The 288,358-nt window shown below is 39.6% G+C and overlaps 4 protein-coding genes across 10 annotated transcripts; 3 read left to right on the top strand and 1 right to left on the bottom strand.

The window, feature by feature from the left end:
* Window positions 1-80,580: 80,580 nt before the first annotated feature.
* Window positions 80,581-185,176, bottom strand: LGSN (lengsin, lens protein with glutamine synthetase domain). Of its 2 annotated transcripts, XM_058176614.1 has the most exons (5): window positions 185,035-185,176; window positions 103,795-103,898; window positions 101,455-101,653; window positions 96,712-96,896; window positions 80,581-82,071 (listed from the first exon to the last, which is right to left on the bottom strand). In XM_058176614.1, the coding sequence occupies exons 2-5, from the start codon at window positions 103,819-103,821 to the stop codon at window positions 80,878-80,880; spliced, it is 1,605 nt and encodes a 534-aa protein (XP_058032597.1). In that variant the 5' UTR covers window positions 103,822-103,898; window positions 185,035-185,176; the 3' UTR covers window positions 80,581-80,877. The 2 variants fall into 2 exon arrangements, 1 of the variants encoding a protein (XP_058032597.1); XR_009154358.1 differs by lacking the exons at window positions 80,581-82,071; window positions 96,712-96,896; window positions 101,455-101,653; window positions 103,795-103,898 and adding exons at window positions 166,922-167,537; window positions 169,953-170,053; window positions 177,705-177,753.
* Window positions 185,177-185,298: 122 nt separating this feature from the next.
* On the top strand, window positions 185,299-191,276 carry LOC131195001 (uncharacterized). The gene is made up of 2 exons (XM_058176626.1): window positions 185,299-185,558; window positions 191,137-191,276. Exons 1-2 carry the CDS (start codon window positions 185,520-185,522, stop codon window positions 191,230-191,232), a joined length of 135 nt encoding a protein of 44 aa, XP_058032609.1. The 5' UTR covers window positions 185,299-185,519; the 3' UTR covers window positions 191,233-191,276.
* Window positions 191,277-191,552: 276 nt separating this feature from the next.
* Window positions 191,553-195,372, top strand: PTP4A1 (protein tyrosine phosphatase 4A1). Its single transcript, XM_058176621.1, has 5 exons — window positions 191,553-191,691; window positions 192,075-192,167; window positions 193,190-193,320; window positions 194,156-194,230; window positions 194,679-195,372. Exons 1-5 carry the CDS (start codon window positions 191,587-191,589, stop codon window positions 194,794-194,796), a joined length of 522 nt encoding a protein of 173 aa, XP_058032604.1. The 5' UTR covers window positions 191,553-191,586; the 3' UTR covers window positions 194,797-195,372.
* A 10,816-nt stretch (window positions 195,373-206,188) lies between these two features.
* PHF3 (PHD finger protein 3) lies at window positions 206,189-262,371 on the top strand. 6 transcript variants are annotated; one of them, XM_058176585.1, is made up of 17 exons: window positions 206,190-206,460; window positions 224,911-224,978; window positions 225,394-225,662; window positions 233,773-233,928; window positions 234,197-236,012; window positions 243,888-244,206; window positions 245,928-246,108; window positions 246,967-247,117; window positions 247,201-247,357; window positions 249,331-249,447; window positions 250,396-250,530; window positions 251,475-251,610; window positions 254,662-254,860; window positions 256,634-256,781; window positions 256,994-257,083; window positions 258,018-258,213; window positions 258,687-262,371. In XM_058176585.1, the coding sequence occupies exons 3-17, from the start codon at window positions 225,419-225,421 to the stop codon at window positions 260,816-260,818; spliced, it is 6,177 nt and encodes a 2,058-aa protein (XP_058032568.1). In that variant the 5' UTR covers window positions 206,190-206,460; window positions 224,911-224,978; window positions 225,394-225,418; the 3' UTR covers window positions 260,819-262,371. The 6 variants fall into 6 exon arrangements, with proteins under 6 accessions (XP_058032573.1, XP_058032568.1, XP_058032588.1 ...); XM_058176590.1 differs by lacking the exon at window positions 224,911-224,978 and having other exon boundaries at window positions 206,189-206,460; XM_058176602.1 differs by lacking the exons at window positions 224,911-224,978; window positions 225,394-225,662 and adding an exon at window positions 233,424-233,494 and having other exon boundaries at window positions 206,191-206,460.
* The last annotated feature ends 25,987 nt before the right edge of the window (window positions 262,372-288,358 follow it).

Below are 288,358 nucleotides of genomic sequence, written 5' to 3'. Positions count from 1 at the left end.
GAAAACCTGAATAACCAAAGACCTACATACAAATGCCCGCGAAAATCTCAGAAAACAAATATATATATTGTTTTATATATCAATTCTGGGAGCAATACGATCACACATTGCTCCCAGAAGCACGAAGCTGAAGCCTGAAGATGACGAATGAGACTTTGTCGAAACGTCGCCAAGACACTTCCAATTTTACGCGGGAGAAAACCCGAATAACCAAAGACCTATATATATATATATATATATATATATATATATATATATATATATATATATATATATATATGTATGTATGTATGTATATATATATATATATATATATATATATGCACACACACACACAGACACACATACATACATATACACATACATACATATATATACATACATACATACATACCATAACTACAGTCATATTTCAGATCTGTTGTTAAAGAGAGGTATAAAATCTAAAGTGAGTTAAAAAAAGTGAGTGTTAAGCATTAGCTTTGTTGAAGGGAGGGTCTTCTACACTATAATCAATATCCTGCTAAGATAGCCTGTAACAAAATGACGTGTTCTTTTCTGCACAGATAGCATCTCATGAGGCGACATAAGAGAGAAAACTGGCTGAGACAATTACAACCAAGATTGCTTTAATAGAGGGTGACACTGTCCATTGCCATCCTTCATAAATGGTTCATAGGCCAATTGGGTAATATGGAGACACCCACAGTACAAACTGAGTCAAAAATAAGAGGTATCTTTGGCAAATCTAAGAAGTTCCAATGTCCCCCTTCAATCATGTGACTACAATGTAGGTGCTCAGCAACTGCCCCACATTTACGGCTGATTGCAGTACCCCATGGTCACATGACTGTGATTTAAACGCTTTTGCCAAAAATCATCATTTACTTCTGCTTTCTGGAAAAAACTATTCCATAGTTTACAACGGGTTCACTATACGACTGTGGTGTTCACTTAATGATTGCTGTAAAAAAAAAATCAGTTTTGCTTTACAACTATCATGGCTTACAACTGAAATTGTGGACTCAGTTATGGCTATAAGTTGAGGATTACCTGGGCAGATTCAAGATGCTCTCTGTTGCTCTCTTGAGCCTAGTTTAAGCTGTAGTGTTTCCCATTTCACTACATAATATTTTCTGAGTTTTAATTGATCTGATTACTTTCAATAATCTATTACTTTCAGTAATCAGAAGATAAGAATGGGGAGCAGAATTGTCAAACTCAATTTCATTGAGGGTCACATCAGGGTTGTGTTTGACCTCAGGGAGCCAGGATAGCTGTAGCTATGGTGGCGTCACTCATGTTGGAGATGCCTGTGGTACCCCAAGCACTCTGCCAGCAAAAACGGGCTCCTGAGCTCCATTTTCAGCAGCGACCACCTCCTGCAACCCACTGCCAATGAAAATGGAGCTTGGGAGGGCCACATGTGGCCCTCGTGAGCTCCATTTTTGGCTGCAAAGGCCTCCTGAAATCCTCTGCCATCGAAAACGAGGCTCTGTTTTCACTAGCAAAGGCACTGTGGGCTAGTCCTTTGCTATTTCCAGGGTGGCCCAACAGGCCAAATCTAAGCACCCCACAGGCTGGATCTGGCCTCCGGGCTTTCAGTTTGACATCCCTGGCAGTGGTGGTATTCAGCCGGTTTTATCCAGTTCAGGAGAACCGGTAGCGGCGGTGGCGGGAGGCTCTGCACACCCACCTGGACATCATCAAGTCCCATTTTCGATGCTCTGTGCATGCACGGAAGGTAACGAAAGTAAGTGAATACCACCCCGACCCCTGGTATAAAGACAGTTATAATACTCCCTGGGACAATACTTGAGTTACAATACTCCCTGGGACAGCTACAATACCTACCCCATGTTTAAGAGGGTGAAATAATACACACCTAAAATAGATTATACATCTTTGAGAAAAGATGGTCAGGTTGTGAACTGGGGAGTCTGCCTTGCTCCTTTGAATCCCTCTCTGGTGCTTAACATCAGCACTGAGAAAGCTGTATAGACAGACATTAAGAAGAAGTACCTTTCCTGTGTCTGCTGAGTTAGCAGTGTGGAACTTCCAGCTCCAGCATATCTATTATCTGTGACAATGGCACACCACAGGTGCACATTATCCACCGTAAATGATATAATAATGATAGGGTCTTTGCTAAACATGACAAGCTATGCTGTAGGTTTACGATGCAGATTTTTCACCTGAATTCCTTTTATTGATCTATTTGTGCTTTCCTACAAAGTAGAGGAGAGACTGTTCAAACATCTTGAAAACCAGTGGAAAAGAAGGCAGAAAGTCATAGGGGCCAATAAATACATATATTCATCTGACAGTGCTTATCTTCTGAACACATAATTGGCTCAAGATCATTTTGCAACCAATACATCCATGCTGAAATATGGATGCTTCAGCACCATGAGTGCTTAATATGTCTTTTGTTCATTGCTTAACTCAAATCCAATCCAAATGACCTAAATCGTTTGCCTTATGCAAGGTATGGCTAATCTAGTGAAAAGAAAGACCAGGGTGACATGACAGCAGTGTTCCAATATTTGAAGGGCTGCCACAAAGAAGAATGGGTCAGCCTATTTTCTTTGCATCTGAAGACAATACAAGAAACAACAGATGGCAACTAATCCAAGAGAGATCCAACCTAGAACTAAGGAGAAATTTCCTGACAGTTAGAACAATCAACCAGTGGAACAGCCTGCCTTCAGAAGTTGTGAGCGTTCCATCACTGGAACCCTAGAAGGCTTTTAAGAAGAGACTGGATGGCCACCTGTCTGAAATGGTATAGCATCTTCTGCTTGAGCAGGGGGTTGGATTAGAAGACCTCCAAAGTCCCTTCCAACTCTGTTATTCTATATTCTATGTCCTTGTAGCTGGGCATTCAGCCACCTATAAGCTGGATCCATGCCGCTCCTGGTTAATCAAAGCCGCCCCCCAGAAGCTGGCATGTGGTTGGATCCAAGTGATAGTTAATACCTCCTTGCAGGAGGGGGTGGTATTACCTGATTTGAAGAAGGCAGTGATGTATTCCCTTTTCAAGAGGCCATTCTTGCACCCAATGATATCAGGCAATTTTATTCCAATCTCCTACCTTTCCCTAAAAAGAGAAGAGAAGGTAGTTGGTCCTCAGCTACAAAGAACCCTGAATGAAACTGATTATATGGATGTTTTTCAGCTCGGGTGCAGGCTGAGGCCTAGCACTAAAATGGCATTAATTCTGCTTGTAGATGAGCTTTGCACACTTATGGGTAAAGTGCCTGTTTTGGCATCCATGTCATTTCACAAGATGACATGATAGCATTCAGTCCCTGAGAAGGCACAAATCGCTGGTCTATGCTGAACCTAATACGTTGTTCATATTCTCCTTTTCTAATTTGATCTGGAATGATATTTTTTTTCCTAAATGCAGTCTTCTATCGTATTTGCCAAATCAAACTTTTGATATCTGGCTTTTTTCTAAATCCCCATAATGTTTACAGGATCAGTGTTCTTTCTCATCTCCCGAAAAGGCAAGGCTGTATGCCCTGAATAAATCAAATGAATCCAATTTAACTCCCCTTTTAATTCAATAAAATTGTGACAGTCCCTCTCTGTCAGCCCAACCACCTCACAAGGTTGTTGTTCTTGGGGAAAACAGGAGTAGGAAGGAGTGTACTATAAGTTTACTGCCTTGAGTTACTTTTAAATAATAAAGGCAGGATAAAAATCTAAATAATAATAATAATACCTCTTGAAATATTCCTCTCTTGATATTAACCTCTCCCAGTCTCTCACCATTGACCTGCAACCATGTCTACCATTGTGCCATCGATTTTTGCATAAAGCTTCTGAGGAATATTTCAAGGAGACTCAGTATCACCACTATTTGTCACTGCACTGATTCTTCTGTCAACAATACTAAATAACTTAGGCCATGGCTATAAAACATCAAATATATCTGCCCGACTATCCCACCTGCTTTATATTGGTGATCTGAAGCTTTATGGAAAAACACCATCTTTAATAGAATCGGTGCTCAACATTGTACTGCCAAGATATTGCAATGGAGGTGGGACTGGACAAATGCGCCACGCTCACCATCAAATGGGGCAAAATAGTGAAAACTGAAGGAATCAAGATGTTCTATGAAAATGATATCAAGAGTCTGGATAGATGATCACTACAAATACCTGGGTATTCTTCAAGCTGACAACATCAAGCACACAATTCAAGAAGAAGTGAATACATCAAGACAGTGAAGAAGATCTTGAAGTCCAAACTCAGTGGAGGAAATACTATCAGAGCAATAAACACCCAGACCATTCCAGTCATTAGTTACACAGCTGGAATATTTGACTGGACTCAAACTAAAAGCCATGGATAGGAAGACCAGAAAAATAATGACGGTGAAGAAGATGCACTGAAGCTAGCATATCAGGATATTTGAAACAAATGAACCAACTAGAAATCCCATAATTGAAAGAAATAAAAATGTCCCCCTCAACAATGGAGCCATCTAGATATGTCTCTGATTCCATAGGAACTCATTGTCAGGCCCAAGTGCTGCATCGTTGTCGTCTAGGGTGGGTCTTCTTCGTCGACTCGTAGGGTCCCCGTAGGGATGCTGTTTGCAGATGGATCAGGCCCTCGCGAGGGTGCGTGTTAAGAACACGGGCTACCTTCCCAATAAGAACTCAGACACCATTGCTCTCTCGGGATGGGTGGGCCCAGATTGCTCTGAGCGCACGCCTTTTATTGGGGAAGCAAAGCATGATAACACAACTGCCACGTAGCAGAAACTATTATCTTAAGTTTCGTTTCTTACAACAGTATCTGTTTTCCCAAACTGCCAAGTTAGGTGATGTTTTCCTCTTACTGTGTACGTGTACTAGAAACTGCTGACAGTTGACTCAGTTGTTTGACCAAGGATTTACAGGGCCGAATTACAGCTCAGACCTTGTACCTCGCAATATGCACTGACTCCACATTTCCTCCTTTTTTATTTTATTTTAATATTGCTCGAGACAATCATTTTTGATAGCTTCCATTGCATAAGCCTGCATGGCCGGAGCCGGCCCTTTAAGGTCGGCACCTTCCATGTCAGTGAGCAAAGTTTTTTGTGAAAGGTAATTGTCATCCTCTGTATCAGAATCGGAGGTAAATGCTAACAGTGGCTGTTTGCATGGGTCGTAAACCTGAGCAGCTACCAGATTCAATTTTGCCTTGGTTTCAGAAACCTCCGAGTCAAGTGCTTGGATGCAAGATTTTAAAAATTGTATCACACGTCCTATGACGCATGGTCCTACAGTACAAGCAAGCAATAACAACACAATAGGTCCTATTAAAGCAGATAATAAAGTGGTTAACCATGGGGAAACGTTAAAAAGATCTTGATACCATGTGTGTGTGGCCTGTTTTACAAAAAGAGTGCTGTCTTTGAAGGACATCTCCTGAGACACAGGCTGTGGCCCCTGTGGAGCAGGCCCATATAGAGCCATTGGCAGAGACAAAAAATTGATCCTTAAAATAATGGCAAAGATTAACATTGTTAATGGTGGAGAATAGAGTGACATACCCTCCATGGAAAGATTGAGACTGCAAACTGGAGGACATTCTTGATTTAGGCACATACATAGTACATTGATGATATAAATAAGCTGAATAATTGAGAGGGACATCTCCTCTGTTTTTATTTTTTAGGACCAGACAAATCAGTCGGTTTCATGTTGGTGTAAACACAAATATTAGCCATACTATCCTTGTCTATTTCTTATTCGTCAGCCAGGCAGAAATTGTTAGGTGCAGTTTGGGTGTAATCATCTTCGAGTTCTTCAATAGCCAGTAAAGATAAACTTTTAGAAATTGTTCTAACAAAAATAGGTAGAATACAAGGTAAAATTATACATCCTAATGCAATCATACCAACTACAACTATAATAGCTTGTAAATCATATCAAAGTTAAGTCTCTTAGTTTTTTCTTTGAGTCCTGTACAATGCCAGATGGTCAGCATAGAAGCAGCAGTCTTCCTTTAAAACCACACACAATCCACCTTCTTGGAGGAAGAGAAGGCCAAAGGAGCGGTAGATGTCTCTTGTAGGAAGAAAAAAGTCAATTGCTGTCAATCTTTTGATGGTAGGGACAGATATGTCGACCAGGGACTCACAAGGTCTCACCGTTGATTTGGATGTTCGCTGCTGATAGAAATCTCAAAATACAAATCCTTACATGAATACATAAAACAAGAAAGAATCAACTGTCTTAAAAAGTCTTTTGATCGTTACATGTTTAAAAGACAGGAGAAGGGGTCCCCTTCTCCTCCCTTTCTGAGTGAAAAAAGGCATTGTTGGAGGATTAGGGAGGGGGCCAAGGGGGAATAGATAGCTTGCATGTAGAACTGAAAAAGAAACAACAAACATCATCATTGAACAGATAAACTAATACAATATATTTCCATATGAGAAAAGGTAGCTGGATTCAGGAAGGAGATGAACAGGTGAAATCATTTAAACAAGAGTACAGAGAAGGAAGAAAGTTGAACTCTGTTCTTCACCCTGTCTAGGTAGCCGGTCCATCCTGGAGGAAAAGTCATTTTTCTTCTTTCCAGTACCTTTAAAATTCATGGCCACACAAAAGCAGGGACAAAGAAGAGATGACACAACTTGGGGAGGTGGTTTACACACAAATCTCAGTTTTGTTTTTTAACAAAGGTACTATGTGGAAGACAGAGAAAAAGACAATCAATCAATAAAAACCCAACTCCCACCCTTTTTATTCATATGTGGAAGTTGTTCACTAACAAATCCATACTATCAAAACCTTTCCAAAAACAAACCACATTATATCTTAGCAAAATCACCATCTGTCTTACTTGCTCATACTTTTCTAACTTATCACATCCTATAACTTTCTAACTTATCACATCCTATAACTTTCTAACTTATCACATCCTATAACTTTCTAACTTATCACATCCTGTAACTTTCTAACTTATCACATCCTGTAACTTTCTAACTTATCTCTGAAATGGTTCCTAAAACAGGGCACATATTGTGCTGCTAAAAAAGAAAAATAAACAATACAAACAGCAAATAAGGGTTTAAGCTTTTGGGTGAGTCAGTTGATGTGGAAAACCTGAGTGCATTTTCCAAAAACAGATTTATGCTTTAAAAAATGCATTCACACATAAGAAGATAGCCATTTGTCTGAAATGCTGTAGGGTTTCCTGCCTGGGCAGGGGGTTGGACTAGAAGACCTCCAAGGGTCCCTTCCGACTCTTATTATGTATGTTAACAGCTTCAAAAATACAAAGCTAAATGAAACATTTTGAGTCAAACTCAGTACTTTGAAAACATTTATAAAGGTATAGGTTTAATCAGGCAGTTTAAACCTCAAAAAGTTCCAGAAAAAAGAAAAAAATTAAAATTAAAATCAAAATCAAAATTGTATGCATGATTAAAAATTAAAATCAAAAATGTTTTCAGGGTTGAAATTTAAAATAAAAAATGTTTTCATGGTTAAAAAGAAAATATATCTGCATAGTTTTTTACATAGCCTTTTACAAAAGCAATGCTTCCAGAGAGCCTAATTGTCCCTCCCTTCTCAGACAAGAAAGAAGAGAGAGAAAAAAATGGAGTGGGGGTGAATAGTTCTCCCCCGTCGCCCACCCTCTTCCCTGGCACAACAAGGAACGAAGGAGGGGTGGTTAAGATAAGCCAGCGAGGACAAAGAAAAAAAATTTAAAAGTAACTCACTGCTCACAAAGACACTCTCATGCATATGAAGAAAAAAAATCCAAAAATAACTCACTGCTTGCAAAAGGAAAAGTTTTTTTTTTCCCCCCAAAAGTACCTGACTGCTTGCATACGGAATTCATGCAGACAGATACACACACACACACACATACACACAGAGACAATTTCTTACACATGCACACATTTCTTGCAAATCCAAAAGACAACACAGAAATTTCACACCTTCTCAATGAGTTTTGCACATACACAATTCCATGCAAATCAAGCATCACAATTATCTCTACAATTCTTATGCAGGTCTGAAAATGATCACATACATACATACACACGCACACACATCATCAAACAACATTTACAGACCTGGGGAAGTTGGCTGAGAAAACTCAGCAGTTTAATTCATGAATGTGATTGTGGATCCTTTTGAGTCATTTTTGATAAGGCAGAGGTCCGGACAAACTGTCTAAGTGACATCGTGTAAAATGAGGCATTCAAGGACCATGCGCCACATGGATAGAATTTTTACAGGGGCTCTTGGACTTTCATGGAAATAAGTTCCCAATTTTTTCCATATAGTCACTGGGAGCAAATCCTTTTCCAGATTGTTTCCAAATATAGGGAAGTAATTGAACCAAATCAGTTGCTGATTAGTCTGAGCACCCATGGGGGAAAGGGAGGGGTGCTCTGGGGGAAGGGAGGCAGGCAGGGGAAAGGAAGCAGTTTTCAAAGCAGGGATGGAAGAAGCAGGTATAGGTTTAACTTTTGGTTCAATATGCTTTGAAGGTTCAGAGTGGGGAAAGGGAGGAGGAGGAAAGGAAGGATAAAGGGTAGTAAGAGCAGCCATGACCGCCTCCATGTAGTTAAGATAAGCCAGCGAGGGCAGAGAAGAAAAAAATTTTTTATTTTTTCCAAAAGTAACTCGCTGCTTGCAAAGACACTCTCATGCATATGAAGAAAAAAATTTTTTATTTTTTCCAAAACACCTGGCTGCTTGCATACGGAATTTATGCAGACAGATACACACACACATACACACAGAGACAATTTCTCACATGCACACATTTCTTGCAAATCCAAAAGACAACACAGAAATCTCACACCTTCTCAATGAGTTTTGCACATACACATTCCATGCAAATCAAGCATCACAATTATCTCTACAATTCTTATGCAGGTCTGAAAATGATCACATACATACACACATTCCATGCAAATCAAGCATCACAATTATCTCTACAATTCTTATGCAGGTCTGAAAATGATCACATACATACACACGCACACATCATCAAACAACATTTACAGACCTGGGGAAGTTGTCTGAGAAAACTCAGCAGTTTAAATCATGACTGTGATTGTGGATCCTTTTAAGTCATTTTGATAAGGCAGAGGTCTTGACAAACTGTCTAAGTGACATCGTGTAAAATGAGGCATTCAAGGACCATGCGCCACATGGATAGAATTTTTACAGGGGCTCTTGGACTTTCATGGAAATAAGTTCCCAATTTTTTCCATATAGTCACTGGGAGCAAATCCTTTTCCAGATTGTTTCCAAATATAGGGAAGTAATTGAACCAAATCAGTTGCTGATTAGTCTGGGCACCCATGGGGGAAAGGGAGGAGGAGGGAAAGGAAGGATAAAGGGTAGTAAGAGCAGCCATGACCGCCCTCCATGTAGTTAAGATTTCAGTTGGTGCCCTGGGGTGTTCATGAAGATATTTGCCTAATCGCTCCCAAGAGGAACGACGCAAGGTACCCTCCTGGGGATACGCAGGACAATGAATAATCACATAGAGAAGAAATTGATTGAGAGATTTTTTTAGAAAGAGGATATACAGTGGTGCCATTAATTTTTTGCAAACAGTTAGCCTTCTTCACTAAAGAATAAAGTTCGTCCCTATGAACTGACGAAACTTTGGAAAGTGAGGAGCCCATTACTTACGTCGTAGGTAGCCTATTCCAGGTGCGAAGTAATAGGAGTGAAGGAAGTGTATCTCTAGACAGAGATCACACTCTTGGAGTCAAGAAGAATCCCGGCCGAGCCCCCAGTTGCTGCATCGTTGTCGTCTAGGGTGGGTCTTCTTCGTCGACTCGTAGGGTCCCCGTAGGGATGCTGTTTGCAGATGGATCAGGCCCTCGCGAGGGTGCGTGTTAAGAACACGGGCTATCTTCCCAATAAGAACTCAGACACTATTGCTCTCTCGGGATGGGTGGGCCCAGATTGCTCTGAGCACACGCCTTTTATTGGGGAAGCAAAGCATGATAACACAACTGCCACGTAGCAGAAACTATTATCTTAAGTTTCGTTTCTTACAACAGTATCTGTTTTCCCAAACTGCCAAGTTAGGTGATGTTTTCCTCTTACTGTGTACGTGTACTGGAAACTGCTGACAGTTGACTCAGTTGTTTGACCAAGGATTTACAGGGCCGAATTACAGCTCAGACCTTGTACCTCGCAATATGCACTGACTCCACAGGAATGGAATGGAATAATCTTTATTGGCCAAGTGTTATCAGACACACAAGGAATTTGTCTCTAGCACATAAGCTCTCAGTATACATACAAACAACAAAGTATATAATCATAAGATACCAATAGGAAAAGGTAATAGAAAAGACCCCTTGGTGCCAACCTAACGCTTTACAATTGTCCCTAGCTCTCCTAGGTTTGCCTCCAAATTGGGAGACTTTCAGGGATTAGTGGCCATTAAGAGCAGGACTGAGAAGAACACTGATGTCTTACTTTTCTCATAATTTTATTAAGAATTACCATATTTTTTGTGTAAGATGTCCCCATGTTTCATGTAGTTTCTTGTATGAAGAACACTACTACCATTCCTGTCCTAATGTTCCCTTTAATTGTATTAACTTCATGTTTATTCATGCTTATACTTATATATATTATCTAATATGTACTTGGCAAAAATAAAAATAAACAGTATAATAAAGCCAAGGATCTCTAACCTTGGCAACTTTAAGCCTGGCGGAATTGAAGTCTGCTATAAGCCATCACTGTTCAGAAGCCATCTTGTTAAAGTGAATAATACAACAAGAACAGGAAATGCATCACAGGAACAATAGAGATGAAACCTAGAGTGGCAACGTGATACAGGACACAACTACAATAGAGAGGAATGATAGAGCTGCATATAAGATAGAGGCTGATCTGGCATGTATGGCCTTCTCCTCAGCCTCCTGTGTATATGACGCCCCTCCATTTTCAAGTAAATATTTTAAAGAAAAATTAATGTCTTATACACGGAAAAATACGGTACATTAAACAGATAATACTAACAAAGAAATGTAATACCAGAATGTGTATATAAAGACAAAATGAGAAAAAAAGAAAAAGAATCTCCCCAAAGAAGATGTAAGAATCCTTCAGCTTCATCCTCAGCAAGCGTATTTAATATTAATGGTTTATCACAGTCTCTTAAATTGCAACCCAGAACATTTCAGTCCACATTCTCACACCATTTTCTATAAGCTCATCTCTAAATCTTCAACTCTCCTTATTGACCAACCAAGGTCTGGTTAAAAAAAAATAACAAAAATACCTAATGATATAAGTAAGTAATTCCCCAATTCAGACCCTTCTGATATAAATGAGTAAATGAGCTTTCTGTGTGTATCTTTGCAGATATGTTAATTTGTGAGGCTTCTGTGCCCCGAAGAAGATGAGGGCTATGTCAGAGGTTAAGCCATACTGAACAGGTCTCACTCTCACCAGAAGAGATAGGTTAAGAGTGTCTTTCCCATTAAAAGTATGACGAGGCATAATTTACAGACACGAATACTAGCTTGGTTGTCACCTGGGTTAGAGGGACTATGCTAGGTGTTGGCGTTCCTGGACATTTGGTGAAAAATGGGCTGTAGGACTCAGGGTGGTTAGCTGAACAGCTAGGACCAGCTTTTGCAATACTACTGGAAGAAAAGGTGTTTACTCATCACAAATATGCAGAGATAGAAAACAAAGAAATAATGAGTTGTTATTACAACAAGAAGGAGATATTTGAAACAAATGCATCAATTCTGATGCAGCATGTCTCTTGATCCAGGTCTCTTTTTGGGAAAACTCTCTGTTGAGTTTTCCCCACTGCTCCTTCAGGTGTACATTCCATCCCACTCAGTTCTAGTAGTCACCTCATCAGTTCTTAAAGGCTTTTTGGGAAATCAAAAGGGATGGGGCCAACATACTTTCAGGAAGATTATTCCATAAGGCTGGCACCAGTAGTTCCCCACAGCACACCTGCTCTATCAGATTAATGGGGAGGGGGGCTGGAATAAGCAGGAAAAGACGGTCCCTCAAATAGCCCAGCCCCATGCCATGAAGTTGGGCTTTCTGTTGAAATGCTGAATGCACACTGGCTCCCTAAATGTAATAGATTTTCTGACATTTATTCTGGATGGTCATGCAACGTATTGCAATATGTATACCGACAGCTCTGGGAACAGAAAATAAAGGGCTCTTGCTGAAATACTGTGTTTTTCTAAAAATTTGGTGAAGCAAGATCCACAGCAAAATTTACTCTGCAAACACAGAAATCTCTCCAGTTCTGCTCATTCATCACTGCATCACTTTTTCGCTCTCAATTGTGGGTATTTCTCCAGACGTCTCCCTGCTTTCTTCAGGGACACTAATTTTTCTGTTCCATTTTTCTTGTTACTTCATCAGACGCATCAGCAGGATTTTGTATTTATTTTTCTAGCAATATTGAAAAATAGGTAAAATTCTGAGTAACATTCATTCAGCTAATCAGTTTGCTTTGCTTTTCCTTTGTGAGGCAACGCCTCATAATACTGCTGACAGGTGCATGAGCTCACAAAGGAGAAGTAACTAAAATTTTTGGGTGGGCTGAATGAAAGTTATTCACCAGAGATATTGTATCTGTGTGGGTGCTTTGACGATTCGTTGGTTAATTTGCTTTCGTTTCTGTTTAAATAAAGTTAATTTACTTACAGTAGTTTAGGTTTGTTTTATTTTACAATATTATATCTATCTACAATTTGTTTGTTTGTTTGTTTATCTTTATATCTTTATTTATCATATTTGTTTATTTAGTTTAATTTAGTTACAGATTATTTTATTTATAATATGGAGACTTTTCTCTATTGCGCGGGGCAAGCCATCTTTGTGGTAAGAGATCTTCAGTTTTATTTAGTTACTTGTCAGCTTGCATGTCTGACTCTAGGATTTAGAATTCAAAAAAGTAATACAAGAGATAACATGACATAAGTAATGATATCTGGAAGGAACTACATTAAAATTCGATAATGAAGTAAATTAGGAATCAAAAGAATCTAGGAACAAGCAAAAAATATTTTAGAATGATTTTTGGAATAACCTTTGAATCTGAATATTTTAAAAATATCTGCACATCTTTCAGGCTCTTTCTTGGTGAATTTAATATCTTCAATTGAAACACATCCACCAGGACAGCCTTCGAGAAAGGCTGGGAAACATGGCTCTGTGGATTTGCTTAGGGTGAACAGAAAAGCACATAGCTGTGGGGCTGGATGGATCCCTCAAATCCCTCTTCCTAATTAATTTTTAACATTGCTTCCCTCCTTTAAATTTTATATATGATCCTTATGTTTTTAATATTTTATTTGTGTAGCTACTTTAGTCCCTCTGGGAGGGAGATGGGCAGATAAGCAAACAAATAGTGTATGACATCAACTTCTGGTGATGTCATGAGGATTGTTGCTTAACAGTGGTTAGTGAGGGGTTTCATGTTATTTTTAAAAAATATGGATGCAACCTGGCATCTGCTATTTTTTCTCTCACACCAACTTTAATACTCCCCTCCCCTCAGTAAACAAACAAATAAATGAATAAAATCTCAAGCAAATTCAGTTTCAGTTCCTTATCATATCAGCCTAATTTAACTTTACAGAAAACAATCTATTATGTGATGCTAGCTGCAGAGCAGTGGTGGGTTTCAATTTTTTTTACTACTGGTTCTGTGGGTGTGGCTTGGTGTGTGTGGCATGGCTTGGTGGGCATGGCTTGGTGGGCTTGGCAGGGGAAGTATACTGTAAAATATCCATTCCCACCCCACTCCAGGGAAAGGTTACTGCAAAATCCCCATTTCCTCCCGATTAGCTGGGACTTAGGAGGCAGAGAATAGATGGGGGCAGGGCCAGTCAGAATTTTTATTACCGGTTCTCCGATCTATTCAAAATTTCCAGTACTGGTTCTCCAGAACTAGTCAGAACCTGCTGAAACCCACCTGTGCTGCAGACGCAGAGCAGGTAAAAATGAACTCTTTTCACTAATGTATATCCGTGGGTTTTGTTTACCCATCCTATTATTATTTCCAAGCAGTAACATTTCCAGAAATGTATATGTATTAAGAATTCAAATCAAATTTTAATATAGTTCCTTCCAGATCTCAGTTTTCAGATAAAATATTTTCTTAGAAGAATTGTATGGATTATATGTAAAATAAATATTGTTTTTAAAAATCTATTTAGAGCTAGACGATTAAATTTTTATTCCTGACAGATTTATACAAATAGAGCAAAATATTTATTCTCAGCACCTTCATTTGTAATCAGCCTGTTTAAGGATTGCTGCTAAAAATCTAAATTCACCTTACCTTGTCTCAAATACAAATATCAATATTTTGCTTAGAGAAGGCATATATAAATTCTGAAAACTGGGATATTAAGATGCTACAATATAGGATTGATAATAGATTGATGTAGTTACCTTCCTTTTCAAAATGTGGCTTTATAGCAGGGGTGAAATCCAACAGGTTCTGACAGGTTCTGGAGAACCGGTAGCGGAAATTTTGAGCAGTTCGGAGAACTGGTAGTGGAAATTTTAAGTAGTTCAGAGAACTGGCAAATACCACCTCTGATTGGCCCCAGAGTGGGGTGGGAATGGAGATTTTGCAATATCCTTCCCCCAGAATGGGGTGGGAATGGAGATTTTGCAGTATCCTTCCCTTGCCACTTCCACCAAGTCACACCCACCAAGCCACACCACGCCCACAGAACCGGTAGTAAAAAAATTTGGATTTAATCACTGCTTTATAGCCCAAGCATTTTGGGAAGCGTTAGCTTGGAAAAAGATTAAGGGAAGACAGGACAGCTTTCTGGGTCTTGTAGTTCTTTCTTTAACAGAACTTTGATCTGTACTTCAAGAATGAACTTAATTCCCTCCTTTGTCTTCTTTTGGCAGTATTGTCTCCATAAATATAACAAGTATCAGAGGGACAAAGGTGAGCAACCAATCATGTTGTTTGTGTGGGTAACTCTAGCAGGAGCAGGGTACCTATAGAAGGGCAGTCCTTCCTTTGTACCACAGCGGGGGGGGGGGGGGAAACCCTTCCTTCAGAATTACTGTCTTTGTGGGAGGCTCTGAACTCCCTTTAAGTTAATGGAAAACAGATGCGAAAAGATCTGTTCTTTAATTTCACAACATATAGACAGCTTTAACCATAGTTTCATCTGGGAAAATATGACAATCCTAGACCAGGCCATGTCCAAAAATGCCAGGGAATTTCTAGAAGCCTGGCACTCTGACTAATCAGCCATCAACAGACACATAGACATTAACAACATCTCTAGACTATGCAAAAGAGGCAATCAACCAACCCAAAAGAGGAAAAAGACTCCAGCTCCTCTCCACCAGTAATCAGCACTCAAATCAGCATAGATCAGTGTTTCTCAACAGGCGGGCCCTGGGGGGCGAGGTCTACAGAGGGGCATTTGACTCGCAAACATACTAACATAACAAACATGATACTATTTACAGTCGCTGGGGCGCGAAAATATTTTCTTAGAAGAATTGTATGGATTATATGTAAAATAAATATTGTTTTTAAAATCTATTTAGAGCTAGACGATTAAATTTTTATTACCGGTTCTCCGATCTACTCAAAATTTCCAGTACTGGTTCTCCAGAACTAGTCAGAACCTGCTGAAACCCACCTGTGCTGCAGACGCAGAGCAGGTAAAAATGAACTCTTTTCACTAATGTATATCCGTGGGTTTTGTTTACCCATCCTATTATTATTTCCAAGCAGTAACATTTCCAGAAATGTATATGTATTAAGAATTCAAATCAAATTTTAATATAGTTCCTTCCAGATCTCAGTTTTCAGATAAAATATTTTCTTAGAAGAATTGTATGGATTATATGTAAAATAAATATTGTTTTTAAAAATCTATTTAGAGCTAGACGATTAAATTTTTATTCCTGACAGATTTATACAAATAGAGCAAAATATTTATTCTCAGCACCTTCATTTGTAATCAGCCTGTTTAAGGATTGCTGCTAAAAATCTAAATTCACCTTACCTTGTCTCAAATACAAATATCAATATTTTGCTTAGAGAAGGCATATATAAATTCTGAAAACTGGGATATTAAGATGCTACAATATAGGATTGATAATAGATTGATGTAGTTACCTTCCTTTTCAAAATGTGGCTTTATAGCAGGGGTGAAATCCAACAGGTTCTGACAGGTTCTGACAGGTTCTGGAGAACCGTAGCGGAAATTTTGAGCAGTTCGGAGAACTGGTAGTGGAAATTTTAAGTAGTTCAGAGAACTGGCAAATACCACCTCTGATTGGCCCCAGAGTGGGGTGGAATGGAGATTTTGCAATATCCTTCCCCAGAATGGGGTGGGAATGGAGATTTTGCAGTATCCTTCCCTTGCCACTTCCACCAAGTCACACCCACCAAGCCACACCACGCCCACAGAACCGTAGTAAAAATTTGGATTTAATCACTGCTTTATAGCCCAAGCATTTTGGGAAGCGTTAGCTTGGAAAAGATTAAGGAAGACAGGACAGCTTTCTGGGTCTTGTAGTTCTTTCTTTAACAGAACTTTGATCTGTACTTCAAGAATGAACTTAATTCCCTCCTTTGTCTTCTTTTGGCAGTATTGTCTCCATAAATATAACAAGTATCAGAGGGACAAAGGTGAGCAACCAATCATGTTGTTGTGTGTGGGTAACTCTAGCAGGAGCAGGGTACCTATAGAAGGGCAGTCCTTCCTTTGTACCACAGCGGGGAAACCCTTCCTTCAGAATTACTGTCTTTGTGGGAGGCTCTGAACTCCCTTTAAGTTAACAGACACATAGACATTAACAACATCTCTAGACTATGCAAAAGAGGCAATCAACCAACCCAAAAGAGGAAAAAGACTCCAGCTCCTCTCCACCAGTAATCAGCACTCAAATCAGCATAGATTAAGGTTAACTTCAGGCCAAAAATCAAGCAAGCAATACCCCAATCAAGAAACTGCCAGAGCCATCAGTAAACAGTCCAACCAAAGAATCTGTAAGACACCCCTCACCCCCAAACAGACAGATAGGCAAAACGTCAGAATTTTTTTTATTATTTTATTTTATTTGAATTTATATCCCGCCCTTCTCTGAAGACTCGGAGAAGGGCAGCTTACATTGTGTTAAGCAATAGTCTCATCCATTTGTATATTATATACAAAGTCAACTTTTATTGCCCCCAACAATCTGGGTCCTCATTTTACCTACCTTATAAAGGATGGAAGGCTGAGTCAACCTTGGGTCTGGTGGGACTTGAACCTGCAGTAATTGCAGGCAGCTGTGTTAATAACAGACTGCATTAGTCTGTTGAGCCACCAGAGGCTATCAGAATATAAACTGATAGCAAATAATACTCCTTACCAGCACTGATGATGTTACCTAGTTAGGGTAATGAAATGTCTGCAAGAAAACAAGCAAGCTCAAAACCACCAAGGACCCCTCAGATCTGTTTCATTGCATACCCCAATACTGAATTTTAAATGGACTGTGCCATTTGTAATGACCAGACATAAACTGTGTGTTGCTGGTAGCTTAATATGTAATGTTTTTCATGAATATTGTGTAGTAACACAAGTGTTTTCTCATAAAAATACAGAAGAGGAGACAAGAGAAATGAGGGAGAAATTCCAAAAACAGATGGCCCAGAAAAATGCCATAATTAAAGATGTAAGTAATTTACTTCCCTTACAATGCTGTTTTAAGCTTCACTTTTTCTTTGCTTATTTGTATTTTATGATTGATGAATATTTCTTGTAATTTCTGCATCTTAGCTGGAAGAAGAAAACCAATTTTTAGCAGGTGAAATTGAAAGCCTTCTGGAAAGGAAAAGGTACTTAAAAGAGAAACTTCAAGAAAGTGAGTATAAGTTTAACTTAACATTTTAATTATCTTCCTTTTAAAAATGAAAGTGATTTATTTCTTCTTAAGTTTAGTTTTACAAATACTACTTATTTTGTTATTTTTTGCCAGGGCCTGCCTAAGAGAAAGAATACCATCAAAGTGAGAAGACCACCAAGGACCCCTCAGATCTGTTTCATTGCATACCCCAATACTGAATTTTAAATGGACTGTGCCATTTGTAATGACTAGACATAAACTGTGTGTTGCTGGTAGCTTAATATGTAATGTTTTTCATGAATATTGTGTAGTAACACAAGTGTTTTCTCATAAAAATACAGAAGAGGAGACAAGAGAAATGAGGGAGAAATTCCAAAAACAGATGGCCCAGAAAAATGCCATAATTAAAGATGTAAGTAATTTACTTCCCTTACAATGCTGTTTTAAGCTTCACTTTTTCTTTGCTTATTTGTATTTTATGATTGATGAATATTTCTTGTAATTTCTGCATCTTAGCTGGAAGAAGAAAACCAATTTTTAGCAGGTGAAATTGAAAGCCTTCTGGAAAGGAAAAGGTACTTAAAAGAGAAACTTCAAGAAAGTGAGTATAAGTTTAACTTAACATTTTAATTATCTTCCTTTTAAAAATGAAAGTGATTTATTTCTTCTTAAGTTTAGTTTTACAAATACTACTTATTTTGTTATTTTTTGCCAGGGCCTGCCTAAGAGAAAGAATACCATCAAAGTGAGAAGACCACCAAGGAAAACACAGGTACTATATAAATAAGGACATCTGATTAAATTAGTAACTTAATTAGTGGACTAACTTAGCAGATAAAGGAAATGCTGTGGATGTATGTAGAATTCAGTAAAATATTTGACAAGTAGACCACAACCTACATCTTCATAAATAGAGCAGTGTGGTATAGATAGTACCAACACCAGATGGATTCACACTTGGCTGACCAACCACACTCAGTAAATAGCCCTCAATAAAATGACATCTACCAAGGAAAGGGGAGTTAAGGTTTCAAAGAGAGAGGAGAGATTATGGATTATGGTTTATTGGTGTAATTTAGCTTATGATTGATAGATGTAATAACCTGTATTCTGCTCTGGGAAGTCCTGGGGGGGGCGGAAGGGTGGAGGGGAGGGGGAAAGGGAGAGGGAGGAGGGAGGGGGGGAATTAAATGGTAAAAAATTTAGTAAAACTTTTTTAATAAAAAAAAAATTACATCCACCAGGAGGGAAGCATGCAATAGGGTACCTCAAGGTTCTTTTTCGGGCTCCTCAATATCTTCATCAATGAGCTAGATTATAAGGTAGAAGGGGGCCTGATAAAATTTGCAGGAAAAAACAAATGTGCAGAATAGGTAGTACTTGGCTCAATAGTAGCAACTATAGGAGCCATCTAGGTGTTCTAGTGGATGACCACTTAATAATGACCCAAAACTTTTGCTGCAGTTGCCAAAAAAGCAGTGCAGTTCTAGGCTGCCTCAAGAGTGGGATTGCATCAAAATCACAAGTGACAGTACCACTCTATATCAAACTTTTGAGGCCACACGTGGAATACTGCATCTAGTTCTTGTCACCACAATACAAAAAAGATGCTGTGAATGTAGAAAGAGTCCAGAGAATAGCAACTAAGATGACAAGAGATCTGGAGGCTAAATTATACGCTGATCGGTTAAGGGAGCCTATCAAAGAGAAAGATTAGGGGTGACGTGATAGCTGTCTTCCAGTACTTAAGAGGCAGTCATACAGATGAGGTGGTTGACTTATTCTCAAAAGCACCTAGGGACAAGACAAAAATAAATGCTTGGAAGCTAGTGGTGCTATTCAGCAGGTTCTGACAGGTTCTGTTGTGTCTGCGGGGCCCGAGCCGGGCCTCCTGGCTGAGAGAGTGAGGGGGAAGAGCCCACACAGCATGAACAAACGAGATGATACCTCCCGCCTACCAGCCATTTGGAAACCCGCCCTTATTGACAAACGAGTCCCTAACACAAGGAATGACACCAGACCCACACTCACGAGGTCCACACAGGATGTCACCACCGCATGTCCACCCAGAAAGCAGACCCAAACCCACACTGATCATGAAGCACGACCAAGGACCAGAAGCTAGACTGTAGCTGCAACATTAGCCATTTGAAACCCCTCCAATCCATACATGCAGCAGACTGAAACCCACTATGAAGATGTAGCATGACCACGAAGCCAAACAACAGCAATGCAGCTCACCAGCTCAAATCCCCCTGCAACAAAGACTAAACTGAGCACAACCAAGCCCCCACCCAAACAGGACACACCCCCAGCCAATCAGAGCACAAAAAAAACCCCATCTAATCAGAGCACAGCCAAGCTCCCACCCAATCAGATAAAAGGAAGAAACAGCTACGATCACACATTGCTCCCAGAAGCACAAAGCTGAAGCCTGAAGATGAGAAATGAAATGTTGCCAAGACACTTCCAATTTTACATGGGAGAAAACCTGAACAACCAAAGACCTACATATATATGTGTGTATATTTATATATGTATGTATATATATATATATTCAAAAAAGGAATGTATAGTTTCTCTTCAAATACAGTCTTCAAATATAGATAGGATTGAATTAATGTGATTCTAATGTGATTCTGTTCTAACTTACTTGTTTTTAATCTATTTCAGTGACTGTATCAACTTTAAAGACACCTGCAATCCTTTTTTGGGACTCTCACTGCTTCTTGCTTAAAATTGTGGGCTATGTGTAAAAGAGTCACTCCAGACAAACAGGCCATGATGGAGACCGATCTGCCAAAGTGCATTGGAGAAACTTCTCTCTTCGTTTCTGCCTTTTTCGCCCGAGATCTTGACTCTGTTGGAATTGCCAAGGGACGGAAACTGCCAAGGGACAGAGCTGCCGAGACCGCCGGAGCTACAGAGGCCTCCGCCGCTGCCTGAGGTGGCTATCCACCGCCACTTAGGTCAGCGGTATCGGGGCAACTGCCTGAATCGGCTTCAAACGGCTACAGACTCCCTCTCCCTCCTCCGCCGCTGCCTGAGGTGGCTATCCACCGCCACTTAGGTCAGCGGTATCGGGCAACTGCCTGAATCGGCTTCAAATGGCTACGGACTCCCTCTCCTCCACCGCTGCCTGAGGTGGCTATCCACCGCCACTTAGGTCAGCGGTATCGGGGCAACTGCCTGAATCGGCTTCAAACGGCTACAGACTCCCTCTCCCTCCTCCGCCGCCCTCCACCAACATCAAACGCCGCCTAATTCAAAAATCATCTACCACCGCTGAGTTCGACCTCCATCTACTGCCGAACTCAAGCCGCGCCGCATTCAAACAGCGTCGCCGAATCCAAGCCGCGGAACTAAAGCAGCGCTGATTAATTCAAGCCGCATTCAAGCCGCTTAATTCAAGCCGCATTCAAGCCACGCCGCCGAATCCAAGCCGCGGCTGCTACCGCCGAAATCGGATCACCGCCGAAATCGGATCACGACCGCAACTCCGAGCTGCCAAACTACTGAGAACTGCCGAGCTGCTGAGCTACCAAGGCCACCACTGCCTGAGGCGACTAACACACCCGAGACCGCCACTTGTGAAAGCCAGTGTTGAGGGAAAGCTGCCAGCCGTAAGATTGAACAACTATTAACATTAATATAATTACAGCAAAATCAACTGTAAAATATTAACTGAATATCAAACATGCCAGGCAGAAATTCCAATAAAAATCCAAAACACTCCTGATCAATAGACGCAGCTGCAAATAATGACCAATATGAAGATAATTCAAATACAAAATCTCAACAAAATATCATTGAATCCATTCAAGCTAACCTAGAAAAAACTATTACTAACTCTATTATATCAAACATTGAAAAAACCATCATTAACAACATCTATGGACCACGGGAGAACATAAATTTTTGGCCCCTTTGAAAAACCTGCTGATGGAAGGATGCTGAGACAAGGAAGTCAGTGGCTCACAGGATAAAACAGTGGAGATAGCTGCTACCTGCCTATGAAGGGTGTTGTCTAACCACTCCTGCAAAAATTCCAAAATTTGCAAAATAGAGACCCGGAGTGGAGAAACCCCAACCCGCTGACACCAGGAGCAAAAAGCCTGCCAGGAGGCTGAGTAAATGCGTTCAGTGGAAGGTCTCCGTGACACTAACATGGTCCAAATAAGCCTGGCAGACATATTATCTCTTCTCATGGCGCTCCGCTCAAGCGCCAGGCGGTCAACTGGAGCCATAGAGGGTCTGGATGAACCAGAGCCCCTTGAGAGAGCGACACTCTGCTGGGAGGAATCCTCCAAAGGGGGGCCACTGACAGCGACTTGAGGTCTGCGAACCAAGACCTCCGAGGCCAGTGTGGGGCAATTAAGATGACCTCCACCTGTTCCTCCAGAATCCGACGCACCACTCTTGGGATGACTGAGAGAGGGGGGAAAGCGTAGAGTAACCCCTCTGGCCATGGACTGCGAAGAGCATCGACTCCCTCTGCTAGGGGATCTGGAAACCTGGAAAAGAAGCGAGGAAGCTGCGTGTTCTGCTGTGTTGCGAACATGTCCACCACTGGAGTGCCAAATCGACGTGAGAGGTCTTTGAACAGATCTGGATGCAGACGCCACTCCGCCTGGTCGATGACTTGACGACTGAGCCAGTCTGCCTGAACATTGGACACCCCGGAGATGTGTTCTGCAGTTAAGGACAGAAGGTTCCGTTCAGCCCACAGAAATAGGTTCCTTGCTTCCTTCATCAGGGACTTGGACCTGGTGCCCCCTTGTTGGTTGACATGTGCCTTGGCTGTGATATTGTCCGTGAGCACTAGTACATGCTTGCCTGATAGATGGTTCTGGAAAAAACAAAGAGCTAGATAAATAGCTCGTAATTCTAGCCGGTTGATAGGAAAACGTCGTTCACTGATGGACCAGCTCCCTTGAGCCACCAGCGATTGGAAGTGTGCTCCCCAACCGAGAAGACTGGCATCTGTAGTCACCACCAAACGATGAGGCTCGTGCAAAGGAGAACCCTTGGAAATCGCCGATGACAACCACCAGAAGAAGGACCTGCGAACCTCCTTGGGCAGCAGAACTTTGGAAGTGGAATAGCCTGTGCCCGCTCTTTGGAATGGCAACAGGAACCATTGGAGGTCTCTAGAATGAAATCTCGCCCATGGAATGATGGAAATGGTCGATATCATCTTTCCCAAGAGTTGGGATAATGACAGCAAGGAAACTCTACTTCCCTTCAGTAAGGAACCAGCTAAAGATCTGATACTATCCTGTCTCTCCTGTGATAAAGAGACTCTGCCTGATACTGAATCAGTATTAGCTCCTAAGTGGAGTAAACAGGTTGAAGGGGACAAATGACTCTTCTTTATGTTAATAGAGAAACCATGCAATGAAAGAGTCTGAATTATTTATTTATTTATTTATTTATTTATTTATTTATTTATTTATTTATTTATTTATTTATTTATTTATTTATTTATTTATTTATTTATTTATTTATTTATTTATTTATTTATTTATTTATTTATTTATTTATTTATTTATTTATTTATTTATTTATTTATTTATTTATTTATTTATTTATTTATTTATTTATTTATTTATTTATTTATTTATTTATTTATTTATTTATTTATTTATTTATTTATTTATTTATTTATTTATTTATTTATTTATTTATTTATTTATTTATTTATTTATTTATTTATTTATTTATTTATTTATTTATTTATTTATTTATTTATTTATTTATTTATTTATTTATTTATTTATTTATTTATTTATTTATTTATTTATTTATTTATTTATTTATTTATTTATTTATTTATTTATTTATTTATTTATTTATTTATTTATTTATTTATTTATTTATTTATTTATTTATTTATTTATTTATTTATTTATTTATTTATTTATTTATTTATTTATTTATTTATTTATTTATTTATTTATTTATTTATTTATTTATTTATTTATTTATTTATTTATTTATTTATTTATTTATTTATTTATTTATTTATTTATTTATTTATTTATTTATTTATTTATTTATTTATTTATTTATTTATTTATTTATTTATTTATTTATTTATTTATTTATTTATTTATTTATTTATTTATTTATTTATTTATTTATTTATTTATTTATTTATTTATTTATTTATTTATTTATTTATTTATTTATTTATTTATTTATTTATTTATTTATTTATTTATTTATTTATTTATTTATTTATTTATTTATTTATTTATTTATTTATTTATTTATTTATTTATTTATTTATTTATTTATTTATTTATTTATTTATTTATTTATTTATTTATTTATTTATTTATTTATTTATTTATTTATTTATTTATTTATTTATTTATTTATTTATTTATTTATTTATTTATTTATTTATTTATTTATTTATTTATTTATTTATTTATTTATTTATTTATTTATTTATTTATTTATTTATTTATTTATTTATTTATTTATTTATTTATTTATTTATTTATTTATTTATTTATTTATTTATTTATTTATTTATTTATTTATTTATTTATTTATTTATTTATTTATTTATTTATTTATTTATTTATTTATTTATTTATTTATTTATTTATTTATTTATTTATTTATTTATTTATTTATTTATTTATTTATTTATTTATTTATTTATTTATTTATTTATTTATTTATTTATTTATTTATTTATTTATTTATTTATTTATTTATTTATTTATTTATTTATTTATTTATTTATTTATTTATTTATTTATTTATTTATTTATTTATTTATTTATTTATTTATTTATTTATTTATTTATTTATTTATTTATTTATTTATTTATTTATTTATTTATTTATTTATTTATTTATTTATTTATTTATTGTCTTTTAAAAGCGCTGAGATTTTAGCCATCTCAGCCAAATTAATAACTTTCAATATCCATTCTTCTATTGTAGGTATCTCTTCTTTCTTCCAGTATTGTCCAATCAACAGTCTTGCTGCTGTTATTAAGTTCAAAATCAATTTAGTCTCAATCCCTGTACAATCCATTATAATTCCCAAAAGGAAAAATTGTGGCAGGAACTTTATCTTCTTCTTCAGTACATTTTGAATAATCCACCAAATTCTTATCCAAAAGACCTTAATTTTCTTGCAAGTCCACCAAATATGAAAATATGTAGCATCATCACAATCACACCTCCAACATTTCGCTTGGATATTAGGATACATACATGATAATTTTTGGGATCTAAATGCCATCTAAAATCGAACGAAGAGAGTGCATCTTAAAGTTATGATAAACAATGAAACGATTTAGTCTCTTAAGGTCTAAAATGGGCCTCCAACCCCCCGAAGATTTGGGAACTAGAAACATAAGAGAATAAAACCTACGTCCCCGTTGCCTCATGGGAACTGGTTGAATTGCCCTAATATCCAATAAATGCTTAACTGCTGCCGCCATGTAGGCCTGTTTATCCCTGGCCCTAGATACCGGACAGCGAATGAAAAAATCTTTTGGAAAGGAAACAAATTCCAGAGACAAACCGTATCGAATCGTGTTCTTAACCCAATGATCCAAAGTAGTAAACTCCCATTGATCTGCAAAAAAGGCTAATCTGCCCCCAATGGGAGGACTAGCAGTGCACTTATCGATGACGCCGGAATGGACGACTTCCTCCTCCACGAAAGGGCCGCTTGGAAGAAAAGGGCCTACCCCGTGAAAACCTATCATGACCTCCCCTTTGTCTAGGGTGCCAGGACCCCTGGAATTTGGAAGAACCAATCCCCCATTCAGAACCTCGAAAGGAAGATGGACGGGAGAAAGGATTGAATCTGGCTTCCCCTCTGCGATGAACTGACGGTAATATCTTTCTTTTGTCTTTAGTCTCGACCAATAGGGGGTCCAATGCAGCACCAAAAAGTAGCTCCCCCGAGAAGGGAGCTGACGCCAGCCTCCATTTGTGGCGGGCATCCGCCTGCCAATGCCTAAGCCAGAGTAAGCGTCGAGCCGTCAAAGCTGAAGCCATTGATCTGCAAAATAGGCTAATCTGCCCCCAATGGGAGGACTAGCAGTGCACTTATCGATGACGCCGGAATGGACGACTTCCTCCTCCACGAAAGGGCCGCTTGGAAGAAGAGGCCTACCCCGTGAAAACCTATCATGACCTCCCCTTTGTCTAGGGTGCCAGGACCCCTGGAATTTGGAAGAACCAACCCCCCATTCAGAACCTCGAAAGGAAGATGGACGGGAGAAAGGATTGAATCTGGCTTCCCCTCTGCGATGAACTGACGGTAATATCTTTCTTTTGTCTTTAGTCTCGACCAATAGGGGGTCCAATGCAGCACCAAAAAGTAGCTCCCCCGAGAAGGGAGCTGACGCCAGCCTCCATTTGTGGCGGGCATCCGCCTGCCAATGCCTAAGCCAGAGTAAGCGTCGAGCCGTCAAAGCTGAAGCCATCGATTTGGAAGCAAAACGTAAGGCATGTAAAGTGGCATCCGCCGAAAATTGAACAGCTGCAATTATCTTATTCAGGTGCTGATGGATACGAGTATCCTCTGCTGGAAGTTTATCCTGTAACTGTCTCAGCCACAACAAGGTGGACCTATTAAAGAAAGATGCTGAAGAAGCCGACCGGATCGCCCAAGCTGCACCTAGATGTGCTCTTTGCAGGACTTGCTCTGCCCGTCTATCCTCCGGGCGGAGGTTCTCTTCAGGCTGGCCTGGAATGGATGAGGAAGATGCCAAAGCTGCAACTGGACCATCTACAGTGGGAGTCTGTAGAACTGAAGATAATTTGGGGTCCACATTGAAGAAACGCTTGTCTGCTGAGGACAGAACCGTAGATGAACCAGGGGCTGACCACTGGCGTTTGAGTACGTCCATGAAAAGAGGAGGTGCTGGAATAGGATCCTCTTCCCTCAATGAGACCATTGAATGGGACAAAGAAGCCCTCTGCATGCCCGATAAAAGGGTCCTTTGAATCGTCTGTTCGATGATGGCCTGAATATGTGGCGAAACAGGCAAAAGAGGCTCTGCCCCCTGAGCAACAACTTGGGTTGCAGTAGAAGGAACTGCCTGAGAATACTCCTCAGGGGTCTCAATAACTGGCGCATCTCCTGTATGAGAAACTGGGGGGATGGATCCACCCCATAATGCCTCTGTAGGGATATCAACTGGACGGCATTGTAAAGAAGATTGACCAGGAGAGGTAGAAATAATACCCTCTCGAAGAAGAGGCCCAGTGGAAGTACTGGGCTCTGGATTGGCCATTGCAGAAGAGGGTAAATTAGAGACTGCCCTACTACAGATTCTTTGTATAGCTTCATCTCTCCTCTGCTCATCCCTCAGAGATGCTTTAGATGACTTACTGCGGCCTGAAGTAGATTGGGCCTTAGTCTTCTGCTTGGAAACACGGCTGCTCTTTGCCATAGGAGCCCTGGAAGAGACACCTCCCAATGGGCCCTGCTCCTCCGGCAGTGGAGACCCCTGTCATTTGTTAGTTTTAGCCAAGGCCTTAGGCATGATGAAAAACAATTTTTTTAATTAAGTTTCCAGACCTCAATAAGGCCAACGGATCACTCCTCCTCTTTTTATTTTATTTAAATTCTTTTTTTTTAAATTATTCAAAATGGCGGCCGCCAATAGAGAGAGGGAGAAACCGGCTAATTAAGCCCCAAAATTGTCACACAACCATGCTAGAGGAGAACTGCAGCTGCAATGATAAGAGCACAAGGCTCCACGCCCAGATTCGCCTTTAAATCTGCCGACTAACTCTTCTGAAGACTCACACCAAATGGGCTCAAAATGGCCGCCGGCGTGTGGATAGGGGAGGGGCGGAGCAAGCACCAGGCTCTGAGCGTCTCCTTCCGCCGCTGCTATAACAAGCCGTTTGAAAATCTTTTGGAAAGGAAACAAATTCCAGAGACAAACCGTATCGAATCGTGTTCTTAACCCAATGATCCAAAGTAGTAAACTCCCATTGATCTGCAAAAAAGGCTAATCTGCCCCCAATGGGAGGACTAGCAGTGCACTTATCCATGACGCCGGAATGGACGACTTCCTCCTCCACGAAAGGGCCGCTTGGAAGAAAAGGGCCTACCCCGTGAAAACCTATCATGACCTCCCCTTTGTCTAGGGTGCCAGGACCCCTGGAATTTGGAAGAACCAACCCCCCATTCAGAACCTCGAAAGGAAGATGGACGGGAGAAAGGATTGAATCTGGCTTCCCCTCTGCGATGAACTGACGGTAATATCTTTCTTTTGTCTTTAGTCTCGACCAATAGGGGGTCCAATGCAGCACCAAAAAGTAGCTCCCCCGAGAAGGGAGTTGACGCCAGCCTCCATTTGTGGTGGGCATCCGCCTGCCAATGCCTAAGCCAGAGTAAGCGTCGAGCCGTCAAAGCTGAAGCCATTGATTTGGAAGCAAAACGTAAGGCATGTAAAGTGGCATCCGCCGAAAATTGAACAGCTGCAATTATCTTATTCAGGTGCTGATGGATACGAGTATCCTCTGCTGGAAGTTTATCCTGTAACTGTCTCAGCCACAACAAGGTGGACCTATTAAAGAAAGATGCTGAAGAAGCCGACCGGATCGCCCAAGCTGCACCTAGATGTGCTCTTTGCAGGACTTGCTCTGCCCGTCTATCCTCCGGGCGGAGGTTCTCTTCAGGCTGGCCTGGAATGGATGAGGAAGATGCCAAAGCTGCAACTGGACCATCTACAGTGGGAGTCTGTAGAACTGAAGATAATTTGGGGTCCACATTGAAGAAACGCTTGTCTGCTGAGGACGGAACCGTAGATGAACCAGGGGCTGACCACTGGCGTTTGAGTACGTCCATGAAAAGAGGAGGTGCTGGAATAGGATCCTCTTCCCTCACTGAGACCATTGAATGGGACGAAGAAGCCCTCTGCATGCCCGATAAAAGGGTCCTTTGAATCGTCTGTTCGATGATGGCCTGAATATGTGGCGAAATAGGCAAAATAGGCTCTGCCCCCTGACCCACAACTTGGGTTGCAGTAGAAGGAACTGCCTGAGGAAACTCCTCAGGGGTCTCAATAACTGGCGCATCTCCTGTATGAGAAACTGGAGGGTTGGATCCACCCCATAATGCCTCTGTAGGGATATCAACTGGACAGCATTGTAAAGAAGATTGACCAGGAGAGGTAGAAAGAATACCCTCTCGAAGAAGAGGCCCAGCTGAAGTACTGGGCTCTGGGTTGGCCATTGCAGAAGAGGATAAATTAGAGACTGCCTTACTACAGATTCTTTGTATAGCTTCATCTCTCCTCTGCTCATCCCTCAGAGATGCTTTAGATGACTTACTGCGGCCTGAAGTAGATTGGGCCTTAGTCTTCTGCTTTGAAACACGGCTGCTCTTTGCCATAGGAGCCCTGGAAGAGACACCTCCCAATGGGCCCTGCTCTTCCGGCAGTGGAGACCCCTGTCATTTGTTAGTTTTAGCCAAGGCCTTAGGCATGATGAAAAAAAATTTTTTTATTAAGTTTCCAGACCTCAATAAGGCCAACGGATCACTCCTCTTCTTTTTATTTTATTTAAATTCTTTTTTTTAATTATTCAAAATGGCGGCCGCCAATAGAGAGAGGGAGAAACCGGCTAATTAAGCCCCAAAATTGTCACACAACCATGCTAGAGGAGAACTGCAGCTGCAATGATAAGAGCACAAGGCTCCACGCCCAGATTCGCCTTTAAATCTGCCGACTAACTCTTCTGAAGACTCACACCAAATGGGCTCAAAATGGCCACCGGCGTGTGGATAGGGGAGGGGCGGAGCAAGCACCAGGCTCTGAGCGTCTCCTTCCGCCGCTGCTATAACAAGCCGTTTGAAAATCTTTTTGGCGGCAAACTTCGGATCACGCGAAATAGGAGACAGAGGGCTGGGTAAATGCAGGCTACCCGTGGGGGAGCGTAAACAACTCCACAGCGATCAAATTTAAAGCCGGGCAGCAAACTAAGCCTAACAATTCCTACACCGCCCAGCAAGCCCTCAGCAGCGCTCGAAGCTGCAGCAACAATACCGGGAGCGAATAACTCCATTCATCCAATCCCCGCTGGCTTCGGGGGCACTAAAAACCCCACCAAAAATATCCTGGAACACCTGCAGCTCAACAGGATTGAAACAGAATTAAATAAAAACTTCTGCAGCCAGCAGAGAAGCCCCCCCAATAAATACCTTAGATCAACAGAACTAATAAAAGGGGCTCTAAAACCAGAAAAAAAGGAAGAAAAATATTACTCACAACTATATCCCCCTGCAAGTCGGGCAGGGAGAAATTCACAACGCAACCATCCAGGCTGAACAACTGAGTCAAAATCTGGGCTTCCCAGCTGCAAGGGGCGGGACTTTACAGCTTCAACAGACTCAGTTGTCCAATCTGAACAGAGGAGTTCCACCCACTCTGACTGCTGTCTCCACCATAATGGAGAAATGGCTAAACTCATCCTTCACTGACTCCATTATTTCAAACAAAGAATACCAAGTCCTTCGATCAGATCGTGATCACCGCAGAGGTGGTGGAGTAGCTATTTTTTACAAAAAATCACTGAACTTAAAAAATATTCAAGTTGCACATAAACTCTCTCTACCTGAAACTATTGTATGTGACCTGTCCACCAATACCACACTAAGATTCATACTATGCTATAGAGCCCCTGACTACGACATCGCTCATGCAAATATGTTAACCTAACTACTAACATGGGCTACCTCTTGCCCATATTCTCTCATCTTTCTGGGAGACCTAAATCTACCTTCTATAAACTGGATAACAAATGAATGTACAACCGAACCAATCCATACTACTCTATACAATGCAGTTACAAACCTTGGCCTTGAACAACTAGTAACTAACAATACTAGACTCATGAACTGCCTTGACCTCATTTTTTGCAATAACGCAAACTCAATTTATGGACTACAAGTAAAAGAACCCTTTTCCAACAGTGACCACTGCATGATAGACTTTTATCTAAACATACGCCTTCGCATAAATCGTCTCAACAATAGTACTCCAAACTACAATTTTAAAAAAGCCAACTATGACCTTATAAACAATGATCTCTCATTTCTTGACTGGCAAAATCTATTCTCAACCTGTATCACTACAGATGACCAATATAAAGTATTCCTACTTGAAATCAATAAAATCATCAAAGTATATGGACCACAAATCATCACCAAAATAAAAAGGAAAAGCAAATTTCCCATATCAATAAAAAAGCTGCAATCCCAAAAAAAAATCCCTCTGGAAAAAAACCAAAAAGGGTTATGTAGCAAACTTCAAAAACCGCTACAAAAATATTTGCAACCAAATAAAAACAGAATGTAACACTTACCACACTAAGATTCATACTATGCTATAGAGCCCCTGACTACGACATCGCTCATGCAAATATGTTAACCTAACTACTAACATGGGCTACCTCTTGCCCATATTCTCTCATCTTTCTGGGAGACCTAAATCTACCTTCTATAAACTGGATAACAAATGAATGTAAAACTGAACCAATCCATACTACTCTATACAACGCAGTTACAAACCTTGGCCTTGAACAACTAGTAACTAACAATACTAGACTCATGAACTGCCTCGACCTCATTTTTTGCAATAACGCAAACTCAATTTATGGACTACAAGTAAAAGAACCCTTTTCCAACAGTGACCACTGCATGATAGACTTTTATCTAAACATACACCTTCGCATAAATCGTCTCAACAATAGTACTCCAAACTACAATTTTAAAAAAGCCAACTATGACCTTATAAACAATGATCTCTCATTTCTTGACTGGCAAAATCTATTCTCAACCTGTATCACTACAGATGACCACTATAAAGTATTCCTACTTGAAATCAATAAAATCATCAAAGTATATGTACCACAAATCATCACCAAAATAAAAAGGAAAAGCAAATTTCCCATATCAATAAAAAAGCTGCAATCCAAAAAAATCCTCTGGAAAAAAACAAAAGGGTTATGTAGCAAACTTCAAAACCGCTACAAAAATATTTGCAACCAAATAAAAACAGAATGTAACACTTACCACACTAAGATTCATACTATGCTATAGAGCCCGACTACGACATCGCTCATGCAAATATGTTAACCTAACTACTAACATGGGCTACCTCTTGCCCATATTCTCTCATCTTTCTGGGAGACCTAAATCTACCTTCTATAAACTGGATAACAAATGAATGTACAACCGAACCAATCCATACTACTCTATACAATGCAGTTACAAACCTTGGCCTTGAACAACTAGTAACTAACAATACTAGACTCATGAACTGCCTTGACCTCATTTTTTGCAATAACGCAAACTCAATTTATGGACTACAAGTAAAAGAACCCTTTTCCAACAGTGACCACTGCATGATAGACTTTTATCTAAACATACGCCTTCGCATAAATCGTCTCAACAATAGTACTCCAAACTACAATTTTAAAAAAGCCAACTATGACCTTATAAACAATGATCTCTCATTTCTTGACTGGCAAAATCTATTCTCAACCTGTATCACTACAGATGACCAATATAAAGTATTCCTACTTGAAATCAATAAAATCATCAAAGTATATGGACCACAAATCATCACCAAAATAAAAAGGAAAAGCAAATTTCCCATATCAATAAAAAAGCTGCAATCCAAAAAAAAAAATCCCTCTGGAAAAAAACAAAAAGGGTTATGTAGCAAACTTCAAAAACCGCTACAAAAATATTTGCAACCAAATAAAAACAGAATGAAACACGGCTGCTCTTTGCCATAGGAGCCCTGGAAGAGACACCTCCCAATGGGCCCTGCTCTTCCGGCAGTGGAGACCCCTGTCATTTGTTAGTTTTAGCCAAGGCCTTAGGCATGATGAAAAAAAAAATAAAATTTTTTTTTATTAAGTTTCCAGACCTCAATAAGGCCAACGGATCACTCCTCTTCTTTTTATTTTATTTTATTTTATTTTATTTTATTTTATTTTATTTTATTTTATTTTATTTTATTTTATTTTATTTTATTTTATTTTATTTTATTTTATTTTATTTTATTTTATTTTATTTTATTTTATTTTATTTTATTTTATTTTATTTTATTTTATTTTATTTTATTTTATTTTATTTTATTTTATTTTATTTTATTTTATTTTATTTTATTTTATTTTATTTTATTTTATTTTATTTTATTTTATTTTATTTTATTTTATTTTATTTTATTTTATTTTATTTTATTTTATTTTATTTTATTTTATTTTATTTTATTTTATTTTATTTTATTTTATTTTATTTTATTTTATTTTATTTTATTTTATTTTATTTTATTTTATTTTATTTTATTTTATTTTATTTTATTTTATTTTATTTTATTTTATTTTATTTTATTTTATTTTATTTTATTTTATTTTATTTTATTTTATTTTATTTTATTTTATTTTATTTTATTTTATTTTATTTTATTTTATTTTATTTTATTTTATTTTATTTTATTTTATTTTATTTTATTTTATTTTATTTTATTTTATTTTATTTTATTTTATTTTATTTTATTTTATTTTATTTTATTTTATTTTATTTTATTTTATTTTATTTTATTTTATTTTATTTTATTTTATTTTATTTTATTTTATTTTATTTTATTTTATTTTATTTTATTTTATTTTATTTTATTTTATTTTATTTTATTTTATTTTATTTTATTTTATTTTATTTTATTTTATTTTATTTTATTTTATTTTATTTTATTTTATTTTATTTTATTTTATTTTATTTTATTTTATTTTATTTTATTTTATTTTATTTTATTTTATTTTATTTTATTTTATTTTATTTTATTTTATTTTATTTTATTTTATTTTATTTTATTTTATTTTATTTTATTTTATTTTATTTTATTTTATTTTATTTTATTTTATTTTATTTTATTTTATTTTATTTTATTTTATTTTATTTTATTTTATTTTATTTTATTTTATTTTATTTTATTTTATTTTATTTTATTTTATTTTATTTTATTTTATTTTATTTTATTTTATTTTATTTTATTTTATTTTATTTTATTTTATTTTATTTTATTTTATTTTATTTTATTTTATTTTATTTTATTTTATTTTATTTTATTTTATTTTATTTTATTTTATTTTATTTTATTTTATTTTATTTTATTTTATTTTATTTTATTTTATTTTATTTTATTTTATTTTATTTTATTTTATTTTATTTTATTTTATTTTATTTTATTTTATTTTATTTTATTTTATTTTATTTTATTTTATTTTATTTTATTTTATTTTATTTTATTTTATTTTATTTTATTTTATTTTATTTTATTTTATTTTATTTTATTTTATTTTATTTTATTTTATTTTATTTTATTTTATTTTATTTTATTTTATTTTATTTTATTTTATTTTATTTTATTTTATTTTATTTTATTTTATTTTATTTTATTTTATTTTATTTTATTTTATTTTATTTTATTTTATTTTATTTTATTTTATTTTATTTTATTTTATTTTATTTTATTTTATTTTATTTTATTTTATTTTATTTTATTTTATTTTATTTTATTTTATTTTATTTTATTTTATTTTATTTTATTTTATTTTATTTTATTTTATTTTATTTTATTTTATTTTATTTTATTTTATTTTATTTTATTTTATTTTATTTTATTTTATTTTATTTTATTTTATTTTATTTTATTTTATTTTATTTTATTTTATTTTATTTTATTTTATTTTATTTTATTTTATTTTATTTTATTTTATTTTATTTTATTTTATTTTATTTTATTTTATTTTATTTTATTTTATTTTATTTTATTTTATTTTATTTTATTTTATTTTATTTTATTTTATTTTATTTTATTTTATTTTATTTTATTTTATTTTATTTTATTTTATTTTATTTTATTTTATTTTATTTTATTTTATTTTATTTTATTTTATTTTATTTTATTTTATTTTATTTTATTTTATTTTATTTTATTTTATTTTATTTTATTTTATTTTATTTTATTTTATTTTATTTTATTTTATTTTATTTTATTTTATTTTATTTTATTTTATTTTATTTTATTTTATTTTATTTTATTTTATTTTATTTTATTTTATTTTATTTTATTTTATTTTATTTTATTTTATTTTATTTTATTTTATTTTATTTTATTTTATTTTATTTTATTTTATTTTATTTTATTTTATTTTATTTTATTTTATTTTATTTTATTTTATTTTATTTTATTTTATTTTATTTTATTTTATTTTATTTTATTTTATTTTATTTTATTTTATTTTATTTTATTTTATTTTATTTTATTTTATTTTATTTTATTTTATTTTATTTTATTTTATTTTATTTTATTTTATTTTATTTTATTTTATTTTATTTTATTTTATTTTATTTTATTTTATTTTATTTTATTTTATTTTATTTTATTTTATTTTATTTTATTTTATTTTATTTTATTTTATTTTATTTTATTTTATTTTATTTTATTTTATTTTATTTTATTTTATTTTATTTTATTTTATTTTATTTTATTTTATTTTATTTTATTTTATTTTATTTTATTTTATTTTATTTTATTTTATTTTATTTTATTTTATTTTATTTTATTTTATTTTATTTTATTTTATTTTATTTTATTTTATTTTATTTTATTTTATTTTATTTTATTTTATTTTATTTTATTTTATTTTATTTTATTTTATTTTATTTTATTTTATTTTATTTTATTTTATTTTATTTTATTTTATTTTATTTTATTTTATTTTATTTTATTTTATTTTATTTTATTTTATTTTATTTTATTTTATTTTATTTTATTTTATTTTATTTTATTTTATTTTATTTTATTTTATTTTATTTTATTTTATTTTATTTTATTTTATTTTATTTTATTTTATTTTATTTTATTTTATTTTATTTTATTTTATTTTATTTTATTTTATTTTATTTTATTTTATTTTATTTTATTTTATTTTATTTTATTTTATTTTATTTTATTTTATTTTATTTTATTTTATTTTATTTTATTTATTTATTTACAAATGAATGTACAACTGAACCAATCCATACTACTCTATACAACGCAGTTACAAACCTTGGCCTTGAACAACTAGTAACTAACAATACTAGACTCATGAACTGCCTCGACCTCATTTTTTGCAATAACGCAAGCTCAATTTATGGACTACAAGTAAAAGAACCCTTTTCCAACAGTGACCACTGCATGATAGACTTTTATCTAAACATACACCTTCGCATAAATCGTCTCAACAATAGTACTCCAAACTACAATTTTAAAAAAGCCAACTATGACCTTATAAACAATGATCTCTCATTTCTTGACTGGCAAAATCTATTCTCAACCTGTATCACTACAGATGACCACTATAAAGTATTCCTACTTGAAATCAATAAAATCATCAAAGTATATGTACCACAAATCATCACCAAAATAAAAAGGAAAAGCAAATTTCCCATATCAATAAAAAAGCTGCAATCCAAAAAAAAAATCCCTCTGGAAAAAAAACAAAAAGGGTTATGTAGCAAACTTCAAAAACCGCTACAAAAATATTTGCAACCAAATAAAAACAGAATGTAACACTTACCACACTAAACAAGAAGACGACCTTCTACGCACCAACTCCAGTCATGCTTTTTATAATTTTGTAAACAATAAACTTAAAGAAACAAGATCCATTCCACCACTAAAAGAACCTAACGGCAAAGAATGTACTGACGAAACAGTTAAAGCAAACTCTTTAGCACATTCTTCGGCTCAGTCTCATCAGAGAAGTCTGACAAAATGTATCTCTCCCATAAAAAATACGGTGCAACGTAAATTTCAGAAAGCCATACTACCTTGGATGCAGTGGTGGGATTCAGCCAGTTCGCACCACTTCGGGAGAACCGGTTGTTAACCTTCTGAGCAGTTTGGTGAACTGGTTGTTGGAAGAAATTATGAGGGCAGAGAACCGGTTGTTAAATGACTTGAATCCCACCACTGCTTGGATGTCATTTGGGTTAACAAGGTCTGTACTAGATGTTGGTTCCTGGATATTTGGTGAAAAATGGGCTACAGGATCCAGAACTGTTAGCTGAGCAACCAGGTCAAGCAACCACAGAATTATTGGGGGGAAAAGGCATTTACCCATTGCAAAGAACTAGCAATAACAGCAGAAATAATAAAGGAAAAAAGCAAAGAAGATCAAGAATTGGTCAACACCAGGTGAAGATGAACTCCATGGTTTTGGGTTAAAACATCTAACTGGTCTATACCCACTCATTGCCAATCAGTTTAACAACATACTACAAGCAGGTGAAATTGAACAGTGGCTAACATCTGTCAGAACCTACCTGATAATGAAAGATACAGAAAAAGGGGTAGCCCCAGACAACTACAGGCCAATTACAGTACCTGTTTACCAACAATTTTCAAATGGAAAGAGGGACATATAATTAAAATAAACTACTAGCAAAAAGTCTGAATCCACAAGATTCGTCACTATAAATACCTGAGCATCCTTCAAGCTGATAACATCAAGCACAATGAAGTCAAGAAAAGGGTTAGAAATGAATACATGAAGTGAAAAAAATCTTAAAATCCAATATCAAGGCAATCAACAGCTGGGCAATTCCAGTCATTTGATATCCCACTGGAACAGTTTACTGGACTCAAGCAGAACGAACGGCCCCAGATAGACTATGCAGTTAGAAAATTTGATATTCCCTGCTTTAGGAAGGTGTAAACAGCTTTCTCCAACCAGAGTATATGTGGAAACATGAATTTTAAGGAAAACAAAATAAACTTGCACACAGAAATATAAGACTGAAAAGTCTGTGCGTGTTTGTACATAATATTCTCTCATAGCAGCTATAGATTAAGGCAGAGTGAACAATTCATCACAGAGTTTTAATTTGCAAGTGGATTATTTCCACTTCTATTTCTACAATTGATGCAAACAATTGTATAAATGGGAGTGCTGGTGGTGGCTCAGAACAGAAAGCTAGCAAGTTGGAGTGGTTTTAATACATTCACCTATAATTCTCATGGTGAGTTGAGTCTGGCGACCAACATACTGATATGGCAGCTGTTAAGCCATATAGGGACACAGTATTCTGCTGTGAAGAAGACCAACCCTAGAGCTGATGAGCTGAGGGTGGTAGTGGTAGCTGAAACTCCGCATTTAGTTCCACATAATTTCTGGAGTATATTGTTGCAAGTATTGATTTTTGCCACTGTATTCTCTAGGTCAGGGCTTTCAAACGCATGGCCTGTGGGCCGGATATGTCATGCACTGGCCACACCCACCCCGGTTTAGCATATGGGGGAAAAGTCATGATACATCACGTGACAATGCCATGATGACACAAGTTTGACACCCTTGCTCTAGATGTTTCTTGTAGGGGGCCATCCGATCCAATGTTACTCCAAGGTATTTTGAAAGGGGTCATAAGGGAATAAATCGTTGTTTAAGTAGACTTTTGGGGCGCCATATGCTAGCTTGTGGTTAAGGTGGAAGCATATAGTTACTGTTTTGGTGGTGCTAGGAGTGAACTTTCAGTCAGTGAAGATTTTTGCCAAGATTTAAAGATCTTTGGACAGGAGGCTGTCAGCCATCTCCATTGGTTTTTCATGTACTGCTATGACCAAATCATCAGCGTATCCAAATTTGCATCCCCTTGTTGCTGGCATATGTTTAATCTTCTAACCTTATTTATGTTGCCCCCCATTATTATCTGAAAGGATCTGTCACTCAGCATGTTATTAATGTTCGGTTTTTGCAGGGGATAATATGGCACAGTTTATATAACAAGCCATTCTTCTAAACTGTGTCATATGCTGCAGTTAGGTCTATGAAAATCATGGTTTTGAGGCCTTGTTGGAATCCTGCTTCAATATAATATACTGTAGCCTGTTAGTTTAACACCTGGTCTACACAGCTCTGGTCTTGTCATAAACCAACTTGTTCCATGGGCAGATGTTCATCTATTATGGGACCTATCCTGTATATAATTAATATTTTCAAGAATTTGTAGCAGGAACTCCAAAGAGCAACTGGAAGTAGCTTTCAACTCTCTCTTGTGGTTTGCCAGGTTTTAGGAGTTTTAGCTTTTTTGAATTCTGGTGGATAGCCAGAATAGCCATTGGAAACTATGTCTGAGAGGAATTTAAACAGGAATTCTTTGTGTGCCTCCCAGAGTTTATCAGGAATGCTGGATGAGTGCTATCACATACTTTACCACATTTCAGATTGCCAATGGCAGTGTCAACTTCCTTTATAGAGAAGGGACAGGAGTACTCAGAAAGCATTTGGTCTGACCGCCAAAAATTTTAAAGTGCTTTCTTGATGAGCATGGAGTGTCCTTTCCCTCTGAAACTCTGGAGAGAGACACAACTTGAGAGGCTATTTGATCAGAAGTTACTTTGGATGTTTGTTGTGTGGGTTGCCTAGCTCTAGTGGTGGGTTTCAAAAATTTTTACTACCGGTTCTGTGGGTGTGGCTTGGTAGGTGTGGCTTGGTGGGCGTGGTAGGGGAAGGATACTGTAAAATCTCCATTCCCTCTCCACTCCAGGAGAGGGTTACTGCAAAATCCCCATTTCCTCCCAATCAGCTGGGACTTAGGAGGCAGAGAATAGATGAGGGTGGGGCCAGTCAGAATGTTTACTACCGGTTCTCCAGAACTAGTCAGAACCTGCTGAAACCCACCTCTGTCTAGCTCCACCCAATTAATAGGCTCAAAGCTTTCCTCCTTGCAGAAACATATTATAGACAAGAAGTATATTATCAGCAATGAAACTTGGTAATTAGTTTATTATGCCTGTGTGGTTATGATTGTCATCCAGTGTTGATGCTATTACAAATATAACAGGTCATTATGATGGGGAAAAAGTTCCCTTTGATAATTTGTTGGAAACATTAACATATAAATGGCTACTGGATGTACAAAATGCTATCTGACTATTTCTAAATCTAAATTGTTGAGATGTTCAGCTAGCACTTTAGCATTTTGTTCCTATAATACACTGATGGCATATCAAATTTAAACAATATTCGGATTTGATTCTCACTTGCAAGCATTCTGCCTTCTTGTTAAAACACAGAGTTGTTAAGAGCCCAAAAAGCTCTTACCTTACGAAGAGAAGTGTTCAAAGGTGCTAATGGTCCCAGTCAAAGTGAGTGACTTTGACATCGCCAAGATTTCTTACAACTGAATTTCTGTTCTTTCATTCAAGTTCTCTGATTAAAGTAAGTAGCCCTTTTAAGAAGGGAAATGAAGTAGTCAACTCTTTAAAATTATTTTTTTAAAAACCCTAAAGTGAATAGAAGTTTTCTTTGTTATCACATATCCTCAAAGAGAAGAGAATCCATTGAGTATGTGTATGTGTGTGTGTGTATGTATATGTGTGTGTGTATGTATGTGTGTGTGTGTGTGTGTGTGTGTGTGTGTGTGTGTGTGTATATCTGAGGTTTTCGCGGGTATTTGTATGTAGGTCTTTGGTTATTTGGGTTTTCTCCCGCATAAAATTGGAAGTGTCTTGGCGACGTTTTGACGAAATGATATGATTTCGTTGAAACGAGATGATACCTCCCGCCTACCAGCCATTTGGAAACCCACCCTTATCGACAAACGAGTCCCTAACATGAAGAATGATGCAAGACCCACACTCACGAGTGCCACACAGCATGTCACCACCACACATCCATGCGGAAAGCAGACTCAAACCCCCACCGATGATGAAGGACGACCACAGACCGCAGCTGCATCATTAGCCATTTCAAACCCCTCCAATCCATACATGCAGCAGACTGACATCCACCATGAAGCTGTAGCACGACCACGAAGCCAAACAACAGCAATGCAGCCCGCCAGCTCAAATCCCCCTGCATCTCAGACCAACCTGAGCACAAGCAAGACCCCACCAAACAGAACACCCCCCCCATCCAATCAGAGCACAGCAACCCCACCATCCAATCAGAGCACAGCAAACCCCCAACCAATCAGAATATACCTCCACCCAATCAGAACACAGCCAGGCTCCCAACCAATCAGTTCAAACCCCCACTAGCAGTTAAAAGGAAGAAACAGCTGCCATCACACATTTCTAGAAGCACTAAGCTGTAAACACCTAGCCTGATGGTGACGAATGGTATTTCGTCAAAACGTCGCCAAGACACTTCCAATTTTACGCGGGAGAAAACCCGAATAACCAAAGACCTACATATATGTTTGTGTGTGTGTGTGTATGTATATGTATGTATATGTATATATATGTAGGTCTTGGCATTCTCGGGTCTTTTCCCGTGTAAGGTTGAGAGTATCTTGGCGACGTTTCGACCAAGTCTCACTCATCATCTTCAGGCTGGTGTCTTTGGCTTCGTGCTTCTCGAGCAAAGAATGGTCGGAGCTACTTACTTGTTGTGACAAAATAAATAAATAAAATAATCCTTATGATTTATACTGATACTGATTGTTTCCTGATTACTCATTTGTAGCCTATGACTATCATTAAGTGTTGTATCATTAAGTGTTAAATTTGTATCCTATGACCATCATTAAGTATTGTAAGCGTTGTAGCTTGATGAAGGTATCTTTTCTTTTATGTCCACTAAGAGCATATGCACCAAGACAAATTCCTTGTGTGTCCAATCACACTTGGCCAATAAAAATTCCTATTCTATTCTATTCTATTCTATTCTATTCTATTCTATTCTATTCTATTCTATTCTATTCTATTCTTTGTTATAATCAATTTATTATTGTTGCACAACTGTTTGTTATCCCTGCTCTGCAAGTCTTCTGAGCTCTCACTTGACTGCATTTCTCCATTTATTAAAAATGGACAGATTCTTCTAATAACTTCAACCTCGTTCAGTATAAAACCAAATGTTTGTCCTTTCTTTCCCATAAAAAAAAAGTGCAGCTTTTCTTCGGGACCTGTTTTCCTAGCATTCCTTCAGGGATTTGGATGCTTCATAATCCTTCAGGTGTTCTCATTTTTCTTTGTGCATGCATCTGTTTATCAGTTAATCATCCTCACTTCCCTAACCCTCTAAGCTCTCGGCATCACCATATTGCCTCATCACTACATTCAGTGCAGGTTCCCAGCACACAGGATCTAAATCATGAAGTTTTTCCCACGGGACTTTCACCCCCAGTTCCTGCATATTACCACTCATCTCATGCTCCTTCCAAACTTCAGCCCCTACTTCTCCTTACCATCATTCTCCTCCCTACCATCATTCTCAGGGTTTTAAGCAGCTGGCCAAGTTCTGAAGGGCTTATGTTTAAATTCATGAACTCAGATGCTCCTTCAATCATTCTTCCGAGTTCCTGTCACCACCATAATTTTGAAGCTGGTGAAAAATCTCCTGCCAGGTTACAAAGGCCTTATATTGCATTTTCAGAAGACAAACAAACAGGTCATGGTGATATGAGCGAAAGCAGAGAACTAATAGAGGGTAGGCAACCAATGAGCTTTCCTCGCAATTTGCGATGCTTTCAGGAGAGCTGGGACTTGTAATAGTTCAGCAATAGCTGGTGTAGAATGCCACAGATTGTCTATCACTATTCCAGTGAGTTATTTTACTTCCTAGGAGAGAAGAGGGTGAAGGGACCACTCTTAATGGGCTGAGATGCGGTGGAGGAGGGAAGTGTGAAGACAGAAGCTGTTTGGCCAAGGGTCAGGGCAGTGATCAAATGCCTAGGCAATTGGTTCTTTTGGCCTGAGAGACAATGAACTCACCACTAAATAAAGGGAAATTAACTTTTATTATTAGCTCAAGCAAACAGATTGAAAAGCATAAGATAAAAAGCATACATGCCAAGCATGATAATACCCCAATCTCTTACAAGCTGCCAGGAGTTTCTTAATAATGACAGCAGAGATACCCCCAGTTTCCACCGTACCTAGTGCTAGGTTCCATGCAGAAGTTTCCAACTAGTAATGACAACACATCTGTTTTTATCAAAATCTGGCCCCTTAACTTCATGACCCTTCAACAGTCAGGAAACTGCAAGATCTGACCTGGATTGGTTGTCATATGACTCCGGGATGGAACTCAGATGTCTGAGACTTTCACATCAGGAAAAACTTTGAAGCTACATGAAGCCTTCCTCCCTTCTTCTCTATTTGGTAAACAAAAGTATCCCACATAGTACCATTTGCATTGTCCAATCCACAGGTATCAAACTTGATCATGTCATGTGACGTATCGCAACATTTTTGCCCTTGCAGAGCCAGTGTGGGCGTGGCCTGCACGTGATGCATCCAGCCCACGGGCCACCAGTTTGACACCCCTGGTCCAATCTCTCCCAAGTTTTTATGACTTGTGGACTTCAGCTCAGGAAGTCTGGCTCAGGAATTCTGGGAGTTGGAAGTCCAAAAGGGCCATTGTTCCCCGACCCTGATCGGAAAGATAGATACACATCGATAAAGAATAAACCTGTCCCACCCACTGTTGTTTCCACCATTTTTTCTTCTCTTCTGATTGTTTTTATTTCCTTCTCTTCCTATTTTCATGATTTCTATAATTAAATTCCTTTAATATATTGGTCATACAATTAATTATTTTCCTTCCATGCAGTTGATTAAAGAACACAATTATAATTGATTAATAATTGTTTAATTATATTTCTATAGATTAAAGGGAATTAAGCATTTTTTCCGTCATCTGCCAAGCATTCAGATTTATCTTCCTGATCCCATAGGCCTTAATATATAGGTAGTCTTCGACTTACAACAGTTCATTTAATGACCATCTAAAGTTACAGCATCCCTGAAAAAAGTGACTTATGACCGTTTTTCACCCTTACAACCACCGCAGTATCCACATGGTCATGTGATTACAGTTTGGATGCTTGACAACTGGTTGCAGTGTCCGAGGATGATGTGATTAGCTTCTGACAAGCCAAGTCAATGGGGAAGCCAGATTCACTTAACAACTGTGTTACTAACTTAACAGCTGCAGTGATTCACTTAACCACTGTTGACAAGAAAGGTCATAGAATGGAGCAAAATGCACTTAACAAATGTCTCACTTAGCAACATAAATTTTGGGCTCAATTGTGATCATAAGTCGAGGGCTACCTGTACAGAACTCATAACGTACAATCTGGTGTCATATTACTCAGATGTAAATCCTACTGAATTTGGTGGGATTTAATAGCAAATTAGGCTTCCACTATACTTGTCTTTAAAGCGTAAGAAATGCAACGTCACGTAACTTCTGACTTTCCAAAGCAGGATTCTTAGAACAATGCCTGCCCTAGTAACCTTAATGCACATAGTTCCTGCTTTGGGGGTGTTGGAAGAAATGTCCATCTGGGTTCAGTTCCAAGTTGGGGGAAAGACACTGGAAACATGGAGACTGCTTGAAAAGGGCCGGTTAGCTCAGGCTGGTAATAGCCTGTTATTAAGAACACCGAAGCCTGCAATTATTGCAGGTTCGAGCCCGGCCCAAGGTTGACTCAGCCTTCCATCCTTTATAAGGTAGGTAAAATGAGGACCCAGATTGTTGGGGGGGCAATAAGTTGACTTTGTAAAAATATACAAATAGAATGAGACTATTGCCTTATACACTGTAAGCCGCCCTGAGTCTTCGGAGAAGGGCGGGGTATAAATGTAAACAACAAAAAAAAAAACAAAAAAAAAAAAGATAGTTTAATGGTGGACAGGACCACATGGTTTTGAGGTCCTGTGCAAAAAGGCACGTGTGTGTGTGTGTGTGTGTGTGTGTGTGTGTGTAAGAGAGAGAGGGAGAGAGGGAGATTAATATACTGTCTTGGGCCCTGCCTTATAGTTTCCTGTTCCTGTACCAGAAATGTATCCCATTGGCTGTCAGACTCCCAGGAGGCAGGGGTCTTAGCTAACTTTGTAGGCTGTCTGTGTCCCAGGCTTGGTTGAGCCTTGCTGGGTGATGTAATCTTCCCTGATGCCATGTGGTGAGATGGGTAGAGGGCTAATCCTATCACATTCTGAGGACCATGTCTTAATCCCACCACCCTGGAGCTGAAGTGGGCGGAGGGGAGGGGGCAGGGAGCTGCAGGAAGTTGCTTTGTCTTTAAAAACATGTTTCTCCTTTTCTCATCCAGGAAAATATAATATTCTGCCTTTTAAATATTTCCCAGAATATTTCATTCTTCTAGGAGGGGGGTGGTTGCTAACTTTCTACAGGTGATTTACATGAACAATTTGTTACTTATCTCCAAGAATATCTCATTCCTTTGTTCCTTTTTTTCCTAATACAGCACTCTGTCCTGTGCTTAAATCTCAGGGTATTTATCTTCTCTTTTAAGATGCCGTATCTCATTATTTTATTTCATCTTGTAAAGCATTTTTGAGATGTTTATATGAGGGCAACCACATAAAACTAAATTGAATTCAATTGATCATTTTAGTTAAAGAGGGGTTTCAGTGAGTGAAACAACAATTTCTATAAGAATGTTTAAAGGATATAGATTTGGGCAATAAAAGCAAGGAAATTCAAAGTTATAACTGCCACACTAACTTTCTATCACCCTATTTTTTTAATTTTATTAGGTGTGGCAGTGATGTAAGATTACTGAAAGGCATAAACTGGAATAGAGATTTGAAATAATAACAACCAAGAGAACTGAGTGTCAGGAAACAGACATTATGAATTTGCAAATTAAGAATTTGAAATACCACAATTTAAAAATGGTTATTCTATTAGGATGATTGTTTATAACATTTATATCACCTGTTTCCCCCCCCCCAAGGTGCTCAAGGTATATGCAGTAATTATCTGGCCTGTGATATAGGTTAAATTGAGTGTTATTAGTAATCCATGAGCTTCAGACTTGAATGATATATTGAAACTAGGTATCTCGTTGTGTGGGATTTCATCTAGCTTAGTGATCAGGTCTTCTATCTATTATTCCAGGTGTCTACTTTTAGAACACAGTTCCATAGCCCATCTATGGTTTGATAGAGTGGTTAAAGGAAGTGGTCTTGAAATCAGGAGATCTGTGTGTTCTAATCCTCCTACATACCCAGATGTCATCTGGGTGATTTTGAGCCAGCCAGTTTCTTTTAGCCTTAGAAAGAAAGCAATGGAAAGCACTCTGGAAAAAAATGTTACCAAGAAAACTGCGTGGATTTATCCATATTGTCATCAGGAATCAAGACTGATTCACACACCACACACACACACACACACAAACACACACATACACCCTCAAAAGCTTACCAGTACTACCAGAAATCAATTTTGTGGTTCCCCTCCCCTCTGTTCAGTAGCTAACCATGAAAACTCTCATCTAAAGAACTTGAATAGATTTCACAATTTTTAAAAAAAAAAACAAAGCACATCTCCCACTAAACCAGTGCTTCTCAAATGTAGGGTAGCCCCAGAGGCGCAAGGCTCCATCAGAGCGTTTGACCTCGGCAAACACTGTCATAACAAGCTAAGCCCCATGTTTACAGTCGCGCGGGGGGCGCGAAAAATGTTTTCTTCTTCGTAGGGGGGCATGACAGAAAATAATTGAGAAGCACTGCACTAAACAAACAATTCCAACATTACTGCCAATTGTATTTTAATCTGTATTTCTCCAAAGGTTTATGTCATAATGCATATGGGAGAAACCCTAATTATAAATTCATCTACCAAAACTCTGTAAGCTGTTTGATGTCATATGCAAACTTTCCTTGCAGACTGAAAAAGCAATACACCCATTTAGATAGCATGGAGAAAACACTTTTAAAAATTTAGCAGTTAAAGATTCAGAGTATTAATCCCTATGCTGCTTTCCAGGACCCGATAACAATCCTTACATAGTGGAAGGTAAATAAGTAATGAACAACAACACCTTCCATTCATTCCTAGCCAGTGTTAACATTCAGAAGATTCCAATAAAGGAGAATATTTGTAGCTCAGGGTTGAAATGAAGAATTCTTGGGGCTCTCTAAGCTTGGCTGTTCTCTTGCAGACATTTCATCACCCTAACTAGGTAACATCATCGAAGAGCTCATCAGTAAACATCCCAACCAAAGAATCTCTAAGATCCACCCCCACCCACACAGATAGGCAAGTGACCAGAATATAAACTGACAGCAAACAACACTCCTTACTAGCACTGATGATGTTACCTAGTTAGGATAATGAAACGTCTGCAAGAAAACAAGCAAGCTCAGAGAGCACCAAGGACCCCTCATTTAAAAGCTTGCTAGAATCAGTGGTGGGATTCAGCCAGTTCGCACCACTTCGGGAGAACCGGTTGTTAACTTTCTGAGCAGTTTGGCAAACTGGTTGTTGGAAGAAATCATTCGGGCAGAGAACCGGTTGTTAAAATTATTTGAATCCCACCACTGGTTAGAATCCCATTTTGTTACAGGAGTGGAGAGCACTATGTGAAATTTGATTTCACGGAATGCGCCACATATTTGGGAACAGGACAGAGAGTGGAAAAGAGCTGCTTTTACTATCCTTTTCCTTTGCAGTAGTCCTTGACTTAACAACTATGCATTTAGTGACCATTCAAAGCTACAATGGCACTGAAAAAAGTGAGCTATGACATTTTTCATGTTTACAACCATTGCAGCATCCCCATGGTCCCATCATCAGATTTTGGGTGCTTGGCAACTACCGTATTTTTCCATGTATAAGACACTACTTTTTCTTTAAAATATTTACTTGCAAATGGAGGGGCATCTTATACACAGGAGGCCGAGGAGAAGGCCACACATGCCGGATGAGCCTCTACCTTCTATGCAGCTCTATCATTCCTCTCTATTGTAGTTGTTTCCTGTATCATGTTGCCACTCTAGGTTTCATCTCTATTGTTCCTGTGATGCGTTTCCTGTTCTTGTTGTATTACTCACTCTAACAAAATGGCTTCTGCACAGTGATGGCTTATAGTGTGCTTAATACAAGAAACTCTATAAAACATGGGGGCGTCTTATACATGGGGTGCCTTATACACGGAAAAATACGGTAGTTTGTATTTATGATGGTTGCAGCCTCCCAGGGTCATGTGATCACCTTTTGTGACCTTCTGACAAGCAAAGTCAATGGGGAAATCAGATTCACTTGACAACCATTTTACTTAACAACTTAACTTGACAACTTAACAACTGCAGTATAAACTGTACCATGGTAAGAATACAACAAAATACCTTATGCCAGCAGACTTGAAATCTTGGGTTTAGAAAACTTAGAACTCTGCCGCCTTCGACAGGACCTGTGTTTAACTCATAGAATCATCTATTGCAATGTCCTTCCTGTTAAAGACTACTTCAGCTTCAATCACAACAAAAGCTGTTTTGATATGGGTAAGATTCTTGATAAGAACCCTAAATAATGTCATACAAAGTATTGAACAGGTTAGAATGGTTAAGAAAAATGCTGTACATCTTGATTCATTAAATTGTAACAGAAGCCAACAGTTGTTCTTGTCTGTATGCTTTTCTTACACTTTGACAGATGTTTACTTGTTAGCTTTGGCTGTGCGATGTAAACATGTTCTATCTGATTTGTTCAAAGGAAGACATGGGTAAAGGCAGGCCATAGCTGTGTGAGTGTGAAAGCACACAAAGTGGTATATTATGGACACCTAAGGCAATTCTGTTGACAGAAATACATGTGATGACAGCCAGATATTGTGCAGTGCTGGGAAAAGCTTGACTTCTATGTATGCGCATTTCGTGTGAGTTCCTAAGCTTTTAGAATAGAATAGAATAGAATAGAATAGAATAGAATAGAATAGAATAGAATAGAATTTTTTATTGGCCAAGTGTGATTAGACACACAAGGAATTTGTCTTGGTACATATGCTCTCAGTGTACATAAAAGAAAAGATAAGTTCATGAAGAATTATAAGGTATAACACTTAATGATAGTCATTGGGTACAAATTAACAATCAGGAAACAATATCAATATAAATTGTAAGGATACAAAGTTACAGTCATACAGTCATGTGGAAGGAGATGGGTGATGGGAATGATGAGATTAATAGTAATTCCGATTTAGTAAATAGTTTGACAATGTTGAGGGAATTATTTGTTTAGCAGAGTGATAGTGTTCGGGGAAAAACTGTTCTTGTGTCTAGTTGTTCTGGTGTGCAGTGCTCTACAGCGTCGTTTTGAAGATAGGAGTTGAAACAGGATGTGAGGGGTGTGTAAATATTTTCACAGCCCTCTTTTTGACTCGTGCAGTATACAGGTCCTCAATGGAAGGCAGGTTGGTAGCAATTGTTTTTTCTGCAGTTCTAATTATCGTCTAAAGTCTGTGTCTGTCTTGTTGGGTTGCAGAACCAAACCAGACAGTTATAAAGGTGCAGATGACAGACTCAATAGTTCCTCTGTAGAACTGTATCAGCAGCTCCTTCGGCAGTTTGAGCTTTCTGAGTTGGTGCAGAAAGTACATTCTTTGTTGCGCTTTTTTGATGATGTTTTTGATATTAAGTGTCCATTTTAGATCTTGCAATATGGTAGAACCTAGAAATTTGAAGGTCTCTGTTGTTGATACTGTGCTGTCTAGTATTGTGAGAGGTGGAAGTATAGAAAGGTTTCTCCTAAAGTCTACCACCATTTCTACGGTTTTGAATGTGTTCAGTTCCAAATTGTTCCGGTGGTCGCACCACGAGCCTAGTTGTTCAACCTCCTGTCTGTATGTGGATTCATCATTGTCTCGAATGAAACCGATCACTGTTGTGTCATCTGCGAACTTCAGTAGTTTAACAGATGGATCGTTATAGATGCAATCATTGGTATACAGAGAGAAGAGAAGTGGGGAGACCACACAGCCTTGGGGAGGGAGGCTGTGCTAATTGTACTGGTATCTGATTTAATTACATTGAAAATGATCAGTTTTTTTTTCCTTTGAAAGCATTTTGGTCCTCATCCAAAAAGCTACTTCAGTTCTAACTGATGGTGAGGAATAGAAGGATTTATATTCTTTGGAGTCATGCGTTTTCAAACAAAACAAAAACAAAAAAGTCCAGTTGCCTTTTGGAAAGGCACCCCTGGGTAAATAAATAAACCAAACTCATATCCTAATTTTCCATTTCTCAGATTAGACATACTGAAATAAGATCATTTTGTAACTCCCTGAATCTGACTGAGCCCTGAACATCTCACAGAAGAGGCTTAGAAAGGAATGCACATTGTGTGATACAAACAATATATCAGCTGTGTGCAGCTGATTTAAAAGAACAAAATGAGATGCTTGAATGGGACAACATAAACCACATAGCAAAGAGATGATCAGATTAGATCAAGCTGCCCATTAATGATATCCACAAGGCCCAGGAAATAGAAAATGTAATACACATCTGTTAATTAAACGGGGGGGTGAGGGGAATAATAAAGCAGACTTCTTCCTCATGCGTTTTGGCTGCACCTAACTGGATTTTCTGGGGGGGAAAAATATTGTAAATCAAATCAATTACTAAATTGTTCAGAAGACATGAATTGATAATAATTGAGATTTCCTTTCTGTAGAATTCTAAAATTATCTTGTTACGTGCTCTGACAATAACAAGTGAACACTGGAAGGTTTTAAAAAGATGTTGTATAACCATTTTTCTGAAATGGTGTATGGTTTCCTGCCTAAGCAGGGGTTTGGACTAGAAGACCTCCAAGGTCCCTTCCAACTCTGTTATTCTATTCTATCCTAAGTCCCTTTCTCTCTTCCTAAATGGTTAAAAAAAGTGATTTCTTTTCCATGACCATTGGACATCCAAATAATAAAATAGCTATAAAAAGGTGATTTACTGAAAAAGGTTATGAATAATAAAATAAAGTCTGCAATTCTATTTCCTTCTTGGTACAAATAATTCATTAGGTAATGAAAAACATTTTTGTCTCGCTTCTAATTCAGCAAGAGATCTGGGGCAAACAAGGTAGGCACCTAATTTCTCAAAAGAGGGAATCTCCACAACCTTTGTTATTAATGCAATAAAGAGGTCAAAACGAGTTACGTCCAGGTGATAAAAGAGAGGGAAAGTGTCATAAAGACTTGCATCCTGAAGCAAAATCTTCCCTATCTCTCTACCTGTCAGCTGAAAAGCCATGCATTCTTCATGAGGAAACCTTATTACTGGAGGGATATGAGATTCATTTCATTTTTTTCCTTCCTTATTCTGGCAAATATGGAATATTCTTTCCAAAGTTGCACCTCATCAGGATTCAGGACCAAAGCAGGCCACTGAGATATAAAAAGGCCAAGTTTTTCAAGTAAGATCTGGCTTACTAATATCCTCATATTTACAGAGTAAATAACTGCTTCAAAGAGAGTTCGAAACTTTTTGTTGCTGCTGCTGTTGGTAATATTTATTTTTATTTATTACATTTCTGTGTCACTATATTGCGACTCTGGGAGGCGATATAAATTTCAAAGAGGCATCAATAGCCGAGAATAGGCAGTGAGGAAGGAACAGTGAGGAAGAGGATGAGAATTCTTGTCTGATTTAATAAAGAAAAGTACATATCCAACTTCTTTCTACTTGGAAACCGCTTCTGGATTTTGGGCTTGAGATTGAGGGGGAAAAAATGAAACTTTGATTTTGGGTTTTGCTGATTAGATATGTTGGTTATGATGTGTAGGAGATGTCACTACGCAAAAGTAAAAAGTTGAATGTTACTACAGGTAATCGTTGACTTACAACCACGATTGAGCCCAAAATTTCCATTGCTAAGCAAGACAGTTGTTAAGTGAGTTTTACTTCATTATACAACCTTTCCTGCCATAGTTGTTAACTAAATCACTGCAGTCGTTAAGTTAGGAATAATGGTTATTAAGTGAATCTGGCTTCTCCATTGACTTTGCTTGACAGGTCACAAATGGTAATTACATGACTCCAGGGCACTGCAACCATCATAAATACATGCTAGATGCCAAACATCCTAATTTTGATCACATGACCACGTGGTTGCTACAGCAGTCATAAGTATGAAAAACTGTCTTAAGTCACTTTTTTCAGGGCTGTTGTTCTCAAGAGTTCCGAGTAATGCACCCATTGAAAGCATAACTCTGAGCCAGGTAGATTCCTCAAAGAACATGTTTATTGGATATATCGTATTGGCACAGCAGTGAAAACCAACTGTAATAGTTCCTGTGGTTTTCACCTAATTAAAAGAGCAATAATCCCCCCTCTCAGATGTCACTGGTCACATTGTGCAATGAAGATGGATGTGCAAGGAAGATTGCATTGTGCCAAGAAGATGGATCTCTTCCTTCAACAGCCATCTATTTCAATGACCTTGGTTCCCACAGAAAAACTTTTTGTTTTGACTGTAACTGGGCTAGCTACTTCCCCACTCCCTTCCTCCTCTCAGGCTGCATGGCAACTATGAGGCAGTACAAGATGACTTCAGCCAGCTTTGCTTCAGAGTTGATGGCTGAAACTTCAAACAGTCATTAAACGAATGGTTGTAAGTCAAGGACTAACTTGATCTTATTCTCCTGAGCTGAAAAGAGTTGGAAGTCAGTTGTTTTTCCTTTGGTTTTTTTTCCCTTTCACCCTACAGTTCTTTCTCCTCCCTTTTTTCTTCCCCATTTTCCCAATATTTTCACTTTCAAGGAGGAAGAGAAACAGTGATACATTTGTTACAACTCTGCTTTCACTCTTCTAATAACGGAACAATTGTATGGAAACTAATGAAGGAGAGAAGCAATCTGGAACTAAGGAAAAATTTCCTAATGGTGAGAACAATCAACCAGTGGAATGGCTTGCATTCAGAAGTTGTGGGTGCTCCATCACTGGAGGCTTTCAAGAAGAGACTAGACAGCCACTTGTCCGGAATGGTATAGGGCAGCGGTTCTCAACCTGTGGGTTGGGACCCCATTGGGGGTCGAATGACGATTTGCCAGGGGTCGCCTAAGACCATCGGAAATATGGAAAGTATACTTGCGAGTCGAAGAATCGCGCTCCAATGGTTGACTCCACAAGCCAGCTGCAGGCTCTTCAAATCGCTAGCCGAATTTGGCTTCAGGCGCGATGAATTAAAAAAGAGAGAAATCTTTGCTCTGATGTCTCCCTCTCAAGCCAGCTGCAATCACTCCCAATCGCTAGCCTAATCTGGCTTCAGGCGCGATAAACTTAATAGGAGAGGAGTCTCCGCTTTAATGCCTCCGTCTTCAAGGCAATCGCAAGCAGTTCAGATCGCTAGCCAATACGGCTTCAGGCGCGATAAATTCAAAACAAAAATAATTTTATGGTTGGGGTCGCCACATCATGGGGAATTGTATTAAAGGGGTCGCAGCACTATAAAGGTTGAGAACCACTGGTATAGGGTCTCCTACTCGTACAGGGAGTTAGGCTAAGTGACCTCCAGTCTCTTCCAACTCTGTAATTCAGTTACCTGTGACCTAGACACACAGAAAAAAATGCTGTTTCTCTTGGGAGAATAAACTTACCGAATTTCAGAGGGCTAAGTAGAGGGGAGATGGAGGGAAGTTCAAAGGAAGATTTTATATAGTTGTGGTTACATTAAAATGTAAAAAGGTCGGCTTATTGAAAATTCAAATCTGTTTTGGAAAAAAAAAAACCTCAAAGATGTCTCTTCTTTTTAAGAAGCAGGTGAATCAGAGCATTGGTTTCTAATCTTTAAAAAAAAAACCCAACAGAACAAGGAAGGTCTATCAGGCTTGAAACATTCAGAAACGTACTTTGATGCACATTTGTAAAACTCATGGAGAGCCATTTTTTTCATCCTTTGGTGAAGCTTTTATGGATAATTTGAAAACTTTAAATGCATGTGCATGTCAGTAATTTATTCTGCAGAGATAGTCATTTAATTGAATTGTAACTAGCAGAGTTGTACTGACAACGCCCTCAGGAGGGTTTGAAAATGAGAAAAAGGACACTTTAGATGGTTTCTTTTTGATTAAAAAAAAGGGAGAGAATGAATGTCCCACTTATATTTTTTTGAAATGCCATTCTAGACGATGGAACTACAGAGGCCTGAAGAACAGGTTCAGTATTCTCTATCTTCACCTACTGTAGTGTGGGATTGTGGGAGTGTTTGTGTTCCCCCCCCCCTTTCCCCATGTGTGTAGGTATCTGGGTGTGGGTGTTCTGACAGGGCTCGGAGACATTTATCTGAAAGTCAGAGAACAAAATGGCTTGTAGGACAGTATTTTACATTTATCTAGATACGGCCCTGGACAACCACAATTTTGGACAATGAAATGTAGGTTGGATTTCTGGGAAAATCCTAATATGGGGCCCTAACCCTAGCCCTATTGATATGTCATGGGAACTGGCCTTGGGATATTTCGTTTGTTTGTTGTTTGGTTGGTTGATTTGACTGACTTTGGGCAACATAAAGGTAAAGTACTAGATTAAAACAATAGTTACTCATCTAAAACATCTCTCTTTGCCTAGTTGTTCTCTTTTATCATTTTTGTACCCAGGGATAAAGCCCAAAGGGAACTTGCCAGTAAACCCACCAATCTATGAATTTCACAAATATAACATTTAATTACCCACAAAAAGACTATTGTTAAAAATCCAAAGGGGAAACCCAATTGGTTTTAATTAAGAACCTGCCATTGCTGCCTCTCACTCATTATTTAGACATATTCCTAGCCTTGGGTTTAGAGAAGATTACTCCCCACAGGACCAAAGCCCTGCCTCAGCCTCTGTTTCTCAAGTCTTATTTTGTCAGATCTGTCTCCTTAGAGCTCGGGTGGTACAATTGAAGAGCAAAAGGATTTTTTGTGTACCATATCACATACGCTACATTGAACAAACCACATTATAATGCTGGCAAGTCAGCAAGAATAAAGGAAATGTTTATATGGAATCTTGACTCGTCCTTGGAGTCACCTTTGAAGACTTTTCTCTCTTTGTCTCAGGGAGAGAAATCTTAATCTTGCTTTCTCTAGCTGGTACCTTCCAGATGTTTGGGGAATAGAATTCCCTGAATTCTGAATTAGGGCAGGCAGTTTTCTCCAATGTGCTGATGAGGAAAGAATCACTTCTAGCATTTGTGCTCGTCTTGTGGTGTGTCTAAGGCCCCTCTGGTAATTCTTTAGTGCCAGACCAAGGTATTCTTTTCTCCCAGCCCTTTAAAAATTGCTTTTATAATTAGCTCTTGTTTTTAAGCTCTCTCATCTACCCGGAGAGTGGCTTTTATACATTCTTATTGTTTTTCTATTATAAATAGTTGTAATAATCAAAATAACGAAAGAAAAGGAGGGCAGAAATAATGATTGTGAAGATGATGATGAATTAATCATAAGACAGTATTACAACCCTTTTGTGAACTAGGAACTATTTGTAGGAAAGCTCTATTTCCTTATGTTTATCTGTTCGTTTCATTGAGTACACACAAACCCTGTTAAAACAGAAGTGGCTGCTTCACACATGATAATTGTTCTTTTTTTCAAAAAAAAATATTATTCAGTTATAGAGTATTATAAAATACAAAAGTAAATAGAAGAGCAGGGAGGGGGGGAGGGGAAAGGGGGAAGAGAAGTGAGGAAAGATAGGGAAAAGAAAAAGAAGCATTGACTTCCGATTTCCTTATCTTACAGTAAAATAAGACATTAACATCAAATCACAACTTTTTGCTTCTCCATAATAGTATGAACAAGTCATTTCTATAAAGATCTGTCAGTCTACTCTGTAAAACCAAAAGTCATTCTTTTCCACATCAATAGAATAGAATAGAATAGAATAGAATTTTTTATTGGCCAAGTGTGATTGGACACACAAGGAATTTGTCTTGGTGCATATGCTCTCAGTGTACAAGCACGAAGATCAGAAGTGGTTTCCATGTGAAAACAAAAGTACTTGTGTTCTTTTCTTTAATCAAAGTAGTCAGTTTTGCCATTTCAGCCATCAGTTTTGCAACCATTCTTTCATGATAGGGTTAGTTTATGATATGAATCTGAAGTTTGTGAGACTTTGGACAACAACATAGTTACATCAGACTGTCATCCCAATGCCGTTCATTGTGGAAACAGTGACAGTGTGTGTCTCTTGACGATGTAGCTTCAGTGCCATCCAGTGCTCAGTAATGACTTTGCTGGTCGGCTGGATGCATTAGATTTTAGAGTTGTAGCTGCATATACACAAACACTTGGTTCCTTTTTTCTTCAGCCCTCTTCTCCATGCTGCATGCAAAGACTTGTGAAATCAGGCTTGATTTTATCTGACCTTAATGGTTCTTCTGAGAGAAGGAGCAGTGAACAATGCTGTGTCACTAAGAAATCAAACTTCAGCAGCAAAACAGAAAGCCTAGGGTTGAAGGTTTGGTGACTGCAGTCAAGTAGAGAGAGGAAACTTTCTAGTGCAGGGGTCTCCAACCTTGGCAACTTTTAAGACTTTGAAGTCCACATGTCTTAAAGTTGCCAAGGTTGGAGACCCCTGTTCTAGTGGACAAATGCCACCACTTGGAGCAAAACAGGCTAAACAATGGGGGGGTGGGCTCCATATATTTAGGACTCCCTCTCCCACAGTGCCTTGCTATTGCTTATGCTGTCTAAGGCAGATGGGAATTAAACTGCATAACATTTAGATGGCATCAATTCCCTGTCCCTGGAATAGCACTGAACTGAATGGGCCAACTATGAAACTCAGTACAAGACAGCCTCATCCATCTGTGCCTCGGTGTCATCTGTCATAATATAATTTTGGCACACTAGATTTGTGCTCCATAAATTCCAGCTGTAGATAATCAGTTAATTTCAAATATCTGAGTTCTATTGGTCTGTGAATAGTGCCTATTGATCTGAAAAATCTTAAGAGAAAAAACAGCAAGAAAAGCTTTTTTTAAAGTAATTTGATTACCAAAATTGAAAATACAGTGTTGGTCACCATTTAAAGTTTTCTCCCCAGTTTCTTGGGCTTATTAGTCATGTAACAAAACAAGCATGCTCATCATTTTTTCTACCATTTACTTTTTATTTTGAAAGATTATTTAGGTACTATGCCTGTTCAACAATGTAAATTATTCTTCCTTTAAATAATGATTGGATTGTTTAAGTAAACCAGTTCCCAGATTCCCAAAACAGTAATAAAGATGCCCTATTTAAGTCAAGAGAAAGAACAGGATTTTTTTAAAAAAAGAACAAGAAAAGAACAGAAATAAAACAATTTTGAAATTATTTCTTTTCTTAGCAGGTAATGATTATATCAAGGATTTTACTGCTATTTAACAGTGTGAAGTTAAACACTGGTTTTGTTTATTGTCTCCAAATATTTATTTAGGTAATGGAAATTTTCTAGGTTTTTCTAAGAAAACAAAACCCCTTGTTATTCCAAACATATGCAGCCTTGTAAACCAATATGGATCTTAGTCAGTTGTAGTTTGTTGACATCCGTTACCATCTTAAGTCCAATGGACTGCAACAGATGTAATTTTTAAGCCACATGTTCTATTGTAGTAGGGGAATATACATTTAATTAGGATTGTCCCTCTCTTTGCTCTTTAACTCCCCTTCTTAAATCCATCTTTAATTTTTCCAGTCTTGGGCTCACACTGTTTTTCTTCTCGGAAAGTTCAAAGCTCTTAAGATATATCACAGAAGTTGAATCTGCACTGGGATCATTAGAAAGGCAAAATGAAACCTTAGGAGGATTACCATCATCTTACTCAGTAGTGGGTTCCACTTACCTTCACTACCGATTCAGAACTGTGAGCGAGCGCGCTTGCTTTGCTCGCACGCGGCCCTTCTGCGCATGCACAGAGCATCTATGATGACATCTGGGCGGGTGAGCGGAGCCTCCTGCCACCGCTACTACCCTGAACTGGGGTGAACAGATGGAAAGCCACCACTGATATTAGTGTTAACAACAGTGTGAAAAATCTCCATTTTGGCTGAATTGAGGTCACAAGGGATTTAATAAAGGTCTCATAGTATTTGAGATGAAAGATGGGTATTTTTTACTGCTGTGTAGAGATAGGCGCAGAGGTTTATGTGGTTATGTAATGATCTATTGTCTTGTCTACTTTGGCAAAAATGTGACATAGCCATAATAAAAATCCTTTGAAAGGACTATTATGGAAATGTTTCATGATAGGATTCTAACATACTAATCCAGTGTTGGTGAACCTATGGCACGCGTGCCGGAAGCGGCAAGCGAAACCGTCCTGAGGCAAATGCATGCCCTCGCCGGCTCCTCGTCGCGTTCCTGTGCTCAAATGAGTGCCGATCAGCTGGCCATCATGCGCACGGGGTGCCGGCGGACTGCACATGCATGAGGTGGCATAGGTTCACCAATACGCATGCGTGAGGCGGCATGCGTGCCATAGGTTCACCAATATGCATGCACGATGGACCGCCACACTTCCGGGGTTGCCAGCACCGTGTGCACGATGGCCAGCTGGCCAGCACGCGTTTGAAGACAGGAACGTGATGGAAGCCAGCGAGGCCACACATTTGCCTTGGGACGGTTTCGCGTGCCACTTCCAGCACGCGGGCGGCACACACGGGAGATCTCGAAAGATTCACCAACACTGCACTAATCCTTATACTGTTGGGGGAAAATAAAGGATTTTATTGGCATTCCAAAATGTTAACCCCACCTTGTTGCTGCTAGTGTTTTAGGTCCCTGGTGAACTTAGGAAGATATGTAAGATGCACTTCCCATTAGGGGTGATCTGATCTCAGGAATACGGCTGCCTTCCTAAAAATTCATTTGAGGCATCCCCACTCATTGTATACAAGTTAGTCTGGATTGTCTTCCTTGCTATAAAAGGCTTTCTGATCACAGACCATCTTTGCACCTCATATATTAAGGAAGAGAAAGGAAAGAAGGGTGGGAACATCTTTTTTATTTCTAAACCAACCCAATTTAATTTGAATCCCAATGTTCTGGGAATATGAATTTACTAAGATGTGCTTGGGCTGGAGGTAGGTATGTCAAATCTTTCTAAAACAAGGGACCCAGTTCAAGAGAAAAAATAGTTCTAACACAGGGGTGCAAACTCATGTCATCATGGCGGCATCACATGATGTATCAGAACTTTTTTCCCCTTCAATAAACTGGGCGGGGGTGGGGCCAGCACGTGATGCATCTGGGCCTTGGGCCGCAAGTTTGATACCCTTGTTCTATTGTAGTAGGGGAATATACATTTAATTAGGATTGTCCCTCTCTTTGCTCTTTAACTCCCCTTCTTAAATCCATCTTTAATTTTTCCAGTCTTGGGCTCACACTGTTTTTCTTCTCGGAAAGTTCAAAGCTCTTAAGATATATCACAGAAGTTGAATCTGCACTGGGATCATTAGAAAGGCAAAATGAAACCTTAGGAGGATTACCATCATCTTACTCAGTAGTGGGTTCCACTTACCTTCACTACCGATTCAGAACTGTGAGCGAGCGCGCTTGCTTTGCTCGCACGCGGCCCTTCTGCGCATGCACAGAGCATCTATGATGACACCTGGGCGGGTGAGCGGAGCCTCCTGCCACCGCTACTACCCTGAACTGGGGTGAACAGATGGAAAGCCACCACTGATATTAGTGTTAACAACAGTGTGAAGTTAAACACTGGTTTTGTTTATTGTCTCCAAATATTTATTTAGGTAATGGAAATTTTCTAGGTTTTTCTAAGAAAACAAAACCCCTTGTTATTCCAAACATATGCAGCCTTGTAAACCAATATGGATCTTAGTCAGTTGTAGTTTGTTGACATCCGTTACCATCTTAAGTCCAATGGACTGCAACAGATGTAATTTTTAAGCCACATGTTCTATTGTAGTAGGGGAATATACATTTAATTAGGATTGTCCCTCTCTTTGCTCTTTAACTCCCCTTCTTAAATCCATCTTTAATTTTTCCAGTCTTGGGCTCACACTGTTTTTCTTCTCGGAAAGTTCAAAGCTCTTAAGATATATCACAGAAGTAAATGTGGCAGGCCTGAAGGTCCATTACAAAAGATGGCTTCTAGGCCTGACATCATGTTTCATGATAGGATTCTAACATACTAATCCAGTGTTGGTGAACCTATGGCAGCGTGCGAGCGGCAAGCGAAACCGTCCTGAGGCAAATGCATGCCCTCGCCGGCTCCTCGTCGCGTTCCTGTGCTCAAATGAGTGCCGATCAGCTGGCCATCATGCGCACGGGGTGCCGGCGGACTGCACATGCATGAGGTGGCATAGGTTCACCAATACGCATGCGTGAGGCGGCATGCGTGCCATAGGTTCACCAATATGCATGCACGATGGACCGCCACACTTCCGGGGTTGCCAGCACCGTGTGCACGATGGCCAGCTGGCCAGCACGCGTTTGAAGACAGGAACGTGATGGAAGCCAGCGAGGCCACACATTTGCCTTGGGACGGTTTCGTGCCACTTCCAGCACGCGGGCGGCACACACGGGAGATCTCGAAAGATTCACCAACACTGCACTAATCCTTATACTGTTGGGGGAAAATAAAGGATTTTATTGGCATTCCAAAATGTTAACCCCACCTTGTTGCTGCTAGTGTTTTAGGTCCCTGGTGAACTTAGGAAGATATGTAAGATGCACTTCCCATTAGGGGTGATCTGATCTCAGGAATACGGCTGCCTTCCTAAAAATTCATTTGAGGCATCCCCACTCATTGTATACAAGTTAGTCTGGATTGTCTTCCTTGCTATAAAAGGCTTTCTGATCACAGACCATCTTTGCACCTCATATATTAAGGAAGAGAAAGGAAAGAAGGGTGGGAACATCTTTTTTATTTCTAAACCAACCCAATTTAATTTGAATCCCAATGTTCTGGGAATATGAATTTACTAAGATGTGCTTGGGCTGGAGGTAGGTATGTCAAATCTTTCTAAAACAAGGGACCCAGTTCAAGAGAAAAAATAGTTCTAACACAGGGGTGCAAACTCATGTCATCATGGCGGCATCACATGATGTATCAGAACTTTTTTCCCCTTCAATAAACTGGGCGGGGGTGGGGCCAGCACGTGATGCATCTGGGCCTTGGGCCGCAAGTTTGATACCCTTGTTCTAATACCTAAATGTCCCTCCTTCCTTCCTTCCTTCCTTCCTTCCTTCCTTCCTTCCTTCCTTCCTTCTTTCCTTCCTTTCTTCCTTCCCCTACCAAAGCTGGAGATTGAGAGGTAAAAAATTGGACTGAATCACAGATTACCCAAAAATACGTAGGCTGTTTCTGCATCAATCTCATCTCTTTTCTCCATGAAGATCAGCACCATTTTTGTCACAACAATCTTACAAAACAGAAGATGCTCCCCAAAACTGAGGAAGTTCTTGAAGCAAACATCTTGAACTTTAGAAGAGCAGATCCAGGACAATCATTCAAATGAGGTTAAGACTGTTTGCTCAATCCGACTACAGCCCAGAAAATGGACCCATCACAATGGATATTACTTAACAGGAACTGGAGTTACCAGCATATGATAAACTACTACCTTCCTACCTTAAATATTATATAGGCCAGCAAAATACTATTCAATTGTGTGTTACATAAAATTCTAGATGTGTGTTTCTGTCTTGTCATATTGTTCTTCCCCAGGATGCGGCATCATGCACACCTTCTTGTTGACAGTATCCCATTCTCAAGGCATTTTAGAATACATGTCACCCTGCCACTTCTCTTTTGACCTAGAAACACTACTTTCTATTTGCATCTTACATTTATATTCCAAATAGCCATATTTGTGTTATGGAACCCTTCGTGTATTAATTTTGTATCCTGCAGAGTCTGGAAAGGTTATGCCAACTCAAAAACAAATTAATCAAACATGATGGGGCAGAGGAAAGCCGGTATAACTGCCGCGGGCATTATTTTTACCCTTAAAATAAAAGCGGGGTCATTTAAAAAGCAGAACATTTTTTTCTGCCAGCCAGCTGTGACTTTTGTCAGGTGGAGCAAGGCTGATTCTTTTGTGGCTCACTGCTGCCCTCTGCCTAACATCTCTGGGAGAGCCGTTCCCTACTCGGCTTTTTGTGATAGACAGCCTGCTGGAAAATCAAATTTCATTTTCATAAAGTCATGCATCTAAAGCTGTCATTAAACAGATGGGATTGTGAGATTCAAAGACAGGAATGCCAAGCTCTGTCTCTTAAAGGAAAGAAATTGCCTGTCTTACTGTATCTCAAAAGATACCCACACAGGCATAATAAGCAGGTACATGGTGTCATGCTTGTTCCCTGCACAATACAAGATTTCCTTTTGCAGTCATAACACAGTTACTGCCCCAAGAGAATTGCCATCAACCCTGAAACAGCTGCCAAGGGTTAAACAACCTTTCCATGTATGCCCCAAAATGGAAAAGAATCCAGTAAGAATCCAGTTCCTGATGAGTAATGTGCTTCCATCTTACCTTTCTGCTTAACTAAGAACCGATATCCAGATCAGCAGCATCTTTCAAGTTACCCTACTATTGATCTCTGTAACAATTTTGCAGCTGCTCCCCCAATCCAGTTGGTCAAAGAGCTCTCTAACAATCATAATTCAGCCACTTCTCCATTCTTTTCTAAGAGGGGTCTAGCAGACTCTCTAGCAATATAGCTGTTGCTCCTCCATACTTTTTTTTAATTGATGTTAATTGATGTCTACCTATTTTTCTAGCCATCTTGTTCCTGCACAATACAAGATTTCCTTTTGCAGTCATAACACAGTTACTCAGTACTCCATCCTTGCATTCTGCTACTTGACATCTTTATTAGCTCTGATGTAGCCATTGGTTTTTCTTATTTTTTTCTTATTCGTTCTTGGGGAGCAAACCTCTCTGGTTGGCCCTCAGGGGACCACCCTCCCCACCCACTAACACATTTTCCAATAATTCAAGAACAGAACTGTTGGGCCGTACAGACTTGCTGTGAAACCTGAGAGCACATCCTTTCCAGCAGAGTTGTCAACATTTGCAGTGTTTCATGACTGGATATCGTGTATTGTATGATTTATTGATTACATTTATACCCCATCACATCTATATAGAACTCTTGACAGTTTAGCTATGAACAATGGTATGAATGCTTGAGGCATGTTTATCAGATATATATACAGGAGTCAGAAAACGTAGCCGTTCAGTTCTTCCTTGGATACCTTGAACATGGAGGAATACTAACACAGCTTCCCCTGCATATTTAATGTGTCAGGGTTCAAAGTAACGCCCACAATGAAAGAAGACTCCGAGGCTTGAAGTTCCTCAAAGTTCCATTTTATTGGAGATGTCATATTGGCACATCTGGGAAAACCCGAATCTGAAAGTTTCCAAGTTTTCCCCACCCAAAGGAAAGTTCAAGTCCCTGCCCAGCACCCCCACATGTCCATCACATGGCCCAATCAAACCACCATCTGAACTGGAGATACCTCCCAGTTCTAACCCTCCAGGTGCAGGGGAAGATGTCCTTGACTCCCTGAGAAAGGAATGTTATTTTGACTATATATCACCCATGCTCAATACAATCCACTCTCCCAATTTCCCACAGTAGTAAATGTGGCAGGCCTGAAGGTCCATTACAAAAGATGGCTTCTAGGCCTGACATCATGTTTCATGAGGGCCAGTCAAGCTGAAAATTAAAGCACATCTAATCCAACAATATGCCTGGATTGGCCAGTTAAATGCCTATAATAAGATAGGTTCTCCAGCAGACAGCATTGAGAAGCATCTTTAATTTCATTTTCATAAAGTCATGCATCTAAAGCTGTCATTAAACAGATGGGATTGTGAGATTCAAAGACAGGAATGCCAAGCTCTGTCTCTTAAAGGAAAGAAATTGCCTGTCTTACTGTATCTCAAAAGATACCCACACAGGCATAATAAGCAGGTACATGGTGTCATGCTTGTTCCCTGCACAATACAAGATTTCCTTTTGCAGTCATAACACAGTTACTCAGTACTCCATCCTTGCATTCTGCTACTTGACATCTTTATTAGCTCTGATGTAGCCATTGGTTTTTCTTATTCGTTCTTGGGGAGCAAACCTCTCTGGTTGGCCCTCAGGGGACCACCCTCCCCACCCACTAACACATTTTCCAATAATTCAAGAACAGAACTGTTGGGCCGTACAGACTTGCTGTGAAACCTGAGAGCACATCCTTTCCAGCAGAGTTGTCAACATTTGCAGTGTTTCATGACTGGATATCGTGTATTGTATGATTTATTGATTACATTTATACCCCATCACATCTATATAGAACTCTTGACAGTTTAGCTATGAACAATGGTATGAATGCTTGAGGCATGTTTATCAGATATATATACAGGAGTCAGAAAACGTAGCCGTTCAGTTCTTCCTTGGATACCTTGAACATGGAGGAATACTAACACAGCTTCCCCTGCATATTTAATGTGTCAGGGTTCAAAGTAACGCCCACAATGAAAGAAGACTCCGAGGCTTGAAGTTCCTCAAAGTTCCATTTCATTGGAGATGTCATATTGGCACATCTGGGAAAACCCGAATCTGAAAGTTTCCAAGTTTTCCCCACCCAAAGGAAAGTTCAAGTCCCTGCCCAGCACCCCCACATGTCCATCACATGGCCCAATCAAACCACCATCTGAACTGGAGATACCTCCCAGTTCTAACCCTCCAGGTGCAGGGGAAGATGTCCTTGACTCCCTGAGAAAGGAATGTTATTTTGACTATATATCACCCATGCTCAATACAATCCACTCTCCCAATTTCCCACAGTAGTAAATGTGGCAGGCCTGAAGGTCCATTACAAAAGATGGCTTCTAGGCCTGACATCATGTTTCATGAGGGCCAGTCAAGCTGAAAATTAAAGCACATCTAATCCAACAATATGCCTGGATTGGCCAGTTAAATGCCTATAATGAGATAGGTTCTCCAGCAGACAGCATTGAGAAGCATCTTTAATTTCATTTTCATAAAGTCATGCATCTAAAGCTGTCATTAAACAGATGGGATTGTGAGATTCAAAGACAGGAATGCCAAGCTCTGTCTCTTAAAGGAAAGAAATTGCCTGTCTTACTGTATCTCAAAAGATACCCACACAGGCATAATAAGCAGGTACATGGTGTCATGCTTTTATACCTACCGCCCATTTTTGTATCTCTGTTAGTAGTAAAATTTTCTAACCGCCCACTGGTTCCACAGTAATGCTCTGTGTATGATCGTCAGCGCATGCCTCTCATGCATCATGGATTGGGTTTGGGGAGGGGGGCGCTGTCTACCAGCTCTGCTTGTCTGTTACAGCTGGATGGTGTGGGGGGAGATGTGTGAGCCATTCTGGGACGAGGCTCTTTTGTTTGCGCCATTTAATTTCACTTACATAATGTGAACTAAACTTATGCGTGGGTGATACAAATAGTATATTTTCAGAAATTTAAATTGTCACGGGGAATTTTATGAAAACCTAATGAAAATGTTTTTAAATAATGCTATGAAATTTTTTTTAAAAGTCAATTAAATTAAAAAAAAGGAAAGTGCTTCAGTATCGGACAAAACCCCTACCACCCACCATGAAAGCTAGAATGCCCACTAGTGGGCGGTAGGGACCAGGTTGACTACCACTGTTGTAAAGGTTGAGAAACACTGATCTAATCCATGCTGCCCTGTTTGGGGGTAGGTTCAGATGGATACACCCTATTGTTTTTACAATTATCTCCAAGGAGTTATCTTTTCATTAACTATCAGAATTATGGTTTACTACTTACATGTAAACTAAAATTATTTCTGACTGTAGTCCTCTGTTTTCATATTGGTGAATCAGTTTTTAAAAAAAAAACTCAAAAGGACTTGCTTCTTAGAAGACTTGTATTAGACAGCATATCAGTTACTTAAGTAGGAATAATGTATTTCACAATTAAATATACAGTAACAGTTGGAAAGGACCTTGGAGGTCATCTAGTCCAACCCCCTGCTCATGCAGGAGATTGTGTGAGAAGAGTCTCCGTGAGAAGAGACTGCACGAGGAGAGAAATATGAATGGACTGTTGGAATTACTCTAATTTAATTCAAATTCTTTCTTGGAATACTACCAGTAAAGGTAGATATTTTACATAACCTTCAAGAGAAATATCTGCAGAAGGTGAAATGAGAAGGGTACTTACAAAAGGGGCTTTCTTGTATCAAATGAGTTTGGATAAGAGGTAAAAATGCAAACTTAGTTCAAGGATGTATTTCAAAATCAAGTAAATCTGGCCAAATGTTTAAAAAGGAATTCTGAAGTAGCTTCAGTCTTGTAAAGGAATATGGAGATAACTTTGAAGAAGGTATGCAAAAACAGTTAAGGAAACATCAATTCATCCCTAGGAAAAGAAGCAGGGTAAGAAGAAAACTTCCTGATTCTGTTAATATCCTCTACAACAATGAAGCCGAATTCCAGCAGTTTTGTCTAATATCAGTCTTATGACTTGACCTGTTATAGAATAGAATAGAATAGAATAGAATAGAATAGAATAGAATAGAATAGAATAGAATTTTTATTGGCCAAGTGTGATTGGACACACAAGGAATTTGTCTTGGTGCATATGCTCTCAGTGTACATAAAAGAAAAGATACGTTCATCAAGGTACCACATTTACAACACAATTGATGGTCAATATATCAATATAAATCATAAGGATTGCCAGCAACAAGTTATACAGTCATAAGTGGAAAGAGATTGGTGATGGGAACTATGAGAAGATTAATAGTAGTGCAGATTCAGTAAATAGTTTGACAGTGTTGATGGAATTATTTGTTTAGCAGAGTGATGGCCTTCGGGGAAAAACTGTTCTTGTGTCTAGTTGTTCTGGTGTGCAGTGCTCTATAGCGTCGTTTTGAGGGTAGGAGTTGAAACAGTTTATGTCCAGGATGTAAATATTTTCATGTATTGTATACAGTGTATAGTTGTCAGTTGAAGTTCTCATTCTGGTCCTCTATTGGAGCGGGGAAAATACTCTCTCCTAATTGGTTGTTTGGCTGATCAGTTTCATATAAAAGGTGCTGTGTCAGCCGGGGAGTGAGATTGCCTCACAGGCAGTATTGAATAAAGAATTGTTAGAAATCACTCCGGCCTCACCTCCATTCTTTTCTAAGAGGGGTCTAGCAGACTCTCTAGCAATATAGCTGTTGCTCCTCCATACTTTTTTTTAAAAGGAGATCTCCTTTGTTAATTGATGTCTACCTATTTTTCTAGCCATCTTGTTCCTGCTAGCATTCCATCTGGTGTTTTTTTTTCCTTTAAAGACCAGTATAGTGCTATTTATTTTTCTTTAAAGACCAGGGTAATGTTATTCCACAAGAGTGGTGAACATGTACTATAAAAAGTCTGCCTAAGCCCTGACTTGCATTTTAGACCAGGCATCCCAAAGACAGCGGCCTGCAGAAACTGGGCTTCAAGTCATCCAAGGAGCACATTCATGTTGGCCTTGGAACGCAATCTCAGCAACAGGAAAGGGAGAGGGGGGTTGCTGCAGCCCAGTGGTGAAATCCAATTTTTTTTACTACCAGTTCTGTGGGCGTGGCTTGGTGGGCATAGTGTGGCTTGGTGGGCATGGCAGGGGTAGGATATTGCAAAACCTCCATTCCCTCCCTACTCCAGGGGAAGGATAATACAAAATAACCATTTCCTCCCCACTCCTGGGGGGAAGGATATTGCAAAATCCCCATTCCCATCCCATTCTGGGGCCAGCCACAGCTGGTATTTGCCAGCTCTCCAAACTACTCAAAATTTCCGCTACTGGTTCTCCAGAACCTGTCAGAACCTGATGGATTTCACCCCTGCTGCAGCCCCAAGTAATTGAAAAGAACTGGGCAGATTCCAACCTTTGAGGATATCATCACCACAGTGGCCCCCAGGGTCAGAAACCATGCATTCAGTATGGCTTGTGTCAGCAGAGAATTGGAAATACTATTTTAACACTAAATCAACTAAATAAAAAGTTAGGGGTTGCCACCTATGGGTTTGGAATGAGAAGGCAGCTTCTGCAAGAAGAGTTGTCCTTAACAGTTTGTGTGGCATACTTAGACACTTATTACAGGGGCAGGTGAATGACCCTAATAAACAGCTAATAAACAGCTAAACCAACCAAACTTACAACAAGCCAAATCATACCATGCTCGTATTGTATTTCCAAAGCAACTGAAATTATACTAGAGTTCTACATTTAAAAATGCTCACAAAATATTTCCATTGGGCAAATGTTGATTTTATGTTTCTGCAATTGGCAGAATGAGGAAAAAAAATCAAATAGCACGCCTTATACTTTTTGCAAATATGGGCAAAACGTTGCAATCCTTTTGTTGCTTTGCTTTTATTTCAAGTAATAGTGCAAGTACCTTCTAGAGAATTAAGTTTTATCTGCAGATAAAATTGGTGCATTTCAGAACAATCAATAGAAAAGATTATTCCCATCTAAGATGGAAGATATTTAAAGACTTTACTGTGTTTGCATTAAGTTTCTCTTTTATTAGCACACTTTTCTTATTTCAATTGCCTGTTTTCACACACACACACACACACACACACACACACACACACACACAGCCACCGAAAGGCTGAGAATGGAAGTTCCACATGCCCAATCAAAAGCACTGTCACGTACAACCTACAAACTTCTTTACAAACAGAAATTCTAGTTTTGATGTCTTTCAGTGAAGCCACTGATAATCAAGGCTGTGTTCCTTGTTGAGCAACAAGCCTTCTCCTTTTTGTTCCTCCTCACTCCAGATGGGATCCCAGGAGAAAAGCATCTTGTTGAGCATAAGGAACACAGGTGGAGGTAAATGAATTCATTTAATACAGTGTTTCTCAGCCTAAGGAACTATAAGATCTGTGGTCTTCAACTCCCAGAATTCCCCAGTCAGCTTGCTGACTAAGGATTTCTGGGAGTTTGTTTGTTTGTTTGTTTATTAGTCAACAAGTACAAGGAAACAGGGACCCCTTAGGGACCCCTTAAGACACATGAAAGGTCCACAGTAGACAGTTTAAGGTAAAAGGTATGGGGATTAGCGAGACTAACAACAGGATCAGGTAGAGGGTTCCAGACATTTACTACTCTATTGCTGAAGTCTTATTTTCTGCAATCAAGATTAGAGCGGATTTAGTTTGTATCTATTGATAACTCTTGTATTATTGCGGTTGAAGTTAAAGTAGTCATTAACAGGTAGGACGTTATGGTAGATAATCTTGTGTATTGAGCATAGGTTGGAATGTAGACGGCGTCGTTCGAGGCTATCCAGACCTAAAATTTCAAGCCTGGTGGGATAGGGAATTTTATGAAAACCTAATGAAAATGTTTTTAAATAATGCTATGAATTTTTTTAAAAAAGTCAATTAAATTTTAAAAAAGGAAAGTGCTTCAGTATTGGACAAAACCCCTACCACCCACCATGAAAGCTAGAATGCCCACTAGTGGGCAGTAGGGACTAGGTTGACTACCACTGTTGTAAAGGTTGAGAAACACTGATCTAATCCATGCTGCCCTGTTTGGGGGTAGGTTCAGATGGATACACCCTATTGTTTTTACAATTATCTCCAAGGAGTTATCTTTTCATTAACTATCAGAATTATGGTTTACTACTTACATGTAAACTAAAATTATTTCTGACTGTAGTCCTCTGTTTTCATATTGGTGAATCATTTTTTAAAAAAAAACCTCAAAAGGACTTGCTTCTTAGAAGACTTGTATTAGACAGCATATCAGTTACTTAAGTAGGAATAATGTATTTCACAATTAAATATACAGTAACAGTTGGAAAGGACCTTCGAGGTCATCTAGTCCAACCCCCTGCTCATGCAGGAGATTGTGTGAGAAGAGTCTCCGTGAGAAGAGACTGCATGAGGAGAGAAATATGAATGGACTGTTGGAATTACTCTAATTTAATTCAAATTCTTTCTTGGAATACTACCAGTAAAGGTAGATATTTTACATAACCTTCAAGAGAAATATCTGCAGAAGGTGAAATGAGACGGGTACTTACAAAAGGGGCTTTCTTGTATCAAATGAGTTTGGATAAGAGGTAAAAATGCAAACTTAGTTCAAGGATGTATTTCAAAATCAAGTAAATCTGGCCAAATGTTTAAAAAGGAATTCTGAAGTAGCTTCAGTCTTGTAAAGGAATATGGAGATAACTTTGAAGAAGGTATGCAAAAACAGTTAAGGAAACATCAATTCATCCCTAGGAAAAGAAGCAGGGTGAGAAGAAAACTTCATAAAATAAGATTGACAACTCTTAATGCCTTTTTTGCAATGATGTTACAGTGAGCTCTGGGACTTAGATCTTTTGAAGTGAATATTTATTTATTTTATTTATTTATTTTTCATATTTTTATACCGCCCTATCTCCCTAGGGACTCAGGGCGGTTAACAACCAGATAAAAATATACATATAAATACAAATAAAAACATCCATTAAAAAACTTATTATAATTGGCCGAATAATTAAAATGATGATAATAAAATAATAAAATCCCCATTAAAACCAATTTAATTTAAAATCTAGTCCAGTCCTGCGCAAATAAATAGATGTGTCTTAAGCTCATGAAAGGTTCGGAGGTCAGGAAGTTGGCGAAGTCCTGGGGGAAGCTCGTTCCAGAGGGTGGGAGCCCCCACAGAGAAGGCCCTTCCCCTGGGTGTCGCCAGCCGGCACTGTCTGGCCGACGGCACCCTGAGGAGTCCCTCTCTGTGAGAGCGCACGGGTCGGTGAGAGGTATCCGGTAGCAGCAGGCGGTCCCGTAAGTATCCCGGCCCTATGCCATGGAGCGCTTTGAAGATAGTCACCAAAACCTTGAAGCGCACCCGGAAGACCACAGGTAGCCAGTGCAGTCTGCGCAGGAGAGGTGTCACATGGGAGCCACGAGGGGCTCCCTCTATCACCCGCGCAGCCGCATTCTGAACTAACTGGAGCCTCCGGGTGCTCCTCAAGGGGAGCCCCATGTAGAGAGCATTGCAGTAGTCCAGACGAGACATCACGAGAGCGTGAGTGACTGTGCATAGGGCATCCCGGTCTAGAAAGGGGCGCAACTGGCGAACCAGGCGAACCTGGTAAAAAACCCTCCTGGAGACGGCCGCCAGATGATCTTCCAAGGACAGCCGTTCATCCAGGAGGACGCCCAAGTTGCACCCTCCCCATCGGGGCCAATGACTCGCCCCCAACAGTTAGCCGCGGCTGCAGCTGACTGTACCGGGATGCCGGCATCCACAGCCACTCTGTCTTGGAGGGATTGAGCTTGAGCCTGTTTCTCCCCATCCAGACCCGTACAGCCTCCAGACACCGGGACAACACTTCGATAAGCCGTTGGGGTGGTCCGGTGTGGAAAAGTACAGCTGGGTGTCATCAGCGTACAGCTGGTACCTCACACGAAACCACTGATGGTCTCACCCAGCGGCTTCATATAGATGTTGAACAGAAGGGGCGAGAGGATCGACCCTTGCGGCACCCTACAAGTGAGGCGCCTCGGGGTCGACCTCTGCCCCCCTGTCAACACCGTCTGCGACCGATCGGAGAGATAGGAGGAGAACCACCGAAAAACGGTGCCTCCCACCCCCAATCCCTCCAACCGGTGCAGCAGGATACCATGGTCGATGGTATCAAAAGCCGCTGAGAGGTCTAATAGGACCAAGGCAGAGGAATAACCCCTATCCCTGGCCCTCCAGAGATCATCCACCAACGCGACCAAAGCCGTCTCAGTGCTGTATCCGGGCCGGAAGCCGGACTGGAACGGGTCTAGATAGACAGTTTCATCCAGGTATTGGGGTAATTGACATGCCACCACACTCTCTACAACCTTCGCCGCGAAAGGAAGGTTGGAGACTGGACGATAATTACCTAAAACAGCTGGGTCCAGGGAAGGCTTCTTGAGGAGGGGCCTCACCACCGCCTCTTTCAAGGCGGCCGGAAAGACTCCCTCCACCAAAGAAGCATTTGTAATCTCCTGGAGCCAGCCTCGTGTCACCTCCTGAGTGGCCAGTACCAACCAGGAGGGGCACGGGTCCAGTAAACACGTGGTGGCGTTCAACCTACCCAGCAACCTGTCCATGTCCTTAGGAGCCACAGGGTCAAACTCATCCCAAACAATCTCACCAAGACCGCTCTCCGACGTCTCACCTGAATCTACCCAATTTTGGTCCAGACCGTCCCAAAGCTGAACGATTTTATCGTATAGATAACCACTAAACTCCTCAGCGTCCCTGCAAGGGTCATCCCGCTCCCCTGTTGAAGGAGGGCAGGTCACCCAAAACAGGGCGGCCGGGCGGTTATCTGCCGCGCAATGAGGGAGGAGCGCAGCGTCTCGCTTCCCTCAGTGCCACTAGGTAGTCCTAGTATAGGACCTAACTAGTGTCGATCAGCCTCGAGCGGCTGGACCTCCAAGAACTCTCTAGGCGTCTTCTCCGGTTTCATCCCCTCAGCTCCTCGGAGAACCAAGGGCGGTTGGGACCCGCGCGGGTCAGAGGTCGCAAAGGCATGACACGGTCTAAAGCCCCGCGCGGCCCGTTCCCAGGCGCGACTAGTTCCTCAGCCTTCAAGTCCAGATCCTTCAACCACTGACCAGAGATAAAAATCAAGTCCAGTGTGCCACCCCCAATGTGAGTAGGGCCATCAACTACTTGAGTCAGGTCCAAGGCCGTCATGGAAGCCGTGAACTCCCGAGCTGCTGTCGATGACGTGCGGATGATGGCAAGTTGAAATCCCCATGACTATAAGTCTGGGGTCCCCAACCTTGGTCCCTTTAAGACTTGTGGACCAAGATTGGAGACCCCTGATCTAGTGCACTGTCTAAATCTAGATAGTTAGGTTTGATAGCACAGCCTTAGGAACCAAGATCAGGTTTCAGCATGTTTCTCTTCTGGAAAGAAAAAGGCAACTATTACATTTCCCCAGGGGTGAAATGTAAAATTTATTACTATTGGTTCTCCGAACCACCCATCGCCATCGCTACCGGATCAGGCGATCTGGTCTGAACTGGGAGCATTTCACCCCTGCATTTCCCCCTCCCATTCTTCCTGTAACCCTTTTTTATTCTTTGCTAAAAAATTCTGGAGGGTTAGAGATCCTAGTTAAGCAGAGAAACAGGCTTTAGAAAGTATAATTCACCACCACCACGGATCCTCTATAACAGTGTTTCTCAACCTTAGCCACATAAAAAAGGTGGACTTCAATTCCTAGTATTCCCCAGTCAGCTTGCTGACTAAGGATTTCTGGGAGTTTGTTTGTTTATTAGTCAACAAGTACAAGGAAACAGGGACCCTTAAGACACATGAAAGGTCCACAGTAGACAGTTTAAGGTAAAAGGTATGGGGATTAGCAAGACTAACAACAGGATCAGGTAGAGGGTTCCAGGCAGATGAACAGTATTCAAGTATAGGTCTGGCAAAGGTTTTATATGCTCTGGTATAGCGTTATCAGAAAGAAAACTTCATAAAATAAGATTGACAACTCTTAATGCCTTTTTTGCAATGATGTTACAGTGAGCTCTGGGACTTAGATCTTTTGAAGTGAATATTCCTAGGTCCCTTGAGAGTGTGGGTCAACTTTTAAGACAGTTGACATCTGTCTGTTTTAAAATGGCCAAGGTTGAGAAATACTGCTTAATAGGGCAAGCCTTTCCATAGCCATTTCCAGTAGGCTAAGATTCAAACATAGTTAGCATGTTTAAAAATTAAGGTATTGAGGGGGGAAAAAACACTCCCCTCCAAAGCATCAGGATCCACTGATGATCATTCCCTGTATAAGAGTAATTCATTGCCATAGAGTCATAGGGCTGGAAAAGACCTTGGAGGAATTTTAGCCCAATTCCCTGCCCAAGGCAGGAGTCCTTATACCATCCTGGATAAATAATTGTCCAATCCTTTGTTGTGCATGCTCCAGCAATGGAGCATGCACAACTCCCAATGGCAAGTTGAAATCCCCATGACTATAAGTCTGGGGTCTCCAACCTTGGTCCCTTTAAGACTTGTGGACCAAGATTGGAGACTCCTGATCTAGTGCACTGTCTAAATCTAGATAGTTAGGTTTGATAGCACAGCCTTAGGAACCAAGATCAGGTTTCAGCATGTTTCTCTTCTGGAAAGAAAAAGGCAACTATTACATTTCCCCAGGGGTGAAATGTAAAATTTGTTACTATCGGTTCTGTGGGCGTGGCTTGGTGGAGGTGGGGGGATAATGTGACTGGGTGGGCATGGCCAACTTTTTTTTTTTAACTTTTAAAAGCATTTTTTCTATAACCTCTTTGGCCAAAGAGGTTGTAAAAAAATGCTTTTAAAAGGTTCTGGCGATCAGGCAACTCAGCAGGGATCGCCAGAGGAGCCTTTTAAAAGCTTTTTTTTTTGCAACCTCTTCGGTTGAAGAGGTTGTAGAAAAAATGCTTTTAAAGAGTTCTGACGAGCCCAGCTGAATCGTGTGATCATCAGAGGCTTTTTTTTTACTTTTAAAAGCCTTTTTTCGGCCGAAGAAAAAATGCTTTTAAAAGTAAAAAAAACAACCCTCTGATGATCGCATGGCTCAGCTGCGGCAGGGGTGGGCAGGGATTTTTGCTACTGGTTCTCCGAACCACCCACCGCCATCGCTACCGGATCAGGCAATCTGGTCTGAACTGGGAGCATTTCACCCCTGCATTTCCCCCTCCCATTCTTCCTGTAACCCTTTTTTATTCTTTGCTAAAAAAAATTCTGGAGGGTTAGAGATCCTAGTTAAGCAGAGAAACAGGCTTTAGAAAGTATAATTCACCACCACCACCACCACGGATCCTCTATAACAGTGTTTCTCAACCTTAGCCACATAAAAAAAACGGTGGACTTCAATTCCTAGTATTCCCCAGTCAGCTTGCTGACTAAGGATTTCTGGGAGTTTGTTTGTTTGTTTGTTTATTAGTCAACAAGTACAAGGAAACAGGGACCCCTTAAGACACATGAAAGGTCCACGGTAGACAGTTTAAGGTAAAAGGTATGGGGATTAGCAAGACTAACAACAGGATCAGGTAGAGGGTTCCAGACATTTACTACTCTATTGCTGAAGTCTTATTTTCTGCAATCAAGATTAGAGCGGATTTAGTTTGTATCTATTGATAGCCCTTGTGTTATTGCGGCTGAAGTTAAAGTAGCCATTAACAGGTAGGACGTTATGGTAGATAATCTTGTGTATTGAGCATAGGTTGGAATGTAGACGGCGTCGTTCGAGGCTATCCAGACCTAAAATTTCAAGCCTGGTGGTATAGGGAATTTTATTTCGAGCAGAAGATTTGAATACTCTTCTAGTAAAATATCTCTGGACCCTCTCTAATGTATTGATGTCTGAAATATAGTGAGGGTTCCAGGCAGATGAACAGTATTCAAGTATAGGTCTGGCAAAGGTTTTATATGCTCTGGTATAGCGTTACCAGAAAGAAAACTTCATAAAATAAGATTGACAACTCTTAATGCCTTTTTTGCAATGATGTTACAGTGAGCTCTGGGACTTAGATCTTTTGAAGTGAATACTCCTAGGTCCTTGAGAGTGTGGGTCAACTTTTAGACAGCTGACATCTGTCTGTTTTAAAATGGCCAAGGTTGAGAAATACTGCTTAATAGGGCAAGCCTTTCCATAGCCATTTCCAGTAGGCTAAGATTCAAACATAGTTAGCATGTTTAAAAATTAAGGTATTGAGGGGGGGAAAAACACTCCCCTCCAAAGCATCAGGATCCACTGATGATCATTCCCTGTATAAGAGTAATTCCTTGCCATAGAGTCATAGGGCTGGAAAAGACCTTGGAGGAATTTTAGCCCAATTCCCTGCCCGAGGCAGGAGTCCTTATACCATCCTGGATAAATAATTGTCCAATCCTTTGTTGTGCATGCTCCAGCAATGGAGCATGCACAACTCCCAATGGCAAGTTGTCCCATTTATTAATTGTCAGGAAATTTCTCCTTAGTTCCAAGTTGGGCAGTAATTCTATATGAATTACTATTAGAATGATTTCCAAGCATTCACGTAGTGATTATAGGTAAAAGGTGTTTTTATGAACTGGTATCTATTTATCTACTTGCATGCTTTTGAACTGCTAGGTTGAGGATGTCAAACTGGTGGCCCATGGGCTAGATATGTCATGCACAGGCCACTCCCACCCCACCTCCATAAAAGCAAAAAATGTCATGATACATCAACATGACACAGAGAATTTGACACCTGTGTGCTAGGTGAACAGGACCTTACAGATTACAGATTAACAGAGTTGGAAGGGACCTTGTACGTCATCTAGTCCAACCCTCCCCCATCCAAGCAGGAGACCCTACACCATTACTGACAATGGTAGTCCAATCTCTTCTTGAAAGCCTCCAGTGATGAAGCTCCCACAACCTCCAAAGGCAAGCTGTTCCATTGGTTGATTGTCCCCACTGTCATCAAATTTCTCCTTATTTCTAGGTTGAATCTCTCCTTGATCAGTTTCCATCCACTATTCCTTGTCTGGCCTTTGGTGCCTTGGAAAATAGCTTGACTTCCTTCCTCCTCTCTGTGGCAGCCCCTCAAATATTGGAACACTGCTATCATGTCTTCCCTGGTCCTTCTCTTCACTAGACTAGAGCTGGGGTAAGTCATGAGAGTTCACCCTGTCACATGGCACATGGTGCCCTGTTGTGTGGTTCTCAAACCTGGGCTTAAGATTTTCCCTGTATATAACCACAGAATTGAGAGTTAATTTCCACTCTTTCAGTTAGGACACAGCCAGTTAGCCAGAATAAAATGTAGTCTACCAGTCCTGGAGCAGTCAGAAAAGGATACTGGTTATAGAATATGATGCCATGATGGACTAGCTACAAGCTGCTTCAGTCTGCTTCAGTAACAAAACATGAAGCATGTCCAGTGGTGGGTTTCAACATTTTTTACTACCAGTTCTGTGGGTGTGGCTTGGTGGGCATGGCTTGGTGGGCATGACAGGGGGAGGATACTGTAAAATCTCAATTCCTACCCCACTCCGGGGGAAGGTTACTGCAAAATCCCCATTTCCTCCCAATCAGTTGGGACTTGAGAGGCAGAGAATAGATGGGGGTGGGGCCAGTCAGAATTTTTACTACCAGTTCTCCGAACTACTCAAAATTTCTGCTACCAGTTCTCCAGAACTGGTCAGAACCTGCTGAAACCCACCTCTCAGCATCTCATATAAAAATGATTACCATGGTGCCATTAGGGAAAGGTGACAATCAGCCCATAGACAGCTCCACAATAGGCATGAATGAATTTCAGGATTTCCAACTTCGATTCATTCCACCATCCATTTCACAATAAGAAAGAAAAAACATGAAAATGTGCCTGCATTTTGGAATTTTCCAAGAGTAACTATTTCTGTACATGCTTTGCCTTATACACCCATTTTTTGCAAGCAATTTTAACTAACACAGCAGATTTTTGTGTCTTATTTTCACCAACATATACTTTTCAATGCTTTTCTGTACTGTACAACATTTTATTTTGTACAGAGATTTAATGGGAATACAGCACTTCAGTTCAAAGAATACAAACTTCAAAGAAAAACTGAGTTGTATGGTTCTTGAGGAAAATTACTATTCCAAATGAAATCTAAATTTGCTCTTTCATCACTAATCCTAAACAATTTTGACTCCAGTTTGCTTTTTTGTTGAACAGAGTAGGCTAACATTTTAATTATTAGTTGCTGCTTTTATTCCACATAGTAGAGTATCATAAAAATAGCAAAGTCCAAACTCTCAACTAAAATAGGTAAAAGCTATTTATCTATTAAAATAGTCTTCTATGATTTATTGAATTTATATATTTATTTTAAACTCATTTTACAGTATTTGTACATGGAGGGAGAATTATACTGTATATCAAAAGGGAGTTTCAATTTGTCTTCAAATGAATGAGAATATATCAAATGGGCTATCCACAGTTCATATTCCAAATCCCTACTGGACAGAGCCGGCAGAGAAATCATTTGTGATCTAAGGGCAGGTACTGGGCAGATTTTAGAACAGGATGATGAAAGAGAGCCAAAATGGATATTGCTTTGATAACGTGCAGCTATTTAACTTGTTTTCCGCTAATTAATTACAAATGAGGAATTGAATGTTCTGGAACAAAGTGTAAAAAGGTAAGATACTTGTATTTTTTGTCCTCAGCATCTGAGAGTACATCTTCAAAGGAAATATAATCCTTCAGTGGGGCACTACCTTGAAGTGGCTGCAGGTTTTGCGTGCTCTGAGAAGAATGAAAGCTATGACAGAGGTTCAGCAATATGGACAAGTCTCTTATAGAAGCCAGACAAAGTGTGTCTCCCCCATAAACAATATGGTAGACTTAATTTACAGAAACCTTTACTGGATCAGTCATCAATAAAGACTGTGCTAGGTCAATAAAGACTGTGCTGAGGGTTGGAATTCCTGAACATCTGGTGACAACTGGTCTATAGGATTCAGGACTGTTGGCTGAGCAACCAGGGCCAGTAGCTGCAAAACTATTGGGGGGGAAAAGGTGTTTATTCATTGCAAATATATGAGAACTGAAAACAAAAATAAAGAATAGGTGTTATAAATAAAGTCCAATAAAAAGAGGATATCAGAAAACAATGTCCTGGTTCTAGAAAGAACAACATCTAGAATCAGAAATAGCAGAAGAGGGGCTAAGCAGATCAACACCAATTTATAATATGAAATAAGAATTTACAGTAGCAGAACTGGAAGAACTGCGAAGGTTTACCCAGGGTAAAGAAACTGAAACCTTGCCAGAAGAAGTTCAGGCTGTAGAAGCAAACCAGAGAGATTTGGCAGTAGAGGAAGCCAGCATAGTTATTGAATTGTTTTCATTCTCAGACTAGGCACCCTGTCCTCACTCTTCTCTTCAGAAAGAACAAAGCCCTCTAAGAATTTAAATAAATAATAATTGAGTATCTAGAACAGTACAAAAAAACAGCATAAGGTTGCTTGCATTGAAGCTGGTTACAAAAAAAAAAAACAACACAGCACAAAAAGTAAAAGATGCCAACACTATAATATCAAATATAAGCACCTGTTCACTGCAAGAAGCAAATCACTAAAATACAGTACAACATGGCTGCAGTTATAACTGAATACCTTGTATGTAAAAGAAGAAAAAAAGCCAAATGGGGCACACCAAAATGAAAGACCAAATTGGAAAATAAGGTCAGCAAGCGGTGATCAAATGCAAGCAAGCTAAAACAGATGGAAAAGAAGAAGAAACTGAAGAACAGCAAAGCAGAGCAAAGAATACCTGATCAAGAAGCACCACCTAGCAATATGGAAGATCAAGGAAGGACTGGAAATAATAAAGCAGCAGATTAAAGCTATAAGCCAAAAAATCAGCAGGTAAAGAAGCTTGAATTGCACACTAGAAGTTTTGACTAGACAGGCAGAACAGAAAAATAATGACAATAAATCATGTCCTTTATCCATGCAGCAATGTTGATAGACTCTGCTTAACAAGGAGCATAGGTGAGCATGGAATGCTTCAAGTACCCCAGACAATTGAGGAAAGAAAAAGAGCATTGGAAAAATACCTGAAGGACAGCGAAGAAGTTGCACTAAAGCTAGTACACCATGAAGACCTACTGAATACCAAAGAGACTAAATTGGGCTGCAAGAAAGACTAAATGAAGAATAGAAAAGAGACATGGCAAGGCAAAGCAAAACATGGCCAGTACACATACACACACACACACACAAACACACACAGAGGGAGAGAGGGGGGGGGTAAAGCATACCAACAAGGCCTGGAAATAGCTAAGGGCAGAAAAGTTCAAGAAAGAGACCAAGTGGCTAATTCTGGCTACACAAGACCAAGCCTTAAGAATAAATGCATACAAAACCAGAATTGAGAAGACAGCAACAGACAGCAAATTTGATCCAGGGAAAGAAGCTAAAGAAACAGTGGACCACCTACTTGGCCGCTGCAAAAACTGGGACTTTACATTCAACAGCCTGTCACATAACAACCCAGACTTAAAATTGTTGATTAGAAAGACAAAAATGTCTGGATAGCGGACAGTTGCAGTACCCGGAAACAACAGAAGAGAAGATAAAGAACTGGAGAAAATTACAAAGGCCTGCAAATAGAAGTAGAAGAACTGTGGTAAAAGAAAGCAAAGATACTACCAATAATAATAGGTACCTTGAGTACAATCCCAAAACTACTGAAGTACCATTTGAACACCATCGACATTGACAAAATCTTCTTCAGTCAATTGCAAAAGGCAGCTTTACTCAGAACAGCTTATATCTTGCAACCATAACTGTAACACCTGGGCCTCTGTGGCTCAGACTGGTAAGACAGTCTGTTATTAACACAGCTGCCTGCAATTACTGCAGGTTCTAGTCCCACCAGGCCCAAGGTTGACTCAGCCTTCCATCCTTTATAAGGTAGGTAAAATGAGGACCCAGATTGTTGGGAGCAATAAGTTGACTTTGTATATAAATATACAAATAGGATGAAGACTATTGCTAACATAGTGTAAGCCGCCCTGAGTCTTCGGAGAAGGGCGGGATATAAATGCAAATAAAATAATAATAATAATAATAATAAAAAAACAGCATCTGTTTATCCCAAGTCCTTGGGAAGGCCTCGATAAGTGGACAAAAATGCCAGATCCAGTCTAAACATTTGGCTGTCTATGTGACCAACTAAATAATGTCTTTTATTAAAAACCTATGCAAACTTTTTTCCTAGCCAGGGACAAACCTTCCTTTGATTATCTGAGAGAGAAAACAGATTAGGCTCTTTTCATGGCATACCGTGAGGTAATATTCCCCCCTCCCAATTTGTAATTAATCAGAGGAAAACAAGACATGAAGCTGAATGCAGCTGAAATCTATATAACAAGTGGACATGCAGATTGATCTGGAGTCGCCAGGAAAAACAGTCTCATGCAAAATAACCTATATTCAAATAAAGGACTATAGGAAGCTAATATTCTACTAAAACTTTATGTGCATTTTTTTCTCAAAATTTTTGTAATAACCATTTACAGTAAATCAATTGGTTGCTATCTGCACCTTTATTAGCTGTACTGCAGCTTATAGGAAAAAGAGAGAAAAAGATGGAGTGCCTTAAAGTCACTTAAAAAGGTCACCTATAAAAGAAATGCGATCCAGAGACTTCCTGATCTACAGCTGCATTGCTTAGCTTCTATTAACTCTCCAATCTCATCTGCACACTAGATAAAATATTCCAGAAATTTATTCCTTTCCACATCCAGTTCCTCAGTTTCCACCTCATATTGCTTTATGTTGATAAAGTACTGGACAAAATAATCCCCCAGCGCTTCCCTGATGCACTCATCTTCTTGGAGAGCCACAAGAGCATCTTCCAGCTTCAGAGGGATCATGCCTGCTTTCGTCAGAGTGGAGCTCTGGGCCTTCCCTGAGGACTCCTGGAGCGTGAGCTTTCTCTTCACCCCATCCAGACCTGCTGCGATTGTAGCCGAGAGCACCAAGTAAGGGTTGGCTGTGGCTGAGCCCAGTTGATTTTCTATCCAGGTTCCCTTGTCACCATGATTTTGGATGTTAAATGCACAGCTGTTGTCATTCCACGCTCCCTTGGCAACTACAGCCTCTTTGGGGCCTTTGCTACACCCACTATAGTATTTGCGGCAGGTGACAGTAGGGGCCATCAGGCAGCTGAGAGCTGCAGAATGCATCAGTAACCCAGCCAGCCAATTCTTCCCTGTCTCAGTTAGGTCTGGGGCTCCAGAAGCAAACAAATTATGCTGTCTGCTGCTGTCCCAAAGGCTATGGGTCAGAATGCCAGAATTATAGAATCCATCCTCAGTGAAAAAACTGGCAATATAATTGTACTTTTTGGCTACTTCTTTAATGCCTGTCCGGAAAGTGAAGGCACTGTCCGCTGCACCCAGGCCAAACTCTGGGTGAAAAGAGATCTCCATCTGGCCAGGCCCAGCCGAGGACGAGAAGCTTTCGATGTTTGCCCCAGCATGATACATGCCATCCATGAGTTCCTGGATGAAGGACTGGTCATGATTGCTGAGTAGGGTGGCAGCGGGAAAAGAGATTGTCTTGGAATTGACAATTTCAGCAATGCCATAGACGCAGAATTCGTAAGTGAAGGCAGAATATAGCGCAAAGCCATTTTCCTGGAGCTGATTCAACTGCTGCTTGGCAATGTGCCGGGGCGACGTCAAGAGAGGGTTGCCCATCACCATAAAGGGATCGCAGATCACTCTTGCTGTTTGTTCCGCCCATGGCAAGATCCGGAATGTTGATAAATCGGGCCTCAGGATGATGTCGCAGTTAAAACTGCTTGCAGGAACGTGGCATGTCTCACGGTCCCTTGGATTCAGGGTCAGCTCAAGGTAGCCTTTTGGCATGGCAACCCCATAGGTTGCTTTGGTCTAAACAGAAGGAAGAAGAACATATGGCTGTGCTTTGGATGGATGAAATAATCCCTAAGTAGCACTATCAGATTGACAGATTACATTTCTGAGAAAAACCTCTGAAGTTTCAGAAGGAACCATAACCAGTTGTCCAAGGGAAAAGCCATACACTGGAGATTTTCAATCAGAAACTTCTTTCAGCAAAGTATGGAAGGCATTAGGAGTTGACATAGTGCGTGTGTGTGTGTGTGTGTTTACATGTGTATGCTTGTATGTGTTTGTATGTATGTATATGTGGGGAGGAGAGACAAAAGGCTCAATAAACAAGCCATAATGCTGCTAAGAAAGGGACCTCAGGTCTCTGGTTCCAGACAATCAAGACAGTTCCTAAAGCAGGGGTCTCCAACCTTGGCAACTTTAAGCCTGGAGGACTTCAACTCCCAGAATTCCCCGGCCAGCTTTGCTGGCTTTGCTCCAGGCTTAAAGTTGCCAAGGTTGGAGACTCCTGCCCTAGACCTTCAGAAAGCAGCAAATGATAGGATGATGACATAAAAGTCTGATAACACACCAGCTAGAATGGCCATAGTGTTGCATTATGGGAGTAATGCTGCTCACTACATTTTTGAGAAAGAATACCAAGAATCAGCAATCGGACCAAGCTTTTTCATTTTAATTTATGATTTTATTTTTAAAGAACGTGTTCAGCTTCAAAGAACCTGAAGCAAGTTCAATTTCATTGTTGCCTTAAGTGCTTTCTGGGTAGAAAGGAAGATTAAAAATGGAAATAATAATAATAATGATGATAACGATGTTAAGAGTGTTGCAGTGTTATAAGTGAATTTAAAATCTGAGTTTCCTGATGCCCTAGAGTATTTCATTTCTGAAGGCTTACTCTGTTGTATTTTGCTAATATTAAGGAGGTAGAAACAATCTTAAAGGAGGGAATGGCAGTGAAGAGAGAAGGGATATTAGCTGTGTATATCACAACTGAAACAATGCCTTTGTAATTTTTAATGAGATCCCTCATAAGATCATTAAGTCCAGAGTACAAATTACTTTCCAGCACCATTTTCTCTTTGAAATCTTTTGTAATGTCCTCCTTGAAAGATGGTGATAGTTGAAATTTTATGGAAATTCTTAAGAAGTCATCTAGGCTGGCTATGATGGAACTTTCCATCAAATTTGGAATGGTACGTAGGGATGAATTTGGGTGGCAGGGAGAAGAGCTACAGCCAGGGTAATGGGCGGATAGTGGGCACCTTAGTCCACAGCAAGAATTTGGGCATGGCAAACATCGCAGAAAGAACCCTCCCTAGATTTTTGGGCTGTAAAGATGAAGGAAGAGACATGTACTTTCATACTTGCAAGATTCTCTTAAAGCAGTGGTTCTCAACCTTTATAGTGCTGCAACCCCTTTAATACAATTCCCCATGATGTGGCGACCCCAACCATAAAATTATTTTTGTTTTGAATTTATCGCGCCTGAAGCCATATTGGCTAGCGATCTGAACTGCTTGCGATTGCCTTGAGGACGGAAGCATTAAAGCGGAGACTCCTCCCCTATTAAGTTTATCTCGCCTGAAGCCAGATTAGGCTAGCGAATGGGAGTGATTGCAGCTGGCTTGAGAGGGAGACATCAGAGCAAAGATTTCTCTCTTTTTTAATTCATCGCGCCTGAAGCCAAATTCGGCTAGCGATTGAAGAGCCTGCAGCTGGCTTGTGGAGTCAACCATTGGAGCACGATTCTTCGACTCGCAAGTATGCTTCCCATATTTCCGATGGTCTTAGGCGACCCCTGGCAAATCGTCATTCGACCCCCAATGGGGTCGCGACCCACAGGTTGAGAACCGCTGTCTTAAAGTAACCTCACAATAAAATAGAAGTAGTTCATCAGCATGTGCTTTTTGTCTGTATCACCCTGCAAGTCTGATAAAATTTTACCCAATAGGCCATACCAAAAAATGGCAATACACAGTGAATTGGTAAGACATCCAAATGCCTATGATTACTACAGACTTCTAAAGGCAGTTCTATATAAAATAAATGTTTTTCCCCCATCAGATTACAAAGAATATCTTACTGCTAAGTCTAAATTTAAAAACAGAATATTTTATCCATCACTGTTCTTGGCCTTTGAATAATATTTGGGAGTCAGTGAATACGTGATTGAACGTCAAATAGGTTGAACCGTTGCAGATGTGTTTTACTGCGAGAACTTTAAACCTTTTAACACAACCCGTATAGCAGCAGAGTGCCTGACATTCTGAGCTTTATTATTCAAATTGCAAAACTAGTTAAGCCAGGTAAAAAGGGACCATGTAAAAATATTGGCAATAAACCATAGAAGTTAAGTGGCTTTGGAATGAGACAATTCCCTACAGAATCGTTTATCAGTGCTTGGCAAAGTGCACACGCCCTGCCCCCCCGCCCCCCAAAAAATGCAAACAATCCCAAATCACTACCTGTTATGTTGTTTCTCAAACTGAGCAAGTAAGGCTTGTTTTACAGTGTGCCCAGTGTAAATTAATCTTGAATTTAGTAGCAACCGCTTGTTGATTGCAAAACGCATTAGCTGAATCACAGAACAGGCCAGGTGGGAAGGGATAAATTGTTTTTGACCTTTGAAAAAGGAAGCTTGCACGCTGTTTGTGTTCCCAACAGTTTGGCAAAAGACTGTTTCCCAGAGTATAAAAGACAGCCACCTTTTGAAAGTGACCTCAGGTCCCTTGGCACAACACAAGGACAGAGGCACTAAAGCAGGCCACACATTTGAGGGAAAACATTAACTTGACCTAGAAACCTCACCACTCCTAATCTGTGTGGCTATCAAAGAAGATGCTGCACTGCCTATTTTCTACCAATGCAAGGAAACGTCTATATGTTCTCTCTCTCTCTCTCTCTCTCTCTCTCTCTCTCTCTCTCTCTCTCTCTCTCTCGTGCTTAAAAAAATGCTTTCTAGGGTGTTTCTCTCATTCTTCACTGAATGAGAGTGGACAGAGTGGCCTATTGAACATGGCAAAATCTTGCCAGTCCAACACACAGTAGCATGGTAAACTCAGTACTTGAGCACAGTGAGTCTACCCACCATTTTGGTAACAGTATTTTAGTAGTACAGAAAGTAAAGCTCAGGCTGTAGGGTTTTATTTCACCTTCTAAAAATAGCACCAGTAATAACAATCGCCGTAGTGTTATTCGGTAGTTAACCATACACCAATATACAGCAAAACCATCAGGTATGGCCAGTATTACCATTAATGTCATGGTGTAGCTGCCATATTGTCAGTGCTATGCAGTTTGTGGTTAAGGCACTCAGGCTAGAAACCGGGAGACTATAAGTTCTAGTCCCACTTTAGGCATGAAAGCCAGCTGGATGACTTTGGTCCAATCCACTCTCTCAGCCCAACCCATCTCACAGCGGTTTTCTTGTGGAGAAATTGTAGGAGGAATGACTATTAGGTACGTTCACTGCCTTAAGTTATTTATAAAAAATAATGGAGGCAAGATAAAAATAAATAATGAGTGCACAAGTGTAGAAGATGGAATACATGAGAGCCAGGGGTGAAATGTAAAATTTGTTACTACTGGTCCTGTAGGCGTGGCTTGGTGGGGGGAGGGGTAATGTGACTGGGTGGGCAGGGCCAACTTTTTTTTTTTTACTTATAAAAGCATTTTTTTCTATAACCTCTTCTGCGGAAGAGGTTGTAAAAAACTGCTTTCAAAAGCCTGTGATGATCAGGCAACTCAGCTGGGATCGCCAGAGGAAAAAATGCTTTTAAACGGTTCTGACGATCCCAGCTGAGTTGCCTGATCGCTGGAACCTTTTAAAAGCATTTTTTTACAACCTCTTTGACCGAAGAGCTTGTAAAAAAAATGCTTTTAAAAGTTTCTGATGATCAGGCAATTCAGCTGGGATCGCCAGAGGAGCCTTTTAAAAGCTGCTTTTTTTACAACCTCTTCGGCCAAAGAGGTTGTAGAAAAAATGCTTTTAAAGGGTTCTGACGATCCCAGCTGAGCTGCACGATCATCAGAGGGTGGTTGTTGTTTTTTTTACTTTTAAAAGCATTTTTTGGGCCAAAGAAAAAATGCTTTGAAAAGTGAAAAAAATAACAACAACTGATGATCGTGTGGCTCAGCTGTGGGGACGGGGGAGGGATTTTTGCTACCAGTTCTCCGAACCACCCGCCGCCATCACTACTGGATCGGGCGATCCAGCCCATAAAGATAGAAGGATTGTTCTAAGAAATGTCAGCTGCTATGCATGTGGAAAAATACAGAATGAAGTTTACTATGATAATCAAAATGGTTCTGAAAACAAGAAAAACTTCTCAGAGGACAAGAGATGCTTCCTATGTGCACTGAATGAGGCAATGGCGTTCTGATGGAAAAGTACTAAGCAGTTAGAAAAGACTGCCACACTGGGACAGGCCAAGCTTTTCTGGAAATTATAACATTAGAAAGAAATTATAGTGTTTAGGAGCTATTACACAGAATGAGGTACTGAGGTGTCCTATTCAAAACTCCTGAAATCCAGCCTTGCTAGCTAGATTGTGAATTGGGTATACACAGTTGTGTGAGCATGACTTAATAGAGCTTTTCATTCGGAAAGTGAATTACAAAGCTGTATTCCTGCTTCTTCGTGATCTGAGTCTCTGGATAAATAAGAATAAAAAGTAATCCTGTCATATTTTATGACTCTTGGTATCACAGTAGCAGCAATAATAGTATTTTAAAGTAATGATTTATACTTCTATGTCAAGTTTAATTTTCTTAAGATGGCATTAATTCAAACAAGTATAAGTTATTTTAGAAAACTGAGCTGGGCAAACACACACAGAACTACAAAAGTTATTAGCTTATTATCTTTTAGCAGTACTAAATTCCATGGAAAACAGTTGATATCTGTTAATGCATAAATGACATCAGTGAAATACAATAGATTTAACCTTAAAGTTGAAAGAACAGAGCCTAATGAAGCAAGACCTAAAAACAAAATAAAGTAAAATGTATTTTTCTACCGTTCAAAGAAAATATAGCATGAAAGCAAATGCCACTGCATTTCTAATTGTACTAGCATATTTATACGATCACTGAATGAAATCTGAAATATTCATGATAAAAATTAAACAAAAATGCTCCCTATAAGCTGCCCATGCTGGGTATTGCAGAAACAACCTGCAAAAAAGCTGCTGGTGATCTCTATTTTCCATAGAAAAATTACCAAATAATGTGACCTTTAATGGTTGCTTAACAAAATAACTAATACTGTAGTGCAGTGCTAAAATTTTAAACCATTATGCATTTCTGTGGTATTATCTGATTGGATTGAATCAGTCAGCAAGTTTTGGGGGTTTTGTCACTAGAGCAATTCATATGCTGTCCCTTGGACTCTTGGAATTTTCTAGGATCAGATCAAACCAACCTTTTGTTAAGGTAATCAATTAAAAAAAAAAGATACATCTGAGGAAGAAAAGCTTGGATGAGTAAAAAGAACCCACTTTGCCAAGTTGCATGAATTAAATGTTCTTAATAATAGAGGGAGAGAGATGAATAAAGCATATTTAGAAAGTTCTTGGTCAACCTAAGGGCATACTGCATTGACCGAAGAGCTTGTAAAAAAAATGCTTTTAAAAGTTTCTGATGATGAGACTTCCTGGTTGGCTCCGTTGGCAATGGAGGTGATCTTTCTGGTCACCAACCTCTGGATCATGTTGGACTGCTAAGACAGCGACAATCAGCTGTCCAGCAGTTCGGAAACCCCCCTCTTCGGGAGAAGAAGCGGTGGTGAGCAAAAAGAAGCAGAGGTAGAGCTTCCCTAGAGCTCCTGGAAGATACCAGGGGGCTCGAAGGGTTAAGCCCCCTCAGAACTTCAAAGTGCTCCAGATCTGAGGCTTTTTTCCTGCTCCGGCAGACCTAATTGCCGCGACCAACTTCCGGGACCAATTTTAACTTAAAGAAGATAATACCGGACTGAACAGAAACAGGAGAGCTCTAATTATAAAAGCAAGTAATCAATCAATTCCCTGTTATTTTTTTTTTAAGTTTTGGATTTGACTTCAAAGTGAAAATGGCGATCGTTCTTTAATGAGCTACAGTTGAAAACGAAAGTGTTACAATTCTCTGTTTGCTGTTTATTGCTGAAGGCCAGCTGGAAATTTTTTAAACATTGTAATGAGAAGGAGAAGAGATCGAGATATTGAGACTGATTTAAAAAAAAAAGACTTAAAAGGTTTATCGTAATATTAGCGGGACCAATTTTAACTTAAAGAAGATAATACGGACTGAACAGAAACAGGAGAGCTCTAATTATAAAAGCAAGTAATCAATCAATTCCCTGTTATTTTTTTTTTAAGTTTTGGATCTGACTTCAAAGTGAAAATGGCGATCGTTCTTTAATGAGCTACACAGTTGAAAACGAAAGTGTTACAAGTCTCACTGTCTGTTGTTTATTGCTGGGGCCAGCTGGAAAAATTTTTTTTTTAAACATTGTAATGAGAAGGGAGAAGAGATACTGAGACTGGGGGAAAAAAAGACTTAAAAGGTTTATACGTAATATTAAGTTAAAGAGAAATTTTAAGAGATGGCAGCAAAACAATTAAAGTCAACTGCTACAAAAACTCCAGGAACATTAACACCGGGAGTCTCTCCAGCACATACAGCAGATACAAAATCACTAAATTTGGAAGCACTTCAGGATAACCTGAAAGAATTTATGAAAGAATCTCTTAACGATGCTATGAATTGGCAAACTTCCCAGATAGAGGATAAGTTTAAATTAATTACAGAAGAAATGTCAGAGATGAAAAACAGATGTTAGAAATTCAGACTGGAAATAAAGAAGTTAAAGAAGGTTTGGTGTCAGCAGTACAGGGTCTGGCATCAAATGTGATTTTATTGGAGCAGGAAGTAGAAGAAATAAAGAAAGTTAATTTAAAATTGGAAAATGAGATTGAGGCAGTTCAAAGTAAAATGGATAAAGTTGATGATGAAATTGTTTTGGTACAATATAGAGCAATGGAACTTGCTTTACGAATCCGTGGACTAAAAGAATGTAAAATGAGAATTTGAAGCAAATTTTTGGAGGCCTTTGCAGAGATTTTGGCAGTTCGGCCAGTAGATGTGGCATTTATATTGATAAAATTTATCGTGTGAATTCCTGGATAGCAAGACAAAGAAATCTTCCCAGAGACATTGTTATTTATTTTACTACTAGAACAGTGAGAAATGAGATTTTACAAGCTTTTTAAAGGAGACAAGATTCAAGCAGCCAAGATATTTTAATACTAAAGGAAATTCCCCCCAAAATGTTGAGAGGTAGGAAGGAGTTTGCTTTTTTGGTGAACGAACTTAAAAAACGTCAGATTGAGTATAGATGGGACATCCCAATTGGTATAATAGTTTACTATGAAGGGAAAGCACATCGTCTTAATACAGTCAGTAAAGCACAAGAGTTTTATGCTTATGTGCTTAAGGCTGAAGTCCACCATCTCCGGATGGTAGGAGAAAGGAAGGTGAAATTAAAGAAAAAGAAGTGATAGTAATGGAAGAAGACCGTTTACAAGCGTTGGATGTGTCTAAGATGGGATCAGAGATTCCAAAAGAGCCAAGGATGACAAGAGCAGCTGTCAAACGCAAGGAACAAGAAGAAAAGGCTCAACAGGCTCAATCTGCTATTACCAAGACGGAAACAGTGGGAGGAGCAAGGCCCAAAGAAAGATATGATTTGCGGCTGGTGCTTCAAAAGTTTCCGATTGCTGATAATGGCAATTAGACTTTTATCTTGGAATGTCAATGGATTAAACTCACCACAAAAGAGAAGAAAGATATTTCATTATTTGAAGCAATTTAAAATGACATTGTATGTTTACAAGAAACACATATTAGAACATTAGACCAGAAATATTTGATAAATTCGAAATTGGGAATACATTTTGTTGCATCTGCTACAGAAAAGAAGAATGGACTAGTTGTTTATATAAAGAGTAATTTATCTGCAACATTAATTGAAGCGGATAATCAAGGAAGATATATTGCTATTGAACTTTTATTGGAAGGGAGAAAAATACTTTTAATAGGAGTTTATGCACCAAATCAACAACAAGAAAAATTTTATAAGTTTTTACATAAAAGAATAACATCTTGGGATTATAAAACTTATATATTAATGGGTGATTGGAATGGAGTGATGGATACCCAGAAAGATAAAAGAAGTCTTAGAAATATTTCCAATCGTGTAAAACTGCCAAAGGCATTCTTTGATTTGATGGAAGATTTAGAATTGAGAGATGTATGGCGAGAACGCAATGAAAAAGAGAGAGATTTTACATTTTTTTCTGACAGACATCAATCTTTTTCTAGGATTGATTTCATTTTAATTACTAATGATTTGTTTTTCAGAGTGAAGAAGACAAAAATTTGTTCTAGAACCTTGTCTGATCATAGCCGGTATGGATTGAGTTAGATCGGGAAAAAGAGGCCAGGAGGTCGTGGAGGATGAATGAGAACTTGTTTAAATATGAACAAAATGTAAATGAATGTAAAACTCTAATGAAGGAATTTTTTTCTTTGAACATGGATAAAGGGACACCTATAGAGATAGTTTGGGACACCAGTAAAGCTTATATGAGGGGAATTTTATTAGAGATGAATAATAAATATAGAAATAGACTGCACAAAAGGCGAAAAGAACTAGAAGAGGAAATTAAAAGGAAGGAGCAGTTATTGGTAGGCAATCCAGGAGATAGTAAAACAAAAGAGTCAATAAATATATTAAGAGGTCAATTTAATATGTTAATGGCAGATCAGGTGGCAACTAATTTACAATATGTAAGACATAATTTGTTTAATAATTCTAATAAACCTGGAAGGTGGTTAGCATATTTATTAAGAAAGAAACAGAAACGACGTATAATTGATAAAATAGAATATAGAGGTAAGGAAGTATATCAGCAAAATTTGATTAAAAAAGCTTTTTTAGAATATTATACTAAGTTATATTCTAGAGATGTGATTAGTGATAAAGATATAGATAGATATTTACAGGACCACGGTATTTTAGAAATTACAGTAGATCAAAGGAAGAGTTGAATCAATTAATTTCTTCAGAGGAAATAGTGTTTGCAATTAAGCAGCTTAAAGCGAATAAAGCACCAGGTACAGATGGCTTGACAACTACTTATTATAAAAATTTACAAAATGAGATGATTGTACCACTTAAGGAGTTATTTAACAGAATACAAAGGGGAGGAGAAGCTCCTCCTTCATGGAGGACAGCTTTTATTTCATTAATACCTAAAGAAGATCGAGATGGTGTTAAACCAGAGAATTATAGGCCAATATCGCTTTTAAATACTGATTATAAGATATTTGCTAAGATACTAGCGAATAGATTGATGCCACTGATGAATCAATTAATTCATAATGACCAATCAGGATTTATTAAGGGGAGACAGATGAGATATAATATGAGACAAATTGTAAATTTACTTGAATATTTGGAAGGAAACAGCCAGGTTTCAGCAGCATTCCTCTTTTTGGATGCCGAAAAAGCTTTTGATAGATTGGATTGGCAGTTTTTGTTTAAAGTAATAGAAAAAATGCAATTTGGGGATTATTTTATTCAAGCAATTAAGGCTATATATCAAAAGCAAACAGCTCAAATAATAGTAAATGGTGGATTAACAGAATCTTTCAAGATTGAGAAAGGGACTAGACAAGGATGTCCCTTGTCACCATTATTATTCATTCTAACTTTGGAAATATTATTGAGTAAGATACGTGGTTTAGATCGAATAAAAGGAATTAGAATTAAAAATCAAGATTATAAATTAAGAGCGTTTGCAGATGATTTGGTTGTTTCTTTATCTCAACCAATACATTCAGCTGTATATTTGATGGAGACAATTGATCAGTATAGTAAGGTATCTGGGTTTAAAGTGAATCAACAGAAGACAAAATGATAATTAAAAATATGAATACACATCAGAGGAAGAATTAGAAAGAATAACTGGATATGAAGTAGTTAAAAAGGTTAAATACTTAGGAGTATACATTACAGCATCGAATGTAAAATTATATAAAAACAATTATGAGGTATTGTGGGGAAAAGTAATTAAAGAAATGGAGAAATGGAAGAAGTTACAATTATCATTGTTGGGAAGAGTGGCAGCTATAAAAATGAATGTTTTGCCTAGATTTTTATTTTTGTTTCAAATGATTCCAATTTTGAAGAAAGATGCAAATTTACAAGAATGGCAGAAGGGAATTAATAAATTTGTATGGAAGGGTAAAAAACCGAGGATAAAGTTAAAAATAATGCAAGACGTTAGGGAAAGAGGGGGTTTAAAAATGCCTAATTTGAAATTGTACTATGATGCAGTTGTTTTAACTTTAATTTCTGATTGGATTAATTTAACAGAGGAAAGGATTTTGAATATAGAAGGTTATGGTTTGTTATATGGATGGCACGCATATGTAATATATGACAAGAAAATTGATAAGACATTTAAGAATAATATGGTCAGAAGTGCGTTGTTGAGGATTTGGAAAAAATATCAATATAAGTTAGATGGAAAGATACCAATATGGACCATCCCCAGACATATGATAGAGAATATAAATATATTACAAAAAATGGAAGTTATCACTTACAAAGAGCTTTTGACTATGGAAAAAGGGGAATTACAGTTGAAATCTAGGGAGAAATTGAGGATGAAGGAAGAAATTATACATGGTTCCAGTATGGACAATTGCAATCTAGATGGAAAATAGATCAGAAAATTGGTATAAGGCAAAGTGATGATAATCTGGTAAAACAAATAAAAGATCAAGGTCAACAGCATATAAAGAGATTATATAATGTATTGGTTGAAATTGATTCAGAAATGGAGTTGGTTAAAGATTGTATGGTAAAATGGGCACAAAATTTTCAACAACCTATAATGTTAGAAACATGGGAAAAAATTTGGGTGAGGAATGTTAAATTCATAAGCACAAAATTTAAGAGAAAATTTTATAAAATGTTTTATAGATGGCATTTAGATCCTAAAAAACTGTCATGTATGTATCCAAATGTGAAAGCAAAATGTTGGAGATGTGATTGTGAGGATGCTACCTATTATCATATATGGTGGACTTGCAAAAAAGTTAAAGCCTTTTGGATTAAAATATGGTGGATTATGCAGAACATTTTGAAAAAGAAGATCAAGTTTGTTCCACAGTTCTTTTTATTAGGAATAATCTCAGATTGCACTGTTATAGAGACAAAACTGATTCTGAATTTAATAACTGCTGCAAGATTATTGATTGCACAATATTGGAAGAAAGAAGACTTACCTACAATTGGAGAATGGATTAGTAAAGTATCAAATTTAGCAGAAATGGCAAAATTTCTGCCTACTTGAAAGACTGTACACAAGAAAATATATATTGGAATGGAGGAAGTGGATTGATTATATTCAAAATAAGTATCAGATTAAAAAATATCAATTAGTTTTTGAGTGAAGTTAGGAATTATTATGTATTAGTTTAAGAAAGAAGGGAATTGATAGTGTGATGGTGTGAAATGGAATATGTTTTATGTTATATTTTAGATTATGTTTGTTAGTTACAATACCCTGTATTCTGTTCTGGGAAGTCTCGGGGAAGGAGGCGGGAAGGGAAGACTATAAATTGATTGGTTGCCATTGTACAGGAATAATGGTAGAATTAAACAAGTTGGAATGGTGTAATGTCGGGACTGCTCGGCAAACACTCCCGAAGGAAAGGGTAAGGAAAGAGGAGTAAAGAAGGAAGAAAGTAGGTAGGTAGGTGGGTAGGGAGGAAAGAAGGAGGAGAAGAAAGGATAGGAGGAGGAGAAGAAGGAGAAGATAGAGGGTTAGAAAGGATGGTAGTGAGAAGTGGGAAAGAGGAGGGGAAGTAGGAAAGCGAGGAGAAGGTGGTGGGGGAAGTTTAAGAAGGATGAGAAGGGAAGAAAGGATTAAAGGGGGGAGTGGCAGTCGAGCAGCCCTGACTGAGTATAATTTGAGTATAGGACTGATTGTTGGATAAGTGATTGTATTGTACACTGGTCAAATTGTGGGAATTATTATGGAAAAATAAAAAAATTTTGCAAAAAAAGTTTCTGATGATCAGGCAATTCAGCTGGGATCGCCAGAGGAGCCTTTTAAAAGCTGTTTTTTTTACAACCTCTTCGGCCAAAGAGGTTGTAGAAAAATGCTTTGAAAAAGAAGATCAAGTTTGTTCCACAGTTCTTTTTATTAGGAATAATCTCAGATTGCACTGTTATAGAGACAAAACTGATTCTGAATTTAATAACTGCTGCAAGATTATTGATTGCACAATATTGGAAGAAAGAAGGCTTACCTACAATTGGAGAATGGATTAGTAAAGTATCAAATTTAGCAGAAATGGCAAAATTTCTGCCTACTTGAAAGACTGTACACAAGAAAATATATATTGGAATGGAGGAAGTGGATTGATTATATTCAAAATAAGTATCAGATTAAAAATATCAATATAAGTTAGATGGAAAGATACCAATATGGACCATCCCCAGACATATGATAGAGAATATAAATATATTACAAAAATGGAAGTTATCACTTACAAAGAGCTTTTGACTATGGAAAAGGGGAATTACAGTTGAAATCTAGGGAGAAATTGAGGATGAAGGAAGAAATTATACATGGTTCCAGTATGGACAATTGCAATCTAGATGGAAAATAGATCAGAAAATTGGTATAAGGCAAAGTGATGATAATATGGTAAAACAAATAAAAGATCAAGGTCAACAGCATATAAAAAGATTATATAATGTATTGGTTGAAATTGATTCAGAAATGGAGTTGGTTAAAGATTGTATGGTAAAATGGGCACAAAATTTAAGAGAAAATTTTATAAAATGTTTCTGATGATCAGGCAATTCAGCTGGGATCGCCAGAGGAGCCTTTTAAAGCTGTTTTTACAACCTCTTGACCAAAGAGGTTGTAGAAAAATGCTTTTAAAGTAATGATTTATACTTCTATGTCAAGTTTAATTTTCTTAAGATGGCATTAATTCAAACAAGTATAAGTTATTTTAGAAAACTGAGCTGGGCAAACACACACAGAACTACAAAAGTTATTAGCTTATTATCTTTTAGCAGTACTAAATTCCATGGAAAACAGTTGATATCTGTTAATGCATAAATGACATCAGTGAAATACAATAGATTTAACCTTAAAAGTTGAAAGAACAGAGCCTAATGAAGCAAGACCTAAAAACAAAATAAAGTAAAATGTATTTTTCTACAGTTCAAAGAAAATATAGTATGAAAGCAAATGCCACTGCATTTCTAATTGTACTAGCATATTTATATGATCACTGAATGAGGCAATGGCGTTCTGATGGAAAAGTACTAAGAAGTTAGAAAAGACTGCCACACTGGGACAGGCCAAGCTTTTCTGGAAATTATAACATTAGAAAGAAATTATAGTGTTTAGGAGCTATTACACAGAATGAGGTACTGAGGTGTCCTATTCAAAACTCCTGAAATCCAGCCTTGCTAGCTAGATTGTGAATTGGGTATACACAGTTGTGTGAGCATGACTTAATAGAGCTTTTCATTCGGAAAGTGAATTACAAAGCTGTATTCCTGCTTCTTCGTGATCTGAGTCTCTGGATAAATAAGAATAAAAAGTAATCCTGTCATATTTTATGACTCTTGGTATCACAGTAGCAGCAATAATAGTATTTTAAAGTAATGATTTATACTTCTATGTCAAGTTTAATTTTCTTAAGATGGCATTAATTCAAACAAGTATAAGTTATTTTAGAAAACTGAGCTGGGCAAATACAAAAGTTATTAGCTTATTATCTTTTAGCAGTACTAAATTCCATGGAAAACAGTTGATATCTGTTAATGCATAAATGACATCAGTGAAATACAATAGATTTAACCTTAAAAGTTGAAAGAACAGAGCCTAATGAAGCAAGACCTAAAAACAAAATAAAGTAAAATGTATTTTTCTACAGTTCAAAGAAAATATAGTATGAAAGCAAATGCCACTGCATTTCTAATTGTACTAGCATATTTATATGATCACTGAATGAAATCTGAAATATTCATGATAAAAATTAAACAAAAATGCTCCCTATAAGCTGCCCATGCTGGGTATTGCAGAAACAACCTGCAAAAAAGCTGCTGGTGATCTCTATTTTCCATAGAAAAATTACCAAATAATGTGACCTTTAATGGTTGCTTAACAAAATAACTAATACTGTAGTGCAGTGCTAAAATTTTAAACCATTATGCATTTCGGTGGTATTATCTGATTGGATTGAATCAGTCAGCAAGTTTTGGGGGGTTTGTCACTAGAGCAATTCATATGCTGTCCCTTGGACTCTTGGAATTTTCTAGGATCAGATCAAACCAACCTTTTGTTAAGGTAATCAATTAAAAAAAAAGATACATCTGAGGAAGAAAAGCTTGGATGAGTAAAAAGAACCCATGTTGCCAAGTTGCATGAATTAAATGTTCTTAATAATACAGGGAGAGAGATGAATAAAGCATATTTAGAAAGTTCTTGGTCAACCTAAGGGCATACTGCATTAACAAAGGTTTGCAGAATAGCAAAAGGAAGGCCATTGCATCCAGGAAACAGGAAAAGAATACAGACATACCCGGAAAAAGCGAGAAGGGATGCTCTTGGATCTTGACACACCGTGGATATCTGTGGTTTCAAATCTGACAAAGTGGACATTGTCCCTTGCCATCTGTTCCTCGATGTGCTCTATCTCAGAGGTGAAGTGAAGAAAACTGCCACTGCCCAGTTTCTTCCCATTGGAATCTCTTTTGGATTCTTTTTCTTTAAATGAAAAATTAAAATGCAATCACCATATGGCAGGATTTAAATATTTGACATTAGCATACCTTTCTGACACAATATTTGAGAGGTGGATGCCCTTAAGAATCTCAAGGATTCACCCTGCTTTGAATTCTGGGTTGGAATGAAGGGAACCTGTCGTAAGACTGAATGATGAACACTTACATGAGAAGGAAGTTAGCAAAAAACATAAATGATAGGACGGTGCAAAGAGTTCAAAGGAGATCCTCCTCAAACGCATTGGCTCAAGTAAGGTTCTCCTCCTTGAAGTGTTAATGTTGCTGTTTCCTTTGGAAGACTTGGCTTGGTTCTCCCTACTACCTATGCAGCTGTGCTGCCAGTTCCAATAGTGTTGACTTTTCATGCACACACTTGTTTGTTGCTTTGTAAAATTTGTATAGCTATACTTTTCACACGTGTGACAAAGACATGCAGGCATGTCAAGAAAGCCTTTAAAGCAGCTGTTCTTCTTCTGAACAAGCCAGTGATTTTAATAATATTGGACTTTGAAAAGAACTCAATCCAAATATTTTGTGTATCCCAAATAAGAGATTTCTGCATGTGTATGTGATTTTCAAATAAAACAAAGCTTGGAGTGCAAATAGTCCTTTGACTGCAACTGTAGTTGAGCCCATGACTTCTCCCAATTTTACAACCTTTTTAGGCCATAGTCATTAAGTGAATGCTACAATTATTAAGCAAATCCATCGTACCCAATGGACTTTTTATTCTGACAGAAACAGGAAGTATTTTATTCTGACAGGAAGTAAGCACCAGTTTCCAGCAAAAAAAAGTTATAAATCTCAGTCGTGTGACTGCAGGATATAGCAAAAGGTAATAAATATAGGCTGGTTGCCAAGTGTTGGAAATGTGATCAGGTGATCATATAAGGGGAAGTGGGTGTTGGAACTTTGAATGGTTGCTAAGTGACCACTTATAAATCAAGGGTTACCTGTAAATATACTATACTATACATTGTGGAAGCTCACTGATTTAATAATGGAGGTGGATGAAGAGGAAGGGAAAAGGAAATATATAAGATAGATCTATGACAACTAATTACGCGAACCAGTGTTCTCATTGGAGGTACAAATTACGAAGATAAATCATCCTTTTTTCGACATATTATAAAAAGACCCAGCTTTCTGGGAAAGGCTTTAATGCCAGAAAAGGTGGAAAGAAACTGAAGAAGAGGACAACAGCAAGGTGGACAAATTCAGTTATTGTGGCAATGAGGGTACCGTTTGAAGACCAGAAAAATCTGGCTAGGCATAGATCATCATGAACAAAAACTATCTCTGTGCTTGATAAAAGTAAACACAAATTTGTTAGTACCTAATCAAGCAAAATTAATCAATTTTAATCCAATTTTTCCGAGATAGTAAATCCAGAGATTATTTGAGGGTCTAATTTATGATCTGCTAATGATGAAAGGGAAATACTAGTCTTTTTTATGCTTACTGACACACTGGTTATATTATTCATTAGATTCTTTTATGTGAGAGGTCTATAGGATTCTTTCCACACAGGAACCAATTAAAGCTACCACCTTTTGCTTCCTACACAATCTAGAGTGGAATTGGAATCTCCTACATCATCAAAACTGGAATGTAATAGGCTTTTAAGCGAATTTCAGTAAGAATAGCCAAATGACTTGAGAGCCATACAATTCTTGTTTGATATAGCCCTTATTAGCCTTTTTTGCCAGAAATCAGAGTCACTCCTTAGAAAGATGGGTTGCATATATATTTAATAAATACATAAAATATAGATCTACCCTTATTGAAAAATCAGAAGGAGCCTGATAGCATCTGTTCTGACTAACACCAAAAAAATGTAAACTTTTGTGAGCTGCAATTCAAAGAAGAATTCAATTCAAAGAAATTCAAAGAATTCAAAGAAGAATGCAATTCAAAGAAATTCAGAAAAGAAGAAAAGCTGACCCAGGTTTCTTCTCATTTCTATGTCTCAAAGCCAGCCATTCTCTAACTGTTAATGGCACAAAGAACACACATGCATAGACACTACTTTTCCTCAAGAAAGACATAATGTTAAACAGAATGATTAGGATTCATCTGACATGTGCAAATGTCATCGCCAAAGTGGAACACATAATTCTCCAGCATAGGTTCTATACTATATAGTGGCCGGGTGAGAATGACATCGTTGCAATGGCACCTAACAGTCCACACCATCTCACTACCTTGATGCTGCAATTTGCTCCCATTTTAACAGATCTGATACTGTTTTGACTAATTTTCCTTATAATTTGCTTACTCTGGTTTATCATTTTCTTTTATATCTCTTTATACATGCAACACTGGTTTTGAATGAAGGTAGCATATAATGCCATAGTATCGATTACTAATTTTTATTGCATGCTTAGCTGATAATAGCACAATCCCTCTATTTCACGCAGGACTTCATGTGCTTACCAGATGTGGGCTCAAAGTTAGTAGGTGGAGCTCTGACCACTTTTAAAAAAGGGCTCTGTTGACTCCCAACAGACTGTTCCAAATCATCCTTTTTTCGACATATTATAAAAAGACCCAGCTTTCTGGGAAAGGCTTTAATGCCAGAAAAGGTGGAAAGAAAGTGAAGAAGAGGACAACAGCAAGGTGGACAAATTCAGTTATTGTGGCAATGAGGGTACCGTTTGAAAACCAGAAAAATCTGGCTAGGCATAGATCATCATGAACAAAAACTATCTCTGTGCTTGATAAAAATAAACACAAATTTGTTAGTACCTAATCAAGCAAAATTAATCAATTTTAATCCCAGTTTTCCGAGATAGTAAATCCACAGATTATTTGAGGGTCTAATTTATGATCTGCTGATGATGAAAGGGAAATACTAGTCTTTTTTATGCTTACTGACACACTGGTTATATTATTCATTAGATTCTTTTATGTGAGAGGTCCATAGGATTCTTTCCACACAGGAACCAATTAAAGCTACCACCTTTTGCTTCCTACACAATCTAGAGTGGAATTGGAATCTCCTACATCATCAAAACTGGAATGTAATAGGCTTTTAAGCGAATTTCAGTAAGAATAGCCAAATGACTTGAGAGCCATACAATTCTTGTTTGATATAGCCCTTATTAGCCTTTTTTGCCAGAAATCAGAGTCACTCCTTAGAAAGATGGGTGGCATATATATTTAATAAATACATAAAATATAGATCTACCCTTATTGAAAAATCAGAAGGAGCCTGATAGCACCTGTTCTGACTAACACCAAAAAAATGTAAACTTTTGTGAGCTGCAATTCAAAGAAGAATTCAATTCAAAGAAATTCAAAGAATTCAAAGAAGAATGCAATTCAAAGAAATTCAGAAAAGAAGAAAAGCTGACCCAGGTTTCTACTCATTTCTATGCCTCAAAGCCAGCCATTCTCTAACTGTTAATGGCACAAAGAACACACATGCATAGACACTACTTTTCCTCAAGAAAGACATAATGTTAAACAGAATGATTAGGATTCATCTGACATGTGCAAATGTCATCGCCAAAGTGGAACACATAATTCTCCAGCATAGATTCTATACTATATAGTGGCCGGGTGAGAATGACATCGTTGCAATGACACCTAACAGTCCACACCATCTCACTATCTTGATGCTGCAATTTGCTCCCATTTTGACAGATCTGATACTGTTTTGACTAATTTTCCTTATAATTTGCTTACTGTGGTTTATCATTTTCTTTTATATCTCTTTATACATGCAACACTGGTTTTGAATGAAGGTAGCATATAATGCCATAGTATCGATTACTAATTTTTATTGCATGCTTAGCTGATAATAGCACAATCCCTCTATTTCACGTGGGACTTCATGTGCTTACCAGATGTGGGCTCAAAGTTAGTAGGTGGAGCTCTGACCACTTTTAAAAAAGGGCTCTGTTGACTCCCAACAGACTGTTCCAAATCATCCCTTTTTGGCAGCTGTTTCTCCAACCCAGCAGAATTGTAACCCAGCTGGGGCTTTCCTCCTTGCCCTGATCCATGCTTATGCCCAATGGGAACTTTCTGGTCAATGCCTCCTAAATGAGGAGGAAGAGTTTCCATGCATTGACATTGTTCTTCCCTAGACTTCAGAAGTGCACAACAAGAGGTAGCCCTGAGTTCACTGCTGTCCCAGGTCCAGTTGCTTAACAAGGGACTCTCTTTCAATACACTCTTAAACCCTTGCAAAGTTTGGTTGGGAATGCCAGGCTCCGAAACAGACACGTCTTTGCTGTCTTCTTTTTCCTGGGTTGCTATAGGATGATCCCTGTCCATCTCCTCTGTTGGGTGGAACTTACTGCCATCCCGCACTGAGCAAGTTTTATCTTCATGTGACGCTATTTCAGAGGTCTCCTCCCTTGTGTCTAGCCACCCCAGTTGCTCATCTTTGCTCTCTATGTCTGCTTCAAATGTTTGATTTTTTCTGCCAAAGGATTCTACACCCCTGCAATCTTGTGAGTCATCTCTGCACAATTCTTCTTGGGTATGTGATAAGCCTTCTTTTGCCTGGAAATCTTTGGGGAGGTTCTCACCTGCTTCCTGCAACTGAGGAGGTTTATCTACATACAGCTCCTGTATTTCTTGATTAAAAGAGTTTTCATGAAGAGACTCCTCCATTGTTTCAGGTTCTGCTGCAGAGAGCTGTGTTCCACTGATCTTGCTTCTTTGTCTGCTACTCAATCCACACATACGGTTGCCATCAGTTTCCTCCCGGTCAACTCCAGCAGACGTCTGCAAAAATCAGAAACTCTTTTTGTTTAGAAAGCTTCAATTAAATGAAATATGCATTTAGACTATAATGCTTCAGCCGTGAAATGAGATCCTGTGAATAATGTGTGTATACCACACATTCTAAAAAGGTCACAGTTTAGTCACAATGACTTAAAATATAAAACATCATCTACTCAAAGGCTTCCCCTTTAATATAATTTAAATATTTAAACAATGTGCCTTTTGTTTTTCCTTATATTTTTTTCTTGATTATCTTTAATTGGCAGGTTTTAGCCAAGTTAGCCTTTCACTTTATCAGCACAAATACTCTTTGTGGAAAACCAAACTTCCTATGATCTTACAATGATTTTTCTTAAGAAAAAGAAAAAGGCCTCTTTAGTCTGATATGTAAACATCAATTCAACATCCTCAATCCAAATCTGTGCTGCTCATAAATGCATGCACAAACCGGTGCTACCATCTAGCTGCTGGGATTAAATACACCACGTCTAATAAAAACAAACCAGTGCATTGATTTAATTGTCTTTCACTCCCTTCTCTGACAAAATGCCAACCTGTGGAACTGTAAAAAATTTTAAAGGCTGAGAACATACAATTGCTCGAGACAATTTTCATTTTTCTTTCATCATAAATGTCAAAGTTGAGCTTGGGCTTGAAAAAAAAGATGCTAGAATTGAACTCAGGAGAGCCCTGACACAGATTAAGCCTCAAATATGTTTGCTATATTGCAAAAGTATATCCAGACACTAGAAAATGTATTTTTGCTTTGATTTTACAATTGGTAACAGCAGCCAACCTTTGCAGACTTCACAAAGCTAAGCTGCATAGGACTTGGATAGAAAAAAGCCAGGACATTGCAATGCTATAAGCTGAAATGGAAAGTGAAAACAAGTATTACAAACCTCTTTTTTTAATATATAACTTTTATTGAAGACATTTTAACAAGATAAAAAAAATTCCAAAGTTAGAAAATAAACAAAGAAAATAAGGAAGAATAGTGAATAAGTAAGACATAGAGAAAATAGAAAGAAAAGATTATAAATAAGCAGCTTCTGATCTTTTTGACAGTTTGTATTTTACCCCCCCTCTCTCTAAGGTTACATCCTAATTTCCTTTTTTTCCATAAATTACCCCTTCTAATGTTCAAACCCATAAATCACAAGTCAATTCACAATTCCATAAGGGTTTCTCTTCTGAGTTGTAGCCAAGAAAAGTCAAAGAACATACCCTTGAATTCACCAGAATGTTTCACTTGAATGTTTGATTTCATAGTATAAATATTGGATGGAATTTGTTACATTGTATGGTATTTTTGTCAAGTCATACATTCTCAAATGGGTGGTTTGCTTTTTGAAATGTTGCATACTGGTTTTGCAATAAACAAAATCCCAGTGTGAACAGTCCATTCAAAACTGTATGAATTGATGGCAATATCATGTGACAAGCTGAATCAAACAAGCCGAGAATAAATTCACAATAGTCAAGTAAAGGACATAAGAATTATCTTTCAACATCATGCAAGTTCCAGATAACTCAATATTCTATCTCCATCAGTTTAAAGCAACTATCTGGATGTATCTTAAGTGCTTAGATCACTGCCTTTCTCTATGTGTCCCTGTCTCTCTGTTTCTCTATCTCTGACTCTCTGTCTCTCTCTCACACATACCTAACACACACACACATATACACACATTTTATAAAACTGATACTGTCATGGATATAGAAAGTTTGTGTTGTGGATCTGAAGCAGTGATCGTTATTTAAATATATTTTCTGTCAACCTTATCATTGTATTGGAGCAGTTAACTTTTCCAGTTTAGTACAAATAATCAGCTGGCACAGGGGGCTTTAAGAAACTTTCAGCTTCAAACAAAAAGACGCTTCTACTACTTGCTGAGTGTTCCCCATAACAAATAGCTCTAATTTTGCCTACTTGCCAGATTCAGATTCAAGACAAGAAGTGGGATTTGTGGCTGGTTAAACTCTTCTCTACCATTGCATACTAAAACTTTATTTTAGGAGGAAGCTCACATCAATCTATATCAAATTATTTAGTAATATAAACATACTCCATCTTTGTGAAGTACTAATGCTCAAGAGAGGAGATAATAAAAATATTTCTCCTGGTCATTTTTTCTTACCTGATAGCTGAAGGTGTCCTTCTCCATCTTCTACGTCTACACATTTTGGTTGCATCCCTCTGTGACTTCAGTTGGAAAAGTGTCCTCAGAATTTATAGATGTGCCTGTAATGAAGATGAGTTAGCACAGAATTTCTAAGAGTTTCCCTCTTTTTGAAGGCTCTGTTAATAATGAACCTGGATGAGGGAGAACAAAGCTCTTAAATAAATAAATAAATCACATGAGTGACCATTTCTAGAATTGTTTGGAAATAGTCACCTGATAAATGATAGGTAAACAACTACAGGAAACACAAAACATTTGCTTCACTCTTTTTTTTCCCCAGCAAGACAGTGGGATTGTCTTGCTTTCTTCTGAAACACAACATATTGTTTGAAAGATTATAATAAAATGCTGTTGAACCCAGTATTACAACAACCATAACAAAAAAATAAATAAATAAAAAACCATGGCCACAGAGGGCAGCTTCTATCCCTTGTTAATGGTGCTCGAATTTGGTGGGTCTTGTTTTGCTCAGCAGTTTCTACAAAGCTTTCAGAATCGTGTTGAACAAACACATTTGCATTGTCGTAGCTTTTCCTCCATTGTGGATCGAGGTGAGGCATCACTGAAAGCAGGTTGCTAAGTGAGCACTGGGGATATGTACAATTTGTTAACTAACTCAGCAGAATAAACATGAAATCTGAACACTTTAACAAAGTAATTTGGGGAGCTAAAGACCTGTTTCCATTTACTTGATCACCGCTGGAACAGCAAATGTGCTCTGATGTCATATATAGTTTGTAACATGTGAAATTGAAGAGTACCTGCTTCATATGAGATGAGAAGTCACCATAGGTTGTTCCTCTTTTACAAATTTGTAAAGCAATCCCTGGAAATAGAACTATAGCAGAGGCATAGAAAGAAGCAACTTGCTGGATTGGGGATGAGGATTCCCGTGCAGGATGATTGAAGTACAACAGAAAATCATTCCTTAATGTTCAACCTAATGAGATCAGGATGATACTATATTTGTGACTCCTATTTACTTCACTCTACTACATGGGGAACTGGGGGCTGTGATTCATCTAAACTAAAATCAAAGGGATATAAACTAGTGCTTACTGATTTCAGAGGATCTATTTTTTGTCACTTGCACAAACAGCAATATAGACATGTTGTGGAAACTTTTTTTTTTTTTGCTGTGTCCTCAGGACACAGCATTTGATTCCCTCACATTAATACCTGTGGAAGTAATTGTCCGTAGCTGTATCCATGTTAAAATAATGGCATTTTTCTCTTACCTAATACAGGTTTTGCCATGGAAATACCTTGCCAATCATTCTGTTAACTATGCAGTAAGGCAGGGGTGTCAAACTTGCGTCGTCATGGTGGCGTCACGTGACATATCGGGACTTTTTTCCCTTCGCTAAACTGGGCATTGGCATGGCCAGCACGTGACCCATCCAGCCTGCAGGCCATGAGTTTTACAGCCCTGCAGTAAGGTAACTACTAAGGAATGACCTAATCCTATACCTACTGGCCACGTCAGAAAGGTGTAGTAGTGAAAATGCTGGGCTAAAAACAAGAGAATGTGAGTTCTAAGTCACCCTTAAAGGCATGAAAGTCATCAGACAACCTTTAGCCAGTTATTCTCTCAGTCAAACCCATTTCACTGCGTTGTTTTTGTGGGGAAAATAGGAGGAAGGAGTTTTAGGTATGCTCACTGGGTACAACCTCTCCATTCAGAGTTCAGAGAACTGTCCTCCAGAATTACTCTTCCCCTGTATCTACCAGGTCTTCAGGCGAAATCCTGGTTAAGAGACATAAATCAGGTTGAAAAGCAGCTGATTAGTGGAATTAGTGTGTGTGTGTGTGTGTGTGTGCATGCAGATCTCTCTACTTGATTCACAGAACAACTCTGCACCTTTCATCTTATGTACGGGCTTCTTTTTTCTTTTCTTTTTTTTTATTTACATTTATATCCCACCCTTCTCCGAAGACTCAGGGCGGCTTACAGTGTGTAAGGCAATAGTCTCATTCTATTTGTATATTTACAAAGTCAACTTATTGCCCCCCCCAACAATCTGGGTCCTCATTTTACCTACCTTATAAAGGATGGAAGGCTGAGTCAACCTCGGGCCGGGCTTGAACCTGCAGTAATTGCAGGCTGCTGTGTTCTAATAACAGGCTTCTAACAGCCTGAGCTATCACGGCCCTTTTGAACACTGGAATAGAGCTAAACCCATGTTGAACAGGGGGAATCCACCAATACCTTTGAACATACTCATTGAGGAAGAACACTTGTGTAAAATCAGTCAGTTAAGTCAACTTGCAATACGCTTTTTCTTCCTAACTCCAGCTCCATTGAGAAAGATGGATGGATGTTTTCCAACTGAATGGTGACATTCAGTAAGAGAGAGGGAAACAAAGCCAAGAGAATCCATTAATTCCTGCCAATGCCTGCTTTATACACCATAAATATGGTCCGCATTATTTACTGGCACCATGATGCCACAATACCCTTTTCATCATTTTGATTTGTCTGGCTGCAAATATCCCAATATTGGCATGTACGTGGGAGCAAGGGGGAGCAAGTAATAAAACATGTAATAACAAAAAAAGCTTCTTCCAAAATGTTAAAAAAAAGAAAAAAGTCAAGGAAACAATTGGCCCGTTGCTGGGAGAAAGTGGCAAGAAGGTGACAAGCAACAGGGAGAAAGCAGATCTACTTAGCTCATTTTTTTTATTCAAAAAGTTTTTATTGGTCAAAAAAGGTTTATACAAATACATATCAGGTATGGTAAATTTTCATTTTTCTTATGCAAGATAAGAATTTTGCTCAAATTTTAAACACATACAACAGCCATATGGCAAGCAGGTAACACGAAGTAGCTAAGTTTACAAATCTTACATACGCAATAAAGAAGGGTCAAGAATAAACAGAATATCATACAAAAGAGAATAAGGAAAACCAACACAATACCAAATATCTTTGTCACTTCCTAGTTTTGGATCTCAGAACTCTGGGTTCAGCCTGACCCAACTCAGGGCATAACAGCGGCAGCCGCCTCCGCCCATGGTCTATAACCTCCCTTCTTCAATTCCTGGGTCATCTGATTCCAGGAGGGCTTTGTGTTCCTCCACGTAGGCCGTAGCCTCCATAATTGTACTAATTTTTTCGTAATGCCCTCCCGGAAAATCATCAATCCCTCTGGCATCAGCCATCTGAAGCCTACTCCCTTCTGGTACAATTTGCTTGACAAAAAGTAATATTTCTTTCTCATTTCACGTACCTGTCTGGGAATCTGCCTCAGAATGGCTATCTCCCTGCCCCTATAAGTCAGTGCCCCACTCCTATGTTTTCTAAGAATTTCATCTCGTCTCTCTTCTCACAAATTTGACATGAACCTCTCTGGGAACTGCATGCGTGCGTGCATATTGTGAATTAACTCTATAAACTCGATCCACATCCCAATTCATGAAATCAACACCTCTCCCAAGAAATTCTCCCAACAATTTAGTCACAACATCTCTCAAATCTTCTTGGTCCACTTCTTCCAAATTTTGAAACCTAAGGAAATAAGACATTTTATCCATCTGTAGTCCAAGCACAGCATTGCCTGTCGTCTCCTCTCTTTTCTGCACTGCCGCATCTCACCCTCAGACCTTCCACTTTCTGCTTGTTTTCTGCTGAGACTTGTTGAGTATCCTTTAAATCCTTTTGGATAGTCACAATTTCTGCTCTTATTTCCGTTTGGCCTCTTTGCAAATCATCCAGTTTCTTGTCCATATTGGATAACTTTTCCAGAATTCTCTCCATCTCTCCAGCAGTTGGTCTCTGACCTTTTGCCATTTAAAAAAAAATTTCAAAATCCTCAGGCAAGCACAGTATCCTTGTAATTTCCTCCGGATCCACCAGGGGGCACTCACAGGAGCAACGAGTCCAGAGTACAGTTAGTCAACCAGGAAGCCGAAGGGAAGTGATGTCATCAAGATTCTCATAGTGAAGGCGGAAGCTGGACGCCACCATTGTTCCCCAGAGGGAGGGGGGGCCTCAAACCCTCCCTCCTAAATTTCTCCATCACCTCTTCTCTCCAGAGCTCCACAAAACCGGTAATCTTCTTATTTTAAGTTCTCCTCTCTCCAGAATGACTCGTGCTCCTTCCAGCCGCGGGAGAAAAACCCCCGCACTCCGGGCACTCCACTCGCGTTACCGATATCCCTTCCTTCTCCATTCCTCAATTCTTCTCCGTTCCCTGTTCACCACCAGGCTGCTGCAGTTATAAATCCAAAGCCCCGGTGTCACCGGGCACAGCGGCCCAGGCGGCGGCCAAAGTAATGGCCGTGGGCTGTGGCCTCCAAACCCCGCCGAGCCTAGGGCGCCAGCATCGGTCCCCCAGTCCTGTATGTCGGCTGGGAGACCCCTGGCGAGCCGTCCGTGCGTCAGGTGTCCTTTTCGGAACACCTGGCCCCTGGGGGCCTCGGCGGCGGCCGGATTCGGGCACTGGAGGCAGGAGAAGCCTCCAGACGACCGTTGCCACTGGACACCGGAAGTCGTCTCTCCTTAGCTCATTTTTTGTATCTGTCTTTACACAAAAGGAAAAAATAATCCAACCTATCAAAAACAGCACCACAAAAAACAGATTAGGAACACAAGTTAAAATAGGGAAGAAAATGGTAAGTGAACACCTGTCTACCCTAGACAAGTTCAAATCACCAGGACCGGATGGATTACACCCCAAGGTTCTGAAGGAACTGGCAGACGTGATCTCAGAACCACTGAACTATATCTTTCAAAGATCCTGGAGCACAGGGGAGCTGCCAGAGGACTGAAAAAGAGCTGATGTAGTTCCCATCTTCAAAAAAAGGAAAAAAAAAACAGATCCAGGAAACTACAGACCTATCAGCCTGACCTCAATATCGGGGAAGATTCTGGAAAAGATAATCAAGCAATGAATCACCGAACACCTAGAAGCAAACAAAGTAATAACCAAAAGTCAACATGGGTTTGTCAAAAACAGATCATGCCAGACTAATCTTATTGCATTCTTTGACAAAGTGACAAAATTAGTAGACCAGAGGAATGCTGTCAATATAATTTAATTGGACCAGTAAAGCATTTGATAAAGTAGACCATAACCTACTACTAGATAAAGTAGAAAAATGTGGGTTAGACAGCACCACCACCAGATGGATTCATAACTGGCTGACCAACCGCACTCAACATGTAGTCCTCAATGGAACTACATCCACATGGAGGGAAGTATGCAGTGGAGTACCCAAGGCTCTGTTTTAGGCCCAGTACTCTTCAACATCTTCATCAATGACTTGGATGAGGGGATAGATGGGGAACTCATCAAATTTGCAGATGACACCAAGCTGGCAGGAATAGCCAACACTCCAGAAGATAGGTTCAAGTTACAGAAGGATCTTGACAGACTTGAACATTGGGCGCTATCTAACAAAATGAAATTCAACAGTGGAAAAAGTAAAGTTCTACATTTAGGCAACAAAATAAAAACAAAATACCTGTTGTGACCCAGGTTCCTGGACTCGGACTCCTGGACTCGGATGATTCAGAAAGTGAGGAAGAAGACCTGGCAAGGCCTGCTTCTCCTGGGCCCTCTCCCTCCCTGGCACCCACCCAAAGGGAGGAGGAGGGGCCAGCAAGGCCTGATTCTCCCGGGCCTTCTTCTGATTTGGCAACGCCCCAAGAACAATTTTGGCTTGATGCAAGACTGCGCAGACGTGACCGGCGTGCACAGCAGAGGAGGTGTTGGGGCAAAGTCAAAGAATGATGAGTCACGCAGTGACACCTACAGAGGCTATAAAAGCAGGAGGCGGAACTTCCTGGCTTTTTGTCTTGGACAAAGCAGTGAATTTGCACGGGCAAACTGTTTCAATGGAGGGAAGAATATCTTAGTAAGTAACTCCGGCCTTATCTATAATTTCCTAGTTATCTCCAGATACTTGACAGGCGCATGGGTAGACGTGGCCAGAACATTTATCTATGTAAATAAACTAGAAAAGAAGGCCTTTGACTGACTCTTTGTTGGGAGTATTGGGGGAGGGAAACAAAACAATACCTTGCTCAATAGTAGTACCTGTGAGAGGGATCTTGGAGTCCTAGTGGACAACCATTTAGATATGAGCCAGCAGTGTGCAGCAGCTGCTAAAAAAGCCAACACAGTTCTGGGCTGCATAAACAGAGGGATAGAATCAAGATCACGTGAAGTGTTAGTGCCACTTTATAATGCCTTGGTAAGGCCACACTTGGAATACTGCATTCAGTTTTGGTCACCGTGATATAAAAAAGATGCTGAGACTCTAGAAAGAGTGCAGAGAAGAGCAACAAAGATGATTACGGGACTGGAGGCTAGAATATATGAAGAATGGTTGCAGGAACTGGGTATGTCTAATTTAATGAAAAGAAGGACTAGGGGAGACATGATAGCAGTGTTCCAATATCTCAGGGGTTGCCACAAAGAAGAGGGAGTCGGGCTGTTCTCCAAAGCACCTGAGGGTAGAACAAGAAGCAATGGGTGGAAACTGATCAAGGAAAGAAGCAACTTAGAACAAAGGAGGAATTTCCTGACAATTAGAACAATTAATAAGTGGGTCGACTTGCCCGCAGAAGTTGTGAATGCTCCAACACTGGAAATTTTTAAGAAAATGTTGGATAACCATCTGTCTGAGATGGTGTAAGGTTTCCTGCCTGGGCAGGGGGTTGGACTAGAAGGCCTCCAAGGTCCCTTCCAACTCTGTTGTTATTATTATTATTATCCATCACAACAATGTACACAAAATCCAAGGCTTACCTATTGTGTCAGGCATCATGATGCAATTATCTAAGTCAGGGGTATCAAACTCACGTCGTCACGGCGTTGTCACGTGATGTATTGGGACTTTTTTCCCTTCGCTAAACTGGGCGGGGGGAATGGCCAGCACGTGATGCATCTGGCCCACAGACCTGATCTAAGTGAATGGTGTGTCATGATGTCAAATATCATTGTTCTGATGCAATTTTAGTTTGCTGAGAAGAAAAGGCCTGTCTCTGATCTTAGAAGAAGAAATCTCTGAATTAAAGATGGCTAATGTAGATGAACAAAGATTCTAAATCTTTACAGTGATTTTTTTAGTTGTTAGTTTTTTAGAATTAAAAAGCGGTATCATAGAGATAAGGATTTTATTCATATTTTTAGGAGAATGTATGTTTCCTGAAAGGAAAGAAGAGTTGAGGTGGAATTTCAAATTAACTGTGTTATGTAACCTTTTCCCATATTACAATGAAGAAGCCTACCACAAATTTAAACAATGCAGAAACAAAACAAAAGCAATAACATGGATTGAAACTATTTAAAAATATCATTTAAACAAAACTAACAATATAAGATGGCAGAGACATCACCCTGCCAACAAAAATGTGTATCATCAAGGCTATGGACCATAAGGAAGGCTGAATGTCAAAGAATTGAGACCTTTGAACTCTGGTGCTGGAGAAGCCTCCTGCGAGTCCCTTGGACTGCAAGGCGATCAAACCAGTCAGTCCTAGAGGAAATCAACCCTGACTGCTCTTTAGAAGGGCAGATCCTGAAGATGAAACTGAAATACTTTGGACACCTAATGAGAAGGAAGGACTCACTGGAGAAGAGCCTAATGCTGGGAAAGATTGAGGACAAAAGAAGAAGAGGACGACAGAGAACGAGGTGGCTGGATGGAGTCACTGAAGCAGTTGGTGTGAGCTTAAATGGTCTCCAGGGGATGGCAGAGGACAGGAAGGCCTGGAAGAAAATTGTCAAAGGAGTCACGACTTTGCAACTAACAACAACAAAATAAGTGTTAAATTAAGCAGATGACTCTTAAATTTTATTGCAGAATGGTTAAAGGATGGGGACTATCTTTTGTTTTGAAAAAGAGTAGTAAACCACACTTGGCACCAGCATGAAAAAATGTTTTTCCAAAACTTATAGACCCATGGTATTTTATAAAAACATTAAATGAGTTCAGAAAAGAGCACAGTGTAAAGTAAACCCCAAAGTGTTGTGAATACATTTCCCGTGTGTGTCTACAAAAGTAAAAAATGTCAAATATTCAAGTGTTATATATTAAATATCCATTATTAACCAAATTTATTGGTTAACCAAATTAACCAATAATATCCATTATTAACCAACAATAAAAAGGACTTTCCTGTGCAAAGTAGTCAAAAATGATTTAGAAAAGGTATGTCAGCCTTTAAAGAAGCCCATCGCCTTTCTAGTCTGGTTTAAAGAAGCCCTGGTAAAGTTGCTGCTGCTTTAAGAGTTGCATTAAGTTTAATGGAGCTGGACCTATGGACAAGATCTATTTATCCTGTATGGTTGCTAGGAGTTGAAAATACCTTGATGGCACTTAATCAATCAATCAATTAAAGATGCTGCTGCATTAAGGGTTGCATTAACTTTAATGAGTGACCTTCTTAAGAGACATCTTTTCAGGCTCTGGGGAAAGACTAAAACAATAACATCTCACTTAAAGGTTCTGGACATATGCAAGATCCAAAGCACACTCTTCCAACCATCTTCAAGCTGTGCACAACCAAATAAAATACAAAGTATGTTTTGCACCTTTTCCTACAGCAGATGGCACCAACGGCACAGATTAATGCCTCATTTCTTTCCCAAAAGACATACGTTTTACAGCCGATACAGAGGCATCAGGCAGGAATGACTCTCAGAAAAATCAGAGCATGGGGGGAAAAGACAAAATCCAAAACCTTTTATCGATTTGATACTTTTTATAGGATCCAACTAAAATGGCTCAGAAGTGGACATAGTCTTTTGAGGTTCTCAGAATTATTCATAGGTGAGAAAAGACAAAGAGCAAAACACCAGGAAGCAGTAAAGAAATCCAAAGAACTGAGTGGGTATTGCAGTCAGAAGATTTGCTGTTTAGATTCATTCTCAGAACACAGATCACAGACCGAATGCATTAATAATTGACAGGTGTTACAAATATCAGATTACCACCTAATACCGTAATCTGTAATTCAGAAATAGGAGCTGACTTCCCAGTTCTTTAAATGAAAAATCTGTTTTCTCTGAAAGATGGAATACACAGGCTGTGGCCTAGCAGAAAACAGAAATAAAGAAAAACATAGTAGGCCAGGGGTGTCCAAACTACGGCCCGCGGGCCAACTGCGGCCCGCGGGTCAGTTTTTATTGGCCCGCAGCAAATTCTGAAAATATAATTGAATATGGCCCGCCGCCTTCACCATTCTGCGCTGTTGCAAAGAGGGTTGGGGCAGTTCAGCCGCCGAGCAGCAGGGGGAGCTCGCGCAGCAACGGAAAGGTGGCGCCTGCGTAGCTGCGCCGCCAAAATGGGCGACTCTGAGGATGAATTTCGGTGGCGGGATCCGCTGGGGCGGCAGCGGGGGGAAGCGGCGCGCGGGATAGGCACAGGCGCTGCTCCGCCGCCGCCCGTCCCCGTCCCCGGAGTGCGGACTGAAGCGGCGGTGCCGTCGCCTGCGCGGGAGGAAGGGGCAGCGGGAGGCGGAGGGAGAGCCGCTGGTGGTTCCGGCCAAGTTCCGCTCGGAGGCCGGGCCAGGCGGGAGGCGGCCCAGGGCTGGTGAGTCAGGCGGGAGGCGGGGAGTGGGGGGGAAGAGGCTGAGGGGATCGCCGCCTGGGAGCCACTGACTGCCACCTGCTCTCCGCCTAGAGACGAAGGGCCACGGGAGGCCGCCGCCCCCGCTGCTGCTTCAAGGGCCGGAGGGCGCCAGCCGCGGACTCAAGGTCCGGGCGGCCCTACCGCTTTTGGAGGCCCCCGCCGCGCCCTGCGCCCGCTGCCCACCAGCTGCTGGAAAGGGGCCCCGGCTAATGCGAGGCCGGGCTGGCTGTGGGAGCTGAGCTCGTTGACGGGCACCCCGGGCGTAGCTGCACCGCCAAAATGGGCGACTCTGAGGATGAATTTCGGTGGCGGGATCCGCTGGGCCGGCGGCGGGGGGAAGCAGCGCGCGGGATAGGCACAGGCGCTGCTCCCGCCACCGCCCCATCCCCCGTCCCCCCGGAGTGCGGACTGAAGCGAGGCGGTGCCCCTCGGCTGCCCGGGAGGAAGAGGCGGCGGGAGGCGGACGGAGAGCCGCTGGTGGTTCCGGCCAAGTCCCGCTCGGAGGCCGGGCCAGGTGGGAGGCGGCCCAGGGCTGGTGAGTCAGGCGGGAGGCGGGGAGTGGGGGGGAAGAGGCTGAGGGGATCGCCGCCTGGGAGCCACTGACTGCCACCTGCTCTCCGCCTAGAGACGAAGGGCCACGGGAGGCCGCCGCCCCCGCTGCTGCTTCAAGGGCTGGAGGACGCCAGCCGCGGACTCAAGGCCTGGGCGGCCCTACTGCTTTTGGAGGCCCCGGCCCCCCCCCCCCCCCTGCCCACCAGCTGCTGGAAAGGGGCCCCGGCTAATGCGAGGCCGGGCTGGCTGTGGGAGCTGAGCTCGTTGACGGGCACCCCGGCCGTAGCTCCTTGGGAGGCCGATCAGGTGCGTGGCTGCGGCGAAGCGTCGGGCTCTTCTCCGGGGTCCTCCCTTCCCCTTGGGGGCAGCTGAGCCGTCGCTCTTTTGCGGCGTTTCTGTCCCCGGAGCATCCCGAGGCCGAGTTCGCCTTCAATCCAAATATTACATTAAAAATCAACATAACACAAACACACACGTACACAAACATAGAGATACACATGCACATATATATAACTCACACACATATAGTATACTTAAGCCTAAACTGTGCATAGGGACTACCCAGACGGCTGAAAAAAGTGATTTCTGACAGGTTCTCACACTTTTGACTGGTCCTCACACGTACAACTATCTTTACATTTTGCACCCTATCTTGTAACCGTGGTGAAGAGAAGCAGTTGTGAAATGAGTGATATGGTTGTTAAAAATGCTGCAATGGGCATAAATGTGAGGATGGTCATAAGTGTGAGGACTGGTCAAAAATTACTTTTTTTAGCCCTCTGAGTAGTTTCTATGCCCATAGCCACATCCACTCAGTCACATGAGCAGTTAGCCACGCCCACCAGTCACATGACCACCAAGCCACACCCCAAAATAAGCCACGCCCATTCCCCCCCCCCCCCGTGGCCCGGGCCTTTGCTTATTTTTCTGTATTTGGCCCTCACTCAAAAAAGTTTGGACACCCCTGTAGTAGGCTATATATTAAAACCTGAATATATATATTGTACGTATATTTATGAATAAAACATGAACTCATATGAGTATTTTATCTGATAAAATACTTAAGTCAACTTGTAAAGCATTACCTAGTGGCTGTAAGGTTGAAATCTTCCAAATGGAAAATCCATTTTCAGTTTGTAGAAAACTAACTCGAGAGGTGAAATCTCCCTATAGGATTAAGATCAGCCGCTGAGATTTTCAGTATATCTCTGATGAAATTAGGAGCAGATGCCTATGTTCAATGGCTGAAGCTGCTGATAATACTTTTTCCCCTTTAATGTAAATCACCCTTGGGATTTTATGGAAAAAAAGTAGAACTACTAGCTGCTTTGATAAGTCCTAAAGGACCTGAAAAATCAATCTGCATCTGCCAATATGAACAATTGCTTTTGTGCTAATAAATTAGTTAGGAGTTTGTTTTTAATGTGTTCATTTGTTTCACCCCTTTGCAGTCTTTCTCGCATGCACATTCACAGGTAGGAAATGCCATATGGGAGAAACTATGCTACATCAGCCATCCTGGTGTATTCATCCCATTTGCCGTGACTGTATGGTATACTTATCTTTAAAGTACTAGATGATGGTAGCAAAATAATAACCATAATAACAAGTATAACAATAAGCAGCAACAATAGGCGCTTGAATGCTGTTTCAGCGTTAGCCACTCAATGGCAATTTCTTCTTCTTCAGTAAGCATTAAGGCCTGTCAAATGGCTTTTCTTTCTATTTAAGGCTGTAAAACATTCTTCAGAAGAACAGTTTGTCCTTAGCTTGGCAAAATGTTATAATAAACACTTGCCACTTACTGTTCTGCAAGCTGTTGTACTCCCTGGGAAAGCAATGAGAGACTGCAGAGGCATTCCTTAGTTAAGCAGCATGTCGCTTGGGAGTCTCTGCTGGCTATTCTCTGCCTGAGAAAAAATGGTCTCATGGAGCTGTTTCAACAGTCAAGGTGCAACAACATCCATTCAACGCCCGCAAGGCCAAAAGAGCCTGTCATGTTCAATTGTGAAGGGTTTTTTTTTAAATATATATGTTTAATTAAAAACAAGCTAGGCAGTTAAAAGCATAAGCACAGGGAACAGCCAGGTTCTGAACAAAGTTTACACACCAACTGAGATCTGCTAAGCCACGGATTTCAAACTCGTGGTGTCACGTTGTTGTCATGTGACGTATTGCAATGATTTTCCCCTTCACATAGCTGGAGTGGGCGTGGCTTGCGCATGACGCATCCGGCCTGTGGGTCGCCAGTTTGACACCCCTGTAATAAGCTGAATACAGTCCATTAATAATGGTCCACCATTGGTTTGAAAACTCTGCGGTTCGGAGAAAAAAGAGAGGAGAAGAGAAGAGGGAAGGGATGTTGTGTACCTATTAAATCATTTACTACGTGGCAGTTGTGTTTTGCTAGACTTTTTGAATCAGTAGCCCAGGTAGACTTCAACATACAACCATAAATGACACTGAATTTCTATTAAGACTTAAGCAAGTCTGTTTTTAACTGAGTCGTGCCCAATTTAACAATCTTTTTTGCTCCATTAAGCAAATCACTGCAGTTGTTCATATCATTGTTAAATGAATTCCTCTTCCGCCCTCCCCCTTGACTTTGCTTGTTGAAAGCTGGCTGGAAAAGTTTGATCACGTGACTGGGGAAAACTGCAACAATTGTAAGGATCCGTTATACAGTCACCTTTTCAGTGCTGTTATAACTTTGAATGGTCGCAAAATGAATGGCTGTCAATCAAGGACTACCTGTGTAGCTTAATCTACTGTTAAAAGTCAGACTATCCATGAAAATAATCTGATTATATTCCAATGAGTGTTAAACCTTATTTAGGAGTCGGTTACAAAGAAAAGCCCATTGAAAAAAAGAAAGATACAAGACCCATGAAAGTTTATAGGAGGCTAATCCACTCAAACAGCAAAATCTGGAAAATTGGGAAGAAAAGCAGTCATGTGGACCAATATCACCCAGTACGTTTCATGGCTGAGCAGCAATTTGTTCCACTTTCCCCAAGGCTTATTTTACAACGGACTTATTATCCCATACAATTTAAAATTACCTTTTAAAAAAAACTTATATAGAAATGCAGAATATCTCAGCATACAAGTCTTTGTTTGTCTGTGGTTGATGATGGGCTTTCCCTTCTTATGATTTCTTGAAAATCATTTGACTGAACTTGGATTGTGAGCCACTCCAAAATAGGAATATACTCCTTAAGAAAAGATTCACAACTATCCTTTTTGTGATTCACATATCGCTCCAAGTCATCGTGCAGAGGGTTTGTTTTGGTTTGGTTTGGTTTTTGAATATTTATATGGTATGACTCTGGAAGACTAACAACCAATTTATTAAAAAAAATACAAAAGAATTCCATAACTAATCAAGCTTAAAATAATCCAATACAAAGAAAAAACCTGGCACTGTACCTTATTAAATATATATTCCAGGCATTAGGGCCAAGTCTATATACTGGGCTCCAATGATATCTTGACCCTAATGCCTGGAGAGATCCTAATGTCAGGTCTTCATGGCTTTCTGGAAGATCAAGAGGGTTTGAGGCATAGACCAGCCATTGCAGATAAGTTTATCCCACAAAGTTTGGTTTTGACTTTCAAGGTAGCCCAGATCAGGAAACCATGATTAAAAATACTAATATTACTTTTATTGGAAGGTTAAAGTAACAGAAACTTACAAGTCTGAAAGCATTTTTCCCCTCCCCTGCCTTTCCAGTCCAGAGAGCTAGAGTCAATTCTGAGATGCTTTCTCCAATTACATTTCTGGTTTGGACTCAGATTTCGTTTATCAGACATTTCTCTCGGCTGCTGCTCTTCCTCTTGTCTCTCAAGGTTACTCTCATAGCCTATTACAGCATGACTGTGAATAGTAAGATATATGCATTCTTCACATAGTAAGCCATATACATAGCATGCTTTTAAAAAAACTCTGCCTTAGAAGTGCAGCTTCTGGACCACTCTGTTAGTTTCTGGGCTTCACTGATCCACAACTGTCTATAATTAATGATGCACTGGAGCTGGCTTGTATGGCTCCAATGAGAGTGAATTGTTAAATCTTCTGGAATTTTGTGAGCTGGTTGAGAGGTAGAGCTGGGATCTAACACCTATCATCCCAGTCAGCTATTTTGTGGCTTATAGAGCAGCAGCAGTAGCAATGGAGCCAGTCTTCTTACCTCCATTCCCCCATTTGGTGTAGTTAAAGGTGCTGGCCTAGAAATCAGGAGACTTGAGTTTTAGTCCTGCCTTAACCATGAAAGCCACCTGGTGAATTTGGGCCATTTACTAGGAGGCTGTGAGTTCTAGTGTGCTTTAGGAATGAAACCTGGCTGGGTGATCTTGGGCCAGTCACTGTTTCTAAACCCAACTTACCTCACAGGCTGGCTGTTGTGGGGAAGGGAGGAGAAGGGCAGAATATTTGGTACGCTCACCACCTTGGTTTACTTATAAAAGCAATAAGGTGGGATAAAAATCTAACAAATAGTTGCCCTGCGTATTACGTATTTCTCGATAAAAACAAATTAAAAAGGTAGGATAAAAATCAAAATGAATAATAAATAATAAATGAGATGCCAAATAAATTAGTATTCTTTCTCTAGTTCACATTTTCAGGACATAATATGTGCCTTTGTATGGTAGTTTGCGCCTGCTCCCTCCCTCCCTCCCTCCCTCCCTCTCTTCCCCCTTTTAGGAGGACTGAAATCTCCCAAAGGTGGCTGAGAAATGTATTAAATAAAATGTAAACAAAAATCCTCATCAAGTATGTCAAGAAGTCTTAGGCCAGTTCAAAGCTAAATCCACAGAGGAGAGACACTATGTACCTTTTCTATAACACCCTTAGGTATTCTTCTATAAACATAAACCAGATGCACCAGCGGTCTTCTTTTAAGTACACTTTATATAATGTTTTAAAAATAGAATAAGACCATTCAAAGTTCAGGTAAATCATGTCCAGTACTGTCACGAGATGTCTGCTTCTGGACCTTGTGCCACCTACTGCAATAATAATTTTAGCCAACAATATAAACAGAGAGAGGTTTATCAGGGTTTTTTAAAAAAAACAAAAAATAGTTTTGAAATGATGAATGATTATGATTTTAACCAGGTGACAAGAGTATGCCAAAAAAAAGTATCATATAAAAAATGATTTCTGATGGAATTTGATTCAGGATGTTGTGCTTTAAAGGTTAAGCAAAGTTTAAGAGGCAAAATCATTTCTAAATATGAGATTTTATGAAGGAAATGATCCTGCCCATTAAAAGAAGGCCAGTTCTTGCAACTGGGATTTGGAAAAGAGAGCCGTCTTTGTAAGTAAGTAGAAAGTGCAAGTTCTAAACATCTTAGTCAAAGGTCATTAAGCAATGGCAAGTTACTTTATTCATGTCTACTCAGAGGCAAATCCCACCAAGTTCAATAGGACTTACTTCCGGAGTTTTACGGAGAGAAGGGTTATTAATAGCTGACTCTCAGAGTTATTGCAGGTACAAAGTACATTTCACAATCCATTATGGAAGATAGAATTACCGCAGAGAAAAGTGCTAGAAAGTCTTAAGGAAAACTCCAATATTAGAGGCCACTTGCCTCTGAAATCCATATGCTGGCAAACATTAGCATGAAAGTTCTATTGCACTCAGGTCCTGCTCATGGGCTTCTCATACTGTAGGCATCTAATTGACCACTCTGGCTGATCTAAGCAGTCTTTTTTTTAAAAAAAAAAAAAAGAAATACATTGCTTGCTATACCTGTTTTTCCAAAATAATAGAATACGCTGAAAACCTAAAATCAATACTTTACCATCATGATGCACCAAATATGAAATTGTCAGATTAACTTCAAGCAATCACTGCTCAGCCTGAGCCAGCCACCTCTCTCTCTCTCTCTCTCTCTCGTACACACACACACACACAAACACACGAGATGAGGGGCATGAAAAATGGTTCATTTAACTAGAGAAAAATATGCTGCACACTGAAAAAATGTTCATTCACTGTATCAGAAGTGAGAATGGAGTAAAAAGCTCCATTTTAAACAGTAACAGCAAATATTTTATATTTCATAGCATATGTAATCAAGTGTGTGCGGTAGTGTCCATCTTCTGAGACAGGCTATCCCCTGTTAACACTGTAGGGAAATGGGAGATCCAAAATACAGGAATTATGATGAAGCACAGAAAAAAAGGTAAAAGTCCATCACAATTATTTAAGATCCTTAGCATAGTATTTTGTTGTGATTTAGAGGAAAGTGAAGATGAGCCCTGGAGTATCAGGTAGCTTATATGGACCCACAGGAACATCCCTTTGAGCCTGGTAGAGAGAAATGACCAAAAATCAACTTGTTACCTTTGTTGTTGTTGTTGTTATTTGCAAAGTCATATCCGACTCATCGTGACCCCAAGGACAACGTTCCTCCAGGCCTTCCTATCCTCTACCATCCTCTGGAGTCCATTTAAGCTCATGCCTACTGCTTCAGTGACTCCATCCAGCCACCTCATTCTCTGCTGTCCCGTTCTTCTTTTGCCCTCAATCTTTCCCAGCATTAGGCTCTTCTCCAGTGAGTCCTTCCTTCTCATTAGGTGGCCAAGTATTTCAGTTTCATCTTCAGGATCTGGCCTCCTAAAGAGCAGTCAGGGTTGATCTCCTTTAGGACTGACTTGTTTGTTTGCCTTCCAGTCAAAGGGACTCGCAGGAGTCTTCTCCAGCACCAGAGTTCAAAGGCCTCAATTCTTTGGCGCTCAGCCTTTCTTAAGCTCCAACTTTCACAGCCATACATTGCAACTGGGAAAACCATAGCCTTGACTATACGCACTTTTGTTAGCAGGGTGATGTCTCTGCTTTTTAGTACGCTGTCTAGATTTGCCATAGCTTTCCTCCCCAGGAGCAAGCGTCTTTTAATTTCTTGGCTGCAGTCCCCATCTGCGGTGATCTTGGAGCCCAGGAAAATAAAATCTGTCACCTTTAGCAGATGACAATAATTTAACACTGGGTCTTCCCAGTACTACAGATACTACAGATAGTCCTCAACTTACAATTTAATGGAGCTTTCACATTAACGGCTGAATGTTGCAATGGCATTAAGCATTTTACTTAAAGATGCCCCATCCTTGCTGTGCCCAGTGCAATTATTAAACAAATGTGCAGGTCATTAAAGGAAGTACAGAGTGCCTCAAAGGTGAAGGACCTGGGCCTCTCAAGGCTTTTCCCATCTCTGAGGCTCCCAGTCCTCTGCTCCTTGTCTCTCTAGGTTCCCTTGATTTGGTCCCAAGCCAGCTATTCAGTCAGGCAACGGAGCCTAAAGCTGGTCAGCAGATGCAACTGGCATATGGAGGATATTTACACCCTTTAGGACTCGGCCTACTTTCCATTTGATCACTCCAAGGCCTTGCAGAATTCGGCCTGCTCCTCAAGCCATCTCCAGGGCCCAACATCAACAAACTTACTTTTTTGGCTTTGCAGAGGACCCTGATGTGATGCGAGCCTCAGCTTTCTTGCAGAGGCTGCTAACATCGTGACAACTTTGTGCTATTCTCCTAGTAAGTAGTACTCCTAGCCAGATTGTAGGAGCTTCCATTCTTTAAGGAATAAATCTCCTGTCTACAACACAATTCTTTCAGCACTCTCAGTGTTATGTATTAACAGTTGTGCCTTTAAATATTTGAGCGGGAAATCAGCACGTTGCTGATTGGACGAAGCCTCCAGCAGAACTGTATAAAAGGAGAGGTTTTTCCCCCAGCCTGTTGCTGGGTTCACCCTATATTAAAGAGCTGTTGTCACTACCCTGGTCTCCAGCCTCGTTACTTTCCGAACTTAACATTGGCGACGAAGGTGGGATCTCGAGGCTGAGGAGAACCAGAACCGAGCTGAAGCACGATAGACCCGAACCCAGCAAATCCAGGGCAGAAAAGGCGAGATGGCCAGTTACACTCCACCCGCACCGTTCGACCCGGCTAAGGAGAAATGGGGAACGATATGACCCGTTTGAAAGCTTTCTAGAAGCCAACGAACTGCACGGAGTTCCAGATAACCGAAAAGGGCTTATTTCTTAAGCCACTGCGGTCCGGAGGTCATTGATATCGCGGAAGCCCTGGCAGAGCCAGCGCCGTTGCAGTCGGTGTCGTGGCCAACTCTACAGACTTTACTGAGAAATCATCGCACCAACGCCGCCCAAGTACGTGCGGCGGTTTGAATTCGGAGGCGAAGGCAGATGGAGGCGAGTCCATAGGTGACTACATGGCCGCCTAAGAAGAGCGTCCAAGGACTGCGGATACTGCGTGACTTAGACGAGGTGCTCCTCGAGCAACTCATCCGAGGGGTCAAAGACATCCGCCACGGCGACGGTTGTTAGCAAAGAGCAACCTGACACTGGCCAACGCCTGGACGGCCAGAGCACATGAAATGTCATCCCAAGCGGCAGAGACGCTACAGAAACCGGTTCCACAAAAGGCGGCGAAGGCAACCCGGTGCACCAGGAGGAGGTTCAGACCGAATCCGGCGGTGAAGATGAGGAAGGGTCTGCCGGACCGAAAACGCGACAAAGGGGACCGAGATGAATGCGGAAGCTGCGGGGGTCAACACCAGCGCCAACGCTGCAAATTTAAAGATGCGATATGTCGGAGGTGCGGGAAGAAGGGACACCTAGCTCAAGTTTGTCGAGCGGCCCAACCTTCCCGCCGAAAATTCAAATCGGCCAATCAGAGCGCGGAATCGGCAAGGCGACCCGCGATTGGCTCAAACAAAAAAGGCGCGGATTCCAACCAAACAACTGTGGTCATAGGCCGCGCCTCGACCAAAGTGGAGAAGAAGATCTTCACCAAGCCAAAAATAGAGGGCGTGCGGTGCCGGCTTGAAGTAGACACGGGATCAGCGATCACCATCATGTCCTGGGACACTTTGGCGAAGTCGCTGCCGTCCGTCGCGAGGCGCCACCTGCAAGCACAACGACTACGAGTCCACGACTACCAAGGGAATCGCATCCCTGTTCGAGGACCACCTCCGTCCGAGTCGAGTCGGCCCTCACAAGAAGACCCTGCCCATCACGATCGTCGAAGGAACTCTGCCCAGTCTGTTGGGACTAGACTGGTTTCGTGCCCTGGGCATGGGAGTGACTGGCATCTACAGAAGTGACTGCAATTTGAAAGACATTCTCTTTAACGAGTTCGAAGATGTCTTCAAGGACTGCCTGGGCAAGTACAAGGGACCCCTATTTCCTTCAACTTAGACCCCAGGTAGCCCCATTAGGCTTAAGGCGAGGAGAGTCCTTTTGCCCTAAAACCAAAAATTGATAAGGAGCTGGACAAGCTCATAAATCAGGGGATTTTGGTGCCAGTCGATCACGCAAAGTGGGAGACGCCAATCGTCACCCCCATCAAACCGGACGGGTCAATTAGAATTTGCGCTGACTACAAGGCGACGCTTAACAAAGCCTTACAGAAAAGCGCGTACCCGGTTCCCGTTGTGCAACACTTATTGCACTCTTTGGGGCAAGGGCAAGTCTTTGCAAAGTTAGACTTGGCCCAAGCCTACCAACAACTGCCAGTAGGCGCCCGCACAGCTGAAGCCCAAACGACAGACGCACAGGGGCATTCAAGTGCACCGTTTGCAGTTTGGGGTTAGTGTGGCACCAGGGCTGTTCCAAAACCTGATGGAACGACTACTGCAAGGGCTCCCAGGGGTAGTTCCCTACTTCGATGATGTCCTAATTTCAGGGGAAAACATGGAGGAATTGGGGGAGCGGTTAAGAAAGGTCTTGAGCATTTTCCGGACAGCCGGATTAAAAGTCAAGACAAATAAATGTCAGATAGGGGTCGAATCGGTCGATTTCTTGGGCTACGGGATAGACAAGAAAGGAATTCACCCTACTGAGAGCAAAGTTAAGGCAATTAGGAAGGCTCCAGCGCCCAAAAACAAAGCAGAGCTGCAGGCATTCCTGGGATTGGTTAATTTTTACGCGGTCTTTTTAAAGAACAAAGCAACCGTTCTTGGAACCGCTGCATAGGCTCTTAGGAAAAATACTGTTTGGTCTTGGGAAAGTCAGAAAATAGGGCTTTTGAAGCAGTAAAGAACCTGCTCTCAAGTGATAGCCTGCTCATCCAATATCACGACTCACTACCCCTAGTGCTGGTTTGCGATGCATCCCCTTATGGGGTGGGGGCTGTACTCAGCCATAGACTTCCAAACGGCACAGAAGCCCCTATAGCGTTCTACTCTAGAACGATGTCCTCCCCAGAGAGGAACTACAGCCAATTAGACAAAGAAGCACTAGCCATTGTATCAGGGGTCAAAAAATTCCATGAGTATGTCTTTGGGCGGAATTTTGAAATCGTGACTGACCACAGACCGTTACTAGGATTACTGGCCGGCGACCGGCCAACGCCTGTGGCACTTTCGCCACGCTTGACTCGATGGACTATATTTCTAGCCGCTTACTCGTACAAGCTGCAGCATCGACCGGGAAAAGAAGTGGGGCATGCAGACGCATTGAGCCGATGCCCACTGCCAGGGGCGACCGAAGACCCCACTCCGGGGACACCCATCCTCCTTATTGACTCGTTGGACTCTGGCCCAGTCACATCAAAGGAAGTGGCTCGGGCATCATACCGGGACATTGTGTTAAGGACTGTACTCGGTTGGGTACAGAGAGGGTGGCCCGCTGCGCCGGGCGAACGGTTCAAAGAATTTGTTAAAAAGCGTGATGAGCTCTCGGCTCAAGGGGTGCCTGTTATGGGGTGATCGTGTAATAATTCCTGATAAGTTAAGGGAAAGGTATTGGACCTCCTCCACGAGGTCACCCAGGCATCGTAAGGATGAAGGGTTAGCTAGAAGCTATGTATGGTGGCCACTCATGGGCGCAGAGATTGCTGAGAGGGTAGGGAAATGCCAAGCTTGCCAAGAGTCCAGACCGCTACCCCAACAGCCCCAGTCAGAGAATGGGAAAAGCCCCAAGGGCCTTGGTCAAGAATCCACATTGACTTTGCTGGCCCTTTCACGGCCAAACGTTCCTAGTGGTGGTGGACGATTTTCCAAATGGTTAGAGATCATACTTATGAAGTCCACCACAGCGAAGCAGTAATCGCAACCCTCGCCACCTATTCGCAACTCACGGGTTGCGGACACTCTGGTGTCCGACAATGAGCCCAATTCACGGCAGCCCAGTTTGAAGAGTACCTGGCAGAGGAAGGCATCCGACATGCCCTCTCTGCACCTTTCCACCCTGCGTCGAATGGCCTTGCAGGCGTTCCGTCCGGGCGCTAAGGAGGCATTGTCCAGGCTCAAGCCAGGTGACTGGCAAACAAAATAGACTTTTCCTAGCCGTCCAGCACAGAACCCCAAGCACAGCCACTGGAAAAGCCCAGCCGAATTGCTAATGGGACGGAAACTCCGGTGCCCACTTGACGTTTGAACCCCATTACACACCCGAGGGTTACAAGGGGAACTAGAAAAACAAGGAAATGAGCATAGGCGACGGGTGTGGGCCCGAAACTATGGGGACGGCCCTAGTTGGTCGCAGGACAAGTAACAAAGTAACAGGGCCAAAATCGTACGTGGTAGAGCTACCAGACAACCGAGTGTGGGCGCCACATAGATCAGTTAAGGAAACGAATAACTGACCAAACCAAACCAACAGAGACAGGTAATGACCAATACCACTTTGAATCCACAGCTGACAATGACCGGGGCGCAAGACTTAGCTGAGGTCCCAGAGTTCCAGCGACGCCATCAGGTCCCGAGGGAAGCAGCAGGAAAATTCCAAAATTAATCCAAGGCGGATGGCCAAGAAAAGAGTCGGCCAATAATCCAGAGCCCGATGGCCCAGAGAAAGAGCTGGGAGGAGAAAACAGCCCTCCGACCAGCTCAAACACCACCCAGAACTGAACCGCGAGGTCAGAAAGAACTAGGAGACGCCCAGGTTATTTGCGTGACTACGTCGAAAAATAACATGTAAATAAATATGTAAATAAGACCAAGTGTTTTCTGGGAGGGGAGGAGTGTTATGTATTAACAGTTGTGCCTTTAAATATTTGAGCGGGAAATCAGCACGTTGCTGATTGGACGAAGCCTCCAGCAGAACTGTATAAAAGGAGAGGTTTTTCCCCCAGCCTGTTGCTGGGTTCACCCTATATTAAAGAGCTGTTGTCACTACCCTGGTCTCCAGCCTCGTTACTTTCCGAACTTAACACTCAGAGAGCTAACAACCAGAAGACTGCAAATAACATAAATCCTTCCATTCCCCACCAATTCACTCAGAACTGAAGAAACTTCTTGTATGAGAAGCAAAACATTTTCAAAGAAAAAAAACCCCAAGAAAATCCAGTTGTCTTTTGGAAAAGCACCTTTAGGACAACACTGACTTGGATGACTGAGAATCTGCATAAGCACTTCACAAATAAATGAAGCCACTTGTAACTGCCCTCTGAGTGCTGGGAGTTTCTTTAGGCTCCCTACCATGTGGTCTCAGAAGAATAATTTGGGGTTCCAACTCGAGTCGGGACTGTGCAAGAATAAATAAAAATGAGATCCAGACAGCTGTGAGGAAAGAAGAAATATTTATTCCTAAAAGCTAAACAGTTTGCCTTTAGGGGAAGGCTGCAGAGAAATGGGGTACAGCAGCAGATTTTCATAAGGGGAGTTTGTCCAGGGTGAAATGTCTACACGATGATTTTAGGGTGACATTTGAAGGCCATGTGTATGTGTTCAGGAATGCTTGTTCTTGTAAATATGCAGTTCCTTTGGGAGACCTAATTTAATTAACTCTGTGTTTGCAGACCTTATCCTTTGATGTGTGGATCAAGTCTGGATAACTTATTTGGGGGTTTGAGAAAGTTTGATAATTTCAGTTGATTAACTTAGTTTCAAGCCTGACTGTCAACTGTCTAGTGGAGACACCATTTCTCAGACCATTGGGGATTAGGTTAATATTTTAAGGGAAGATGGGGACAGTATAAAGAATAAAATATATTTGGATATAAAGGTTCTCACAGATGAAAGGCCTGCTTGGGAGGCCTAGGGGAATCCCGAGAGGCAGAGGGAAGCTGTTATGTCCTCGGAGTTACGACCCGAGGAAAAGCATGCCTGTTGCTAGCCGACTGTGATTGGGTTAGACGCGGCTAGCCAAAGAAGCGGGAACCTGCCTTCTCTCTGATTGGCCCTCCAGGCTCGGCTGTTAGTTTTAAGCTGCTGTCAAGCAGGGGACTGTTCTGTTACTTTACTTGCTTCGTTCTGGCTGTTCGCTGTTCCTACTCTGTTCTAATAAAAGGGTTGTTAATGACCAAGCCTCAGACCCTCCTTAATTGTTCTAAGTACTGAACACTGGCGACGAAGGTGGGATTCACTTCCTGAGGCGACGGTCAGCTTAATTGCCGGACAACCCCTTCACGCTGCAATGGCAACACCACTGCCAACCTTCTCGCCGTTTGAGCCGGCTAACGAACCTTGGGAGGAGTACCTAGAGCATTTCGACTGCTTTCTGCAGGCAAATGATCTCTCTGATATCTCAAGCGCCAGGAAACGGGGCTATTTTTTGAGCTCCTGTGGTAGGGTAGTTTTTGCCACGGCCAGAGCTCTTACTGCCCCGCAACCAGTAGCGTCTGTCCCATGGGAGACTTTAATGGAGAAGCTAAAGGGCCATTATTCCCCAGCACCTTCTCGCATCGCGAGGCGACACGCTTTCAGACAAAGGTTTCAGAAAGAGGGGGAATCTATTAACGAATATATGGCTTCCCTGCGTGTCGCCGCGCTGCAGTGTGAGTTTCACGATCTGGACGAGATGCTGTTAGATCAGCTGGTTACCGGGGTTCGAGACCTGTGATTGCAGCGCCGTTTGCTGGCCCGCACGGACGTGACGCTGCAAGTGGCCATGGACGAGGCGCGAGCCTCTGAGATGTCAGAGAGGTCGGCGTTGGAAATCCAGCAGTTCAACACAGGAACCGCTGCCGAAGGCAAGACGCAAACAGTCCACCACGAAGAGGAGGATGAAGATGTGCTGTCCGAGGAAGACGACGAAGTGAGCCGCCTCAAGATGACCTGGAAAAAGAGGTGGGACAAGGACTCAAAGAGCCCTCCGGGGAATTGTCTTGGATGCAGTGGAAATCATCACCGTTCAGACTGCCGTTTTAAAACAGCTATTTGCTGCCGCTGTGGCCGGAAGGGCCACCTTTCAAGGGTCTGCCAGGCATCCCTCCCTGCCTACCAAGGAAACCAGGGCCAAGTCAAGCCAAAGATGGGGGCCAAGAATTTGCCACGCCATCGCGATGAGTGCCATGCCGTCGACCGTGAGGAGAGCGTCGCAACTATCACCGTCAGTCACGCATTCACCGGAGTTCCCGCCAACAAGATTTACCTCAGAGTAAAGCTCGAAGGTGTCCCTCTCAAAATGGAGGTGGACACCGGCTCTTCTAAGTCACTCCTTGCGTGGCCTACCCTGCGACGCCTGCTGCCTAGGTTTACCAAGCATCGCCTCCAGCCCTGCCCTATAAATTTGAGAGATTATCAGGGTAACCCAATTCCAATCGTGGGTTGCATCTCCATTCATGTCGCATATGGGTCCTTTACGGGTCGCCTGCCTATCGTGGTTGTCAGGGACAACCTTCCAAGTCTCCTGGGTTTGGACTGGTTTGCTGCCCTGCACCTTGCTGTATCGGGGGTCCATGCTACCGAGCACAATGTTCCAGTCCACATTTTCTCCGAATTTGCTGATGTTTTTGACAGCCGTTTGGGCAAAATATACAGGTCGACCAATTAATTTCAATTTGGATCCCCAGGTAGCCCCAATTCGCCTTAAACCGTGGAGGGTGCCACTAGCGCTCCATCCCAAAGTTGATAAAGAGCTGGATAAACTCATTGCCCAGGGAGTCCTTGAGCTGATTGAATATTCAAATTGGGAGACCCCCATTGTGATCCCCATGAAACCGGATGGATCCATTAGGATCTATGCCGATTACAAATGCACTATCAATAAAGCCCTGCAGGCAAACCCTTACCCCGTTCCGGTGGTACAACATCTGCTTCACTCGTTAGGGAGGGGCAGGGTGTTTGCTAAGCTAGATCTCGCCCAGGCATACCAACAGCTCCCGGTGGAGGACTCGACTGCCATGGCGCAGGCGATTGTCACCCACCGGGGCGCTTTCAAGTGCAACCGTCTGCAGTTCAGGGTCAGTATAGCCCCTGGGCTGTTCCAGGGCCTGATGGAGCAGTTGCTCCAGGGCCTCCCGGGAGTTGTGCCCTATTTTGACGACGTTCTGATCTCAGCCATTGACCGATCAGAACTCGTCGAACGACTGCGGGCTGTTCTTGGCCGGTTCCGGGCTGCCGGATTAAAACTAAAGAAGGACAAATGCCACATAGGGGTGCCACAAGTAGAGTTTTTAGGGTTTTTGGTAGATTCCCAGGGTATCCACCCTGCCCCATCTAAAGTTGAAGCTATCAGGAACGCTCCGCCGCCAACTAACAAGGCGGAATTACAAGCGTTCCTGGGACTACTTAATTTTCATTCCGTATTCCTGCCCCATAAGGCCTCCTTAGCTGAGCCCCTCCACCGGCTTTTGACATCCAAAACCCCGTGGCATTGGGACCATGCAGCCGCCGCTTCATTCCAGGCGGTCAAGGACACCCTGTCATCTGCGGCTGTGCTGGTACAGTACGACCCGTGTCTGCCGCTGTCCTTGACATGCGACGCATCTCCCTATGGCGTGGGTGCCGTTTTAAGCCACCTCCTCCCTGATGGGTCAGAAGCCCCTATTGCCTTTTACTCTCGCACCTTATCGGCTTCTGAGCGAAATTACAGCCAGCTCGATTGTGAAGCCCTAGCCGCGGTAGCAGGAATCAAGAGATTCCACGACTACCTTTATGGTCGGTTTTTTTCGCTTATTACCGACCATAAGCCATTATTGGGGTTGCTGGCCGGGGACCAACAGACCCCCCAAATCCTATCCCCGCGCATGTCCCGCTGGGTGGAGTTCCTAACTGCCTACTCCTACCAGCTGCTGTACAAGCCCGGGAAGTTTATTGGGCACGCTGACGCGCTCAGCCGCTGCCCCCTTCCTGTCGCTGAATCTGACCCGGCCCCATCGTCCACAGTCCTTCTTATTGAGGACTGGGATGTGCCCATCTCCGCAACCGACATAGCAACCTTTTCTGCAAGAGATCCAGTCCTCTCTTCAGCTCTGGACTGGGTGCGCAGGGGGTGGCCACGGGGGCCTGTGGCCCCCAAATTCCAACCATTTGTCCGCAGGCAGCATGAATTGTCCATTCTCAGGGGTTGCCTCTTGTGGGGAAATCGAGTGGTAGTTCCCCCCGAGCTTAGACACCGCATTCTAACTTGCCTGCATGATGCTCACCCCGGCATTGTGCGGATGAAGGCCCTGGGGCATAGTTACGTCTGGTGGCCAGCCATGGATCAGGAGATCGAGGCCTGGGTTGCAAAATGCCCCCAATGCCAGGCCTCCAGATCCGCACCGGCCGCCGCACCTGTCAGAGAGTGGGAGATGCCCAGGAGCCCCTGGGCTCGAGTCCATGTGGACTTCGCGGGGCCCTTCTTAGGCCAGACTTTCTTAATTCTGGTCGATGCGTACTCCAAGTGGGTGGACATCGTCTTGACGCCCTCCCCCACGGCGTGGGCCGTCATCCGGATTTTGGATGGCCTGTTCGCTACGCACCGGCTACCCGACGTCATCGTTACCGATAACGGAGCCTAATTCACCTCGACAACCTTTCAGGGGTTTTTGGCGCGGCTTGGCATCCGCCATGCCCCCACGGCTCCTTTCCACCTGGCCGAGCTGAAAGGGCCGTCAGGTCCGCCAAAGAAGTTTTGAGCCGCCTGGGTTCCTCAAATTGGCACCAAAAGGTATGTCAATACCTATTGGCGCAGCATACCACCCCTTGCCCAGTGACTAACCGCAGCCCGGCCGAGATTTTAATGGGTCGGCGCTTGCGGACCACCCTAGATCGCCTACACCCAAGTTATGCACCCGAATCCCCCAGAACATTAGGCCCTCGCCACAGAACCTTCCAGGTAGGGGATCCAATCTATGCAGAGAATTTCGGAGCCAACAACAGGTGGCTTCCAGGACATATCATACATTTAACCGGACCCTATTCTTATAGGGTCCAACTGGAAGACGGTCATCACTGGCGCCACCATGTGAATCAGCTGCGCTGCAGAGTCGCCGGGGAGGCCAATCCAACAGCTGGCCAAAACGTGCAAACATCAACAAAAGGCGGGGTGGCCAATCCAACCCCTGGCCGAGAGTCCGCCACTTCAACAGATGGCGCCCTTTCCGGGGGCTTGAGGGCCCAGCCGGAACACACACAGACTTCTGCACCCGGAGCGATCTCGCCGGCCACCTTACCTGCAGTCCCGGGCACTCCAGCGACATTCCGGCCTTCTTCGAGTCCATCTGCGCAGTCCCCTGCGGCACACATGGAGAACAGCCCTGCTCCTCCTACCCTGACAGCGTCCGCCCCTGAACTGAGAAGATCGGGGCGGAGTCGACGTCGTCCGGCGTATTTAGATGACTACGCTTGCGCTGTCTGGGGGGTGAAGGGTGTTATGTCCTTGGAGTTACGACCCGAGGAAAAGCATGCCTGTTGCTAGCCGACTGTGATTGGGTTAGACACGGCTAGCCAAAGAAGCGGGAACCTGCCTTCTCTCTGATTGGCCCGCCAGGCTCGGCTGTTAGTTTTAAGCTGCTGTCAAGCAGGGGACTGTTCTGTTACTTTACTTGCTTCGTTCTGGCTGTTCGCTGTTCCTACTCTGTTCTAATAAAAGGGTTGTTAATGACCAAGCCTCAGACCCTCCTTAATTGTTCTAAGTACTGAACAGAAGCCTTGGGAGGAGGTGAAGTTAAGCTTCAGCCACAGGTTGTAAGTTTATCTTTCGTGTGCTGATTGCTTCTGCTGACTAGCTTTAGGCTACCTTGGGTGACTGAATGGCTGGCCTGAGAGGAGGCAGAGTCCTGGGGGAATCCCAAGGGGCAGAGGCAGGCCTTGGGAGGCCTTCAGGTACCTGGATGGGAAGAAGGCCAAGACCTAAAGGTATAACTGCCTTTTGAGTGCTGATAACTTCTTTAGGCTCCCTTGTGTGCCTGAGTGGGCTAGCTGGCTTGGGAGAGGCCTGAGGCCTTCTGGGACTCAACTGGATAGGGGGAAGGATAAGCGAGGAGGGCTTTTGCAGCATCCTTATGGTTGGTCATAAGGGTCAACATAGGCAGAGGAACCGCAAGGCCATAATTTTGAAACTGGGTCCTGAGAATGTTCCTTGAGGTTGTAACTTTGACGTTTACAAATGATTTGCATCTTAAACTTGAAATCTTCACCACTGTGATTTTTAAGACATGGGTTATGACTTAGCGAAGCAATCCTTTCATCTTCTGTATGCAGACCATTATATCCTCAGAAGTTGTGTTAAGCAGGAACCCTTTTGAATATGCCAGTTTTAAAGTTGGAGATTCATTTTTTAGACTCCCATGTGTCAACCACCAAATGTGCAGTGTCAGATTATACTAGCATCCTCTGAAGCATTACTATTAAAATAGATAAAATGTCATATTCTTGTTTTGAATGAAGTCATATTTGAAATAATATTGTAGCAAGGAATTGATCCATGAAAGTACTACCAGATAGTTCTCAACTTACAGCAATTCATTTAATGACTTTTCAAAGATACAATGGAACTGAAAAAAGTGACTTATTTTCCCACTTACAACCATTGCAGCATCCCGAGTCATATGATCAAAATTTGGCAACTGACTCATATTTATGACACTTGCAGTGTCCTGGGGTCATGTGATCACTTTGACAAGCAAAGTCAAAGGGGAAGCCAGTTTCACTTAAGAACCGTGTAACTAAATTAACAACCGCAGGGATTCACTTAAAACTGTAGCAAGAAAGATCATAAAATGGGGCAAAAAATTCACTTAACAACTGTCTTACTTAGCAATGGAAATTGAGGCTCAATTTTTTTTTTCTTTTTTTTACATTTATATCTTGCCCTTCTCCGAAGACTCAGGGCGGCTTACAGTGTGTAAGACAATAGTCTCATTCTATTTGTATATTTACAAAGTCAACTTATTGCCCCCCCAACAATCTGGGTCCTCATTTTACCTACCTTATAAAGGATGGAAGGCTGAGTCAACCTTGGGCCTGGTGGGATTTGAGCCTGCAGTAATTGCAGGCTGCTGTGTTTTAATAACAGGCTATCTTACAGCCTGAGCCACCATGGCCCTTAAAATTGTGGTTTTAAGTCTGGGACTCGCTGTATGTTGTTATTAACATTACATTAATTAAGCCCCTGGGAACTTCCAAAACAACTCCCATCTGACTACAGTGGTCTATGGGCTACAGCTAAGGAACCCACACATTAAATTATTTTTGGACAAGGCCACAATAGCTTTTTAACTATTTAGCTCACTCTGACCAAACCTAGGGAGAAGGCACCATTTTTCAATATTTTTTTCTAGATGTGAAATGGAAAACTGCCATGTAATTACTCTATTGTTATCCACAAAGTCCACTATTGGATTTGTGTTGCAATACACAAAACACAGAGAACAAGATGCTATGAGTAGATGTGCCAGTACAAATTGTGATGACCAAAATATTACCAAATGTCCATTGCAATGTCATGACCCACCTTTTATACTTGTGCCCTGATGTTGGATGTATATTCATAAGCTGCATGGTTTGTTCTACAATAATGTGATGTTGTTGTTTTTCATTTACACCCCTCTTGCCCCTTCCAAAAATGCCTAGAACTGGGAGTGCAGTATTGTGTCTAACATTCCTAGGAATGTTACACTTAAGGTTAAACATTGCTACCAATGGTGAAATCTGAATCGGTTTACTACCAGTTTGCTGGCTGTGCATGCACGCTGCGTGTGCACATGCACACCACGCACCAAATGTGAGGTGCGCACGCATGCAGTGCACACCAAAAGGAGGCATGGGGTAAATAGAACAGCATGTGGAAGGGGGGTGATCAGCTGTGGTGCGCGATCTTTTTTTTTACTTTTAAAAGCATTTTTTACAACCTATTCGGATGAATAAATTGTAAAAAAATGCTTTTAAAAGTTAAAAAAAAGGGTCTGATGATCGTGCAGCTCAGCTGTGATCATCAGAGCAGTTTTTTCAACTTTTAAAAGAAGCGGCAAACAGGCAACTGCGATTGGGTGGGCATGGACGGGGGGCGGGGGCAGGGATTTTTGCTACCGGTTCTCCGAACCACCCGCTGCCATCGCTACCGGATCAGCTGATTCCCGATTCCTACACAAAGCTTATTCTGTATATAGAAATAGACATCATTCCCTTGGGTTCAACCATCTTCACAAATCTTTTCCACAGTCATGCAATACTATTCCATGTCTTGTCAATCTTTTTTCTTCTCCTAGTTTTCAGCTGCAATACCTTATTCTGAATCAATCATTCTGACATCTGTATCTGCTTCCGGTTGTTTTCCTCTCAAAAAGAATGGAAAGATGAACAATGAAGATGGCTGTCCTATTATGGTTCAAGAGATCAAAGAATTCTTCTGAAATCTTTATGTTGTCGTTTTTTAAAACGTCACCTTTGCCTATGTCTTCACAGAGCTGAGAACACTTCCGTATTATCCTCCCCATAACCATCAGAAAACAGTTTAAAACTGCAGTTGATTTAGCTTCTGCTGGCCCTGAAATGAAAAGATCAGTGATAAAGACAGTGAAAGCCTTAGGTAGGCTTGGTGGAAATGAAGGCCAGGTAGTTCCCAATTTACAGCCATTTGATCAGCAACTATTTGAAGTTACAAAGATACTGAAAAAAGTAATTTATTACCACTCACCACACTTACAACTGTAGCATCCCCAATGTCATGTGATCAAAATTTGGGAGCTTGGTAACTGGCTTGTATTTATTTATTTATTTTTATTTATTTATTATTTATTTATTTGTTGAGTACATATTAGATAATATATATAAGCATGAATTGAATACATAAAATGAATACAGTTAAAGGGAACATTAGGACAGGGACGGTAGGCAGGCTGGTGCTCTTAGATACGCCCCTTACAGACCTCTTAGGAATTTATGAGGGTTGCAGCATCCAGGGCTCATGCAATCACCATTTGCGACCTTCCCAGCCAGCTACCAACAGGCAGAGTCAATGGGAGAAGCTGAAGTTGCTTAACAACTGCAGTGATTTGCTTAATTGTATTTAAAAGAGCTTCTAAAATCGGGTGCAACTTACTTAGCAACAGAAATTCTGGTCCTAATTGTGGTCATAAGTCGAGGACTACCTTAGTTCCTACAAGCCTGAATTTGGATTTTCTAAGCATAAGGAATGGAGAGACAACATCGCTTCTTGTTCTCGCAGGGTTCCTATTTCACTCCACCTATTATGTGATTGGATTCAAAGATACTGTTACTGGTATCTACCTATATTGGTGGTCCTCAACGCATGAGCACAACTGAACCCAAAATTTCTGTTGCTAAGCAAGACAGTTGTTAAGTGAGTTTTGTCCCATTTTATGACCTTTCTCATCGCAGTTGTTAAGTGAACCACTGCAGTTGTAAAGTTAGTAACCCGGTTGTTAAGAGACTTGGGCTTCCTCACTGACTTTGTTCATCAAAAGGCCACAAGAGATGATCACATGACCCCAGGACACTGCAACCGTCATATGAACCAGTTGTCAAGTAGTTGAATTTTGATCATGTGAACCATGGAGGATGCTGCGAAGGTCGTGAGTGTGAAAAACGTTCATAAGTCACTTTTTTTCAGTGCTGTTGAAACTTTGAATGGTCACGAATGGTTGTATGTCAAGTTAGGGTTGACGTACCTGTAGTTAGAAGGAAAGACACATGCCCTGAAGTCAAGTACTGCCATTTAATGCTATCTGAAGCATTCAGAGTACTTCATGTCCCTTAGAAATATTGACAGTACGATAGTTACATATTAACCTTTCCCAACCTAGCATTCTCCAATTGTGTTAGGACTCCAACTCTCCTAATTCCAAACTCTTCTGGAGGGCACAAGGTTCAGGAAGTCTGCTCTCTGTGACTGTATTTCAGGTGGGAGTTATTGCAGCGGATCAGCAATTGTCTTAAAGGCCATCATGAGTGAAGTTTATTGCCTTCACTTTCATCAGTATGCTGCAACCAGCTTGCATTCCCAAAGCTTTAAGACTCAGCCAGACAGGCCTGACAGCAATGCTGCTGAAATCTATTTTGTTCCCAAACTCTGCAGAGTTTCCATGTGGATGACTCCGTGTTGCATAATAAAATAGTATTCCCAGGGAAGAATTGTACATGTTATTTTTTGCTGTAGTTATTACTAAATACATTTTAGTATTTTTGGCACAAGGACCTGTCCCAAGTCATCGGTGGTCTGACACACGTTAGGTCTGGTTTTTGTCTTAAGTTGCTTGAGATGTGATCTGGCTGTGGAGGATATTAATAGCAGTATGTTGTTGTGGTTGCCTTTTAGCTCATGGTGTCACTCTCCCTGCAAGGAGACAGGATCCCTTTGATCAGTCCACCTCTGGCAATTGATGGACACAGTGAAATTCCAGAGAGGTTGAGGATTTGATAGGCATCTCAGGTGAGGCCCTAATCACTGCCTGCAATGGACAGGTGGTTGGGGCCTTGGATTGCATTAGTCTTATGCCTTCTCTCTGTCTGCATTGATCCCGGGGTGCATCTTGATTTACTGAACAAAAAAATGAAATAAGTGTCTGGAGCACTGCTAGAAGAAGACTCAAAATGACTCTGACTGGAGATGAATAAAAGCTCACTTTAGGAATTATCTCACTTATAAGGGCGAAACAGCCATACTTCTCTTTCTTGCACCTGCTGATAGCTGTCCAGAGACTCTGTTTAGGGTGACCCATTCCCTATTTGAACATCTGTGGGCCATTGTGAAACTTATTCAGATTATCTGGTGAATAAAGTCATTCAGGTTTAATCCATCTGGGACTCAGGGCAGAAAAGTTTGAGGTGTCTGAGGTATAATCTGGTGGTATGATCTGGGATGGATTTGAACTATCCTTCCGTTCATTTTCATATAGTGGAATCTCAAATCCTATAGCAAACAAAATCCCCACTGGTTGGGTGAATTATGAGAAGGAATGTCCAATTACTTGGAGGGTAAGAGATTGTAAAGGGCTGTACTATATTATGATTAAGCACTACAGTATATTCAAATTTTGTTCTTTTTATTTTAATGACTACAGTATGTTCTTTTTGAAGATGCAGTGTACTTTTTCTACATCTGGAAGCCATTAAATTACTAAGCAAAGTAATCATTGTATCTTGTTACCAACCTCAAAGGTCAAGGCTTCCAGAATGGTTCAGTTTTAAAAGTACCTACCATTGACAAATACATTAAAAACAGAAACCTTGACATTTTAGACTGAAGTTTCACTGGAGTAAATTGCACACTTTGCAAATCTCTAAGGTAATAATGGAAAGGCAGAAGCACTGCATTTATTCATCAGAACTGTGGCATTTTGGTGTGAAGTTTTTATTGTATTAAAGAGTATGAGGAAAAATTCATTTTATGACTTAATATAATGATTACCATAAAAATGTATCTAAGTCGAATGGTCAGCCAAATAGCTAAATATAGAGGTAGAAGTAGGGGTGATACACCTCTACATGTGACATGCATATTGTTCTTGAATTCACTCCACACTTCCATCGCACCATGATATGGCTTCATCTTTGTTCAACCACTTGTTCAGCCAACTGAAATTCTGCACTGTTGTGACTCAAGAGGAAACATTGAATTTGGTTTTCATTAGAAAAGTATCAGAGATGTTTTAGGGATGTTTTGGATATAGGGTAACCACAGGAATTTCTTGTTCTTTACATCAGCCTAACATTTTTCAGGGCTAAGTGTGAACCTAAAAAAGGGGAAAAAAATCCATCTCCTTTCCTTTTCCATTTTTTCTCATTACATTTGGCAGATGTGCAATTGTGAGGTGACTCCTAGAATGTATTGTTAGATGTAGACTCCTCTATATTCCATTTATAAACCAGAAAGAAGGAATGGATGCTAGTGAATGCAGCTACTTGTAGTTTATTCTGAAAATCATGATTCAGTATATTTTGTGAATCTTGTCAAAACGTGGTTCGTACAACCCACACTATCACATTATGGTGATATACGAATCTCATTAAATTCTCATGTAATTGTTGTTGCATGATATATTGTCAGGTTAGTTATCTGAACTGCAAAAATCTGGATGACCCTCAAAATTCAATAGAGGAATACATAGAGTTTTGCAGCTCAGATACAAATACAGATATACACACCACGCCATTCTGTTACAAAGAAAGCAACCTTATTCCAAGCACCGAAAAGGAATAAGGAAGAGTAAACCAAAGAAATTAAGAATGGTTGCCAGACTAAGGAAAGTTCTGTTACATTGGAACAGAAGGTCATTTTGCTTGTTCACGTGGATTATTGACTGATCTGCGGTTGATCAGTATGCCGAAAATTCCATTTACTTCTACCCCAAATCCAGCCTTTCTCATGGTTTAGTCTTATGGAAGCTAATTAAATAAGGTAAGAATATATAACCTTGGAACACTTGTTTATTGATTTTCAACCAATTCATTGTTTTAGATTCCATTCTAACTCTTGCCCTCTGGTCCACACCCACTTTCTTCAGTAAACAAAGGAGGTAACCTAGTGTCACCATGTCCCAAAGGTGCTTTTTCAGGAGGCAACTGGACTTTCTTGTTTTTTTTCTTTGAAAATGTTTCACTTCTCATCTAAGAAGCTTCTTCAGCTCTGACAGGATAGTGGAGAATGGAAGGATTTATACTCCTTGCAACCAGCTGCTCATTTGCATCCTTTTAGAGCAGGGGTATCAAACTCCTGCCCGCGAGCTGGATGCATCATGTGCTGGCCCCACCCCCACTCAATTTATCAAAAGTCCAGGTACGTCACGTGACGCTGCTGTGATGATGCGAGTTTGACACCCCTGTTTTAGATGGTTTTTGGAGCACTTGGAGGTTTATCTCTAGTTGAGAAGCTTCTTGGATGAGAAGCAAAGCATCTTCAAAGAAAAACAAGGAAGTCCAGTTGCCTCCTGAAAAAGCACCTTTGGGACAACCATGACCTGGATGACTCTCTACAGACTTTTAGTGTCACCATGCTTTTAAAACCAGGTGTGAAATCTATTTACCTTCGGTACAGGTTCGCAAATGGGAGCACATGTGCAGAACCTTCTGTGCATGCACAGAGTGTCAAAAACAGGATGTGATTGAGACGACTTCCGGTGTCCAGCGGCAACGGACGTCTGGAAGGCTTCTCCTGCCTCCAGCGCCCGAATCCGGCCGCCGCCGAGGCCCTCAGGGGCCAGGTGTTCCGAAAAGGACACCTGCCGCACGGACGGCTCGCCAGGGGTCTCCCAGCCGACATACAGGACTGTGGGGACCGATGCTGGCGCGTCCTAGGCTTGGCGGGGTTTGGAGGCCACAGGCCGCGGCCATTATTTTGGTCGCCGCTTGCCGCTGTGCCCGTGACACCGGGCATTGATTTATAACTGCAGCAGCCTGGTGGTGAACAGGAACGGAGAAGAATTGAGGAGGAGAAGGAAGGAATATCGTAAACGTGAGTGGAGTGCCCGGAGTGCGGGGGTTTTTCTCCCTGCGGTTGGAAGGAGCACGAGTTATTCTGGAGAGAGGAGAACTTAAAATAAGAAGATTACCGGTTTTGTGGAGCTCTGGAGAGAAGAGGTGATGGAGAAATTTAGGAGGGAAGGTTTGAGGCCCCTCCTTCTGGGGAACAGTGGTGGCGCCCAGCTTCCGCCTTCACTATGAGAATTTTGATGACATCACTTCCTTCGGCTTCCTGGTTGACTAACTGTACTCTGGACTGCTGTTCCTGTGAGTGCCCCTGGTGGATCCGGAGGAAATTACAAGGATACTGTGCCTGCCTGAGGATTTTGTATTTTTTTTTTCCTTAATGGCAAAAGGTCAGAGACCAACTGCTGGAGAGATGGAGAGAATTTTGGAAAAGTTATCTAATATGGACAAGAAATTGATGAAATAAGAGCAGAAATTGTGACTATCCAAAAGGATTTAAAGGATACTCAACAAGTTTCAGCAGAAAACAAGCAGAAAGTGGAAGGTTTGAGGGTGAGATGCGGCAGTGCAGAAAAGAGAGGAGACGACAGGCAATGCTGTGCTTGGACCACAGATGGATAAAATGTCTTATTTCCTTAGGTTTCAAAATTTGGAAGAAGTGGACCAAGAAGACTTGAGAGATGTTGTGACTAAATTGTTGGGAGAATTTCTTGGGAGAGGTGTTGATTTCATGAATTGGGATGTGGATCGAGTTTATAGAGTTAATTGCAATATGCACGCACGCATGCAGTTCCCAGAGAGGTTCATGTCAAATTTGTGAGAAGAGAGACGAGAGATGAAATTTTAGAAAACATAGGAGTGGGGCACTGATTTACAGGGGCAGGGAGATAGCCATTCTGAGGCAGATTCCCAGACAGGTACGTGAAAAAAGAAAGAAATATTATTTTTTGTCAAGCAAATTGTACCAGAAGGGAGTGGGCTTCAGATGGCTGATGCCAGAGGGATTGATGATTTTCCGGGAGGGCATTACGAAAAAATCAGTACAATTGGAGGCTACGGCCTATGTGGAGGAACACAAAGCCCTCCTGGAATCAGATGACCCAGGAATTGAAGAAGGGAGGTTATAGATCATGGGGCGAGGCTGCCGCTGTTGCGGCCCTGAGTTGGGCCAGGGTGAACCCAGAGTTCTGAGAACCAAAACTAGGAAGTGATAAAGATATTTGGGATTGTGTTGGTTTTCCTTATTCTCTTTTGTACGATATTCTGTTTATTCTTGACCCTTCTTTATTACGATTTAAAATTTGTAAACTTAGCTACTGTGTCACCTGCTTGCCATATGGCTGTTGTATGTGTTAAAAATTTGAGTAAAATTTTATTTTAGATAAGAAAATGAAAATTTACCATACCTGATATGTATTTGTATAAACCTTTTTGACTTCACCACTGTTTAAAACCCTTGAACTATAAGGAAAAGCAGATATTCTGGAATCTTAACATAACATAACATAACATAACATAACATAACATAACATAACATAACAACAGAGTTGGAAGGGACCTTGGAGGCCTTCTAGTCCAACCCCCTGCCCAGGCAGGAAACCCTACACCATCTCAGTCAGATGGTTATCCAACATTTTCTTAAAAATTTCCAGTGTTGGAGCATTCACAACTTCTGAAGGCAAGTCGTTCCACTTATTAATTGTTCTAACTGTCAGGAAATTTCTCCTTAGTTCTAAGTTGCTTCTTTCTTTGATCAGTTTCCACCCATTGCTTCTTGTTCTACCCTCAGGTGCTTTGGAGAACAGCCCGACTCCCTCTTCTTTGTGGCAGCCCCTGAGATATTGGAACACAGCTATCATGTCTCCCTAGTCCTTCTTTTGTTAAACTAGACATACCCAGTTCCTGCAACCGTTCCTCTTCATGTTTTATCCTCCAGTCCCCTAATCATCTTTGTTGCTCTTCTCTGGACTCTCTCCAGAGTCTCAACATCTTTTCTATATTTTGGTGAGCAAAACTGGATGCAACATTCCAAGTGTGGTCTTACCAAGGCAGAATAAAGTGGTACTAACTGTTCATGTGATCTTGATACTATCCTCTGTTTATGCAGCCCAGAACTGTGTTGGCTTTTTTAACAGCTGCTGCACATTGCTGGCTCATATCTAAATGGTTATCCACTAGGACTCCAAGATCCCTCTCACAGGTAGTACTATTGAGCAAGGTACCACATATACGGTACTGGTGCATTTTGTTTTTGGCCTAAATGTAGAACCTTACTTTTTCACTGTTGAATTTCATTTTGTTAGATAGCAAGGTTCAAGTCTGTCAAGATCTTTCTGTAACTTGAGCCTATCTTCTGGAGTGTTGGCTATTCCTGCCAGCTTGGTGTCATCTGCAAATTTGACGAGTTCCCATCTATCCCTCGCCCAAGTCATTGATGAAGATGTTGAAGAGTACTGGGCCTAAAACAGAGCCTTGGGGTACTCCACTGCCTACTTCCCTCCATGTGGATGTAGTTCCCCTTGAGGACTACACGTTGAGTGCGGTTGGTCAGCCAGTTACGAATCCATCTGGTAGTGGTGCTGTCTAACCCACATTTTTCTACTTTATCTAGTAGTAGGTTATGGTCTACTTTATCAAATGCTTTACTAAAGTCCAAGTAAATTATATCGAAAGCATTCCTCTGGTCTACTAATTTTGTCATTTTGTCAAAGAATGCGATAAGATTAGTCTGGCATGATCTATTTTGAGAAACCCATGTTGGCTTTTGGTTATTACTTTGTTTGCTTCTAGGTGTTCGGTGATTCGTTGCTTGATTATCTTTTCCAGAATCTTCCCCGGTATTGAGGTCAGACTGATAGATCTGTAGTTTCCTGGATCTGTTTTTTTTCCTTTTTTGAAGATGGGAACTCCATCAGCTCTTTTCCAGTCCTCTGGCAGCTCCCCTGTGCTCCAGGATCTTTGAAAGATATAGTTCAGTGGTTCTGAGATCACGTCTGCCAGTTCCTTCAGAACCTTGGGGTGTAATCCATCCGGTCCTGGTGATTTGAACTCATCTAGGGTAGACAGGTGTTCACTTACCATTTTCTTCCCTATTTTAACTTGTGTTTCTAATCTGTTTTTTGTAGTGCTGTTTTTGATAGGTTGGATTGTTTTTTCCTTTTGTGTAAAGACAGATGCAAAATATGAGTTAAGCAGATCTGCTTTCTCCCTGTTGCTTGTCATCTTCTTGCCACTTTCTCCCAGCAATGGGCCAATTGTTTCCTTGACTTTTTTCTTGTTTTTAACATGTTGGAAGAAGCTTTTTTTGTTATTTTTTACTTTTGTCGCTAGCCTTTGGTTGTTGTGAGCCTTAGCTTTCCTCACTTCATCTTTACAGGCTCGGGCTATTTGCTGATATTCTGCCTTAGTTATTTGCCCCTCTTTCCACTTTTTATATTTGTCCTTTTTGTCTTTCAATTTGTCAGATAGTTCTTTATGCATCCATGCTGGTTTCTTTTGAGATCTACTATTTTTCTTCTTCATTGGTATTGTGTTAGACTGTGCTTTTATAATCTCACTTTTCAAAATTTCCCAAGCTTCTTGAGTTGTTTTCCCCCTGAGGATTCTCATCCATTGAATCCTTCTCAAGCTCTCTCTAAGTTTATTGAAATTAGCTCTCTTAAAGTCCAAGACTCTAGTTTGACTTTGTTCTACTACTTGTATTTGCTTAATGTCAAATTCCAATATTGCGTGGTCACTTGCCCCCAAGGTTCCTGTAGCTTCAACGCCTTCTATCATTTCATCTCTGTTAGTGAGAATTAAGTCCAATATGGCTGATCCCCTTGTCGCCTTCTCTATTTTTTGGGAAACAAAGTTGTCTGCTAGGTTTGTTAGGAACCTGTTGGATCTTCCACTTGGTGCAGAGTTTGTTTCCCAGTTGATGTCAGGGTAGTTAAAATCCCCCATTACTACTGTGATGTGCTTCCTACATACCTTAGAATAGAATAGAATAGAATTTTATTGGCCAAGTGTGATTGGACACACAAGGAATTTGTCTTGGTGCATATGCTCTCAGTGTACATAAAAGAAAAGATACGTTCATCAAGGTACAACATTTACAACACAATTGATGATCAATATATCAATATAAATCATAAGGATTGCCAGCAACAAGTTATAGTCATACAGTCATAAGTGGAAAGAGATTGGTGATGGGAACTATGAAACGATTAATAGTAGTGCAGATTCAGTAAATAGTCTGACAGTGTTGAGGGAATTATTTGTGTAGCAGAGTGATGGCCTCGGGAAAACTGTTCTTGTGTCTAGTTGTTCTGGTGTGCAGTGCTCTATAGCGTCGTTTTGAGGGTAGGAGTTGAAACAGTTTATGTCCAGGATGCGAGGGATCTGCAAATATTTTCACGGCCCTCTTCTTGATTCGTGCAGTATACAGGTCCTCAATGGAAGTTAGTTAGCTGACTAGCAAAAAGTTCATCTACTTCCTCTGTTTGGTTGGGTGGCCTATAGTATAGACCTATGGCAATATCGTTTTTCACCCCTTTTATATTGACCCAAATACATACCAAATACATTCAAGATGATTTTCATCATTGTTGAAATGATCTTGAGGATTGTTAGCTTAGGATGTGGATAGGAGAGTAAACTTTTGCATGGGAGTGAGACCAGAAAGCAGCATTTTAATACTGCCCCATGTGAGGGGGCAGTACACTACAAACAACTGGGCTGAATTCTGATGAGACTCTCCAGAACTTTCTCTCAGTTTGGGGATGCTTAACCCCAATTCATTATGGAATAGGGATCAACATGATGGGGGAGGGGGTCTTCCCTGAAGGTTCAGATAAGAAAAAAGGGGGCAAACAATAAAAGGCACTTGGGAGCAGTGTTTCTCAACCTTGGCACTTTTAAGATTGGTGGACTTCAATTTCCAGTATTCCCCATTTTGTTTCATCCATCTTAAAGTTGTCAGGATTTAGAAACATTGGCCTGGAGGAAACATTCCACATTACAACATCCCCCCACACACATACACACTTCTGAGAAACTAAAGTACTTGAATGTTTGAAACAGATCTTGGTGCAATTATTATACCGTACTGGAAGCATGTGCTTCCTATAGATATAAGATATAAGATATAAGAAAACCCATATATGGTGGCACCCTGTCTTGGCCATTTATATTGTCAAATAAGACAATGTTTATTTTCTTTTGTTTGAACATAGCATAATATACACATATTCCTGAAGATATGTCCCATGTTGCTTTCAAACATGTTTTACATCTGGACCTATTTTAACAAATTCATAAATCATTGGATGTCAACTTCTTGTTCAGTCCACTGATCTTGTTCCTCAAGATGTTTCTACCACTTCATAGCTCTCTTATTCTTCTAGGCCCTCTAGGCTCTTTGGCTGAGTTCACACATAATGCTAAACCAAAAACACGATTAACAAACTACCATGACTTAATGTGCTGGCTGATTTCTACAACACATTTAAGACTAGGACTGGATTTGTTTGGTTTTTGGCATGAATGATGTTTAGTCTTCTAGCTCCAAAAATTACTAACCTCTGAGACCTCGGATCTCTCTCTGCAGATAGGTAGTTCTTTTATGAAAGACTTTCATTTCAAACAGATGTTTCATTATACTGTAAGAAAGAGATAGTGGTGGATAGAAAACAAACCCAGCAATGACATAGTTTTACAATCCCATTTTTCCCCAGAATCTATCAATACAGAAACATGAAACCATTTTGAATGTAATGTAATTTGAGTGGCTTCTTGCCTTTAGATGGCTGCCCTAAACATCACATGGCAAATTACAGGTAGTCCTCAACTTACGACCACAACTGAGCCCAAAATTTGCACTGCTAAACAACACAGTTGTTAAGTGAGTTTTGCTCCATTTTATGACCTTTCTTGCCACAGTTTTAGGTGCATCACTGCAGTTGTTAAATTAGTAACATAGCTGTTAAGTGAATCTGGTTTCCCCACTGACTTTGCTTGAAGGTTGCAAAGGTTGATCATCGAGACATTGCAGCCATCATAAATACATGCCAGTTGTCAAGCATCCAAATGTTGATCATGTGAATTTGAGGGTATGGCAGTGATTGTGAGAAAAACAGTCAAAAGCAACTTTTTTCAATGCCATTGCAACTTTGAATGGTCACTAAATGAATAGTTATAGTTAGAGGACTACCTGTAGCTATTTACACACATCTTGCAGGAACATTTTAAAGGAATATACAAATGACTCTTAAGGCCACTCATGAAAATAGCCTGAGTCAGTATATTCATAATTTCTAGAATAAATTGTCTAGTTGCAACAGCTGGGAAATTCAAGTTAGCTACACTGCAGTGGCAAAATTGTATAATTTATATTTATGTCTGTATTACTGCTCCCACACATCTTAGATTGATTACAGGATTAGGGAGAAGTGTCTATAATTGTGGTTAATTCATTCATGATCCCTTGACTTGTCTCTGCAAGAGTTGTCAGGTCTGCATTCAGTATTAACATGAATTTAAAAAGAAAAATTATGTCACTAATAATATGCTTCAGTTGTGTTGGCATAGCAAATTAACCTGGTTTGCCAAAATAATCATTAGAGTCATATTGCACAATTGTGTATATACATTTATTTACTTCTATCGCTATCTTAAAAGTTTAAATTGCAAATAGTTATTTTGGTTAATAGATCACATAAGAAAAGAGTCACTTTAGTCTAGTGGTTAAAGTGCTAGCCTAGGAACCAGGAGATTGAGTTCTAGGTCCTGCCTTAGACATGAAAGCCAGCTGGGTGACTTTGGGCCAGTCACTCACTCTCAGCCCAACTCACCTCACAGGATTGTTGTGGTAAAAATAGGAGGAGAAAGGAGTTATTAGGTATGTTCACTGTCTTGCAGTATTTATAAAGTAGTAAAGGCAGGATAAATATTCAATAAATAAGAATTAAGATTGATCTCAGAATGGATAGAAATACCTACAACATACACTCATTGCTCAAAAGTGGTTCAACCTCTCTAGTTTCTGGGTTTTTTTTAATCCATGCAGGAAACCAGAGGTGATTGTGTATTCTATTAATTACAGTGTTTGAGCTATGCTGGGATTTAATCTCTTCTACTAGTTTGTGGTGCTAAACTTCAATTACTGAATATACAAGTTGGTTTCGCATATTTGATTTTGGCTTAGTGTGTTTTGTAAATCCAGTTTCATAATTTGTAAATCATGGTTTATGGAGATGGGCAACTAAAGACCTCAGACAATATGCAGATCCTGAACCTTATCTTGGTGGCCTTGGAATCCTCACTAGCCAGAGCCCTGAAAAATGAAGACATTTTAAAGCAGGAAATAGGCCATTATTGAAGAACATTATTGAAAATATATTAATGTTTTTTAAAAAAACATGAAAAACAATATAAACCTATCCAGATTTTATTTATCCCAGAAAAACTAAGAATCCAGGTTTTGCCCATGTAGATGACATAGCCCTGCCCATTATATATTATCAATCTGCCAGCTGCAGGTTATTTTTAAGGGGGGGAATGTAAGAGTTGTTTCTGGCTAGGAAAAAAATATCTATAACTGATTTATGGCTTAATTTACTATATGGCTACTACATGTACCTTCGACAATCTGCAGAACCACTAACTAACAAATCTTTTTATCTGTCTTATCATCTAGCAGGTATGTGTATTTTTGCAACTTTGCACTATTGTGCAAATATTGTCAATTGTGGCTTAAGAGGAGCCCTGTTGGCGCAGTGGTTGAAGTGCAATATTGCAGCTAACAGCCAGGAGTTCAGTCCTGACTGATTCAAGGTTTACTCAGCCTTCCATCCTTATGAGGTGGTAAAATGAGAACCCAAAGTGTTGGGGGCAATATGCTGACATTTCTAAACTGCTCAGAGAGTGTTGCAAACCATTATAGAGCAATATACAAGTCTAAGTGCTAGTACTATTGCTTAAACAATAAGCCACAGAAAAATAACTCCTGGCTTAGTAAAAATGCAAAACTGAGCTGTATAGTACAAAAAGATTGAGTTGCCTGATGCTTTAATGCATTCCTTTCCCTATTAAGGGTTCCCAGGTGTTAATCCTGAGGTGAAAATCCCAAGTAGCTCCAGTTTTTGTACAACTGCAACTCCCAGCATTCTTTCCTTTGGCTATTCTAATTGAGGCTCTTAAAATTTGTAGTTCTGCAACACCTGATCTACAACCTCCCTCAGATTAAACTAAAGGGTTTACAATGAGGTGTCAAGCAGATGTAGCCAATAGGTTAACTCTCAAAAAGCACTGGTGCTTTAAACAAGATCTTGACAATGGGGTTGAAATAATGTCCTACGTTGTGCATCACTTTTAATGCCCAACTAAGGAAAATACAGACATTTATGTAAGGAGGCAGAGGGGACTGGAGGTTTTGTTTTGTTCTGCCAAGCAGGCGTTCTTCAGAGCTTCTCTTGTATTATCTGGTTGTTGTCCATGCACTTGATGCAGAACAGACCTGTCATCTTCCAATTTCTTCTCTGAAAAGCCAGGTGCTATGATGGAGTTTACCTCCTGTATTTATTTCCATTGCTCGTTTCTACTTGTGGCATCATGTGCTGTCCAGGGTGTCAAGGCGGGTGTTACTTCTATGTTTGTGTTTGGATGCTACCATGGCAACACAGGCCTATGGGAGCAAAATGTCCTACTGATTTTCTTGGCACTAGCTTTTCCTGTAGACAGTGTTTGTGTTATTCTGCAGAGTTTTGTTGTGAGGAATATTCTAATTCCTGAGTCCTTCTTCCAAAAAACAGTGATTTTTCCTGTCAGTGATGTAATGGGATATTAATTAGGCTGCAGTGTAGGTGGATCTGTTTCCGGTGAAGAAGGGGTGGGGGGGAGAAGTAAATATTTTTATAGCTATTCTCTGTTTTTACAACCAGATAGCTAGAATCAGATTCTAGCATGATAACTATCAGTTTTGCTGAAGGACAGAAACCAGCATGATTTGTGGAATTAAATACATGAGCGGCGGTACCATAAATTATTGTATGCTAGGCTGCAAGAACACCATCTTTACTGCCATCTAAAGGCCATCAGGATTTCTGTCTACCACAGATATGGTAGGCCTATTTATATTGAGTTTTAAGTACATTCTGTAAACACATTCAGGCTCTGTACTCTTGGTACTCTCCAGAGTTTAATGTTGTTAAGTTTGGGTATTGACGAGGCAGGAGACCAGGTTAGTGACAACAGCTCTTTAATATAGTGTGACCCAGCAAAACTCTGGAGAAAAACCTCTCCTTATATACACTTCAGCCAGAGGCTGCATCCAATCAGAAGCGAGATACTTCCCGCCTAAAACTCCCGCCAAAACTTACAGTAATACATTACACTCCTCCCCTCCCAGAAGGCACTTTGCCAATATTTGCATATTACTTCTCTACGTAGTCCCGCAGGTACGTGGGGCGTCTCCTGACTCTCCCGGACCTGCGCAGTTCACTTTCTGGAGTTGAGTCGAGCTTGCCGGAGGGGCTTTTCGTTCCTCTGAGCTCCTCCTCCCGGCCATCCGGCCCTGGATTATTCGCCGGCTCGGACCTGCTGTCCTCTAGAGGACCTGAGGGTGTCGCTGGACCTCGCCTGACTCAGATAAGTCTCTGTTTGGTTCTACGCTTTCTGTTTGTTCTCGGCTCCAGTCAGCTGTGGGGTTAATTAAATCATAGTCAGGGCTGGTCTCGCCTAATTCTGCCTTATCGCTCAATCTGTTTCTTAATTGATCTATGTGGCGCCTCAAACTCTGCCATCGTCTATTTCCACTAGATAAGATTTGGGGCCCGTTTGTCTATGACTATCCCCTCTTCCAGCTTGGGCCGTCGCTGTAATTATGTGCCCACACTGAGTCTCCTATGTTTAATTCCCGGATTCTATCTGGTTTTGTTTTGCACCCGTCCTGCACGTAGTTCGGGTGTAGCCGGTCTAGCGGGCACCGTAGCTTCCGCCCCATTAATAGCTCGGCTGGGCTGCGGCGGTGGCCACACAGGGGTCCTGTGTTGGACGGTTAGGAATGCGTCGATCAGCCTGCCAATCGCCGGGCCGCTTCGTGATAGCGCTTCTTCGCACTCCGAACAAAACGCTCAGCAAGGCCGTTCGGCGCGGGTGGAACGGCGCTGAGAGGGCATGTCGGATGCCCTCTTCAGCCAGGTACCCTTCAAATAATGCTGCGGTGAACTGTGGGCGTTATCGGACACGAGGGTGTCCGGTAGCCCGTGCGTGGCGAAAAGGTGTTTTAGTGCTGCAATGACAGCTCCAGCGGTTGTGGATTTCATTAGGATGATCTCCAGCCATTTGGAGAATGCATCCACCACAATTAGAAATGTTTGGCCGTGGAAGGGCGGCAAAATCAATGTGTATGCGGGACCAAGGGCCTTGGGGTTTCTCCCACTCCAACACTGGGGCCGTGGGTGGTAGTGGTCTGGATTCCTGACATACCTGGCATCGGCCAACCCTGTCACTGATTTCCCTGTCCATTAGGGGCCACCAGACATAGCTCCTGGCTAGCCCTTCATCCTTACAATTCCTGGGTGACCCTCATGCAGTAGTTCCAGGACTTTTTCTCAGCTTCTCTGGAACTACCACCCTATCCCCCAGAGCAGGCACCCCTTGCACAGACAATTCCCTCTTTTCTTTACAAACTCTCTAAACGGTCGCCCGTAAGCGGGCCATCCCTTTGAACCCAACCGATTACAGTTCTTAAAACAATGTCGGTAGGAGGCCCGAGCCACTTCCTGCGATGTGACTGGGCCAGAGTCCCAAGAGTCAATTAGTAGAACGGGGTGCCCGGAGTAGGGTCCTCGATTTCCCGGCAATGGGCATCTGCTCAATGCGTCCGCATGCCCCAGCTCTTTCCAGGTCGATGCTGCAGTTTGTAAGAGTAGGCGGCCAGAAAATAGTCCATCTGGTCAGCCGGGTGATAGTGCCACTGGCGTTGGGCGGTCGCCAGCCAGTAATCCCAATAGCGGTCTGTGGTCAGTGATAATTTCAAAGTCTCTCCCAAAACGTATTCGTGAAATTTTTCACCCTGACACTATTAGAGCCTCCCTATCTAGCTGGCTGTAATTCCTCTCAGCCGGGGACATTGTTCGTGAATAGAACGCTATAGGGGCTTCAGTGCCGTTTGGGAGTCTGTGGCTAAGTACAGCTCCTACTCCATAGGGGGACGCATCACAAACCAATACTAACGGCAGTCTGTTGTTGTATTGTATTAACAGGCTATCGCTTGATAGCAAACTTTTTACTGCCTCAAATGCCCTATTCTCTGACTTCCCCCACGACCAAGCAGTGTTTTTTCCAAGCAATTTATGCAGCGGTTCAGCAACGGTTGCCTTGTCTTTTAAAAACACGGCGTAAAAGTTTACCAGACCCAGGAAAGCCTGGAGTTCTGTCTTGTTTTTGGGTGCTGGGGCTCTCTTTATCGCCTTGACTTTGCTCTCAGTGGGGTGAATCCCTTTTTTGTCTATTCTATAGCCCAAAAATTCAACAGATTCGACCCTATCTGACACTTGCTTGCTTTGACTTTTAATCCTGCCGACCTAAAATGGCCAAAACTTTCCTTAACCGCTTCCCCAGTTCTCTTAAATCTTCCCTGATACCAACACATCATCGAAATAGGTACGACTCGGTAACCCTTGTAGGAGCCGCTCCATCAAATTTTGGAATAGCCCGGGCCACACTCACCCGAACTGTAACCGGGTGCACTTAAAGGCACCCCGGTGCGTTACAATGGTCTGGGCTTCAGCTGTGCTAGCATCTACGGGTAGCTGTTGGTACGCTTGTGCCAAGTCTAATTTGGCGAAAACTTGTCCGTGCCCTAGTGAGTGCAATAAGTGTTGCACTACTGGAACTGGGTAGGCGCTCTTTTGCAATGCTTTGTTCAAGGTAGCCTTGTAATCAGCGCAAATTCTTATGGACCCGTCTGGTTTTATAGGGGTGACGATTGGCGTCTCCCATTTGGCATGGTCAACTGGCACTAGTATCCCCTGGCTGACTAATTTATCTAACTCTTTGTCGATTTTAGGTTTGAGTGCAAAGGAACCCTCCTTGCCTTTAACCTAATGGGAGCTATTTGGGGGTCTAAATTGAAGGAGATAGGGGTCCCCTTGTACTTGCCTAAACGGTCCTCGAATCGTCTGCGAATTCCTCCATTAGGGCGTTTGCAGGTTGCATCCGCTCGGTGGGCGCCAGTCACCCCATTCCCAACGCCCGGAACCAGTCTAGCCCCAGCAAGCTTGGCAAGGTTCCCTCGACTAACGTGATGGGCAGGGTCTTTTCGTATGTCCCGTACTTGACCTCGGCGGTCGTTGTCCCTCGAACAGGGATGCGGTTGCCCTGGTAATCCTGCACCCGGGCCGTTGTTTCTGTAGCTTGCGCTTTGCGATGTCGGCAAGGCTTTCACAAAAGTGTCCCAGGACATGATTGTGATAGCTGATCCTGTGTCTACTTCCAGTCGGCACGGTACGCCTTCAATTGTCGGGTTTGTGAAGATCTTTTCTTGATGCGGGTAGCTGCGTGGTCTATGGTAACAGTCATTCGGTTTGACTTCGCTCTTTCTTTCCTGGCCAATCGCGGTCGCCTCGCCGATCTCGCGCTCTGATTGGCTGGTTTGAAATTCGGCGGGAATGTGGGGTTTGCATCTCTGACTCAGAGCCGCTCTGATTGGCGATTTGAATTTTCGGGAAGGTTGGGGTGCTCGGCAGACTTGAGCCAGGTGCCCTTCCTTTCACACCGCCGCAAATGGCGTCCCTGAACTTACATCTTTGGCGCTGATGTCGCCCCGCAACTTCCGCATTCCTCCGGGTCTTCCCTTGTCGATTTTCGGTGTAGTGGACTTCTTCCTCCTCTTCGCTGGTTGACTCACGATAGGTTTCTTCGTGGTGGACTGTGCTCGGCTTTGCGCCCGCCATCGGCGTGAGTCGCTTTGTAAGGTGTCTGCTGCATGGTTGGACATCTCATGGGCTCTGGCTTCGTCCAGGCGTTTGCCAATGTCAGGTTGCTCTTGGCTAGCAACCGTCTCCTCAAACGGATGTCTCTGACCCCCCGTATAAGTTGTTCCAGCAGCTCTTCGTCCAGATCGCGGTACTCGCAATGCTTGGAGGCTTGTCTCAGGGCTGCCATGTAGTCGCTGATAGGCTCGCCTTCTTGTTGCCTTCGCTCCCCAAACTCGCATCCGAACGATTTGGACGCGCCTGGTGCGTAGTGATTCTTCAGGAGGGTCTGAAGGGTCTGCCACGATACGGAGTGTAGCGGTGTTGGCTCCGCTAGGGCTTCTGCGACGGCGATGACTGCGGACCCACAGTGGCTTATGAAGTAAGCCCGTTTGCGGTTGTCGGAGACTCCCTGTAGCTCGTTTGCCTCCAGGAAACTTTCGAAACGGGTCATATATATTCCCCATGTCTCCTGGGCAGGGTCAAACGGAGTGGGTGGCGTGTAGCCGGTCATCGCTGCATTCGCCGTCACCTTGCTGGGTTTGATTCTCGTAGTGAGTTCAGCTCTGTTCTGGTGCTCTGCCTCAATATCCCACCTTCGTCGCCAATGTTAAGTTTGGGTATTGACGAGGCAGGAGACCAGGTTAGTGACAACAGCTCTTTAATATAGTGTGACCCAGCAAAACTCTGGAGAAAAACCTCTCCTTATATACACTTCAGCCAGAGGCTGCATCCAATCAGAAGCGAGATACTTCCCGCCTAAAACTCCCGCCAAAACTTACAGTAATACATTACAAATGTAGCCAATAATCTCTCACAGACTAGCTTCCATCATGTTTCACAGCAACTACTACATTATGAAAAGCTCAAGGGACACAAACTATTAATGTGAGGCTGCCTTTAGCTTCTCTTCTGCCCTTTCTCTCTTTTTGCCACTTTATTTCACTTGGTATTGAGAAAAAGAAAAAATTAAAACGTTTATTTGTTTGATCAGGACCTGAGGCTCTCTAGATATCCTGAAGCAAGTAAGATACAACATTCAAGAATTTCATCCTATCAACAGCCCACCAAATGAAAACAGAACTGCCAGCAACCAACGACCAAATCTGGGGTGCTGGTGCATCCCAAAGTTCTTGATTCAGGGGCTCCAGGTAAACCTTAGCTTTAAAAGTAGGACTACAAGCAGCTCTTTCACTTCCTGAAAATTTCTTAAGTGACTGATTTTCCAGTATACAGGATTACTCTTCAAGAAACTCAATTCTTTGGTATATAGCACTGCTCTTACGTCTTGTCTTTGAATCAGTCTTGACTCCTGGTGACTGCTTGACGATTCTATCACCCTATCACCCACCTCCTCCTACTTATGATTGTATGCCTGTAACCTTGTTGCTGGTATCCTTACGACTTATATTGACTGTTTCCTAATATGATTTAATTGCTTATTTGTACTCTATGACTATCATTAAATGTTGTACCTTATGATTCTTGACGAATGTATCATTTCTTTTATGTACACTGAGAGCATATGCACCAAAGACAAATTCCTTAGTCACTTGGCCAATAAAGTATAGTATAGTATAGTATAGTATAGTATAGTATAGTATAGTATAGTATAGTGTAGTGTAGTGTAGTGTAGTGTAGTGTAGTGTAGTGTAGTGTAGTGTAGTGTAGTATAGTATTCTATTCTATTCTATTCTATTCTATTCTATTCTATTCTATTCTATTCTATTCTATTCTATTCTATGCAGTTTTCTCACCAAGATTTTTCAGAAGTGGTTTGGCATTGCCAGTTTACTAAGGCTGAGAGACAGATATTGATCCAAGAACACCCAGCTGGCTTCATGCCCAAGGCAGGACTAGAGCTCATGGCCTTCCAGTTCTAGCCTGATGTCTGAATCACTATATCAAACTGGCTCTCACGGAACCTTTTAGCTCATGGTCAAAGTCAGTTCTTCCACAGACAAAGAATTTCAGTGGTAAAGGCTTTACCCCAGTGGTGAAATCTGAACCAGTTTACTACCGGTTCACTGGCTGCGTTTGCACACTGCACGCACGTATGCACGGTGTGCACCATGCACCAAATGAAAGGTGCGCGCGTGCACACAGTACATGCCAAAAAGAGGCATGGGATAAGTAGAACAGCGTGCGGGTGTGTGTGTGTGTGAGCAGCTGTGCCGTACAATCTTTTTTTTTTACTTTTAAAAGCATTTTTTTACAAGCTATTCGGTCGAATAGCTTGTAAAAAAATGCTTTTAAAAGTAAAAAAAAGGCTCTTTTTTTTAAAAAAAGGCTCTGATTATCAGACTGCTCAGCTGTGATCGTCAGTGGGGTTTTTTTTACCTTTTAAAAGCATTTTTTAAAAGAAGCAGCAAGCGGGGAAGCGGCCGACCAGGCACTGGGTGGGGATGGGTGGGGCAGGCCAGGAATTTTTGCTACCGGTTCTCCGAACCACCCGCCGCCATTGCTACCGGATCAGCCAATTTGGTCTGAGCCGGGAGCATTTCACCCCTGCTTTACTCTAAAGCTACTTCCCTACTTACATAAACACAGGATCTATTGTGGATTTTGTCTCAGTTTCTACACATATATGCTCTTTCTATGCAGAAAAACTATCTTCTTGACCCAACAGCTCCATATATACAGGTCATCTCTTTTTCTTGGAGACAGAAAATTCTCCTTCTTGTAGAATCCAGCAAGCAATAAATACTACCCAGACTATTAGGACATTCAATCAAATTATCAACATTGATTTTATTTGTCAGAAGAAGACCTTAATGCAAAGCTAAGCCATAGACTTAGGCTTAGACATAGGATATTCTCTGTTCCTTTTTGCCCCCATCACTCTATACAATGTACTTTAAGTTATGACTTAAGCCCTGTTCTAGCATTCTAAAATTTGGAATGCTTAGCCTGTCTTCTATTCATGTGGCTACATTATATCAGCATCCTGTATTCGGCCCAAATGTCTGCTGGAAAAACAAGTATGTATGTAAGATTGGTTCCCCGGAAGCAAAAATTGCAGAAAGTTGCATCCATAATGGCTTTCCTTTTAAAAATGCTTGTGATAAATGAAAAATATGAACATTATCTCGGTGATGGAGTTAGCCCTTTGGGACAGCCTAGTCCAGGGGTCTGCAAACTTGGCTCTTTTAAGACCTGTGGACTTCAACTCCCAGAGTTCCTCAGCCAGACCCCTGGACTAGTCAAAAAACACAACGACTACTGTCTTTATTGTAAGATTACATTAAGAGAAACTTGCAAGTCAGACAGTAATGCTCGTAACCCTCCCTCGCTTTTCATCTCTTGAAAACTAGGAAGGGTCTCTTTTGAGATGCTTTTTCTACTCTTCCGGTTTTGGACTTAAATTCTGTTTAGTAGATCACTAAGCTGTGACTCTTCCTCCTGTCTCTCAAGGTCATTTTCACACAGCATTACAGATGGTCAGAGAATTGAGGTTTCTTTGGAACACTCATATGACTAGCACCCTGGATTTAAAAACATGCTAACTATTTAGTTACAAATACATTCCACTGGTTCTAATAGGATTTAATAGCACGTGAGTATGCTTAAATGTATTTGAACTACAACACTGAGAATTCCCACTTCTGGCTAGGCTATGATATTGTTGAACAAGCATGCTAATCCTCAACCCAGAGTCACATTAGTTGTAACATGTTTTCACTGTGATGAAATACTGCTACAAATATAAAATGCATTCTCTAGTTGTTTAATTTACTTAGTTCCCCAATGTTGGAGCAATCGGTGCTTAGTAAATTAAGTGAATTAAATTGGCTATTAGTCCAGTGACAAAACAGTCACACAGAAACTTAAAACTATGTATTGAAATGTCATGTTTTCATGTTTTATGCAAATTGCCAATATAGCTCCATATTTCCATTTGTGAAGAGCCTAGTGCCTTCAAACTATAGAATTTTATCCATGTGAAAAAGCCAGTATATAGAAAATTTATACAGTTAAAAAATAATGTTTTTTGACCTCTAACAGGATTTCCTGATTTCATGAAAATTAAAATTATCTATAAACATGAATCAGTGTATTCCCCACTATCCAGATTCTCTCACAAGGTACCAAGCTGATGGAACCAGAATGAAATCAAAATACTAACAGGACTTACTTCTAAATGGAGCAAACTCAAAAGCAAACTGCGTAACTGGTTCCAGATTGGAAGGTATCCTGGGGATTTAAAATTGTGAAACCATTGGTTCTGTTTTTTAAATCACATTTTTTGTAGGTTTTTTTTTTACTTCTGCTAATTTGACAATATTTTTCCGTACAGTATTAGAACCTCTAGAGCAAGGGTGTTCCAACTTTAAAATTTGTGGACTTCAACTCCCTGCATGTTGGTTGGGGAATTCTAGGAGTTGAAGTCCACAAGTCTTAAAGTTGCCAAGGTTGGACATCCCTGCTCTAGGGTATTTGGTACACTGTTATCATTCCAAATTCAAGCACTTCCACTAAATACAGTAGATGTATAGCTGCCCAGACACAAGTTTCTCATTTAAAAAAAAGAAAAAAAAGCTTACCACTTGGGCTGTTCAAGGACACACAGATTCTCTCATGGAAGGCACACACTCTTAAATACACATATACACCTATCTCATCACCATAAATGCATCTTGCAAGAAGCAGTGACTGGCAGCAGGATCTCAGGTGAGAAGACTCAGACCAGGACATGGACCATGGCAAGGAACCCTGATTCTCAATTGCCAAATAAAAAATAAACAGGTAAAGTCAATAGCAAAATATTCATATTTCAGAATGTATGTGAAACCATTGATTTGAGCGGCTGTAAAAAGCAGAATAGTACTACGGATCATGCAAATCTAACGTAAAGTGACCAGATTTCAGCGATGGCAAAGTGGGACACCATTGACGGGGACGGGGGGGCTGCGCATGCGCACTGAGTCTTGCCACCTGGCTGAAGGAGGAGGAGCGGCTGCTGCTTCTCGGCTCTTCCAGGCAGGCTCGGCTCTCCTCTCGGCTCTTCCAGGCAGCGGGCGATCTCGTGCCCCCTTCTCCGCCTCCTCCTCCTTCTCTTGCGTTGCCACCTCCCATTTTCAGAATGGAGTGGGGGGAAAAAATCGGGACTTTTTTGAAATGCTGCAGGACACGGGACAAATTATTAAAAAGCAGGACCGTCCCGCCAAAAGCGGGACGTCTGGTCACTATAATCTAACGGGATATTTATTTCACTGAGATCTTCTGCCTTTCATGTAAGAAATTAATTTTGGAGTTATTTTCTCAAAACAAAATGGAAAAACACCATTCTCTGGACTATTGATTACTGATTAGTCAATGGTAGGCATTGTGATTTTATAAACAAATATACACATCTACCATCTGTTAAAGAAAAGCCATTTAAATAAAGATATTAATATGTCATTTCTCAGATAATTAAAGTGCCTAAGATAAGGAATTGTATACCATAGTTTTACTGAAGAATATGACTTATTCTTCAGTCCTAACGCATATTTTTTTCAAAATTACTTTTTTTTCTTTTCATCCAAATAGCAATATGTTGAGACATGTGAAAACTCATGCATGCTTCTGAAACTATTACATGCCAAAAAAAAAAGGAAAAAGCTGAGAAAATATACATCTCTTAAGAATCAAAGATTAGTGCTACATCAGAGGTGGGTTTCAGCAGGTTTTGACCAGTTCTGGAGAACTGGTAGCGGAAATTTTGAGTAGTTCAGAGAACCGGTAGTAAAAATTTTGACTGGCCCCACCCCCATTTATTCTCTGTCTCCCAAGTCCCAGCTGATTGGGAGGAAATGGGGATTTTGCAGTAGCCTTCCCCTGGAGTGGGGAGGGAATGGAGATTTTACAGAATCCTTCCCCTGCCATGCCCACCAAGCCACACCCACCAAGCCACGCCCACAGAACTCGTAATAAACATTTTTGAAACCCACCACTGTGCTACATAATATCATTACAGCAAGAAGCTTCTTCAGCTCTGACTGGATGGTGATCCTTCCATTCCCCACCATCCAGTCAGAGCTGAAGAAGCTTCCTGGATGAGAAGCAAAACACCTTCCAAGAAAATACAAGAAAGTCTAGCTGCCTCCTGAAAAAGCACCTTTGAAAAAATCCGCAAGAACTCGTCTTTTTTTATACTTTATATTGCTAAACTGCCTGGCCATTACAATTTGGACCAACTGCAATCTCTGAATAATTTTCAAGGAAAACCTCACGTTGAACATGATGCGGTGGATAAAGCAGGCTACTAATAAGATGCTGATAATTGTCACAAAGTCTAATAAGTTCAGGACCATTGTAATTAATTAAGGAAAATACTTGCAGTTTAGGATTGAAATAAAGGGTCTTTCTTGCTGTCTGAGCTTGGTTGTTTTCTTGCAAGTGTTTCATCATCATCAGCCCCTTTATAATCTGTACACTAATTATAATCATGCAATTGTGCTCTTTACCATAATCACTAGCTGCAAATCCAGTGTCAGCTGGAGTTCAAGAAGCACTTCTGGATTCCAAAACTGTTCTCTCTGGAGGAATGAAACCCCATCCAAAACTTTCTTTCCCTGCAAATCCAGGTTTCTCCTTATCAATAACTCCCCACCCCCTCATCTGGATTTAATTTCAGCTTGTTCTCCTGCATTGATATGTGCTCGTTTATATCCAGCCCAATTTGGGGATGAGTATCTAGGATTGTCACTATTTGCTTGGCCTCAGCAACTTCAGTGGGAGAAAAGTGGGACAGAGAACTTATTCACTTAAATAAATGCCTCTTAGCCTTGCAAGCTCAAGCTCCCTCTCTCCAAAGGGTGAGTTAATTTGAATTTGAAAAGCATGGTCTGCTGTCTCATTCTGACTAGCAATGATAGTTTGTCTTATCAGCAAACTCTTCTGAAAGGCTGCCATGCTTCTTGATTTACCTTTTAAGTGTATTTGAATGATCACAGAGGGTGCTTTTCACATTGTCCTTTATCTCTGCTTTTAAATGCTTCTCCTTTAAATACTTTCACAATCTTCTAGGCTGTGATTGCCAATGTCCTCCCACAAAAAGATTGCTGTAATTGTCCAACTTAAGAGAATCCTGTTGGAAAATATACCTCCATCGAAGCTTATGATTATGCCTGTGGTTCCCAAAGCTCCTTCAGAACTGGCCACTGAACTGTGATTTTTGGATGAGATAGAACGATTGAATAAGGCAAATAGTCATAGTCATGATTAAGTTATTTTAACTTGAACCAAATGTCAATTAAATCAGTGTTTAGTTCCCCCCCCCTTTCTGGCCGGCTTAGTTTTTTGTCCTGTTTCTTTGCATTTTTAAAGAGTCAATTCCCGTGCTTGTGTTAGAATTTATGGAATTGTACTGTTAGGAGGAAAAAGCCTTCATGACATTTTCTAGCCCGATCACTAATTTTGGCCAAGCTTGACCCCAGGAAACCCTGGGTCACTAAAGAAAGAAACACTTGAGACATTCAGCCTAGTTTGCCACTCAAAATCAATAGGAAGCTGGCAGACATCAGTAACTCAATCAAAACCATTAGAAAGCCCTTCAGGATATGGAAATCCTTTGCTCAGACCCAGGGTCAGGCTAGGGCACCCAAAGAGGGTGAAATTGGCCAATAGTAGCACACTAAGGAAGGTCACGTGTGACCCACAGAAAAGGATTGCACACTTCTGATTAATGCTGCAGTAAATTATCTTTAAGATGCCACAAGACATCATATGATTAGGTCTTGTGGTCTCAGTGTTTTTGCTGGGTCAGACTAGCACGAAAATTCTTCCTTTGCTGAGGCTACATAACAGAAACCAACTAGACTTTTAATCAGCTGATAATTACTCCATATCCACACAAGTCCTAATGCTAACATGAACGTGGCTGTGGTCACCAAACATATAAGCCATGCTTATCTAATTATGATTTATTAAGTAATCCACAATTTATTTTTACAAAATTTACTGCTGGAAACCATGATTTAGTTCACTCAGTGCATATGAACACACCACCATTTTTCCAGTTTAGTGTCTGTTGGGTAAGTGCAGCCATTATGTTTCTGTGAGGACCCAAAATGCTAGCCAATGCTAGACAAAAAAAAGACAAAATGATATCTTCATCTGGATTCACAGAAAGCTAAAAATATTATTAAAAAAATATTGCTTAACATTTTAGTGAATGGATTTTTTTCGGTTTCTTGCTATAGCATCGGTTAGCTTTTGCTATTTTTAGTTTCACTGCCTAAATCATGTTAAATATAGTATCCGTGACTGAAAGATGGTCAAAAGCTTAGAAAAATAACATGGGCAAAAAAATGAAATATGCACCTACAGTTTTCACTGCTACTCATGACGTCTGGACGTTTTGGCACATTGTGTCACAGGCTTGTACAAAACCAAAATTATACTGGGAAGGGAAGTTAGGCACTTACACTGAACAGCCAACATTCTCACAGAGGCATGTCATAAATTAATGTCTTTGTGAAGATGTATGATATAAACAAAGTCAAACAAACAGCCAAAGGCATTAGAGATATTACCATTGTTAATGAGACACTATTTAGCAATGGTACACCACTAAGTGCAAATCAAATGTATGGCTTGTCCAAGGAAGAATAGTTCAAATATTTTCTCATGGCAGCTGGTCAAACAGAGGCGACATTGGCCTTTGCCGTCTGTGGAAGGAATCCCTGCACAAACACTAGATTTTCTGGGAGCAGAGAGTAGTGGCATGGACATGGAAAGAAGCAACTTCCAGTAGTTTGGAGTTTCTGTGGAGGCATTGCAGTTCTCAAATGTTTCAAATGGTCCCTCTAGAACAGGGGTCTCCAACCCTTGGCAACTTTAAGACTTGTGGATTTCAATTCCCAGAATTCCTCAGCCAGTTTTGCTGGCTGAGGAACTCTGGGAATTGAAGTCCACAAGTCTTAAAGTTGTCAAGGTTGGAGACCCCTGCTCTAGAAGAGCTAGCGGAAAATGCTATTAGAATATGTTTTAAAAAATATTGTCTCCAATCGCCGTTTCATTCATTCTTCGGGAAACACCGTGTCTTAAATTCAGATAGTCCTTGACTTACAACCATTTGTTCAGTGAGTGTTCATAGTTACAATGGCACTGAAAAAAGTGACTGATGACTATTTTTCATACTTATAGAATAGAATAGAATAGAATAGAATTTTATTGGCCAAGTGTGATTGGACACACAAGGAATTTGTCTTGGTGCATATGCTCTCAGTGTACATAAAAGAAAAGATACGTTCATCAAGGTACAACATTTACAACACAATTGATGATCAATATATCAATATAAATCATAAGGATTGCCAGCAACAAGTTATAGTCATACAGTCATAAGTGGAAAGAGATTGGTGATGGGAACTATGAAACGATTACCGTATATACTCGAGTATAAGCCGAGTTTTTCAGCACGTTTTTTGTGCTGAAAAACGTCCCCTCGGCTTATACTCGAGTATATACGGCTTATACTCGAGTTTTTTTTTTTTTTAAGCCCCTCGGCTTATACTCGAGTATATACGGCTTATACTCGAGTTTTGTTTTTTTTTCTTTTTTTCACATTTTACCGGACGGCGCGGGGAAGCCCTGCCGGTGCAGTGGGAGGCGGGCGGGGAGCCGCCAGCCTTCTCAGCTGAGGGAGGAGGTTTCCCCAACTGGTGCCTCATTTCCACCTCGGCATACTGAGTCCCCAGTTTACCCCAGTTTTGGGGTAAAATTGGGGACCTCGGCTTATACTCGAGTATATACGGCTTATATTCGAGTATATACGGTAATAGTAGTGCAGATTCAGTAAATAGTCTGACAGTGTTGAGGGAATTATTTGTTTAGCAGAGTGATGGCCTTCGGGAAAAAACTGTTCTTGTGTCTAGTTGTTCTGTATTATATTCTGTATTATATTCTGTATTATAATGTTTTATAATAATTGCAGTGTCCACTACATGGTCAGTGAGTGACCATGTAGTGGACTGGTTCCTGAAATCTTCTTGGCAAGGTGTTTCAGAAGTGGCTTGTCCTTGCCTCTTTCCTAGGACTGAGGGAGAGGGACTGGCCAGAGGTCACCCAGCTGGCTTTAGACCTAAGGTAGGATTAGAACTTATGGTCTCATGATTTCTGGCTTGGTGCCTCAACCACCCCACCAAACTGGTTTCCCTTACTTACTACCTGTACCTCAGTGGTGGGTTGCCACCGGTTTGTCCTGGTTCGGGCGAACTGGTAGCAGTGGCGGCGGGAGGCTCTGCCCACCCACCCAGATGCTTCTGTGCATGCGCAGAAGTGTCACACATGCATGTCCACGAGTGAACCGGTAGCAACAGGTTTTGAAACCCGCCCCTGCAGTACCTATGCTTTTAACTGCCTAACTTGTTTTTAATTAAATATATAAAGAAACAGCATGGTTGAATATGAGGTTCTTTTTCCTTGAAGATAATCTTTTTACCTCATTGGATGGATGTGGATTATTTAACAAATCACTATTTAGAGCCCAAGTGAATTAAGGCAGTACATCTAGAGATCTATAGCCTCTACATCTAGTGCCTTTGAGTTATTGTTGACTCCTAGCAACTGCCTTTTCTTGGCAAGATTTCAAAGTGGTTTGCCCTTGCCTTCTTCTGAGGGCTGAGAGAGAGGGGCTGGCCCAAGGTCACTTCACTTGCTTTGTGTTCAAAGTGGGACTAGAACTCATGGCCTCCCAGTTTGTAGACCAATGCCTTAACCACTTCGTGCATGTATAATAATAATAATAATAATAATAATAATAATAATAATAACAACAACAACAACAACAACAACAACAACAATAATAATAATAATAATAATAATAATAATAATAATAATAATAATAATAATAATAATAATAATAATAATGATGTTTTAATTTGTATACCGCCCTTCTCCCGAAGGACTCAGGGCGGTGAACAGGCCAATAAAATACAAACAGAAACATACACCATAATTAAAACAACCCTTAAAAAACTGATTCGATATGCCAGAGAATTTAAAATACCATTACACCCCATAAAAATGACAGGAATTTAAAACCCACAATTAAAATATTTAAAATTTAAAATCAGGCCAGTCCAGCCATATGAAATAAATAAGTTTTAAGTTCGCGGCGAAAGGTCCCAAGGTCAGGTAGTTGTTGAAGCCTGGGGGGAAGCTCGTTCCACAGGGTAGGAGCCCCCACAGAGAAGGCCCTCCCCCTGGGGGCCGCCAGTCGACATTGTTTGGCTGACGGCACCCTGAGGAGTCCCTCTCTGTGGGAACGCACCGGACGCTGGGAGATAGAGGCCGGCAGTAGGCGGTCCCGTAAGTAGCCCGGTCCTAAGCCATGGAGTGCTTTAAAGGTGGTAACCAATACCTTGAAGCGCACCCGGAAAACAACAGGTAGCCAGTGCAGTCTGCGCAGGATAGGTGTTACGTGGGAGCTCTGAACCGCTCCCTCTATAACCCGGGCAGGCGCATTCTGGACTAGCTGAAGTCTCCAGGTGCTCTTCAAGGGGAGCCCCATGTAGAGAGCATTGCAGTAGTCCAGACGAGAGGTAACGAGAGCATGAGTGACCGTGCATAGGGCATCCCGGTCCAGGAAGGGACGCAACTGGCAGATCAGGCGAACCTGATAAAAAGCTCTCCTGGAGACAGTTGCCAAATGATCTTCAAAGGACAACCGACCATCCAGGAGCACGCCCAAGTTGCGTACCTTCTCCATCGGGGCCAACAACTCGCCCCCGATAGACAGTCGCATCTGCAGCTGACTGTACCGAGATGCCGGCATCCACAGCCACTCCGTCTTGGAGGGATTAAGTTTGAGCCTGTTCCTCCCCATCCAGACCCGTACGGCTTCCAAACACCGGGACAGTACTTCGACAGCTTCGCTGGGGTGGCCCGGGGTGGAAAAGTACAGCTGAGTATCATCAGTGTACAGTTGGTATCTCACCCCAAAGCCACTGATGATCTCACCCAGCGGCTTCATATAGATGTTGAACAGGAGGGGTGAGAGAATCGATCCCTGCGGATGTATGTATGTATGTATGCATGTATATAATTTTGCCCCATTTTAAAACCTTTCCTGCGACACTTCTTAAATGAATCACTGCAGTTGTTAAGCGAATCTGGCTTCCCCCATTGACTTTGCTTGTTGGAAGCCGGGTGGGAATGGTGATCATAAGACACTGCAACCATCATAAATACGAGCCAGTTGCCAAGCCCCTGAATTTTGATCACATGAGCACGGGGATGCTGCAACAGTCATAAGTGTGAAACCCAATCATAAGTCACTTTTTTTCAGTGCCATTGTACCAACTTCGAACACTCACTAAACAAATGGTTATAAGTCAAGGACTACCTGTATTAGCCCTGCCCGTAAGAAAACAAGAAAGTCTTTTTAAGCTTGCATCAGTTTTCCGTGATTTTGGGTAACAGCCTCTGCTCTGTCTAATCCTTGGACCTTGACCCAGCAGTCCAGTGAACTGGAGCAAACACTTTGTCCTTCTTGCCAACAAAGGCTCAAGCTGGGCCTCCAGCCTTTGTCAACTGAGCTCCCTACTCATCAAACTACTGATACTTTACCGACTGCCTTTTTTTTTTTTAACAACCCTGCTTTTTAAGAAAGGTTTTTTTTTAGGAAGGCAGGAAAATGAAATTACAGTTTTAGAGCTAAATAGGAGACTGTGTGCTTCCTAAGATATCCAATGACATGTTAAGTGGAGAAAATCAAGGTTTACTTGAATGCGAAAAGCCTTCGGCTACAACATTATTTTACTATCCTTAGATGCAGCAAACAGATGGCCCGACTTTTGCTCATTCAGTTTCCGGTTCTCTTACCAAATCTGTTTCAGGCCCATCCCAAACAGGTAGGAGTCTTTCAGATTCACTGGCGTGCCAGTGGCGACTGTGGAGATGCACAGCCACTAATGATTGTTTATGCACACCACTGCTTTTTGAATGCATGGATTCAAAACGTTGTTTTCCTCCCACGGATGTTGTGGTAGCACCACATGATAGTTAAAGGGAAATTTAGAATCAGATTAAGGCTTGCGCCACCTTTCCACTTAATGTTCATCTTTGAAGTTTTACTTGAGTGTTTGTGTTTGTTTTTCTGCCGAAGAAACTGCGCAAAAGTAGCCTCTTCTACTAGTAACTTCTTCTGAACAAGCAAGTCACAGCTATCCAGAGCAGGTTGACCTTCTTCTACTTAGAAAATGGTGAGATTGGGATCTTCAGCGTTGCATTTACAGCCCCACAAATTTCATAAGAGCGTTGTGTCTCTTCTTGCGCAGCATATTTTTTATGTCACTGTGACAGTTGGCAATAGAAAAAGGAGATAAGCAATCTGATGTTTACCTGATTGGTCCAGATGTTTGGGATTTCAGATCCAGCTAGCAAAGTCAGTGATAAGAAATTATGGGAATTGCAGTTTCAAATATTTAGTAAGCGTCACATTGTTGCATTGCGAGTTTAAAGCAATGCTATGGATAAAATGGATGCCAATCACAGCATACTGTTTTAAACAATCATCTCATGAAATATATAACAATCTACATTTACAGAACATGTCTCAGGAGTAATGAGTAATGAATATTGAGTAACTGTCTGCAAAATTGGAAGGCAAAAAAATCCAGCCTAAAAGACTGCATTTTTGCCTATCATATGGTTAATTTTTTTTTAGAAATAATGTGATCAAATGAGCTCTAGGTATGACAACATGTTTAAAAAATGAGGAACATTTCAATTGAGGTAGATGTTCATAACACACAGTTTGTCCCAAATAATACCATGACACAAACAAGGAAATTTCCATTTTTCCAACTATGTTTTTGAAAAAGTGAGTGAAAGACATATTAGAGATTGGTGTATGTTCACATTGTGGGATTCTTAAACATAGAAAGGTTCTGCCGTCTGCCCCCTTACGTTCATATTCTTTCATCCTGGATCCAATTTGGGTCCTTTTTTCAGCAACAAGGCCATAAAGTTCCATTTATATGTACTTTCACTGCTTTTTTGTTTTTCAGTTAGCACTTAGATATACAATATTTCAAATTGCACTGATGATGATACCTAGTTTGGATAAGAAAACATCTGCAAGAACACAATCAAGTTCAGAGAGCACCAAGGACCTCTTATTTCAAATCTAAATGTCAGAAAAAAGCAAAAGGGAAATGAGAAAAATCAGTGAAATAAAACTGTACTAGAAGTAGGATCTCTTTAACATCTTTCTTCTCCAAAGGTGAAGTAAGGACCTCTCTGTTAGTTCTAACAAACAGGATTGCTCAGTACAAGTGAAAAATAAATCACAAGATTTATTTTATTTATTTATTAATTAGATTTATATACCGCCCTTCTCCCGAAGGACTCGGGGCGGTTTACAGCCAAATAAAAGTAAGGTTACAAAAGTTAAGAAAATCTAAATTCAATTAGGCCGAAAGATAAAAGAGTAATAAAACCATATTAAAAACCTAACTTTAAAATACGTTAAAACGATAAAACAAGAAGGTTTTCAGCTCGTGTCGAAAGGTCCGGAGGTCGGGGTGTTGACGAATCCCCGGAGGCAGCTCATTCCAGAGGGGAGGAGCCCCCATGGAGAAGGCCCTCCCCCTGGGCGTCACCAGTCGACATTGTTTGACTGACGGTACCCTGAAGAGGTCCTCCCTATGGGAGCGCAAAGGTCGTTGGGAGGCTATTGGTGGCAGCAGGTGGTCCCGTAAATAACCCGGTCCTATGCCAAGATGAATTCTAAGAAGTAAGGTGCTCCTTTGTTCTTACTTAGAAAGGATTTAAATCTAACTACAGGAGAGACAACCTTAATTACCTCTTTGTGTAGTTGTAAAAATGAGGAATAAATGCTTAATAGTGATGAAAAAATATTGTATGTTTTTCCCGTCTGGACATATTGCCTTTAAGCATTTTAGAAGTTCAGTCAAGAAGTTTGAATTAAAACCTAATTCAAAAATGAATTATTAGAATGTTCAATAAAATACATAGCTGTTGACTAAATAAAGAAAAGCTGCATCACGTTTCCCTTTAGCCAATCAATTCAGTTTAAATCCATCTGAAAATGATCCAAATCACAGTGTCAATACAGATTTGATACAGGGAGAAAAATAGTCTTGAATAAAAAGTGTCCATAATTGTGAAAAAGAAGTCCAATAACATTTTTATTATATTTATAAAAACAATCTAGGTTTCATTAAAAACTAAGATGCCCTGAACATTCAGCACTAATTATTGATGATGATTGATTATTAATTGTACTATCATTATTACCTTACCAAATAAACCTATTAAAAATACAGCTCTAATTGATTCTTTTCCTGATTGATTCTTTTGCCCGACCTGGCATTCTCCAGATATGTTAGAATACAACTCCAATCATTCCTAACTGGGGTGAAATGTAAAATTTGTTACTACTGGTTCTGTGGGCATGGCTTGGTGGTGGTGGTGTAATGTGATTGGGTGGGCGTGGCGAACTTTTTTTTTTACTTTTAAAAGCATTTTTTCTACAACCTCTTTGCTGAAGAGGTTGCAAAAAAAATGCTTTTAAAAGCCTGTGATGATCAGGCAACTCAGCTGGGATCGCCAGAGGAGCCTTTTAAAAGCATTTTTTCAACAACCTCTTCCGCTGAAAATGTTGTAGAAAAAATGCTTTTAAAGGGTTCTGACGATCCCAGTTGAGCTGTGTGATCATCAGAGGTTTTTACTTTAAAAGCATTATTTTTACAGCCTCTTTGGCCAAAGAGGTTGCAGAAAAAATGCTTTTAAAGGGTTCTGACGATCCCAGCTGAGCTGTGTGATCATCAGAGTTTTTTTTTTACTTTTAAAAGCATTTTTTTCAGCTAAAGAAAAAATGCTTTTAAAAGTAAAAAAACAACAACCTCTGATGATCACGAAGCTGAGCTGGGCAGCGGGGGGTGGGGTGGGGGGGCAGGGATTTTTGCTACCGGTTCTCCGAACCACCATCACTACTGGATGGGGAGATCCGGTTAGGAACAGGAGCATTTCACCCCTATTCCTAACCAACATCAGTTAGGTATACAACTAAAGAAGGATGGTTTATATTACATGAAGAATCATTTTTAGAAAATGAGGGGATTAAGGTTCCTGGAAAGAAAGGCACAACATTTAAAATTCCAGATCCAGATTTAATCTTCCTGACCGCTCCACTAAAACTGGATCAGTCAACAGATGACAAGTAAAATCTTGAAGCCTCTAGAAAGCTTTTGCTTAGTTAGGGTGAAAGGCACTGAACTCCATAGACAAAAGATTTTGATATATGTGAAGGAAACAGTAATCAGATTAACACCCTTCACTTATCCTGTTCACTGAATTGGAGCACATGATGTAAATAAGGACTGTGGGTCAGTCAAATACAGAATGTGATCTCCAATTCTCAGATTTTAGCTGTAGCTAATCTGAGAATTTGATAAATCTGAAAGTCTTCCAGGTTGGGAAACGTTGCTCCAGAGCATTTATTTTGTATGCAAAAAGCCCTAAACTGAATTCCCTTGAAATGTAACTTACTCTCCTGGAAAGGCAAAGATTTTGAAACCCTGCTAAGCTTGCAGATCCTGCTCAGCCATCAAATGGTTTTGCTTGTTTTGACTCAGCATGCCTGCAAAGCATAAGTTTGAGTTGTGACATTTTAAGGGAATCTTGGGATTTATGTTTTATTTAGTAAATTGGGGCTTAGCATACAGTGTGAATTCATTGCAGACAATACAGGTAGTCCTCAATTTACAACAGTTCGTTTAGTGACAGTTCAAAGTTATAACAGCACTGAAAAATGTGACTTATGACCATTTTTCAGTGTTTCAACCTTTGCAGCATCCCCATGATCACATGATCAAAATTCAGATGCTTGGCAACTGGTTCATATTTATGACCATTGCTGTGTCCCAAAGATGATGATAATAATAATAATAATAATAATAATAATAATAATAATAATAATAATAATAATAATAATAATAATAATAATAATAATAATAATAATAATAATAATAATAATAATAATAATAATAATATTTTAATTTGTATACCGCCCTTCTCCCGAAGGACTCAGGGCGGTATACAATGACGATGATGTGATCACCTTTTGCGACCTTCTGACAAAAAGAATTAATGGGGAAGCCAGATTCACTCAACAACCGGGTTACTTATTTATCAACTGCAGTGATTCACTTAACAACTGTGACAAGGAAAGTTGTAAAGTGGGACAAACCTCACTTTAAAAATGTCTCACTTTACAACAGACACTTTGAGCTCAATTGTGGTCATAAGTCGAGGACTACCTGTATAGCATGTATGTGAAATAGGCAGCATTTAAGGCCCCCGCTTCTTTCTGCGTGTCAGAGCATCCTTGGAGTGGGAAAGCCCAAAACATTTGGCCACTTTTAGTTCATCATAGATGGGTTTGAGAAGGAAAATCAACCTCACCAAGGGGGACATCATAAAGTCACTGACCTACCAGTTGCAAGAAAGTTGTTCTTCACTTCTTTGTAGCATAGCTAATCTCTGGAACAGTCTCACTGGTATAGATTAGGCTGATGAGTGCATTAGAAAGTTATTCTAAGGAACAAAAAAAGTATTATTCAACTGGAAATTCATCTTAAAATGAAATCATATTTCTCCCAAAAGGTAGGTCCCAGCTCTGAAGCTGCTATCTTTATTAATCTGTTCCACTGAACTTCAGCCTAAGGAGCAATAAGAATAAAACAGATTCATCTACTACCACTGCTCATATTTGGCACCAACAATCTGGTATTATCCGGTTGCTTCTACATGAAAATTTTCCCTCAGTCTAAAATCAGCTGTATATCCATTTGATATCACATGAACTATGTGAGATAGCTAAGCCAATTGCTTTCTGGCAAAACAGCAGTGTCTCTGAAATAGCACCAAAGGTGAGGTTTTTGTTTCCATTATTAGGATCTGCAGATCTCGTGGACAGGCTGTTTTCTTACTGGTTGGAATCTTTGTCTCACTGTGATCTGGGCTCCTATTTCTTTCCTTTTTCAGTGGACAAAAATTGTGGTTTGGCAGCTTTGAAATACTGCCTCATATGAACTGCTCAGGTTTTCATACATCTGTGACATCAATAAAAACGTGGCTAAGCAAACTGTACTAAGATATATTTTTTTCCAATCTGTTTAGGAAGAATGAGAAGGTACAAGTAGTTCTCAAGTTACAACAGTTCATTTAGTGACCGTTCAAAGTTACAATGGCACTGAAAAAAGTGACTTATTTTTCACACGACCGTTCCAGCATCTCTACAGTCATGTAATCAAATTTCAGACACCTGGGAACTGACTCACATTTACGAAGGTTGCAGTGTCCCCTTTTGCAACCTTCTGACAAGCAAAATCAATGGAGAAGCCAGATTCACTTAACAACCAGGTTACTAATTTAACAATTGCAGTGATTCACTTAACAATCGTGGCAAGAAAGATCGTAAAATGGAGCAAAATTAACAAATGTTGGCAACAAATAATTTGGGCTCAATTGTGGTCATAAGTCGAGGACTACCTGTAATTCTTTAACCTTGCCTTCCGTTTGGGAAGAACTCCACCTACATACCATTCTTTCTTTCTGCAAATTATTCATCGCGAGGTAGACTAACATTGGTTGGCTTCAAACTCTTTTTGCAAATTGTGGCTTGAAGACTGTTTTCTGATTGTATTTGTTTTCATTAGTGTGCACATGTGGCTCTTCTCTTTTCAAATCTGAACTTTCCAGGAAGGAAATGAACTGGACAATATCTAGAGATGCTGCAGTGGCAGTAACACTTAATGCTCTGACTACTATTTTCAGCCTATTTCCTTTCAACTCTGAATGCCCAAGTATCCAATACATATCAAGGTAAAACAGAAAGCCTATCATCTATAATCAGATTTTCTTTTCTTTTGATAAAAGCAAGGGTACACTGTATGTCAGTTTCCCCCATTCTCACTATGGAACTTCTAAAAGAAATCCAACTGCCTCTTTTCTTTTGTTAAAATGTTTTGTTTTTTAGATGTTTAGAGTGATTAAAAATATAATTTTGTGCAGTGCTTTTAAAAATTATTTTTTTCTCCTGTTTTTAATTTGTTTGTCATATTTGTCCTTTTCACCATATTGTTCTTCTGCAGTTTAATTTTCATGATGCCATCAGGATGCTTTCTGAGCTGAAAAAGTAACATCCTTTGCATGACTTAAATTATCTTAGATATGAGGTATAAGTAACACTACTTACACGAGTAGTAATGCTACTGCTTGGGGAAAAATTCTAATCCTACAGATTTATATAAGTATTTTAATTACTGAGCTTGGAAGATGACTATCCACATTTCAGGAGACATTTATTTACTCTTCATTCAATTTGTACGGCTGCCTGTCTCAACAAGTAACTCTGGGCGATGAACAAAATTAAACATAAAAGTAATTACGGCTACAGAAAATCAAAATACATAGATGAGGAAAATAATCATACACTAAAAGCACTAATATAACCAAGAAACAGGACCACATTTGATGTCTCAGGCCTCAGGAAAGAACCAGGTCCTTAAGGACTTAGTGAAAAGACAGTGGGGTGAGGGCCATCTTGATATCCGGAGGGAGAATGGTTCATGGCAGGGGTCTCCAACCTTGGTCCCTTTTTGTGGACTTCAACTCCCAGTTCCTCAGCCAGCTTTGCTGGCTAAGGGACTCTGGAAGTTGAAGTCCACAAGTCTTAAAGGGACCAAGGTTGGAGACTCCTGGTCCATGGGATGGGGCTAAGGTATAAAAGCCACAACTTCCAGGCCCTACCAACTGGCATTCTTTAGCTGATGGGACCTAACGCCCTTCCTGCTTGATCAGATTGGACAGTTGGAATCAACGGGGGAAAGACAGTCCACAAAAAATCCATCCAAAGTCATGAAGAGCTATAAAGGTGACAAACCAGCACCTTGAATGAGCTGGAAGCACACGGGTAACTAATGCAGCTCAGAGTTGCATTACATATGCCAAGGACCCAGTGCTACTGCATGTATGTTCTTGAATGTTCTTCAAGGGCAGCCCGAAGTGGAGCATATTTCAGTAGTTCAGATGTGATGTCATGATTTACAGATTTTTATGGAAAGCTTTCATAAAAATGAAAAGATCATAAAACAGTTTTTGTTCAGTGAGCCTCTGGTTGATTAAAAGTGTTATTTGTTTGTTGTTATTTGCTATTATTGGTTTTTTTGAATTATTTTAATGGTGATATTCTACTTTAGGTTTGCGGGAGTTGGATGATCTGGAAATAGTATTGTTTTTTAAAATCAGAAACTTTGTATTATAGTACTTTTAAATTTCAGTGGATAAAACCTTTGCAAACATTCTCAGCTAACCAGGACCTATTGGTCTGCAAAATAGTGAACAAAGTGAAAAGAACACATGACTTGTATTATATTCTCCAGAGAAGTCCCGAACTGATTCTCTTGTAGATGGTCTCAGTGGTGTATATAATGCCTTTTTCGGTCTATTGATAACAACAGATAACAACAGACCTGCTATAGTGTTGCCAGAAAACAATTTCATTTTATCTCAACAACTTCTGTAAAAGTCCCCCAAAACGAGTCTCATTTTAAAGATAACAACAACAACAAGCTAGGTGATTCATTCATTCCATAAACCGCTGTTGTGCAAGAATAAATAAGAGTCTTTTCTTTTTAAAAAAATGATTCTGTGGTTTACAGGAAAATAATAGCATTCTCAACACATGAATTTCTATTATAGGATTTGTGGCAAGTTCCCTAAACAGCAACTTGTTTACTATGGGTTAGAAATTCTGACTTGTGCTTTATTTGCACCGGAGGGAGCTTATGATACCTTTTGTTTAGCTAAATAAAAACACAAACTAAGTCCCAACCAGTTTAGGTTCTCTGTCAGTCTCTGATGAAAACTGAACTGCAAGGCTCATATAAGAGCCACCCCAAATTATATGCCTCACGTGATTTCTATAAGAGCATCTGCATTCACTGTCAGACGTCTAAAGCATTATTTAAGTTTGCTGCCACTGAATTGTATGAGCTGGATCTGAAATTTCAGTCCTGTCAAGGTTTGTAAATGCATCTTCTCCGGATGTAGCCTGTATATATGGATTTGAAGTACTTTTCAATAGGTAGTTGCTTTTCTTGCTAACAGCTTGCTGTTCTTAACCTAACACGATTCATCAGTAACTGAATGGTAAGCATTGTGGAAGCTTGACTGATTGGTGCAGCCTTGCTCCTTTTCCTTCAAAAATATAGATAAAATGGTGTAATTAGATGTACATTAAAATATTCAGATGAAATGATTATTAAATGGTAATCATTTCAATCCAATGTATGCCTTAAACTGTATCTAGTTCAATCCAATGTATGCCTAATCAGATGTAAGCGCAATTTAATTCAGTGGGTTTACTGAATTCAATTTGATGTTTGTCATACTGTCATCTTATAGATATTTAGTCTGGTTAGTTATGGAATGACTAAGCACAGAAGATTTAAAAATTGCTTATCTATATTCTGTCTTATACTAATAAGGAAAGTGGGTGAAATTTGTTTCTGTGAAACTTTTTTTTCTTGCACAGTACAATTTTGGAATGAATAACTTCCTTCTTAAGAACCAACTTTAATGTAGTTATGACAACCTTTAATTCTCACTTAATAAAGCAGCAAGAGGCCTGTTTTGGTTTAATAGCTACTTTAACTATAGGAAATCCAGAAAATTATTAAATAGGCAATATTGTATTCACAAAAATGAAATGCAAGAATGGGAATCATTCCCCACCCACCAAAAAATATAAATTAATTATTGCACAAAAGGTCAGTACTGGAAAGAATGGTGTTGTTTGACAATGCCAATATGTTGTTAATGGTGTGGAAAATTTAAACTGCATATAAGACAATCCCAAAAAGATATTTCTATATTGGGTGAATAAGAAATGTCCCCTGAGGTGCATTGTAAGTAGTAAGAAAGTGATGCATATGGGGTGAGAGGTGGGGAGCCTTAAGTCCTTATTTACCCTAGACCAGTGGTGGGATTCAGCCAGTTCGCACCACTTCGGGAGAACTGGTTGTTAACTTCGTGAGTAGTTTGGCAAACTGATTGTTGGAAAAAATCATTAGGGTAGAGAACTGGTTGTTAAATTACTTGAATCCCACCACTGCCCTAGACCATGACTTAGTGAAGACCATCTAATGAGCAGTCTATGGCAGAAGCATATTGAAAACCTCAACCCAATAGCAATAAGGCTTATATACCGCCCCATAGTGCTTTATAGCACTTTCTGAGTAGTTTACAATGTCAGCATATTGCCCCCAGCTGTCTGGCTCATTTTACTGACCTGAGAAGGATGGAAGGCTGAGTCAACCTTGAGGCAGTCAGGATTGAACCCCTGGCTGTGGGCAGAGTTTGCCTGCAATACTGCATTCTAACCAAGGGGCCACTACAGCTTAATAGGGTATCTCCAACATATACCTGAAGGACCAAAGATTTATTGATATGAGTGAATAATTGTTTAGACCAGGTGGTCAGCATGCTGGGAAGAGAGTTTAAGTTTTATTCTAATAGATTACAAAATCTGTTATTTTTCACCTCTTTTGGATCAGCATTATGGAATGCTAAAAGCAGCCTGCAGAACTGAGGTGGCAGTGGGTGTGACAGAAGACACAGTGACACTTTGACCTAAATTACTATCTGAAATCAAGTTCTGCTATTTTTTCCGCCAGGCCGTGATGAACATGTTTTCCATGGGTTTTTTTCCCCCAGTTCAGTTATGTCCAATTCTTAGAGACAGCTTGGACAAGTCCCTGCCCTTTTCTTGGCAAGGTTTTTCAGAAGTGCCTTGCCATTGTCTCTTTCTTATGGCTGAGAGCAGGTGACTGGCCTAAGGTCATCTGGCTTTATGTCTAAGGTGGAGCTAAGACTCATGGTCTCCAAGTTTCTACGCCGATACCTTAACCATTACCCCAATGTGGATCTATCTTTCTTATATAGCTAACATGAAATTGGGTACAGGTGTTTATATCTGCTATAGACTATATCAGTTTCTTTTTCCTGAACGGAATTGCCATCTGTGCCCTTTCTTTCAAGGTTACACCTTAATGAAATTAACAGCTTCTTGACCAACACCTTCTATTGTGTTGCAGAGAAATCAGATAATAACAAGCTGCTTTCCCTGAATTAGCTGTGAACATTTTTGTTTATTTTTTAAATGAGTGTCATTCAAAACATCACACTGTTAATTAAATCATATTTTCCGGTTCTGCACTATCAGTTTAGTTAAATTCACAAAGTAGGAGGATAATTTAGGCTTTAGGCAAGAGGTTCTTTTGTTTGAAAGAATTTACAGCTCAAATTGCATTCCATATAGCATTCCTTAGGCATATAGCATTCTTAGAATATTTTTGATTATGAAAAGAGTGCAGTTGGTTAAAAAAAAACAGAGTTAACAATCATATTGGACCTATATTTGTACGGAAGTAATATCCTAAATAGTAAACAAGCAGAAAAACAAACCAATCATCAAAAATGAGGAACAGAATTAGGAGTATATATTAGCTGTGATGAAATCTTATCTGCATCAGCTACAGATGGAATGAGGAAGAATACAAATATACAAGATGGGTGTCAGGTGCAGAAATGATACTAAGTTTAACCTAAGTTTTTCCAAACAATAAGGAAATGCAGCTGAAGCTTTTTAAACAATAAATTGTTGTTTTAGTATTTGCATCATGTCCAGTAACCTACTTCACCCCTCTCTGATGGTTAAAGTTTAATGTAGTGAATAAGGTGCCATCACCTGAATTCACAGATCACACTGGAATGAAAACCAAACTACAATTATGACTTAGCATAATATGTGAACCTGGTTACTTTGTGAACATACATCTGCTGTTAATGTCTTCACTATATAATCTTTTCCATTGCAGAGATATAAATGATCACAGAATAATAAAAATATCCTTAATGGTAGATGGCACATGGAGGCAAATAATGAAACATACATCAAGATGTATAAACTGAAATTTACATACTTGCTTTAGATTTGGACATAAGTATGCAACAGCACTGTTATGAAGCTACTGCAAATGTCCTTATTTTTGCAATCTCAATCGGTTGTAAACATCTATGCCTATGTATTTTCTGGGGCTGTGATTACTTTGTGTTAGAGAACCCTTTTGGGAAAATCAGCTTTTTATTTTCACATTTCATTTGTGGTGTTTTTTTTCTACCTCCTAATTTTTTGTAACTACCTCCATCCTTAATTCCCCAGTTTTTTAATCCGTGGCTTAAGGAAACAAAATGGTGACAGGAAACAAGCACAGCACAAAGAGGAAAATGAAGCACAAGCAACTGTATTTTCACATCAACAAAACATTATCATTCCAATAGATTTTCCAACTAAGGTTGAACTGTTTGGAACCCTTCCATTCTAAAGTTTAGGACAACTGAACTGTTCAACTTGCAATGTAAAATAATATGATGCTTTGAAAAGGTATTTAGTAATAGCCACAAATACAAAATCATTACAAATGGCAAGTTTCTATGCTGAAATCTGATTATATTGTATTACGGTTCACACAACATGGCAAACTCTGACTTTTTAACCATGATCTCCTAAACAAGCCTCAAGAGTGAATTCTTTTAACATTCTAAGTCTTAAAACTTGATTAATAAATCATAGTGGCTAGGCTCACACAATGCACTATGCCACATATATGTTATAACATATATATGTGAGCATGCACTCACATTTTCGGTGCTGGGGCAAACCGGTTGTTAAATTATGTGAAATTATCAGGGGTGAAATGCTCCCGGTTCGCACCGGCTCCCCCAATTAGGTAGCGATGGCAGCTGCTGGTTCGGAGGACCGGTAGCAAAAATCCCTGGCCCCGCCCCCCTGCTTCTGCTGAGCCGCACCATCAGCAGAGGTTTTTTTTTTACTTTTAAAGGTTTTTCTTCAACCGAAACATGCCTTTAAAAGTAAAAAAAACAAAACCCTCTGATGATCGCGGGGGCTGAGCAGAGATCAAAACCCTTTAAAAGTTTTTTTAAAAAAACCGTCTTCAGCCGAAGGGGGCAAAAAAAATCCCCAAACCCCAGGATTTAAAAGCCTCCTCTGGCGATCCCAGAGGAGTTTCCTGATCCTCACAGGCTTTTAAACTCACTTTTTAACAGCCCTCACTTACAAGAGCCCCCACCCATGCCCAGCCAATTCCCCCTCCTCACTTACCTATAATTACTGCTCTTTTCCGGCTGCAACTGCATGCTTTCTTCAGCTACTGAAGAAAAAAAAAAGCTTGCTTTGACTTCCTGCTTTGCTGGCTGAGGAACTCTGGGATTTGAAGTCCACAGTAAAATAAAATAAAATAATAAAATAAAATATTTGTGCAGCTTTTTGAGATTTGGTGTGTTTCTGTAGTGTTTCACTCTAGCTATACAAACACATAAAATCTCAGAAACCTGTATGTGGCATTTTGTGTGTGTGTGTGTGTGTGTTGTGTGTGTGTAAAGTGTGAAAGTTGGTTTTTGAGCTTTTTGTGGCTGTGTGAAGTGCAGCTACTTTTACATTGTGTGTGTCAGTTGTGTTGTGTGTGTGTAAAGTGTGAAAGTTGGTTTTTGATACCTCTTATTGTTTTTTATGCTTTATTATTTTTATTATTTATTGTTATTGGCCATGCCCACCCAGTCATCTGACCACCAAGCCACGCCCACCAATTAAGCCACGCCCACAGAACCGGTAGCGAAAATTTTTAGATTTCACCCCTGGAAATTATAGTTAAGAAACCATGTTCCAAAAAAGATAGTATAAGGGGAAAGCAATAGGTAAATTTAATTTGGATGCCCATTTCATAAAAAATACAATTAATGATTACATTAGCTTAATATAATTATTTCATAAACATTTGTGTCATAAATGCAAACAATTGCAATTCAGTAGCAATGACTTACTAATAGTATATAAATGGTTGGATTCACAGTATACACCAAACTAAAACCAAATAAACCATTTTGGCTTAGTAGTATAAGAATTTGTTTTGTTAGCCTAGCTTATAGAATGTCTACAAAGAAACTTATTTTCATAGGAAAAATATATGGTTGATTTCTGATTATAATCAGCAAACCAGAAAGTAAAACTGAAAACTTGTATTATTCTGATATTCAGAACTATGATTATTTAAATCTGGTATCATGTGGAGGAATGACAAGGTGAAATGCTACCCTTTAAAAAATGAATAAAATTAGCTGGGTTATAGTAGCACTTTTCCCCATCTTCAGTTTGCCCACCAAATATAGTTTATTCTTGCCCACCAATATATAGTTTATTCTTCAGTAGTACTATGTCTCCTTCAAGGAAATATAAACTACCCTCTTCCTTAAGGTCAGTTGAGTATTTTAATTTAGATTCTCCTAATCCCAATATGATTACTTTAATCCAGATATTCAATGCGAGTGTTCTTCCAGACAGTTTTGGCTTCAAATAGATCCATGCCCAATCTGCATGACTAATGTGGAGAGTGTTCATTCTAAACCTAATCACAATGCTATTTCTTCTACATATATCCCTAGCATGGAATACACTCTTAATCCTAAATTGTTTAGACACAGATTTTCACTTTATGGTATCTCCAGCAATAAATGCCTGTACTGCTGGAGTCTGTTATTTTTTATGTATTTATTTAGATAATGTATACCACTGCCTACCTCACAGAATCCTGGAGAAGTTGTACATTAAAGTGTATTGTAGACTCAGGACACAACATTCACTATATTAGAATAAAAGGATTGCAGAACAGCTTTCCTTTGTTGGGAAGTGTCTATTTAAGACTTCTGGAAACCTCTTCTAGCACCAGAGATGTGAATTTGTAAGTCAATATTAGAAATTGAATAACACAACCAGCAATATTCTATTGCTGAAACACACCTACATAAACTAGAATATGAATTGTAAATACTGAACATTTGTAGGATTTTGTTTGTTTATTTTAAAGCTGCAATTTGTTGTGAAACTACCCAGAACAAAAACCCAGGGTCACTTTTCAGAGTAAGATGGGCAGCATATAAATGTAATAAAGCTTGCTTATGGGATGGGACTGCAATGCTCCTCAGTCAGGCAAGCCAGTGCAGACAGATTTCCTCTAATTAGACATTCATAAAAATTAATCCTTTGTAACATCTTGATTCGCAAATTGTGGAATAATTTTTAAGAATACACTTCGCCTGATGCCTGTCTTCATGGACTCTTATTGCAGCGTATGAGGCTAGAGAATCGTTGCCTATTGGCTTATAAATGAGTCGCCATCATTGGCCAACAGGTGATAGCTGCTATATAAGTAGCAGCTGTGTGTGAAGTTGGTTTGTTCGGGAATATTGCCCTATTTTTACTCGCTGTTAGTTTGTTGTTAATAAAGGATTTTTGCTAACCGTCAAGCCTCCATTCCTTCTTCATTCTTTGAATGAAGCACTGGCGACGAGGAGGTGGGATCCCTGAGGCGACGGTTGAGTACTGGTTACGGTAGGGGAGTTTATTTATCCTCTATCCTTGTCTATCCACATTGCTCCATGGCGGCTAAGATATCTTTCGCTCCCTATGACCTGGCCTACGAGACGTGGGATGCGTATGTTGAGCGTTTTGACTGTTATCTCCTAGCCAACGATTTCACCGAGCTCTCAGGAGATAGGAAACGCGCCCATTTCCTGAATGCCTGTGGCCCACAAATGTTTGCAACGGCCAGAGCTCTGTTGGCTCCTCAATCAGTTTCTGCGGTGCCTTGGGCCACCTTGATGGGCACATTGCGAGCTCATTATGCGCCAGCTCCTTCGCGCATTTCCAGACGGTTTGCCTTTCACCAGAGGGTCCAAAAGGACGGGGAGTCCATCAACTCGTATATGGCTTCTCTCCGGACCGCTGTTATAGAGTGTGAGTTTCCTAACTTGGATGACTCCCTTCTTGAGCAGCTGGTGTGCGGCGTGAGGAGTTTGAGATTGCAACGCCGTCTTTTATCTAGAACGGACATTACCCTCCAGTCTGCCTTGGATGAGGCACGTGCCTATGAAATGTCAGAGAAGTCATCGGCGGAGATGCACAGGGTTCCGGCCACGCATACGGTGGCCCACTCTGCTTCCATTCACCATGACGATGTTCTCTCCGAGGACTTCGAGGGTGAGGAAGACGAGGTGGGTCGCCTCCGAGTAGCCCCGGGAGCCAAGCGGCCACCAGAGCGGAAACCACAGACGGCGCCGTGCCTGGGATGCGGAGAGAATCACCCTCGCTCGTTGTGTCGTTTCAAAACTGCAGTTTGCCGCAAATGTGGCAAACGGGGACATCTGGCTAGGGTTTGTCGTTCTACCCCACTGGACAATATTCCATCAGGTCCTCGTCCGGCTAGACGGTTCCAGAGAGGTCCTCCTGTGTCCCAAGATGATTGCTTCACCGTGAACCGAGGAAACACCAACCCTGCAGTGTCGATCAGCCAGGCTTCGACTGGCTCCAACAAGAAAATTTTTCTTACTATCAAGTTGGAGGGGGTGCCCTGTAAAATGGAGGTGGACACAGGCTCTTCTAAATCTATTATTGCCTGGAACACCTTACAGAAGATAGCTCCAAGCTTCACTGAAAGTCGGTTGACTGCCTGTACTACCAGACTGAAGGACTATCAGGGGAATGATATTCCCATTCTTGGAGGTGCCCGCCTTCGGGTGGAGAAAGGTGTTTTCTCCGGTCGCCTCCCATTGCTTGTAGTTAAGGGTGACCTACCCAGCTTATTGGGGTTGGATTGGTTCTCAGCATTGGGCCTTAACATCACCGGCATTCATTCTACCACCATAGATGGGTTCGAGGCTCTGATGTCTGAGTTTGCTGAGGTATTTGCTGATTCCCTGGGTCAATATAAGGGCAACCCTATATCTCTAAACCTTGATCCCCAGGTGTCTCCTATTAGGCTTAAGCCTTGACGGGTGCCTTTTGCGCTGCGTCCAAAGGTGGACAAGGAACTGGATAAGTTGATTGCACAAGGGGTGCTGGAGCCCACCGACCACTCTAAGTGGGAGACTCCTGTTGTCACCCCCATTAAGCCGGATGGTTCGGTACGCATCTGTGGTGATTTTAAATGCACATTGAACCGTGCTTTGCAGGCACACCCTTATCCAGTTCCTGTAGTCCAACACCTTCTCCACTCTTTGGGCCAGGGGTCTATCTTTGCTAAGTTAGATATGGCACAAGCATATCAGCAGCTTCCTGTGGATGATGCCACGGCGGCTGCACAAACCATTGTCACTCACAGGGGCGCTTTTAAATGGAGCGGCTCTTGCAGGGCATACCTGGAGTCGTTCCATATTTCGATGATGTGTTGGTCTCTGCCACCAGCCAGGATGCCCTCCTTAGCCGCCTGCGACAGGTTCTTACCCGTTTCCAACAGACGGGCCTTAAGCTTAAAAAGTCTAAGTGTACATTCGGGGTGCCTAGGGTTGAGTTCCTGGGGTTCCTAATTGATGCTGATGGGTTGCATCCAACCCCGTCAAAGGTGGAGGCGATAAAAAATGCCCCTATTCCTACCTGCAAAGCAGACTTGCAGTCGTTCTTGGGCCTCCTTAACTTTTATAGCGTGTTCCTGCCCCATAAGGCTTCTGTGGCGGAGCCTCTTCATAGGTTACTCAATGGTAGGACTTCTTGGTCATGGGGCAAAGCCCAGGCCTCTGCTTTTGCTGCTGTCAAGGCTCTCCTTACCTCGGATGCCGTGTTGGTCCAATATAGCGACAGTGTCCCCCTTACTTTAGGTTGTGATGCCTCTCCATATGGCGTAGGGGCTGTTCTAAGCCACCTCCTACCAAACGGATCTGAGGCTCCAATTGCTTATTTTTCTCGGACTCTGTCGTCGGCAGAGAGGAATTATAGTCAACTAGATAAGGAGGCTCTGGCCATTGTAGCTAATGTTAAACGGTTTCATGATTACATTTATGGCCGTTTTTTTCAATTGTTCACTGATCATAAGCCTCTTTTGGGGTTGTTGGCTGGTGACAAACAGACCCCTCAGATCATGTCTCCTCGCCTGTTAAGGTGGTCTATTTTTTTGGCAGCGTACAATTATCGGTTGATCTATCGCCCTGGGAAAGAGCTTTCCAATGCAGATGGCCTTAGCCATTGTCCTCTCCCTTTGGGGGTCGAGAAACCAGCCCCTGCCTCATCCGTTTTTTTTGTGGATGAGCTTCCTGCCTTGATGACTGCAGATGATATTGCATATCATTCCAAGCATGACCCTATTCTGGCACAGGTTCTGGATTGGGTACGACGGGGGTGGCCACAAGACCGCCTGCCGGGGGAGTTCCAACCCTACAAGACTAGGCAATGTGAGCTGTCTGTCTTGAGGGGCTGTTTACTGTGGGGCAGTCGGGTAGTGGTCCCTCATCCCTTACGCACCTCTGTATTGCAATACCTACACAAAGGTCATCCGGGCATTGCCAGGATGAAAGCTTTAGGCCGCAGTTATGTTTGGTGGCCTAAAGTGGATCAGGCCATCTCAGAATGGGTAGAGAATTGCCGGAGTTGCCAACTGTCCCGGGCTGTGCCGCCTGCGGCCATGCCTACGAGGTGGGAGGTCCCTGGAAGCCCTTGGTCCCGGGTTCATATTGACCTGGCTGGCCCGGTCCATGGGCACAATTTTCTGATAGTGGTTGATGCTTACTCTAATTGGGTGGAGGCAGTTCTTATGGCATCAACCACGTCTGAGCTATTAAATGGGCGCTGAGCAAATTGTTTGCCACCCACGGTTTGCCTGATGTCGTAGTTTCAGATAACGGGCCACAGTTCACCTCGGCCGTTTTTCAGATGTTCATGGCTAGTTTGGGCATTAGGCATGTCCAGGTTGCGCCCTACCATCCGGCCAGTAATGGCCGGTCTGAACAAGCTGTCCGGTCTGTTAAGGATGCCCTGACCCGGGTTGGATCGGGAACATGGCAGGAGAAATTAACAAAATATCTCTTGGCGCAACATACTACCCCATGTCCGATGACCAATCGCAACCCAGCCGAGCTTCTTATGGGCCGGCGCCTGCGAATGACCTTAGACAGATTACATCCCAATTATGTCTCTGATACCCCATTGGCCTCGACTAGCCGTATCAGGACCTTTACTGAGGGGGAACAGGTTTTTGTCCAGAACCATGGGGGTTATCCCTTGTGGTTGCGGGCGGGTGTCCAAGTGACGGGGCCTCGTTCTTATAGGGTGGAGCTCGAGGATGGGCGGATTTGGCGACGTCATGTGGACCAGATTCGGGGATGTAAATTTATTGCCCCTGCAATTCCCCAAGATTCGCCTGGCAGGACTCCTGATGGATTACTTTCGGTTCCTACTCTTCAGCCGGTTGGCAATTTCGATGTCTCACTACAACCAAAGTTTCCGATGGCTACTTTATCGGATGGTTCAACACTTCCATCGGCTAGGCCTTCTGGGGTGCCGCCCTCCAGTCCTCCTGCAGTGCCGCCTTCCAGCCCTCCTGCGGTATCGCCTTCATCGGTCCCGGTTGTTCCTGCGGTTCCAGAGCTACCTCCTTCTGTTCAACCTGCTGGAAGCCCTGAACTGCGTCGATCGGGACGATTGCGTCGGCGCCCTGCATACTTGCAGGATTATGCATGTGCCATCCATGGGGGGAGGAGTGCAGCGTATGAGGCTAGAGAATCGTTGTCTATTGGCTTATAAATGAGTGGCCATCATTGGCCAACAGGTGATAGCTGCTATATAAGTAGCAGCTGTGTGTGAAGTTGGTTTGTTCGGGAATATTGCCCTATTTTTACTCGCTGTTAGTTTGTTGTTAATAAAGGATTTTTGCTAACCGTCAAGCCTCCATTCCTTCTTCATTCTTTGAATGAAGCACTTATCCTCAGCCTGAATGGAAGCAATCTGGGTCTGCGCTGTTCCGCAATAAAATCTGGGGATAATTTAGGCATCTCGAACTTCTATTTCGTGAGTAACAAGCCGACCCCATACCCAGGAGTTGCCGCCATGAAAACCACTGAATTTAGCCGCACAGTGCTAAAGGGATCTATCAGTCTTGAGCTTGAGGGGAATCTCACTCCAAATACTAACACTCAACGCGGAGGATAGCAATGCTACAAAAATCTGTCATCTATATTCCGAAGTGATACTACTTTACAGGGCGGCTTGTAAGTTGCACTGCGTTGCAAAAGGCTATATTACGAGTACTGCTTCTGGAACCATCTCAAAGCAACAATCCATTAAGTTAAGATTCCTGCGATTCGCGGAAGAATTCTGGTTGCCTTTCAGAAGTGCAACAAGAGGACCGCAGTCGAAGGAATAGCAGCAGCGGCCGACCAATGAGAGCCAGCCTTTGCCTTGTCCCACCCGCCCAGTCTGTCTGCGAGCTTGGCCGGCCACGGCTAGTTAGCCGACTTTCTCTAACCGGTTTCCACCGGCTTTCTCCGCCTTTCCTTCTCCCCGCCCTCGCTTCGCGCCTCTCTAGCATTCTTCTTGGCCTTCTCCGCCCCACCCCACACATCCTCAATTCCCCGCCCACTGCCACACGCCTGGCCATATCGGCTCAACTCACCCGAGCCCTCCGATTGGTCGGGAGCGGTGCCATTCGGCGAGAGGCGTTTGTGACGTCAGGCGGCCGAGCTTTGAAGGCGTCAGCTAAGAGGGGCGGGGCGTCGCACGATTGCGCGCTGGAGAGTGCAAGGCGGTGCTTAAGACATCTCTGCCCGCCCCCGTCCCCCTACTTGCCTTGCGCGAACGAACGGAAGCGCCCTCCCTCTGCCTCTGGCCCCCTCCCTCCTCCAGCCACTTTTTCTTTCTGCCGTCAGTGCCGCGTTAGCAACAGCCTCGTCGCCAGCGGCCGGAGCTCCTCCTCTTTCGCCTTCTCCTGGCATCCCCGTCTCGCTCGCTCTCTCTCTCTCTCCCCGGCTGCTCCGCGCCCTGTATGGTCCATCGCCGCCGCCCTGCTCCGGCACCACCTCCGCCGCCGCCTCCTTCTCCAGTTCCCTTCGGCTTAGCTCCTCCTGCCCCCGGCGGTGGCGCCCTCAGCACCGAGGCTGTATGATCAGGCTACAGTCTTCAATGAGTAACCATATTCCTGTGAGTAGCGGCCTCTTTTCCTGGTCTTGCCAGCCCTGCGCTAATCTCTCTCAGCCTCTCTCTCTCCCTCACTCCCTCCCTCCATGTTTGCCTCTTTTGTTGGCTGGGTCTCCGCGCCAGCCGAAGGCAAGCAGACGAGCCCGACCCGGCTCTCCTCCTTCCCGCGCCGGTCGTGCGTTGTTAAACTTCAGCGGTCGTTGGCTGGCCGTTCCCTCCGACACCAGCGGGAAGAAACTGCCGCGTCTGTAGTCGGAGATGTGGGACGTGGCAAGCGAGGAGACGGGGACGCCGGTGGGGGTAGCAGGGAGTGTCTGGGCGGGAGGAGACGCCGCTGTCTGGCGAAAGAAGGGCCGGGAAAGCTGAGGGGAAAAAGAAAAAAAACACACCAGTCAATTGCCGGTCTTCGGACTGCTGCTAGGAAACGAAGGTGGGAGGGGGGGTGTCTGGCTATGTAGATCTCCCACCCCACCCCACCCCCACATTCGCAGCTTTTTTTGGGGGGGGGAGAAGCGCCGCAACCGGGACGAGCACGTGGTCACTACGAGAAGTGCTCCAGCCCTGCCCGGCATTTCGGACCTGGCCTTCCCTACCTCCCTCCCTCCTTGTACCCCAACAACGGCGAACAATGTAAGGAAGGTAAGAACAAACCTGGTCTGAATGAAAGCATTCCTCCTCCTCCTTCCCCGCCCGCCCGAGTGAGTTTCGGATTCCTTTGTGTGCTCATTCGGAGCAGGAACTCCCGCGCTTAAAACCGGGTTTTGAGCTGCTGCTTTGATCGACCAGCCGGGAAGGGAGAGATGTGGACCCGACACGTACGTGTGCTGGAGAGGAGGGGGTTTCTTCCGGATCCTTTGATCGCCTTGAACGGGAATAGGAGGCAGAGAAAGAGAGAGAAAATACCTCGTGGCTACCCGATTTTGGGGAGGAAAAAAAAGCTTTTGGGAGCGTGGAAATTGGTAGCAAGAGGGAATTCTGAGTTTGTGCCCTCTGCCGGGCTGCCTTTTTTTGAGGGGGGGTGCTCCTTGCTAAATCCTATAGCCGACCCTGTCCTGGGTGGTTCCTGTCCTTTTGTACTGTAAGGTTAGGTTACAGTGGAGAGTCTCTCAACAAAAGCTGAATTAGGTTACACTCTGTGTATGCTCTAATCCTTTCAGTACCATTCAAGTGGTGCTGGATAGCCCCGATCTCCTTCGGCCTGTGGTTGACGAAGCCAAACGCTTTGGCCACGCGTGAGCGAGGAAAGGTTGGTGTGGGGGAGGAGGGAAACGGAGTAATCTTCCACTTGGGAAACAAGTTGAGACTTGTTCGCGCCGCGCTGCCTGGCCGGCGGCCGCCCTCCTCGCCTGCCGCGTGTGTTAGAAGAGCTCGAGGGCTATTGCGCTACCGCCGAGTGAGTCACGAAGCGGGGCGAGGGCGAAGTGTGGGGGGGAGGAGAGAGCCAGGAGGACATTTGGCGGGCTGAAGCCGGCGGCGTCTCCTCCTCCTTCACGCGCCTCCTGCCTGCAGATAACGGGTCGCTCCTTCCATTCATAAACTGCTGTCTGGCGCGCTAAGCCTTCCACGCAGCGGGTGATGGGAGGAGGGGACGATAAGGGACTTGGTCTAGTGCTGCCCCTAAATCGATGGGATGTCAGTCTGTTAAAATACAGCGCGGTATCTAGGCCGCTTTACAAAAGTCTGGGAGGAAAAGGCAGTTTAAAACCTCCCCTCCTGCCTGTGGTGGGAACGGCAGCTTTGTTTCCAAGGATTGGTAATCGCTTCAGCATTTTAATCTTGGCATATGGAATTACTTCCTTTTGTGACACGTGAGAGACTGGAAAGGGCAGTGAGGTACTTTAATAATGTGTATTAAAGTAACAGAGTATTACTGAGTCAGAGTATTGTATTTTCTTCCCCTTAAGAGGCAGGTCATAATAGGCTGACATTTAAAGGATATTTCAGTCTTCTCAAACAATTTTTTCAGGGTTGAGTTTCAGCTGGGGGTTCAGATCTTCTACCATTCAGTGCTCAGCTGCTTGACATTAATTCAGTCTGTACCTAAATATTGCAAAAGCCTTATGCTAATATTTCAATCTTTGTTATCACTTAGCAAAAGAATATCGATTCATAATTAGTCTATAGGAAAGAATTAGCTATTGGTGATCCTTATTTCCCTTATGCTATTTTGAGCACTAATTAGGGACCTTTTCAGCCCTGTGGTATAATTGTTATACAGGCATCTTCCATGCAGATTGCTGCAGTATGTTTTTAGGTTTAGAGGCATACTACAACAGTATGTACCTGAAAATGTTCATAGTATTTTTGCGGGGTTTGAGTTGGCTAAAAGAGCAACTTATCTACAACTTGACTACCTTGGAAACATGGTAGTTTATATAGCTCTCTAGTCTCAAACCAGTGGTTGCTGTTCTCCAAAATAAATATGGGACTTTTTTTCTGGAGCAGGCTTTTCCTGTCAGATGCTGTGTAAGGATATGCACTCTAATGAAGTTCAAATGAAATACACCACTCAGCCTTTCATAAATGTAAGAGTTTTGATGATAAGAGTATTTTGTAAAACCAGCCAAAGGACAGAAGCAGATTTAACCTATTTGGGTGTTTTTTTGTTTGTTTTTTTAAGAGGAAGTGGGTTTATGCAAATAAAATAATGATCATTCTTAAACTGGGAGCAAGATGTTAAGTGAAAGGTTAAATTAGCACAGATTGGTAAATGTTTTGACCAATCATATTATTCAAGTTCTTCCCCATCTTTCTATATTCAACTACTTTGTTTCTTTTTCTTCTTTCTCTATTAGTGGTATGTCAAATATGTCAAATACCATTTATAAATATCCCCTCTCCCCCTCTATTTATCTCTATATATACATACACACACACACACAAAATACATAGACGGTTTCCTAGATTTCTCATTTCAGAGATTTTATGTCAAAATGACATAAAAATGATATTTTGTCATTTAACATTTGTTCAAATGAAGATATTTTTTTGCTTGATATATTTTAGAAGCTTTAGATTTTCCAAAGAAAAGATTGCAAAACTGAAACAACCCATGAAGTCAATTAAACTTTAATACTAGTAACCTTTGTAAACAGAAGCAGGGCCACAATGGTTGCATGTATTTCTGTGAGATTATATCTGATTCTTGCTTGGATTTCAGGAAGAAAACAGATGCACTATTAAATATACAGTACCATTTGCTTGCTTTTATCTAAGTTATACAGAATTAATGTGGCTGAATACTATATATAAGTATGTTGTGTTACATTATTCTGTTCTTTTACTTAGGTTTAAGATTTTTAATTTTATGTGAGGACATACACTCCTCAACAGTGTTTTGTTGCATGAAAAGATTTCTGAAGAACTCTGCTTCCCATCAACTTTAATCTATTTATATTCAACCTTACCGATATAAATAATTTAAGGTGGAAACATGCCTAATAATCCATCTTCCTATCTTTCTCACAACAATAACCCTGCAAGGTAGGTTAGGATGACCCAAGTTATCCCACTAGTTTTCATGCTTCAAGTGGGACTAGAACTCATGATCTCCAAATTTCTAGTTTAGTACTTTAACCACTAGATCAAACTGGCTTATATTCACTTTTATTTTTTTTTTATTGAAGCAGAATGACAACAGTATGAAAGAGGAGCAGCCCCTTTTACATAACATATTTGGAGTGAGTTAGTGACTGGCCCAAAGTTGCTAGAAGAGCTTTATCCAAACCTTGGATTGAAACTACATCTTGCTCAAAAGTCTAGAACTGTAGAGCACTCTGTGCAAAAAGAGTGAAACCATCAATTACATTAGTAAAATGCTGCTTTGGTTTAAATATATCAACTGTAAATATATGTATTTTTACTCAAATACTTAAGAGATTTTTTTCCTTCCAGAATATTCCTAATATGTATCTGAAACATGGTACCTTTGCTAATAGTCATTTTTAACGCTTTAGTCTGCAGTACCTCACTTAACTACCATTCCAACTGAAGATATTCTTACTGAATTTGATATATAATTTAACCTTATACTTTAACTGCTTTTGACTGCTAAATTAATGTATGAATCATCTTTATTACTTTGATTCTATGTGCACAAGCATTCCTAGTAAAATGATGTGTACATTGTTATGTCATAATATTGCTGGGTTCTTTATCTTGTTCCCTCTGATGAATATTTGAACTATCATTGAGTACCTAGTGTAAGTCTTTTCAGAATACTTATACATTTTATTGTCTTAGCATCCTGTTTGGCTCTATTTTCATACCCGTGTAAGAAAATCTATTTTGCCTGACCTTTCATTTCAGTGTTTGTACTCTTGATTTGCTTGGGATAGATTTAATTTTCTTGCTCAATAACATGCACATAAATCTACTCCCTTACTATTTTAGTCTATTTCTTAGAATTTGCTATTTATTGGCTCCTCTTAGAGTAGCTGTGAAGCCTTGTGAAACACTAGTATTTATGTCATAATGTGATTGTGGTAGTATGTTATCAATACCCAAGATTGATACAATGAAAATGTTCATAAATACAGAATGCTAAGTCTTTATTTTAAACCATTGGTCTGCAAAGTCTTTCAGCAAACAGGCCGCATCATGCTTAGCATAGTGTATTAAAGGGTACAGTCAAAAAAGGTGACATGCTGCTCAGTTCGGCTCAGCTGAATTTGCATAAGAACTTGCTATGTTTCTTTTAATGACCCCACATTAAATGAAAACCTGAGATCCCATTGTGATTATTAATCCCTGTTTTCTAATTTAGGATGTTTGCTACAATCTGAAGAGTTAAAGGAAAGTAGAACAAATGCTACTAGTAAATTGTTTTTCCAACTCCGAAGGGCAATACTGATCTTTAATGTACAAGCTTTGTTCTGGATACATGTGATAAATTGTTCTCTTCTACTTGGTTGCTAGAAGCAAGACAGCTCTTGTGCACCAGAAATATTAACTTTAAATGATACTATTTTGAATATTGGCCAGTGAGGTTTGCCCCCTCTTAGGTAAATACAATAAATAAGAACTATTAGCCTGAATGTTACTTCTATTACTCACCCCAAGTTTCAATCTTGGTTAAAAGCAAACCGTGAACTATGAACTATACTTAACAGGTGCAATTTACTGTCCCAAGCAATTGGTGGACTGTAGGGGGCCTTTCAAAGGGACAGAACTGAATTTTCTTTATTATGGTTTAAGAGTGGGAATGTGAACTCTTCATTGTCCAAGGGTCTTGTGCCTCCATCTCCATCCTCATTTCTCCATTTTTGGTTAGAAAACTCATGCTGCTGAAGTTCTGCCATTAAAACGTTTACTGTGCAATCTTAGTATATTTTAGTGTGGCTATAGAGGGAATTCTGGGGCCTGGGGCTTGCTCATTATTGCCTTAAAGTATATGTAGGTTATCTTATAACCCACAATGTGATTAATACCTAATGATGTTGTGGGGCTATTTTAGTTAGTTAGTTTGAAAATTCAGAACACTTCTTAGTTACATTTCCTGACTCTTGCATATTTATTTAACGCTAAGATGCTTGGAAAGTGTATCCTTAGTCATTGACCACTGTTCTTTTTCTCTTTGCAGCAGTTCTGTGGTGTTCTCGGTCACACATTTATGGAGTTTCTGAAGGGCAGTGGGGACTACTGCCAGGCACAGCACGGCCTTTATGCAGACAAGTGAACTGTAGAAATTGATTACTGCTCCACCAAGAAGCCCCCTTAAAGAGTGGTTACCACAATAAGCAGAAGTATTGGATTGAAATTGGCAGCGCATTTTACAAAGGAGTTCTGACCTGGATGGGGTAACCTCGGTGCACTGCCTTTCTTTTAGCCTCAGTATTACAAGATTGAAGATTTGCTGCTTCTTGTTTAGGAGGTTCATTTCATTCCCTTTTCCTCCCAACTTCATATTTGTTGGCACTGGAAACTTTTAGTGGCTTTTTGTGAAGTAGATTTTAATTTCTCCATTAATCAGTTAGGTTTTTTTTAAAAAAAAGAAACTGTCAGTCATTGCACATTTTAACTAAATTAAACCATGGCCCGAATGAACCGCCCAGCTCCTGTGGAAATCACCTACAAGAACATGAGATTCCTTATCACTCATAATCCAACCAATGCAACTTTAAACAAGTTCATAGAGGTAAGTAGTGTCCAAAATGATGATTTATTCTATGGTTTTAACTTTTAAAATCATAGTGATTTCTGAAAAAGTATGTTTCAGTTTCTTAAGTTGGCTTCATTATCTTTCTGTTTGGTCATATAAAAATGGTTCAGATTTGTTTATGGTTGTTTATGGTGATCCATTCATAGGGTCATTTCAATATATTTAAACAACAAGGTGAGGCTGCATAAAGGCAGCTCAAGCTGCATGTTGTGATTTACTATAGTGGATAAGATTGAGATACTCTGCAAAACAAATCACTAAGTATGATAAACTGTTAACTTCTTACCAAGTATAGTATTAAAACCATAAATATTAACATATTTGATTCAGTTAAATACATAATTCTGATTTTCTTTTAGGAACTTAAGAAGTATGGAGTAACTACAATAGTAAGAGTCTGTGAAGCCACTTATGACACTGCTCCATTAGAAAAAGAAGGCATTCAGGTTTTGGTGAGTAGCTTACTTGAACAGTTTGAGATACTAGCCTATGAAGTTTATTGTGGTCCTTGTTATTCAGCATACATTAATCCAGAGCACTACAGTTTAATATTTGAATTAATATCTAATTTTACTGGGAATGGAAGGATATCATCTTAAAAAATAGCATGCAGCCTGAAAATAATACAAGCCTGCCTGGAATGAAATATGAAGAAATTTCAGCCAGACAATGTTTCTATCAGGTATGCTATTGTACAATCACAAGTTAAGAAGTGAGGGACTGTACCTTCCCAATTACCTGTGCCCATTCCATCAGGTCTAGCAGAAGAGTCATATTGTGGGTCCCGTCTGTGGGATGGGAAGATAGAACCCATATGATGGAACCCAGGAGATAGCTTTTTCTGCTGTGGCATCTGCCTTGTAGAACATCCTCCCTCCTGAAGCCCCATCTTTCCAGATCTTTCAGAAATCCATTGAAACTTGGTTGTGTCAAGTATCTGGGCCTAGGGAATCATAAGGGAATGGTAATTTGACTAGGTGGCTTCATTGTTTATAATCTCCTTATCTCTCTCAGGATTTTTTTTTCTCCTAGCATTTTTGTTGCAAGTGCAGGACTCACTTATTTTCCCAAATCAACCAAGTGTTAGACATCAGCTAATGCTATGGGCTGAGAGAGAGTGACTGGCCCACAGTGACCCAACTGGCTTTCATGCCTAAGGCAGGACTAGAACTCACACTCTTCTGGTTTCTAGCCTGGAGCCTTAGCCATTAGATCAAACTGGCAGTCTATCTTGGTCTTTTATAGCATGTTTAGGGTAGATCTTAAAATACTTTATATATTGTGCCTTAAATAGTCATACTTAAGTGAGAACAAGTGAGATGGAAACATCTATTATTATGACTGAGCAGCACTGGCATAATAGAAGTTTCTCAGAAACAATATTATCCAACATAATATAAATAACAGTTTTTATTAGCTTGTACCTGTGATTTTGAGAAATATGAGACTAAAACAATTAATGCATACTTTCCAGGACTGGCCTTTTGATGATGGGGCACCACCATCTCTTCAGATTGTTGATGATTGGCTAAACCTTCTGAAAGTTAAATTTCGTGAAGAGCCTGGCTGTTGCATTGCTGTACACTGTGTTGCTGGTCTTGGAAGGTAAATTGAAATCTTGAAGTCATAAAAAATACACTTTTTAAGTATGTCTATGACCATCATAAAGGTTTGACTTGATAGTTCTTCACAACAAGAATTGGCAAAAAAATGTCCTGTCCTTTGATAGGTTTTATTAACTAATTTAACTTGGATTTCTAAATTTATTAATTGAATCCATTAGTAGTTATGTAAGCTTAATTGCATAAATAAGAGTTGGATTGCCTTAAATTACTGAGGTTCTGTTTAATAGCATATTAGCCTTTCTCCAGTATGGTTCGTCTTACAATACCCACTTGGCCTGACTAGTGGTTAGGAATGGTGTATGAAATAGTGTTTTAGGTACGTATAGACTATTCTGTGTCTGTAATAGCAATTGGGTGTTTCCTGCTTATATGCAATAACATCAGATGTTTGTATAGGCAGAAGTGGTTTTGGGAAGGGGGAGAAGAGTAGGACAAAAAATAATAGCAATGATGGATGAAGGGAGGATCTGAATGACAAGGCTAGTATACTTTTTCTCTCTCCTTCCTAGAGCAGCTTCCATACTATGGTAATAGATGTTATTGAGAGAAGAAGGGAGCACCAACTTTGCTTTACTTGCCTCAACTGAATTTTGTTTTATGCAAAATCCAAAGACAATCTAAATATTGCTTTTGCCAAACTGTCTTAAAAGGGGTCAAATGTTTCTGGATGCAGTAGTTTCTTCTTGAAACAAAATGTATTTTCCATCTTCCAGATATTGTTAGATAATCCTATGTTGTGGGAGGCTTATTTACAAGATATCCTTTGTTAATGGTAGACACACAGACTTCAATCATTTTTTTTTAAATTTTTCTAGGGCACCTGTGCTGGTTGCCCTTGCACTTATTGAATGTGGAATGAAGTATGAGGATGCGGTGCAGTTCATAAGACAGTAAGTATTGAAACAGTTATCTCATTTCTTAATTCAAATGAGTTTCTGAAATAATTTTCAAAATGGTCCCTTTGGATTTGATTCAGGAGCCATTTTTCAGAATCAAGAATGTTCAACTTCATCCAGCTAGGATTCTGCCACATACTCTGTTGAAGGAGACATGGTTGCCTTAATGAATTGCAGACAGATAGCTGCCTCTCTTCTAGTATAGGATTGTTCTGATGTTAGAATAATTCAAATAGTCTGCTGCAGTGAAGTATAGAGATATTTTATAATTTATTTGAGTGCAGGAGTAGTAAACTAAATACTGTGATGTAAAAGTTGGGTAATGAACTTAAAATGGGCCATAAAAAGGAACAATTCTGCTATCTTGAAAAGAAAGTATCAAGGGATAAAGTTGCTATTCGAACAACATTTTGTGACTAATACATTCTGTGCTTTTGTTTAGGAAGCGACGTGGAGCTTTTAACAGCAAGCAGCTTCTCTATTTGGAGAAATATCGTCCCAAAATGCGCCTCCGTTTTAAAGATTCAAATGGTCATCGTAACAACTGTTGTATTCAGTAAAAACAAAGTTGCCTTGATTGCTGCTTTGGAAATAGAAGACTAAAACTAAAATTGGGCAGGTTACATGGGAAAACTACATGTATGTCTAACTAGATTACATGAAGCTTCTATAGGTGTAGGCCACAACGTTGGCAGGGGAGCAACTTTGTTTAGATGATCTGTTTAGATAACAAATGTACATGGCCTTTTAAAATGTCTTACTGTATGTATCATTAAACTATCCTTAATCATGTAGTTCAGTTTTTTCCTTGAAGTCCCAATAGTTATATCAGAACATGTATAGAGATTAGGTGCCAAACGCCCAATATTCTGTATACCACAGTGTAATAACCCTAATAACTACAACTTATGGACCTTTGCCCTTTTCCTAACTTGTCTTCTGATTTGGTGGATAGGGCTTCATAGAATAATCTGCCTATTCACTGTTTGTCTCCCACAGTCACACTATAATGATTATCAAGATTTGCACACAATTTACTGACTTAGTCAGTTTTGGTGTCTAAACTTTTATTACTTAAACCCTCTTTCACAAAACATTCTCTGGTTATTAATGGAAAAGTAATGCGTCACGCTGTACAGAAGACAGTAAGTATTGAAACAGTTATCTCATTTCTTAATTCAAATGAGTTTCTGAAATAATTTTCAAATGGTCCCTTTGGATTTGATTCAGGAGCCATTTTTCAGAATCAAGAATGTTCAACTTCATCCAGCTAGGATTCTGCCACATACTCTGTTGAAGGAGACATGGTTGCCTTAATGAATTGCAGACAGACAGCTGCCTCTCTTCTAGTATAGGATTGTTCTGATGTTAGAATAATTCAAATAGTCTGCTGCAGTGAAGTATAGAGATATTTTATAATTTATTTGAGTGCAGGAGTAGTAAACTAAATACTGTGATGTAAAAGTTGGGTAATGAACTTAAAATGGGCCATAAAAAGGAACAATTCTGCTATCTTGAAAAGAAAGTATCAAGGGATAAAGTTGCTATTCGAACAACATTTTGTGACTAATAAATTCTGTGCTTTTGTTTAGGAAGCGACGTGGAGCTTTTAACAGCAAGCAGCTTCTCTATTTGGAGAAATATCGTCCCAAAATGCGCCTCCGTTTTAAAGATTCAAATGGTCATCGTAACAACTGTTGTATTCAGTAAAAACAAAGTTGCCTTGATTGCTGCTTTGGAAATAGAAGACTAAAACTAGAATTGGGCAGGTTACATGGGAAAACTACATGTATGTCTAACTAGATTACATGAAGCTTCTATAGGTGTAGGCCACAACGTTGGCAGGGGAGCAACTTTGTTTAGATGATCTGTTTAGATAACAAATGTACATGGCCTTTTAAAATGTCTTACTGTATGTATCATTAAACTATCCTTAATCATGTAGTTCAGTTTTTTCCTTGAAGTCCCAATAGTTATATCAGAACATGTATAGAGATTAGGTGCCAAACGCCCAATATTCTGTATACCACAGTGTAATAACCCTAATAACTACAACTTATGGACCTTTGCCCTTTTCCTAACTTGTCTTCTGATTTGGTGGATAGGGCTTCATAGAATAATCTGCCTATTCACTGTTTGTCTCCCACAGTCACACTATAATGATTATCAAGATTTGCACACAATTTACTGACTTAGTCAGTTTTGGTGTCTAAACTTTTATTACTTAAACCCTCTTTCACAAAACATTCTCTGGTTATTAATGGAAAAGTAATGCGTCACGCTGTACAGAAGCACACAAGTCTTTAAAGACTCCAGACAAAAAGCCTTACAGTTAAATAAATATATATTGGCACTTAATGTGCGACTTTAGTAGAAGGCCTATAAAAGAATGGGAGGGGACTAATTAATATTTCTAGTAAAATGTTGCCTTTTGTCTTGTGCAGGAAGTATAGAATATGCCCTTTACTTTAGTAAATATTTTTTTAATGTAGAAATGCTTTATTGTAGCTGAAAATTCTTAATCATATTTCTGAAGATCTTGTAATTTCTTTTACTGTACTTATTGGAAGTTGTTTACCAACTATTGCTTTGTTGAAGGTGATTTTTTTTCTTGAGTTTCTACCATGAATTTGGTGGATCTCTAATATTTTGTATGCCTTTTGAGCTGCGTAACTTAATATTTGGATACTTGATAATTTGTTATGTAATTGATAAAATGGTGGTGTGTATTAATGTTCAACCATATATTTATACTGTCTTGGGAATGTGTGGTTATAGTACTGTGGGAGAAATAATTTGCCAGTGTTCACCAGCTTGTAAAATTTAGTGCGAGAGCTCAAATATCTAAATAAAGTCAAACCTGCATTGCAATTTCCTTTATTTTTACGGGGAGGGGTTGTGTGTGTGGTTTTTATTTTTTTGCAATGGGGAAATAGACTTTTATCGAAATTTTCCTCTGAAGTTCTTCAAATGGGAAACATAATGTAAGAAAGACGTTATTCCTCCTAAGGTGAAAGTTTTTATATGCATGATTTCTTTTTGTAATACAAAATTTCCAATTAAGGATACACTGGATTTTTAAAAAGTATGCTTAACAGTGCTGAAATTGACCCACACAATTTTTCTCTTAACTTGCTATTCCTGCAGGACAGTTTTGGAGTATAGGGTATGTACTCTTCACTTAGCAGTGGAAATTCTGGTTTCCAATTATTAAGTGATGAAATTGTAAAGCATGACATCCTGTGTACATATCCAGGATGTACAGGCAATTGGATATTAGAAAACTCCTATTACCTTTTATTTCTGAAATGATTCTGGTGGTATAATGCAATTACACTGGTAGCAGCAGCTCAGCCCGAATGATATGGTGCTGGCAGAAAAACTTACAGATTCAGGCTATTTTTCACCTTTTGCTCTGTAGGAAGATTTCTGAATGATGTTTGTGATTTAGGCTCGCATTTTGTATGGTGTTTTATCTTTGGACCATATTCTGTTCCCAATATTCCAGAATAAACTAGTGGGACAAATTTGGGGAATGTGTACCTTGGTACCTCTCCATTTTTTCCCCAAAGAATCCCAATTTTCTGTGAAGTTGAAACTGACAGTCAATGGCATCCACCATTGTTTATTTTTTGGTCCGAGAGCAGAGTTTACTTTCCCTCATCACTGATGCTGAATCACACTTGTTTCTGAAGACCAAGAAACAATCTATTATCTAACCCCCTTTTGGAAATGTAGAATCACAATATTGTAAAGATGGAAAAGGACCACAAGGATCAACACTACAACATACAGGAGAACTTTAAACCCTCTTTGACAGATTATTCTCCAGCTTCTTAAAAGTTTCCAGAAATTAAGAAACTCATCAGCTTTTACAGACAGTGTTCCACTATTGTACAGATCTTACCTTTGTGGTCTTAAAATCTAGATAGCTGTAACTTACAATGCACTCAGAAAGTATTCAGATCCCCTTCACTTTTGATAATTTTGTTATGCTGCAGCCTAATTCTGTAGTTGTTGAAATTCAAGTACTCTATAATCACAAAGTGAAAACAAGTTTAGAAATGTCTGGAAACTTACTCAAAAGAAAAGAAACTGAAATATCACATTGAAATAAGGCTCTTCACTCTACTTCGTTGAAGCACCTTTGGCAGCAATTGCAGCCTGGAGTCTTGGCTTTGATATGATAAGCTTTGGACACACAGATTGGGGAATATTCTGCCCTTTTTCCTTGCAAATCCACTCAGATTGGATGGCAACCATCGATGGACAGCCATTTTCAGGTCCCTCCAAAGATGTTCAAGTCAGGGCTCCAGCTGGGCCACTTAAGAGTTGCAGCGTTGTCTTCGCTGTGTGCTGAGGATCATTGTCATGTTGGAAAGTGAACCTTCGACCCAGTCTTGAGGCCTGAACAATGTGGAACAGGTTTTCATTGAGGATATCCCTGTACTTTGCTCTATTCAGCTTTTCATCAATCCTGACCAGTCTCCCAGACCCTGCTGCTGAAAAACACCCCCACAGCATGATGCTGCCACCACCATACTTCACTCTTGGGATGATATTGGGCAGGTTTCTCCCAAACGACGTTTAGAATTGAGGCTCAATCTTGGTTTTATCACACCAGAGAATCTTGTTCTGTCTGAGAGTTGGTCAGGTGCTTTACTGCAAACTCCAAGTGGCCTTTCGTGTATTTTGCAATGAGGGGAGGCTTCCCTCTAGCCACTCTGCCATAAAGTCCAGATCGGTGGAGGGCTATAATGATGGTTGACCTTCTGGGACTGTACTATCTCCACACTGGATCTCTGGAACTCAGCGTGACCATCGGGTTCTCTCCCATTTGCTCAGTTTGACTGGGAGACCATCTCTTAGAAGAGTCTTGGTTGTGTTAAACATCTTCCATTTGAGAAATATGGAGTCCACTGTGCTCTTAGGAATCTTCAGTGCAGCAGAAATGTTAATGTAGCCTTCCCCAGATCTGTGTCTTGCAATAATCCTGTCTCTGAGCTATGAAGGCAGTTCCTTCGACCTCATGGCTTTGCCACAGTATGCATTGTCAGTTGTGAGGTCTTCTATAGAGAGGTATGTGCCTTTCCAAATCATTTCCAATCTATTTAATTTACAACAGGTTGATTCCAATCAAGGTGTAGAAGAGTGGTGGGTTTCACTTACCTTTGCTACTGGTTCGCTTGCAATGCACAGAGCGTATTTGATGACATCTGGACAGGTGGGCGGAGCCTCCTGCCACCATTACTACCGGTTTGTCCAAACCGGGACGAACCAGTAGCAACCCACCAGTGATGTAGAAACATGTCAGCAATAATCAAGAGAAATGGGAGGCAACTGAGTTAAATTTCAAGTGTTGTTGCAAAGGGTCTGAATACCTTATGCCAGTGGTGAAATTTGAACTGGGCAGTGCACATGCACAGTGCGCACCATGCACCAAATGTGAGGTACGTGTACAGTGTATGCCAAAAGGAGGCATAGGGTAAGTAGAACAGTGTGTGTGTGGGGGGGGAGGGGTGATTAGCTGTGGCGCATGATCTTTTTTTTTACTTTTAAAAACATTTTTTTACAACTTCTTCGGCCAAAGAGGTTTTTAAAAAATGCTTTTAAAAGTAAAAAAAATAAAGGCTCTGATGATTGTGCGGCTCAGCTGGGATCATTAGAGCCTTTTTTTGGCCAAAGTGGTTGTAAAAAAAATGCTTTTAAAACTTAAAAAAAAAGGCTGACGATTGCATGGCTCAGCTGGGCATGGGCCGGGGCGGGGGGGACACAGGGATTTTTGCTACCAGTTCTCCGAACCACACGCCACCACCATCTCTACCAGATCGACTGATCCTGTCTGAACCGGGAGCATTTCAACCCTGCCTTATGCCAATGTGATATTTCAGGGTTTTTTCCCTTTTTAATAAGTTTGCAGACATTTCTAAACTACTGTTTTCACTTTGTCATTATGGAGTACTGGGTATAGATTAATGAGAAAAAAATGAATTTCAACAACTGTAGAATCAGGCTGCAGCATAACAAAATTGACAAAAACGAAGGGGGTCTGAATACTTTCTGAATGCACTATATACCAGTTTCTGTGGCCATGGAAAATTCCTCTACCTTTATTGCCTTTCTCTAAACTCTTGACCTGTCCATATTCTGGAAATTGCCCAAAATCATACCTAGTCTTCCATAACTGATCTTAGAATGGCCATACATATTTGTTGGTACTAATTAGTATATACATATACAAATATTTTCTACATATAAATATTTTCTACATATAAATATTTTCCTACATTGCTTAATGCCTACATTAAATAGATACTCCACTCCTTACTCAACTTACCTATCATCTTCAAGAAAGTCTAAGTTCTATCTTTTACTGAAAGTGAAATTCGTGGGAATAAAACTATTGTTTCTGGTCATCTCCTGTTTTTCAGTACAGCCATTTGTTTAGTGACCATTTGAAGGTACAGTAATACTGAAAAAAGTGATTTGACTGCTTTTCACACTTACAACCATTGCAGCAGAAATGTTAATGTAGCCTTCCCCAGATCTGTGTCTTGCAATAATCCTGTCTCTGAGCTGTGAAGGCAGTTCCTTCGACCTCATGGCTTTGCCACAGTATGCATTGTCAGTTGTGAGGTCTTCTATAGAGAGGTATGTGCCTTTCCAAATCATTTCCAATCTATTTAATTTACAACAGGTTGATTCCAATCAAGGTGTAGAAGAGTGGTGGGTTTCACTTACCTTTGCTACTGGTTCGCTTGCAATGCACAGAGCGTATTTGATGACATCTGGACAGGTGGGCGGAGCCTCCTGCCACCATTACTACCGGTTTGCCCAAACCGGGACGAACCAGTAGCAACCCACCAGTGATGTAGAAACATGTCAGCAATAATCAAGAGAAATGGGAGGCAACTGAGTTAAATTTCAAGTGTTGTTGCAAAGGGTCTGAATACCTTATGCCAGTGGTGAAATTTGAACTGGGCAGTGCACATGCACAGTGCGCACCATGCACCAAATGCGAGGTACGTGTACAGTGTATGCCAAAAGGAGGCATAGGGTAAGTAGAACAGTGTGTGTGTGTGTGGGGGGGTGATTAGCTGTGGCGCATGATCTTTTTTTTTACTTTTAAAAACATTTTTTTACAACTTCTTCGGCCAAAGAGGTTTTTAAAAAATGCTTTTAAAAGTAAAAAAAATAAAGGCTCTGATGATTGTGCGGCTCAGCTGGGATCATTAGAGCCTTTTTTTGGCCAAAGTGGTTGTAAAAAAAATGCTTTTAAAACTTAAAAAAAAAGGCTGACGATTGCATGGCTCAGCTGGGCATGGGCCGGGGCGGGGGACACACAGGGATTTTTGCTACCAGTTCTCCGAACCACACGCCACCACCATCTCTACCAGATCGACTGATCCTGTCTGAACCGGGAGCATTTCAACCCTGCCTTATGCCAATGTGATATTTCAGGGTTTTTTCCCTTTTTAATAAGTTTGCAGACATTTCTAAACTACTGTTTTCACTTTGTCATTATGGAGTACTGGGTATAGATTAATGAGAAAAAAATGAATTTCAACAACTGTAGAATCAGGCTGCAGCATAACAAAATTGACAAAAAGGAAGGGGGTCTGAATACTTTCTGAATGCACTATATACCAGTTTCTGTGGCCATGGAAAATTCCTCTACCTTTATTGCCTTTCTCTAAACTCTTGACCTGTCCATATTCTGGAAATTGCCCAAAATCATACCTAGTCTTCCATAACTGATCTTAGAATGGCCATACATATTTGTTGGTACTAATTAGTATATACATATACAAATATTTTGTACATATAAATATTTTCTACATATAAATATTTTCCTACATTGCTTAATGCCTACATTAAATAGATACTCCACTCCTTACTCAACTTACCTATCATTTTCAAGAAAGTCTAAGTTCTATCTTTTACTGAAAGTGAAATTCGTGGGAATAAAACTATTGTTTCTGGTCATCTCCTGTTTTTCAGTACAGCCATTTGTTTAGTGACCATTTGAAGGTACAGTAATACTGAAAAAAGTGATTTGACTGCTTTTCACACTTACAACCATTGCAGCATCTCCATGGTTATGTAATCAAAATTCAGACACTTGGCTTATACTGTATTTATTACAGTTGCAGTGTCCCAGGGTCATGTGGTCACTTTTTACAACATTCTGATAAGCAAAGTCAGCAAGGAAGCCAGATTCACTTAACAACTATGTTACTAACTTAACAATTGCAATTATTCACTTAACAACCATGGCAAAAAAAGGTTGTACAATGGGACAAAATTCAATTAACAACTGTCATGCTTAGCAATGGAAATTTTGGGCTTGTTGTAAATCAAGGACTACTTGTATACATCTGACAGAGCAGACTGTAATCCCTTAAAATTACGCTATAACTATTTTTTCGCTTTTAAGTTGCCAGAAATGTTTCGTAGTATCATTATCCTTGCTAATGCCCTTGTGGAGAAATTTTACAATGAATTCAGTTATAGTTGAAAAGTATATAAAAAAATCAAAGTAATTTAAGGCATTTTATATGTTATTGAGATTTGAATATCTGTATAGCTTTCCAGAGGTCCTTTCTGAAATTCAACTACTCCCCAACTCCAATTTTTCTTTGGCAAGTAAATGTTGTCATTAAATATTGTAGATACATTCAAAAGAATATAAGTCTCTAATTGTTAAATATATTTTTAAATTAAAATGATCCCAGCTTTGAATGACATCTCAGGTTATAAACTATTATAAAATTTTAATTTTCAGAAACAATGCTGAATGAAAATGAACAAATGCTATTATACATTTTTTCGTTTTTGTCTGAAAACCATCAAGAGAGAATGCAGTTACACACAGAGAGATGCTGATTTAGGTAATTTTGGGAATGGGTTTTGCTGAAAATACCTACTGTAGATTTACTTATTAGTGGACATGAAGTAATATACTAAGTTCCTTTTTCTCCTCCTTATCCTAGATTTAATTGTATAAAACATTGCATGGTACAATCTTAATTCCTGAACTTGTTAGTATGAACATATGGTTACATGACAGAAAAGTTTCCTGGCATTGGGAATATAGTAAGCAGGGAGGCCAATTTTGTCATATATGCTATTACTAAGACTGAAAATCAGACTTGTCAGATGTTAGATCTTTTCTATCCTGCTCTACAGAGTAGCCAGTTGGTTTGTGACAGAAAACCACTTGAAGAAACTAGAAGCATTTGAAATGTGGATTTACAGACGGCTGTTACGTATAAGCTGGGTTAACAAGATCACAAATGAGGAGGTAATAAACCACCTGGGGAAGCAAAGGGAAATCATCAAAGCCATTAAAAACTGAAAGTTAGAATATTTTGGACATGTGATGCGACACCCAGAAAAATGCAGCATCTTTCACTTAATTCTTCAGGGAAAGGCAAACAAGGCAAATGAGGTCCAGGTAGAAAAAGAACATCATGGCTTCAAAACCTAAGGGCCTGGTTTGGACAAAACTCAGTAGCACTTTTTCATGCGGCTGTTGAAAAAAATAGGATTGCCAACATGATCACCAACATCCGATGACAGATATGGCACAAGAAGAATGCAATTAATACCTTCTGGAGAGTAGACTCGCTTGTATTTAATGTATATATTTCTTAAATAGCAGGATTCAGATTATAATTTTTTGTGGGCTTATTTATTTAATAGTATGATTTTTCAACAATTCAAAGCCATGTTTCCCAACTTGGGCAACTTTTAGGATGTGCAGACATTAACTATTAGATTTCTTAGCAATGGCCATGCTGGGGGAGGGGGAGGGAATTCTGGGAGTTGACTTCCACACATTTTAAAGGTTCCCAGTTTGGGAAACATTGGGTTAATGGATAACACAAGATTTCATGCTTGTACATCCCATTTCCTTTGAATTACCATTACATCAAAAATCACAATTTAAGAGAAACCATGACTGTAGTGCTTTATTAATCTTGTTGATATTCTATTTTTAAGGAGCCACTAGATTTTTATATTTTTGTTGCAATATTTCCCCCAACAATCCAGAGCCTCATTTTACCGACCTCGGAAGAATGGAAGACTGAGTCAACCTTGAGCTGGTAAAATTTGAACTGGCAAACTGCAGCTAGCAATCAGCTGAAGTAGCCTGCAGTGCTGCACTCTAACCACTGTGTCACCTCAGCTCTTGGTGTGATCCATTATGTTAAAAATATCTCTTTCTTCTCATTGAAAAACTCGGTCTTATGGATTTTAAAGTTTGCATAATAAAAAGTTACTTCTAATCATGTATAATCTCACACAAGTTTACCAAAACTGCATTTATCGTGTTCAGTACTATATATTTCTAGAGAGGAGTATATAGTAGCATACCAAACTGATTTTTTTTCCCGTTACTGACCAGCATTTTATAGTGGTAAACTGTAAAAGGGTTTAAATAGCAAACAGGCTTTTTTTTTAAGCACCTGGATGATCCTATTTGAGATTTGGAGCCAAATCAAAGCAGGCCAGATTAGCACCCGAATGACAGACCACCAGAGGATCCCATGTCTGCAAGTTGGAGTGGGAAGCCCAATGGTAATGGCAATAAACTTAACTACTGTTACCAAGAAAACTGGTTTTGTCTATGTAATCACCAGGAATAAGACTTGGCTTGAGGACAATTATTGTTTATACAGTGCCTTAGCAACAACTGCTCACATAAACAAGTAGGCCTGTGGCAGGGAATAGAAAGTAGGGAATCTAACTCAAAGGGCGGGAGATTCTTTAAGACCAGAGTGGGCAACGATGGTCTCCTTACAAGCTGTGGACTTGAACTCTCAAAATTCCTGAGCCAGCCATTTCTCTATTGCAGTGCCTAAGTTTTGGAATATGGTGATGAAAATTGGACTTTAAATCCAATAAATCTGTGTATGTCTGTTTCTTAAAATTTGGTCCATTGAATTCTTGGAAGGGATCTTCCAAGTTCTTCTTGGGGTCTGAGAAATCAAAATTATTTGCCAGATGCTGGAGATGCATTTTTAAACATCACACTTCTATCATTTTTAAAGTTTTTCTAATGAAAAAATATATTTATCCTTACAATTTATAGTTTCCTGATTGCTTATTTGTACCCTATGACTATCATTAAGTATTGTACCTTAGAATTCTTGATGAAAGTATCTTTTCTTTTATGTACACGGACAGTATATGCACCACGACAAATTCCTTGTGTGTCCAATCACACTTGGCCAATAAAAAATTCTATTTTATTCTATTTAACAGGTTCATGTTATTACCTAATTCAATAAATACAAGGTTCTATAAATGCAACTTTAAATTTTTAATAGCATATTGATGAATATAACCCATATAAGCAAATTCTCTTTGGGATTCTCCATAATATTTAGGGGTCCTGACAATGAAGTTTCGGAAACACTAGTTTATGCTTTCTTGGAGGACAGCCCATATATGGTTTATGTGTGGAGACATTTTTAGTTTTGTGTGGAAACATTTAAATATTTTAAATTCCCCCGCAAAGTTTTAGTTTTAGTTTAGCTTAAGCTGTACTTCCACCCAAACGGATTTTCTACAGAAAAGGCTTCCAAACTGGAACTGAGCACATCTGCCCAGGACGCTGACAAACAACACTGCCTGCTCACCACAAACGGTTTCCGAGGGAAACAAAACGCTTGAAGAGGATACGCATGCGCGCACACGCGCCGCCGCACAGCGAACCACGCGCCGAGTAAACAGCTCCGTCACGTGAAAGCGGCCTCCGCGGGTCGCTTGGCCCCGCCTGCCTCCTTGCTCTCCTTTACACCCTCCCCAACCCGCCCCCGCAAAGTGAGCTTAGAAGACAAGTGTGGGCACGCGGCCGAAGGGCCAAGCAAGCGCCGCGTGCGACAAACGGGAGGAACCACTTCCTCGCTCCGGGGAGGGGAGGAAAAAAAAATGGGCGGAGAAGAGGGAGAGCGAGAGAGGCGAGAAGAAACCCGGACGTGGTTCCTGCAGCCAGCCAAGCAGCAACAGCCACCCGCTCTGTCTCCGCCCCCTTCCAGCCCTCCCTCGTGCCCTTCCACTTCCGCACGGCAGCCTTCCTCCCCTCCCCTGGCCTGGGAGGGTTGCGGAGCCAGAAGGGAGACGTAAGCGAGGGGGAGGAAGGGGAGGAAAAAATAAAGCCCCAGTGCAACAGTCACCTGGCCGAGCGAGGGAGCGCGAGTCCCTGGCCAACACAGGTAAATATGTCGTCTTTGGGCGGTGGCGGCGGGGGAAAGATTCGCGGCCTACGAAGGCGAGTTGTATCGGGGTGCCAGTTGACGGATTGGGGATTGCGATCGTGGCCTTTATTCCCCCCTCTCGCCCCCCTCTCGCCGACTCGAGGCAATGAGCCTCGGCTCGAACGTCCAAGATCCGGGGCTTCTGATCCCCCACTGTCTCTCACCGCTGTGCTTCCAATTGCCCCCCCTTCTTTCTCCAGCCTCTTCCCTTGCCCCGCCCCTTCGCTCGTGCGCTGCTTACTGGTGGGCCTGGGCCTGGGCCTTGGGGAGGGGAGGGGGGCTCCCAAAGACTGTTGGCCCCCACGAGGTGATTGGACTGGAGTGGGATGGCCCGACTGGGACTGTGGGGAGTTGTTCTGCATCGGAAGGATGGCGTCTTATATTGAGCGGTCTCTTGGCACCTCAGGCGTAGCCGCCCCCTTAAATACGGCGGTCTGTGCCATGCCTAATCTTCTCAACTCCCAACTTGCCATTTCTAGTTTGCCCTAATCCTTTGCCCGGTCATATTTTTGGGGGGTAGATAACACGGAGCAAAACATTTGTTCTGACCTGATGACAGCGGTTGGCAGGATATGGGAAACTAGCAACTTGGTAACTGAAAGAAATACGCTTAGTCCTCCACTTACGACCGCAATTGAGCCTGAGGTTTATGTTGTGAAGTGAGAAATTGGTTAAGTGAGCTTTGTATCCATTTCGAGATTTTTGGTGCCACATTTGTTAAGCGAATCACTGCGGTTGTTACGTGAATAACACGGTTGTTAAGTGAATTTGGCTTCCCCATTGACTTAGCTTGTCAGAAGGTTGTGAAAGATGAGCGCATGACCCCAGGACACTGCAACGGTCATAAATGTGAGTCGGTTGTCAAGCGTCCAGATGTAAATCATGTGACCATGGGGATGTTACAACAGGTGTAAGTGTGAAAAATGGTCATAGGTCACTTTTTTTCAGTGATGATGTAACTTTGAATGGTCACTAAATAAACTGTTGTAAGTCGAGGATTACCTGGACTTCTGGCTTGAAGAAATTTCTGCAGTTAATTGGCTTTTGCCCTCAGATGTGTGAGTAAAACTCTTAAGCTCTCAGTCATTAGCCTGTTTATATTCAATTGATTTAATGGGTCTAGACAGGTGCTCCAGAGGTGGCTTAGAATTCTTTTGACCTTCCTTGCCATAATGGTGCAAATCTGACTGTATCATTGGGAGTTGAAGTCGGTCATATTTAGAGGATGCCAGATTTGGGAAGTGCAGTCTATAGAATTGTGCTCATCTCCCTTCACTTCATGGGAACTGCTCTGGCTCACTTCACTTTGTCCATGAACATGTGCTCTACAGATGAGCACATGCCCTTTAATAATGTTTTGTGTGAGTAACAGGGTACAGCTAGTCCTCCACTTATGACTATATTAGAGCCCAAAATTGCTGCTGCTAAGCAAGGCAATGGTAAAATGAATTTTGCCTCAGTTTACAACCTTTGTTGCCACAGTTGTAAAGTGAATCATTGCAGTTAAGTTAGTAACATGGTTGTCAAGTGAATCTGGTTCCCCATTGACTTTACTTGTCAGAAAGTCACAAAAGATGACCTCATGATCCTGGGAAACTGCAACCATCATAAATACATGCCAGTTGCCAAGTGTCCAAATTTTGATCATGTGACCATGGGGATGCTGCAATGGTCAGAAGTGTGAAAAGTCATTTTTTTTCAGTGCCATTGTAACTGAACAGTCACTAAATGAATGGTTGTAAGTTGAGGACTACCTGTATTTATTTTTTAAATACATGTATCCCTTTTTTATATATATGAATCTTTCATGTTTTGTGAAAAACGTAACTATAAAATGACATTGAGGCTTTGTAAAATGGCTTAAGTTCAAATTTTCTATGGAAGACTGTGGGTCAACCATGGGCCAGTGTGAATAATCCCTCCCCCAGCTGTTACTGAATTGTTATTCATATTCTGGCAGCATGTTTAATGCTATTTCCTTTCTCCATCTCAAGGGATATTCTCAGATATTGGAAAAAGCAAAGACATATGCTTTACACTTTCCCTGTAAGGAATATATTTTTACTTAAATTTGTAATTTTAAAAATTGCTCAGCTTCATAAGTGTATGACTGTATGAAATCACTATAATTTTCAGACTTACTTTATAGTTTCTTAATTCTTGCTCAAATGTTTTCATATTTTGTATTTTCATATAATGGGTATTCTGAATAATGGCTATAATCTTATGGACAGCTGGTTGGTATTATCTTTCAGCTATGGTGTTATTTTGGGTCAGCTTTCATGATTTCTAAACTATTGCAAGAACATAGAAATGATAACTTGTGTATGTCGTAATGTGATCATCTTAGTTTACATTTCTTGTAGTCTTTTATTTATACCAATGTATTACTAAATTCACTGAAATATATTCCAAATAAGCCCAATTGAATTTGTAAAGTTATTGTAATTTGTCTGATCTGAATTAGAAGGCAAAGTTTTTCAGAAACATTGAAATTTAAACATAGGTGTATTGAATTTATTTAAATAATAATACTATAGATGTGAGAATTGTTGCTGTTGACAGCATTTGCTGATTTTTTTTTGGAATTGTCTTGATGCTGTAGATGTTAAGGTTTCGTTTTATTAAATAACTTATTCTGTGTTAAATTTAGGGCTGTTTAGTTGGCTGTACAGAGTCGGTGCTTTTCTTCAGGCGGGTGGAAGTCTTAAGTATTAGAAAGTTTTAATAACGTATCAATTTTAGAAAAGGTGGAAACAGTTTTGAAATCAAATTAATTTAAGGTACTGATTTTTTCTGCAGCTATTTTTAGGATGTCTATAAAAGTACAATTTTCTCTAAAAATATTTCTGTTTTTAGCTGGCTGATCTTTGATATTATTTCTCAGTTATCAGTTCCATCTTTCTGTACTGTTTAGTAACTTCCGTTTTTCAGCTCTGCTGCAGTTCTATGGTTTTAATAGCCTCTTGCAAATTTTTGAACCTTTGTCCTTTTTGCCTTGTCAGTGGAGAAGTTGGAAAGTTAATTGCATATTATAGTTTGATTTTAAAATAGAACAAGAATATCTTCTTGAACACATTATCTATAGGTACACCTATGGCATGAGGGCATGAGCACTCAATGCATTATATTGTTGGAGAACCCCTTTTATCCTTAAGTATCACTAGAACTCAACTTTTGGGGTCTCTAATAACTAATATTTAAGCAGGTGTACTTTCAGACAGTATTCCTTAAATTATGTGTATTTTATTCTGGTTTATGATGTTGAGTATCATTTTACTTGCCTGAGATCTACAATCAAGTAAAAAAGTAAATTGATTTATTTTTTAAAACTTTTTAAATATAGTATAACATAGATGTTTTATCTTTATTCCAACAGTATTTATTTATTAAATTTTTTGCTGCCCATCTCATTGTTCAAGCAATTCTAGGTGGCGTACGTTGTCTACAGAAATAAATGACATACAGTATCTGTTAATTTTTTATTGATTAAATGATTGCAAGGTCATTGTTTTAGTTCAGTTGCATCACTTTTACTTTTAATGCTGTTTGGATGAACATTGATGCATCCACATATCAAAAGAAAAAAATATATACAGACTATTTGTTTTCACAACTGTAGATTAAACAAATTGTTGGAAGAGGATGTTTACGTCTTGGAAGTTCTCTTCTTAGATACTCTAAAGATACATCCTCAGTGGAAAGTTTTGAGTATAGGTGGGGTTGTTCTTTTCCTCTTCCTTTAGTAGAAACTGCCCCACTGACAGAAGCATATTGTTGGAGTTTACTCAGAGTGGAATATGAATTTGTCAAAACAAGTCTGCGCTATAGATAAAATGCTTTTCTATGAGTTTTGAGAGATCTTCACTTGGGAGAACTGTACTATTTGCATATGCAATATCTTCAGCTTGGCAATCATGATAAGTATTTAGGGTTGTATATTAGCTGCATAATGGGGTGTGCTTCCGTTACTTGTCTCAGCTTCTGCCAACCTAGCAGTTCGAAAGCACGTAAAAAATGCAAGTAGAAAAATAGGGACCACCTTTGGTGGGAACATAACAGCGTTCCATGCACCTTTGGCATTTAATCATGCCGGCCACATGACCACAGAGATGTCTTCAGACAGTGCTGGCTCTGGCTTTGAAACGGAGTTGGGCACCGCCCCTTAGAGTCGGGAACGACTAGCACATACGTGCAAGGGGAACCTTTATCTTTATTAGCTTCTAATATGCACTGTGTTTCATTATTTGACTTCTTGGTTCATGGTTACTGTTTTAATGAGAACATTGCTGCATAAATCTTTTAAGGAAATTGTGTTAGATTTCCATTCTTGTGTTATGAAGATTATGCATTACATTTAAGAGTAGACTTGATGAATCTATGACCTCTGCAGCCTAAATAAAAGGTACACATTTTCCCTTAAGGACATGTCTGGAAAATAATTATCCTAATACGGAGGATCACCCAAATTGTTTAGAAATTCTTGTACAAAGAATACATAATTTTGCTGAGCATGAACACTGGGCTAAATTTCTGTTGCCCTTCAAGCTAAATAATTGCATTAAATGTATATCCCCAGCAGCTCTAACAAAAGCAGCACAGTTTGTTGGCATTTTAACCTTTGTGCAAATTAAAGATAAAGAAATAAGGAGTGCAGCACAGTTTTTTTTTTAAATAACTCACTTAACAACTGCCTTACTTAGCAATGGAAATCCTTACAAATATGGTTGTAAGTCAAGGACTACCTGTACTGTCCCTTAAACCGTTTATATTTGATTTACGGAAACTTTGTTATGGTGCAGTAAGAATGACATAATTGAAAACTAAATTACTTGAATATTAAACCACAAGTGTAGCTTATTGTAATGTCATGGGTTGGTTATACCCTGACTCTATTTTCAAACGGATTCTTTGGTTAAAATATATTAGTTTTTATATAATGCTCTTTTTGATAGCAACTTTAATATTCCCATTCACGTTTGAAAGAGTAACTGAAGGTGAAGTGCATTAAATCCTTGGTATCGCAGACCTTGATTTAGAGAACTTTGTATATCATAGACATATGTTTTGTTCATATTTATGTCTGTTTAATCAAAGGTTTGTCTGTTAAATGGAAGTTTTGTTGCAGATATTGTTATTGAAGACATATAATTATGCAAATGTGACACACAAAAGAGATGGATTTGGATATAACATACACTCAAATAGTTGGTTAAATAGAATCCTTATTGTGATATCATATTTAGACTTTAAAGAGAATTAGCATTGAGGATTTGGAATGGTATTTTTTGCAGCTTATTCTTTTGGTTATGTAAAGCTTATCCTTGCTAATTTCACAAATACATTGTGTTCTGTCTTTGTCTCTCTCACCCACTATTTCTGATATCATGGCATATTGTTTAAAGCGTTTGCTATGTTATATAATGCCAGTCATTGGATTAATTTGATGGTCAGTCTCTGTTTTGTACAGTTTCATAGAAATTAATTTATAAAAATAAGCTAGGTCGTAACTTGTAAATACTCTTTTATATTAGCATACTTGTTTAATTTTAGCTTTGCCTGCACAGTTTGACTATACTTAAACTCTTCTTAGAGGCTCCATTGATGAAAAATGTTGCCTTTCAGCATGCATGTATTCTTCAAGTATGTTTTAGAGAGCAGATATTTACGCTATCTAATTCTGGTTGAGGTACACTTAATTCTTCCTTCTTCTTTACGGATCTTTCTCAAACATTTGTCTTTTCTTTGTTGTTTTAAACTACTTGATTTAAATAAACGTGAGGATCTAAGCAAATTCTAATAAAAATAGAACTAAACTTGAAATAAATGGTTTTGTGGATGTTCTTATAAACGTCACTTCTTGGCAGATTAGTATTTTAAATTAGTATTGCACTGGCTGCTAAGTTAACATTGCTTTGTTGTTTCTTGAGATTTTTTAAACGCCTATATGCTTATATTGTGTACATAACTTAATTCTGATTAGTAAAACCTCATTATCGGGCTACTGAATCATAAAAATTACAGTGGGATTTGTGACCTGTCGTCTACTTATCTGTTGATGGCTGACTTGTCTGAATGCCAGGCTTTTACCAATTACCTTGCATTTTGCATCTAGCTTGGTCTAGGATGCTCAGTTTCCCAGTTAAAACTATGGTTGAATCTGTCCACTTGTTGCAAGTAGTTTTATTAAAAATGACAATTTATAACAATATAGTTAAACAAAAGAATAAAAAGAAAACATAGATGAAGAGAAAAGAAAAAAATACAAAGGAACAAAAAGAGTGAAGAAAAAGAAAAGTATAAATAAATGACTTCCATCTTCACAAGTATAAGCTATTTCAGTAACTTACCACCTTCTCTTCAAATACAGCATATGATCTCTTCTTTCCATATCCCATCTCTTTTCTATAAATTAATGCATAAAACCTTATCATTGCAGACCTGATGTCAGCAAAAGTCCATTGAGGATTACCAGAGATAATAACATGTATTTTAACAATGATCTAATAAACTTATATTAGATTTTAACTATCTTGATCTTTAATCTTTTCAAATACGTAGTAACCCAGAACTTGATTTCTTTTCATTTTTTTCTTTGTCCATTCTCACAAAATTCTTCAAAACTTAAATGTATTATAAATCCAATATAGGAAAATTATCCAAGAGGTCACTCTCTTGGTTTGTGATTTGTGTATCCTTTTTAATTATTCAGACATCAGCTGGTTTCTAAGTCTAGTATGACACTTTTTTAATGTCATTCTTATAGCATGTCATTTTTAAACCCACTTTTAAATCTGAGTCATGTAAGGTAATGCATGTTCCTTCTTCCATAGCATTGTTTAAATACTATCAGACACTCTTAAAATTATTTTCTTGGTTTATTAGTGATAACAATACCACTTAGACCAGGGGTCTGCAACCTTAAATACTCAGAGTCATTTGGCCCCTTTTCCCAGAGAAAAGAAAACACCGGGAGCCACAAAACCTGGGTGGGTGTGGCCAACTCGATGTCACTCACTTCCACCAGTCACATGAACCCCCGCCACGCCACGCCTACCCAGCCGGTCATTAGGGCAGATAACCAGTCATTAAAAAACACTGGGAACCACAAAATCCTTTTGACATATCTCTCTCTCTATCTCTCTATGTCTCTCTCTGTATCTCTCTATGTCTCTCTCTCTCCCCCTCTTTCTGTATCTCTCTGTCTCTGCCCTGGTCGCTTCTCCATCCCCACCCCCTGTCGCCCTTACCTTCTCAAGTCAGGTGAGGAATGACTGGGAGGGGAGGATGAGGGGTGGGGCCAGCCAGTGGTGGGATCACCTGACGGAGCCACAGCAGAGGGCCCAAAGAGCTGTATGCAGCTTCGGAGCCGCAGGTTGCTGACCCCTGACTTAGACTTATATACTGCTTCACAGTGCTTTACAGGTCTCTCTAAGTGGTTTACGGAGTCAGCATATTGCCGCCAACAATCCAGGTTCCCATTTTACTGAATCGGAAGGATGGAAGGTTGAGTTAACCTTGAGACGGTGAGGATCAAACTGCCAAATTGCTGGCAATCAGCAGAAATAGCCTTCAATACTGCATTTTAATCACTGAGTCACCACAACTACTGTTCAAAACTATCGTTCAGTATGCCCAATACTGTACATTATGCTCAGTAATTAAAATATTTTTGATTTGTTCTATAATTGTAAGTCAAGTTTGAGTTCTTTTCCTTTAATTGTGACCTACAATGTCTTATAGTTCCCTCTAGTGCAGGGGTGTCCAAACTACGGCCCGCGGGCCAACTGCGGCCCGCCGGTCAGTTTTTATTGGCCCGCAGCAAATTCTCGGTGGACAGTGGGGTGCGGCCCCCGTCCTGGCCCCCAAGGAAGCCGCCGCTCGCCCGGTTGCAGATGCGGGGAGGCTCCGCTGAGGCTACCCCCGCCCACCCGGGGCTGCGGGCCGGCCATTCCGCCACTGGGCTGTAGGGGGCGCCCGGAATGCCCACGGCTCCAGCCCGGCCCACCAGACAGAGGAGGAGGCGGGCGGGCGGCAGAGCTTCCGGCGCTGCTCCGGGCGCTCGCGGCGCCGCGCAGGTAGGCTCTCCGGGCGGGTCGGCAGAGCAGGGCTGGACGGGCGGGGGAGCGGAGCGGAGGAGGATGGGAGGGTTGAGCTGCTGAGTGGGCCCCGCTGCTGGGGCTGCCGAGGGTCCCGGCGGGAATGGGACGCTTCTGCTCCCCGGAGAACCTCTGGGTGGGGCGGCGGCGGGTTGTCCTCTCCAGCCACCGCCTCCCCTCCCAGCGATGCAGCTCAGTTGGTGGGAATGCCTGGTGAGGCGCAGCTGAGTTGGGGCTTGTCCGGGAAGCTGAGTGACCAAGGAGGCTCTGGGAGAGAGCCAAGAGACCCACCCCACCCCACCCCGCAGTGTTGCCACAGCTGGGGAAGATGGCAACATCCTGGGATGCCGGGATGCCCAAGGGGATGAAGCCCTTCCTCGCAAAGAGTCTTTTGGGCCCAAGGCAGCTTGGCGGCTGGTGGCCCTGTGCCCCATGGGGCATTGCCAGGTCGTTCCTCCAAGGGGCCAAAGCCTCCTGGCTGACCCACAAGGCCCTCGGAGGGGAGAACAGCCGCCTTCCTAGCACAGCTGCCTCTTCCCAAAAGGGAAGTTTTTGTTTGTTTGCCTTTGAAGGTGTCTCTCACCCGCTTGGCTTGTTTCTGTTTCATTTTGTCTGCCTCTGAGAAGGACTGGCTGGCTGCAAAACTCTTGTGGCTTGAGGCTATTGTGTGCACTCTGTACATGGGCCCCAGCTGCCCTCGAGCAGCTTCAAAGCCCTTTGGGGCTCTGCTCCCAAACCTGTGCCCAAACCGAGGGACCCTTGGGGCTTCTTTGCATGCTGCAGGATCTCCCAGCGTGACAGTTTTGCACCCTGCAGACTGATAGAAAGCAGCTGGGACTCCTGGCGGAAAAGAAGAAGACCGCATCGAGAAACAGGTGAGGCGGCGAGGGGCCGAACAGCGTTGGTGGGGAAGTGTGCAGAATGTCTCCAGACAAAACTATATCGCACTTTTGACCAGTCCTCACACTTATGACCGGTCATCATTTACGCCTGTTGCAGCATTTTGTGCATAGGGACTACTCAGAGGGCTGAAAAAGTTATTTTTGACCTGTCCTCACACTTTTGACTGGTCCTCACACCTACAACTATCTTTACATTTTGCACCCTATCTTGTAACCATGGTGAAGAGAAGCACAGTTGTGAAATGAGTGATATGGTTGTTAAAAATGCTGCAATGGGCATAAATGTGAGGATGGTCATAAGTGTGAGGACTGGTCAAAAATTACTTTTTTTAGCCCTCTGAGTAGTTTCTATGCCCATAGCCACATCCACTCAGTCACATGAGGAGTTAGCCACGCCCACCAGTCACATGACCACCAAGCCACACCCCAAAATAAGCCACACCCACAGAACTGGTACAAAAAATTTAGCCCCCCCCCCCCTTATTTTTCTGCTTATTTTTCTGTATTTGGCCCTCACTCAAAAAACTTTGGACACCCCTGCTCTAGTGCTTGAAGTCTTATTGTATTTTTTTTAAGAATTCAAAACAAAATCCTTTTGGAAGGATTCTTTATGATTAACTTCAAAATTTATTTGAAATTTATCTGGACCCATAGTCTTTGACCATCCTTATGCTGTTTTTTTCCAGATTGCATACACAATTTTTGCATCCTTTTGGAAAGCTTCTTGTGTTCTCCAGGTTTCACAAGAATAGGTGCGTTATTTGGAGAAGGAATAGCATATGCGATTCTAAGAAAGAAGTCTTCCAATGCACTATAAGAATTAGGTCTCCTACCATTCTCCAAATAGTGTCCATTCTTGTGAGACCTGATGAAAGTCGTAACTCTCTACTTTACTTCCAGCCCTGGAATTGCCTGAATTTTGATCACATGATTGTAGGGATGTTGCAGTGGCCATAACATCTGGTGCCAATCAGAAGTTCATTTTTCATTTAACATTTCAATTTCCTGCCTCCCCTTTTAACTGCTTGATCCATTAGGGCAGGTCTTTTCTAAGTTTCCTTCTCTAACAAGTAAGCCACTGTGGGCTCCTTCTATTCTTGTCTGACTGTTTTCTGTGTTCCCCCCTTTTCCCCAGATTATTCTCACATTCCATTGGATCACTTTCCCCTTCAGGCTCAACCTTCCCTCCCAAGTTCCCAGAGAAATAAGTTGTGGACTATGAGAATGAAAAATAGCTATGTCACTTTCCTCTTCTCCTGGCAACTTAGCACATGCACACAAAGCGTCCCATAAATCATCTCCAGTTACTGGAGCTCCTGCCTCCAGCTCAGGCAGTAGAGAAGCCTGTTATTAGAACACAGAGCCTGCAATTACTGCAGGTTCGAGCCCGGCCCAAGGTTGACTCAGCCTTCCACCCTTTATAAGGTAGGTAAAATGAGGACCCAGATTGTTGGGGGGGCAATAAGTTGACTTTGTAAAAAAATATACAAATAGACTGAGACTATTGCCTTATACATTGTAAGCCGCCCTGAGTCTTCGGAGAAGGGCGGGGTATAAATGTAAAAAAAAAAAAAAAAAAAGGTGGCAGTCACCCTTCCCTTGGAAATCTGGTGGAACCCCTCCCCCCATGTCTTGTATGCCTGACAAGGAAGGACCCGAATTATTTTCCTCTTCTTAGTCTTAGATATACTTGAAGCTTTCTCCATCTCTCAGATTTCTCCAGAATTTCTACAACTCATCATGGTCGGTGGCTAGCTCCTGCAAGGCCATGAGTTTCTTAGGGTGGGATTTCTTGGTGTATTGATTGTGAAAACAATATATCAATGTTGGTGTTTTATTGCTACCTCTCATGTTCTTTCTGAGTCTGGGTAGTCTTTCCAATGAATTTAGTATTCAGCCAGTTTCCTCTGCATCCAGAGTCTAATACTTCTTCGTTGTTGTGGTTAGTCGTGTCCAACCCATCACGATCCCATGGACAACGTTCCTCCAGCTTTCCTGTCCTCTACCATCCCCAGGAGTCCATTTAAGGTCATGCCTATTGCTTCAGTGACTCCATCCAGCCACCTTATTTTCTGTTGTCCTCTTCTTCTTTTGCCCTCAGTCTTTCCCAGCATTAGGCTCTTGTCCAATGAGTCCTTTCTTCTCATTAGGTAGCCAAAGTATTTGAGTTTCATCTTCAGGATCTGGCCTTCTAGGGAGCAGTCAGGGTTGATCTCTACTAGGACTGACCGGTTTGATCACCTTCCAGTCAAAGGGACTCGCAGGAGTCTTCTCCAGCACCATAGTTCAAAGGCCTCAATTTTTTGGCGCTCAGCCTTTCTTATGATCCAACTTTCACATCTATACATTGCAACTGGGAAAACCATAGCCTTGACTTTTGTTGGCAGGGTGATGTCTCTGCTTTTTAGAATGCTGTCTAGATTTGCCATAGTTTTCCTCCCCAGGAGCAAGCGTCTTTTAATTTCTTGGCTGCAGTCCCCATCTGCAGTGATCTTGGAGCCCAGGAAAATAAAATCTCTCACTACCTCTATTTCTTCCCCATCTATTTGCCAGGAATTGAGCGGGCTGGATGCCATGATCTTAGTTTTCTTAATGTTGAGCTTCAAGCCAACTTGAAACTGCCTGAAGAGGCTCTTCACTTTCTACCATTAGAGTGGTATCATCTGCATATCTGAGGTTGTTGATATTTCTCCCGGCAGTCTTAATTTCAACTTGTGATTCATCTAGCCCCGCCTTTCTCATGATGTGCTCTGCATATAACTTAAATAAGCAGGCAGACAGTATTCAGCCTTGCCGAAGTTCTTTCTCAATTTTGAACCAATCAGTGGTTCTGTGTCCAATTCGCATTGTTGCTTCTTGACCCACATATAGGTTTCTCAAGAGACAAATAAGATGGTCTGATACTCCCATCTCTTTAAGAACTTGCCACAATTTGTTGTGATCCACACAAAGGCTTTAGGGGAGTTTAGGAGTGGGGGGCACCGTTTTTCGGTGGTTCTCTTCCTATCTCTCTGGCCGATCGCAGACGATGTTGGCAGGGGGGCAGAGATCGACCGCAAGGCACCTCATGTGTGGGGTGCCACAGGGGTCAGTTCTCTCGCCTCTCCTGTTCAACATCTATATGAAGCCGCTGGGCGAGATCATCCGTGGTTATGGGGTGAGGTACCAGCTGTACGCTGATGACACTCAGCTGTACATTTCCACCCCAACCACCCCAACGAAGCTGTCGAAGTGTTGTCTCGGTGTCTGGAGGCCGTGCGGGTCTGGATGGGGAAGAACAGGCTTAAACTCAACCCCTCCAAGACTGAGTGGCTGTGGATGCTGGCATCCCAGTACAGTCAGCTGCAGCCATTGCTGACTGTTGGGGGCGAGTCATTGGCCCCAATGGAGAGGGTCCACAACTTAGGCATTCTCCTGGATGGACAGTTGTCCTTTGAAGAACATCTGTCGACCGTCTCCAGGAGAGCTTTTTATCAAGTATGCCTGATCCGCCAGTTGCGCCCCTTTCTAGACCGGGATTCCTTATGCACGGTCACTCATGCCCTTGTCACTTCTCGCCTGGACTACTGTAATTCTACATGGGGCTCCCCTTGAAGAGCACCCGGAGGCTCCAGCTGGTCCAGAATGCGGCTGCGCGGGTGATAGAGGGAGCTACCCGTGGCTCCCATATAACACCTCTCCTGCGCAAGCTGCACTGGCTGCCTGTGGTCTTCCGGGTGCAATTCAAGGTGTTGGTTACCACCTTTAAAGCGCTCCATGGCTCAGGACCGGGTTATTTACAAGACCGCCTGCTGCCATCGTTTGCCTCCCATCGAGCTGTGCGCTCCCATAGGGAGGGCCTCCTCAGGGTGCTGTCAGCCAAACAATGTCGGCTGGCGACCCCCAGGGGGAGAGCCTTCTCTGTGGGGGCACCTACCCTCTGGAATGAGCTTCCCCCAGGACTTCGACAGCTTCCTGACCTCCAGACCTTTTGCCGCGAACTGAAGACGTATTTATTCTTCCGCGCAGGGCTCGCATAAAATGATTAGTAATTTTAATTGGTTTTTTTATGGTTTTTTATGGTTTTAATGTGTATTTTAATTAATGGGCCAAATTGAATAGGTTTTTTAATGGGTTTTTTTTAAACTGTATATTAACTGTATATTGTATGTTTTATTGTGTTTTTACCTGGCTGGAAACAGCCCTGAGTCCTTCGGGAGAAGGGCGGTATAGAAATTAAATTATTCATTCATTCATTCATTATTCATTTAGCATAGTCAATGAAGCAGAAGTAGATGATTTTCTGGAACTCCCTAGCTTTCTCCATGATCCAGCGTATGTTGACAATTTGATCTCTAATTCCTCTGCCTCTTCAAAATCCTGCCTGTACTTCTGGTAGTTCTTGGTACACCTCCTGCTGGAGCCTAGCTTGTAGGATTTTGAGCATAACTTTGCTAGCATGTGAAATGAGTGCAATGGTGTGGTAGACGAATACTGCTTCCACCTCATACTTCTCCCCATCTACTAGAATGGGAGAAGGAAGTGTTGTCGCTGTAGAGTTCAGCGGGGGCGTGGGGACTCTTTCACAAACAACAATGATGATGGAATTCAGGGAAAACTTTCATTGATGGCAACTGCAAGTGAAATGTACTGGATTGATTTAATTAGTTACTGGAGAAGGACCAGTAACTCTTTTGAGCCCAATTTCTTTGAAAGTGTCATGAAATTTAATAATTTTGTATAAAGCTGCATTACTTGAATTCTAGCCGGTTCTTATGTATTAGCTGCTTTTTTGTATAGAATTTTTTACAATTTGAGTTGCTTTTTAAAGAAGTTTTTGGCTGTAGGAAATACGTGTTATGAGGTAGGGCACTTACTTGTCTGTTTGTTGGTAAGACCTGTGGGTGAATGCCATACATTGTTTCAAATGTAGACATACCAATAGAGGAGAGTCTGCAGCATTGTTCTAAGCAAGCTCAGCAAGAGATATGAGATCAGTCCGGTTGCTGATAAGAAATGCAGCATTTTAAATAGTACTGCAATAGCTGTTTAACCTCATCTTCTCTGTTGGAAATCAGATGTAGGATGAATAACATGACTTTCAATATTTAATCATTGCTAGGGGGGCCTTCCAAAATTTGGAAGTGAATTTACTTCCTGACTTATCACATGATTGAGCCATTAGGAATGTCTTGCAAGAAATTAAATTAGTCAATTTGGTAAATAAATCCATTACTACCAGTTTGGTAGTATACCCCACATTGGAGGATGATTTGTGATATAATTTAGTGAAAAAAATGTCCCAAGATTTTGGGGAGGGTATGTTCATTGATTGCAACAATCCAACTGCTCTATCAGTGATTGGTTTGCTCTCAACAAACTTGACAAGAGGACACAATCTTATCTGTGGATGTAGGACCACCCAAATTCTCTGAGGGCTCTTTGTTGGGTTCTGGAGATTCCCTCATATTCTGCTGTCTTGGGCACAGTTATACTACTCCTTTTCCTCCTAGAGGACGAGGCACATTTAAATGTCCATTGTGCAACAGTTACAGTCCCACCACTGTGAAAGGTGAAACATGTCTTGTTTGGCTTCCTTGAGTTCATGCCTGGATGCATGAACTCAAGGAAGCCCAGCAAGATACCATTTTAATCTTTCACGGTGGCATATGTACCCTGCAGCTGTTGTGCTTAATTGGATCAAAGAGATCACTGTTGCCTTCCTGCTCCCAGCCTTTAGAGTTGATCTACATTACAGTGGAACTCAAAGTTGCTTGGCTGCAGTATTGAGAGGGGAGTGCAATGATTGACAGTTCTTTCTCTTGAATTGCAGCTTGCTCTTGGGTTGACCAGGCGAATTGCTGACACTTTCTCAGTAGCTATAGTGGTTTTACAAATCCAGCAAAATTAGAAATTTTCTGTAGAAGTAAGCAAAACCTAGTAAGCACTGCACCTCTTTTGTATTGTATGTGTGTGCATTTATATGCCCTATGATAGAACAGACTGCACGTTTGCTGAATCCATCTGTATATCTTCTTTAGATATTCTATATCGCAGGTAGTCCAGTTGAGTCAGATCAAATACACATTTTTGTAATTTCACAAATTTAGTTTCCCATAATTTTTGCAGTACATTTCTGACATGAGTTCTATGCAAGGAGGGATTTTTTGGAACAAACTAAGATGTCATCTAAATAGATGTCATTTTCTAAAATTTCTGCAAAATTGTCATTCATGAATGTAGAAAAATCATTCCACAATTAACCAGGCCAAAAGGCATTACTGTAAGTTCAGATTTTCCTTATGTTGTATCAAAGGCTATTACAAATACTCATGTCCTTTTTTCGTTCTGATTAGCTTGTAAGCATTTCTCAATTCTAGTTGTAAAGATGTGTGCTTTTTGTAGCTGGTCTAATAGATGTGAGATAAACGGAAGTAGACAGTGGTCTCTAATTGTTACTTTGTTCACATTTTTGTAGTCACAAACTGTACAGGTTCTCCCTCATTTTACTTCAGATTGGCTGCTGTTCTTCCTTGTCAGGTATTTAGTGGTTAGCTGGGTTCCTTGAGTATCAGAGGTGAGTCTTGAAATTCCTCTTTGGAAAAGAGTAGGAGACTTGCAAGATTGATGTCAGACCTCCAAATAAGCCAAATAACAAACGTGAGTAGATGAACTAAATTTACTTTATTGTAAGGCTATATTTAAAGAATCTTGCAAGTCTGAAGTACGACATTTCCCATTACTACTTTTAATTGCTTGATCCATTAAAGTGGGTCTTTTCTAAGTTGCTTCCTCAGATGATTAGCAATGGAGTGCTCCTGCCTCTCTTGATTGATTGTTTCTCTTCCATTTTCCCCCCAAAGTCATTCTCACACACCATTCAAAAAAAGACAGTAAAAAAGCTTTGTTGTTAGTTCCGAAGTCGTGTCTGACCCATCGCGACCCCATGGACAACTTTACTCCATGCCGTCCTGTCCTCTACCATCCGCTGGAGACCATTTAAGCTCACACTGACTGTTTCAGTGACTCCATCCAACCACCTCATTCTCTGCTGTCCCATTCTTCTTTTGCCCTCAATCGTCCTTAGGGGAAAAAAAGCTTAGAAGCATACCAAAAGACCAGAACACATATTCTCCAGCACCAACACACAGTTAAGCAAGGATTAACACCTGGCAAAATCAAACAGAAAATAATATCTTAATCTCACTAGGCTCAAGGTTGACTCTCCTTCCAAGATGGATAAAATGAGGACCCAAATTACTGGGGGCAATATGCTGACTCTCTAAACCACTTAGAGAGGGCTGTAAAGCACTGTGAAGTGGTATATAACTCTAAGTGCTAAGGAATTATGGAATAAATCATACCCCTCAACAGTGACAGGGCAAACTGTGAGCAAACCACACATAAACTGTGAGCAAACCACACATTCACCAGCATTGTTGCCATTACAAACAAGCTCAGAGATAACCAAAGATTCAACAGCTCAAGTCTGCCATAATTTAGGACAGAAGAATGATTGACTGACTGACTGAACTAACGAATGAAAAAAGCCAGTTTAATGGCCTCAGATTAATTTGACAATTCATTTGTGGCTTAAATGACACTATAATTTGTAATAGTAAAATATAGCATAATGTTCATAATGTGTGAATTCAGTCAACATTTTTTATAAAATAAATTACTGTGAAGTAACCCATGACTTAGTATGTTGTTTCCAGTAATTGGTCATTATGTAGAATCCTTCAGTATGAAAAACATGCTAGCTTCAAGGCAAGAACTGAGAGAAAATATGTATGTAACTATCAGTTGGAAAAATGTTCATTAAGCATAAGTACAAGATTCCACATTTTCTGCCATGCATCATTTCTTGTGGTAGATGGTTGTAAGACTGCAGTGTGAATTATTTGCTACTGATTACAGAAGTCTGGTAGTATTCTGTTATGGTCAATACACAGATTTTGCAGTTGTTTCCTGAGCATAAATTATCTTAACTAATACTTTATATCAGGACTCTCCAACCTTTGCAACTTTAAGAGCTGTGGACTTCCAACTCCCAGAATTCCTCAGCCAGCAAAGCTGACTGAAGAACAATGGGAGTTGAAGTCCACAAGTCTTAAAGTTGCCAAGGTTGGAGACCCCTGATTTATATGATTTACTGGCAGAGGCTTTTGTGATAGTTCTTTAATGTAAAGCCTTTCATTACAGTTTCATTGAATCCTTGGAACTTATGGATTTAGATCATCAATCTTTGACAACGAAGTCAATTTTTACATACTTATATTTAAAGTGAACTATCAGTATCTGTAAATAAATTTATGTTGGAAGCAATTTTGTTTTAAAGTGATCATTTTCAAAAACTTGATAGTTTTGTCTTGGAGGTGGTCTATCATATATTATAAATTTTATTTATATCAATATAAATTGTTTAACATTTTTATTTTTTAATATTCATTAAAAGTTTTAAGGAGTACATGAAATCTATCACAAACTAATATGAAATAGAAGAAATAGAAAAAAGAAAACGTAAAAGTGCAGTGAGAAAAAATAAAAAGAAATAGAAGCTTTCGATTTCCTCTTCAGAAAATATAAGTATGATTACAAAATTATCTCTTACTGCCTAATTACAAAAAGCTCACATTTTTCTATTATCCATTTTTTTTCTAATCAAAACCACAAATGGCATTTTTTTTCTTTTTCATGAAAAAAATCTATAAGGGGTTTCCAATCAGCCATAAATGTAGATATTACCTTTTTTGGATCAAAGAATGTTAATATAACCACCTCTCCAAGTTCTATCATCTTCACCAACCATTCCTCCATTGTGGATAGTGTCAAACCCTTCCATTTTTGCGAATATAATAATATTGCTGCAGTTATCATTATTTCTTTATTTATTTACTTGTTCAATTTCTGTGGCTGCCCATCTCAGTCAATGACATATATAAAAACTAAGTTTCCTGTCTATTAGTCTTAAATAAAAAAATCTCCGTTTTCAGTTGTATTTTAATCAATTATGTTTTAACAGTTGTAGAAAAATTATGGAACAATTTCCTTCCCTCTTTATTTGTTAAAAGATGGCTGATATTTTACAGCAGCAGTTGTTGACATAGACTAAAGTGATTCTCACAGCAGAACATTTAGCCAATATGCAGTTAAAATTAACTGAAATTCAGTTAATATTCAACCCATTCAATTTCAGTAACAGTTGAAAATTATTACTTGTCTATATGGTACAGTATAACTTTAAAGATAATGTTCCATTTCATCAGTTTTTAATGTGATGCATGACTGATCAACTTTCCCATAGGAAGCGTGAGTGGGGCAACCTTGCCCAGAGATGGGAGTAGTGGATAATTTGTAGTATTCTGCTTTTCCTTTATGTGCTCTTTCCCATTTTCATTCCTCATTTACTTTTCCCATTGTCACAGGAAATTCCATGTATGGGAAGTTTGCTTGGTAGAAAATAAGATGCGGAGGATGTTGCAATGCAAAAACAGTTGAGTAGAATGCATTCTGAACTCTTACATTATTTGTTCTCAGGATTCACAAATATCTTTGTAAAGTTAAGTAGTGCAAGAAAATTCAGGAGTGGTTGTGTATGCACCATCCGGGGTGGTGGTTTTAAATATACCTCCCTGTCTCCCATTTCTTTCATTTTGCCAGCTTTGCAATTGAGAAATAGTGACTAGAGCTCCTAAATCTCTAGTTTGGCCTTTAATTTGAAATTCATCAAATTTACAAAAAAAATGGATAAATTTCTTGTTGAATTTTTTTAAATTTTAATTTAACAAATAGAACAATTTACAGTGAGTTATATAAGACAGTGGTAAGCCACATCAAATTTGATATTTCTAGATAATTTCTAATCCATAGTTTATTTTTCTTATGGTATTTTTCTTGTCTTTCTATAGGGATTAAAGACACACAGGAGCCTTCATGGATATAGTTGATACATTTAATCATTTAATTCCTACTGAACACTTAGATGATGCCCTATTTCTAGGATCCAACCTGGAGAATGAAGTCTGTGAGGATTTTAGTACAAGTCAAAATGTCTTAGAGGATTCGCTGAAGAACATGCTCAGTGATAAGGACCCTATGCTAGGATCTGCAAGTGCTCAGTTCTGTTTGCCTGTTTTGGATAGCACTGATCCCAATTTCCAGATGCCTTGTTCTACAGGTAACTCTTAATATTTTCAAGTCTACACTTTTAAATAGAGCAGTATTATAGTATTCTCCCCTTTTTTGGTTTCAAAATACATTTTTGTTTCTGCTCTACTTTATAGCATAGAGCAAAATGTTAAATTGCTAGCTGTCTCTAAATTCACTTGAAAATTTTATTTAACAAGCTTTAAAAGGAATAATGGAGAGGCATGTTGCTACAGACTATTTTTCTATGAAGACACTGGTGTGCCTAGTACTCTACCCTTCACTTTAAAAGATATTCTAATAGCAATAGCACTTAGACATATACCGCTTTACAGCCCTCTCTAAGCGGTTTACAGTCAGCATATTGCCACCAACAGTCTGAGTCCTCATTCTAACCACTGCACCACCATGACTCAGAATAATATATTTTAATATAATTAAGGAATCTGTTGACTCTTCTTTAAAAAGCCAAGAAAAGTCTATATAATATAAGCAAAGTTCCACTTCTACAATGGAAGTTTCCCTTGACCCTTCACAAATCTTTCTACATAGATCTTCACTCTGCAGAGAGATCTGTGGAGTGGGGGCATCAAGAACAGTGCGGAATAAGAGTTTGATCAGTTGTAAAGACCATTCTGCAGACCTGTTGTAGTGCTGCAGAATAGGATGTAACTTTGGACATACTTTTTTAAAGGGAATTTGTTGTGTATTGTACCTTGGCACAGGTTTTTTAAGATGACCTTTAGAATTTTGCTATAAAGTGATCCTGTTAATTGGAGTGTTTTTTGCTAAATAGCTATCGGTATAGAATGGTTATATTGACCTTCTGTAAGAAATGAATAGGACATTATTTGATATGTGGTCATGTTTGCGTTTCAATATTGATCCTTAGATGTTATAAACAATTTAAATTGGCATGTGTCATAACTCTTAAACATTCTGTATCACTTCCCCTCTGTCTTTCTAGCTATTGTGTGTGCTTCATCCCATGTCATTGCTATGGCTTTTCAAATCTTAGTCCCTTTTTGTTTCTTGAAAAAATAGTAAAAATAACAATTCCATTACCATACATATAATTTGAAATATAAAAGAGGTTGGTTGTGAAACAGTATGAACATCCATCCGTATCTTATGCCAATGAAATAAATGATTTTGAAGATGTGACAGACTTGTTCTGAAGAGAAGCTTAAGCCAATCCTTATCTATGGTAATACAGTTAATTACTTCAACTTTGCTAATAGTTAAGAATGACACTCGTGTATAATGTATCTAGGAAGGGACTTCATTGAACATTATTATATTTATCGCTGAATAAAATTTTGTAGGGTTGGGGTAATTGAATCTAGAAAAAAAATTGTTATCCTGAATCTAGGATATATTTTAATTATCACTTTCTTGAAAACAGAAAGATCTAGATTTTGAATTCTCTGATGAATTCAACTTCGAATAGCTAGCATTGATAATTATTTTAGTTTCAGTTATCTACAATGACCACTGAGATGTAATGGTACACTCAGTATTAAGTTAATGAAACGATACATAAAGTGGTGGTAAAATCCTCTTAAAAATAAATTGTGCTGAAACCGTAGAACTTTTAAAATAAATACTGTTGGACAATAATAGCTACATTGTCTTTTTTATTTTATTAACAATGGCAGTTTTGGTAAAAAAAATGTAATAAAGACTTGGATGATGAATTGGTTGATCATCAAGAATAGACTGGTAGTGACTTAAATTTTTGAGTGCTTGAGATGAGCATAGCATCTGGCTCATTGTATAAGTAGGGCCTTGTCTCTATCCCTCAGTATGATTGTGGTGCTCCTCGACAAAATAGAATTTTTTTTTTTTATTGGCCAAGTGTGATTGGACACACAAGGAATTTGTCTTGGTGCATATGCTCTCAGTGTACATAAAAGAAAAGATACGTTCATCAAGGTACAACATTTACAACACAATTGATGATCAATATATCAATATAAATCATAAGGATTGCCAGCAACAAGTTATAGTCATACAGTCATAAGTGGAAAGAGATTGGCGATGGGAACTATGAAACGATTAATAGTAGTGCAGATTCAGTAAATAGTCGGACAGTGTTGATGGAATTATTTGTTTAGCAGAGTGATGGCCTTCGGGAAAAAACTGTTCTTGTGTCTAGTTGTTCTGGTGTGCAGTGCTCTATAGCGTCGTTTTGAGGGTAGGAGTTGAAACAGTTTATGTCCAGGATGCGAGGGATCTGCAAATATTTTCACGGCCCTCTTCTTGATTCGTGCAGTATACAGGTCCTCAATGGAAGGCAAGTTGGTAGCAATTATTTTTTCTGCAGTTCTAATTATCCTCTGAAGTCTGTGTTTTTCTTGTTGGGCTGCAGAACCGAACCAGACAGTTATACATCACATTGTGTCCGAATGTCCATCAAGAGTTTATACCGGCCCATTGTTTGATTTTTTTCAACATAGACAACCCTGTCCTTGAATGGCTGGGTGGACTGGACATTAACATTTGAACCACTGTAAGTCCATGTATTTGCCATACAATCAATCAATCAATCAGATGCCTGGCATGCCTTCAGCTAAAATTCTAAGTTTTCTGTTGAATTTTGAAACTTTCTTGAGGAGGGGAAAGTGAGTGTAGATGTTCAAAGTATGCACAGTATATGTTACATATAATTATCTATGACCTATGAACAAAAATGTCTAGATATTTGGAATTGTAACAGCATAGATGGCTCCATTTTGTTAAAACAAGTATTTCTTAGCTGTATTTTAGATTTTGTTATTCAAACTGAATCAACAAATAGAGTATTATAAGAGATTAGAAAGTTGCTCGTGATTCAGTGATTCTTCCAACTAGCTATGTGTTCCTAAGATCTGAATTCTCAAACAGGAGTGGCTATTTCTTCATGACACACCTTATTTTGAAATTGAAGAGAAATGTATTAAAAAATTGCATCTTACATTAAATAAATAAATACCAACTTAACTCAAGATCCCAAACTCAGTAAGTCTCTGACCACTGTTAAGTCTTATGAGTATTGCAGTAATCATTGAAAACCAAGCATTATCTGCAGAATTGTAAGGCTTTTCCTTAAATTACTTAAATTAATGGCTCATGAGGAAGCACAATAAGGCATGCTATATCAGGATGTAAAAGAATTCTCCCACTGACTCTTTTCTGCATTTGCTTTGAGGGAGAAATATTTTTTCTCATCTGTTAAGTGGTCCCCCATTCCTTTCTTAACCTTTCTTCTCAGCTCCTGGTAGTATAACTATGCCCAGTGAAATGTTTTCCTTAAACAGCTATACCTTTTATTGGATTTCAAAATTATTTTTGAAACTAAGGAAACTTTCCAAAAGAAATTATAATAGGTGTGGAATTTATTTTTTAGATAAAGAAGTTGAAAGATCTTATTAAATGTGAAGGATATGCCTATTGCATGGAAAAAGCTGTTTTATGGTAGATCAGACCATTGGTTTATTTAACATAGTATTAACACTGACTGCCCAAGTGTCTCCAAGATTTGGAGAGTCCAAGCATATATTTTAGTTCCCGAGGTACTCTCTGTCTTTCCTAGAATTCAGATACCATTTGAAAAATCAGTATCAAGAGGATTGGAAGTGAATCAGTCTGAGGGAATAAATGAATGCAAATTAGATAAAGACCAAAAAGTTTTTTGACCCTTTCTATCTAGTTCTTCCTGGCTTACCTTAATTATTTGCATTTAGTTTGATAGGGTTTTTTTCTTTTTCTTTTTTTGCTTTTCAAAGTTTTCTTTATTTGAATAACATTTCTTTAAATTATTTTAAATGATGTGGTTTGAGCTTTTATATTGCAGTGATTTAAATAAGAACTTACTGAATGAATTTTAACTGAATATTATAATTTCTTTTAACTGAACATTATTGCTTCCACTTCATAATATTTCTGTCTTTTTACTTAAAATATCATTGTGTTTAGTTTTCTGGACAATGGTAATAAATAAGCTATTACAAAATAATTTATCAGCAGTTCTATTTTGCTGTTTGTTCACTACCAAGAATAATACTAATAAGCTAATTTAGAATCTATGTAAAATTGATTATGAGTCGTGTCTATGTTCCCTTTTCTGCAGCTAGTTTTCAGATAGGTGAAAAACACATATTTTTATATTTTTTTTCATCATTTAGTGCTTGCCCTTCATTTGACTGTTTCAAAATTGTTATGTGTTTGTTTTGTTGTATTACATATTCATGCATATAATATGAATTATAAATACACATTAAATAGAATGTAGATCTTCCTGGTTCCAAGCCAGCACTTGAACCACTATGCAACGCTGATTCTCTGTCTACAGCAGGGGTGTCAAACTCAAGTCCCAGGGTCTGGATCCAGCCCACAGGGTGCTTAGATCTGGCCCATGGGGCCACCCTGAAAACATTGAAAGCCTGTGGTGACTCTGCCAGCAAAAACGGAATTTGGGAGGGCCGCAGGTGGCCCTCCGGAGCTCTGTTTTTGCTGGCAGAGGGTTGCAGGAGGCCATTGCAGGTGAAAACAGAACTCAGGAGCTCGTTTTTGCTGGCAGATCACTCAGACCGCCATAGGCTCCCCTCACATGAGTGATATTGAGCTGGCCATGCCCACCCTGGCCACGTCCCCCCCCAGCTCCTCAAGGTCAAATACAACCCTGATGTGGCCCTCAATGAAATCGAGTTTGACACCCCTGCTCTACGGCTTTAAATAATAAATTCAGAGGCAAGGAAGGCAATGGCAGGCAATTTCTTAAGTTATATCATATTTATAATTGGCAAACTAGAATGGAAGAAATCCAGGAACAGAGAAAGCAAATTGAGGTTTTTCCTTAGCAAGGTCAATACATCCAATTCTTTTATCTCTACTGCAACTTGAATTTCAAATTTATCATTTACATATGCGGAAATGTATAGTCTTTTTTTGAATACAGTTGTTGCCTATTTAATTTCTATTTTGCTTTGTTGCCTTAATCATTTTGTTGCGTCTTCATTGTGGCATAATAAATATATATAATATTTTAATATAACTAATTGAAGCTGAATTGGCTAAAAATGATGAAGTCTGCTTTTTGGAAGATTTGATTGCATTGTTTCCATTTTAAATCATTTCTATTTTAAGAAGCATTAAAATGTATACAATAATAGTTGACAGCTAGTGTTATTGGTAATGCATTCTGAATAGAATGGCCTTTGGTGAAAAATCAGGAGTGTCAAATTCTGTTTGTTATAACTATATAAGATACATATTACATTTACTCAAAATTTTAGTAATATACATATATTTATATGATACTGAAAAGGTTAAACATTGGGCTTTGGAAGTTACCCGTACTTGTCCAGAAGTGTTTATCCCAGGGAATTAACTAGCTACAGTATTTATTTTAATTCCTTTTTCAGTGTGTGTTTTTATGTGTGTACGTATGTGTGCATGCCTTTAATTCAGTTTTTGACTTCTGGTGACTGAATGTCACCAAGTATACTACCTGCAATTTTCTTGGCAATATTTTTCAAAAGTGTCTTGTCAGTTTTTACTTAATGTTGGCCATATGTGACCAATTTCATCCCATTTGAGAGTTCAGATTTATGTAGCTGCAGATCTTAGTGTGGGATTCAAAACTTCTACCAGGAGTAAATCCCATAAACTCCAGTGCGGGTGGGGGGGAAGTCATGTAAAACTTTGTATATGAAAACATGACATAATGTAACATCTGTATCTTTCTATCAGACAATAAAGGAAAGTTGGACTATATGTCACATCCTTTGAACATTTGATTCCTGCTTATCAAGCAGTGACAGCTATTGCCATGGGGCCTTTGCACAAATATATCCTGTGTACCAACTATGGATCAGTATGGTCTTACAGTCACTCATAGCCTAGTTAACTCCTATTTCAACTATTGCAGTGAAGCCAAGATAGTTACCTTTGAAGACTATCTGGAAGCTACTGTTACTCTAGAACATGACTTCACAAGCAGTTAAAGAGGTCCCTCATTTTATCGTTTAATATCTCTGGTCCATAAATTACTGGTTATCAGAAATGTTTCAAGTACAATCTAACATAAAGCCTTACATTGGTTTATCTTCAGGACTTTCTTACTCCTATCTTTTCTGTCCAACTGAAAAGCTCAGATATAGTTAGTGCACTCTTATATCCTAGCTGTAAGGCATTGTTACTTTATGGGACCTAGGAGGTCTCCTTTGTAGTTACCTCTGCCTTATGGAACTGTGTTCTTTTTGAGATTTGGATGGTTCCGACACTTGGGCATTTATAAAGTTCCAGCATGCTCTGAAATCTAACAATTAATTCTTTGGTAGTCTATCCTGATGTTTAATCTGTTTCATTGGCTATCCTCTCTGATGTATAGTGATGTAGTGTTATGTATTTATTATTTCTGTTGCTTTTATTATTGTTTTCATTTAGAGTTACTTTGGTAAGACAACATATAAATCAATCCTCATCTGAACACATGTTCCTTAGCAGGGCCTTAGCAATTATTTGATTTTTAAAAATCAAAACAATTTATAAAACAAATTTTAATTTACTCTAGTTAATTTATATTTTATTGTTTTGTTGTTAGCTTTTTAATCATACTGTATCTTGTGGATAGTTCTTATTGCTTTGTGTATATTTCTCTAATTTTGCTTGAAATCCATATCATATAATGTTATTGTGTAACATATAATTTGTAATTGTTAGGAAACTAATGGTAGGTACTCACTGGTATCTTTTCATCAGACTAGGTGGAAGTTTGGAATGGGGTGCATTAGGGTTAACTTTAGGGTCCTGTTATATTTTAATTTTTCATTATTGCGTTTCATTAAAAGATGGAATCCTTATATTGTCAGATGAAAGAAACCATGGGTGTGATAATTATGGTAATTGAATTTTAATAGAGTTACTTTGAAAGGCTACATTTTGGCCTATCATTAACTAAGATTTATAAGTAGCAATAGAAGTAACCTATGGCTGTTGTAACTAATAACAAGAAGAGCAAGCTACTTTCATTAGAAATTTTAAAGCAGAGCCTGGACAACTATCTGCTATGAGTAGGGCTATGCAAGTTCTTTGAAAATAATATATGCACAGCCTCTTTGTCAGAAATAACTTACAAAGCAGCCATGTCAGCATCCTTTAATAATTCAAAAAGTGAGCATCTCCACTCCTCTGTACTTAGAATCATCCTTTTTCAAAGCCATTGCACAGCCTTGGAAGAAAATACTCATTTTTTTTGGCTAATATTTATTTTATATATTTAATAATGTAAATTTTATATTCTTCTTGGTTAGTATTAAAATAATGTTTGTATCAGTGGCAGAGACAGTAAATCTCTAAATTGAATTGACACCCATTATCAGAGAGTTGGAATGAAAGGAAACTGAGTTTTGTAATGGAAAATCAATATAATTCCTATTTTCTGAACATAGACATTTCTAGTAGGTTTTCATTTATTGAATGTGTTCTGCAACATCTCATAAAATAAGTAAATTAATATATAGATACATACCTGCATACACTATTTTAATATACAATAACAATTTCTAAGAAGTATGTTTGCATGGAAATAAATCTCATTGTGTTTAATGAGATGTACATAAAATTGCAACCTTATACTGTAGCCCTTAGATTATGGCTAGATGTTTAGCAGGTGAAACACTTATTAATAGTTGCCAGACTATCATGTTCTACATTTAGCATCTACAAAGAAACTATTAAAATTATATAGATAAAGGAAATTGTCACTTTTGGATCAGCTCTTTCCATTATTAAATTCTCTTTCTCTTAGGTGGGAAGGGACAGTGAGGGGACAGCTGATCCTTTAAGGACTGAGAACTTCCTGTGGCAAATCAATAAAATGTGAGTCCACTAAAAATGGCTATGACTCTTTCTCAAGGATCATGTATGAGAAATAATACTGCTCTGGATGACCACTTGTTTTATCTGCCTTGTGGGAAACTTGTACATCTCATTTCCTACACATGCATTTAATCTTATTTATCTCTTTCTTCTTCCCTCCCCATCCTACCCCTTCCCCATTGCCATTGCTTTCTTTATGTTTCACATCTTTCATGACATTGTAGACTTAATAAAAAATCCTTTTAAGATTTAGAATTTTTTTCTTCATTTTTTTTTAGCTGTCGGACTTGATGATATTATGGATGACAGAGTTAAGGAAACTGCTCATAGTACCATTGATGAAGGTGATTTGTCATCCAACAGGAAATTGAGGGACCAAATGGATGGATCTTTAACCAAATCACCAAGAAAGTCTCCACGTTTAATGAACCAAGGTAGTTTTTAAAAAAAATAAAAATACACATTAATAGCTATGCATTTTGTAGAGTTCCTGTTTCCGTGATCAAACATAACTCAGTATTTGCTTGAAATAAATGTGTTTATAATTTGATAAACAATCTATAATCCACTTACCTGAATAAATGTTGAGGATAAGCTTACTAACTTTTGTGTTTATTGTGTTAGATTACATATAAATCCACCTGTTTTTTGTGTATATTGTGTTTTTATTGGTATAAATAACACCAATTTTTTTTTTAATAGAGCCAGTACGAAGTCTGCGGCAGAGCACGCTAGCTAAACGTTCAAATTCTTCATCTTCTGTTCCTGCGAAGAAAACTGTAAAGTCTGGACCTGCCCAGAAGGGAGGACTGAAACAACACGATAAAGGACAGGCTAAACAGGATAATAATAACAATAATGCACCAGAGCAGTTAAAAAAGATTGAGCCAAGTAACGACAGTTCCCAGTTGGAAGAAACAAAAGAAATCCCACCATCATCTTCAAGCAATTCAGAATGGGTTCCGTCTTGTGCAGAAACAGAAAGCACTGAAGTAGATAATGAGCATGAAATTCCCACTGAGCCAAAAGTCAAAGTATGTCATGAAACAGGAAATTCTTCTAATTTGCCAGATTCTATTACCTTATGTAAAGAAATGGAAAATGGAGCACAGGCAGGTACAGAAAATTATGGTGCTGCCATTGGAACAGAGTCAGCGTCATCTGCTTTTGTGGAGGCAGATAAAGTTGCATATAGCAATAGCTTGAAAGATGAAGGTGATGAAGTTATGAAATACACATCTGAAATATCTTCATCAGAAAAAGCAAACCATAAGACTGAGGAAGAACAGAATAGAACTGAAATAGAAGATCAAAACAAGGAAACTGGGACGAGTGACACACTGCTTAGTTCCAAAACTTGTGAAAATTCAAGTGAACTTCAGGAAGATCTTATAGTTCAGTCTAATTTTGTGGACAGAAAGGCTGAATGCAACTTAGCTTTAAAGGCTAGTGATGATATTGCTCATAATGCTAATTTGCAAAAAGGAGACAAGCAAGAATGTTCAGATAACCTGGTAAAGGCTGATTTGAAAGATGATCTTCCTTTAAATAGCATGGAATTTGAACAGACTGATTTAAAAGATGATGATACAAATTCTATCAAATTAGAAGCAAGTACTTTGGAAGATAATATTATTCAAGAAATTTCAACCCAAACAGTACATCAAGAGCCTGAAAGTGTAAAAATAGCAGAGCTTGAGATTGCAGGATTGCAGGAAGATGGGCATTCTGGTGTTCCATTAAAATATCTAAAAAAGACGAAGTCCAAAAATACCAAAAGTAAACAGAATAAAACTATAGTCACACAACAGAGATTGGCTACTCTAGGCCAGGACACACATGGTAAAATTCATGTTCTTCCAAGTCCTCGTAGTCAGCTTTCAGTAAGTCTGAAACGTCACATGGAGGAGCAAGGAAACATTCAGCATTGTCAGAAAATAATTAAAGTTAAAAAACAACATTCAGATAAAGATATAAGATTTCAGAGCTGTGACTCTGGAATACCTCTAAAGAAGCAAATCAATGAGGTAGGGAAAAATATCCCCCGGGGTCAAATACCAGTTCAGATACGAAAGATAACGAGAGAAAGAATGAATGATAGATCTGTCAGCCATCATACTGGTTCTAAAGAAGGTTTACATTTAATGTTGGGAACAGCTAATTCTAAACAAGGGCAGTTGCCACAACAGAGTCCGAAGCAGCCACAGAAATACCATCTTAAAACAAATAATTGTATTAAGGAAGAAGGAGGAAAAAAAGATTCCATGGCATTACTTGTGGACTATTTAAAAGATGATGAAAAGGAGAAAATGAAAGTTAGAAAGTTAGAAAAGAACCTTCAGCCTCGACAGAGAAGAAGCAGTAAAAGTCTTTCAGTTGACGAACCACCATTGTTTATCCCAGATAATATTTCTACTGTAAAACGAGAGAGCACAGAACTCCTGTCTCCCAGTGAAAGTAAAAGTATCTGGATACCTAGTAAGCAGTGTGGGTTTTGCAGAAAGCCACATGGCAACAGGTGTGTGCTTTAAACACATTGTTGATTTTACAAAAAAAAAAAAATGTAATCGATAGGTGAATTTCTTCTGATGGGGATGGATGGACACCTTTATTTATTTATTTTTTTTATCTGAATGCTTCACATTATTGATCGTAGTCAGTTATGTTGTCATAGGACAGGACCAATATTTTTGGCTTTTTTTGGGGGGGGGGTGTTAGAATTGGAGGCTAAGTAGTGGAGTGGGACAAACATGTTACAGTGGTAGATTGCAAAAGGGTTGCTCTTGGGCTGTAGATGATTAAGAGATTTCCAGAGAGATCTTTTCCAGTCACACATTATCCATTCCTGTTCTAATTTTAGGTTTTTGACTATCTTTTTCAAATTAAAACATAAAAGATAGAATCCGATTAATCAATTTGTAACCTAATACAATAATTGTAAATCTAGAATTGTTAAAGTAAGTCAGAATGTCCTTCAGCTACACTAAGGGAGTGAAGGAAGATGAAAGAAGAAGAAGAAGATAATGAAGAAGAAGCAAAAGAAGAAATAGATACAAGAAAATAGCCCTATATTCTGGTTGTTTGCAAAAAAAAAAAACTTTTTTAAATGATTTGAAAATCAAAACACTTTCGGGGACAAACAATTTAATAATGTCTTTTTTCACAACTTCTGTTTTTTTCCTCTATTCTGCTAGTACCCAGAGATCACAAATATAAGCCAGGAATAAGCAAGGATTCAGATCTAGCTATAACTATAATTATAATCTAACTAATTTTTTAGAATCTTTAAAAACTTTTGATGCTTTAATCTGATTTCATTACCATGAATGTGTGCAATAAAATGTATCAACTGTTCTGCATAACAGCTTTTTCAACTTGGGCTGTTCTAGATATTGTGGACAATAATTCTATTACACTTCATGCTATATGGTTGATTAGAAACAGTAGGGGTTATAGTTCGAAACCCCTAAGAACTAGGAATGTATAGCATCTGAAATATTATTTTCCTTGCCCTATTAAAAATATTTGATACAAATTTCACATATTGTATTATCAGAGCGTATAGTATAAATATGATTTTATCTGAAAATTATAGACACGTATCCAGTACTTTCCATTAATAGAACTGGTGAAGAGAGCAGAAGTTTTCAAATTATTGTAAATTAATGCAGTTCATATCACTGCTGGCACCTAACACCTATTGAATGCATCATACAAGTGGAAGGGGCTGTCTAGGCCATTATGTCCAATTCCTCTTGATTGTATCAAATCAAATTAACATATATGTAACAGGCTAGCTTCTGCCTGAAGATATCCTGTAAAGGAAAGCCTAGCCCTTGCTTTTATAATTGATTCCACTATCAAATTGCTGTTACTGTTAGAATTATTTTTTTTTTCCTGATGTTTAGTTGGAACCTGACTTCCTGTTAACATAAAGCCTTGATTTCTGGACTGAGAAAGAACCAGTTTTGGCCTTCTGTGGACAACCTCTCAAGCATTTATTGAACTTTGCTATATCATCTTTTCTCAATTTCAAATATGCCCAGCTCCTTCAATATTTTTCTCCCCATAAGTTTAATTTTTAGTCACCGTGTAATCTTTGTTGCCTTTATTTGAATCCTCTGTAGAGTATAATTGCCCAAAATTAGAATATTGAAGATGAAGACATAGCAAAGCAAGTCAATGGAGGCTAAAATGGTGTTAGTTTTCTGTGCAGCCATATTATACTGTTGACTGATAATTGGTTTGCAATCATTGTTTCTATGATCTTTTTATTAAGCTAGATTTCCACCATCCCCATCCAGATTTTGTTTTATTTAAGAAGCCACTGACACTTATTAAAACAATAAAGGCTAATTAGAATGAGTTCAAATAATATTAAAAGACATTTGCAGTAATGACTTCTGCAGTAGGTGTAGAGAGATCAATATTTTGTTATCTTGTAGAAATGGTAAATTAACAATAATATAAAGTTACAATTATTACTTATGTAATAAAATGATTCTGCTATTTGCATTGATAGACTCCAAATAGTACACTTCTCTTGGTGGAATTCATTTTCTTGGTTTCTTTCTCCCATACACCTAGGTTTCCTACATTTCTCAGAAATTTTGAAAAGGCTATAGTTAAAAGAACAACATTATTTTGCAGGCCTCATATTGAGTTCTACTCGGAGTTCTCACCCTAGACACACACATTTTAAAGTAGATATAAATGAATTTAGATTCTGATCTATTCAATAGGATAGTGGAAGTTGATCTTTCCTTTCATTATGCCTTATAGTTGCTATGGAAAAAAGCTTTCACAGTAATTTTGGAGACTAACACTTTGTGGCTATATAACAACCATTTCAATTCTATTTGTCCCACTCTGCATGAATCTAAATTTAAATCTAATTCACACCTATTTTAAATAAGTATTTTTCTGGATTGGACTCATTCCATATAGTTTACGTATGTATGTTTTATAAAGTTCAGTTATGAAAAAAATTCTGAACAATACATATCTTCTACAATTTCTATTTTTTATAATGATAATTGTAAATTCTGAGCTACGCTTTTACTCAAGCATTTATATGGTTTTATTATGCATTATACAAGTTTTATATTAAACTATGCTATAAGCGTTTGGAAATTGGCAGAACTTAATTCTTGGCTAAACATTCGCACTGGTTTAACTGAAATTAAAGTGAAAATGATTTAGATTGCAAACAATTCTAGATTTGCATCACATCTAACTAACTATACATATATGGGATTGGGTTTTCATTTTGTTTCCATCATACTACTAGTGTTTCACGTATATGTCAAGACATGATTTGGGTTTATTGCTTTTTATTTAGCATAGTTAAGTAATCCATTATGGCTTAGTATATATCTATGAAATAAATGTCTAATATTCATCTCTATACTGATTTATTTACAGGTAGTCCTCGACTTACAACCATTCATTTAGTGACTTTTGAAGTTATGACAACACAAAGTGACATAACAGTTTTTCACACAACCATTGCAATATCCCCCTGGTCATTTGATCAAAATTTATATGTTTGGCAATTGTCTCATACCTATGACAGTTGCAGTGTCCCGGGGTCATGTGATCACTTTTTTGATCTGACGAGCAAAGTCAATGGGGAAACCAGATTTCCTTAACAACCATGTTACCAGCTTAACAACTGCAGTGGTTCATTTAACAATTGTGGCAAGAAAGGTTGTAAAATGGGACAAAACATATGTAACGGTCTTGCGTAGCAACAGAAATTTTGGGCTGAATTGTGGTCATAAATTGAGGACTACCTTTATATTCATTTCCATTATGACAATTTATTTTTTATTAATTTATTTGATTTCTGTTAACTTCTGCAACTACAAGTGACAATAATTACTATATCTGCATCATTCTTTAAATCATTTTAATGTATTGCTGTAAGCTATTTAAAATTCTCAAATAAATAAAATACTAATATGATTTAAAGACCTCATTAAGTTGAGATCTAATAAGTGCAAATTACTTTGTAGGAAAATTAAACTACATTAAAGAGTTTTTCCTATTTACTTAAGTGTTGGAAAATGCTCCTTGGTAAGAAACATTGGACTTTATTATATAGCAATGTGTGTTAATTTTCTTCATTAAACTAATGACTATTTAACAAGCTAATGGTGTTTTGAGAAAAAAAACTTTGAGTTGAGAGCCATGGATTTTTTGCATTTTATAAAACATTGAAAACTTCATACTAATATTTTTTTAACTAATGTTTTTTGCTTGTTACTTTGTTTTGTTTTTAAACTTGGAGATCAGACACTTTAATCTATAAGCCATTATCTAGTAAATATGAGTATTAATGAAACTGAATTCCCCTTTTAATCCTTTATGCAATATGTATGAGTCAGAGATGGATTAGGTCAATCAGTAGCTTATCTTTGCTATGGGATCAGGAGCAAGATCTTGCTACTCTTTAATTAAATCTTTTAATAGTAGCACGATATGTCTGAGACATTCTTTAAAATTGTATTTCTGCTTTGGATTCAGATTTCTCTTATCTGACCCTTGTCTTTTCTGAGGCTCTTTCTTCCTCAAGATTATTCTTGCAACCTATTACACGCAGCTCTAACTCAAACATGTTTAAAAAGTTGTCATTGGTGGAACAGCTTATTTAAAGACACTTGATGCTTGTCATATTGGATATATATATTTCTTACTACAGGTGAAGTACAATATGTTTTGTACATGCCTGTACAAAAAAGTAAAATGGAATGAACTGATTGACAGACACATAGTATATCTTGTGCTATGACTTTCCTAAACAACTGGCTTGATTCCTTTTATAAAACAACTTTAAACTGTATTTACAATAAAGTGAATTTGGACTGGTGTATTCTTGTTTTCTAATTTTGTTTGTTTTAATGCTACCTTCCAGAAGAAGATTCTGACTTACCCAGCAAAAAGTTTTGCTTTACCCATATTAAAGTTGTATTTTGATTTTATTTTTTTTGAAAAAGATAGTCTATAATACATTGGACTGTTTTAGTAGATTCCTCTGAGTAGTAGAATCTACTTGTAACAGTGCGATCCTGTGGAAATGAGCTGTCCATATCTTAACACAATTATTTAAGTATGCTTGCAGCAGATGTTCCCACTTACAGTAACTTGTTGCATCAGAACTATAAGGTAGAATTTAAGAACACAAATGTATGTAATTAGAGCTTTTAAGGATTGTATAGGTTGTATTTCATGATAGTTGAATCTGCTAAATATCACTGATTACTATCTTACAGTATTTCTTTTCTTTCTGTTCCAGCTGTGTATCCATTCCAACCTTACAACATGGTTAATGCAATTGGACATCAAACTAAGAAGCAATCTACATCCAGAGTTTTAGTGTTAGTGGGCCAACATGTTGAATGCTACTACAAAACTTGTCAGAGAAGAATGCTTTGTTACCAGCTCTTCCTGAATGACAGTTTTTTAGAAAGTCTTCCTGTCCACAATTATTTCACACTATTAGCTGTTCCTTTTTATTTTTAGTTTTGTTTCTATTTCAATGTCAGTACTAAAAAGTAATAATCTAGTGGCCAAGAGTTTAGTAGTTTCTTTAAAAAATGAAATCTAAATTTATTGGGGAAATGGCTACTTAATAGCTTATTAAGATTTTTTCTTCTCCATTATTACTCATAAAAGATTTTAATAAAAATTGTAAGGTTGTTTAGAAATATATTTCACAAAAAATCAAATTATTAAAATTTCCATTGAATCCATCCACATTTTATTGTTCGGAAATGTACTCTTTTTCTTCCTACCAGTTTCTGTGATACACTTGGAGGATTAGTGTGATCAGGATAGAATAAGCAGGAATCCTGCCTTTATTTGGAACCCTATAATATTTTGGTAAAATACCAGTAAGGACTAAATTAGCATAAATTGTTTAAGTAGTGGAATGTATCGTCATCATATTCTATTAAATATAGCCAATTAAATCTAATTATAGTGCAAGTTAATACAGTGTCCAATTTTTCATTACCCATTTGAATCTTTTTGCAGTAAATTAAGCATCAACTGTTACGCTTACTGAGTCTTTATTCAGTCCTTATCAGTTATATCCAGATTTCATTATGCTTAAGTGAAACCTGTCATTTCCGAGACTTAAGCTAATGATAAAATTAATATATCTATCCAAAGGGCACATTAATGTTATTGGTTAATAATTTTCTACATTTTATTTTTCAGATTAAGAATTAGTGTTATTTCAGAGAAAGGTTAACAAGCAAAAAAAGTTTTATTAGTTAGCAGAATTAGTTTCTTCCTGTTAATAGGGAACAAACGAAACAAAACTCTTTTTATATAAAGATTGTAGTGCATTCATCTGTTCTGAAATGATTTTATTAAATAGAATAACTAAAACATTGTAATATGTCCACATAATTTATTGAACTGTCAACGTGAAAATTTTGATTACTGTAAACTAGACAACGTAAAAACAAGTTCATTTCCATTAAAACCAGGTCTGATTCAGGGATCAATGAAATAAACTTTTTAACATCTAAAATAGAAGAAAATTCATGGTTTTCTTTAAGAGTTATAATATATAGTTTACTTTGTTTAAAAAAAAGTTAGCTAAATAAGAAGAAATTTATTTACATTTTTACATCTACAGCTACATTTTTCCTTTTTTTGTTCAAAAACAGAACTTGCCAGTTTTGTCAAGAATGTGAACTTATTTCTAATGACAATTTTCTGTTGACAGCCAAGTTCAAGTTTCCTTGAAAGGAATGTCTTTTTAACTTTATTTATTTATTAAATTTCTGTGCCACCCATTGCTCCTACAAGGTAGCTCTGGGCTTGCTGTTATTTCATACATTTACAACTTTCTTAAAAAATCCTTTCTAATTTCTATGAACACACTAAACTATTTTTACACCCATTCATAAAATATATCTGTGGCCTATTTCACTGTGTCATGTTTCAGAGTGAATCATATTAATAAACTTCATGAAATTCTCATGTATACTTAATACTGTCATTTGCTTTATTTGCAATCATTTCTGAAATATAACTTATATTCCCTAACGTGCTCTATCTTTCTAATGAAATGTGACCACTCTCCATGATGTACATTCATGGAAAAATATGAGGTGGTTACTATCTTACTTTCTAGTTATAGAATTAAAATAAATTCAAAATATTTATCTAAAAAGTTTCTACATTTGGATAAGCAGTTGGGATGTGGATACATATGTGCGTACACCTATAGACAGATATACATGCAGAACACACACACTTTTCAGTCAGAAGAAAATTTACATTTTTAATTAGGTAATTAGGTAAAAATAATTGCTTTTTCTTTCCTTATAAAATATATGGACTACGCATATATTCACAGATCATTTAAATTCATCAGCTTGTTAAAAAGTTACTCAAGCTGAAATACCTTCAAGATAATTTGGGATAATGGAGATTTTAGGCTTGAAGATGTAGGCAGAATTGTTCTCTTGAGACAACTGAAGTTTGAGCCAGTTGCCTATTTTGAAAATAGTCAAGATTTTTCTGAAATCAGTTCAAATATTTCAAGTAACTTATTTTCTAAAACTTTACAAAGGCAAACCTGAAAATAAAAAGAGGTAGTATTTCCTTCTTTCCCACCCAGTGGTTCCATTTGTGGAGGGGGGGGAGAGGATTGAGTTGCCTTCTAATGCATTTAAGTATGCTAAAGTATGAATAATTTATCTTATAGAGGGTTTTATTCCTGTCAAATTTCATTGGGGAAGAAAGAATAGTAGGGGTTTACATCATGTAGAAAATTACCAATTTAAGGACAACTCTTGCCTTCAATTAGCTCTTCAATGAAGTTTGCAAGTGTCTGGGATTTTATTATATTATTTGATAAGTATTATAGTGGTAGCTGTAATTCTGGTTACTATGTAATTTGGAATAGGGAAGAATGATTAATCTGCTTATTAAAACAATTAGGCATTGCCTATTTTTCAAAACTAGATCCTAATTTGCAAGTGTTTTGCTGATATATGGGATCTAACTCTATGTATTCATTTGTTGAATTCTTTCTGAAGTTGTAAGTAGTCATCTTTATTAGGCTGCTGGAACAAAATTCAGAAGTTAAAATTCTCTTTTGCAGATGTATATTTTATTAAGAATGATAGTAGACTGTACTGACTAGCAAAACAAAACCCTCTTACTATAACCTTGGCATTTTACATCATGTTGTAAGGCTGGAGAAATGGATGCACTCTTCTGCGCAAAATATGTCAAAGAAGGAGGACCTATTCTATATGGAAGGCCTTTTAGGACAATTAAGAAACTTTTTTTATGTTTAGTATAATATAAAGATTATGATAAAAGTAATGTGATGATTTTTTTTTTAATTTTTTTGTTGTTGTTCTAGGTTTATGGTAGGTTGTGGTAGATGCGATGATTGGTTTCATGGCGATTGTGTTGGATTGAGCTTGTTTCAAGCACAGCAAATGGGAGAAGAAGACAAAGAATATGTTTGCATCAAATGCTGCGCTGAGGAAGACAAGAAACCAGATTCATTTGATCAGAATATGCCGGATGCCAATGTGAAACTTGAAACAGCCAGAGACAATAGATCAGTGGAGTGTGAGAAGCCTGGAATTTCCAAGCAAACTTTCATGGGCCCTCAAAACAAGATCCCAAAGCAAGGAGAAGACTCTGTGAAACATAAGGTCAAAATTTTTAAGCGGGTAAGAAATGAGATTTCTTTTTATGGTATGGACGGATTACAGCAAATTTTGTGTTAACCCTTTTAAAAAATTTTCTTTCAAATTTGCCATATTTGGTTTAAAAGGCAAATCCTTTAACTGTTTTTAAATAACTATTTCTTCTACTTCGAAATGAGATTAATTTGCCTAATATGTCATTTATAGCTTTTGCCAATTAGTTGTTTTCTAAATAATGGAAGAAGAAAGAAGAGTGACTAAATTTTTCATTAAGTTAGTTTGATATAAAACGTGTATCATCTTTTTGAGGATTTTCACAATAAAAGGTATACTTATATTGCTGTCATTTCCAGTTAATGTATAATTAATAAACAATTATGTAACTGAATAGATATTTGGCTTCCTGACTCAATCTGAAGCCCTGAAAAATGTCACTTGTTAAGTATTAATATTATTATATTTATTATATATTTTATTATATATATTAAATAATGATAATAATTTAATAATTAAATTATTTACTTAAAACAAATGAATGAAGAGCCATGGTGAGGCAGAGGTTAGAATGCAGTATTGCAGGCTAACTTTGCCCACTGCCAGGCATTTGATCTTGAACAGCTCAAGTTTGATTCAGCCTTCCATCCTTCCGAGGTCAGTAAAATGAGAGTCCAGATTTTTGGGCGCAACATGTTGACATTTGTAAAGAATTTAGAAAGGGCTGGAAAGCACTATGAAGTGGTATATAAGTCTGCTATTAAATATGGATAAGATCCCAGATTAATTGCTAATTTAAAACAATTACTGTTGCAACTTGTGCTTCCTTCAGAAGTTCCCATAACCGTAATTATTCATATTTATGTTATATTTCAGAATGCTCAGATTTAGATAAAAATGCCTCTGAGCAACAAATCAGTGCTAGTATTGCTTGAACTATTGTTTTAGAAATGCAATTCTGCAAGGGAATGTTGACCAAGATTATAAAATGCAAAGGAGCATTTTAATGTGTATGAAATACGAACAGTTGGTTCCTTAGAAGATTTATGGTTCTTCATAGATGCATGCTTTTATTAGTTACATAGTGACAATGTCTGGGTGAAATCTAATTTTTCACCAGAGAACAAGACCTTTTATCACTGGGTTGAAGAAGGGGACCTATTTTTTTCTCTTTTTTCATACACCTCTCCTTTTCCTCTAGTCTGGTAAAAGGTGTTCTGATCAGATCCTGAGAGGAAGAAAATTGAAAACGATGAATATTCAGTTGTATGAGAGAAAGTCCATTATTTTAAATGATATTTCCTCTGTAAATAATAATCCTTACTACTTGAGAGATGTACAACCACCATACTATTTATCTAATGACATGTTTTGTTTGGGTAGCATTTTAAGCCAAGATATATGATTGGGCTTTCCCCTCCTTCCTCTGGTAGTTACAGTCAGTGCAATCAGAATGGGGGGGGGGAAGGTCTTTGGAATAGAGTTCTTTTGCTAGTCTAAATCAAAGTTCTCCAGTCAGTTTGAATAGAATGTTCTGTACAATTCTGTTCATTTTATATTTTTTTATTTTCAAAGGTATTTGATTTTTTCCCCCCTTCTTTTTAAGCAACTAGCCCTTTTGGGAACAATTTATGTTGAAGTTGGGGCATGGATTATATAAACGTATAATTTTCTGTAGATGCTTTGATCCTGAGACTAAAGAAAAATTAAACAGAAAAAAAGGTTTACAATTAGTGTTGTAAATGTTTCAGGAATCTAGCGAAGGAAAAGCAGTATTGGAATGCAAAGATACTGAAAGTAAAAAGGGACAGCAGATTCCCCTTAAGAAAACAGGGCAAATGGGTTCAATTCCCCGAAGATCTTCTGAAGACAAATATGAAAAATTGAATAAAGATAATGCTTCATGTTCAAGTGAAAGCACGCCCAAGCAAGGTAATGAAAACCAAAATTGCTGATAATGATTTCCAAAATGCGTAAGTCATATTCAAAAACTGCTGGAAATAATACAATCAGATTGAATAATTTTTTTGCATTTGGTACCAATATCATAAATATTAATAAATCTGAAAAAAATATTCATTGAATAAAATAATTTTTAAATATTGACTTTTTTCTGCCAGCTTTTTTTAATTATTTATACACATGGATAAATTTCCTATAAAGCATAGAGTTGACTCTACAAGCTAACATTTTCTGAAATAGCTTATGCCTTTTATTGGAAATTCTTTTGAGGAATGGCACTTTGCTGTGGGAATATGCAACACTGTAAAAATAACACTTCTGTTTAAAAACAAGTCTCACACTGAATATAATTTAATCTAGTTTAATTTACATAATTATCATTTTGCCACACAGATTTGAATACATTTGAAGTATGAACTTCTGATAATATATGGGCTTAAATATTAAATTTTGCCTGATTGGTTATAATAATGGTAGTGCCTCTGAGATTAAACAGGAATTCATATTAATTTTTTTAATTGATTAGTTTTATTCATATAACGTTTGAACAATAAAATAGGCTCTGTGGAATTTACTGATGGGTGAAAAAGCTCAGATTAAATCTTAAAAATAAAAAATTTGCTCTTTTTGAATATACTTACAGTTTTGTGCTTTTTCCACAGATTGGGGCAGTCTACAAATGGTGTTAAAATAAATTCAGTCAATTCACTTTATCTTTTCAACAGTAAAACTTCTTGTTCTCATTATCAAGAATGTAGTCAGTTGGAGAAATGTAGTTTTATCTCTCCATAGCTCTCTAAAATGGTTAATTTGGTTATATTTCAAAAGGTATTCAGGATAAGCAGGAAATGAAGAAAAAGAGAACTGAGAAGGGAACAGCAAGTAATGTACACTCACCTCCTGCTTCTGTAGCCAAACCTTCTGCTGATCAGATAAGACAAAGTGTTAAACAGTCACTGAAAGAAATTCTAGAAAAAAGGTATGAGTTCTGCAGTAAAACCATTCCTGTTACTCCAGTTGTTTCCTGAAAAAAATAAAATAAAATCTGTATATTTTTTTCAGGCTTGCAGATTCAACACTAAAGATCCCTGAAGAAAGAGCAGCAAAAGTTGCAAATAAAATAGAAAAAGAGCTCTTTTCCTTTTTCCGGGATACCGATTCGAAGTACAAAAATAAGTACAGAAGCTTGATATTTAATCTGAAAGATCCAAAAAATAAAGTATGTCATGACATTTCTTACGTACTTGGGAACTATTCAAAAAATAATTCTTGTTTCTTTGTGGAGGCCTAGAAATTTTCTAACTTACTTTTATTCCATATCCAAATTGATGCATCCACTTTTTTTCTGTCTATATTTAATGAAAACACTTGTCATTTTCTTTTTGCATGCTAAAATATCTTATTTGTTAATTTTTTTCAGAGGCATTTTGCCTCCCCAAAATAGGGGTTCACATTTCTTTACCTAAAAAATAGATTTAATTGAGAACTATAATAGTATATGTGAATAAACTTCCTGCTGATGAAAACAAGATGAAGACATTTTTACTAGTGTATCACCTTTTTTTTTACCTTTGGATGGTTCCCCAGAATAAAATTTCAATGGATAGGATGCTGAACGAGCAAAGACGAATGAATGAAAATTGCACACTGTCCCTACTATCAGCATAATTGCTGTACAGGTATTCTGTGACTTATACCCACACCTGGGATAGAACTTCCATTGTTAACTCATGCAGGCGTTAAGTGAGTCATGCAGTTTTATGACCTTTGTTTTGCTGTAGTTGTTAAGCGAATCACTACTGTCATTATGTGAATCTGGCTTCCCCCCTTTGACTTTGCTTCTTGGTAGCACCTTGGGGAGGTTGCAAATGGCAATCACATGACTCTGGGATGCTGCAACCATTGTAACTGCATGCCAGTTCCAAGTGGCTGAATTTTGATCACGTGACTGCAGGGACACTACAATAGTAGTAAGTGCAAGGACTGGTCGTAAGTTGCTTTTTAGATTTATTATAACTTTGAACAGTCATTGAACAAATAGTTGTAAGCCAAGGACTAGCTTTACTGAAGCAAAACCTTTCAATAAATTACTACATCCTAGAAAAGCAAATTCAGGATTTAATGTAACAATTTCTTTTCTAAATCGTTCTGTCAACTAATAATTAATATTTTTATATATTTTATTTATATCCCGCTTTTATTATTTTTATAAACAACTCAAGACCGCAAACTTATCTAATACATCTTCCTCCTCCTCATTTTCTCCACAACAACACTGTGTTAGACTGAGAGAGAGTGACTGGCCCAAAGTCACCCAGCTGGCTTTCATGCCTAAAATGGGAGTAGAACTCACAGTCTTCTGGTTTGTAATATGATGCCTTAACTGCTAGATCTTTCTGATTTGGATTTAACTTTCGTGTCTCACTGCTGGCCTGTGAGGTTTGCCACAAGCCTTATGTTTGTTCTTCATTATATATGTACTGTATCAGACTGCATATTCCTAAAACTCAGTTTATGTTATAGATCTAGTATATGGATGGCATAGGAGCCATGTTTCTGTTCAAGCTAGATAGGCAGGAAAAACAAAAACATTTTCCAACTAAATTTTTGTGGGAATTTCTTTTTAAAGCAGATTTGAAATCCCCCATTAAAAAACTACATTGAATCTAATTATTGTGTTTTAGATAACATAGTCATTACTTTAAAAATATAAGAAGTGCAATCCTGTTCTTCTGCATGTAACCTTAACTCTGCAGATACAGATTAGCAGAATAGAAATGGATATCGGATGAAGTTTGTGTTTGTATCCCCTCTGCTTTCAGTAATAACATTAATACTCACCTACATTTATAGGCTCTTAAATTTATAGGTTTCTTTTACTTTTTGCCCTTAAGTTCAAAGACTGGGCTAAACTTTTCAGCTCAATTGCAGAATGTTTTAGAGGATTTAAACAGAAAACCAATCGTTCTTCCTATTGGTATATTACATCATATAAAAATCATTGAAGCTAAATATGAAATATTTACATTTGTGTACAATTGCAGTAGAGAAGTGGTCATGCAAGGGAAATTAACAGAATTTCATATAAGTATAGTTGGTTTGCAGTTGTTAATACTTTTCTTGTTGAATTGATACTAGAAAAATACAGGTTTTGGTTGATTATATATAACTAATTATTGGTTTATCTTCCAGATACTTTTTAAAAGAGTATTGAAAGGTGAAGTTACTCCAGATCATCTGATAAGAATGAGCCCTGAAGAACTAGCTTCCAAAGAACTAGCAGCATGGAGGAAAAGAGAAAATAGACATGTATGGCTTATCTACTAGTATTGAATCGGTCCCCTAATTTCTGATTATAAGTTATTTGATTTCAAAAAGTTGTTGTCTCTGCCCATCCTCTCATTCCTAAATAATCAAATGATCAATGCTTCCCTCAGATCACATTAAGCTAACTAAATAGGATAAATTCAGCCCCTTCACAGCATGCATTTTGCATGCGGGAAATTATTTAATATTTTCTTTGGGTTTCAATTGAGTATTTCAATTGAGTACTTGCAGCTGTTCTCCTAATATAAGATTTGGGTCTGGAATAAATTTGGTTCTCTCTTGCCCCAATTCATTTTACATCATTTTTTTGTTCTGTTGCCACAATTGCTCTCTGGTCAAAATATCCTAGAAATCTTTTTCAAGATGACATCCTTTAGCATTATGACTATACTTTTATTCTTTTCAAGTAAAATGGGCTTGATTGAATAATTTTCTCAATATTCCTGGAATTCTGGAATTCTGAACCTTAAAATGTTTTATTTGAAAATGAACCATATCTTCCAGTACAGGGGCCCCCAATCCCTGGGCTTATTAAGAACCGGGCCGCATGAACGGCAGGCCGGTGGGCTTGAGCATGTGCACAGCTCAACTTGCATGAACAGCTGGCCAGCATGCATGTACACATGCTGGCACGCCACTTGCACAGGTCAAGCTGCATGCATGTACACCAGCCGGCCACTCGCACGGCTTGGTTCCCTTCCCCTCCCCCAGCCTGGCAACAAAGGTTGGGGAACCGCTGTTCTCGTATGTAAAATTGTTGTCAGGTTTTCTACGTGTTTACAAACTAATTTACTGGCATATGTTTTTAAAGGTATTCTAGTATAAAAGAAGGAATCCAGTTTCCATCTCTTAATTATAGTTTCATGTCCCAGAACTTTGTATCTGGAGGATCTTGCCTGTATATCTAACCTGTTCTTTGTTTATTGATAGACAATTGAAATGATTGAAAAAGAGCAGAGGGAAGTTGAAAGACGGCCAATCACAAAAATTACTCATAAAGGAGAAATAGAAATTGAAAGTGAAGCTCCGGTTAAAGAGCAAGAAGCAACTATTATGGAAATTCAGGTGAATTACAATTAATGCATTGTAACAATAAAATATTTTTCACCAGCAGGTCTTATGCACTAGAATATAATATGTAGGTTGTCTAACCTTTGATTTATTCAGCCTAGGGGCTACATGTGTCCTTGTTTTACAAGAGAAAGCTAGCAGTATGTAAATGAAAACATGTTTGTGCTAAACAAGTTTCCTTGTAACATCCAAAACATTGAAAATATATTATAGCGGTTTCTGCATGAAGATGAATAATAACATCTAGAGCTTCTATGGTAATCAGCAGAAGTTATGATATGAATGATGTTTCCTCAGAGGCCTTCGTAATATCCCTGTGAAAATATTATTCAGCAGCGATGAATTTGTAGGCATTCAGGATCAGGATAAAGACAGCTCTGGATTCCTGGGATCTGAAGCACATTCATTTGTTTAACTGGTTGTAATACTGGGTGACCTGTTTTTCTGTGTACATGTATTTTATTTGAACCATGGAAAGAACCATGGTTAGAATGCAGTACTGCAAGCTAGCTCACTGCTCAGTACCAGGAATTTAGTCCTGATCAGCTCAAGGTTGGCTCAGACTTCCATCCTTCCGGGGTCGGTAAAATGAGGACCCAGATTGTTGAAGACAATAAGCTGACTGTAAACCACTTAGAGAGCTGTAAAGCGCTATGAAGTGGTATATAGGTCTACGTGCTGTTGCTATATTTTATTTCATTGAAATTAATAAATTGAAGAATAGGAACAGAATTGATAACATTGAAAACAATAAGCTGGCCTACTCTTAGTCTACTATTGCATTTAGTGTTGCTAATGTCATTTTAAGTTACTCAGCATAATGCCAACGGGGACTCCTTTAGTAAATGTGGAATGTTATTTCTTTTATAAAGCAATGTTAATAAATGATGTATATAATGTTTATTATGGACATATATAAATTTCTTTTCTTCTCGTAGGAACCTGCTCCAATTAAAATTGTAGAAAAGGTGGAGGAAATTGAAAAAGTTAAAGAAGCTAATGATTCTTCCAGTTCTGATACAACAAATCAACATAAAAACCACCTATTTGATCTTAATTGTAAAATTTGCACAGGTAGTATTCACAAGCTTGTTTAAAAATTATATGTGCTATTTGAATTTCTTGGTCCTTAGCATTTCTTGTCAGTTTAAAACCTAGAATAATGGCAGTTTCTCAGTGGAATTAATTGTAAAATGATATCCAGTTGTACTTTCAGCAATTCCAGGAAGTAAATTAGACCAAGAAAGAATGAATAACTCAAGTCATAAAGTGAATTTCATGAACAAATGATTATTTTAATTTGTGTCAGTCACTCCAGCTAATACTGCATTATATGACTGTCAGGGCGACTGTTTCTTCCTTTACTTTCCAAGCTCGTTCAGACTCTCTCCAAACCACAGCTTAAAATTAGAGCTCTTTCATGTGCCCTAAATTATGAAGAAGCAAAGTGGATTTCAGAGGCAGTGTGTGCAAGTCAGAAGAATGTAATGATTGGCACCCTGGAGCATTAGATTTACATCCATCCTCAGCCAGGGAAGCTCACTGGATGACATTTTGCAAATCCTTCTGCTCAGACCAACCTACAACAGGGAGAATTGTGCAATACCCCCCCTCCCCCCAAAAAAGTATTGTGCTATCCTTACTATCCTGCTATCCTTTGACCTGAAGGAACAATGGGATATCAATTGAATAAGTCAGAAATGGGATTCTTCTGTCTTGTCTACATTCAGGGGTTGTTGCATACCATAAATAATGCTAAACTCAGTAAAATTAATATCAAAGACCAAATTAACAAAGTATGTTTTCTACCTGTTTGATTGGCTGATAGTTTAGAGTGGGCTGCAGAACCTACAGGTAACCTGATGTTACTGAGTACAAATTCAGCATTTCTCTTCCTTGATCACATTTGTCATGGCTATTAGGAGTTGTAGTTCAGCAATATTTTTTTGCCACTGACCATTTTTCTAACACGAAGCTTCAAAGCTGCTGTGAATCTGGCCTGATTGCTAGGAGGTGGTTAAAACCTCTCTCCCTCAGAAGTTTCAGAAGAAGAATATAGTTCTTAATTCTATTTATTTCAAATGAACCCATATATATATTTGTTTTCTGAGGTTTTCACGGGTGTTTGTATGTAGGTCTTTGGTTGTTCGGGTTTTCTCCCGTGTAAAATTGGAAGTGTCTTGGCGACGTTTCGACGAAGTCTCATTCATCATCTTCAGGCTTCAGCTTCGTGCTTCTGGGAGCAATGTGTGATCGCAGCTGTTTCTTCCTTTTTCCCCCCTTTTTTTTTAAAAAGGAAGAAACAGCTGCGATCACATTTGTCATGGCTATTAGGAGTTGTAGTTCAGCAATATTTTTTTGCCACTGACCATTTTTCTAACACGAAGCTTCAAAGCTGCTGTGAATCTGGCCTGATTGCTAGGAGGTGGTTAAAACCTCTCTCCCTCAGAAGTTTCAGAAGAAGAATATAGTTCTTAATTCTATTTATTTCAAATGAACCCATATATATATTTGTTTTCTGAGGTTTTCGCGGGTGTTTGTATGTAGGTCTTTGGTTATTCGGGTTTTCTCCCGCGTAAAATTAGAAATGTCTTGGCGACGTTTCGACAAAGTCTCATTCGTCATCTTCAGGCTTCAGCTTCGTGCTTCTGCGAGCAATGTGTGATCGCAGCTGTTTCTTCCTTTTTAACTGCTAGTGGGGGTTTGAACTGATTGGGTGGGAGCTTGGCTGTGCTCTGATTGGATGGGGGTTTTTTTGTGCTCTGATTGGATGGGGGTGTGTCCTGTTTGGGTGGGGGCTTGGTTGTGCTCAGATTAGTCTGAGTTGCAGGGGGATTTGAGCTGGTGAGCTGCATTGCTGTTGTTTGGCTTCGTGGTCGTGGTCGTGCTACATCTTCATAGTGGGTGTCAGTCTGCTGCATGTATGGATTGGAGGGGTTTGAAATGGCTAATGTTGCAGCTGCGGTCTGGCTTCTGGTCCTTGGTCGTGCTTCCTGATCAGTGTGGGTTTGGGTCTGCTTTCTGGGTGGATGTGTGGTGGTGACATCCTGTGTGGACCTCGTGAGTGTGGGTCTGGTGTCATTCCTCGTGTTAGGGACTCATTTGTCAATAAGGGCAGGTTTCCAAATGGCTGGTAGGCGGAGGTATCATCTCGTTTGTTCATGCTGTGTGGGCGTTTTTCTATCTCGATGGCTTCTCTGATTATTCTGTTGTTAAAGTGTTCAGTTTTGGCAATAGTTCTGGTCTTTTTAAAGTCAATATCGTGTCCTGTGGCTTTAAGGTGTTGGACCAGGGAAGAAGTTGGTTCCTCTTTTTTTGACTGAGTTCTTGTGTTCTTCAATGCGTGTACTTATTCTTCTGTTGGCTTGTCCAATGTATGTGGTGGGGCAGGCGGTGCATGGGGTTTCATATACTCCTTGATTTTCTAACTCAATTTTGTCTTTGGGGTTTCTTAGGATGGTGGATATTTTTCGGTTTGTGCAGAATGCTGTCTTGATGTTGTGTTTGTGGAGGATCTTGCTGATTCTGTCTGTGGTGCCTTTTATATATGGGAGGAGGGCTGTGCCGTTTTCTTGTTCTCTGTCTTGGATTTTAGTGGGGGTTTCTTTATGGATTCGTTTGGTAATCTTATTTCTCTGGAATCCATTGGATGTTAGTACGTTAGTGAGAGTGTGTAGTTCGGTTCTTAGGTGTTGTTCGTCAGCTAAGCGTTTTGTTCTGGAGATGAGTGTCTTGGCTACGGAGTTGATCTGTGCTGGGTGGTGATGTGAGAGTGCGTGCAGAGACTTCGTCGAAACGTTGCCAAGACATTTCCAATTTTACGCGGGAGAAAACCCGAATAACCAAAGACCTACATATATACATTATTGTGTTTGGGTAAAACCTTTATTTTTCTATGATAAATTAATCTCTACATCTATAATCTACATCTCTTTGATAATTATCTAAACTTCTTTCAACTGCTTGAGTTAAATTCTAGAGATATGCTACTGTGCTTTTAATTTCAACCAGCAAGATTTTTTTAGCATTATGGTGACAGCAGTAATTGTTACTCTATATTATAATTATTTGAAACTGGCTTAATGTGATAAATACTCAGTAAAGCTTTTTAATTTTCTTCTCAAGGTCGAATGGCACCACCCAGTGATGATCTTGCTGGGAAAAAAGTGAAAGTATCAGTTGGAGTTGCTCGGAAGCCATCAGACAATGAAGCTGACAATATAGCAGATGCACTTACTTCAACAACAAACATCTTAGCTTTGGAATTATTAGAGGAAGATAAAGAGTTATCAAATCCAGGGTTTGCGTCCACTTCTAGCTCCAGGTAATCATTTGTGATTGCTACTCAAGCGTATAAGAAAATAGAAGTTACCATATGCACTTTGAATAAAAATGTTCTGCTTTCTTAACTGAAAACTGTTTTCCATAAATGAAGAGAGGGAGTAAAATATTCCAAACAAGTGAAATTTTTTTAAAACGTCCAGGTTTTCAGACTGAACTGTAATATATGAAACTTTCAGAAGTCTGCCAAAAGTGAACATTATTTTGTTCCTTCTGTCTTCTTTTTTTCTCCTACTCTTTAATAGACTGAAATGCCTTGGTATTGCAACACATACTTTTCATTTCAAGAGGACATGAATCAGTATAATTCTATTACAATATAATACAACAATTTGCAATGAAAGGCCATGCCATGCAATGCACTATAAGAGTACTGTGAAAATAGTAAGAGTATTTGCATTACACAAATTGTAAATGATGAGAGTTTTTAACATTATTTCTTCTACCACCCCCTATATTATTTTACAAATTATTTAATAAGGGAATTTCAAAAGTCCTTTATAAAATGATAAGGAAAGTTTGCTATTCCAAAGGAGAAAAAGGTCTGGAAATGCTAAAACACTGTAACTTAGATCTTACTCTGTGTACTTTAAATCACCACATAAGGGAAGTAATCCTATAACCTGCATTCATGTTATTTAATATAATTTGCTTTTAAATGAAACTTCATTTGATTTAACTACTCCTTGGTTCCTCTCTTATTAGATAAGGAAAACGAAGTCCAATAAGGGAAATCAGATAGAATTCTTTTAATGCTGATCAAACACATCAAACTTATAAATCTTCCCTTATATTATCCTAAAAATTAGGATAATTTTTGACCTTTTCAAAAAAAAAAGTCTTTTGCCCCCAAATTTGCTGTTCATCTAGGTTTCAAAGCAAAAATCCTCCAGAACTTTAATAGATTTCTCTACTTTATCCTTTTGTTTGTCACTTCTAACAAGTCCTTCCAAATCTTAGCAGAGCTGTTTTGTATAGTCTGAGAGGAATAAATATCCAAATATCCAAGTTTCTGATTTAATGTCTATTCAGCTTCTATAGGGAATAAGTCATCTGTCAGATCCATTTATATAGGTTTAAATCCCCTTTCAAATTAATTTCATAAACATCAGTTGCAGCCCATTCTTGTTTTATAGTTTTATATGAACATGCTTTATTAATTTTATGAAGCATCTGATTCATTCTGCTCAAAAGTTTAGCTGTAAGGTAGTTAAAAGTTTGCACTAAGGATTTTTGCTTCATTTTCTTTATCCTCTGGCTCTAATGTCCTCAAGGTCTTCTAATGAATACAGTAGAACCTTGCTAGTCTAAAGGGTCTTAATCTTTCCAATATGCAAAGAATAAAGAAAATAATTCAAAAAATTGATTAAGACAGAAGGCTCGGTCAAGCGCAGTGTCCATAAAGTGCAAATTGGAGTTTGATGTAAATTCTAACTCTCACCCACTCCACTCATGACTGACCGCCAAAAAAGACAATTTCCAAAATCTAATGAAAAATAGCTGTCCAGAATCCCATGGACAAACTCAATACTCTCACCTGTATTCCTGAAAGATTACGTTGACTCAGATCTGGTGTCCATTGTCAATTTCACTTACAAAATTGTCTTGCTAACTAAGAAAAGCCCACAAGGTTTCTGTTCACCATGGCACATATAGGAAATGTTTTCCTTCTTTTTCCTTCTCACCCACTCATATTTAATGCAGTAAGTGCTGACCGCATTAAGTTGCTTTGTTTGCCTTCATTTCTGTGTTTCAGATCAGAAACACCTGGGACTGTTGAAAGTGAAACGTTATTTCTAGCTCACCTGAATTTCATTTGGAAAGGCTTTATCAACATGCCATCTGTGGCAAAGTTTGTTATCAAGGCTTACCCAATCTCTGGTTCTTTTGAAAGTTTAACAGAGGTAATGTATGGGGTACTCAACAATTCTACCATTTTCTTGAGGACTTTCTGAATTTTCTTTTACTGTGGACAATGAAATGTTGCAGTGTAAAATCACCAAGGAGAGCATTAGACAAATGTACTTTTGCATGTAGTTTATGACAGTTATATTTCTTTTATTGAGAAAAAAATATTGTCTTCTGGTAAAAATATACATCTACTTCTCTTCCATAGGATTTGCCAGATAGCATCCAAGTAGGTGGCAGGATATCACCTCAGACTGTTTGGGAATATGTTGATAAAATAAAGGCTTCAGGTACAAAGGTAAAAATGTATTCTTGTAATATAATGTGGCATTAGATGCTCAATGTTCTTTGATTTTTAAAAAGAATAGGATTTCGTGCTGGTGCTATCATTACTTGATATCATTACTTGATTCATCAGTACCATTTGTATGAAATCCAATGCAGAAAACAAATAAACTGCACTGTTCCTTGTTCAGTAATGAATCCAGCAACTTGATAACATGCTCATTTTCAGTATACGGAAAGCCTAGAAAAATTAAGATACAGAAAGACCCAGGGGAAGAAGAGTATTATAAATAAAGATAATAACTTGCAACTATGATACTTGTACATATTCCCATTTTAGGAATACTATTAAGCACTAAAATTCTTTTTGATATAGCTTGTATGTAATTTCTCTGTACACTTACACTGGTGGCATCTAAGACTTCCTTTAATTTATGATAAATGATTTTATTTTGATTCATGTTAATGTTTCATATATTCAAAATATATAATATGGTTTAGTGCACAACTTTGTCTCAGTACAAATTTTTTGAGAGAATCATTTACTATATTGCATACATTTTAAAGTTTGCCTTCCTCAGTATCAAAGCAATAGGCTTACAAATTAGATCTGTTTAAATAGTCCAGCATTTAATTAACATTGTTTTGAGATAGCGTCAAACTGCATGTGTCTTCCTGGCGTGCAACAGCAATATGAGAATCTGTAAAGCATTATCTCTTATTTATTGGTTTATTTATTAAATTTGCATGCCACTCATTTCACTATCAAGCAGCTCTAGGTGACTTTTACTTGTTCGCTATCTATGATCATCATGAGTGAATTTCCTGGCATCTAAAATCAATGAAGTACAAATGTATACCCCAAGGAATGAAAATAGATGTGTTTGTGTGTATTTATTTTAAGAATATGGTGATAATTAATAAATGTTTCCCTTTTTTCATAATAGGAAATATGTGTGGTTCGTTTTACTCCTGTTACAGAAGAGGATCAGATTTCATACACTTTGCTTTTTGCGTACTTCAGCAGCAGAAAACGTTACGGTGTAGCAGCGAATAACATGAAGCAAATCAAGGATTTATATATTATCCCTTTAGGTGCTTCTGATAAAATTCCACATCAGTTGGTTCCTTTTGATGGTCCTGGTAAGCAACAAAGATAGGCTGAACTGTCCCTTGCACTAAAGTATTATTGATTTAAAAAAAACCAAGAACAAAACCTTTTTATTTTCTGAGCTATATATTTTAACTATGCTAGAATGATTGATGCAGAGCATTCATGAATATTGGAAATGAAGCTTTGCATGGAGATTTTTTTCAAAGAGCAGACATGGATTTCTTTCTCTGTTTAGCTCATGGATAGAATTAGTATTCTTGATTTACCACATAAGTATTTTACAGTGTAAAATGTACTTTTACATAGCAATTATTTGTGGAATGAAATTTTGCCAGAGCTTCTTAAAGTACATTTTGTAACATCAGTGAACCATTTAAACTATTTGGCATTGTAGAGACTCAGGGTAGCTTTTTTTAATTGAAAAAAAAATCCAAGATACATGTTTTCTATTATTACATTGTTCCATTTTTAATATACTATATATGTGTGTGTATGTGTGTAGGAATTGAAGTCCATCGACCCAACTTGCTGCTGGGATTGATAATTCGCCAGAAGCTGAAAAGGCAGATTAGTGCTGTGGCTAATTCAACCGTGACCCATGCTGAAGAAGGTCCTGAAAATTTGCAGCCAGAGAAAAAAAGTAAACTGAACAAATCGGAAGTACTTCATACTGAGGTAAATGAAAGAGAAGAAGAAAACGATTTCTTTAATTCATTCACCACAGTACTGCATAAGCAGAGGATCAAATCCCAACAATGTAACACAGAAGAAGTCACAGCAAATGAACCTGCTGTGGAGAGTATCAAACTTGAACCCCCCAAACCTCTACGGTTCCTTCCTGGGGTTTTGGTTGGATGGGAAAATCAGTCATCTGCTCTCGAACTAGCAAGTAAGCCACTGCCAGTAGATGACATTCTTCAAAGCCTTTTGGATACCACGGGGCAGATGCCTGAACATATCCAACCAACATTGGACAAGTTGGTTATTAAAGAACTTCCTTTACTGGAGAAACGGACAAATGTAAAGGAAGAAAACATAGACATCCCACTGGGTGTTGAAGATACAAGGCATAAAAAGGACAATGCAAAAGAACCCATCAATAATACCTTAGCAGTGGACGTATCAGATTTCCCTTGCTCTTCAGGAACTCTTACAAGTCTGAGTCTTAAGGAGAAACCACCAGATGTTTCCACTGAGGTATTTTTAGCAAACTTAACTATTCTATCACAGAATAAGGAAAACCAAGAGACTCCGGAAAACAGTTTAAAATTGGGTGATACAGATAATGTTCCTCAGGAAAATAAAAGAATCATAGATTTTCCTGTTCCTTCCAATGCTGGAAAAGGAGTTGGGAGCAATAATGTTGGAACAGCATCTGTTGATACTATGACCATTCATAGTTCTAAATCTCCACCGTTCATTAATCTTAAGAGAGACCCAAGGCAAGCAGCTGGACGAGGCCAACAGAACAATAGTTCAGAAAGTGAAGGCGATAGTACTAGAAGTGAAGATATGCAGCAGCTTGATACTTCAGAATCTGAACGGTCAAAAGTTGATAATAAGCAGACTTCAGGAAATGAATTAGCTTCAGATCAGACCGATAACCAAGCATGCAAGACAACATTGGTTTCAAATGCATCTAATGGAGAAGGCGCATGTAGCTCACAACTTAAAGACACCCTGATGCAAAACATTGAGACTGAAAATTCTGAGAGAGGATTATTGCCGCCGCCATCACCTCCACCTCCACCACCGCCACCCTCTTCATCAACATCATTATCATCTCAATTTGAAGTGGAAAATACAAGTCATCAGTCTGACTTCAGTAGCAAATTACCTGCTGCAAGTGGAAATTTCTCACCAATTAGGACTCCTCAACCCAACTTCCCTCCCACTAAAACAACTCCCCCTGGTTTTCAGTTTCAAGGGGCTATTGCCCCTAATTTCTCCCCACCGAATGCTCCTATATTTGGGTTTCCCCATCATCTGCCCCCACCACTCCTTCCACCTCCGGGCTTTGGTTTTGCTCAAAACCCTCTCATGCCTTGGCCCCCCGTACTTCACCTGCCAGGTCAGCTACCCCACTTTGTTGGACCAGTTACACCAGCCCCTCCCCCCACCCAGAAACCATCAAGATTCTCAGGGCCTGAACACTTTTATCAAAATAAAAACACTAGAAGACACGAAAGGCGTCACAGTGACCCCTGGGCAGGCCGACAGGGTCCTCACATGGAGAGGACCTTCAGCAGGAGGAAGAACGATCAACACAGGCAAAGGTTTTATAGCGAATCTCATCACCCCAAAAAGGGCAGGCACGACTGGGAGTTAGATCCTGAAAGAAGTCGACACCGAGACAGAAGCTCAGAGAAAGAGAGGGAAAGAAAAAACAGGGAGGAAGGGCATCGAGACAAAGAGAGGTTGCGGCCTTCACATAGCGATAAGGACTCTGAAAGCAAATCCTCACAAGAAAGTAGAAATCCTGAAAAGAAGGATGTTCCTAGAAGTGAAGAGCGCTTTCACGAGAAAGAAAGAGAAAAGAGTAGGGAACGGTCAAAGGAGCAAGACAATGAAAAGAACCGAGAAAGGCATCACAAAGACAGGGACCAGAGTGATCGGGGTAAAAGCAAAAGGTGAAAAGAAAAAAAATGAGAGAGAAAGAAGGCACAGTCTGTCTTCTAGTTCTAAACAAATAGAACATACTATGTTTTAAATATGTCCTAAAGCTGTCTGTATAATATGTGCTTGGGTATAATTGTGCCATCAATACTTTCTTTTTATATTCAATGTTTAGTGTTTTGTAGGACTAAATCTGTTCTGGTACCAGTCTGTGTACCGCACATTCATTTTCTTTTACAATCTCTTGACATAGGAGTAGAGTTGAATAGTTGGAAGATTTTACTCTGCTTGTATAGAAAAATGACCGAAAGGGGCTTCTTTTAATATGCAATAAAAGACACATACAGATTCTTTGTCAAATTGGGCTTCAGTCGAGCTATTTGTAGCCTTTGGTGATTTGTACTTTGTGTTTGGAGCTACTCCAGCAAACATGAAGATGGATTTCTAGTGTTAAGTATGACAACACAACACTGGCTTTGAAAACAAGAGAGATTGTAATGCAGCCCTATTCCAATACATATGAATTCAAAAGATTCATGTATTCAAAAGATTCCAAAGAATAAGGAAATGGTGGTGGCAGAAGGAATTCCACCTGTATTAATTATTGGGCATTTCTGATAGAATGAAGTGGCCTGTGAGCAGAAGGAGTCCAGGTTTTACTGCTTCGGGACACACTTTTTAGTGGGGTATTTTATGGCTTGTCGCTCACCTCCTGAAATGAATAAAACTAATGACGTCACTAATGTTAGGACTGGAATTAAATCTATTTTTCCACTTTTAATCATTAAACCCCATCTAGGAGAATTCTCAGGAGTTCTCAAGCTTTGCTCATTTTGGGTTTCTATATGCAACAACAAAGCCTAGATCAAGGTTGACCATGTTTCCGCTTCATCTGCACAAAGGATTTTTTTTTTAATCTGACCACCACCACCCCTGATGGCAATTTGAGAACCCTAGCTTTCAGCTGAAATTAATATTTTTAGCTATTTCTCATGCTTTGAAAACTTGAATACCTAAGCTTGTACATGAGACTTGTGTTTTCCTATTCTTTATATTATAAATGTAAATATTTTAAGGGGTATTTTGATTCTACAAATGATAACCTTCTCACAGTTGTTTGCTTGATTTTAATAGATGTGGAGCAATAGGCTATACCAGTTTAACAGAAAGATGTATAAATATGGCTTGCCTTTACAGTTCAGGACTGGTAATTTTTAATAACCCACAGGGTTTTTAATAAATAGATCAGTAAAATGTGATTTTTCTGTGAAACATAGTATATTGGTTTTTCTGTTAGATATCATTGCACTACTCTGTTCAACATCCTATTTTGAAGTATTTAGTAAAATTAAGAGCACTGTGCATTAAAAAAAAAGAAACCCTTAATTAAATCGCCTTACCTATGAACATAGATTTTGCACTTTAGTATAAGAAAGAAACTATCTCTCAATAATATGTGATTAAAATAAATTGTTAGGCTATTTTAAAATCCTATTTAAATATAATAGCCAGTTTGCAAACCTTGCACATGGCTTTATTTAGTCAAATTAAAAATGCTATATTATAAATTGCTTGATGGTACCTTTTTTTTTTAAAGTGACTGTCCAAAATGTTGACTCATTCATGCATATAATTAGTCTGTACATTTTCAACAGAAATGCAGCCATATGCTAGGTTTAGGATAAATTCTTGTGTATGTAGGCACTGAGGACTTTGCCTGGAATTTTCCCGTAAGAGTGAGTAGAGTAACATCTGGCACAAGACAGCATTCTCCACCCATAATTATTTTCAACCCTTGTGAAACCCTTTACTTAGTGTTCATTTTAGCTATCTAACTCTCCCAAGGGCTCTTACTATATGTCTGTCATGGACAGAAGATAACAAGCATATTATTCATAATAAGTTTTGCTGCAAATTTTTTTTAAAAATTCCTGGGAGGATCAAGTTGAAGAAGTTTTGGAAAATGAACAGCCTGAGATGTTACGGGAATTTAAAATTCAAACAGACAGGCCCCTTGTTCATGATATGTCTGATAAAACAGTTATTAAAAAAAATCTACCATGACTTTCAGATCAAGATGCTTATGGAAAAAGAAATCAGCTGTTAGACCAATTGTGATTGGAGCCCTTGGAGCAAAGGATTCCATCCATATTTGGAAAATGTTTCCAAACCACTTGCTTGGAATTGCCTATATCCTTAGTTGCTACCTTAATAATTGATAGGTCCTTAGTTAGGACTTGAATTATTAAGTATTCACCAAGCTTAGTCTGAGTCTAACAGTAGATAATAAGTAAATATAATAAGTAAGTATGCAATTACTTCTATCCCAGCTTTATTATTTTTATAAATAACTCAAAATAGTGAATATATCTAGTATTATTTTCTTCTTGTTTTTCCCACAACTCCTTTGAGGTGAGTTGTGACCCAAGATACCCAGCTTTCATGCCTCAGGTGGGACTGGAACTCAGTCACTCAGTTTCTAGCCTGATGACCATTAGACCAAATTGGCATAGTAACAGTAATATCTGCCTATCAGTGTCTTTGAAAAGAACTCAATAGGTGGACAAAAATGTCAAATCCAGTGCAAACATATGGCTGACTGCGTGACCAGCCATAATAATAAATGATAGTTGGATGGATGTCACTTTGATAATGAAATTGGAGTTTCTTGTGAATTTTAAATATTCATACTTCCCCATTTGTGCTATTTTATTCATATTTATTTGGATATGTATGTAGAAGTATAAGATATTCTCCAAATAGTTTCATCATACTCAATGGGACAATCCTGCAGATAAGAGCAGCATAGAAGATCAGTGCTTCAAAGACTGAAATCCTAACTGCATTTCGATACTTCCACATAACTAGGAATAGGGTGTTAATCTTACCATAAAAAAAAAGATTTAAAATGCTAAATATTTGCTATGTACGCCCTCATTCTTCCAAAATAATCAGTAGATAGAAATCTGACATCAGGTATTGTAAAAAAAAATGGTGTGTTATGATTTTCATATTTTGGTTCTTCCTGAGATGTTACTTCATATAATAGTAATGGTAGCTTGTTAGATAATCACTTTGGAAGAATCTTGTCCTGCAAGGTAAAGTATGAGTATAATAAATAAATACAAATTTATAGTTTAATTAATTGCAGAATGAGCGAAGGGCTGTGAAGAATAACATTTATTATTTCAACATTTTCCATACCTCAAAGTCCTTATAAATAAAAATCTAGAGTAACAAAGTTAAATTGACTTAAGACTTTTCTTCTATTTTGGTATTGCAGATTTCAAATAAGAGACGAGAAATCCTTATTCTAAAATAGAGAAGTACATAGGAAGAAATGGTGTTATTAAAAAAGTAGGGACTAAAAGAATGATCAAAGGCTTTCCAAAACATTTCAAAAAAATAAAGTGAAGAGGTGACGTGTCTTGTCACAGATGTGTTGTGAGGGAGGCATAATTTAAGACAGGAGGGCCAACAACAAACCATTGATAAACTAGGGAATTTCAATCCTGTAGAAAAGAAGCATTAAAATATGATTCCCTTATGTGTAAATTAAACTATAAGCTATGTTACATATAGTTCATTTCACCAATTATTGGTAAGTGACAACTAATAACAGCAACCTCAGGAAAGGAGAGATGGCAATAAAGGGGAATATTTGTACCAAAAATACTTTTTCAAAAGGCAACTGAACTTTCTGTTTTTCCTTGAAGACATTTCGCTTCTCATCTAAGAAGCAAAACATCTTCAAGAAAAAAACACAGAAAACCATCTTTTGAAAAAGCACCCTTGGGACAATTGTGACTGGATGACTGAGAATCTCCAAGACATTGAAAATATTTGTAGCTCAGGAGTGTGCGTGCAGCTAGCGCTGGCCTCTCCCTCTCCGTCCCACTGTTAGATTGCCTGTGGCTGCAATGGGCCAAGCTCTCGGCATGCCCAGGCCTCCACCTGTTTTGCCTGCTGGCCCAACTGCTCCTGGGACAATTCTCAGCCGCGAGCTCTTGCTGACCTTTTCATGGGGGCTCTTCGCCCTTCTGCCAGGGCAGGTGGAGGCCAGGGCATCCTGAGAGCTTGGCTCCAATTGAGGCAGCTGGCAAGCAGACAGTGGGATGGAAAGGGTGGGGCTGGTGGTAGCTTTCCAAACACTTTTTGCCCATAGGGGGACGAAGCTTTGTCTGCTTGCAAAGGGTGGTTTTGAAATGGAGCTAATCAGGGCAAACACTGGTCGCCTATGGAGCGCTTGGGAGTGATTTGCTCCATTCCCAAGCACCCCATAGACGACCAAACACTTCACCTGGATGAAGCAATGACAGACTCAAAGCTTTATGTGCTTGCAAAGGGGACGATTTGAAACGAAGCGATTGAAAGCGCCCCCTTTGAAGACAAAGCTTTGACTCCCTCTGGGCAAAAAAGTGTGCAGCAGAGCCAGGAGGAGGCAGAGGTAATCCCATCACACCGGCCACTCTTATCGCATCATCCCTTGACTTGCCTGCGGCTGTGCCAATCAAGCACCCGCACGGGGCATCAGGATCACCTGCCTCCCCCATGCCGCTGCCTCTGCACAAGCCTCCTGAGAGCCTCCCATAAGTCAGACAGCTACACAGCATGTCCTGATCGCATGTCTTCTCTCCCCCCACCTCTGCCTTCATGCTTGGACTTATCAGTATTTGCACTGCACCAGGCGGCCGGTGAGCTGCGGCTGCTGCCGGACACAGTCAGCCCAGCACATCTCTTGTACTGGCCACGACCATCCCCCTGGTCTTATTTTTGGGGTAGAGCATATATTGGGCCCACCCCAAAAAATTGCTTGTTTTTTGGGGTGGGTCTTATTATCGGGAAAACGATATATATTGTATTGTTTCTTTCCCTGAAAAATAAGGGTTTTGTAAGAGAATTGCAGGTGTACTTTGTTTTCCATTGTACTAGCCCATGATGGCGAACCTATGGCATGCATGCCACAGTTGGCACGTGCAACCGTATCAATGCGCATGCCAGCCAGCTGATATTTGGGCCTTCTGGGCCCACCAGAAGTAGAGAAATAGGCTGTATCCTATCTGCAGAGGGCCTCCAAGGTGGGGAAGTCTGTTCTCGCCCTCCCCAAATGCATAGAGAGAATCTGGAGCCAGGTGAGAAAGAAAAACAGGCCTACCAGGCCATCATGTGCCAGGAGTGGGAGCGGGGGAGGGTGGCTGTGTGCCCATGCGCAGAGCAGGGCACATAGAATTATGGGTTTGAGCACGCGCCCGCACGAACCTCCCCCCCCCCACATCCCGGCACGCAATGGCAAAAAGGTTAGCTATTGCTGTACTAGGCATTTATTTTGGGAATACATTCTAAAGCTGAGGAAATATCTCTCTGAAATTTATTAACTGTTCTTTACGTTTTGATACGATTTAATTGCTCCCTAAGAAGAAAGCTACTGCTCACAAAAATAATCACAGAAAATACAAGCTCTGCCATTTTCAAAATAATATTTGTTATTATAAGTAGTCTTTGATTTACAACCATCCGTTTAGTGACCATTCAGTTACAACAGCATTGGAAAAAAAGTGACTGATAATTATTTTTCACTTACACCCATTTCATCATCTCTATGGTCATGTGATCAAAATTCAGAGGCTTGGCAACACTCCTATTTAGGATGGTTGCAGTGTCACCTTGTACAATCTTCTGAAAAGCAAAATCAATGGGCAATCCAGATTCATTTAACTGTGTTGTTAACTGCACTGATTCACTTAATAACTGACAAGGAAGGTCATAAAAGGTACTTAACTGTCTCCCTTAGTAACAGAAATTTGGGGGTTAATTTGTCAAGGATTGCCTGTACTTGCATTGACAAATTATGTGAGCCATTCTCTACTATTAGCTGATACATTTTTAATGACAGTGGAGTAATACAGTAAGTTGAAATAGAAAAATGTAATGGGTATAAGAAAAATTAACTTTATTTTTGAATAGTAACCCCCATTTTGTGGATTTGTCATAGGAAACCATTTGACCCTGGTTGAGTTGAACTCTAAATAAGTCTGAATCTTCAGTTTCTTGGATATTAAAAATTTTGCAATTCAATTTGACAAGGTCAGATTAGGTCAGATTTAGGTCAGATTAAAATCATGTAGATAGCAGAGGATAGGAAAGAAGAGAAGGAAGTGGAGCTGAAACAGAAAAGAGGCTAAATACATTGATTTGAGAGATTTCTTTCACAATTAAATGCAGGTGGGTGATTCTGGTGATGGTGATGAGGAATATTAGGAATGAATCATGAAAAGTACCTAAAAGACAAAGTCAGCAATTTTCAAGCATAAAGGAAACATGGGAAGGAAGAGTCAAAATCAAACTAGGATTGAGGTAAATGAATGACCTTCATGATTGGAAGAATTGAGTGGGCAATCAAAGAGCGTAGAAACAATCCATGAAAGCAACCATGTTAAGTTTAATATTTTGTAAAAAATAAATCAGACAAGCAATAGGCTGCAGATTACAAGTGTTCTGTTATGGACCATCTATAACAGGTGTGAAACTGAAGGCCTGGGGGTGCTTTGATCTGGAAACTGAAGGACTGTCCCATGTGCCTCTGCCAGTGAAAACAGCTTGGGAGGGCCATGGGTGGCCCTCGCAAGCTCTACTTTCACTGGCAGAGGGCTGCAGAAGGCTGTTGCTGTTGCAGCAGAAAACACCTCCGGAGCCTGTTTTCGCTGGCAGAGCGCTCGGGCCACCACAGGTGCCCCCAACATGAATAACGTCTAGCTGGCCATGCCCCTCCCCAGCCCCACGAGGTCCAACACAACCCTGATGCAGCCCTCAATGAAATCGAGTTTAACACCCTGATCTATAACTGCTTGCCCAGATTCTACCAGAGTAAGCTACTGTAACAAATTTAAATAAATAATACAGCTTTGTCTCTATTACTTGGTTACTCCTTATCTCCACTATATATATTATACCCCTGTCCCTTAGTTAGATTTATTTTTTTTGAATCTTGAAAAAGGGCAACGTCCTTTATTTTACCAATTAGTTCTTGCTTAAATAGTCCTGAAGTGACAGCACTTACTCTCCTATCAAGTCCAAACCCTCCAAAATAGCAAATGCCCCCATAGTTTAGAACCATATATTTTCTCTGTGGATCCAGATCTTCAAAAAGAACAAGTTCCTCATCAAGATACACTTCAATGAGAGTCCAGTTCTGCACAATGTCAACAAAATACCATTTTTTGCAGCACAGCATCTTTTTTTGGTGAATAAGAGGGATGGCAATTCTTTCTCCTAAGTTAACTGCAACTTTTAGCATTCCGTTTTCAAGTCCTACTCCAAGGAAGTCATTATCTTCGTCTTCAGCCTTTCCTAGCCAAAGGAGCAAACCATCCATTTGACTGGTGGTAAAATTGAAAGAGACCCTAGTAAATCTGAGGTCTCTCTGTTCATAATTGGGATCAGTGTACTTAATGTATGAACTGCCTGTGAACTTTGCAATAAAAAATGAGAGCTGTTTTTCACACCGCAGGCCTGTCCAGCCAAGTTTACAGGCGCACATATATGAAAATAAAACAGGGTTGGGTATACAGACACTTCCATGGAGACACTTATTATGTGAACAATAAATAGACTGCTCACATGTCTTCCCCAGCCATTGCTTGGGGCACAAGCAAGAGAAGTCAGACTCTACAACTTTACATTTCCCATTGTTTTTACATACTCTATAGCCACAGGGTGTTCCATCACAGTCTCCTATATTGGAACCACCTTTCGCTCCTTTCTCGGTGAGTTTTAATTCTTTGCCATTGACAAAGATCTCCCTAATGCAGCCAGTGAAGCCAGTGGGCTCATTCTTAATTGCCCTGGGATTAACCAAATTTAAGGAAGGTAGTCCTCCTACATAGAAATCTGTTTGTGAATCTAAGGAAGTCATGCCATTGGTAGCTTTCTGCGTTACGTTGATTCCATCAAGATCCAAGTAGCCTTCATTACCAACTCTTCCTGCTTTAATTAAAAGCCAGGTCTTATTTGTGCTATGGACAGGTTGGAATGTCTGTAAAACTACTGTTCTGTCCCCAAGGTTGTAACGTAGTTGTATATATCCACTTGCCAAGGTGATACTTAGGAAGTCACCTAAAGAGAAGAAGATGCAACACATTAGTAACTCTGAGCAAGTAAAAAATTAACTAAACAATAAGTTAACTTTTAGAAGTCTGGTTATCTTCCATATGTGTCAACATTACAACATCCAGAATGCCAAGCCAGCTTTGAATATTACTCTGCCATTAATTAGCAGTGTGAAGATACTCAGATGAATCTCATGGTGCTTGTTTGTTAAGGTTTACATAGCTACCAAATAAGGGTTGCATTGCTAAGCTTTACATAATAGCGGCTGAAGAAAAGAGCTTGGGTTTGTTTGATTTTTTTACATAATGTGCTTTGCAAACCAAGCAACGGCATCCCCTCTGTTTTGGCTGCCACTAACCAATATTCTCCTGGGCCTTTCCTCATTCTAAATATGTTTGCTTTGGCTCCTTGGAAGGCAAACTCTTTTTCTTTTAAGGGCTCAAATGGTGGTTTGAAATGTATGTTTGTGGCACCAAGTAAATTTCCTACCAAGGGTTTCTCTTCTATCCTGTTACACATACTCTTCTTAAACAGTAAAACAAGCCTCATTGGATTTAAATATAAATAATTTTCAAGAAACCATATTTAAGATTTCATTTTTGAGTATTGAGGGGTTTTTTTATTTTCCCAAAGAAAAAATTAGGAACCCGGGTTTTTTTTCTTTTCTTTTAAATGATGTCCTGGTTTGGATTTGGTTTTGATGAGAGCTGGGGAATTTGAGAGAGAGAAGGAGAGAAAGTTTCACTAAGATACATAGTGTGTGCTTCGTGCAGTTCGGCTCAATGTGGCTCAGGGTAGGATGAGGAGTTGCAGATGTAAAAAAATAATAATCCACATTTTCCCACCAGTGAAGCTGGATGGAACATTTATGAGCTGCAATTTGTCACTGAAAGAACACATTTTCTTTGGATTTGAAATGTCACATCCTGCTTTAGGTTTAAAGTAACATTTCAAAGAACCAGTGACCCATCTTCATTAGAACATGTATTCAAGCAGGAAAAAAATAATTGTTGTAAGATGATGTGTTTTGCCGCTACAAACAGACTTGTCTTTGGAATAGTCATCCTTGTTCACAGCCTTAACAGATAATCTGTGCAAACGCATCATTTAATAGATTGTCTAGCATTTGCATTCTACTACCTTCACCACCTCAAATAAATCTAATTGTTTTTCTTAAAGCTCAAAGAACAGAGATGCACAGCACTTGTGACTTGTTTGGAGAGGCATAGTTTAATCCTAGATACTGACATAGCAGAGGCTTCGACTTGTTCCTATTTGAAGGATCCAAGAAAGAAAGCACTTTCATTTTGTTCTGTTATGTTTGTAATGCACAAAGAACAAAGAAGCAGAAGAGGGCCAGTAAGTGGAATAAAATGTGATAGCAAGATACCCTTCACTTTATTTGCATAGTCTATCTAAAAGGCAGAAGATCAAGGCAATCTACCTTGAAGTTGGGCTCAAAAATTGGAAAAATCAAAGGCAACGTTTAGTTATTTTATAGACTTCTTTACAAACCAGTTCCATCAGGGGCACAAATCATCTTTTTGATTGTTTTTCTGTTTACATCAACACAGGAGTTTAAAGCAGGGGTCTCCAAACTTGACAACTCTAAGACTTGTGGACTTCAACTCCCAGAATTCCTAGCAAGCAAAGTTGCCAAGTTTGGAGACCCCTAGTTTAGAGCCTTGAAAGAAGTTTATGAAAAAAGGCACTTGACTGATGAAAAGCCCCTGTTACTCAGACAAAACTTCATGTTTTTAACACCTTCTTTTCCCTTGTGCAATGTCCTAGATTTTCCTCAAAGAGTTCAAAAGCAAAGAGAATAAATACATTCCATAATCTTACCTTTAAACCTCTCCTATTTTATCCTGGTGAAAAATCTCAAATATTATTTTATTTCAGAAACGTAGAAGCATTTGTGTACATTTTTTAAAAATAGCAGGCAAATGGTACAAAAATGGCAATACGGGCCAGGATGAGTAGTATGACAAAAATGGCAGTAGAATTGAACATGAGAAAATGTTTCAGGGTTGAGAACAAATGACTGGCTGGAATATTTTGTCCATCCAAGCATGAGGCATGAGTGAAGCTTGATGGGGCTGTAAGCCAAAGGAGGCAGTGGCTTTGTTTGTTGCTCCGCTGGCTGCCTGAATTTGCCTGAAAAGGTGGAATAGGCCTGGACACTGGAGATTCCCCTTCCCTGCTGTAGCCCTTTGAAACAGTATTAGGAAATATTGTTGAAAGCAAAAGTTTCTACAATGAGCAGATTATGGAAGCAGATGACTCAGAAAATATGGCAGCATCACATTCTTTGGATGGAGTGATTGATGCTAATTGTCCAGAAAATAGAATTCTTTCTGAAACATAGAAAATCTGCATTCTTCTCAGAGCTACTGACTATGTTAGGAGTGGTCTGACTAGAAGCACTCTTGGGTTGATGCTCCCAGACCCTCCTAATACTGTTGTTCTGACCCAGCTCCCCAAATACGACAAACTCTCTGAAGTTTAACTCAAAGAGTCCTTTATTAGGATCGCTGGCAGCCCTGGCAAAAAAGTTTCTCTCTCACTGCAGGTTGTCTGCCACATCTATTCATCTCCGCCCATTGCCTTTTATCTTCAGAGCTAGAGTGGGGCTTCACTAGCAGCGGTGGTTCTTCTTTCCCAAGGATCGGCCCATGGATTTCCACTGCTCTCCTCTCCTCTGCCTTCTGCGATCCGTGCATCAGGCACTGGACCCAGCTGCTCCTCTTCTTTCTCATCAGCCACCTCCAGACCTGGGGACTGTTGACTCTCCATCTGAGAGCTGACGGATAGCCCAGGCTCCGCCTCTGTCTGTCTCTCTGCCAGCTCCACTCCCTCTTCCCCCTCACAGCTCTCAGGTTGCCTTGATGCTGACCCTGACTCCCATGCCTCCTCCTCCTCTGATTTGGCTGCTGGAGGGGCTGGTGGCCGACAGGCCACAACTGTCTTAACTGTAATGGTCGCAGCTGACTTGAGTGCATTTTGTTTTTAGTGTGAAGTGGTCAAGTTAATCATGCACACTATCATTATGATTTGTCACGCAATGAGCCAGATCTTTAGATTGGATTTGGCATTTTTGTTCAGTTATCGAGTCCTTTCCAAGGACCTGGGATGGTCAGGTGTTGTTGTTTGATGGTGCTAAAGGTACCATCACAGGATATTTATTATCAATTCATTCATATCAAGGAATTGCGCAGCAGCTGTCCAGATGAAGTCGGAGACACTGACACAAACCTCTGTTCTTTTATATAAATATAAGCATATTTAATATTCAAAGTCTTGGTCATCATCCAGAAAAGGAAAAATGTAAGATCATCAGGAACACAGGAATGTCATGAGGTAAATCTAAAACAGATTACAGAACACACTGAAGAAAAAAGGAGGGGGGCCAAAGGGAAATACCCCCTTTATTATCACAGCAACCAATGACAATGTAGATTACATCATGCATGAGTCAGCACTCTGTAATCAACTACAACTGTGTGTTCTGGCCTATTGTATGCTTTGCTGTTCCAGCTACTAAATTCAGTATCTTAACAATTCACCTCTTGCAAAATCATGACACATTAATCAAATCAGGTAATGCTTCATTTGGTCCTTCCCCACCCCCACTTATCACATGATAGTATAATGAAAGCCTTACCTGATCGTGAGCTCAGATGCTGAGCAGTGTAAAAAAGGATGCCGTTTCCTGAAAAAGTCTGGAATTGCATCCAGATATGAACTTTGTGTCGAATGTTGAAGGGCTCAAATGACATCCAGGAAGATTTGCGGTTGCTGAATGACGCATCACTTATGGTTAAGGCTATGAAACATAACAGGAAAGAGATTTCATCTCCACTAATAACAGAATCTTTTAAGATTTCTTTTGTTCTTACCTAAATACAGATACATTAATCACAACCTAAATTCCCCTCCCTAATTTGCATTTAATTTACTGCAGGAATGGTGAGCAGGGGGCCTAGTTGTATTCAATGTCTAATGGACCCAACCAGAGATACAGTCATGTCTCAGATTATGTGACTTCTTCACATTAAGGAAAGCTTCTATTCAGAGAAGAGTTCTAGAAAAGGGGAAACACCTTTGACAAGACCTAAGTTTAACTCACAGAATCATTCTACTGTAATGTCCTTCCTGTTAAAGACTACTTCAGCTTTAATTGCAATAATACAAGAGCAACCAATAGATTTAAACTTAATGTTAACCGCTTTAATCTAGATTGCAGAAAATATGACTTCTGTAACAGAATCATCAGTGCTTGGAACACTTTACCTGACTCTGTGGTTTCTTCCCATAATCCTAAAAGCTTTAACCAAAAACTCTCTACTATTGACCTCACCCCATTCCTAAGAGGACCATAAGGGGCGTGCATAAGCGCACAAACGTGCCTACCGTTCCTGTCCTATTGTTTTTCTTTTCTTCTTCCTATATACATATATGCTTATACCTCCTTATATTTACTCATATGTGTTTATATATTATATAATCTTTTTGTATGATACCTACATATATTGTTATGACAAAATAAATAAATAAACAAACAAACAAACAAACGAACAGTGGCCACAGAACATATTCTCATGGCAAATTGGTGAACGCAGCTAAGTTGGACTCTTCTGTGAATTTTCTGAACCATACTGATTATGCATGGACTGATGACATTGTGTTGAACTGCATCATCATACTACATTGGTTTATTCACTCAGGTTACATGAATCATGATAATCCAATCTGCCAATTCTGTTTGAGAGCAATATCCAAAGCATTGACTAGTAACTTTAAAAATTTTTTATGAAATACATATATTTCCTTCATGTTTCACTAATTAAACCAAGCAGGTTGCTTGAAAACTGCATAGAAGAGTACCAAGATCCTTTATCAAGAGATCTGAAAACTTGTGCTGATGCTAGATACCATACTTAGAAAATACAGTACTGGTAGTTCTTGTCTTAGGAGCAGAATTGAGCCCAGAATAATGATCATGCATAAGTCATGCCAGTCATTAAACAGGTCACTGTGTGACTGAACCAAATTTTACAATCTATTTTGCAGTGATCATTAAGTGAATGCCACAATCACTAAGGGAATGCCATGATCATCAAGCAAATGTGATGGCCATTAAAAAAATCCTTTGTACCCAATGAACATTTAAACGCTGGTTTCCAGCAAAAAAAACCCTCATACATCATGGTCATGTGACCACAGGCTGCTGCAAACCGCTGTAAATGCAGGCCACTTGCCAAACTCGTAAAATGTAATCATGTGACCACAGATGGTGTGTGTATGTGTGTGTGTCTGTCTGTCAGAACTTGAAACTGAATTGCCGAGGACTGTTATAGTTTCAAATGGTCACTAAGCAACTGACTGTCAGTCAAGGGTTGCCTGTATGACATTTCATGTATTGTGATAGGTCTGGAAAGGTCTGGAAAGTAACTGTTCTTCTTTATCTCTTTATAGAATAACAAGTGTGTTCAAAAGCAAAACTCTGATACCAACCTGTTCCTCAACATTGGGACACACAAATCCCATTTGACCAATTAGAATTATGGGACTTTGTTGACTTTACAAGCACTGTTGCTACAGTGTATTCCTCTTTCCCTCTTGCACTCATTATTCTCCGCCAGGTGCCTTACAATGCACCTCAGCTCACCAATCACATATTTGTCTTCTAGGTATATCTGTTGTCATGGATGCTCCTCTCTCTAGATGATAATTTGCACTGTAGCTTTGTACAACCTGCACCCTCCCACTTCATTGCAGGAGAGTCTTTTTAACCTTTGACCTCAGGAACATCCATGAATCTTGAAATGAACGGCAATGTCACACATGGCAGGTACATATTGCTCCCCAGAGTTTTAAAACAGAAAAAAAAATGTGTGTAAAAATGAGATACTGAACCTCTTCTGTTCCTATTTAAGGTGTTGTAACTGAGGGTCAATGTATTTTCCTCTTATTGGAATAGCAGAGGATGATCTGAGCCTGGCTAATTGTGAAAAGCCTCTTGGCTATTTCAATTTAAAAAAAAAAAAGCTAGGAGGCCTACTAATGGATTTCTTATGTTCTACGTAATGTAGTTCCAACAAGAATTGGATACGATATGTATAATGTAAAACAGTTTCTAGAAATAGTATATAACTGAATTAGGCTGCATGGCTTGAAAGCTAGGAACTTGGATGGGTGGATCAGTATAACTCCTCTATAAATGAAATGTCATTTTTTAAAATTGCTCCACAACAATTTCATTCTCTGATCTTAATTTCTTTTCTTATTAATAGTCTCATTACTGTGACACCGTGGTCTGTCAATTGCAGCAATGAAGCAAATTTTGGAACTCTTAGATGTTTATTCATTTTTCTAAACTGCTTTATATGCAATTGCTTAGATTACGAGTAAAGTAAAAAAAGATGCTGTTGATATTCCCACATAATGTTAAGACTATTACAAATGGAAATTTATAGAAGAAATCTCAACTCTGTAGGTTTATATTGGATTCTTGTTGTCTCATAAATTGTTAAACTAATCTCAGCAATTGAGAAAGCTTTTGATAGGAATGGCATATAAGCCTTTATTAGTGAGAGAATATATTAAGAAATCTCTGTCTGCTTTAGTCATTATACCCACTGGAGTTGTTTAATGTATTGGAAAAGTGTATCTGGAAAGCCTAGCTGGTTCTTTAAACAAAGCAGAGATTTAGTGGATCACAGTTCAGGATTTATCATTTATTTATTTATTTATTAAATTTATATACCATCCACCTCACAGTCATGCAATTTTGGAAGCACACAATTTGATAAAACAATATTATAAAAGTTTAAAGCAGTAAGCCAATAAATATAACGTTACAATAATAGAGAAATACAGTAACTAAGATAGGTGTGTGTGGGGGGGGTGTACAATGAAGTGGAGGTGGGATCTTTTATTAATCTAGTAACCACTTCCAGGATGACAAGGCCCCATCCTAGTCCCAGGCCAACAGCCAGAGCCAGGTTTTAAGGTCCCTCCTTAAGGCCAAGAAAGTGGGCAAGGATTTCAATGTTCCAGAGGGCAGGAGCTACAGAAGAAAAGGCTCTTTTCGTAGATCCCACTAGGCATAATTCCTTGATTGACAGGGTCCGCAGTGTGCCCTTTCTGGTGGCACAAGGCCAATCCCATTCTCAAGTAACCTGGATCTATGTCAAAGGGGGATTTATAGGTTATAAGCAACACCTTGAATTGGACCTGGATTTGCATAGTTCATAGCTATATGGACAATTCTTAATCTGCTGGATAAGAAGATTAAGGACACCTTTGAACTTTGATGTTGAAGAACCCCATGATCACCAAAAAAACCAACCTATGGCTCACCGAACAAATCAACCCAGAATTCTCACTGGAGGCACGAATGACCAGGCTGAAATTTTCCTAATTTAGGCACATTATGTGACGACCTAACTCTCTACAGAAGGCTTTAATGCTGGGGGAAGTGGAAGGAAAAAGAAGATGATGATGACAAGTAGCAAGGTAGATGGGACTCAGGTCTAATCTCTGTGATCGCACCATCGGAAGACCTGAAAGACCAGGTTAGGGATAGAGTGTCATGGGGGGGTGGGATCTGTGTAATTGCTAGGAGTTGAAAATGACTTGATGGCACATAGTCCATCAATAGTTCAGTTGGTTAGTATACTAGCGTAAAACCAATAGGGTAAATATGAAAATGGATTTTCTGTCCTGCAGTAAAGGGATGAGTTTATACTTGACTTCACCAGTGATGTGGATGCCTTGATAATTAGCCTGCAATCTTGTTGAGTAATAAGTATTTGTTATCCACAAGATCCACAAGATCAATCTGTAATATTACTTCTACCACCATTTTGAGCTCCCTTCACTGGGTATATTATTCTGAAAAGAAAGGGGCTTTTCCCCCCTCATTATTTATTTTTATAAGCATGAGGCAGAATGTGGCCATTACTAACAGGATAATGTGGCCATCACTAACAGGATTTATTAATAACATTTGTTGGTTGGAAAAAATACCTAACGTAATTTGAACCTTATTTATTTATTTTTATAAATATTTCAAGGTGGCAAACACACACAATAGTCCTTCCTTCTCCTATTTGCCCACAAAAACAATCCTGTGAAGTGGGTTGGGCTGAGACAGAGAGTGACTGGCCTAAGGTCACCCAACTGGCTTTCATGTCTAAAATGGGATTAGAACTCAGAGTCTCCTAGTTTCTAGCCTGATGTCTTAACCACTAGACAAAACTGCCTCTTTTGTACACAGTACTATATAGAATTAAGCAGAGAACCAAAGGGATGTACATATACATAGGTTGTTTTTGAGTTAACAATCATTTGTTCAATGTCCATCCAAGGCAGTGGTGTGTTGCTCCCGGTTCTGTCCGGTTCTATAGAACTGGTAGTAAAAGCAGCGGGAGGCTCTGACCACCCGCCTGGACGTCATAATTGATGATCTGCACATGCGCGCTCCCATTGTGAACCGGTAGGTAAAGGTAAAGTAGAACCCATCCCTGGTCCAAGGTTATGGCAGCTCTGAACAAATGATATTTTGGCCCCTGAAGTTTTGGCTGATGTACTACTCTCACATTCATATGACCAAAATTTGAGGCATTTCAGCTTTTCCCCTCCCTATTCCCCCCTCCCTGTAGATCTCTGCTCTTCTAGTTGGCTAGCACAGGGACACTTCTCAGTAGTGGCAGTGGAGCAGAAGCCAAAGTAGAGACATATTCTTTTTTTTTTTAAAAAAAAGGGGGATTTTGGTTTAATTAAAGCAATTAAAGTGTTAATAAAGAATAACAATACTTGTATATTATTAAAATAAATAAGTATTAAGGATTTCTGATTATTATGAATAATTGAACACAGCATATTAAAGCCATTAAAATCTATCATATCAGAAAAGACTTCAGACTCCGACCTCAACTATGCAAGAAATCCACTGTTATGGCACCTGAGATAGGTAACCATTCAGTCCTGCTTAAAAATGGAGCTGAGTCAGTCCACGTCTTTGCAATGCTGTCTGCATAACACCAGACAGCTCAGACTCTCAAAACATTCCATTAACTCCTGAACTGCAGACCTGTGTATGCTAACCCTGCTGGAATAAATTTGTTGATTTGAATGGGACTTGTTGCTGAATAAACACCCATCGGTGTGGGTCACTAATTGCTAAATTAGGTTTAGGCAGCCCGGCTGCCACCTCCTAACATCCCATTTGTTGCATCCTGAATCCTGAAATTCCGCTGCCAATCTCTATGGGAATACCGTAGAGTTTTGTAATTTGTTCTACCAGTGTGTTTGGGGATGTTAGGTATTGGAATGGCAATACTGGATTATATTAATTATCTAGGTCTGTGGTTTTCTGAATGAAGTTCAATATTCTGTTACTGCAATTTTGTGAGACCAAAAATTGCATCCTTTCACTTTGCATAGCAAATAAAGAATATTTTATTTTATAATGTATTGGGAAATTGGCAGTAAGGAAGTTAAGTGTCCTCAAACAACATTTTAACATTCAGAGTAGTAAAATGGTGTGTGTGTTTGTGTGTGTGGAAGCATGCATTACATGCATTCTACACTAACCTCTGAGACCATTTGTGGTGACTGCAGTAGAGAAAACTTTGTGTCACAATTTCTTAAAAGTGCCAGAAGATAGTCAGAATAGAACTGGAAGCGACCTTGGAGGTCTTCTAGTCCAAATCCCTGCTCTGGCAGGAGACTCTAAATCACTTCAGACAAGTGGATGTCCAGTCTCTTCTTAAAAACCTTCAATGATGAAGCACCCACAACTTTTGAAGGCAAGACGTTCCTTTGGTTACTTGTTCTCACTGTTAGGAACTTTCCCCTTAATTCCAGGTTCCAGAAACAGAACGATTCTTCCTTGTTTTGCTGCAAGAGACTAACAGCAATATTTCTAGCAGATCTGCCTCTCCGTGGCTTCTTGTCATGTTGGAGGTATGCTATTTTCAAGGTCATTTCTGGCTCGAGTAAAAGTGGACCTGCCTATGAGCCCTCCTTCCTTAGCAAAATCCAGCCCTTGTTAAAATGAGAAGCTTATCAATGCCTCAGTCTGACTCTCCTTAATATCCTGGGCATTTAGAGCCCAGTGAAAGTTTTGCCAACAAAAACAGCATCCTAAGGCTCAGTACACCCTGACCTAGAGATGACAAATATGAGCATAGTTGGGACAGGATAATTTGGAGTTCCCAGCCATGAGAGTGACACAGCAGATAGCAAAGAAATCCTGCTGACGGGTTTCTCTTGAGCCAGGAACGCACAAGCTATGTGCCCTCCCAATCTTTGGTACAAATGAAGCATCAATGGTAATGCAATAAAATGTAATATCATTACATCATATAATAAATGTAATGTTATCACAGTCATTACTGCATTATTTCAGTGTTACAGTAATATATAGGCAATGATCATTTTTAATTCTGCTCCCATCAGTCTCACCAACTTTTTGGAATGTACTGTTCCTCTGCCATGCCAATCATGGCGGGTACCAGAATGCTGATTAGACAAGCAGGTCTCTTCTTTTATTAGCATTTATCCAGTTATCTCTAGCGCCTGAGCAGTCATTTCCCACCTTCACCATTTATAAGCACAGAGCCAGTAAAAGTAAAACTCAATCAATGCCATTGGTAAAACAAACTGCTATCCTATGCTGCCATCTACAGATTATCCTTCATTATAGTAGTCGAATATGTCTTCTATGTACAAGATCGTTAAATAGTCTTCCTTTTCATTGATTTATTTTAGATTCCTATACACTTTACTTGTTATACGGCTATTTCCCAAACTAATGATGTCAACATTTATTCTGCCTGAACTAGCTAACTGTGCTTTATTTACTGCCGTGAAGGGCAGTTAATTTAACTTTATGGTAAATAAACTCGGTGTTGCACCTTCTCGATTATTTTTCACCTGCCAGACTTATAATGCTTCCTTCATTTTACATGGCAATTAGAGTTGTCTGAGTCTTAATTTGAGTTGCGGAAAGCTGATTTTTCCAGTTTCTCTCCATCTCTTTTCATTTATCAGACCTGATAATGGACAAGAGGGTCAAGATTGTTTTCTTTCCTTAGATGCCTTTAAGTGCAGTTGTATCAGGCATAATCAAGCCTGGGAAATGCATCAGTCCTGGCAGGGCGGGTGAGCTCTTCAGGTAACCAGTTAAGGTCCATGATGTGTGGGAAGCCACCTGTTCTGCATACAGAATTCCTAATGAGGCTTTTGTTGTTGTTGTTACAGCACTAGGATCAGTGGTGGGTTTCAATTTTTTTTCTACCGGTTCTGTGGGTGGGGCTTGGTGGGTGTGGCAGGGGAAGGATCCTGTAAAATCCCTATTTCCTCCCAATCAGCTGGGACTCGGGAGGCAGAGAATAGATGGGGACGGGGCCAGTCAGAATTTTTACTACCGGTTCTCCGAACTACTCAAAATTTCCACTACCGGTTCTCCAGCAGTGAAAGCAGTGACAGCAGTTAAAGCAGCAACTATCTACAAAAAGTTAATACAAGTAATCCTTGGTGCATTACCATTCATTCAGCTTTGAAATTATGATGGCTCTGAAGAAAAAGGGATTGGTCTTTGCAATTCACAGTTCTGGGTGATCAAATTTTGGGTGCTTGGCAACCAGTCTACTTTTATAATTGTCACAACATCCCTTGGGCACAGTCTCCTGCCCTGTGCAAAGTGCTTCTTCTGCAGTTTTTCAAATACCCTGAGCCTTGACCCCATTGGTTGTGACAGGAATTGACTGACCAACTTGTTGGTCTAGCTGTAGAAGTAGTCCTCCACTTACGACCCCAACTGAGCTCCACATTTCCATTGCTAAGCAAGACAGTTGTTAAGTGAGTTTTGTCCCACAATTGTTAAGTGACTCGCTACAGTTGCTAAGTTAATATCATGATCGTTAAGTGAATCGACCTTCCTTCCCCATTGACTTTGCTTGTTGCAAAGGGGATCACATGATCTCGGGACCATGGGCAACCATCATAAATTTACATGCTAGTTGCCAAGCGTCCAAATTTTCATCATGTGATGTGGTAATGTGCAAAATAGTCATCAGTCACTTTTTTCTGTGCTGCTGTAACTTTGAATGGTCTCTCAGCAAATAGTTGTAAGTCGAGGACTATCTGACCCAAAGTCACCCAGCCAGCTTTTGTGCCTAAGGCCAGACTAGAAGTCTCTATTTCCTGGTTTCTAGCCTGGTGCCTTAATCATTAGACCTTATTGACTCTTCCTGATAAATAGATGAATCATATCTGTAAAGAACAAAGTAACTGGCTTTTATGCATATGTGTTCTGATAAAGCTCAGAGCACTAATCAAATTTCTACTGGTGAGTAAAGCAGTCAGGCTTAGCTCACGCCAAATACTCCTTTTTCCAAGAATAGAGAATTGCCATACAATTATGTTACTATGTATTTACAATACTACTTTATTGGTATGGCTTTTCCATCCAACTCTTACATAAACATTGCTGGATCATGTGTTTCACCTTTGATTGAAGCTATGCTGTGGCCTCTGGAAAGAATAAGAAATCAGTGTTTTGATAATTGCTACCTAATATATTCCACAAATAATGGCTGCAAACAGTTGAATCCTACTGTACACTAAGTCACTTCTAATAACTGTATAAACCACTCTAAACAATGTGCCAGGGAGTATCTTTCTAAACTCTATTGATGTTCTCTTTGTTTGTTGTTTCTTTTCTACTAACCTACATGCACCATAAATTCTCAGTTATTTTTTCTTTTTAATGTTTCCTTTCTTCCTCAGTAGTTATTATTTTTCAAGACTCCTTGGTTTATTTCCTGCTCTGCTGAAACACACTTTGCTCCTTCATTCCCTGATTCTGTACCTAGAAATAAAATATTTAGTCTGACTGTTTGTAAGATGCTTTCTTTCTTCTCAGCCCAGACTAGGAAAACTGTACTTTGAAAAAAAAAAGTGACAGTTCATTATGCTGCTAGGTGTAGGGGAAGTTGAAATCCAAGATTTTGAGACAGCGGTAATGGGCCTTTTCATTACAAATTGTCAATTTTGTTGCCATCCTCACTTTTATTCACTGGGGGAAGAAGTATTAAAGCATTTTAGGAGGTTATATCTCTGCAGTTGTCGTTCTTATTTGGATCAGAAAGGAATCAGAAAGAAATGAAAGCACATCACATAAGGAGTAGAATGCCACTCATTAAGGATGTTAAGTGGTGATTCAGTAATTGTCTAATAATGTATAAAACATGGCTGATTCTTATTTCATGTCCATAGAGTAAAACAACTTTGAAAGACAAAGCATGCACAAAAGCACATCCAAATATCAATTATTTAGATGTGAGATGTTGTGTCGGTAACCATAATTACAGTGAGCAAAGAGGATGACTTGGGAGTAGGGCCAAGAGATGATTGGCCCCTCCCATAAGGCTTAAAACAGACCAGCAACAGTGTTTGGGCTTTGCTGGAAAACAATGTTGGTAGCTTCATCTTCTTGCATTTATTTTTATATCAGTGACTTCTGAATGTTTGCCAAGAAAGGGCTTTGGCAGTTTGCCTAATTGGACCAAGGTTTGCGATAGGACTGAGGAATTTGTGTTGGGAGGAATTTGCTTTAATTTAGTTGAACTACGCTGAGAATGAAGTAATTCTCAGCTGTTCGAATAAAGTTTGTTTGTTTTTTCACTGACTGAGTTTCCTGCTACCTACTGGGGCCTGGGTCACAACACACTCCCAACCCAGGAGGGAAACTCATAAGTGAAGAGGTTAGAGACGATTCAGCAACACATCATCCTGCTCTCTTTTTGTACTTAAATAGAAATAGCACTTAGATTTATATACCGCTTTACAGTGCTTTACAGCCCTCTCTAAGTGGTTTACAGAGTCAGCATATTTCCCCCAATAATTTGGGTCCTCTAAAATCCTCTCTTACATTAGAGAGCAACTTTAAGAGATGGCTGCAGTGCTGCATGTTCAGTTTGGAAGTATTGATGATGATGATGTTATGCATTCAGTCACGTCTGACTCTTGGCGATTCTATGGGCCAGGTCTCTCCATATCTTCCGATCTTGCATAATTTCTTTTGAGTTTTTCTGGCTGATGTCAACTTTGACAGGGTCCAGCCACCGTTTCTTTGGCTGCCTCATTTCCTTTTATTGCTAACTCTTTCGAACATAATTGCTTTCTCCCCTGAATTCCCCATACAACATGATCAGAATAGGTGAGATGCAGTTTTTTGATTGCCGTAAAACAGAACTTTTTTAATCCCAAAAAGTCTTTGGTACCTTCAATTGAAAAAAACTCAATTTACATTTCTCACCCAACCACAGAATAAAAAGAAACAGTGTGGTACCATGGGATGCACTTTTGATGAAGGTTTGTCCCCTACCTCGTTCACAATGTGTGCCAGTGGTTCCCAAGGCACAGTGACAGCTGTATCCATCAGGCACGGGGACGCAGGTGGAACCTCGCTTGCACCAATGGGGGGGCTTGTGCTCAGGATCACACACTGACATTTTTTCTGTGCAGAAAGCCCCTGTCCAACCAGAAGAGCAACGACAGCTGGGAGGTGCAAAAGATGAAACCAGAGGAAAGGCCAGTAATTGACTTATTCACATTCTGGGTCAACATGGAAGGTAGCTCCTTAGAGCATTTTGAGCAGAGAAACCAGTGTGTATGTATGTGTGTGTCTGTGTCTCACTTTGAACATTTTGAGGTGAGATACATAGAAGCCTTGATGCACATTTCTAAAGAAAGAAAATCTTGGCTGCTCCCCAAACCCATCCTTAACCAACTCAAATTTTTTGATAGCCTTACTCATTCTGAGTTATTGAAATCCAGTGGATTGAAATCCTCGCCATCCCCCAAATCATCTACCAAAAGGAAGGCATATGAAGCCTTCAGTCTTCAGTCACCAAAATATTGTCCTTTTGGGTCCCATTCCCCCCCCCAATTTTAGAACCAGCATAATAGGATATCCCTTAATGTTCATACCTTGCAAGATTAATGTCAGCTTCCCATGTGGCACAAACAGGAAACAGGACCAGATGAGATAATTCTACTTAATTGTAAAGCTACATTAATAGGCAATGCCCTTTCTTAGCTGACTGTTCCCTAGGCATGGAGATTCTCAGTCAACCAGGTCATGGTTGTCCCAAAGGTGCTTTTTCAAGAGGCAGCTGGACTTTCTGGTTTTTCTTTGAAGATGTTTCGCTTCTCATCCAAGAAGCTTCTTCAGCTCTGACCTAATGGTGGGAAATGAAAGGATTTATACTCCTTGCAGACAGCTGGTCATTTGCATTCTTTTAGAGAGTTGTTAATGCCACCTGAAGGCTTATTTGTATCGTCAGGGTTGAGACAGCAGAGAAAGAGGGATATGACATCATCTATCTCCAGTTTACAACACGGTCCTTTCAACAGTTCCAAGAAGGCTCCACACCCATTTGCACAACTCAGGTGACCCTGACGACATAGATAAACCTCCTGGTGGCTTCAATGACTCTCTAAAAGAATGCAGAATACAGAATAACAGAGTTGAAAGGTATCTTGGAGGTCTTATAGTCCAACCCCCTGCTTAGGCAGGAAACCCTATTGTTGTGACCCAGGTTCCTGGACCCAGACTCCTGGACTCGGATGATTCAGAAAATGAGGGAGAAGACCTGGCAAGCCCTGCTTCTCTTGAGCCCTCTCCCTCCCTGGCACCCACTCAAAGGGAGGGGCCGGCAAGGCCTGATTCTCCCGGGCCTTCTTCTGATTTGGCAACGCCCCAAGAACAGTTTTGGAGGGACGCAAGATTACGAAGGCTTGATCGGCGTGCGCAGCAGCGGAAGAGTTGGGACAAAGCCAAGTCATAATTGTCATGCAGTGACATCTGCAGAGACTATAAATAGGAGGCGGGACTTCCTGGTTTTTTGTCTTGGACAAAGCAATGAATTTGGCGCGAGCTAATTCATGGAGGGAAGAATATATTCGTGAGTAATTCTGGCCTTATCTATAATTTCCTCGTTATCTCCAGAAACTTGGCAGGCCCGTGGGTAGACGTGGCCAGGACATGTATCTATGTAAATAAAAGGAAAAAAAAAGGAAGGCCTCTGACGGACTCTTTGCTGGGAGTATTGGGGGAAGGGAAACAGAACACCTATACCACTTCAGACAAATGGTTATACTATCTCTTGTTAAAAACTTCCAGCATTCACAATTTCTGGAGGCAAGTTGTTCCACTGATTATATGTTCTAGCTGTCAAGAAATTTCTCCTTAGTTCTAATTTGCTTCTCCCGTTGATTAGTTTCCACTCATTGCTTCTTGTCCTACAATCAGGTGCTTTGGAGAATAGCTTGACTCCCTCTTCTTTGCAATGCAAATGACCAGCTGTCTTCAAGGAGTATAAATCCTTCCATTCCCCACCATCCTGTCAGAGCTGAAGAAGCTTCTTGGATGAGAAGCGAAATGTATTCAAAGAAAAACCAAAAAGTACCTTTGGGATTAGGCAGCACTTTTTCTCTTACCCACCAAAATCATTCTCAAATGCCATTACAGATCTTGAATTGTCACTTTTAATCTGATAGAAGAGGAAATACATGGGAAGTAATTAAACGAAACTCTCAGCATGCCAAAAAAATATATAGAAAAAACAGATGTGACCTTCAACCTGCAAATAATTTCGAGCCTTGAGGTAGATATTACTGAATGAAGCAGACTTCACTGCTCCATTTGCTACCCCAGTATGATACTCACTCCAGATGGTTCCTGAAATGGGCATTTATGCTAATAAGAATGAGAGAGAAAGTATGTGTATAAGAACTACTACATAGAATAGAATAGAATAGAATAGAATAGAATAGAATAGAATAGAATAGAATTTTTATTGGCCAAGTGTGATTGGACACACAAGGAATTTGTCTTGGTGCTTATGCTCTCAGTGTACATAAAAGAAAAGATACCTTCATCAAGGCACAACACTTACAACACAATTGATGGTCAATATATATCAATATGGTCAATAAGGATTGCCAGCAACAAAGTTACAGTCATACAGTCATAAGTGGAAAGAGATTGGTGATGGGAACTATGGAAAGGAGAACTGCATGTGTATCTTGCAAGATGATTCTAAAGAAGATTATACATCTGCTCTTAAACAAAGATGTATAAGTTCTGATAGAACCATATGACAATCTGCATAGTCTCCATGCATTCCCCTGCAATGGCTCATTAAAAGCATCACACTTTACTTACTATAGCGCAGAGCCGCTTTCCATGCATGTTCCCCCGTTTCTGCATGTTATCAGTTGGCACGGAGACACTTCACATTGTCCTACATTGCGACCACTGTTAGGATGGCCTTCTGGAATTCCTGGTGCTTTAAAGTCCTGATCCTTTCCAGCCCGGACTTGGAGGTCAAAAATGCAACCTGAAAGAATGAAAGATTACCAAGTTTTTTGCTTTAAAACAATGCATTTATGAACATTTACCACTGTGGTCAGGTCAAGTTCAGCAGTACATTTTCTCGTGGTGATCTAGACTTTACTTGGTTTCTTACTTTAAAGTTATGTTGGAAGAAATGTCCATCTGGGTTCTGTTCCAAGTGGGGATAAAGACACTGGAAACATGGAGACTGCTTGGAAAGATGGTTTAATGGTGGTCAGGATCACATGGCTTGAGTTCCTGATGAGAAAAAAGAGCGAGGTGCTGTGCATGCCCTGGCTTTATGCTCTCTCTAAGCTTTGAACTTCCTGGGGCACAGGAAGAGTGTCCTGATTGGTTGTCAGACTCCCAGGGGGTGGGGATTTTAGCTAGCCTTGCTGGTTGATGTAATCTTCCCAGGTGTCATGTGGTCAGTTTCTGTTGCTAGATGGGTCCTATTGTGTTGCAGATGATGGTCCATTGACAAAGGTGGGGGAGAATGAGTGAGCTTGGCTGAGGCCTTAATGGCCCATTGACAAAGGTGGGGGGTAGCAGGAAGTTGCAGGGAGCTGCTTTGTCCTTAAAACATGTTTCTCCATTTCTCTCATCCAGGGAAATATAATATTCTGACTTTTAAAATATTTTCTTAAAATATTTCATTCTTCTAGGAGGGGTGTGGGATGCTAACTTCCTACAGTTACAAAAACCTATTCAGTCGGTAGTAGCTGTTTAAAGTTCCTACAACACATTAACTTAAAAGTGCATTGCTGCCAAAATGGCAATCCTCATCCTGTCTGCCCTCAATTTAATCCCTAGGTAATTGTAAATCTGCATTTTAATGGGAGGAAAGTCATGGTTTAAACAAACACATCCTTTAGAATGAAAGCGCATGAAGTTTGTGTCCTTGAATTTGTAGGAAGTTAGCACCCACCCCCCTCCTAGAAGAATGAAATATTTTAGAAAATATTTAAAAGGCAGAATATATTTCCCTGGATGAGAAATGGAGAAACATGTTTTAAAGACAAAGCAGCTTCCTGACTCCCCCCACCTTTGTCAATGGGTCAGAGACAGAAACTCACTTCCCCCACCTTTGTCAATGGGTCAGAGGTAGAAACTCATTCTCCCCACCTTTGTCAATGGGACCATCATCTGCAACACAATAGGACCCACCTAGCAACAGAAACTCACCACATGACACCTGGGAAGATTACATCAACCAGCAAGGCTAGCTAAGACCCCCCCTGGGAGCCTGACAACCAGTCAGGATACTCTTCCTGTGCCCCAGAAAGTTCAAAGCTCAAAAAAAGCATAAAGCCAGGGAGTGCACAGGATCTCATCCCTTTTTGCTGTTCAGGAACTCAAGCCATGTGATACTGACCACCATTAAACCATCTTTCCAAGCAGTCTCCATGTTTCCAGTGTCTTTTTCCCCACTTGGAACTGAACCCAGATGGATATTTCTTCTAACAAATTCAAACCATCTTTTATGAAAATTTACCTTCAATCTGTCATAAGTCAGAAAATATATAAAGCCATTTCTCGAGTGCATCACTGAAGTTTTGTTTTTGCTTTTTGTAAACAAAACTCAGAGAAAATAGGATACTCAGGGCAAGAAAATAAACTTTCTGCTAGGTTTCAAACCAGAAATCTTTTGTTATGAGACACTTAAAGGAAAATCTGAAGCCAAAAAAGACAGAATTGCAATAGGAACATCGAATGTAAAATGAAGAGCAGCAAGGTGGATGGACATGGGTACAGTAGTGATGAAGGCAGCATTGGAAAAGCATTGAAGCAGGGGTCTCCAGCCTTGACAACTTTAAGACTTGTGGACTTCAACTCCCAGAATTCCTCAGCCAGCTTTGCTGGCTGAGGTTTTCTGGGAGTTGAAGTCCACAAGTCTTAAAGTTGCCAAGGTTGGAGACCCCTGCATTGAAGGACCAGATTAGGGACAGATCACCATAGGAAAAAATCTACCTATGTGATTGTCATTATCTGAAGACATTAGAAAGAAACAGGATAGTAAGAAAGGAATCCCT

The sequence above is a fragment of the Ahaetulla prasina genome, chromosome 1 (genome assembly GCF_028640845.1).
Source record: "Ahaetulla prasina isolate Xishuangbanna chromosome 1, ASM2864084v1, whole genome shotgun sequence".
NCBI classification, from domain to species: domain Eukaryota; kingdom Metazoa; phylum Chordata; class Lepidosauria; order Squamata; family Colubridae; genus Ahaetulla; species Ahaetulla prasina.
Note: the sequence above shows the minus strand (reverse complement) of the source record. Positions and strands in the feature narration are given on the sequence as shown.

Bases quoted from the DNA above. Each gene is read 5' to 3' on its own strand.
- LGSN (XM_058176614.1), bottom strand. From the start codon at position 103,821: ATGGAGAAGGACACCTTCAGCTATCAG. The intron at 96,897-101,454 runs GTGAGAACCTCC...TTTCATTTAAAG, and splicing joins TCCTCAGTTGCAGGAAGCAG to AAAAAGAATCCAAAAGAGAT. The intron at 82,072-96,711 runs GTATGTCTGTAT...CCTTCTGTTTAG, and splicing joins TCCCTTCTCGCTTTTTCCGG to ACCAAAGCAACCTATGGGGT.
- LOC131195001 (XM_058176626.1), top strand. From the start codon at position 185,520: ATGATCAGGCTACAGTCTTCAATGAGTAACCATATTCCT. The intron at 185,559-191,136 runs GTGAGTAGCGGC...TTCTCTTTGCAG, and splicing joins CAATGAGTAACCATATTCCT to CAGTTCTGTGGTGTTCTCGG.
- PTP4A1 (XM_058176621.1), top strand. From the start codon at position 191,587: ATGGCCCGAATGAACCGCCCAGCTCCTGTGGAAATCACCTACAAGAAC. The intron at 192,168-193,189 runs GTGAGTAGCTTA...CATACTTTCCAG, and splicing joins AAGAAGGCATTCAGGTTTTG to GACTGGCCTTTTGATGATGG. The intron at 193,321-194,155 runs GTAAATTGAAAT...AAATTTTTCTAG, and splicing joins TGTGTTGCTGGTCTTGGAAG to GGCACCTGTGCTGGTTGCCC.
- PHF3 (XM_058176590.1), top strand. From the start codon at position 225,419: ATGGATATAGTTGATACATTTAATCATTTAATTCCTACTGAACACTTA. The intron at 236,013-243,887 runs GTGTGTGCTTTA...TTGTTGTTCTAG, and splicing joins AGAAAGCCACATGGCAACAG to GTTTATGGTAGGTTGTGGTA. The intron at 247,358-249,330 runs GTATGTCATGAC...TTTATCTTCCAG, and splicing joins TGAAAGATCCAAAAAATAAA to ATACTTTTTAAAAGAGTATT.